This window comes from Nyctibius grandis, chromosome 5 (assembly GCF_013368605.1).
Source record: "Nyctibius grandis isolate bNycGra1 chromosome 5, bNycGra1.pri, whole genome shotgun sequence".
Classification (NCBI taxonomy): Eukaryota; Metazoa; Chordata; class Aves; order Nyctibiiformes; family Nyctibiidae; genus Nyctibius; species Nyctibius grandis.
The window spans coordinates 8207103-8495460 of NC_090662.1; the positions used below are offsets into that span (position 1 = coordinate 8207103).

A 288358-nucleotide genomic window follows, 5' to 3' on the forward strand; every position below is an offset into this window, starting at 1 on the left:
TAATACCAGCAGCTGGGGAAGGAGCGGGGTACTTGCAAGAGCCCTGCAATTAAACCCTGCACTGTTTGCTGGTGTGGTTTCACCTGAGGGCATCCCAGAGTCAGTGAAACAGTTCTGATTTCCCTTGGGGTGTTGTTAAGCCTCCTTGGAGGGAACCAGCTGGTGGCAGGGGCACATCTGCCCTGGGAGCAGCCAGAAGCCATCCTGCCCTCCTGTGCGGCAGCCGCACCCTTGTATGGCCGGGCCCAGGTGCTCCTCAGGGCCAGTGGGCAGCCTTGTAGAGTCACAGAATCGTTTGGGTTGGAAAGGACCTTTAAGATCATCAAGTCCCATGGTTAACCCAGCACTGCCAAGTCCACCACTAAACCATGTCCCTGAGCACCACATCTACACGGCTTTTAAATAGCTCCAGGGATGGTGACTGCACCACTTCCCTGGGCAGCCTGTTCCAATGCTTGACAACCCTTTTGGTGAAGAAATGTTTCCTGATATCCAATCGAAACCTCCGCTGGTGCAACTTGAGGCTGTTTCCTCTCGTCCTATCACTTGTTACCTGGGAGAAGAGACTGACCCCCACTATGCCCTCCCCGGGCCCAGTGACCGGCCCCACGCCCTCCCCGGGGCAGCTCAGCCGTCACAGCTCCCCCTGCGCACGGTCGCACTATCGCGCACTGTCGCGCACTATCGCGCACTGTCGCTACACCCTCCGTAGCGCTCCTCCTACCCACCAGGGGGCGCTGCGCGTGTGCGTGGCCTTGCGGCCCGGCTCGCCCTGCGGCCGTCCGGAAGTGACGCTATTGTTTTGTTCCGCCATTTCCGGCGGCGGCGGCGGGTGGGGCGGCCATGGACATCCTGAAGCGGGAGATCAGCCGGAAGCGGCAGCATCTGGAGGAGAAGGAGCTCGTGGGGGTGAGGGCGGTCGGGACGGAGCCCAGAAGCCTCCCGGGGTGGGGGACCGGGGGAGGGCGGCGGGATCGGCCTGAGGTGGAGGCTCGGGGCGGGGGTGAGGCAGGAGCGGCCCGGGGAAGGGGAGGGGAAGCGGCCTGGGGTGGGGGCTGGGCTGAGGGGATGCGGAGCTGCTCAGGGTGGGGTTTGGGGGTGTCAGGAACGGCCCAGGATGAGGTTTGTGAGGGTCACGAGTGGCCCGGGAGGGGGTTGGGGGCTTGGGGAGGCGGGGGAGGAGGAGCGGCCCAGGATGGGCTCAGGGGAAGGAGACAGGAGGTGTTTAGGGTTGGGGGCACCAGAGAACTGGGGGTGCAGAGGTAGCCTGGCTACAGGGCCTTGCTGTGTGCCTTTGCCTTTTGGAGCTGGTTTAGTTATTTATTTCAGGCACTGAGAGATGAGAAAAATCTGTGGCACCTTCGGTGACCGATGTGTGGATGCTTTTCCTCATCACCGCTGCAGAGCGTTCATAGCAAGAGTAGGGTGGCAGAGGGGTGGGTGTGTGCCGAGTGTGTTACCTTAACGGCGCCCACACTAAGGCTGAGAGCTTCTGTGGATGGCTGGGTTTAGGTTTCGACGTTAGTGGTTGAAGTAGGGAGCTGTGATCAGAGGCTGCTGTAGGTCAGGCAGGCAAAGTATGAAGAAAGAAGTAATATTTCATATTAATCAAGGGAAATGCCTTAGGGTGACTACAGTTGCCAGCTGCTGTGTGTCTGGAAGGTCTTACCAAACACATTTCTACATAGGTGCTCCAAGCAAGCTTGCAAAATGATCTGTGCAAAGATGGTTTCTCCCACCTCCTTAATTTAGTGTAAAATTGCATGTTTTGTATGGTTTATTTAAACAATTTTCCTGTACTCCAGCCTGGGCCTTGTTGTGCACTTCTGAAGTGAAGCTTTCGCTAGCGAGTGCCATGGCCTTACGTGACAAAGAATGTATTTTATTAAAGCGCTGGTGAACACAATTGTACTTTCAAGCCTGCTTATACGTATGTGCTGCAAAGTCACTCTATATTGCTGATTTTCAGAGGTGCTTCCAACTTGTCCCCTTTGCATGACAATGTAGCCATCTCTGTGACAGGATGTAGCTGAATTCACCGAATCAAGTAAGGAAGTTTGAGCCATTTTTGCCCGAGTATGGAAACTGTAAACTGTTAACAGTTTTCCTCTCTTTTAGGGAAATAAGAAATATTTCAAACGCAGTGAGTTAGCTAAAAAGGAAGAAGAGGCCTACTTTGAGAGATGCGGCTACAAGGTACGGTAATTGTTCTTCCAGGAATTTGTATGTTTACTTTGAAGTCTACATTTTATTATCAACAGTATAAGTGTTGTTAATGATAATTGTTGTTCTTTGTTCAATCTGTTGATGTTATACGTTAGCCTGTAAATGAGAAGCCACCTGGAGAGGTATGAGTTTCCAAAACCATTTCCAATGCAGGAAAAGATATGCATGATATACAGCTACTTAAGTTTGTGTGATGGTTTGGCTTTTCCTTTTATTTCTTTTATTTATTTTTTTTTTTTGTGGAAAGCATGAAGTGGCTTGGGATCAAAGCTTGCCTTCCTTTCTTTTTAAATTGTGCTGTTAGGCATGAACACTGGATCTGATATAGCCACCTTCCCCCCCTTATTGGAAAAAAATTGATACATGCGGATAATTTTATTCATTCAGATAATTTGCAGTCTTGTCAAAACGTCCAAAAGAAATCAGTATAGCATGGGTGTGTATTAAAAAGATCTGCCAACGTTCATACTGTATGTATTTGTACGTGGTTTTTGGCCATCACTCATCCAGCATTGAAGGAGTGCAACAACAGCATTTGTTTTCTTGCTGGCAAAATATTAGAAAACAATTGGTACCCTAGGGCGCATTTTTAAACAAATGAGTGATCTGGAAGGCTTTATCTGCCTTGTAACAGTGTCAGGGCGGTAGTGTCCCGAAATGGAAAGAATGTTGTTGTCTTTTACAAGCGTGTGCGTCTGCCTGCCTGCCTGATTGTACGTGAATGTGAGGGGGTTTGCATTCCCTCGTGGAAGATAGAGGCTCGTAATCTTGTTTGCTGTTACTGGGCACAAATAGGAGCTTTGTTTTCGATTGAACTTTATCCAGTTAGTGACTTATTCTGAAACCTTGATCTGTTTGTGGAATATTTGACCGCCAATGCCAAAACGATTCTTGGAATGTGCAGCGTATAGTCATGAGAAAGTGTCTTGTGAATCCAGTTGCTCTTCCAAGTGGAAATGACTACGCGATGCTTTTTGAGCATTAGCTTGAATTCTTACAGAATCTTACGTGGCAGTTAAAATGGAGTTACCTCTGCTGCTGCAGCACCAGTTTTGGTTTGAAATGTAACCCTGAAAACGGTTTTAAAATAAGTTGCTTCTTTAAATTTAGTGCCTTTTTAGAGCCTCCCAGATTTCTGCATTTGATCTTTACTACGTTAATAAAATGTAGAATATAGACTGATTTCGTTTTAAATTTGGATGCTTTTTGCTTTGCTTTGATTTAATAAGTTGCAATAATTTGACTTGCTTGAAAAAGAAAGCACTGAAACTAAAATAACTGTGGTAAAGATGTTGCTTGTAACTTGGAGTCCAGCTGACAGAACGGATCAAATCTTTTCCCCCAATGCTGCTGTCTCTTTATGATTTCAAGAATGTTTGTAAGTTAAAATTTGTACGTATCCTTCTGCCATGGGAGTGTGTTTCTTTTTATATATATATATTTACACAGTTCTTCTGTATTTTCTGTCCCCTGTCAATTCCCCCTTTCCTGCATTGATACAAGTTTTACTTTTCCCCTCCCTTTATGTGTTAAGCATTGATTTGATTGTCCTTCCCTTGCTTGTTCCAAATGCCTGTGGTGGTAGGATTGATTTCTGTGTTTGCTGGTGTAGCACTGAATATAGATTGGTGGCTGAATCCTGTAGCTAGAGCCACGGGGGTGAATCCTTACATCCACATGGAGTCATACTGACACCTGAGCACAAGACGAGCACATTGGCCTGAAAGAATAGAAAAGCTTTTAGAAAAAATCTGTCTAGTACATTCATCAAACCGATCAACCTGGGTGCAGACTGGCAATGACAATGTACTGCCCATGCACGGAGAATGCTGCAGGGTGCTGTAGGATGCAGTGGAGTGTTTTCCTTTTAGCAAGAATGGAAAGCAAATAAATTCTAATAAGGAATCTAGGAAAAGACAAGATGTGAATGAGTACTGGAAATGTTTCCTTATTATAGCAATATTACCAACAGCAATCTGCTCATGCTGTCAGAAGTGTCAAATTTTGAGCTTATAAAGGGAACTGGAGTTACATGACTGCTGTTTCAAAGTTACTTTGATCAAAGAGTTTTGCATTATTAAAATATTGAGTAACGAAGAAGGAAAGTTCTGTTTTATTCAGGGACCTTCTTTTTGATTAAGAGAACCTGTTAATGAGACCTATCTCTATGAGGAGTTGTAGGTGTCTCTTTTTTTTTTTTTAACTCACAAGAAACTATGGCAAACTTGTTAGAAAGACGTGTTACCTTAAACAAGCACCTCTCAAAACCCAACAGAAGCCATGGATCGCTGCTAATTGTACTCAGCTCGCTGAAGCTTTAGGTAATAAACATTTTAAGCTGACACTGCCACCAAAAGAAGCAGCCTCGCTCTCTCCCTGCCCTTGGGTTTCATTTCTGCCCTAGTGTCCATGCATGTGCTATGCTTGGTGAGCTGGAGGAGGAGGTTGAGTTAAGTGGGCTGGGAAGAGTACCTTGCTTTGTGTTTGCTGGATTATTTTCTGTTTGAATCATTTCCCCCATCTGGCTCATCAGATAGCGATGCAAATGCTTTTGCATGGGTAAGGAGGGTAGAGCAGGGGCAGGAATCAACAGGCAGAGAGTGGATTTGCTGTTTTTGGCACCAGTGCTGACATCTGCCTGCTAAAGTGATTGCCAGAGTTCAGCAGCTGTCCTTCCCATTTGCTATAGAGACTGCTTTCCTGCAACCTGCAGAACTGTTAGTTAAATACTGGTACTTTTAAAAGCCTTTATTGTTCTGTGAAATTCAATTCTAGACAATAAAAACTACAAACCTGAAAGTTTGTAATTACAATCTGTCTAGAGTTCCTGTATCTTTACATTGCTACCAATAGATGGGTTTATTTCCATCGGCACATTAGTAACTATGTCTGTTGAATGTAGGTACAGCAGCAAGAAGAGGAGGAGAAACCGCTGACTTCATCAAATCCAGTGCTGGAACTCGAACTGGCAGAAGAAAAGTTACCAATGACCCTTTCCAGACAGGAGGTAAAATCAATCATCATAATCAGACTACTTGAGGTTACAGCAAATGCATCTGAAATTTCTTGTTAGGGCTGCTTTTTCTAATGAAGTGTGCTTTTTATGGCAGTTTGTATAGAATAATAAGCCTCCAGCGCAGAGCCACGAAGATGATTAAGGGGGTGGAACATCGCCCTTATGAGGAGAGGCTGAGGGAGCTGGGTCTCTTTAGCTTGGAGAAGAGGAGACTGAGGGGTGACCTCATTAATGTTTATAAATATGTAAAGGGCAAGTGTCATGAGGATGGAGCCAGGCTCTTCTCAGTGACGTCCCTTGACAGGACAAGGGGCAATGGGTGCAAGCTGGAACACGGGAGGTTCCACATAAATATGAGGAAAAACTTCTTTACGGTGAGGGTGACCGAACACTGGAACAGGCTGCCCAGAGAGGTTGTGGAGTCTCCTTCTCTGGAGACATTCAAAACCAGCCTGGATGCGTTCCTGTGTGATATGGTCTAGGCAATCCTGCTCCGGCAGGGGGATTGGACTAGATGATCTTTCGAGGTCCCTTCCAATCCCTAACATTCTGTGATTCTGTGAGATGCGCTATAACATTTTACAGCTCTTTCAGGTGACTTCTAGAATATCAGTGTTATCCTTAGATAATACTGAAGGTGGCATGCTGTTTTTTTCCAAGACTGTTTTCCTTCAGCTTCTTTTCTTTGTAGCTCTTTGGTCTGAACCCAAATTTAGAAACTGAGTTTTGGAAGTTCACCTTGATTTCTAGAAGAAAAAGTCCTGAAGCCAGAGCAGCTGGTGTGTTCTTTGTCCTTTCTCAGGATAAAAATACCTATGTGAATGTGAGTTCACAAACAGATCTGTACCCCAAAGCAGAAGAGAAGCAGGAAGTTTGGAAGTACAGAATAAATTCTAATCTTGGAAATACTGAAGTTTACAGCTGAGATCATCCAAGGATGTCCCATGTCCTCTTAATTTTGCAAGTGTTTTCTACAGGAGTATGTGACAGGACTTGTAATGTGGGCTGTTGGTTTCATGTTTGGTTTGAGGTTTGGTCTGTATGTCCTGTGTAATGCGCACTGTCTCACTGCTGCTGATCTGCCTGGGGGCATGTTTTGGTCGAGGATTAAGTGCTGCTGTACCAGCAGTCCGTCCACCCCTGGTTTTGTGATGCGTTTGCAAGTCAAATACTTGCCAACATGCAGCAAGACACTTGAACTGAATAAACAAATTAATGTCTCAATTAATTTAGTTTCTTGTTATCTAACAAGTCTATTGGTATAATGAAGTGGTGAAAGGAAATGAAGTGTAAGCCTTTCTCTTTGATCACCAAAATATCATGTGGTCATTCATACATCAATAAGCCTCTTGCTTGATACACTAAATGAATAATGGGAAGTATAAAGAGATTTAGAAGCGATGCATGTGATAAGGAATCGGGAGAATAAAGTTCCGTTTTTGGCTCTGCCCATCACTTTGCAAATCAGCTGAGGGAGGATGTTACACCTGTTACGTCTAGTTTTAAAGTAACTGTTGCATTAATTATCACAAATTTGCAGATGACACCAAGCTGGGTGGGAGTGTCGATCTGCTGGAGGGTAGGAAGGCTCTACAGAGGGATCTGGACAGGTTAGACCAACGCCACGAGGTTCAACAAGAACAAGTGCCGGGTCTTACACTTCGGCCACAACAACCCCATGCAGCTCTACAGGCTGGGGGAAGAGTGGTTAGAAAGCGGCCCGGCGGAAAGAGACCTGGGGGTGCTGATCGACAGCTGGCTAAACATGAGCCAGCAGTGTGCCCAGGTGGCCAAGAAGGCCAATGGCATCCTGGCCTCTATTAGGAATAGTGTAGCCAGCCGGTCTAGGGAAGTGATCGTCCCTCTGTACTTGGCACTGGTGAGGCTGCACCTTGAGTACTGTGTCCAGTTCTGGGCCCCGCACTTCAAGAAAGATGTTGAGGTATTGGAGTGAGTCCAGAGGAGGGCGACCAAGCTGGTGAAGGGTCTGGAGGGTCTGACCTACGAGGAACGGCTGAGGGAGCTGGGGTTGTTTAGCCTGGAGAAGAGGCGGCTCAGAGGTGACCTTATTGCAGTCTACAACTACCTGAAGGGAGGTTGTAGTGAAGTGGGAGTTGGCCTCTTCTCCCAGGCAACTAGCGATAGGACAAGAGGACACAGCCTCAAGCTTCACCAGGGGAGGTTCAGGTTGGACATTAGGAAGCATTTCTTTTCAGAAAGGGTCATTAGACATTGGAATGGGCTGCCCAGGGAGGTGGTGGAGTCACCATCTCTGGATGTGTTTAAGAAAAGACTGGACATGGTACTTAGTGCCATGGTCTAGTTGACAGGGTGGTATCAGGGCAACAGTTGAACTCAATGATCCCAGAGGTCTCTTCCAACCTGGTTGATTCTGTGATTCTGTGATTAGATTATGGGATTCAATATTTGCCAGATGCTTAAGGATGAGAATTTTCAGCAAATCGTCTTGCAGATGTGCTGGGACAACCTGCAGCTGGGTTAGGGAGTGTTTTTATTGCCCTGGACAAGTAGGTGAGTGAGATTATTGTCAAGTTCCTTTGTGATTTTGAAAACGGTTTTTAAGTTCTGCCAGAAGGACAATATTTGTGTATTTGTTTAAACAAGTCAGAGCAGGAAGAAGTTAGGCTCTGCCAAGTGGCTCGGGATTCTATGCAAAATTTAGGCAATATTTGGAATGACCTTTCACTGAAATACCGTGGGAGTTTTATATTTAGATTGTAAAGTGCCTGGAACATTTTTCTGCTGCTTAAAATATTGCCATTTCCTCTCCAGTCCAGCTCAGCTTGTTATTCTGAGCAAAGTAAATAAATCCGTTGTTCTGGATTTTATTTTACTTCCTTTACGAGTTTGTCTAAGGGGATGCTTTGATTCTTTTCAGGTTATCAGGAGGTTACGAGAGAGAGGTGAGCCGGTCAGACTGTTTGGAGAAACAGATTATGATGCATTTCAACGTTTGAGGAAGATAGAAATTCTTGCACCTGAAGTGAACAAGGTAAGACTGGCTAGTTATTAGTTACTTGCAGTGGGATAACCAATGAGGAGCCCTATAAAAGTTACAGAAAATCAGTTTCAGTACCTGTTAATTGTCAGGAGGAAGGGGTAGTACAGAGCAAAGAGAAATATCTGCTCCACCTCATTTATTGCCTGAGAAGGTATGTTAAATGTCATAGTTTTGTACACAATTACAATTCCTTACACTAGGCAGTTCAACCCTACGCCCTTTTCAGTTGGAAAGGGGCCTCCAGGTGGCAGTGAAACCCCAGCCTGTGCCGTTACCTGCTTTTTAACCAGCAGAGAAGACAGTCGTTTACTGTTACAGCTAGCCTGTGTTTGTGATGATATGCATTTCTGAGAAGGTACGGGTAAGTCAGGGGAGGGCTGCATCCTGTCTTTCTGGTATGTAAATAATTTTTCAAATCCCTTGATTCCAGAGCTATAACTTGTTAGGGAAACTTCATTTTTCTCCTCTTCCCTTTAAAGCAGGCATAAATTCAAAAAATGACTAAAAGATATATCATAGTTAACTGATTTATTCCTTTTGTCTTAAGAATTGATCAGTTAAGTGAGGAGATACACTTGGGGTTTGTTTTGCATTCACTGTTAACCAAATTTGCAACCCAGCTAAGAGAGTGATGATTTCGATTTTCTTCCCTAATTTGTGACAAAATGAATTGTTTGAAATGTCTTTGCTGGGGCTGCCCAGAAAAGGAAAGCCTTTTCTTGTTCAAGTCTTTAAAAAAAAGATAAACACATCTTAAGATTTAGAAAAAAAAATCTGCTAATGGAAGCTTCCCTTGCAGTGACATTGCTGATGGTAGTAGGAGTATTAGGAAACAGTGAGCTCATAAATAAACATGGTTGTGCTGAATGTTTGTGTTACGTGTTTCAGTCACTCCTGTTGCTATGTGTTGCTTAAAATCGGAATAGTCACAATAACCAGTTTGTGGTTCAGACACTTTTAGACTACTAAATGATTAATAGAAGTGTTCCAGACACTCAAGTATGATGATGGAAGAGGGGAAATAACTGTGCATATGCATTCCCAGTGGCGCGGCTGAATTTATCTTAGGGTAAGAAATGTTGTACTCCTTTATAGGGCTTTATATTTTATGTCTCAAGAATGCAAGTCCTCTAACTGTGACTAAACAGAGTTTTGTGTTCTGTTTAAAAGCAGCTCTTAACTATACCATCAGTTTGAAACTAGATATGTAATTTTTTTAATCACCTATTCTAGAGTAGGGGATTTTAAACACTTAATCTGTATAAAACATTTTGCTATGTTTAAGTCCTTGGTAATAAGATGAAGACCTAAATGTTTTATGTGATAGTACTGAAGGAGTGTTACTTGGTGTTCTTTACAGCTTTTTTCAGGGCAGATGTGAAGACTTGTGGAGCTGATGATAGTTATGGTGTGTTTTCTGTTTGTTTTGGGGTGGTACAGTGCACTGCTTGGAGAAAATGTCTTGAAGAAAGTCGTAGAAGTTGATTCAATCCTCCGTGCTCTTCTGGTGAAAATACGGCAAAAAGTCTTGTTCCTAGGGGTGAACATTGCAGAAGTTTATGCATCTTCTTTTTGTTAAGTGCTGAAGCACTCCAGAGACTGTTCTTTGAATTCAGTTTCAATTCAGACAACAAAGCTAAACCTTTACGCATGTTTTTACAGAATTTGGCTTTTCTTAAACAGAAGTTGGATGCTCACTGTGACAGTATGGAAATGCTTTCATTTAGTTGGTGTCTTTTTCTTTTGTAAATTAGTAATTTCTTATCATTTCCAGGGCCTGAGAAATGACCTGAAGGCTGCTTTGGATAAGATCGACCAGCAGTATCTGAATGAAATTGTAGGCGGCCAAGAAACAGGAGACGATGACTCACAGAATGACTTGAAAGTCCATGAGGAGAATACTACTATTGAAGAACTGGAAGTATGTGATGGGTAGATTTTAATTAAGGGATTTTGGATGCAGTATATTGTTGTGAGAAAGCTTCAGGATTGTTTAGACAAAGTTATCTTGTTTTCAACATCTAACGTAGGCATTCTGAAGTATCCTTAAATATGCTCTGTTAGGAAATTTAGGTTTCTAAGCCTTGAGTTGCACCATAGGTGGCTACAGTACACATGTGAAAACTCAAGTGGTCTGTGTTTTACAACACTTCATGAAAAAGGGGACAGGAGCTGCCTGCAAGGAAAGTGATACAGTTAGGATTCCCTCTGCAGGGGGTGTGGAAGTAGAGAATTTAATAAAAATACATTACCTGGTCATAAATTTTGAAGCCTTTCCGATGAGTATTTGAGAGGGTAATGAGGTTAGTCCTGATGAATATTCCCTATACAAGAAATACGGACTCTGAATAACAGACACACAGAAAGAATGTTTGCTATAAAAACATCCAGGACAAAGAAGTGGAAGTCAGAAGTACGCAGATCACAGAAAATATAAGAAGTGCAGGGACAATGTATTCCAGAAACTTCAGTGCTAATGACTACTATGTTCTGAAAGAAACCACGGTGTTTGTGTAAGTGAGCGGAGAATTAAATGCATTCAGCACCTGCTATTGTAGGGTAATGTTTTGAAAAGCACATTAACTTGACCTGAAGACTTCTACTCTTAATCTTCAAAAATCTTTGCAGAAGTTAATCTTCATATTATCTCTCCAAAAGTGTATTTAAATCTGATTTATAACTGAAAGCTTAAATGAATAAATTATTATAAGGAGATAGTCTCTGGCTTTTTTGATAGGGTACCAGGGGTTCTGATATAAAATAACTGTAGTACCAGAATGGATACCAGTTGTAATGGGGCTGCGCTTACTGATCTGTTAGTGTTCAAAATAGCCCCTTTTTGGGGTAGTAGGGCAGGCTTGGTTTGAGCCACGGAAGCAATCTTTTTCTGAAAAGGTTGGAAACACCACAGTCTTAATTTTTTGCTACTTTAACTCCATTTCCTTCAGCTTGCACTGGATTTGGTTCTAAATCCCAGAGATTTTTTTTGACCAAAACTCACTTTGGAAATGTGAGGACAATGGAAATAGATTATCATTCCAGCTGTACCTGGTGGAAAATGTTTCTAAAAAATGCTGTTAGTAGTAACAGTTTCATGGTTTTGGCAGGAAGCTAGAGTATTGGAGCATTGGGGGTTTTGGTGTTTGTTTTTTTTTTCAGGTTTGTTCCCTAAATTTCACAGTTACAATGAAATGAAATGGTAAAAAGCCCCAGTACATCAGAGAATTGAAGTAGCTTAACAAAATAATTAGGTTAATTGATGGCTTTGGGGATCTCAAAAATGCAGTGCACCCACAGTTCCCCGTGATAGTGCTGACAGACAGCTGCTAATTATGCCAATAATTTAGTAGTTAATGAATTAAAAATTTCTGTTGCATTGACTTTTCAGAAATAATCATATTGGCTTTTTGACTTAAATGTTTTTAATAGATTAATGAATCTTAGTAGCATATATAACTGTTTCATTCCGTTTCCTAACTAGCGCTTTGGGTTACTGGTGGAGTTTATTACAGTTCATGCTGCAGTGAATCATACTCCGCTGTGGTGGTGGTGGCAGCAAACTTCTAGACAATGTGGAAATAAATTGCCTTTTTTTTCTCCTGTTCTAGGTTTTGGGAGAATCCTTAGGACGGGGTGATGATCACTATGATATGGACATCATAACGAAGTTCTTGAAGGTAACAAACTCTAGTAGATTAATTATTCTGTTGCTGTGTCATGTTTTTTACTATCATGTGGATACATTGCATGAATAGAAGGGACCATTTCAGCTGCTTGGAGAGAAAAACTCACACATTGTGCTTAAGATGCGTTTTGTTTTTTTCTTAAATCCTTGGCACTCTACAGCCTTGGTTAGTCACAACACTGACTTCTGCTAGACCTGGAAAAGAGCTGTTGGGAGAGCAGGATTCTTCAAAATCTGGTCCTACTTTTCCAGACAAAAATACGGTTTTGATTTCCATAGGATAATTGATGCAGGTGTATGTAGTTACTTCTACACACTACTATGGCATTAAAAACTTCCGAGGAGTCCCCGCCTCCCTTCCCCAGGAACAGCGCAAGCTGAAATGAAATGTCACCTGGTGCTGTTATGTGAAATAAGAGAATTTTAAAGGAAGTCCTCTGGCTTTGCTGAGGAAACAGGTTCAAGTGGATGGTAGAAAATTGTTCCCTTGTTTCCTTACAAGAAGCCTGCATTGCCTCTCATTTGAGTCGGATAGTCCCTGTGTATCTGTTGTGATGATCAGAAGTCACAGCAAGAGTCGAAGCTTTCGTTTGTTTATATCAGATACGTTGGCATTTAAATATAGTTTGGGCTGGGCTGTCAGACAAAGAAAGCTCAAAAATTGTTTTCCAGGTGGAGAGAAGGTGTGTTTCACGTGTTTGCTTTCTGTTGTGTTGAATTTTCACTGTGATCTTTACTGTTCCTTAGGTTCCTTCTCAAAAGTTACCCTGGAACATCAGCATTCTGCTTAGATTTCTGCTCTTCTTATATACCCCCTCCCTCCCAGCACTGATACCTGCGCTGTTGTTTCTTTGTATGTGCCCTTTTACACACACTTTTCCCTCACCCACATGTTTTTATGATAGGAGGGTTGTTCATAAACCTCCTTGCCTATCCCTCTGAAGGAGGCTTCTTGCCTTTTTAATCCAGATTTCTCCGAAAAACTCATTTTGCCACGGTGGTTTAAACCGCTATTCCCATCTGTTTTGCTGCAGTTGTCACCAGATGGCACTGTGGCATAAATTTGTTCCTTGTACAGTTTCTTCTTGGAGTTTGGGCTAAGGAGCTGAATGCCAGAGAAGACTATGTGAAACGGGGAGTGCAGGGGAAGCTGAACAGTGCCACTCAAAAGCAGACAGAATCCTACCTGAGGCCACTCTTCAGAAAACTTCGGAAAAGGGTAGATCACTTTTAAATGTCATTATCCTGTAAGTCTTTATTTTAACTTCTGCTTTCAAAGTACCCAGTGGTTAGTGCCTTTCCTAAGGTAATGTTATCTCCATTGAAGAAGAGAGGGTGGGTGAGCTGGTCAGAATTTCTGTGTCTAGAGTCCATGACTCCCAGTTCTGACCTTTTTATCATGACCGGTGAATTCTTCTGCCTACGTGCTGCTTTTCCAGGTATTGCTTTATATATCGCCTGTTCGCTGGGTTGCAAACATGATAGAGAATTGGGATTGTATTTTGCACTTTGCCACTAGCTGCTAGGTGTAACCACTCAACCTCTCTTGCTTCAGATCCTTCATCTAAATAACAAAGATGTTTTCCCTTGTTAAAGTCCTCAAGCTAGGGTAGATGCTGAACTTTGTATAAGTGCTGAGTAGGATGATTTTCCTGAGCTGCTGTTCTGAATAAAGATGTCTTTTTTTTTTTTTTTTCTTCTTCTTCTCCTGTAGACGCTTCCTGCAGACATCAAAGAATCAATAACAGATATTATTAAATTCATGTTGCAAAGAGAATATGTGAAGGTATGTTTGTTTGCACTCTTCCGGCATGTTCAGGCTGTCTGGTTCTAATAGATTGAGTTTATTACTTCAGCATTTCCCATTTTGCATTTTGAAGATACATAGCTGGAAATCCACACAACATATATTCAAACAAAATGAAAAATGGCTATTGAAGATTAGGCTCGAGGTAGTGTTTGGTGCCCAGCCTCTCAGAAGATCTTCTGAGGTTGGTGAAACTGCAGAGCTTTGCAAGCACAAAGAGAATTTTTCTCAGAGATGGTTATATTAAGTTGCAGAGGAATCCTGTATGGGAAACCTGATATTGTAAGGTTAAATGGAGGTATTGAATTAATAGTAATAGGGTGTTGATTAATTAATTAGGAATTAATTGAGGCGAACTGAGTTACTGAATATGAGGCACTGTCCCTGTCTTTGGCTATGCTCACATTAGCTGGCCTGGTAAGGTTGAGGTAAGTTAATGAAAAGATTTTTGGACAAAGTCTGCTTGCTGGATGAGGCAGAAGTCCTTTGGCACACAGGATCAAAGGCAATGTTAGGTTTTGTTTGTAGCTGCCTTCAGAAGTGGAACTCAAATACCAATAGCATTTGCTTAAGCAGCTTGTGTATGCAGAGGAAACTGAGCTGTGTTTCGCCTTTACATTTCTAGTATTTCTTATTATTCTTGTGAGGACTTGGGATAATTTGTCAAGTAAGCAAGCAAACCTGCTTTTGGTAGTGAAAAAACTTCAGATGGCCTATGGCAAGTTTAATCCAAATCATTTGACAATAGAGCTGAAAGTGTGGGAGGTACGATAGTGGGGTTTTGTTTTGGGGCATTTTTTTTTCTTTTGGTCATCATCATTATGCTGAAATTCCCTTTCTGATGCCTTCCCAAACAGAGCAGTGAGTGTGCAGGGAAGTGGTACGTCTCATGGGTTCATCAGCTGTGCTCCTCTCTCACGGAGGTGCTTGGCTTTGTGGAAACTTGACAGACTGATTTGGGAGGGTTTGAGTACAGATCTGGAAGTTTTGGGGGCTTTTTAAGTAGGCTAATGAGCCTTATGCTTTTAAAGATACTTATATCCTTTTCCATTTTGCTTCCTAAGAGACTCGTCTCTGCCTGCCTGCTGTTGTCTTCTGTGTTTTTTGCTTTGCGTAGCCTAGTGAATGCTGTCAGCACAAATTCTGCTTCGTTAGATGAAATACTCAAAAGATTTAAATTTAGAAATCAACATGTGACAGTAGGCAAATGCCAGAATGCAAGTTGTCTGCTCAACCTTAATTAACCCTCTTGTGACAGTCCTGTAAGGATTCTTTAATTGCCTGTTCACCTGCTATGTTTCATCACAAAACTATGTTTAAGTCAGCAAATAGATATTTGATTAAGACTGTTCAGATTCTGCCTCATGTAGGTGAAGGCTACGCCTCTTCTTCAGGTTTACTCTCAGCTCTGTCTGCAACCCCCTGCCTTGTTCATTATTCACCTCCCAGTTTGCTCAGTGCCAGTTGGGAAGAAACTGCACGCACTGGTCATGGTTGCTACTTATTGTTTAGTCTCTAAATGGGAGATGATAAATGAACTCTTTATCAGTGAGTCTTGTAGCTGCTCGCTAACAGTGGCAGCATGTCCTGCTCCAAGTCCTTCTTGAAGCTGTTTCTGTAACTGCATGCGTGTGTCCATCCCCCTCATGTCCTGGCTCTCAGTTGTCATGTTTTTTTTAAGCTCTGTACTGCTCTTCCTTTGTCCCTTTCTTTCTGTTCATTTTCCCTTCCAGTTTCATCCGTGTTCTTCCCCAGGGATGCTGTCTGCTACAGCTTTATGTTAAGAAATGTCTGTTTCAATGGGGAAATTTCAGATTCGTGTACTGCTGCTACTGCTCTGTTCATGAACATTGTTACAAATGTGCTTATTTAACTCAGTTCTGTAGAGAGCTGGTTCTCAGCCTCATTGGAAGCTCACTTCTCTCCCTGAGGGCTGTCAGGCCCCAGTGCTCTCCCTTGTACCGGGTGACCTCAGTTCTGCACACACAACCTCGGCCGGCAGTGGGTTGTGCTACAGCCAGGCTCCCTTAGTTTTAATCAATATTAGACTGCCTTACCCAGTGCTTGCTTTCAGCACCCTATAGGTAACATCCGTAGTCTTTGCTTCCCTCAGAGCTCAGGATGAACATGAATCGTGTTAGGAAGGTATGTTGTAAAATTGGTTAATATTGTGCAATGACACCTGATTCAGGGAGACTGGAATATGTGGTGGTACTGTATCTGGCAGTGCAAAAGTGCTCTGCTTTCTGATGCCCTCTGTTTTGCTGAGTGAGCATACACTGTGTTCCTTCAGGCAAATGATGCCTATCTTCAGATGGCGATTGGAAATGCTCCCTGGCCTATTGGTGTCACTATGGTTGGCATCCACGCTCGAACAGGTCGTGAAAAGATTTTCTCCAAGCACGTCGCCCACGTTCTCAACGATGAAACTCAAAGGAAGTATATTCAGGTAACGTTAACTTTGGAAATCCAACAGATTTTCTTGTGAAGTTGGGGGGTCCTTGAGAAATACTGTTTTCATAGTTACAGGTGATGGGGTAAAAAGGTCCTAGAAATGGACAGTTGCCTTAGTTTGGGTCAAGCATAATATCCATTTAATAGGTAGCTCATCCTGGACCTGAAGGCTCTTCAGTACTGGGCTAGGAACGGAGTCTAATGGATTTTTTGATGTCTTAATTACTGTGGTCCTGTATGAACACCAAGGTAGCTGTGAAGACATGCTTTAGTCTCCTCATCTCCTTCACTGCTTAACTCACGCTTTAACATCACGTGTGGAATTTAAGACAGTGAAATACGGTCCTTCTGACTGTTTCTGCAACTAGATAAATGCATTCATTTTTTTAAACGTGGCTCTTTAGCGGTGTGGGCTTGAAATTGCAGGTTTAGTTCCTCCTCTGTATATTCATATTCATGTCGGGAACTTCTTTTGCTTGTGGAATTAATAGCAGTGGTGGTTTTCTTTGATGTTTCAGTATAGTGGGTGGACAGGTCTGAGGAAAAAACTCGTCTCCTTGTGTTGTTAAATGTATTTGCCTCTTGCCAGTTGCAGTTTCATTGAGATAAAGACCTTCTGGCGTAACTCTGAAGTCTCCAGAGCAGCGTAGTGGAACTCAAAGCATCTGGCAGGGGAGGTTTACATAGACGTCTTCCTGCTGCAGCAGAAGGACTCCCGTTGTTTTTCAACTTCTGCAGATGTCTGCAGGCAGATTGCTTGCAAAATGCAACTTCCCCTTCTACCTTGAGTCTCTTTGTACTGGGGCTAGAAATACAACCTTTGGTTTCTCTTCAACTGTAGTTTTTAACATCATAACCTGTGAAAATATCATCATAAAGTCAGAGGAAGCTCCAGACACTTAGAGAGCCAACAAATGAAATTTGACAGTTCTTTTGTAAGGTGAAAATTGGCACGTGGATTACGCATCTTCAGAGCCAGGCTCCAGTTAGTGTAATACTTGCTTGGAGTATTTAATGGATGAATAGCTTATGTTAAACTAAATAATTTTGTTGTTAGTCTATGTCAAAAAAGGGATTTGAACTCTGAAGGAAGATTGTTGTGGGCCTCAGCATGGCCATAGTGCTTCTCCTCCAGCTGTGGTGAATAATTGGCCGTCTGTGTCCATTTGCCACTCTTCTAGCAGAAAGATCTCTACTCTGTAGTGTTGCTTGATCTCTCTTAACATTCCCTTTGGAAGATACAACGTACATGAATTCCCCCATTTGTACCTTCTCTGCTTTTGAAAGTAGTTCTGTTGGTCAAGGAAATCTTAGTGTTCATCTTCCCACTGTGAATTTTGTATCTGTGCTTCTGAATTGCAGAACTTAGTGAAGGGCCAAGACAAAGTTGGCTTTAAACATGTATGTTCTGTGTGTTGGTTTTAAAGACCAGGTCTTGTTTAGCTAGTCTGGTTCAAACTGGAGTGTGGAATATTATCTGTACTCCCAGCAGTTACATCAAGCTAAAATGTTTCTGATTTACAACGAACGTGGGATCGTAACATCCCAAACAAGGAGTCATTATGGTGCTAGGACATGTTTTCCAGACGTGCCTGCATCGGAACAGCCAAAGCATCCTCTGGGGAATCATTTTTCCCCTTCAGTGAGGAGCCATCTTCCATTGTGAGTGTCTAACGACAGGCACGTGACTCTGCCATCTTGGAGTACAATGTCACTGCTCAATTACGCTACCACCACAGCAGTTTTCTTTCTTCTTTGTTAGACTTTTCTGAGTGACTTGAAAGAAAATAATCACAGGGTTTCTGTCATCATGTTTTTTGGCAATCGATGCCTTGAAAGAACTGAAGAGAGAAGTTGACATGCTGCCTTTTTTCTTGGTTACTTCTTCGGTTTGCCTCCACGGTGTAGGTCAGGTGTGGTACCACCATAGGGAGGAGTGACATGTCTCCCCCAGAGAAACTGGTTCTTCTCGTAGCTGTGCAGCTTGTTTTGGTGTCAGAAATTGCTTTTTTTCTCTATAAAATTACTTCTAATATTCAGGTTTCTTTTAAATATCTTTTATTATGATAATATTGTTTTTTCCCATGGTGGTGAAGAGGGATTAAAGCATTACTGGGATCCTTCACTATGAATCTGTCGTCAGGGACTGAATCTGTGGTCTCTTCGGTTATGCCACAGACTCCTCTAATATTGGAGGTAACTTGGCCCTTTGTAGGCAGAAAGGTTTGTCCAACTTGAAAACTGGAAAAACAACCAAATAAAAAAAAAAACAACCCCATAATAGCAGCCCTTTGTCTTGACTAATTCTTGTTAAGCTTAAAAATACTGTAGGCTGTTAAGTTTGTTTGACAGCTGTAGTTTTATTACAGAATTGTCCTTGTTTTGTTAATTCCTAGGGGCTGAAGAGGCTCATGACCATTTGCCAGAAGCACTTCCCAACGGACCCATCGAAATGTGTGGAGTACAACGCTTTATGAGGCTCTGCCGCGGCCAAGGCGTGACTCAGTGTTTGATCTCCAAGACCCAGAGAGGATTGAAGGGACAGAATTTGTGCTTTAACACCCACAGGGACCTTAGGGTGGGCTTTGCACGAAAGCATAAAGCAGCAGATTTTCTACAGCTTCGTTTTTACAGACCCCATTTATTTAGATTTCTTTTTAAATCTATGCTTTACATCCAATCTACAGCAGAGGGGAGGGGGTTTTGGAGGGGTTATGACCAGGACAATGACCAGGGGACAATGAACATGACCCTGGCTTTTATTTCAATTTGTTATTCAGGGAACTCTCCAGACTGAACTGTTTCCCATATCTCAGAGCTTTAGATGAGACTCAGCCCTGCAAGGGAGCGTATGTGGAGTGTTTTGGCTGCTTTCCCATTGGAGACTGATGTGGGGAGATGATTAGAGGGAAGCAGTTGAATCTGAATCTCAGTTATTTCTGTAAATATGAAGACTTTAATGGCTAATCTTTCATGTGGTATTTATCAGGAGGGGAAAAAATAAGGTTTATATATATTTCTCAGCTGAAAAATACAGCCAGTCTCGGTGCAAAGAGTTTTTGATCTTGAACGCATCTGATTTGGGTGGGTTTTTTTTTTTTTTGGTAATGACATTTTTAATATAAACCTTCTGGGCTTGGGGGAAGTAATCTTATGGCTCTTGAGGCTTTCAAATCCCATTTTTATACATCTGGAGAAAATTTCAGTCTGCTGGGCATTGCAGAGAAAATAATTAGGACCTCCCGTGACCATGTACGGTATTTCGAGCAGCCACAAATCTTTATCGTTGTGCATCTTGACTGGGAATGGCGAAGAAACTCACAGAAACAATGATGTCGAATTCTGCTGAACAGTGAAATACTCAGACTTTCCTAGTGGTGCAGGTTGAAAGTCTCAGGCTGAAATCGTGCGCTTTTTTAAGTCACAAGAGCAGCAGCATCTCTGCAGCATTAACATGTCCTCTTAAGGAGGCCTTTCTAGGACTGACAGTGAAGCTCCAGACAAATTATTGATCATTACAGTGGCTGCTAATTTAGTTACGTTACAGTGGCCAGGGCTACAAAGATGATCAGAGGGCTGGAGCATCTCTCTTATGAGGAGAGGCTGAGGGAGCTGGGTCTGTTTAGCCTGGAAAAGAGAAGACTGAGGGGGGATCTTACCAATACTTACAAACACCTGATGGGGGATGTCAAGAGGAGGGGGCCAGACTCTTCTCAGTGGTGCCCAGTGACAGGACAAGGGGCAACGGGCACAAAAATTAAACATGGTAAGTTCCATCTGAATATGAGGAAAGACTTCTTTCCATTGAGGGTGAGAGAGCACTGGAACAGGCTGCCCAGGGAGGGTGTGGAGTCTCCTTCTCTGGAGATATTCAAAACCTGCCTGGACACGACCCTGTGCAATGTGCTCTGGGTGACCCTGCTTTGGCAGGGGGTTGGACTAGATGATCTCCAGAGGCCCTTTCCAACCCCAACCAGTCTGTGATTCTGTAATAACTGCCACTACCCTCGTTCGAGGCAACCCAGACCTCGCAGCTCTCTGGCCCCACAGATCCAGCAGAGCCAATGCAGAGCCCCCTCCTCTGCCTCTGGAGAAGCCATTTCCATGTGGTCGGTGGAGAGGGGAGGGTCTGGTCCGGGCTGCCTGGGCTTGGATTCAGGCAGGTATTTGACTCTGGTGTCCTGCTACCGCTGCTGTGAGGCAGCAGCTCTTCTGGTACATCTGGCACTCACGGGGTGTGGGCTTGTAGGTGCCGCAGTGGTAGGCCTGGTACAAGGTGAGCAGAACCACTTCCTGAAGAAATGTGTTAAAATTCAGTGTGTTGGTTTGTCTGAGTCCTCACCTCGACTGGAATTGAGCAGGAACCAGTGCCCTCTTCTGAAGGAGCTACCCAGCGTCCCATGGCACAGTGAGATGTGATGCCCGGGGATTCGTGCTGGCACTGAGTTTGCAGGAGTATCTTGAGGAACTTCAGGTTCTTCTGGAGACTCTGTATTCTGAAGTGCCTCTTCGGGCACTGGAGTTTTTCAGTCTTGAGTGTCTGACCCCAGAGAAAATGTCAAGAGCTTAAACAGTTTAGAAGTAATAAAAAAGAGGCTGACAAGACCGAACTGGCGCTTGGGGAGGGGCCTTTGGGGAATAGAGGGGGATTTGTGGGGAGAAGCTGGGCAGATGTCAAGAGCACGGACGAGTTTCATTAACAGTGGTGTCTGGTGATTTTTTTGCAGTGCTCTGTACAAATGTTCTTTGGAGGCAGCATTACAACAGGAAACATTTATAACACCGCAGCTTGATCCCTCTTCCCACCCAGATGATTTCCTAAATTTTTGTCCTGACCTTAGTTTTGAACTCTTTAAATAATTGAGGGACAATATCGTTCCTCATTTAGAAGAGCTGTAATTTCCCTGGGAAGTGCAGCAAGTGAGTAGCCAGGGGATGGTTGAAGGAGCGTTGTAACGTCTGCTTTAGAGGGAACTGGATTCCTTAGGGCATCTGTGATAGTATAGATTCTTCCCTCCTGCTTTAGAGCTAATTATTGAGTTTTAATGGTACCCTGAGCACCGGTTTGAGTGGGGATGCGCCTCCTGGAGGGACGTGAATTTGGGGTTGGAATGGTTTAGTCTGATCAGGTTTTAAAGAATTAATTTAAGCGACGTGGCTCCTCGCTGACAGTCCCTGAAATACAGCCGCCTCGCGTGAATGAGTCCCATGACGGAAGAACTTCATCCCCTTGCAATTCATGGAATGGCGCTGCACGGGGAACTGAGGAACTGAGAAGGACTTTCTCACGGCAGATCTATCTAAGAGTTTCCAGCTGTCCGGCACGTGAAAGCCAGCTTCGGTCCTTGGGGGATCGCGGAGGCGGGGGACACTGTTACGGCAGCTGCTTTTCATCATCCATTGGAGGCTCTTTGCAGCTGGATAGCCCCAAATTACAGCTACCAGACCGTGATCAAATAGTTAATAATGCCTTTTAGCCAAAAAAAATCCCAAACCCACCCGAGTCTGGTTTAGGGACGAGTGGGTGTGGTGTAGCTGTCACGCTGCTTGACAGTTTATGTGGAGAGGGGTATGTTTCAGTTTAATGATTTAGACTTTTTCCCTCTGGGCTTCTCCAGATGTTTATTTCTGATAATTCTTGCATTAGGCGGAAATAACTCCGCTGAATCCAAAGATTCGTAGACTTGGGATGAAGTCATGCGTTCACCGTAGCGATGTCTGGAGTGGTTTTTTGGACTTTAGGGTCCCTGGTTGTTTGTTGCAGACCCTGACCCCTTCCCTAGCCCGGCGGTGGAAGGGGCTGCGTGAGGTGGTGCTCTCAAAGTACGTGATACCTGCCTTATATCGGTATTATCATGCCCGATGGTAGTTAAATGCCTTTAATTCCTTATTTGCTATTTGTCTGTACTGCTGGGAAAGGCTCTTAGAGTAGATGTATGTGAGTTCAATCAATCAATCAATCAATCAGTCAGGTTGGAAGAGACCTCTGGGATCATCGAGTTCAACCATTGCCCTGACACCACCATATCAACTAGACCATGGCACTAAGTGCCATGTCCAGTCTTTTCTTAAACACATCCAGAGATGGTGACTCCACCACCTCCCTGGGCAGCCCATTCCAATGTCTAATGACCCTTTCTGAGAAGAAATGCTTCCTAATGTCCAACCTGAACCTCTCCTGGTGAAGCTTGAGGCTGTGTCCTCTTGTCCTATCGTTAGCTGCCCGGGAGAAGAGGCCAACTCCCACTTCACTACAACCTCCCTTCAGGTAGTTGTAGACTGCAATAAGGTCACCTCTGAGCCTCCTCTTCTCCAGGCTAAACAACCCCAGCTCCCTCAGCCGTTCCTCGTAGGTCAGACCCTCCAGACCCTTCACCAGCTTGTTCGCCCTGCTCTGGACTCGCTCCAACACCTCAACATCTTCCAGTTTATTTGGATTGAGGAACTGGGTTCTTCTCCTGCTCGCTGCCTTATGGTCTCCATTATAGATCCAGTCTTGCCCTAAGAATGAACCTGCTTGAGATGTAAATGGCTTCACTGCTCAGGAGGGGAGCGTCCCGACGCCCGGCCCGGGGACGAGTACAGGATGTGGTGCCCTCCAAGAGGGCTGGCACAAGGGTGTCAGCGCCGGTATCTAATCTGGAGTGGGCTTTCAGGAAAGCTGCTCCTCGTGCATTGTGGAGCTTGAAGAGGTGCCTGTATCAGAGCCACTGGCAATAAAAGTCAGCCAAAGGCCCAGAGTTCAGGGGAGGTCTGCAAAATTTCATCATTGCCATTTTGTCCCATTCCAAACTCTTTGGGGGGTTTACTGCACAAGGTTGTCCCCCACGCAGCGGTGCTGGGTGATGGTCGGGGTGGCCTCCGGGCTGGTGCTGCTGGTGACTCCTGGGCCATGCTGGCATAGAGGGGGGGATCAGGTGGATGATACAAGAGATGCTTGGGTGGAAAGGAGCTCCCTGGACAGTGGGAATAAATGGAAAGGACAGGAAGGAGCTGTGCTGGGCACTGAGAAGTGCAGAGAGGTCCCACAGGGAGAGCACGGGGCTGTTGGAAACTGCCTGCTGTTCTGGAGGGGTGCTGGGCGGCTGCAGGGTCACCGCGGCCCACGGAGGGGGCAATGGTGGTACCAAATGGCACCCTTACCCCGTGCAGGGGCCGGGCTGCGGGCAAAGCCCCCTCCTGAGCTAGAGCAGTATCTGTCGGGGGTTCTGGGTGCCGGTGCCTTGGCAGCAGCGATTAAACCAGGACGAGGGGGGTTCTTTGGGAATTTAACCCAAGGAGCAGGCGGTTCCTGGGAGCACCGGGGTGAGCGTGCTGGTGCTCACGCCTGTCCTACGGTCCTTGGCATTGCTGCCAGCAGCCTTGTAGCTCCTTAACGTCCCATTCGTATTAGTGAGCGTTAATTTCAGTCACCTCAAGTTACGTGCGTTAGAATTCAGTATTATTTTCGTGATGTTGTTTCCTACTGGGGTGGGAAGTCAGTCAGGGGGTTTGTTACCGCCCGAGACACCTCCTGAGCCCCCGACACCGTGCGACGGAGCCGGCAGGGATCTGCGGAGCGCGAGCGCTGCATCCCAAAGGATCTGCAAAGGACAGGCTCTTCGGGGGGGATGCCCAGCGCTTCCCGCAGTCAGGCCCCTGACAGCAAAAAGCGGGTCCCTCCTGGGAGCCCTGGCCAGCTGTGCACACATCTGGGCCCCGCGCCTCGCAGAAGTGGCTCCCCAGGCGCTGCGCCCTCCCGAAAAGACCACTGCAAGGTTTCATTTTGAAAATGCTTTAATAAGGAAGTGTTGACAACACCGTTTTGCAAAATGTAAAGGTAACTATACAAATTCTTAATACAAAAAGAATAAATTAAAAGCAGATCTTTTTTAATTCTGCAACTTTTTCTACAACATACATATTTCTTCCTTGATTACAGTTGAACAGAATCCAGTAAAATCATTTTCCATGCTCTAAAGTCAATTTCAGGAGAGACCTAATTTTTTTTTTCTTCTTTTTTTTTTCTTTTTTTTAAACTAGAGAGTCCATTTTACACAACTTGTAATAAAACTATTGACATTAATATATATGTAAAACTTTACATCTAGTTAACTAAGCAGTAACTGGTCATCTGATAGCACCTGAATGGGGATCGGCTATGCCTGAAACTATAAAACTAATACAGAGTGAAAACGAATGGGACTGTTTCAACATTTTCAACACTCGACTGCATATAATATCATTTCAAAATAAACCCTGCCTCCCCGCGCGCCCGGTGCATAGACCGTACACCCGGCTCCCGGCTCGACGGAGGGAGCGTCGGACGTGGAGACTGCGAACGCGATTGTGGCTTTATGTCAGATGGAGCCTTGAAAAATAAAAAAGTAAAGGAGGGGTGAAGTTGGTAGTCAAGTGCTCGTATATAATAGCTATGTATATACCCCTCCGCATTATACTTAAATATGTTAATCTCATATGATTAACATTTTATGTACATTTGTGTTTAATTGAATTGAGCTAAACAGTAAAACCTGTTTTACTTAATCTGTCTTTACTACCAGACTGGCTGCTCACGTGTGCCTTGATTGCAAAACAGAAAAGCAGAACTCAAAGCAAAACTCAAGCCGTTTCTAGAAAGCTTTTTCTCTACTCCAGCCTGTTTGCAATTCAGGCTAACCATTTCTTTTTTATTTTTTTTTTCCCCTAATTTCAGGGCTGCCACCTTTTAACCTTTGCTGCAAAACTGCAGATCTGGTCTTGGAGGAATTAATGTTTCTTCCTGTAGTGCCCAGAGGCCTCATAGTGCCGCTGTTGTTGAATTCTTTTTAATTAAAAGAAGGTACACAGAAAAAAAACCACAACCCAAAACCACTTACCAGGGAAATTAAAAAGAAAACAGACAGTTGCTCAGAGCCCCTAACAATCCCTGGGCTAAATTACTCACTGCTGCTTAATTTGGTCCTTATTTAATCCTTTCACTGTAGCTACCGAATCTTATCAGTAAATGTCACTAATCAGTACTGTCTCTTATCCAGCTAAAAATCCAGTTAGGAGCTTGAAATAATTCCCATGTTAAAGACCCCAACGCACAGAGAGATGGTGAAAATGGCATTTTGCACGTGCAGATAAAGGGTGCGATCTCACCGCCGCCCGTTCTCCCGGCCATCGGTTACAAGGCTTCAGGTACCGTCAGAGGGGGTTGTACTCCGGCGGGCATTCTCCGTGGAGGTCCCGAAGCACGAGCCTTGCAGAGCTCCCTTCAAAAACCCCTTGCCAGGATAAAAAAAAAAGTTTTGTGTTTTTTTTTTTCCTCCAGAGAAATAATTCCTTTATGCTTCATGTGTGAACATGAAAGAGTTTCCTTCCTGGCTCTGCCGTGGATTTCCCTGGACTAAGAGCAGCCTGTGCTGCCCGTCGCTGTCTCCGTCTCCCAAGGCCTCACCAGCGACGCGAGGCAGTGGCCCAGCAGGCGAGTGCGGAGAACCGAAGCAAACATGTCTAATACGTGTTTGCAGAAAGGTATTCGCGTGGATTTTTAGAAACCCCAACATCTTTCCAAGCCTAATTACGAAGAACCAATTCTCTTTTAAAGCCTGGAATGCAGTTTTCCAGCAATCTTAATACCAAAAGGTGTGGCAGCCCCCCAAGTCGCGGTGTTTAATTTTCAACGTTTCGCCCTACTTTGTCTGGTAGACGCTGTTGTTATTCTTGGAACACACAAACACACACACACGCACACACTCGCGCTTTGTTTTTTCTTTTTGCTAACTTCAGTTTCTGCTTTTCACCAAGTAACCCCCCTCCAGCCGTTTCTTTTAATGCCTTTCCCATAGGAAATCAGCGTTTGCACGCACAAACGGGGGGCAGGCCGGGTGCCTCCCCCCATCTAGTGGCAATAAAAACAGCGTAGCACCGCAGTGAAGACTAGATGTGCCAGCTTCAACATCCACCTAGATTGTGCACTGGTTCGTTACAAAAGTGTCTTTGAGGCCTTTTAAAGTTCCATGGCTTGACGTGTATAAAGCATTGCTCAAAGGGACGTGTAAACTTGCAGCTCCTTCTGTGACGCTCTCGTACGGTTCCTTTCGGTATCAGCAGGCAGCTCTTGCTTGTGTCCAACACCTGCTTCAGCCACTTCCCTTTCTTGCGGTCGCTTCTTGCAATGGGAAAATTTGCCTCGTCTGCTGGTTGTTTGCCCCGCTGCCGCGGAGCCTTCCCGCTTCCCGACAGACCGGTTCTCCCACACCACCGGGTGACGAGCCCTTTGCTACACTGGTGCTAACGAAGGGAAGATGAGTGGAACAGATATGTTAATGCAGCTTTACATGTCGATTAGATTGCGATGTGCTTTCTCTTTGATGTCACACTAATGCTTTGTGCAGATAGAGATGAGAATTCATTGGCTGTGTCTGTTTGGAGAAAGGGTTTTTTGGCAATTTTTATCTTCATCAGAGTATTAAAAAAACCAAAACTAGCACAACGCCAACCTCTCCGTGTATTGGTGTGCAGCCTGTGCCAGCCACAGACGCTGTGAGTAGCAGTACGCTGTGAGTAGCAGTACATGCCTCTGCTTTAGGTAATGCCTTTGTAAACCTCGTTTGTCCAGTTGTTTAATAGTAGCTTGTAGGCAGCGACGCTGCGATACCAGCCCAGACCTCCGGTGTGCCTTCAGCACGCGGGGTTATTTCAACTTGTGCGTAGGTGGGCTCAAAGCGAAGGAGGAAATGCCGTTTTACAGGAGGTGGTCATGTCTGCCATTGAGTTAACTGAGATGTTCCTAGAGCTAAAACGTGCTGAGCAAACTCATCCTGCCAATGGTGGTGTGGAGATCTTCATCAGTGCCGACCGGATTGCGAGACTGTGACGCATCTTTGAAGTGACGGGATTTTACTGTTTCATAACAGAAGCACTTTCAGGACTGTGATACCCATTTCTCACCCTCTGTCCTGTGTTAAACCCCACCCCCCCCTTTAAACTAATGCTCTGTTGGCTTCAGATCACGGGTCATGGAAATCTTACTGCTGTTAATGGCGCAGAACAACAAGATTGGATGTAAGCCTCGGAAGGCTTCCGTCGTTTCAAAGGAAAATCAATTTTTGAATCGCTGACTGACTATTAAGATGGCTGCTCATCTGCAGGCGCTGCGCTGCGGGCCGTGGCAGGGCCGTGCACCCGTCTGGCGATGGGATGCGCTGTTGTGGTGGATGTCTCAGGGCCAGCGTTCTGTAAATGTCATCTTGAATTGCATCGTGAGAAAAGTGCTTAGAGTTGAAGCTGGTGGTGGGTGACAGTGCATCTGGGTAAGGCAAATGAGAGGCAGTGAGGTGATCTCAGAATGGCATTGATGTGATTAACTTGAGGTCAGGGGTTCACACTAGAGTCCCAGGCTTGGCTTTTTCCTGTCCATACCACTGGACATCTGCTAATTCTGGATAGAGGGGAGAATCCAGGAAACAGCTATCGTTGTAGCTCCTGCAGGAGAAAGGAAACTTCATTAGGATGACGAGGGCTCCTGTAAAGTTCAACCATGGGCATAAAACATCGCATTATGGGTGGGAAGGAATGCAGGATATTCACAGACCCCGCTGTACTCTGCAGGTACCCCCAGAGCTGATGTTTGGGGTGGGCTCAGCATGCAAGACCCTGCTGTGACCCAGTTTGCTCCGGCCCGGCAGTCCTGTTCGCCCCAGCAACCTGCCTGGTGTGAGGAGGCAGGAGAAAACCAAGCTCCGGCAGCCTCACCACGGCAGGGTGCCCTGAGTTTTGGGTGATGCCGGAACGGCAACAGGCAGAACTGCTGCTGAGCCCGCTGCTGGTGGGGCTGCACTACAAGAGAGCAGAGCGGCTGCTGGAGGGTGAGAGCTTGTGGCCAACCCCACCGTCCGTGTCCATCCCACCACACATGGTACCACACTTGCCTCCGCTTTCTCTGTACGTGGCCTCTTCCCTCCCGGGGTACAGCAGCAGCGCTCTGCTGTGCCTAAAGGGCTCTGTCTTGCTTTCCTGCCTGGTAGTAAGCTGGGGTAAAGAGGTTTTTCAGTAGGATGCTCTCCAGGGAGCAAGTCTTAAGAGCAGCCCTCTTGGCCATAGACTGTATTACCCAGTGGGAACATGGAAGGAGGAGGGTGGTGGTGCTTTCCTGGAGCACTTCTGCTCTGGGCAGAGGCTCATGCATCACCTGGCAATCCCAGAGCTCCGTGGCTTTCCAGGGAAGAGCTAGGAAGCGACTAGTGAGAGGGTGCCAGGTTCAATGTGGAAACGACCGTGTTTTGTCATAGGTAGCCTAGTCCTCAGCTTGGGGCACCTCTCTTGACAAGCTACTGCTTCTTGGCTTTTTGTTTGCTTGCACAGAGCAGACAAGACAGTTTATGGGCATTTTCTTCACTATTTATCTCGAAGCTCAGATCAGGGTTAGCTCCTGGCTTAGTCTGTGGAGCTCCCGGCCAGAGGAAAACCCCGAGGTCAAAATCTTGTTGATATTTTGAAAAATGACTGCTATATCTGCATAGTAATATTCAGAATTGATGGCTCTCCCTCGCACTTCGATTTTAACCAACTTCCAAACTAGAGATTGTTTTGAGGCCAAAAATGGGAGATGCATTTTGTTTCTGTTTACTGTGGGGTTCTTGCTCCTTCCTCTGCTCCCTCCCCGCCTCACAGGACTGATCTCACATCTGATGCAGTCCAGCAGTTCCTGCTTCCTCTGTCCTGTTTTCCACCTGGTTTCCCTGAGACCAGTATCTGGAAGGAACCTGAACAAGGGCATCACCATCTGCATGTTAAAGAGCCTTTTGTTTCCCAGTGCTGGAGTACGGAGGCTTATGGGTTATCTCTAGAAAGCTGGGCTTGAAATACTTGACAGATGCCAGCTGTGAATGGTTGTAGATTCAAATGAGAGTGTCAGACACGACAGCAGTTTAATTAAAACAGAAATACTCTGAGGGTTTTTTTGTTCCCGCCACCCTTCCCCCTCTGTCTTCCCACAGGAATGGGGCCAGGATTGCTCCTCGCTCCATCAAACCTCGCTGCTGGTGCTAACAGCCTCTGCTGCGCAGCTCTGCGCTGCGGTAGGGAAGGAGAAAGGGGTGCTGGGTGCCGCGGCTGGAGCACTGCCGGGAGCTCAGTCCAGGCCCCCCGAGGCCCCCATTTACCCGGGTTCATCTCCCTGCCATGCTGCTCCCAGACTCTCCCTGCAGCACTTTGCCCACGCTGCTTTGAAATGTCCCCAGCCACAAGTTTGTCCCTACCGCCTGCTCTCTGTGCCTGCTCAACCCCTGCATGAACGCAGAGCGGGCTGGCCCCAAGTCCTCTTTCACAGGGGAACGCGCCACAGCCGCAAACTTGCTGAAAAGGCACAGAGATGCTTTCAAGATGTTCTTCCAAGAGCTGAAGGGAGCTTTGTTGCCAAACAGGCACACAATTAAAAGGGCTGCTCCTGTGGGACAGCGGGATGCCGGTTATTCACACTGCATTCATGGACTATAAGGCAGAAGGATGAAAGAACAAAACGTTCCCTTACTATACCTCTATTCATCAGTACTTTGGTGGGTTGGAGACTGAGACTCATCCATAGTGGGTGAGTTGTCTGTTGCTTCTCTGAACAAAGGAGAGCAAAAAAGGAGGAAAGAGGAGAGAGGAAACGTTAAAGAAAAGAAGTGACACAGACATTGTTATGAGCTTATTAATCCAGCGGGGAAACAAGGTGATGAATCATCTTTAGAAAAAGTTAGTGACACAAAAACATGTCGGGGAGAACTGTCAATCATTTGATTCGTGCTGGGAGGGCACAGCCTGCTCCTGCAGTGGGGGAGTTTGTGTTGTGCATCTAATGGCAAACTTCATCTGCTCCTCCTGTATCTATACATACGCCTTGGCTGTTACGCTCAGGCATGAAACAAGTGCTGATTTGGCTCCAGTTCTTTTTGCACCGGTTGTTGGTGCAGGGCCTAAGCTATAAATCCAGATAACCGCACTTTCACCAGCTGAGAATTTGGCTTGATGCATTTTTGCTATGAGAGACAGGGAACAAGAGTTTTCTTGAATTGAAAAATAAGAAAAGTTGGGATTTTCCGAACAGATTTCTCAGCTGGCTGCTCACCAGTTTTACTTCTGATCATCATGGAGATATTTAGAGGAATTAGGATTGGGATGGAGACTGAGACTAAGACTTGAGTCTAGACTCAAACCCTTAACAGTGGAAATGTCAGTGTACAGTAAAGAGAGCTGCCATTTTGCCTATCTTGCGATCCCTTGACTTTCTGTGAAATGGGACCAGGAAAATTCTCCTGTTCTAAAGCTCGAAGCACATGCAAAGACCATGTGAGGCTGGATGTCAAATGTGTGAATTCAAAATCCAAGGTAGGCCTAAGGGGGTTGTGGTTATGGTTCTCCTCATCTCCATTTTAAAGTGCTGTCACAAACGGTGCTGGCTTAAATCCAGAGGTCAAACTTGGTGACCAGAAGAAGTTAAAGAGCATAAGATTTTCCAGTGACTGCACAGTGAAATGCTTGCAAAGTTACTGGTCCCAATTCACAGCTCAGGGGATCATATCTGTATTCCTACTCTAGGGCCTATGGTACTTTGAGGACTGTAGTCTGAAACTTTCTAGTTGATCTCACCAAATTCAATTTAGATGCAAAAATCTGGGACGTGCTGAGTTAGACAGGATCTGGAAATGATCTTTATTTCATGTGGCAGGACAGAATTACAGGAGATTGCTAGAGAATACCCATGGGAGCTTGCAAAAGGTTTTCTGTTTACTCCTTGAACTCCCTGCCGCACAAAGAGGTGCCAAAGAACCCAATTAATATATTTACATGAGTAATGGCTACCTGCACGTAACGACTCACTCATGCTTTGGTGAAGCACGTTAAGTTAGTGGTAGCTGAAAAAAGATGCACTTAATAGTCATTAAGACCCATTGCTAGGGAAAACCTAGCAGAAAAATGTGGTTGCTGCATACACTATTAGGGTAGGCACCTAACATTGCCTTTACAACAAAGATCTCCTTGGTCTGCACAGCCAGCGTGATGGTTTATAAAAAAAGATGAGCTATTTTGAAATACGGAAAATTGGAGGAAGGAGACTGTTCAAGCAGGAAGAACCTGCTTCTTTCACTGTGGATCCAGCGCTGCTTGGAGCAGTGCTGCTGGGTGCAGACCACACTGCCGCATCTTGGCCAGCCTCAACTAGAGCTCCACCGCTACCAGAGTGCTGGTGGGAGGCTGGAAATGCTCTGTGTGGGTGTAGGCTGTGGAGGACCTGGAAAATGTTCTCCATTCCTGTGCTCCCCCATTGCGTGTGTGTGGAGGTTTTTTTCTCAGCAGCACGGAGCGAGGTGAATTTTCTAACCTGCTCCCACAGACACTCACCCAGTCTGCCATGCGAGAATGTGGTGGGGGCTGCCTGGCGGCGTGGCTGCTAGTTCACTCGACGGTGTTGAACTCCTCTGGCTGTGAGGTAAGGCAGCTGAAAAACAACCAGAAAGGGTGGAGAAAAATAACCAGTGAGGCGAGGGCGCGAGGGTCAGGGTGGTTCAGAAGCATCAGCTGGTCAGACCAGCAGAAACATGTCCTGCTGTGAGTAAACACAGCCTGGGAGTCAGACCTCATCCTCTTCCTGGATGGCTGTGCCCGAACGCGGCACAGGAGCAGCCAGCCTGGTGCTGACGCTGCTGCGTGTCATGAGCCAGATCCATCCTCAGCTTTGCAGGAACGCTTTGTTTCAGCCGGACCTCCAGCTGAACACAACAACCGAGACTCACCTGAGCCCTGCCTGGGAAACACCACACCTCTTCCACCGTGATAGGATGAGAGAAAGTGGCCTCCAGTTGTGCCAGGGGAGGTTTAGATTGGATATTAGGAAAAATTTCTTCACCGAAAGGGTTATCAAGCATTGGAACAGGCTGCCCAGGGAAGTGGTGGAGTCACCATCCCTGGAGGGATTTAGAAGATGAGTAGATGTGGTGCTTAGGGCTATGGTTTAGTGGTGGACTTGGCAGTGCTGGGTTAACGGTTGGACTTGATGATCTTAAAGGTCCTTTCCAGCCAAAATGATTCTATGATTCTATGAAAGCTACTCGGTTTTGCTGCTGCCTGGACTGGCAGGGCCTGGCTGTGCATCTCCACAAGACCTGAACTGGAGAAGCCCAGCCTGTCAGGCTCAGCCTCCTCCTTCCAGGGGTGGTAGGAGATGATGGGTGTCCCCAGGAGCCAGAGCTGGCACTGGCAAGAGTCTGGACAAGCGCACTGCTTCATGTGCAAAGGAGGAAGACAGGTCTGAAGATTTCAGAAGCTACAACTACCTTTCAGTGTGCACCTTTAATAAACTGCAGCTGGGCTTTGCTGATCCTACTACTATGGGACCAGAGGCAGGCTTATCTTACTGCAGTGAAGGCAGAAGCAAATGGAACTAAACATGTACCACTGGCAGTAGTTCTTGGGGGAGTTTCCCCAGTCAGGGTCTAGCTACGAAATCCACCTGACTGATCTTTCCTCCTCCTCAAGTCCATACAGAGTTGGCCCTCTGAATTTAATACATGCCTAGAAGTACAATCCTCTTTGAAGGACAGCGTGAAGTCCAACAGACCTACCAGCTAGGGCTAATCAGCTAAAATGATGGATGTTTCTACCTGGCATCCCCTTCTGTGCTGTTAAATTCTTTAGCTGCTGCCAAATGACACTTGAAGAGAAAAACAAATTTTAATCTGCTCCTTGCAGCCCCTGCGGTCAGTATCCTCCCACAGCTGTAATTGGGAGCCGACTCTGAACGCAATACCAATCTATGCTGCCAACTGGTCGCGACAAGCTGTGACTACCGAGCACACTTACCACTGTGCTGCCCAGATACCACATTTAGATTTAAAGACCCAGCTGGGTTGGGGAACAGACTGATTGACAGCAGTTTTTAAGTGCTCTCCCCGCAACTCCACCATTTTCCTTTCTAGATGACCTAACTGAACTGGTACAGGTTCCAAAGCTAAGCAAGGCAGAGCTTTCCAGTGTTCAAGGATTTTGTGTTGCTGGGTGGAACAGAAATGCCAGTTAATCCAAGGAGGGAAGACACATTTTCATATGGAGACACAGGACGGTTCCAGCAGTTACTTGATTGTGTCTTGGTCCACATCTGGGCCTCCTATGTGCGCTGGCATCACACATAAATCAGCCTCTTCTCGGGCAGCTGTTAGTGGCCCTTGAGGAGCCTGGTGTTAATCTGCCTCTCCGACTCCACGCTGGAGTCAGCAGCGAGCACAGAGTCCCACTGAGGTCAGCATGGTGGCCACCGTGGGCCAGGTGCGATGCTGGGATGTCAGAAGGCCAACAGTCAGCAGGGGTGGACGATGCACCAGCCTGCTCAGGGAGGCCACGAGGACCTGCGGCAAGCGAGGCCGAAGCAACGGTGTCTCCCATGCCAAGCCTGAGGCATGTGGAAGGGTGGGGATGGGCACGGTGCAAACATTAACCAGCAATCCCAGCCACGTGGGGCTGGATTCAGGTTGTTAGCAAGGCCTTGATCTATCCAAACTGGCTTGCCCAGCGGTGACTGATGGCCAGTAAATATTTAACCTTGGACTGTTTCACAACACATAGTGGCCGCCTCAGTTTAATGAATTTGACTGTTTTCTTACCATTTAATATTAACAGCACAGAGGAATGCAAAGCTCTGTACATGACAGAGAGGTGTAATACTGCACAAACTTAAGCGCTCTGAATTTCAGGATATTATCAGCCAGCTACTGGAGCTGCATGGGAAAATCAAGCCTCAGCAGTGCACAAAGATGTCATCGCTCAGACATTTTCGTGGGGGGCGGAGGGGCTGGGCTGCTCCCCACTTAACCTTTCTCATGCTTTTGGTGTTTCACTGAGGACGTGCATTCTCCTAGTCTGTGCTGAGCCCCCGCTTGCTTCATCACTACCCTCGCTGTCAATACTAAGAGTGACCCCCCCCTCCGTGGTTTCTTCATGTTCAGTCCCTACTGCCACCACCCAAAAACCCACTGCACCCTGACAAAAGACCTGGCAACAACAAGGCTTCGATCCCTCCCTGTCTTTTGAGCCCATCATTGCAAAGTGATTATTTCCATGGAAAAAAATTCTCACCCGGTAAGTGTCTTGGACAAGGCTTGTCCCCAGTGTAACGCCTACAGGCTTGGTGAGCAGTATGCGAAGGCCAGATAACACGCTACGGTCCGGCACTGCTTTCCAGCCGGGGTGTAATGCCTGGCAGGAAGCTGGGTTGTGTGAAGCCCCCATTCCCCCCCACCCCTTTGCCCAGGCCCGGCTCTCACCTGACGTTGCTTTACACATCTGAGGCATTCTCGTGACCCGGCTGTGCGCCACAAAGGTGCTTTGTGAAGATGTGCTGTACTGGGAGCTGCTGTCCGAGGAAGTGGAGCTCGTGTGCGAGAGGCGGCTGTGCTCCTTGTGGGAGGCCGTGGACCGCTGGTACCAGAGCCGCAGCTCGTCTGACACGGCAGTCCTACCCGAGCCTTTCTCGTGGCCCTCCCTGCCCAGAGACGGAGTCCTTATGATTTGGGAGCGGGAGGGGGTGAGCCTCACAGAGTCCACTTCATCTGCATGCCAGTTCTCCTTAAACATCCCCCCCGCTGTGTAGGAGTTGGAGGTTTTGAATTGTGCTTTCACGCTGTAGTGTCCCTCCTGGTCATTCTCCAGGCTCCGCACCACCACGGGTGTGGAGCTGCCCTCGATGTACAGGGGATACTCTTTGATCCTGTACTGGGAGGAGGGCTGGCTCTGGCTGTGCAGGTAGACGCGGTGGTGCCCTGTCCCGTTCCTCGCAGCCAGGTTGGGCATGCTCCCTGAATTGGAAGAGACTAGGTTGCCCGCCGATTTGTGCCTTTGCCTCTGCCGCTCTCTGGCTTTCGATGGGGAATCCTCTGCCAGGGTGGAGTAGTTGGGGTTCATCTGAGCAGGGTAGTAGTGCTCAGAGCTGGAATGGCTGGTGCAGGAAGAGCAGTCGTCCATGGGGTCAGAGCCATTACTGCTACGAGTCCTTGGGGTGTAGAAATCCGGGCTCCCTGTCTCATTTTCTGAGCCGAGGAGCTTGCCTTGCGACTCCAAACTGGAGCTCCGGTGTCTAAAGTGCTGAGCTAAGCTGTGCAGTCTGGTTGGGCTGATGTCTACCGACCTGCAGATACCAGGAAAAAAATCCAGGCTGGTAAGTCAACAGGACGAAGCACTCCCCATCCCCTTCTGCACACAAGGCCAGCTTCACAGGCAAGGGAGTCTGACGGCACTGACAACCTGGACCCCTCCAGCACTGCGTGGGGCTGCTGGCTGCAAAGCAACCTGCTTCCCCACTGCAGGGTTTGGGGCGATGAGGTCCTGCTCCTGTTCCTGTCCAGTCTCCTCGGTGGTGGCTTTCAGACTGCAGCACCACATGGGATGTAAACCCTTGCCCAGCCTGATTCCTCTGTGGCCTGCCCCTCTGGGAAAGACCCAGTCTGAAGGGCAAAACCTGGTGACCTCAAGCCCTGGCTTTGCTGATGCGGCTCTGTGGCAGAGCTGTTTCAATCAGCACCGTCCCTGTGCTGCCAGGTTCACCTCACTCCAGCTCTGCAAATCCTGAGACCTTAGCCTCAAAGGTGGTGGGATTCCCTTGCAAGTGGCCTGTGAATACCCTGCACAGGTGCAATCCACGTGGTGTGAGACAGACAGACAGACAGAGTGCCCATACTTAGCCCAGAATGCAGTGATTTCTCCACTGGCCGTTGAAAAAGTCACCTCTGTGACACAGCTAGGTTTTACCAGGACCCAGCTGTGGGCAGCACATGTAGGACTGTCAGCAGGTGACAGCCCTTCAGGCAACCACCCCGAATCGCAAGTTAACAAGGCTCGATTCCCAGCCCAGTCTGGGTGGTCTCTATTCACCTCGGCTGTTTGCAGAGCTTCAGCCATCCGTTCAAGAGGGAAGAACACCCCACAATGAGTCACACACCCCTGTGATGGATGGCCAAGGCCAGGGCACGCAGCTCATGAATGAGCCACAGACTGAGCAATGGTTCTTTCAAACACCCAAATGGCCCCTACCCGGTCAAGGCCACTTCTCAAGCCCTGTGCCAGGCTCATTTCTCACGCAGCTCTGCTCTAGTGTTAATGAACATTGCACTCTTGAAAGCTACTCACCGCCAAAAACTCATAATAAACTTAACCCAGGGCCTTTATGCCTTGTATCGTCTCTGCCTGAGTCTGTTGTGTTGGCATGACTCTTGATTTATGCCGAGCTAAATGATGTTAGCACTACCCCTTAGGGCAGGATACCTGATAGCACGCAGCTTTGCCTCAGCTCTGCTTCCTGCAGTGTCCATGGAGTTTGCCACGAGAGCAAAATAGCAATGAAGCTGAACAGTTTGTAGAAATCCTGCTGAAAACTGGAGCCAAATTGGGCCACACACATCAAATCACCTCCCTTACACACTTCAGCTCTTTCCTCTGTTGAAACCTGGGCTTTTTCCACTGCCACCTGGATCCTCGGGTGGATTGCTTTATACAGGCTCCCTCTCCACATGAGATCACACATGTGCAAACATTTTATCTATGAAAGTGAATTAACACTACCCAACATTTTGTATCAGACAGGAAACAAGAAGTTATCTCCAGCTCGATCCAAGGAGGAATTTACTGCAGAATTCAGCAGTAGCACCACATCCCTTTTAAAAGTGGCGTGGGTTTTGTAGCGCCTGTAAATAGTGCCTGAGATGAAAGGTCCCAGCGGAAGAAAAGCTTGATTACTTTGAGGGGGAGATGAGGGGCAGGATCACATGTATCTGAAGTGATTTCAAGATCTCAGTTGAGGAGAGATTCCCTACTGTCAACTGTACTTGAGCCCCTGATGTGAATAGGACTGGTTTGTGTCCTTTCCTGAACTGGGAATTAATTCATGTCCTGGGGGAAGGATAAAGCAAAGAATATTTATTTCAGGGTAAGCAAGGTGAGACCGTTCTGGAGCTGGGAGGACTTACCGCGTGGAGTGGACGTAGTGCGGACTGCGTACCCGTAGATCCGGCGTCGACGGCATGCTGGACTGGGAGTTCCAGTGGGGAAGGCTCCGGATGGGGCTGTTCTGCAGCGAGTTGCTCCCTCCTGCCTCAGCACAGCTCCCGGTGCTGGGGAACCGCTTGTGACTGCTGCAGAGCAAACACCCTGCTTCAGTTCCTGGGCAGGAATTTGGGGAAGGGGCTCCCACGCCTCTTTCCAGATCTCAGGCACGTGCCTGTGATCCCATGGGGGTGAGTGGGAGTTGGGTCAGCTGCTGCCCTGAGCTGCGTCCCAGAGCTTGTGCTTCTGCAGTAGCTGGAGGTCAAGGCCAAGCCCTGTCAAAGCCCTCAGATGATCCACCATCCTTCTAAATGTTTTTTAAAATAACACTGAGATACCAAGCAGCAGTCATGTGGCTGCAGCCTATTTTTATGACATGCCTATTGGTCAAAACACCTAAAAGTCTCCTTTTGGTAAGGGACAGCTTTGTAAATTTTGAAAGGGCTCACGCCTGTCCCTCCTGAAAGCAGAAAATATCTCTGTGATGGAGCTTCAAGATAGCTGGCTCACCTGGAATGACTGTGTGAGGAGCGTTTCTTGACCTTCTCGTAGGGTTCATCCAAGGATGACTCGCTCCACATCTTGGGTTTGATGGGGGACTTGTCATAGTCATTGCGGTGGTAATGCATTTGGCGGAGGCCTTCCAGCGACTGCGGAGGAGGAGGCCTGTTGTGCAAGGGTGGCCGGGGAGGGAGTCCTTTGTGTGGGGACTGGAGAGGGGATATTGTGCTGGTGACCTGAGAATCCTCTGTGAAGAGAGGAAGGGAGAAAGGTGATGGCTGTGTGACACCCCTAATGGCAGCACAACCCCAGGGGACACCATTACACCTCCAGAGCCTGTTTCCTTGCCCCGCTTCCCCTGGTTGTGTTCAGGAGCAACCTGAAGACCCCACTTTCAGAAGGCTGACAGCCCCATTTTGTGAGGGAACGGCCAGCAAGACTGCGTGATGCATTAAAACAACTGAAACCTTAAGAGAAAATAAGGGGGCATTCTGGGACCATCTTTTGAAAGACTTCAGAGCAGTAAGCGCGGCAATACTCACTGCTCCAGGCCTGATGTCTGACTACAAGGTGGAGTCAGGGGAAACCAAGCGTTTTTGGTACTGGGAGGTTTGGGTGGATTATTACAAAGAACAGTTCCTCCATTTTGTGCATCAATCAGGAGTTCGCACATCCCTCCCTGTTTCCTTCCTGCCCCCTAGAACATACAGCAGCCAACATACCATCCTCGAGAACAAGGGCATCCGAGAGGGAGCTGTCTTCACTGGCAATGTTTCCTTCTGAGGGGAAGAAAATACAGATGGTCAGATGGTCCTGAGAGTTGCAGTGACTGAATGCTGAATTGCACCGGGATCTTCCTCCACTGAGCCTTAAGCAGTCACCCACGTCTTCCTCCTCACAGAGCCGAGAGGCAAGAAGATGCCTATAAAGAGCTGAATCATACCACTCTCAGTCTCAGAGGGCAGAGCTGCAGGCCAGGTCTCTCACTAGCAGGCTGCCTTTCAAGGAGCTGCTAACTCTTTTCCGTTTATGGGGATTAAGACTGAGTCACAACGGAGAGCTGAGATCCCCAGAGGATGCAAAATGGCACGGTGCCATTAGCGAGGTTTGTATCTCAGGCCTCAAGGACTCTGGGTTTGATCTCCGCCTTCTTAAAATGATCATCCTGTTGCTAACTAAGGCCCACACTAGGTACCAGTTCTGTGTAATTCAGGGAAACACTTTCTGAGCATCCTTTGTAGCAGCAGGAGAAGCTCTCACATCCTTGGCATGCACACGTTTGAGCTGCCTCCCCTGTCCGTGTCCTCACGGCTGTCTGTCATCCCTGACTGCGGTGCAACTTGGTACCCTGGTCACAAATACAGCAGCTCTAATCTCAGTTCCTGCTACAAAGGCACAGAGAAAAGCTCTGCCAGTCAAAGGGAAAGGGCAAAATCAGCAAGGGAGAAAGAACCACAGAAGAAAGTTAATGGATTTCATAAAAAACCAATCAACAACCCAGTAAACCATAAAGTGCCCTGAGAATTACATTGTAAAAAAAAAAGAAAAATAAAAAAAAGCACGTGAACGTGGCAATGCCACTGCTACCACTTTGATTTTACAGATGCCTTTCAGCTAGAGAGCTCACCCCAATCTGCTAACGTTAATTACATTTGTACAGTACCACTCCGGAGGAGACGTTAACAGAGCGATTTTATAGGTGAACAAAGGAGTCACAGTCTCTTTCCTGACATGCTTATCATCGACAGCGTGACACTGCTGCTTGTGCTGTGAACCAGCACATCCCTAACGCACGGCACGCAGCCCAGACACCCATCTGACAGCACGCTGGTACAGGAGAGGACAGCCTGACTGCCAGCATCCGTGGAGTCCTCCAGACAGGAGAGGGAAGAGGAGGGAGCATAAATCTGTGCCTCAAGCCACGAGTTCAAGGCAAGAATTCTGCTCCTTGCCCCCCCCAGATGCTTCAGCAATGCCGTGGGCGCTGAGCCCCACTTACCATCTATGATCAGGGAGGCTCTCTGGGTTGGCTTCTTTCCAGATTTGATGCGGTACTCATTGATGGCATTTTCAATCTCCTGCAGTTTCTTCAGTGCATTCAGGTAGGATGTCTTCCTCTGTTTCTTCAGCTTTTTGCTGACATTCGGGTCGCTTGCCAGGCGCCGGGCAGCCTCTGTGATCTGGGACTGAATGGCAAACTCCCTCTCCAGGCGCTCCAGCTCTGCCTCCTGGGGAAAGGCAAGTGGATTCTGGCTACCACCAAACTCTCCAGGCCCAGCTATGGAGGAAGTTCCCCCTGAACCTGGCCAGTGGCCTCCAACCAAGGCTCTCGATCAGCAAAGCATCCACAATCATGCTGCTCCCTCCATCTCAGGGCCTCCCTGAGCACACCCATCTCACCTTCATCTGCTCACAGGAGTCCCTGGGAGCACAGCTGGTGGAAGGGATGACCCATACAAGGAGGACATGTGTGCTCCAGCCCTAACCCTCCTGTGCTGTTTGCTTTTTCATGCAGTTCAATATGGTCTAGTTCAACAGTGCTCTACTGCTGACACATTCATCCTTTTACACCCATCTGTGGGTAACGCCCGCCTCCCACCCGCTCCTTCTCCCAGTTTCCTCTCTCCATATTTGAGCCCCATTTGATATCAGTGCTATGTATTGATGCAAAACTACAGCTTTAACCTTCTTGACAGGTTTGCTTGGCACCCACCAAACACTTTGGGGTAAAAAAGCCAAAGATAGGCTAATTCCTCCCTGGTGTATGGCCGTCAAAATCCAAGGGAGAGTATGAACTGAAGTAATTATGGGCTGCTGCAACTGATTGCACCAGAAAATTGTCTCCTCGAGCTACAAGCCAGGAGGGTGATTCCAGAACAAGCAGCTTGTGGCAGCAAGCTTTCTGTATGCCAAAAAGCACTAGCGTCTCCAACGTTAGCCCTTGCAGGGTCTCAGCTGAGTTTTTAAATGCAACCAAGTGTACCCTGGAAGGTACCTACTGTTTTTTAGCTATCCTCCAAAGTCAAGGGATTCAGGCCAATGTATGCCAGTGCAGAAGCTGATACAGAGCTTCCTGGTCTGCACCAGGACCCCAAGCTGTGAGGTACTTGCTAATCTGCAACGGATCTGGTTGCCTTCCCCAGCTCGATGGAGTTTCTGGTGTTAGTCTGCTAGAAAGGGGAACACAGTACACTGCAAATTAGGGAAAAAATTATGAGTTTTTTTACTTCTAGTGAATGGTGGGAATTCAGATCACAAGCACTGACAGCCATATATTCATGGAGATTCCTGTTACGCAAATTCAAATCCTTTCTCTTTGTTTAGCAGTGGCATATGCTGTGGCTGATGCTGTGGGAATTAATCAGACTGAAGTCGTTCTCCCAAGTTTTTATTCTGGGCTTCTGTCTTAAAAAAAATCCCTTTGCTGTCAGTGGTGAGTCAGCATTGCCTTACATCTATAATTATCATTTCCCTCACTTTACGGAAGACTGAACCCACCCCCCACCTTTCTAACATATCCCTTTTGCTTTGAAGAGTTTATAAGCTCTATCAGCGCCAAACTTATTAAAAGCGAATTTGACGCTACCGAGATTTAAGGCCTGGAACCTGGTTCACCGCCTTCTGGCAAAATCCTTCCCAGAGCCAGGAACTATGGATCAGTTAGAGGCAATTACCGAAAAAGACAATAGGACCCTTCCCTGCAAGTCTTGCTCTGACAAAGCTCTTACTAAAGGTACAGAGAGTTTGATATGAGCTGTCATTTTCAGACCTTCACAGATTCAGATCTAAATCATTCAGTATATCTTATAAAAAAACATATTCATTTTCCTTCTGGCCATAATTGTCTATTTTCTTCCAGTGAGGCTGCTATAAATAAAGCCTCAGAAAATGAGGGCTATCATCTGCCTTCAGCTGGAAGTACCTTGCTTCAGGGCCTTGTCACGGTTGGTAATAGCAGCCCTGGATTTAGGTGACTGAGGGAGTATTTCACCTTTTGTTTTAAATTGAGTTTCTAATGTTTGCACTTGCTGCAAAGTGCATGAAAATGATTGCTGGCCTCTCTATGCTCTAAAACTGGCAGCCAAATAAACACAGCTCAACATCATTCTTCGAGAACAGAAATTTATGGTTTTCAACACAGTCTTAAAGTTTGACAGATGAAAAAGGAGGTAGAGAAAAGCTGAGTCAGCGTGTTTGGATTGCTGATGCCGAAAGGCAGAGTGCCTGCAATGGGGAGGAGCTGCTTTACCTTCATGCTCTCCCCACCTAACCCTGCCACTGGAGGAAGGAGATTCCTTACCACTGGCGCCAAAAGCTGCCTTGTTGCAGTAAGATCTGGGGAAGCTGGAGATCAGGTTATAACTGAGCAGCCAACAGACTGCAGGGGTTTTAGGAGTAACTCAGCTAAGCTGTGCTTCCCTTTGAAAAGCTTAATTAAATGTGCTAGTTCATGAATATGTGACTTCGGTGGAATTCCTCTCCCAGGCTCCATTGAGAACATAACTAAAAAGCTCCAGCTGTTTATTTTTTCAGCAGAAGGAAAATGCCAACAAACCGACAAGCAGCTAATTCCCTGGCTGAATGGAGCCTTAAACCGCACAGTCACACCAGCTTCAGTCTCTCCTCTTACAAAAATAAAAAGGAAACTCAAGACTGGAATATACACAAGTGTCTTGAGACAAATGCGTCTCCGCAGACAATAGCTTTTCTGTGAATCCAGTCCCGCCTTACAGCTGCTGCAGGCCTGTTTTCACAGCCACGGTTCAGGGCACTGACCCAGCGCATTGTGGGAGCAAGGGAAGAGAACAAACACTCCCTGGCAAACTTAGAAAAACATAATTCCAGCTCCCTGTAGGTAAGGACGGGGGCTCATTTGTTTAAGGACTGGGGAGCAAAACGCTTTCATCTTGCCATTGCAGGGCTAAGATGGATAATTGTGATGCTTTTCTCCCTGTAAGGGGAGATCTGAATTCGGATTGCTGCTGAAGCAGAAAGCAAGTGGCTGTTTGCAGTAACAACACAGGGCAGCAGCAGGGCTCAGATGGCTCAAGAGGCTCCTGATGTGCTCCCTACTCCCACAAGTCACTGCACTTGGTCATCAGAGTGCTCGGACTGTCATGGTCCCGTTGGTCACCCAGGCTATTTCTGTTACCTCTGGCAAAGCCAGGGCTGAACTTTAAGGGTTTAACCTTTACTCCGAGACTGAACTAAGGGCACCTTAGCAGCAACTCTCTTGCTGCTTCCCTGTTCTGATGGATATTAAAAAAAAAAGGCACCGTGACCAACTACAGTTGCTTAAAGCAAAAATGACTGTAAGACTGATGGTTCCTATGTGAGGCACGCTGGACTTTATCAAGACCTGAGGTGGGGCCATGGGGCTGGAAGGGAAGGGCACAGCCTCACCTCTCCCTTAGGCAGGATTTTCTGCTCATCCAGTTTAAAGGCAGTTCCTATTCTTCTCCTTACAATAGGCGGCTCCTCCCCAGGATCTAGGGGGTATTCTCGTGGCAGCTTTCCTGTGAGCTCCTGTAAGCACAAAACGCTGTTAGTGATCTGGCAAATCCTGCAGCAGAGCAAAGGCACAACACTGCTCTTGAACTGTGACAGTAAAATGACAAGCGTTCATTAACAACATACCCAGTCCAGCCAGCTGATAAACATACGGGAGAGCACCCAGCCCTGCAAACTCATCCCAGGACCTGACATTGAGGGTGGGGAACTTTTCTTTAACCTATGCATGGATACAGTTTTTTGTGGCCTGCCCAGGATAGGTGGTGCCCATCCCTAGGGTGCTGGGGCCTGAGGCTGAACAGATGGCAGCACACAGGCTTTCATCTCTGCTGCAGGGTGAGCAGGAAAGAAAAGCTTCTATCTGCTGAGCTACTTCTGAGAAGAGGGTGAGCAGATCCAAGTGCCTTCACGCAGGATGCAGGTCTGCTGAGTCAGAAAGCCCCACCGGCAACCGCTGTGCAGGTTATGACCTGCACAGAAAAACATTCCCACCTGATTCATGATGTGTCTGAGAGGAATGCAGTGAAAATGGTCACTAAAAGCAGTGCCTGGTACCTCATTACCTGTCTGATAACACTTCATGTATCAGAGCCCTTTCCAAATCCCGGTGATGTCATGGGCAGCTTTGGAGCAATATTAGATGAAGCTTTGTCAGAGTGATGGGGTCATTTGCAAAGATCTGTTCAAAATCTGAAGTAAACCCCACAGAACTGAGGAATATGTGGAACACAGGAAGCAGCAAGCGCCAATATTGATGTTAATGCTGTGGGTTTTTTTTCCCCTGGACTACACAATACAGCCACACATATCTGAATTGAAGGCATTCAAATGCCTACAGAAAAAGGCAGGAGCCTCACTACCAGCACAGCCTGACTCCTTGTACTCAAAAGTCTCCCATGAAGGACAAAAGGCTTTTGTGTTCTTTAGCATCAGCCTTGAGAGGATCCAGCTGGCAGAGTAACCTAAATCATCTGAATCCCAAAGAACAGCAGCTGACCTACCTTAATGCGAGCTCACAGCTCAGGCCCCTGCCTGCCCTGGCCTCTCCCCCACTCCCTAATGGGGTTTTTCTTTCTACTCTTTTCAGGTCACTAGGAAACAAGGACCTGGCCTTTTCAAATCTTTCCTTTAAGCAATTCCCAGCAAAATGGGTTTGTGGCACAGCTCTGTGCCGACGTGCACAACCCCCTTTTGCGAGAAGCACTGTTGCAACGTCTGAGAGTCCCATTCTGCATTGCCCCTCCAGCCCTTGGGGTTATTTCAGCTTTTCTTCCGAAACGGGCTCCTAGGGAGATGTGGCTCTAAGCGCTGCATCAAGACACAGATTCCTGTATCCTTTCCCCAGGGAAACAAGGATATTTTCTTTATAACCCCTAACTTAATATGAAGCAGCACAGTGGGGAAAGAGTTAATATCTTCTGTAAAATGCCCAAGATTGGAGCAGAACAAAATTAATGTGGGCTACCATGCTGCCTCCATAAGCTGAAAAGTATTCACAGGCACAGTCCTGAAATGTAATCTAAATTAATAAGTAACTGGAGTAGTGATGGCCTGAAGTAACCTGATGCCACTGTTAGGAATGGCTCTGGCCATGCCTATTTGATTATGCCCCCACTTTTAACCCTTCTTTATCTCCTGGTTTTGCCGCCTTCTCCCTCTGTTTTGGCCATTCCCATGCCAAAGCAGAAAGGACGAAGGGCAGCCTGAGAAGAAATACTTCCAACTGCAGGATGAGCTGCAGGGTTGCAAGATGGGGTCAGATTCCAAGTGTCCATCAACTGCCTCTCTCAGATCATCTACAGAAAGCACGAACACTTTCCACCAGCTCTTAAGGCTCTGGCCAGCCTTGCTGCAGCACGTTAAGGGGATATTGCTTCTCACCACCAGCTCCATGCCCCAGCTTTTGCCTCCATCCCAGCTGCTGGCAAAGTGCCTGAGGCTGCACTGTAGATGGGGCTGGGGTCAAAGCGAAGGCACTGGGCTGTGAGCTCCTGCAACTGTGGCACAGGCACATGTTCCCCTGCATGTGTGCTGCTGCAAGGCATTAGCCATCGGCAGTCAGGCAGTGTTAGCTTAGGGTGGTAAAGTCCTCTAGGGCAAGCAGAGCCCTGCAGACCTTGTCCATCAGCCCCCAAAGAGCGTGTGACTGCTTCCTGCAGATGATCTTAGCTCTGCACTTAGTGGACTTATGGGAGTGGATCTGATCCTGTGACCTTTATCAGCACAAGTTGGTTGCTGAAGTCAACCAGGACTTCTCAGGTGGGAAAGGATTGCTCGTGTGGAGTAAAGGATGGGAACTGGGGCAGCAGAGATTTCTGCTGACTTTGTTGAGAGGTATTTTCCACAACTTATTCTTGTTGGTGTTAAAACTATTGCCTAATTAAAGCAAAGTGCAATGAGAACTGAATTAGTGACCTACTTCCCCCATTTTTGTTAAGGGCAGGATACACAACAAACATTAAGCTACAACTGGAAGATCTCAGTGCCTCTGTCTGCAGCCAGCTTCCTGTTGTGTTACACATCATGATTTGTTGTTAAATTCAGATTTTCAAGCCTGGTAAACAAAGGAGGATTGCTGAATGACCCACGTGTATGCTGCTGCTAATCACACACATCTGCAGCAGAGTTGTGATTTCCCCAAACATTAAATTGATCTCTAAACTGGCCTCCTGTGTACTCCAAGAATGAACAGGCAGGTGAGTGGGAAGGTTATGAGTTCCTGATCTGTTCTGCATGTCCTGAGATGACCACAGTGGTTCCTCTTCTGAAGGTCTGCCACCACACTGCCATTCCTCTACAGCAGTGCCAGGCCTTACCAGATGAAGGGAGCCTACATGGAGCACATGAGACCTTGTGTGTTGTATGTAAGAATGTGCTGGGAAAAGAAAAGCATGTAAGGTCAGGCCTGCTCCAAGAAGAAAGTGTATCAGCCTGGGGTTTTTTTTGCTAGTGAAGTCAAAAGCATTTGAGAAGCAATTACCAGTACACAGGACAGCATTCCTATGCCATTTAGGTAGCTGCATATTCCCACCAAAGTCAATAAGAAGCCTGGCCGAATGCATCATAAACACACTTTCAAACAGCAGACATGGATGCTGAGCACCCTCCTAGCCCCAAGCCAACCCCAGATGACATGGGGTCCCCTTCTCTATGGTGGAAATGTCCCATGACATTGCAATCTGGAGTTGAAACAGCTGGACCTTCTTGAGGCCTTTGTACAACGGGCTTTGCAAGAGGTGACTGTGGAAGGAATCTCTTCTCCTGACTCCACCCCATCTCCAAACAATGAGCATGCTATAACAATGCAAGCAACAAAGTGTTACAGGTTATAAAATGTCCATTGCCTACCGCTTCTCGGAGACACAGTTTCTTTAGCTCTTCCAAGCGTTGTCGCAGTGTCTCTTCCAAAGCTTCTTGCCTGGATTTCAGTGCAGCCAGCATGTCTTTCTTGGCAGACTGAGAACTATCTGACTCTTGGGAACCTATCAATAAACAATGATTTCACTAGGCCAGCTGACAGCAGAATACACATCTGGAGTGCTTGTAATTTTACCAAAGCCTGGATGCAGTCCTTCCAAAAAGAAATCAGACTATGACATGAAGCAGGTGTTACCCAGTCATGTTTGTTTATGGCAAATTCTTAATGTTTAAGCTAACAGTCAGAGGTTGGACAGTGGGGCACACAAAGACATCTGTAATCATTATCCAGAAAAATAAAAGCAACAAAATTATTCATGTAAAGATCCTAGAAAAAACAGACATACCGTTCCCATGAAAGTTCCCAACAGCAAATAACAGTACAGTTTACGAAGCCCTGGAGATGCATTTTTGGGAAATTAAGCCTAAGAGAAACCATTTGACAGTATGGCCTACTTCTTAAGAACTGCAATTATCCTAGTAGCAAACATTTAATTCAATCCACTTACAGTGCCTGTTTTATGAAGAAATGTAATAGCACAAAATTACATAGCAAGATTCCTGTAAAACACACTAAACCAACAATAACCCATAGGTCCTTCCGGGATAGTAGCTGTTTCTTCTGAAGACGCAGGTCAAGATATTTAAACTGGATGTCCTAATGGCTTGACTTTTCAAGTAGCAATTACCCAGAAACTGAAGTAAGTCCATGCATTAAGTCAGACTCTTTGCTCAGATGTCATGACAGCATTTGTAACTTCAGCTCTTTAGGGGAACTTACTGATGGGGTTCCTGATCTTATTTTGATTTGTGATGATGCATCAATTGCTATCCAAGTTCTAGCATCTCAAAGAAGGGTCAACGTTGGTTGCATCCATTTTCGGGTCCCCAACTTCAGCAGATGATTTTTTAGGATGTGCTTAGCATTTACCCTCTTTAACACACCTCTGGGCTGAGGGATGAGTTTATAGTGAAGTCACTACTTTGCTCCGATCCCCTTGTTTGCATAAGCTGAGTGCATCCTTTCACCACAGAGTAAGGACGTGAAGGTTATGGCCATACTGTGAGACGAAAAGCAAGCTCAAGAAGGGGTAAATGCCAGCTCCACATACTTTTCACTCATATTATTGGCTGTTGCTCAGCTACAGCTGTGGTTCGAAGCATCCACCTTAGATTTACGGAAAGCTGAGTTCTGCTATCTGTGGTGGATTCAGCAGAAGCATCCCATGTCTGTCTACAGATGACACTGACAGCTACAGCCTCATGCACAGCTCTGGAGCTCAGCCTAAGTCTGCATCTGATCCCTTTTTAATAAACTCCATGGTGGGTCTTGAGCTGGGCTAAATGGACAGGGCTGCTGTGGCTAAGGGGTTGCTGTTGCCTTAACAGAAGTGTCTTAAGTGATCTAAGGTATCCGAGATATTTTCCATGGGGTGGTAGATATGATACCATGAGACCCTGTGAGACCCACGCTCTTCTGGACTGGCACTGGGATACTCTAGCCCACCTAAAATGGCACCAAACACAACCCACCAGCTGGATTGTGCCCAGTGATTTGTCGAGACATTTTGTGGGGCATTTAGTCCTCTGTAGATTTATGCCTGCAGAGACGCCTTTGACTCAGCAATGCTTTCAAGGGGGGTCCCCCCACTCAACAGCGGTTCCTCGGTGGTCTCAGCACCCGCTGTCCCAGGGTGACTCCAAGGGGCTTCCCCACCTCTCTAGAGCAATGGCACAGAGAAAGCAGACCTTTATTATCTGCAGGAGTCAGACACCACCAGATGCTACAGAGAGTTTTCTGTGCACCTGTAGGATGGGGGTCAGGGGGTGCTTCTAGATACATTTGCAGCTTGGCCTCCAAGTGTACAGTGAAGACACTCAGCCCAAGGAGGTTGAAAATGTTGCTGCCATTTCACAGATCTCTGGAAGGAACCTGGGAACAACTCTTTGTTTTGGCAGCAAAACAGAGTGTGCTTTCAGCTTCATCTTTCATTGCTACTATTCCAGCAGACTGTTAAAGCTAAACTGAAAAGAGGACTGAAGGAAACAATGCCATGAAACAGTTCTGCATTGGCCCAGGGGGAGCAGAGAATCTCACAGATCTTTTCCATCAATATTTCTGCAGTTTTCATACAGGAAGACAGCTGGCACTTACTCTGTGAAATACCACTCTGCTTTGTTACACCTTTTAATGGGCTGTTCTGGAGTCAGGGAGATGGAAAAAGGGCTCTCTAAAGGTCAGCCATGTTGAGCATCATCAGACAAAGGACAATGTCATGGTAAGATGTTTGTTTAGTTGCTGTAGTCATCCTCATTTCATTTGGGTTTGCCCTCATAGAGCAACAAAACTCAATTCTGCAAACACAGCTGTGCTGCAAGGATTTGACAGGATCTTGTAGAGGAGCCTTGTATTTGCATTGGCAGGGAAAGCTCTCTCCAGCATTTAGTAATTCTTAATAGTAACCCTGGTGAGCAGTTACGAGCAAAAGTTGAACTGCTGAATTTCTTCACTGAATTGCCAACAAAATGCTGAGTCCCGCTAAAAAGTTGCTCATTATTCCAGCAGATGTTTCAACCCTTTTTTTTTTTTTTGTTTTAGGACAACTTTAATGACCTACGTTTTCCTTTCAACTGCTCTTCCCCTTTCCTTCCTCCCTCTGCTCCCACCCTACCTCCACACCAGCCTCAGATTTATTTTTAAAAGCTATTCGTTTTCGCACTGCGGGTTGCCACAGCAGCTAGATAGATGCTGAAACATTTAAAAGCACATGAATAGCCCAAACCCTGGCCAGACGCCTGCGCTGATTCGGGCTGTGCCGACAAGAAGGAAACGAAGGGCTTCTGGCTGAGCTGGTACGGACCCAAATCAAGCACAGACAGCTCACGGCGTTTGCTCCAGCTGTGCTTACCCTGTGTGAGAACCACGCTGCTCTCGACCCTGATGCGGTCGGTGGCAGTGCCCACCGAGTGCACATTTTGCCATCTTTTTCACCCCTTCCAGAAAGCAAAGGAATTGGGGGAGGTCTGGAAGCGCGTTGTCACATTCTGAGTTAAGCAATGGGATTGCTGCTGAAACCGAAGTAAACCACTCCTTGGCACTAACGAACCAGTTCAAACTAACCTTTTCCATGTGTGTCTTTGTACCACAAACTCTTCTAGTGTAGGAAGGGTTCAAAGGCCAGGGGACAGGGCACTCACTTCATGGCTTGTGATGCTGAGATTTTTTTAGCTTGACCATACCTGACTTGGATGATCCCTTCGGCATACTGCAGGACTTACTTATTTCTTCAGACCTCCCTGAAGTTTCTCCTTCAGAAACTGTTCTGTTCTAGCTGTTTTGTTTTTTTATTTAAAAGCAGAACTATTTTGGGGTGTATTATTAGTTTTTTATGGGTTGGATTCTCTGCTTGTTCTCACAGGTGAAAAGCAAATGGAAACTTGATCAGTCAAGAGAATCACACCCGTGTGAGATGCTTGTAAAGGAGCAGAGAACAGTGCTTTGTATTGCTGGGGTGCCTACAGCTTCCATTAGAGGCTCTTTCTTTATAAATATGTATTAATCCAGCCTCGAGCAAGGCTGTGACCACAGACCCACTTCTAAACCCAGTGGCAGTTGACCCAAAAATGTCAGAACAAATCAGACGACCATAAATACAACCAAAGAAATAATCAAAGACCAGCGCAAACCAAACCAATCAAGCAGATACTACCTTAAATCAGCCTTACTAAACATGATGCTCACTGAGTCATGGCTGTCCAGTGCCTTCCAAAGGGGACCAACAACAGAGAAAAATCAGTCCTGAAAGATCAGTCCTAACACGAGAGACCCCTACTGCGACAGAAACGGCTGACTGGGAGGCTTTCTCAGGTATTTTATCTCCCACAATTAGGGCTAATTCCTAATGCAGTAAAACAGAGAAATGTTGCTGAAATATGTAATTTCCCTGTATGGCTTTTGCACCTTTCTGAGAAAATTATTGTTCAGCCTCCTTCCTGTTTGCTGTGCAAAGATTTACCAAACTCTGCATTTTAACACACACTTCTGCAGAACCATCTGATGTCCCTAAAAGAAAAAGGGTTGTGAAAACACACCGGGTAGCAAGCACAAGCCCATCTGGTGGGCACCAGGAACCTGCTGAATTGGGGCCTGTTTTTATAGCTGATGCTGCTGGTTTAATTTCATAGCCAAGGCAACTGTACTTGCCCTTTCCTCCTTAGCACACAGGATGGGACACAGGTCTTGGTGACCTGAACATCCACTTAATACCCTAGTAGTCTGTGGATACGTTACTCATCTTCTGATACCCACTTGGCCTCTCTGGGAAATTTCTCCATCCACTGACATTCAGGAGAACATGAGCTGTGAAATGAGGGGAGAACATGGTCCTCCCTGCCCAATTCACTCCTCCAGCAGAATTCATGGCTGAGCTTCTTTGCCAATGCTAACGGGCTGGTTTCTGATTGTTCCGATACCGGTGATGTCAGGACGGTCTTGGTGATGTTGATGAGGACATGAAGCAAGTGAGTCACACCCCTAAAGGATATGACCAAGGCGATGTGCTGTGCCTGTGCAGATCTGCAGGGGCTTCTGGCTACCAGGTGTTGGCTCCAAGACAAGCTTTGTTTCAAAGTTTGTCAAAGTGAGATCCCACCTAGAGTACTGCGTCCAGCTCTGGGGCCCCCAACATAAGAAGGACATGGAGCTGTTGAAGTGAGTCCAGAGGAGGGCCATGAATATGACCAGAGGGCTGGAGCACCTCTCCTATGGAGACAGGCTGAGAGAGTTGGGGCTCTTCAGCCTGGAGAAGAGAAGGCTCTGGGGAGACCTTCTAGCAGCCTTCCAGTACCTGAAGGGGCTACAGGAAAGCGGGAGAGGGACTTTTTACAAGGGCATGGAGTGACAGAACGAGAGGGAACGGTTTTAAACTGAAGGAGGGTAGATTTAGATTAGATATTAGGAAGAAATTCTTTACTGTGAGGGTGGTGAGACACTGGAACAGGCTGCCCAGAGAAGTTGTGGCTGCCTCCTCCCTGGCAGTGTTCAAGGCCAGGTTGGATGAGGCTTTGAGCAACCTCGTCTAGAGGAAAGGTGTCCCTGTCCATGGCAGGGGGGTAGGAACTAGATGATCTTTAAGGTCCCTTCCAACCCAAACCATTCTATGATTCAGGCATCTCTTCTCTTTCTCATTTTGTGAGTCTCCTGCTCCAGGAAAAACACATCTAAATATGGCAAACCCTTCATGCTACATCTGGCTGCTGGCTCCAGCTCGCTGGTGTTTGGTCGAGGTCCCCGTGGAAGGCTGTCCCCCGAGCAGGGAGGGGAAGTCCCCCCACGCCTGCTCCGTGCCAGAGCCCGAGCTGACTCACCGCGCCAGGATGTCAGCGCACAACAGCCAGCAACCTCCGACAGCCGCTATCTCTTGTCTCTGCCAGACAAATAGGATATCCTCCGCGGCGCGCGGGAGCCCAGCTGGAGCTGCTCCGCACAGGATACGCTCCAATATCCTGTGGGCGACTCGTCTTCGCGAGCCCCCATGCTCACTGGAGGCCGCGCGGGTGCTGTTTATCTGCTTCAACACCCGCTGGGGCGGTCCAGCTGGGAGACAGCCTCGCCGGATGGAGCGGTGGGGGCCAGGGAACCGGCTGGCTGGGCTCTGTCGTGGCATTTTCAAATGTAAACAGGCCCCTGCACAGGAAACCTCCAACGCTGCTGAAGGAATGAGGCTCAAGGGACTGGAGGGTCTTTGAACGTGTCTGCAGAGCTAAAGCAGAGGTTCTCCTCTGTGGTGTCTCCTCTGCCCACTGAGATGAAGAAGACGGTCTGGGATTCAGTCAAACAATAACCCAGCAGTAACGGGGCTCCTCACTAGCTAGGAGCCCTGCAGAGCTCTTATGGCACAGACTGCTCTGAAGGAAAAATCCACCTTAGACCTAACTTGATTTCATTCTGATAATTATCTCTGCTGGCTTTGATCAGTGTTCATGCCAGTGTGAAAGCAGAGCTTTTATTCATGGGCAAATCTTGCCCCAGATGTCCAGGGATGGCCCAGAGATCCTGAGCAGAAGATCTCTGAGCTGAACTGCAGTAGCCTACTGTTCTGGGGGCCCCTTCAGAGCCAAAATGAGGACAAAAGGTAAAGAGCGAGCTTGTCAGAAATGGACTTGGGAGCATCAGGTATCAAAATTACAACTCTGCAGTGGACACAGACTGAGATCAAGCGCCTGGGAAACATGGAGGAGCTGAGGCTTTGGCCCGGAATTTCTGTGACCACAGGGAAGTCACTGTCCCAGTATAAGACTCCATCTCCCCTCTGCTGTGTCTTGAGACTGTAAGTGATGTGGGGCAGTGACTGCCTCGCACTGCACAGCAGGATCTTGGCCAGACAGTGTGACAGCTGGAAGCAACAACAAATATTTCCTTGCAGCCTTGCTGCAAACCCAGGGGAGACATGCCAGCTTCGGCGTACTCCTCATGGCACTGACAGGCCTTTCAGTGAGGAGGAGAGAGATGGAGAGAGGAAATGGCTACAAGTAATTTCCAGGAAAAAAGGACTGAGAACAGTAGGGAGGTGGGAGCAGACAGAGATTCAGTTCTGCACTTGTGATTTCGAGTCACTTGGGGTATTTATAGCCTGGAAATCTACTGTGGCCACTTAATCATTTGCACTTATTCTCTCCAGCACACAGGCTGTACCACGATAACCCATCATTGTTGTGATTGTGTGCCGATAATCTTCAGCACAATGGGAGGAAACGCAAAGGCTGGGATGGCTGGGATGGAGCCGGCGACTGTGCCCAGCGGGACAGGCAGCGAATGCCCACTCCCATCCAGTGGGACAGGGCTGGGTCACCTCTGCCAGCTGGGCTTGAGGGAAGGGGCTCTCGGAGCAGAGGGGTCTGGGAGACTGCGTGGAAGCAATCCAGGGTCTCCAGTTGCCTAGTCTCTGTCCTCCTCCGCCAGACATCTTCTCTCTATACTTCCTTGTAGCTGCTTGTAGCTGCTGGAAGGCACACGGCATCAGCGAACCCCACCGCTCTCCTTAATATTTTGGGGAGAGCCCTGTCGTCACAGCTGGTAGAACCTAAAGGCAGCTCTGACCACAGGAACCTGGAGGGAGCCATGCTCGCCTGGCCCAACAGCAGCACCTTGACCAAAAAAGATGTTCACACAGTCCTACGTAGGCATCCAGGCAGACTGATCCACCTACCCAGGACTGAAGAAATGACTCACCTGGTCAATGAACTCTGCTTGAGTCTAGTCACTAGTGCAATTCTGCTGAGTCTACAAACACCATGCTCAGCCAGAAGGGATTCAAGCAGGGAGCAAAAAAAATACAGAACTAGAAGTATGGGCAGCTCCCAGTTTGGGATTTCCATCCACATAACCCGGAGAGGTGCTGGCCCTACAGAAGCTTTTCTGGGCCTGATTTTCTGCTGGCTTTCACCTGGCTACTGCTCTCTCCCAGTGCGAGAGGAGAAGCAAACCCCCATGGTTTTTTTTCCAGGAAGGTGAAAAGTCAGTGTATTAACATGAAAACAGGATTACTACCAAGTAGCTCTCACAAGCTTGGGAATGGTGCCCAGGAGGCTGAGATCTTGGAAAGACCTTAAGAACTTCCTTGGGGTACTTAACGTTATTTACTTTCTAGCAAGAGAGCTGGAAAAAATGCCAAACAAATAAAGAGCTCCAACAACCCAACACCAGTCTGGGAGCTGCTCAGCTACTGCAATTCCCTGAGCGATGGGAGGCACAGACGGTGGATTGTATACTGCATCAGGAAGACTTAAGGAGCAGAAAGGCACCTCTGTTTGCAGGCAAGGTAAGGAATTGCACAGCAGGATCCTCTGGAGCTCTGTAAGCATTGAGCATTTTAACCCCTTGCTGGACATTTTCCAAGCAGGATAGTGTTGCTTTTAAGAGACATAAAGGATACAGTGATACAAAGCTGATCTACAACACCAGTGTGTGTTCAGTTTTAAAGCATTTGTGTTAGATGGACTCCTCCCTTGTCAAGCATGAGAAGGTTATTCTCTGGTGTTACAAATCTCAACACAATCGGTTTTGATAACTCAATGTGATGCTTAACAGAGGGCATTTAATTGACTGGAACTGTTTATTATAGTGATACCAGCAACCTTGCCCTCTTAAAGAGCTTCTCACCTGAGTAGCTTCAAGCTCTTTGCAAACTATCAAACCTTGCTTTGCTCCTGGAGTGGCGTTTAGCACTGTTTTACACACAGCTTGCCTGGTTCAGACTGACAGAAGAGTATCAAAGAAATACAGACAACCTCCTGGCTCCCCTTCTCTGGTCCTTCTCTTCTCATGCTCTAGCTCTCCTCTGTATCAACTCCTCTTGGGTTTCTTTCACAGATTATGTCTTCCTCATACAGGAAGGTGCTCTAAGCCACAAAAAGAAACCTCTAGGCCCCTGGCACTAGTTTGGTAGAGAGTGCTAGAGAATAGCTCTTTTGAATCTGGGACACCAGCCAAATTCCAGCAACAGAGAGGCAAAGCAGATATGTGCTCTGTGAAGAAGCCACTCTGCCTCAGCACTGCTGAGGGACATCACCAATTCCCAGCCTTAGTTCCCCTAGTGAGCTGCACTGGCTGACCGCTTCCTCACTGCTGGCTGGGGGCTCCTTCATGAACTCATCTGCCTAGGGATGAGCTGGGTGCCAAAGGGTGATTACGGTAGAAGCTGTGGAGATCAGGTCCCAGCTGGAAAGTGAGAGGCTGGAGATGACATCCTGGGGCCAAAGAGGAAACGAGCAGTGGTAATGAGAGAGGGGGAAGCTGCTGCCTGTGCTGTCTGTGGGGCAATGTGCTGAGAGACAGACTGACACCTGGACAGACAGAAAGGCTAAAGGGAAGTGACTTTCATTTCTGCAGTGTAGCTTCTGGCTGCTCCCCATTATACACCACGGCCATGGCCCTTCCCACCATATTCTCTCCAGTTACAGGATAAAGGACCTACCTGATGACAGAAGACTCCCACTGCTGCCGCTGATAATTTTGCCTTTACTCCCCATGTTGGCCAGCTTTGAGGTCTTGAGCGTTCCTGTTTCGGTCAGGTCAATCGCAATCTCACTCAGGCTTCTTGCAGCATGAATCTTGGACTGGACATGGACACAGGAGTTAGTAATGATCTAGTGCTCCTTTAAAGCTCATAGAAGGAAAGAGTCCTTTTGCTATGGCAGGAAACAGGGCTCTGTAGCAAGCCTGGATTATTTTACAAGAACAGAAGCCATCTGGCATGGTATTCACTGCTGCACTTTTTACATTGTTAAGTGGGTACAATCCTGGCATTGCTTCCTGTTGTTTGTTATTTTCTCTGCTTTGCCATGGACATTTTTCCTTTTTAAACAAACTATGTATGGAGTCACTGTGTTACCACATACAATAAGAAACCTTCAGAAATGCCAACATAATAAACTGCAAAGCCCAAAGGATAAAGACCATCTCTAGCACCTAAAGGAAGCCAGGAGGGGCCTTTCCAAATCTGCAGTGAGCTTTAGACCAAGTCACAGTGAGGACACGGCTTAAATGGGTTATCATGAGAAGCTGGAAGAAAATACGGGTAGGAAAACATGTTCAGGTTATGGTCCAGACTAACAAGCTGTGTGCAATGTCCCTGCTGTGAGGGACCTTTTCAAAGCATTAACATTATTCCAGTAATGAACAACAGCCAGCCCCAGCTCCGTAGCTGGCCACACTAGGGCAAGGAGTCACCCATTGTACACCACCAAATGCCAACAATCTAGGCATCTCCAGGGGACCTACAACAATCATCTAGTCCTCCTCCTATCTTAGGAGGGAATGAGTTGACTTCCTAAAATGTCATCCTTTCTCCACTGGTTATGGAAAGATTTGAGACAACAAGATGCCCAGAAAGTTCAGGTGAGATAACTCCAGAACTTTCCCTTCGTTGAGCAGTGAGCTCAGTTGTGGTTATGCCTACAGAGCTAACAAAGGTGGAAAATGTTCAGGACAATGGGCTTAGCGGCACAGAGCAATGGAATGAGCACAGTGGCTGCTTGCAGGGCTGGGCTCACTCAGTCTTAGTGGCTGCCCTGCGTCTGCAATACAAACCCCACTGTTAGTAACTCACCATCTATCTCCAGTCCATTCTCGAGAGCCTCTAGTAGGCACTTAACATGAACAAGAGGATCAAGAACGTTGATCAAAGTTGCTGGGGACGGCCCTTCAGTTATATCCCTAGTACTACCAGGAAGAAGAACCCTACATATGAGGGTGTCTTGGGTGGCCACAAGAATTTTTCAGTCCGTTTTCTGACCAGTACAGCCTCAGGATCACCTTAAAATACCAGAACCACACCAGAACAACCCCAAAACCTCTCTGCTCCTCTATCTCATTTCTGACTGGGGTCATCTCCAAGCACTTCAGAAAAAAACATAAGGAAACTTTTCATTAAGCCATTGTGGAATAATCTGTCCACATTGAAAATGTCCTCCTGCCTCTTCTGAACGAATGCTTATGCTCTGAGCTCTATTTTAGGTATCGGTTGTTGAATTCACTTCAGGTAACAAGCCATGCTAACGAGGAGGAAACTCAGACAACCAGGAAGAAGCTCGCAGTCTGTAACATGCTGTGTGTGGCACATGAAGATAACTGCTATTTCATCTCCGACCTGGAAATCGGCTTCTTGCTCGCTGACCCTCATGTGAGCTCCTCAGTCATGGATGGAGGGAGCTTGGAGCTCAGCCCACCGCCCAAATCTCACAAGTCCTGTGCTGCTGAGCTTCAATTAGCCTGGCCTCGCAGGGCCACTGACCTGCAATTTCTTTTTGCCAGAACCCAGAAAGTTGTTGGGACATTGTGCCGAGGCTCTCCAGCCGCACAAAGACTTTTGTTCAACACGATGGTGAAACCTCAGTTCAGGATCACCTGAGCATTCACCTCTGCACCTCCTCGAGGCCAGAAGAGTCTCTCAGCCATAGTCATACAGTTCAGGTGATGGGCACATCATTACACTGCAAACAAATCAGAAGCTGATTGATGTCCACATACCAGGGTGTGATCTGTTCCCACTGGAACTGACATGAGATGGGGGTACAAGGAATGCTTGCCATGATGGGATTTTGAGTGTTCTTTCACATCCTCAGGAAGCAGAAATCATTTTAACAAGAACTAAGGCTGAATTGATGGCTGAATGCTCACCGCACTGAGCTTCACTCTTAGCTCTCTTACTGATTTGCTGTGGGGCTTTGGGTAAGACACTTAAAGTTAAGTTCTTAGTGATCCCCTGCCTCTGTTTGCACATCAGTGAAATAATAAGGGAAGTAAAATATCTCCCTGTCGCACACTGTATTTTTAAGATTAATTTAAGACTGCAAATGAAGGCAGCACTGAAAACACTTACACTGAAAACACCCTCAGAAGTATTATCATAATTTAATATTCTTGGGTATTTATAGGCTCCATCATTACCACGCAGAGGTACCCAAATGCCTCACAAGCTTATTTCCACAACAACCCTAAGAATAGGGCATGTGCACTCACTCATTTGAGTGCAGAGGCTGAACTACCTGCTAAGATGTCAGCAGATCAGGCAACTGGTACTGACCCTCTTAAACTAATGCTACAACCAGTTAGACACCCCTAATTTCCAGCAGCTCCTCCCCAAAATCAGCCCCAGGAGAAGGATAGCCCTCTTTTAGCTTCTTGGATCTGATGTTTCTGTTCAGAAACAAGGTCTGTGAAACATGTTCTCCAAATAGCTCTGGAAGGTTAGTTCCAAGTGAAGACGAAAGTCACTGCTTTTATCTAATTAGGTTTCCTGCTACTGAAGTCTGGATAAGGAGCCTGAGCATGAGCTGCTGTCTTGCTGCAATGCCAGATCTTTGGAGGTAACAAGTCTTGAGACTGCTGCTGTCCTGGTGATTTATCCCCTGCAGGTGTATATATGCTGTATGACCCTACATACATGTAGGGTTATGTATACCTTGTATAACCCCAGGAACAGCCATACTGGGCAAACCCAGTATCTGCCTAACCCCATATACTGAGTCCTTGCAGTGGATGTCTAGGAAAGGTACAAGCCCCACATCTGCACAGACAGGTCCTGCCCTCCTACCCTGCGAGGCAGTGGTTTTCCTGTATTTGTAGGATAGTTACAGCAAGAAGCCCTGCAGTTTATTTCCACTCATATTCAGACGGCAAATTAGAGCACGCTCTGGCCCTACCTGTTTGACTAGGCACCGACTAAAATGCTGAGCGAAGGCAATGCAGCTGGATGCTGTTGTGGTCCTGGCCAGCGTGCCAAGCCAGCAGTGGCTGGAAGTGTGCCCTACACAGGGCAAATTGAAAAATGATGTAAGACCAAAGCCTGGCATCCCCAGAGCCAAGAGAGAGAAAAAACAAACCAGAAGAGAGCAGATAGGGGATCAGCAGGGCAGAGTGCACCCCACAAAGGGTGCAATCCAAACCTGCTGAAGCCATAGGAGAAAGTTTTAGAACTGATCGCAGTTGTTCTAACGGTGCCCTGCACTAAACAGTGGGGATGGAGCATCTCCTGAAAGGAATGGGGTTAATTTTCCATGCTGCTCAGCCCCTGCTGCCTACAGCAATGCCAATCAGCATCGGGTGGTCTTGTGCTTTGGACAGCCACTCATCAACGGCAGGAATCAGACCAACAGCTCATTTAATACAGGCCACTGAGCAGCAGCCAGCGCGAGGCCTGGGCTAGACTCTGTACTGACAGCACGATAGTGGAAAGCTAGATTACATCCCATTAGCGCTCCCTCGGGCCCTGCAGTCCCTCCAGGCTCAAAAATTTTAAAGCACTTAGCGCAGATCTGCCAAGTCTCATTTACATGGAGGGAGACTGGCTCATTCATGAGTCATTTCAAAGCATGGGGCCAAACTGATCCCCAGTGCTGTTCTGACAGGGTCAGAGTGTGAAGAAAAATCCATCAGTGTAATGCAAGAGTAGATGGACACTAGGGATGGATTTATCCCTCTTGCTTGCACAGTGATGGGCTTTGCTGCAGGTGATTTTCTGAAACCCTTGGCCTATTTTCTACCAGTTCATTCAGCCAAAAAAACCTTGTGCTTGGAGGAACGTGCTGTTGGAAATTCCCACAAATAGGGACTTCTCAAGGCTTCTAGGCCAAGCGCTTGATTGAGTCAGTGCAGTCAACAAAGACATGCCCTGAAGTCCTGCTGCATCTGTCTCCTGAAAAAAAGGGAAGCTGACTGGAGTTCTGCACACTGACATGTTCACTCGGAAAGCTGGGGATCTTTTCAGCCTCCACGTTACGCTTCGATTGCAGGGAGAGAGAGACAGATCAGCAGGGAGTAAGACGCTGGGAACTGGGCGAGCTGGCAGGAGTTCAACATGGAGTGAGGCTGCAAAGAAGGCTGGGACCTCGCTTCCTTGCAAAAGGGTCAAAATCCAGGCAAGCTGATTTTATTTCTTTTTAAAAGCGAAGGGGGTTTTCCAGTGGACCTGTGCAGAAGGTCCAGATCCAACTGGTGCTCAGTTATGTGAGGAGCATGGAGTTCAAGCTTGCTTTATCACTATGTCGTATCTCCTGCCATCTTATCTACATCACTGGAGTGAAGGCTCAGTTGCAGTGAGCTCAGCAGGCTTTTTCTTCTAAGTTTGTTTTTATTTTTCTTTCATCAAAACGATAAGAAATGCCAAGTTTGGACATGAAAGGAGAGAGTATCTAAGTTAAGCTTTGAAGTTGGGGATTCAACTGAAGTGGGGACTGAGACTTAAGGGGATGCGAACCCATGCGACTTGAAAGTCAAATAAATGTTTGTCTAAGCCCCTGAGAGCTGAAACGAAGACATTTCACATCGCCCCACTCTGGCATATGTTTTACTGGTTTTCAAAAGCAAAGCGCACATGGGTGCAGTGTCCTGAAGCGACCAGCAGGATGAATTGAACAGATCAATTAAAATTGATGGATCTATCAGTTTTGACAGTGTCACATCAAAGATGAGGACAACAGACTAAAATACCAGCTCCCTTAAGAGAAAGGGACAAAAATATTTGTATGCCTTAACTTCAAAGCCTCAGCACGACCACTGGGATTATTGTGACAAGGCACACTGACATAGTCACAGACGTGACAGGTTGACAAACGAGGGCTGGTGGGTGGTGCTGTCTGTAGGAGTGTGAGAGAGAGGAGATCAGATTGAAACACAATCTGCCAACAACAAAAGAAGTCACTGAAGGGAAGTCCTGGGCATTTAAGAGACCCAGTTTCTTACCAAAGAAATGGGAGAAGGAGCGATTCTCCTTTTGTTTGTTGGTTGCTTGTGACCTAAATACCTTGCAGCTAGATCAGCAAATCCATCTATCTAAAAGTAAAAAAAATAAACTTCTGTTTGTTTGCTGAGTTGTTTTTGCTGAGAGCAAAACAGAGAGGGCTATGCATTGCCCTGGTGTTGCTAAGCCAAGGAGGGGGACAGGAAAGCATTACCTGGTATCGAGTGAGCGTGCAGTTTTGTCCATATACACAGCTGGCACTTAGGCAGGGGTGGGAAGTTATCTACGCCCCTAAATTCAATGCAGCTCACAGCAACTAAAATGAATCCTGGTTTTTTGTATTAAATGGGACATGGCCAAAATGGGTGTAACCATGTGTTCTGCCCAAGGCATCCAAAAGTCCTACCCACTCCACAACGAAGTCACAGAGATCATGATGGGGAAAGCAATGTCAGAAGGGTTTAGAGTGAGCTGGGCACACTGATGGCCCTTCACGTAATCTCAGCAAGCCAATTCAATTCATTTAACTGGCAGAAAAATAACACAGCAAAGAAAAACAGGAAAAAGAAATATTTTTCTGCCAGTTTAGGGGGCTGAACGGGCTCATGAAGGGACCTGATAGGGCCAGGGCCTGTGCAAGGGAGGGAGCAGCACCTGCCTGAAAATGAGGGCAGTGCTTTCAGCAAGACGTTAAGATTGTTCAGCCATTTGGAGGAGTATCACCCTGCACATCCCTGCAATCTCTCCAGAGATGGGAGGCACTGCAGGCAGCTGTATAAGAGGGTACCCACTCAGTACAGACTCTATCTTCTCTGTAATGTTTTACACCAGCATGCCCATATGGAGAGGGGTGTCTGCATGAGAAGTCTCTCTTCTGTCTCAAAGTGATCTCAAAGCGATCAAAGCGATCTCCTGCTGCTCTGGGTATGCCTAAAATTACTGTTGATGAAAGGAATTAGAAGAACACATACTCCTCTGCTTTCAAGGTGGTTTCTTTTGTGTATTGAGTGGCCCTTTGTGCAGCACCAGATCAAGACAGTTCCTTGTAAGGCCAGGCTGTCAGCATCCTGTCCCCCTCCTTCTGTTGTGAGATTCTGTCTGGAGAGAGAAATAATATCCCTACCCCTCATTTCTAGAAAAATACGATAGTAAAAAACAATGGACAGCAAGAAGGATTCAGAAACAGGTGTAGAGTGTGAAGCTACCTTGAACTCAGTTATTGGAAGCTGCCCTAACTTTATGACAGAGTTCAAGAACCAGAAGACATGTGGAAACCATCCAGACAGGGACATGACCCTATCTGCTTGCAAACTTTGGCTCCTCCAATTTGGCCACAGTTCAGTACAACCTTTCCCTCAATGCTCACTCCCATAGACATGAATTCGATACAAATTCCCTCAATCTGGCCAAAGCCAGTAGATATTTTGAGTCAATTTGCCTGGTTTTGATCTCAAGTGGAAAGGACCCACCATCTGGACTTGACCTTGCTGGGGCTGTGGGGAGTGAGAAGGACTCAGCCACTGCAACATGCACCTCCCACCTCCAACATGCTTACCTTGCTTTGCTTTCTGTCCAGGTAGAACTGATGTTGACTAATGGCCATAGCCCAGATAGACTTTATTAGTGCTGGACAGGCATACCACGTATGCACAGCGATGCCACTATGCCCAAAAGTCCTTCTGGTCACAGATGCCCTGGAGAGGAGAAAATAATGAACTGGGGTTATACCAACGTTTCCTTGGATTGTTTTCTGTTGCAGAACCTATCACAGACCTCATAGTAACAGCTGCTGTCCTTACTGTGCACATCCTTGTGCTGATGGGAAAAAAGTGCTTAGAGAACAGCAATAAATAGATTATCAAGCCAGGAGAGCATTTACTTTAAATAATTCCTCAAGTTAGCAAGCTCCAGAGGACTAGGAGTAAAGATTATCCAGTTTGTCCAGTTCAGACTGTACTCCTGGGTTTGGCTGAGCTGATGCTGACCTGCTACGTGTCCCAGGGGAGTCACCAATGCCAAAACATGTGTGAATCCTCCGCGTCTCATCACATGCTGAGACACCTGAGGCCAAGTCCTCACACCCTCCCCTACCTCTGGCTTTGGACTGTGTCTCTCAAATATCAGGACCCAGGTGACAACTAAAGATCCACAGGATCAATGGCTGCTTTAAAGAATGCAGCTCTTTTTGCCCAGAGAAGCTGTGGCTGCCCCCTCCCTGGCAGTGTTTAAGGCCAGGCTGGATGAGGCTTTGAGCAACCTGGTCTAGTGGAAGGTGTCCCTGCCCATGGCAGGGGGGTTGGAACTAGATGATCTTTAAGGTCCCTTCCAACCCAAACCATTCTATGATTCTATGAATGTGGGAGAAACTCTTCAGATACCATGATTTCCTCACTTGTAAACAGATGTAGCAGGACTTGCCACGTGGTATGGGAAAGGGGAGCTGTGAGGCTCAGAGAGGGCTGCCTAGTACCCTGTAGAGAAGAATGTAACTCAGCGATTAGCTGAGTGAATATAAAAACAGGAAAAATAAGAGCTAAATGTTTCCTCTCTGGGACTCCCAATTGTCCTCGAATACCAAAAAACACAGGTTAGGTTTCCCCGTGCTTTCACAGCTGTACAAAACTGCTTGAGTATTCCTCCCCTCAACTCTAACCCCACCAGCAGAGCCCCTGACACCAGCACACCAGCACACCCAGGCCCGCAGCGTCCTGCTCTGCAGAACCCACCCCCTGCAGGGATGTAGCACTGGCTGGAGTAAACTAAGCCACCAATCTACAGAGTCCCGGATAAATGAGGTCCTCCTCTCCAGTCTGCTAACAGTCTTGTAGTGGAGTAAAATTATGAAATGAATGTGAGCACTGGTACTCAGGCTAGCTCAGAAACGTGGCACTTTTGTTATAGCCTTTCATGTAGGGACGTGGATGGTGAAGAGAGGCCCATGCAAGAGCCAGCCTGGGGGCAGGGTGTGCTAGAGGGGCTGCCACAGCCCCTAGCCAGCAGACACCCTGTGCGATGCCGATGTGGAGGTGACACTGCAGGACAGTCCAGGAGCTCTACTGTGCAGTGCAAGGGATGGTCGACTTTTTTCCCAGCACTCAGAAGTGCTCAAGTCTGTTAAGGCAATGGTTCCCCTCCTGTATCTGCACTGGCCACCTCTCCTTTGGTGCCTGTGGGCTACTGCCCTGTCCAGAATTGGAGGTGAACGTGGGGAGGGGAGGCACATGGTCAAAGAAAGTTGTGATAGAGCCAAGAATGAAAGAAAAGCAAAACTCTGCAGTGAAATGGGAACTGTTGGCCAGGTTCAGCCTGGGAGAGGGCTGACAGCTCTTCTGTCAGGGCCTTTTCAGTGCTGCAAAATGTGTTAAAAGTCAAATTGTGAAGCTACAAATTGGAGTGAAATTTCTCTGAGAAAACAGCCGCGGCCAATGGAAACAAGGTCTGAGACAACTGGGATCTCATGTTTCAGCGTTACCCTGTGCTGAGCCCTCTCCAAGCAGCTGGAGCAGAAGACCTTGTCCCATTATGAGTATTGTTCTTGTGAGAAAACTCTCTCCATGGATGCAACAGAATGGTAGCTGATGGTCCTAATGAGGATGGGTGCTGGGCTGCCTCATCCCTGTCGCTGGACAGGGAGTGAAGGCTGTGCTGGGAGGTGCTCAGTTGAGGCTGGAGAGGGGATTTGACTCTGGATGCTTTGTGTTGGTTTAAGGGACACAAACCACCGCAGCACATTGGCATATAAGGCTCTTAAGCATTAAGGCACTTAAACGTGGGCTTGAACCTTAATTCTGGTGTCACCCCATTCAGTTCAAACGCAGTGACTCGTTTTGAACTCTCAGAAACATACTCTGCAAGCCGTTCATCTTCTCATCTTAAAAGCAGTGATTTCCAGTTTTTTTCTTGTTGGGATCTGTACATGTTTCCCATAAAAACTGCAGACCCCGTTAGAAAGTCTGCAGACTTAGCTGGTCCGAGCTGTGGACTTGCTTTTCACAGCTGTCTTTTGAGGACCTGTAAGAGATGGCCCATGGGTGTTTTTTCCGTAACTTCCCTCCACGCATGCCACATGCGCTATGGAACTAACCCTGTTGACACCCCCTAAAATGTATCATTTCCCTCTTCTATGGGATAAGAAACTACGATGAAGAAAGGTTAAATGGCTTGTTCGAGACAGGAAGCCACGGGCAGAGGCTGGGTTTAAAAACATACATTGTGCTGCCCAGCCCTGGCCACAACCATGGAGCCGCGCTTGCCCTCCCTCGAGTGTGGCTTCGCTGACTCAGGCTCTGGTTTGGCTACACAGAGAGGAATGCGGAGAGAGCACTGTGTTGGCTACTCCTCCGCCTCCACACACCGAACAACTCCTCGCAGGAGTCCATCCCACTTGGCCAAGCTGTGTTCCCACCACGCCACTGCAACGTGCCTTGCTGCTTTACAGCCAGTGTACCGTTTTGACCTGGATGGTGGTACTCTCTGGGTACAAAAATTAACCAAATGAATTCCCTTGTAGTGAGAAAGTACCAGGCTGACAACCTGGGACAGGGTTTTGTTCTCCTGGTGTTGATTCAGAGAAACAGCACAATGGAATAAAACCCAGCAGCTCTCCTGTGTCAGTAATTCCTATCATCTAAATATAAATAAGACAGAAGAGGTTCCTCTGTTTGGTCATATTTCATGCATGACATTGAGTTGCAAATATCATCATGATTTTAATGTCCCAGAGCTATTTGCTTTCTTTTCTTGCCATCGCTGCTTACAGGAAACGGCCAGTCTGGGCGTTCAGGGGCTTCTCGCTGCTGGTTGCTTGCAGCACACGTTTCTGACGCCTTGCCCGCTGCCGGGGCTCGGTGGGGGAAGGAGCACACCACCCCCAGCTCCCTTCTGGAAGATCTCCGAGTGTATTCTCAACTTTGGGAATTTGCTCTGCTAGATTTCATGCGACTATTTACATGCTTAATATTAAGCAGATGCTTCAAGGCTCTGCTGACCTGGAGCTGCAGAATGGTATGAGCTGCTCTACTCAGTTTTCGCTTTAACAAAATGCGCCTGTGGAGACAGGCGCCGTTGTATTGTTGTGACCATGTTCATCTCAGGGCAAATACGCACAGAAACTGCATGCAAAATTCCCCTAATAAAAATACATATATTAGTACACAGATAGGCGCGGGAAACAGGTGAAACAGGATCACAGCTGAGCGATCAGCAAAACACGCTACTACCAGCAGCACATCAAATCAGTCTGGGAAGAGCTGGCTTCCATCAGCCATATTCATACTCACTTTGCAAGTGGGGCATTGCTTTTAGCGAGAACAACTTACAGAGCAATATGCACACTGGTCACTGCCTGCAGTAACCATCCACTAAAGCAAGCGAGCAAGGGGTGCAGAATGCACTGATTAGATGCAGCACAGTCACTTGAACTCACTCTCTCCCACGTTAGGTCTCTAAAGTAAGAAAAGAAAGACTCCTGTGCCAAAAAGACTGATGGGCTTTCATCCAGACTGCCGGTAAACCTCTGGTGCTGTGCCATTCCTTTCAGTTGCACTACTGAATATTTATTTACAAGGAAGCATGTGAGTACAAAATCTGGCGCCCAGCTCCAGGCTCCAAGTGCAACACGGGGACAAGGCAACCCCCCTTCCACCTACGGGGGTTGATGGCACCGCAGCTGGGGCACGGGGGGGCAGAAGGTGCCAAAACAGAGGGAAGGAAAACAAAATACCGCTAAGAGCCGAGGGGAAACACATCCTCAAAAACACCCACTCGAACCCAAAATGTCCCGCTGGAAGGAAGCAGCAGCCCCCGGCTCGGTACCCGCTGCCCCTTGCTTAGGGGCTCCCCAGCTACCAAGCGCAGCAAGCCCCGAACAGCGGCGGGGGGAGCGCGGCTCGCCACGACCCGGCTCGGCACTGCAAAGCCCGGCTCGGCATGGCTCAGCCCGGCTCGGCGCTGCAAAACCTGGCTCGGCATGGCTCAGCCCGGCTCGGCACGGCTCAGCCCGGCTCGGCACGGCTCAGCCCGGCTCGGCTCGGTTCTCACCTGCGCGGGTCGTGCACCTCCACCGAGAACTTCTTCTCGCGGAAATAGAGGTTCTCCAGCTGCCTCCATTGGAAGATCTGCGGGGAGAAGAAGGGGGTGAGGCGGCTCCGCGCAATCCCCGGCCCAGCCCTGCCCGCCCCGCCGCCGCGGCCGGGCTGCCCCGCTCCGCCCCGCCCCGGCCGGCCCCGCGTCCCGCCCGCCCCCCGCCCAGCAGCCGCGGGGCAGCGCCGGGGGCGGGCGGCTCCTTCCCGGTGCCCGCGGCGGGCTCGGTGCCGGGGGAGGCGGGGAAAGGCGCCGGTTTCACTTTGCAGGGCGAAGTAGGGTTAAAACGCACGCAAAACACGGGACAGGCGGGTTCGGCTGCTTTGTCCTTCGAGGGTCGGTAGCTGGTGTGTCCCGGCCGCTGGCACAACGGCCTTTCCCTCGGGCAAGGGGTGCAGCGCAGACGTCGGAGGGGCGAAGTTGGCCTGGCTGGGTAGGTGAGACTGCCACGAAAGCGACTTGTACCCCTCTGCTGAACTGCGACACCCAGCTCTGCTTTCACCCCCGCGAACAATGTAAAACTCGCCGGAGCATCAGCCGAGCGGAGTCGGTTTATGTGTCCTCGGTTCCGCAGCACTCGTGTTGGCGATGCCCAGGGCTCCAGCGTGCTCCCGGCGGTGCAAAACGCAGCGAGAAGCAAGTCATATTCCCATATTCCTGCCTTCATTTTACAGGCTGCCCCATCGGGGCATCTCAAAGCAGCACGCAGGCAAAGCCAGCGGGGGGAAACTGAGGCGTGAAGCGGTCACAGGAGTTAACACGCAGCTCTCCTGGGTGCTGGCTGCGTGCCCTCACCCCGGAGTCACCGTGAGCCAGCCCTGGGGTCTCTGCCTGCCCGCTGAGGGTACGTGCTTCTGGGCGGTGGGACGTGCTCACGCAGTCCCTGTACCCACACCTCTGCTGGGAAGCAACCCTTGTCTCCCAGGCAGGAGGGAGGACTGACCACAGACGCAGCACGAAGGACGCGGTGACTGCAAACGCCGTGTCAGCTCTGCAACCACCACACCGTCACCACCGCGAACAGGTCCGCCGATGCCTCCTCTTTACCCATGAGTAAGCCAAAACCCAAACCCTGGCTTCCAGGCTACTCATCCCCAGGGAGGAGGCAGCTTCCACCCCTGGGCATCTCGCACTTCGGCTTCCCAGCGCTGCCCCTAGCCAGTAACCTCGCTGCCGGGGAGCAGAGCCAGCGGAGCTTTCCGTGATTTATACTCCCTCTCCCACTACAAGCAGCTTCTGTGGAGTTCCTGTGCTACCCCCAAGGAAGGCGCTGGCTCCTGCCACGCCGAGATAAGCTGCTTGCCAGTGTCAGTGCTCTGGAGATAAGTAAACAGGAGGCATAATTTGATTTGCACTGATTAAGCTGCTGGTGGCGGTGAAATCTAGCAAATAAAACAGCTACAGTGAAGACCCAAACATTTTCTCCTCACTAATACTTCAGGGACAGCGAAATTGAAAATACTTGTGTTTGCAAAAGTTTCCAACCAAGAGCTGGGTTTTTTTTGCAGGGTTTTTTTGTTGTTTTCTTTCTTTCTATAATGGGGTGTTAGGAAGGAACGATGGGGTAAGGAGGGCACTGAGCTGCCCTGTACTCGGGGGCTGTCCGTATGGCAGGAGGGCAGGGGAAGAAGGGGGCCAGGAGGGATGGGAAGCTTGAAGGGCTGGATTACACTGTCCTTAGAGGATTATTTTATTCCTCCACTGGAAAAATTAATCGCTGCATATAAGTTGTAATCACCAAACAAAGCACAGAAATACCCCCTATTTTACCCACCGAGGGAGGACAGACATGGGGTGAAAGGATTAAGCTGGGAGCTGAGGTCTGAACGTCCAGTCTGTCTCCCCTGCAAGCGCCCAGCGCTGCAGCCAGACTTCAAAGGCACGAAAAGGAAGTTTGGGGCCTAAACTGCCACTGACAACAACCGGGGTCAAGCCTGAGATTGCCATGTGGGCTGCTGAAAACACCCCTCTGTGCTTCCAGATGCCCGTCCGCAAGGCGGGGAGGATAACGCGGCCGTGCCGCATGGCATGTGCAGAGGACGTGTTTGGGAGGCGCTCAGGCATGTGGAACACATAAGAGTCTAAAAAACCAGCAGATCACACCCTTCAGAAAACATCCCTCTGTCCCCGGGTCCCCCGTTGTCATTTATGACTAAACTTCGATGTGGTGCAGAAGGAATTTGAAACCCTTTTCTGAGCTGTTGGCAGCTGCTCTCCTCGGATGCTCTCCTCCCCATCCTCCTCCCTCGGACTCTGCCTGCCTGTCCCCTGCGCTCCAATCCTTTCCCCATTTTATCCTCTCTGCTCCCAAACCTCACAGTGCTCCGTTCATTAACTGCAGCTCCGTTTCCCTCCGATGATTAACTCCAACTGTCCAAACACAGAGGGCTCTGGGGGAGCTGTTCGGACGCCCAAACGTAGGCGTTGAGTGCCATTTTCCGTGCCCTGGGGTACCCTGCCTGGCCCCCGGCTGCCGCCCCAGGAGGGAGGGAGCCTGCCGTAGGGCCGGTGCCGTATCTGCCAGCCCCACGCAGATGTCTTGGATCCCCAGCAGTGCCTAAAACGGCATTAGACACCTACGTTTTGGGCACCGGAGTAGCTCTCCAGATCGCTGCATTTTTATATTTAGTTTCTTTGTTTTCCTTGGCAGGGTGTGGAAGGAGGCAAATCCAGGCTCTTGGGAGGGAGGGGGTTTAAGTGACCCCACAACCTGAGTTCGTGTCTTTTTCCATAGCCCTTCTCTCCAGAACATACACATGAGTTTTACCATTGCTGTAACTGCTCTCCCTTTGCTCCTTAAATATTATTCTGCAGCCTCCCACTCCTTTTGCCCACGTTGATCTGAGAGCTCTCACCCTTCCTATACATAAGGAATCCAATCTACAAAAATGTGAATACCCACAAGAAAGCAGCCACTTTCCTGTGAGTTGATCACAACCCCTCAAGAGAAACAAAGCCTAAGGTCTCCCTTCAGCCAGACCTCCTAACGTAAGCAAGCTGTTCCCTTCACCAGTTGCCCAGCTTACGTACGCTTTCAAATTGATGTTGTTAATTCAGTGACAGATGCACAAGGTGCCATTAGTGGGTCTTCTTAAATGGAAGCGTAATTTTTACCCATCAAGATCCTTTTACCACGCTGGTGCTTGCAACCTTCACTGGGGAATACGAGCTACAGCAGGGAGCTGGTCATAATTTCAAGAGAGTATTGCAGAAATGCAGTGACAACAGATGTGTGCTGGTTTGGGGGCTAGTTTGAGCCAAAGCATCCATGTTCATGGCAGGTTTGCCTCTTCCTACACTGAGTCTGGGTCTGGTTTTGGGTTATTTGGCTTATGATTGTCTTTGGTTAATTTGCAGGGCCGAATCCAACGGCCCTTGTGAGTGGGACAATTTGTATGGGCTTTTTCTGGAGTTGTATTAGGGGCATAGTGACTTTTGCCAGACAAAAGGTACCTCACAGCAGGGACTGGGACAGCATCTCCCCAAACATGCTGGAAATGAGGCTTAGGAGAAAGTCACTCGGTAATACAAGCTGAGAGCACAGTTCCCTGCCCTCTAGTTGCTGCCTTCACTCGGAGCCTGCAGACAAGGGGACAATTAGTGGTGCTTGCGGTGGGGTGAGTTTCTGTGATGTGGTGGTTTGCCTGTTGGGATCTCTTCTGAGGTCAGCAGCCCATTTTGGATCATGCAGCACTGGGCAGCTTTCAGATGGGAACAATTTTTGGTAGTGGCCATCATTACAGGCTGCACATGAGATCATTTAATCTTCAATAGATACTTAAGGAAGTCTCCCTGAGACTGGCTTTTGAGCACTGCTGCACACTCATGCATGCATGTAAAAGGGAAAGGGGCTACTAAGAGAGGAGAAAAGAATTACCCTTATTCCCTTGTCTTCTGGGGAGACTGTCCCCACCACGGGCTCTGTTTCATTGTGCCAATAAAACTGGAACCAACACTATCACTTGAATTTGCAAGACTGCTCATCAACCTGGAGACGTTCAAGGGAATAGTTGTTCCCCATCGGACCATGTGTAATGTTCAAAATGCGTTGAGGTGAGTGAGGAGGCTATGGTGGGGAAACCAGTGCCAGAAATGGCTTTTCTGCAAAGCTGGCAGCTTAGAAGAGGAGCCGGGGGAGAGATCCGAGTGCTGCACGGTGCGCTGCGGAGAATTCAGGTGCAAGCTACAAGAATTTTCTCATTGGAAACCCCTTCCAAGAGGCAGGCAAGCTTGCCAGGCACCAGATGTTTGTGACTAGTTACAAAGAGCTGCAGTCAAAGCCCTTCAGACGCAAGCTTCTTTTGTGAGCACACTTGTGGTTTGCTGGCTGCTCTTTAATTAAGCTGAGCCTGGAGGAGAAGAGGCCCAGGGATCTGCATCCGTTTCAGCCGTGTGAGTCTGAAGAAGGTTTTTACCATTTTTATTGACCGTGGGGCCGGTGCAGTGGAGTTTGCACACAGCAGGAGGTAGGAGCAGTGTGAGAGCATCTGAAAAATGCCAGAGGCTCCTGATAAAGAAGGGAGGGTTTTTTGTGAATGAAACATAGGGGAGTGTTTCTGGCTTGGTCACTCATGTCCTGGGTGTCCTGGACTGTGGTGAGGTGTGGGGAGCCGAGTTAATCTATGCTAGGCACTGGGCTGTGCTCTGACCCTTTGTGCTCGGGAAGCCTTGCCTAGTATCCAGTGGAAGGACCATGCCATACACTTGGGCACCCCTGGCAGTAATGAGGCTGTTGCTGGCTCCTGTGTCACCCTGCAGCTCAGGGACAGGACAGAGAGGGTTGCTGAAGGGCAGCACTGGTGGTTGAGGCACAGTGCTCTCTGGATTATGGGTCCTAGAGAAACATGCCCAAATAGTACCTTTTGGAGCAATTCTCAGGCTTCTCTGTCCTGGGGTTGGGGTAGTGGGTCCCTGATACTGTCTTCTGCCTGCTGGGCCCAGACGAGCTGGACTCAGCACTGAACTGGGCAGTGTGCACTGTGGCTGGATGACCCGGTGAGGACACAGTGTGAACCATTTTGCATTGGGTCTATTAAGAACCAGATATAAATGTCCAGGTATTTGGTGTCTCATTTTCTTTCCCTTTTCTGTGTGTCTGTCTTCCCCTGAAGCACCTGAGATGGGGCACAGGCAGAATGGGGTTACTCAGCGATGCACATGCTCACAGATATCACGCTTGGTGACTGCTCAGAATCAAATCGTCTGCAGAAGTCTACAGAGGATCTACCTGCTGTTTGTCTGCCTTCTTTGGTGACCTAAAGGGGATTTACAAAGGAGACAGAGACAGACTTTTCTCAGAGGAGCCCAGCGAAAATATGAGGCAATGGACACAGGTTGCAGGCTGCAGGGTTGCAGCAAGGGAAATTCTGACTAGATATATTAAAAAACCCCAAAACAATCAGTGAAGGTGGTCATGAGTAACCTGATGAACTCTGAAGTTGGCTTGACTTTGAGCAGAAGGCTGGGCTAGAGACCTCCAGAGGCCTTTTTGACCTATATTTTTCTTTGATTCTAAGCATCTAATAAATGACAAACTGTAATTGCTGTTGGACTTACTGACCTATACGGCGTCTCCCAATCCTTCAAGTCTTGCAGATTCTGAGATGATTAATGCCTTGTTAAATCATCCTATGCGGAAGGAGCAATCATCCCTCCAAGTGCATGCACTGCCACCCAGACTGGATGCTCTGAAAGGCTTCTAGGAAAGGCAGGGAAATAACATCCCAAATGCAACCCCTTTCCTCGCCTATGCTATGGGTGAGAGCCAACCCTGGATGACATCCCGGTAATATAACTGGTACTAATCAACGGAACTAAACAATGACAGTATTTTCACACAGCTTGCATGAGTGCAGCTACAAATTCCCAAGTCTTTTATTCTGCAGTTTAAAGACAAAACAAACATAACAAAAAAATTCCTCCTTGGAAATGTAATTCCCTCCACTGAACAAACCAGCAAGCAAAATTCTAGGGGCTGAGTTATGCAGGAGGTCAGGGTGGAGGTTATAAGCGGTTCCTTTTTGGCCTTAAACTCTATGAAAATCATAGTTCCAGTGAAGTCAATGGCAGTTTTGTCCCAGTGATTTCAGTGGGGTCATGGTTTCCGGGCATGGATTTGTGTTCTGCCTCAAGCCAACCCTACTCCCATCAATCATACCGCTGTCAAACTAGTTAGAGTGGATGAGGAAGGATTTGGTCTAGGCAGAACAGCACCATCTCAGCTCAAACAAATGGACTCTTGTTTCAGGGGCAGATTTACGAAGAGATTTCCGTGGGCTGTCACCTGTGAATTAGTGTGACCCATTGCTAAGGGTGCCCCCAGGTCATGAGATGGTGATGCTGCTGCGCTGTAACTTAGCCCTCCATCCTGCCACACTTCCATTCAGTCCTATATTTCTGTTAGTTCGGGGTAATTTTTTTCTTTCACTTCCCAAAACAAAAAAAAGAAAAGGTTTCCTGTGTGATTTGATGTGGGAAACAACCCCACTAATGATCTTCCCAGAGCCTGCCATCCTCCCTTCCCCCATGGAATGAGTGAGTGGCTTGGCTAAGTGGGACTTTCAGTGGTCTGTCAGCAATCCCAGCTCACTATCTAATTACTTCTTCCCCTCAGGCTTCAGGACTCTTTTTTTGCCAAACAGACAAACAACTTCTGGTCCAATTTGAGATCCCTTTTGCTGTGTGCTGTTCTCATGGGACCACACCACCCCAACAAACGTTTCTGGCTTGACCAAACAGAAATTGCATCTAGATCTATATAATCACCACTCTGCACTCGTTTCCATTATGGAGAGACAATTCCCTATTAAATTTCAAAGTGGTTTATCGGCTCAGAGAGCCAGCAAAGCATCAGATCACAGAGGGAAGAGCTGCTATTTGGACAAAGCGCTATTTGTCTACATAATGCAACTTGATATTTGTGTCTATAACTGGATACAGACTGGGAGATCAGACTTTGACTTTATATACAACCAAATCCACCTTTGCCGCACACATGTGTCTGGTAGATGCTGTTAGGTATTGCACTGCTGTCCACCATGCTGGGTGTGTCTAAATCAATAGGTCTACGGAGAACTTTTTTTTTTCTCATTCTTATAAGTTAAATTTTCTCCCTTTTATCCTCTGCAAGCAAATCAAAGTGACTAGATCTTTCTGCATTGAAGTTCTCTCCTTCCTGACATAATATACTATCTATTAGATAGAGGATGCCCAGCCTACAGCCTATGAATCAGCTGTGGCACCCTAGAATGATTTATGCTGCCCACAAACCATTTCTGCTACTCTCTTTTCTAAGGAACCTTTTGTTTTCTCTAATGGCATGACTAAAGTACATCTATCTTGGAACCAAAATATAGGAACTGCCATCCCCATCCCACACGTGCTATGGCGATGCACATACACATTATGGTGTGTGACCAAAAATACTCCTGGGATGCAGGGTGTTTGCATAGGGGGTGCCACAGCAGCAGCAATCCCACGTGCATGGTAATGGGCTGTGATGCCTGACCTTCTGAGCCTCCTGCCCAGGCCACTGACTTCAAGATAGCTCATATTCACAGCCACTGAATAACTGGGCCCCTGCCTGGCTTCATCTGGTGATAAAAATGCCCAGGCCTTTGGAGTAGTGAGTGCTGGTGAGCTAAGAGACAGCATTTGAGAAGGGTGAGGCATGTGGGGAGGCTGCTACCACTTCAGAGCCAAGCATAAGTGCTCAAGGAGGTTTCAATCTTGCTCCAGGTCTCCACCCTAATTCTAGGGCGCTGAGGACCAATTTGTTTCACTTTGTGCTGTCAGAGTGATTTGTCTTTGCGTCTTGTTGAAGTTCCTGCTGTGCGCTGCAGAATCATTTAAGACTTGGCTGCTGCTTTTATAGAGAATTACCCTTTAAGACTTGAATACGACAAAGCACTTAGAGCAAGGAAGGTTTACTTTGATGGGACTACTCCTGTATTTAATGGTAGCCATGGGCTTGACTTGGCTGGATCAGGGGATGGGATGTCACGCTGTAGCCTTTGTGAATGTAAATTCTCGCAGAAAACTCTGGGGAGTGTATGGTATCACCACAGTACACATACACTAAACCACCAAAATAGTGCTTGGTTTCCTTATAAAACAGCAATGCCTTAGACTATGTATTAGTAGTTATCAGCATTATAGTTGATCAAGCTACTTATTTACTTAGATAATGGAAACTGAGCATGACTATGCTATGATTTTAAAAAGTTGCTTTACCAAGACAATCTACTTAGCTGTCTGAGATCAGCCCTGTTTGGGAGAGACACTGAAGCAAGCTTTTACCAGCTTATATGAGAAAGAGAAAAAGTGGTGATGATGACCTATACCTAACTGTTAATTCATCCTGGTTCAACCATGGCAAATTCCATGCAGCCAAACGCCTTCCGTCTTGTTCTGAGCTATGGAGCCCTTGTCTCGCTCCACAAAATTATTGTGTAGATTAATGGCACTTTCTTTCTCTGGCTGCCGTGATTCATGCAGCCTGTACCCATACCCAGCTCCTACAGCTGTGCTGTAGGATACTGATTGTGGGCCAGATGGCAAATGGGATTGGGAACTGATCGAGGTTAAAAGTGACCACTTTTTTTGGCTGGGTTATGCTGAGCTCTGATCCCTTCTCTGGAGCAGTTTCCTCCCTGGCCACACGATTATACCAGCATGACTGAGGAAGGGGCCCAGGGGAGGAAATGAGCGGTGGTGGCAGGATTGCGATGGGGGAGGAGGGTGGTGAAGGCCACTTCAGCTGGTACTGCTGCCAAAAGAAATGTTCACTGAATGACAGCCCAGTGGCATGTCCGGCCAAATCCTGTGGAAATCCTCGGTGTCAGGGACAAAATCCTACTTTCCAGACCAGTGTGCTCTGATCTGATTTATTCATCTCCTAGCATGCTTGGCAGCTTTTTGGCACAGTGAAGTGCAGGCACGGAGTAGTGGGTGCTGAAAGGGGATGAGCCTGGTGTGCTGGATGGTAGACACCCCAAATCGAGGGCAAGCAGCAGCAAAAAAGGTGCTAGTGAGAACATGGCCTTCTGTGTAACAGGGATGGAATAAGACATTTCAACAGGGGAAGGTCTTAAACTATGGCTGCTCTTCAACAGTCACAGGTCTGGGTCTTATGTTTTGATATGGAAAGAAATCGGGTGAGCAACCTCTCTCCATGAGAAGAAACAGCATGGTAAGGAACCTCTTTTTGTATATGTCTCCCTCCTCCAGTGCTTTGCATTTCCAAATACTAAACCAAGACTGAATTACTGCACTATAAAATGAGTTGAACCCGCCGTGACCTGAAGACTGGTTCAGTTTACAGCCAAGTCCATAATCCAAAAAGCATGACGGATCAGCAACGGGAAGAGAAATAAAAGCGCTGAGCAGAAGGAGTCAGCAGGTAGTCTTTAACAGTCAGCTAATCACAGTGAATAATTTATTACAGCAATGCCACTGAGACTCCACTAGCTTTTAAACCAGTATTTCCTGGAAATGTTTTCTGCTCCTCTTCTATCATTTGTAAATTTGAAATCTTTTTTCCCTGTCTGCAATGCAAAGATGTCTGCAATGCAAAGATGTTTGCAAAGGTCTTAGGAAAGGATGCCGTTCCAAGAAGAGCCCCAATTAGACATGAGTCCAATATATTGTCTCTGATCCCACTTGATTCTGGATGCTCTAGAGAAAGGCCAGCCTTTTCTGAATACACCCTGTGCCTCAGTGGCATGCCAGCGAGAGGAGTGTTACACATGCTGCATGCCTCTGACAACAGAAACCAACTTGCTGTCAAATCAAACACCCTTCTTGAACATGAGGGTTTACAACCTCTCTCAAAATCCTGTTTGAAAACAACCAATTCAATATTAAAACTCTGGCTGGAGGGTCACACTTTCAGTCCTATCTTGAACCCTTCTAAGCTCTTGACCTCTATTGTATCATGCAGCACGGAGTTATGCAAGTGAATTGGGCTCCCTGTAATTGATTTCAATTTCATGTTTCTTTTGCCTTTTTGACTGTCCCGATGTTCTATGATCAGTCAGGAGAGACCAATTTGTCAGCTTCCTCCTCCCCATCGTTCACTAGTTTCTATACATTTCACATCAATCCCTACTTTATGTTTTTTTAAGTTACTGGTTTGTCATTCCTTCACCACAGGAAACACAAGTTTAACTACTCCATCAATGCAATTACTGACTTGACAATGCTTCATTATGCCCTAAAGCAGAGAGGATCTCTATTTGTTCTGCAATAAAGCAGCTCTTAATTAGGCTATTGCTTCTCCTGTGTAAATATATCATTTTGCCTCTGGAATTGGGAAAGTTCACTCTATCTCTTGCTGTTTGGAAGAGGCCAAGTGACATCACACAGCCATCTTTCACTGTCTGGACACAATTAATGTGCTGATTACTTTGCTCAAGCTTTCGACAAGCAGGTGATTTCTCAGACACTTAAAGCTACTGATTTTACTTGTGCTTTGTATGGCTTGGTAGGATGGGTCCAACTCAGCTCTTATTTTTGCATGTTTAAATGGCAAGTCAATCCATTACCCTTGCTTTGGATTCACAACAATACCACAAATTAAATTCTTCTGTAATGAGAATCCATAGAGCATTGCAGAGACCTTATGGCAAGGGACAGAGTATTTTCATAGCATGCTTTGTTTCACCTCAGAGAAAGGATAATGCTGGGAAGAAATGGCAGAAACTGATGTTTGTCTGTCACAGGGAAAATCTTTGTCAAATTACATCCACAGATGAATTTTGGGCTGCCTCACATTTTATCTTATTTCCAAAGTCTTTACTCCCTTCAGTCAACCAGAGAATGCGAACACTAATAATGCTTATGAGTCTGAGAAAAAAGGCTCACCTTAAGTTTCGTTGCCACCAGCCTTCTGTGGAAGAAAAGGGGTTAACACTATATAGTGGTATTTCTTCCAAAGCAACCAAAACCCACCAGACTCTCCTTTAAGGTCATTTTATTTTTGGTGATAAGGTAAACAATTTCTCTGTTTATTGGCCACATGGAAGTCCTTTGGCTGACTTCGTTAATCATTCACTCTTCAGCTTGGCGTTAATTGTTTACTAACTGTTAAGCTGTGTGCACTGAAAGATGCCTTTGGGCTCTTAAATCAGTGGGAATATCTCACTAGAACAACACAGACATGCCTAGTGCTGCTACAACTGCTTGAGCATGCCGGTCTCAGCTCCAGGCTGTGCCGCTTCTACTTCATGTACAGGTCTCTTGGGATGGAGTGGAGTTACATCCCTACATGCTGGTTAAAATGAACAAACACTGCTCACAGACAAGACAGTCACACTGGGGGGCTGCAATGCCTTGCTCTTTCTTTCCCATTACTCTGCAATGCAAGCAAAAAAAAACCCTAATGATCCTTCTCTGAAAACAATGGTTTTGGTCACTTGTGGGAGAGTGGTGCTGGCACATTCTATCTGAAGACCTGGTTCCAAAGAATTTGGTTTATCATGAATATTGGATGGTGCTGACTCAAGATGGGTAGAGCCCAGCAGGACAATGACTCCTTTTTGTTGTGCTTTTTCAAGGCATACCGAGCCTTGAAGGGCCTTTTCTCTTCAAAGGGAAGAGTTTGTAGAAGCTAAGTCTAACAGAGAGAGATGGATTCTGCCCAGCCTGGATGCCGTGCGGCGCTGCTACACAAATGACACTGGTTCTGCAAGTCAGTGCTAAACTTCCAGAATGCCTCAGCATACGATTAACAGGACAGCAGCCATCTTTCCACACTTGATACTCCCTTCTTGTTCAGCTGCAGTGATGGATTTTGTGAAGTATAACGAAACTTTTGCATTTCTTTAATACCTAAGAATGAACGACTATCAGATCATAACTGATACGGACCAAATCTGGATTCGAACAGGCAACATTGAAGAGGAAGCCTTAGGCTGGGCTTACTGGGTCTGTGAGCTAGCCCCTGAACATACAGGAGAAAACCAGAAGGGAGAAAGATAAGCCTCAAAGTGATGGCTTTGGGTAGCTTCAGGGCTTCCACAGAGTTCAAGCACAGGCAGGAGGGAACATAAAAATAGAAGCGCAGAGTCACATTAGGCTCTGCAGCCCAGCGCAAGCTGCATTCCAGTTTAATAGCTCTGCATTCCCATCTGAACCACCTCGGACTAGGTGCCAGATACCCATCTCTGCTGCATCCCCAGTAATGCTGGAGGACTTATGCCTGAGTGAGAATAGCACAAGCAAGATCAAGTTCTGGCCTTGCGTCAGCCTCAATTCTCCTCTCCGGACTCATCCAACTTGCTGACAAACCTAGTTAGTTTTCTAGAGACACATGGCTGATTTACTCCAGCAATTTAATAAAAACGTGGTTTTGACTGACTGCTAATGGGATCGCCTGAGATAGGCTGAGCTGCTTAGTGTGGGTTACAGTCTTACTTGCAAACACAATAAGCGTGGAAATCTATCTAAGATGACATAATAGGAAAACATCAGAATCTCCGTTATAAGACAAGCAAGGTTTTTATATGCGTTTAATATAAATGTCTTGGTTTCAGCTGGTTTCTTGCTACAATTTTCTGCTTGTGTTTCTTCCAGGGACATTTATTTTTCCATTGTAATTTTTCAATTTGTTTCTGGCACTGGCAATGTGTTAGAACAAAATAATAAAGATCAGAAAAGACATAATCTCTTTCCCCCTGCCCCCCTGATTTTACCTTGCAGAAAGTACAGTAAGGTTTACCCCTCCCTTTTGCACAGCAAAGACTTGAACCAGCCCGTGCTGGTATAGCGAAATGAATCAGATACTACGGTAAGCTCCCAGATACCAGTGTTATCAAGTGCAATTTTACAATCTAATTAGCAGAGGATTAAACATTGCACCTCACTGAGGGAGGGAGTTGGGCTGCTCTCGCCAGAGGCGTTTTACCACCTGTGTAGGGTAAGAAGTCTTTTTACTTGCTCTACAGAGGGTAAAAACACATAATGGTAAAATAATGAAGCCTCAGCCACTCTATCCAAGTCCTGTCCCTGATTTAGGTTGTGCATTTTGGAATAGCCCTGCCAACAGATGGGGTTTGCAAGCATCATGTAACAGAGAAATGCTCATCTAGGCTGTCTTTTCACTGCTGCGGTCTCTGGATTATGGCAATGGACAAATTCTAGCCCGGAAATTCCTGCTCTCCCTTTATGACCCAACCTCTTTCCCAGATTTATGACTGCTTCTGCTAAGCCACAGAAGTCCTCAGTGGTTTATACATAAGGCGGCACCATTGTTTTGGGTCTCCTGGAGGGCCACGAAGATGAACAGAGGGCTGGAGCACGACTCCTATGAAGAGAGGCTGAGAGAGTTGGGGCTGTTCAGCCTGGAGAAGAGAAGGCTCCAGGGAGACCTTCTAGCAGCCTTCCAGTACCCGAAGGGGCTACAGGAAAGCGGGAGAGGGACTTTTTACAAGGGCATGTAGTGACAGGACGAAGGGGAACGGTTTTAAACTGAAAGAGGGGAGATTTAGATTAGATATTAGGAAGAAATTCTTTGCTGTGAGGGTGGTGAGACACTGGCACAGGTTGCCCAGAGAAGCTGTGGCTGGTCCCTCCCTGGCAGTGTTTAAGGCCAGATTGGATGAGGCTTTGAGCAACCTGGTCTAGTGGAAGGTGTCCCTGCCCGTGGCAGGGGGGTTGGAACTAGATGATCTTTAAGGTCCTTTCCAACCAAAACCATTTTAGGATTCTGTGATTTTGTACATAATTTGCTGAGAGAAAAGAAATAGTAATTCCCAATAAAGAGAAAACCGGCACCCTATTTTTTACGGTTGCACTTGCAGAAAAAGCGTAGGATATACCTACAGTCCCTGATTCTAGGGGCAACATGAGAGCTAGAGGTAGGTTACTGGGGACACAGAGAGGCTGGCCAAGATGTTATCAAGCTCTAAAATGAATGCTACAGACCAGATCACCCTGAGCAGCTGAGAAGAAGAGAAAGGAGAGAAGCTAAGAAAGGCATCTTGACTCTTCTAGTGGAAACGGCTGTCTCCTCTCACGCGGTCAGAGTACCTGACCTCTTTTTTTCTTTCTCCTGATACTCTCCACCAACACTCTCATCCCATCAGGGTTGATAAAAATTGCTATAGCTTGTGAATCACAGAATCAATCAGGTTGGAAGAGACCTGGATGGGTCCTTGTCATGCCAGGGCACTGTTTTCTTCCAAATAAATGTTTCTATCACTAAGACTGACTTCTGAAGGCATGTTTTAGGGACATGTCTTCCCTGGGGGGTTGGCATTAATGGAGGTATGTGGGTGCAAACACCCAGCCTAGGCATGTTTTAAACTATCACGTGTGAGTAGGGCTTGCCCTGCAGGTAATGATTGATCCCAAACAGATATAAGTCTCTCAGAGCACAGATGCTCTGTGAAGACCTCCTTATTCCCCTCATCCTTTTCTCCAATAAGTAAAAACCCCCATTAATAGCCTTCAGTGAATAAAAGGCTAATCAATGGACCTGTTATCTCCTGCTGCCTCCTTAGCAGTTCTGTTTTCTATTAAAACCTTGATTCTAGTTGATTTTAATAGAAGATGCTATCTGTGAGCACCAGACAGTGTCCAACTTGAATGTGATCAGAGAAGGTGAAAGAAAGGGAGGGGGGACCTTGGCACAGACACAAAATGAGAAAGAGAAAAAGCAAAGAGAAACGCAGTACGTTAATTCAGCATGGAAGCATTTGCATCCATAGAAGAGCTGCCTAGTTGCTCCAAATCATCCAGCTCTGCAGCCTTCAAGCAAGCCTGAAACCTTGCCTTCTGATGTCTCCACGGGTTTGCAGTACAACAAATACTGTTGCTAACAGACTGTGCATGCCCACCTGCAGGGCATGTGCTCAGAGATGAGCTTTTTTGTATTAGACACCATCCTAATCCTAGGTAGGAAAATCAGAACACAAGGGTCTGCCTAGTAGGATGAGCTCAGGGGATCAGAGCCTTCCTCCTCCTCAATGAACAGGACATTCCTTAGCTGGATTTCTCAACAGGAATTTGGAAGGATTGAGGCAAATCCTGATTTTCAGATGCACTGAAAGCCTCACTAAAAATAGTAATAAAGAGACCAGAACAACTAGTCATCACTGACCAAGCTCTAGTTTTGTGATCAGATCTATGCATGCCATGCCTTGATTGGTGAACTGTTTCAAAGTAAAGTTCCTAAACAAATCAGATACCAGGCACAAACTTTTTAATGCCTGTTTTTTTAGGTATATAATGAAAGTTGTCTTTCTCTGCTAGCTTGTCATTAACTCTTCAGTTAGTCAAACTGTTGCTTATCAAATGTAATGCTGCTCCTGGGAAAACCATGCAATTTTTTCTTTTTGTAATAAATGGAAGAGGCTTTTCTGTCCCTTCGTCCCTCTCTCGCTCAGATCATTTGTGGCTCGACAATACAATATCAAGGGTTAGCGGGGCACCCTCAATCCCACCATAGCCAGTGGATGGAAGGCCTCCAGTACCTGACAGGATCAGTCCTTCAGTTCCCATTTATGTCTTATGAACCACGCAAACAAGAAGCATAAGTTGCAAGATGAAGTGACGCTTATTTCCTCTCCGTACCACAACATTTAATAAATGAAGAGCTACTTTTGTCCATTAATTCTTTGCGGACATTCAGACAAGTTTGGGAGAAAATTAACATCCTTTAAAAATCACATGAATCAATGCCAGCATTTGGCATACATCACACCCTCAAATCAAGCTATAACATGTGTGGCAAGCTCAGACCTTGACAGAAAAGTAAACACTTACCTTTCTTGGTTTCACTTTGTCATGGTAGTCATATTGAAAAATCCCCTTGTAGCTAAGTCCTAACCACCAAGGAATTCCCTGCTTGTCCTGGAAGAGAAAACAGATGGAGTTATATTGAATGGGGTGGGGAAATGCTGGAGATTTCCTAGGTTGTTTTTCAAGGTGAAGATTTGTTTCTAAGCAGTATCTTTGAATGTCATGGGTGCTGTTAAATTTACCCCTGCTGAATTTCCTCAAGTCACAAAGCTCCACAGTGTTTAGGAGAGATCTCTCTCACTTTTGGCCATGACAGAGAAAACCATTTAAAATGCATCACCTGTGATCAGCTTACTCAAAATACTGCTGGGGGAGGTGGGGAGGTTTGACATGGCTCCCTTGTGCAGTGAGTGGTGAGTCCTTTTTCTCTTTCCCTGTAAATTATTCGGTCTGAACACGCAGAGATTGGAGAGGAAGGAAAGTGAATCACCCAGCTGACTTGAATTATGTGGAGGGATTTTAGCATTAATCTTGAAAATGTAGCAGTAATGGGATCTGAGAGCTACCAAGTGATAAGGTCTGACAGGCTGGGACCCAACTGCTTTGTGTCTGAGTGTGCAGGAAAATGGCCTTATGGAGTAACGGCTGATATCTGATACCAGCCTCTTTGCAATTTGCTGAACTGGAGTCCTCAATGAAATTACATCTGTTCTGTTAATGTGATAGGGCATGGCAGGGTAAAACGCAACAAAACCAAAACCCCCACATCAGGCAGAAGCAAAACCTATTATGTGCAATATTTGCTGCCTCATTGCTGTTCACTGGCACTTATTGAGCATGGGGAGTTCACTGGAATAGCTCTCAAGTGTTTGTAGGCTTGAACACCAAGCCTGATCCACCAGATCTTTCTTGGTCTAGAGTAGTCCAAGAGATCTGGATGCAAAGGGTGCTGGAGGGATCCTGCCCTCTGGCAAAGGATGAGGCTAATGCTTTTCGAAAAGTGCCATGCACATTAGCAGGAATGGACTAGAAACACATCTCCCTGAGACAGGTACCGTCAGATAATTGTGTTTTTATGGTACCCCATGTGTGCAAGACGTTACAGATGTATGAAACACCATATGACCTGTGCAGAGAGATAAAGATGAAACACATCAAAACTTCAGGGGTGATAAATGAGGGAATATGCTCTGGGATCTAGCTTGCTTTATATGTTTATTGATTTCTCTACTTAAAACAAATAACAACCCTACACAGCTGGTCAGGCAGGGAAGTAATAATAATAATAATATGAGACTGGAAGATCTGGTGATAAATCGTTAGACAAAAGAAATGAGGGATTTCATGAGTACCTGCAGGAAATCCACATAGTTAGAAGTGAAGAGCTGGTTGGGGAGGGAGATGTGTTATCTCTAGAGTATGGGATAATGATTTGGCATTAAAAATATGTACTATATCTGTATCCATCTACCTATATCTCAAGCGAAGGGAGCTGCAGTCTGCAGGTCATGGTTGGCCCTAGTTAGTTGCTCATGGATCTGCCAGCTGGGAAGACTCTGACCTCCTGGAGCTACAATCAGCAGTGAAGCATCAAGTCTGCCAGTGATGTGGCTGACTTGTCCCTTTGGTGCTGGTTCACTGGCATCACCAGAGCTTGCCACTGCTTGTGGGCTGAACATCTCCAGCACAATAGGACTGTGAGAGTTTTATCCCCAAGAACAGGATTTTTCTCCTTGGAGCTGTATTTACCAAACATTTACTACACGGTTGAAATAAGTTTATCCTACCACAGGAAGTGAAACGAGACTTTAGTAACAGTGTATTGTATTCTGAAAGCAGGATGGTTATTTGTACCGCTCTCCCTCCCTCTCCAACAACAGTTTAATTCAATAAATGACGCTTTTTTGTAGCACGTACCTTTACTGCGTAATAATGCACTCCATATGTTGGGAGGGATTCTACAATGCTCATGTAACTGCAAAACAACACATAAGAGAATAAAATGTCTGAGAAGCTGAGAGGATGATCTGAAAAAAAAAATCTTTAATAAATAAATAATTAAGTACATAAATACTTAAAAATAAAGCATTAGATGAGATGGGAGACATAGTTACATATTGTATTTACAGTCCCATATAAATATTTCCTGATAAAACAAAGGTCCCAAGAAGTTGCTCTTATTTCACTTACTTCACAATTGCTTGACCTCTTGTCTGACCATTTAGTTTCTTGTAATGTTCAATGACTCGATCCTCACTGGAAAGGAAGAAATGAGATGTTTTATATAATGGCAGTATCATGACTAAGAATCTTGCCAAAAGGTGAAGAGATACTTCTGTTAACACAGCTACCGAATCAAAGGGAGGGAATCAAAAGATGCCAAGCAAAAGTGTTAGATGAGGGGATTTGATGCAGCCCAGGGTAAACAAGGGGGACTCACAGACTGAGAATAAAAATGGTTTTCTAAGAGTTGATTTTCTCGAAGAACCTTTTTTACTCACAAGCACGGTATCTACTTGTACAGAATTTTCGCTCTCTGCATTACTTTCCTTACCTACAAATGATGCCCATGATATTAAATTGTGTGGCAAATAGATGTGTGTTGGAGCTGCTCAAGCTCTGCTTTGCCCTAGCTGGTGCAACTTCTTTCCAAGCCCACCACGTTCTCTAAAAGCTAGCAAAGCTTTCAGAAAGTGGTGGCCTAAGCCTCACAGATTACTCCTCACTGCAACTGCACAAAACCATGTACAGGAACACTAGTGGAAGTACTCTGGAGAAATCTCTCTCGGTAAGGAGTTGAATTCCTAGTGTACACAGAGGCAATGTCTATAACAGCAGGTTAAACAGTGTCAGGGAATGTTTCCAAGGCACTCAAACTTGGGTCCCTTTACTGTTGAAGTACTGATGTGCCTTTGCATACTTCGGGGTTATACTGACTTGCATTCTGCCAGGCAACTCCTGTCTATGCACTGGGAGTTAGCATGGGCCAGGGCCCATTCCCAGCACTGCTTTGAAGACTAAGACACTTTCATGGTCTAGATGGAGGCTGTTGCACACCAGTGGGCCTCTCTGTCAGAGAATAGTTCTGGGCGTGTTTGATAAGTGCATGTTGAGACATTCACCTATACACAGTAGGGATGTAGCATCCAAGAGCAGATCAGCATGACCCAAATGACAGACTGAGAGACATCTGTAAGTTCACTTTTAAAGAATCTCATTCCTTCTTCTCCAGTACACGGGTAGCAGGAGAGCACAGAACCAAAGCTGTTTGATGCATCCTGTCAGCTGTGCTAGCAAGGTCACAGCATGGCAAAGTATAAGCCAATGATCTCCTTTTGACAGTTCACAGTGCTCTCCTTTGACTTCAGTAGCATTCCTCTCAATCTACAGCCATGCAAGTCATTACAGCCTCCAAGCCTGGTGCTTTCAGACTGGTCTGACTTTGGTTCTTCTCTAACTTCCAGCAATGTAACGCCGACAGGACCAGCTCTGTTACATTGGCGTGACAGAATACTCAAGTCCTCAGGTTTAAATCCAGTCTCTTGCTCTTTATGTTGCAATGCCAAGGATAAGGACGTTGTTGAGCCCTCTTGAGACATTGTACAGACCTTGCCAGTCCAAGAGGAAGGAAACCTAAATTACCTTTATGCCACCTTTGTGCCCTCCCCACCTGGCACTGCATAAGCTTCCAGCATACCACCTGTCTGACCAATGCCATCATGCTGCATGCGGTTTAGGCCAGTGAACTGGCGTTTCTCCCTCCCTGCATTTCCTAGGTCCAGCTGGGGCCCCTAATGGGGTCTTTAAAGGCAGCCCCACAGTTGTCCACCATGTGGTAATCCTTCCCCAGGCAAAATTAAAGCTATTTTTATTGCCAGACAGCGTGAAGGAGCAGAGCAGTGTGGGATGGTCTGGTAGATGACCTCACTGCAACTGCTCAGAGATGTCCATGGGGACTTTTGTGGAAAACTGCAAAGCGTTTCACTAACACGACTGTGTCTTCTCATTGCTGCCTTCCCCATACACATCCTTGTGCCAGAGAGATCTGCATGGAGCCAGAATCTCTGCTAGAAAGAGGTTCCCCTGTCCCTGCTGGGCCCAGCCTTCTTAATGCTGTCAGTGATGCCACAGCAGGCTCTGTGTGGCCTCTACATACACACAGGATGTTCTGTTCTGTGACAACACAAGGAGGACACACTGAGCTCTGACATGACAAACAAGATGTGCTGTGCACGAATGAGGCGTGGGGCCTGGCACAGAGGAGCTAGGACTGTGCATCCATCCCTGGTAATACCAGGAAGAAGGGAGAGGACCAGAAACACCAGCGCAGACAGCACAGAGCAATTCAAAGTAGACAGTCTGTTGGACTGTCAGCAGGGCCAGCTGTTCCCCCACAAGCCTGTCATTTGTCTGAGAATAACTGCATTCCTCACTCACTCGCTAAGTGACTTCCCCCACTCATCCTGCAAAAATAAAAGGGTTCTTTTTGGGGCAATGGGAAGAGTTGTCCCACCAGCACGCCACAGCGGGTACATGGTGCTGATTGAGTCAGTGACAAATTACAATGGGTAAAGGAATGGTCCAGCTCTCCCACCAAATCCCTCAGAATAATTTTAATGCTTAGAAAATTATCTGTAAGCTGTAAATTCAACAGCTATGAAACCATATTCAGCCCACTGATCCAAGCAAGTTACCACAGATGTTATGGGCGTGCACATGAAGGCAGAAGCTGGGTCTCCTGCCATGATTATCATAAACAGAATTGCTTTTGGAGCAATAACTGAATTACATGAGTGTTCAGTACTGGAACATCTCCAAACCCCATCATTCTTAATAAAAAAGATAGAGAGAGAGGGCTTACAGCCCTTTGAAATTACGTCTTAAAACCACAATTACATGCGGATGCAATTCCTCTTTGTCTCAGACAGGAACAAACCAGGAGTGACTTCTCAGAAAACAATGGAGTTTCTTCAGTGAAAAATGCTCTTAGCTTTGGTTTCCACTCTGTGCAGTTTATTGTACAGATCAAGCTCTCATATTGATGCCATTCAAGGAAAAGATAGATGTACCTACATGCTGATTAGCTAATGTGATTCTGGATGTGCTCTGCTTTCTTGCGAACGATTATTATAAAATAATGGATATGTTCCCAGACCATACCCCTTGGGTAGGGAAGCCAATCGATGGCCCATTTTCTTCAAAGGACAGATCAGATGTCAGGGAGCCTTCCTCAAGAGTGGGATGAATAAAAGTTATGTTCTCAACCCATACTAAAAGATGTGGGATAGTCCAGGCTCTACTCAGTTCTCCTAAACAAATGCAGGCAACGCTATGCCTCCATTGCTCTGTTAGGATACTGATCTTCCTTTCCATTGTATAATGTTTTGAGGTCTGCAGATGTTAAGTGCCAGAGAAGTATCATCCTTGTTTCTTTTTTCTTTTGGACAAAAAAATAAAGCCTGAATTATCAATCAAGCATGAATATTTAAGAGTGGGATTTGCTGTCTATCACCTTTCTACAACACTGCGCTAGTCACACTATGGGGAAAGAATCAGATAGTCCAGACCACAATTCATCCAATCTGTTCCAGATGACTTCCCTGGGAGGAGGTTACTGTTGCTTCTCTCTGTTGACAGCAAAGGGAGCTGAGGGCACCTAGCTCAGACGGAGAGGTCTACACTGAGGAAATGTTCATGGTCAGATGAATCCCACCCCAGCTGCATGACAGTCACTCCTCTAACAGTTCTTTGAACTCCTTTTTCGTTCCTGCTGCCCTGTGCAAGGAGGATCAACCAACACAGAGGTCACTTTGTGCCTCCAGCTCTGGGACAGAGGCGTAAGCCCAGCATGTGCCAGGGAAAACAAGCAAAATCATTCACGGGTCAGAAGGAGCATTAGCAGAGCTTATAAACATTCTCCCCCATCATTTCATCTGTTCATCTCCCAGCGGCTGCCATGCTACTATTGACAGCTGGGAGAGTGCTGGGACACTGCCTGGACCACCAGCTGACGTCTCCTCTCCCCCTGCTCTGGCTTGTTGCTGTGTCAGTGACACAGAAGCTCATTCATAATGCAGGGCTGACAGAGGATGCTTAACTAATGTGGAGACACAGAGGCTGCTGAAGCACTACTGTCTGTTTGCCAGCTCATAAAACATTCCCCTCAAAGCTGCAAAAATTAATACGTGGATGATATCCGGCAGCAGACAACTCTGATAAAGATCTTTAGAACTACCAAGAAATCCCTCCCGTCCCAGCAGCTTATAGAACTGGACAGCAGACAACTTGCAAGCAAATGCACAGCCAGAGTTTCTCATCATCAGATCCAGATTTTCAAAGGTAATTGTTTCCCCACTCTCTTCCCAGCACACTGAGCTATTTTAAATAGCTGTCCACTCATTGCTGTCCCTTACTTGTTCTGTTTCTAACCTGATTTGTCTATTTTGATTATATTCTCGAACTTAGTAACCTCTTTATTTGTCATACACTGTCCCACTGAAGGCAGCAGAGCATCTCTTGGGCCAAAGGGACCAAGAGCAGTATCAGAGCCTCAGGTCTGTTTTATATTAGAGAAACTAAATAGTGATTTTCAGCTGATACTTTCAGAGGGGTATTTTCTGGCAACGCTGATGCTTTAGGTTGCTAAAAGCAAGCTTGCACTCAAAGTCTGTTGGAACCTGTCTATCTTCCCCCTGGTCTATTGAAAATCCCATTCCAGCACCCACTTTTGTGCTGTTGCATCTCCTCCTTGCCTTCTTACTGACAACCTAGTACTGGGCTGGCTTGCTGGGGAGGATCTGAATTGAGATAAAATGCAATGACAGTGGCTGGGAAGGAGCACTGTCAATTAATGCATTTTCTAAAGGTTCTCTCCAGTCTCCATGACTAGTTTTGCATCTAAAATAATAAGTACTGTCAGTTGTTTCCATGCATGGGCAAGAGAAATCAAAACTCAGGGCCTCAGGTCCTGGACTGTGTGGGAGGACCAGAAGCTCAGCCTTCATTTAAAAGAAAAAAAAACAACCACCAAAAAGCCCCTTCTTGCTTCACCAGTAATCAGGGATGCTAAGAGATGCTTGAGAACAAAATTTGCAACTGATTCTTCTTAATCTGGAAACAGCAACTTGATGATATAAAAATTACAACCTTCAATTTTGTTGTGATGTCTACAAACCTCCAAGAAGAGGTTAGAGTGAAGAGAAAGGCCTGCAGCAAGGGTATGCAACCAGGAGACTCCATGAAGGTGGAGCCGGAGGCACCAAACTGTGCTGATTCAGCCCTTGCTGCATCTAAGAATCCAGGACTCATCCCACTGGTCTTACTACATTTGATAGGAGCAACAGGTGATACTTTTTCATGGTGTGTGATGGAAATGTTATATTATTTCATGCAGATATGTCATAGTATCCTGCTGAAGGTATCACAGTATTTACTTGATTATCCATTTTATTGCCTCTTAGTCCATTTCAGCTGATACAAATATAGCACAGGGTTCTTTGTTTGTTTTAAACTAACTAGAGCAATTACCCATCCCACCCCTAATGTTTTAAATGTTTATTTTCAGAGTTGGAAATTCACTTTTTACTGCTTTGTGCTAATGCTGAAGAGCTGTAGCATAAACCTGATTTCACACAGAAAAGAACAGGATGAAATTTGTATCCAGTATGTCATCTGCAAGAGATGCAGAAGTGTCAGAAAACACAGTTTTAAAAATCTTCCCTCTTAGATCACTGAAGTTTGATCTGTACTTCAGAGGCTTTTCGCCTGATTCACCAGCAGCCTCTTCTTGAGAGTGTTTAGCATTTCCGAGGGTGTTTACGAAAAAGCCACCATTAAAAAATAATGAATTACTGATGTATGAGAGGTCTCGGAGACCTGGTCACTGAAGGGAAATCACAAGGGAGTCATAGGACTGTAGCCACTGGTTTTATTACCCCATTGGAAACAACCAGCTTCCCAACCTGCGACCTGTTCTCAGTCACATGAGAACTCCCACAAAATTAAGTACAGCTGCAAGAAGTGCTGTAACTTGTGTATGACTGTAAATACTTGCATCCTGAGCGTGAGGTTTTTACATGGCTATCCTTGCTTCAGGTGACTCAACATAGCCCAAACCCAAGGAGAGTGTCTTAGGGAGAGAGACAGTCCCAGATGTCACTGAGATTTCCCAGCAGAAGCCCTTAAGATGGGTATGTTGGCTAACACTTGCTGACAGTGGGGGCAGATGGATCCTGATGGGCAGATGGGGCCTGACAGGCAGCTTGAGTTGTCACTGATTTCCTGTATACAGATATCATCAGGCAACTGAAGCAAAGGCCATGTGGGCACTTTAATAAGACCTCAGTCCATGTTGCTGCTGAAGGGTCAGATTTGCCTTCTCTGTCCATGGGTACTTATTCCCACTCTTGTGGTGGCTTTTAGCTTGAGGTACCAGTCTGTCAGTCAGACCAGGCCACTGACCTGGCTGGAAAGGCACTGCTTTTTTATGTGTGGATTCATCTGTAGAAAAAGGAAAGAGATGCTCCAAAGAGGGAGACCGTGCTGCTTCCAGGGAAATGGCAGCCTACATTTATCAATTTTTCATAAAGATTTGGTTTGATTCCTAGACAGAAACACCAGGAGACTGTGATGATCCACAGCTTTTGTGTCAGTGTTCCTAACCTCGGCCGGGGACTTCGAGTCTCTCCTGATGTGCTCAGAAAGTGACTAGGAGACCTCACAGACGAGCTTGCCTATGGCTTGATGCTAGGTGCAGCTAATTCTGGTATTGTAGCCATGCTAGGAAAAGTGGATGGCCTTCCTGGCAAAGGGAAGAACTGAGATCATAAACTACAAACTGATTTGTTTCACTGTGCTGTCCTCAGATTACCAAGATATTGAAATTAAGAGTAGCAGATAAAGAAGTTCACTCTCACCCCCAGGCTTACAGCTTAATGCTTTAAAGACAAACATGAAAGAGGAACAAACAGAAAATCAAGTGAAAGCATCTCCTCATTAATGAACAGTCTTTTCCCAAATTCTTTCCTGTTTGCACCGATAAAAGGGATAGGCAGGATGGCACAAAGAATCTATGTGTGGGGCATACAAAATTTACTTGTGACCCTGCTCCTACCCTGGGTTTAATTTTCAGTGCAATAAAGACAGAGCTCACAAGCCTCCACCTCTAAACGTCACCTAGTTCATATAAAAGGAGAAATACATCCCTTTTAGTTCAGCTATGCCATACAGAGAGGACATGCAAGATGAAGCTCAATCACTCAACACAGAGCAGTGCAAAACACTGACACTTCAAACTGGGAAAACTCTTTGCACAGATGCAAAGTGCTGGGAAAGGAAATGGCACATCTACAGTGAATTTTCTGTCCAGATATTACTGCAGCCATGTGCCAGATGGGGAAACTGAGGCCCAAGGTGGTAGCTCTACTTGTGTTGAATCATGCAACGAGTCAGTGGCAGACCCAGAGCTGGAAGGCAGGAATCCCTGCGTCCCACTTTCACTCTCAGATCACTTATTGCCAGAGCCAGGTCGTGCATAAGACACTGCAAAGCTGCTCAACAGAATGATACGTTACCAGTAAGCGAGGGAAGGATGCTCCTTCAGCGCTGGTGTTGGAAGGGCTGGCAGCTTCTTTAATTCATTCCTTACAACTTCATTGCTGAAAGAGAGTTCAAAAGGAGGATCAGGCTACAAGAAAACAACCACAATATTTGATATGACCTGACCTAGCTGGCAGGCTGTTACGGCTCTACATCTGTTCCTCCTTAACAAAAGGCACTGGGGTTTCCTTTTTCTTCTCTCTTTATTTGTTTTATGGCACCCAGTTAACTTTTTCCTCTATTATCAAAATTGGAGAGAAGCTCTCCCAGATGGTTATGTTGAAACACTTCCTACCAGTGACTGGACACAAAAGCCACCACGTCACATTTCATTGAGCAGGGTCCCACGGACCTGTTCATACAGAGAAAAAAACAAGCGGAAGAGAAGAAAAAGAAATGGTTTCAGCTGCAATGAAGCACCTTTATTTAATGCCTTACAACCTGCTGCAAAAAGTAATGACTTGCTCTCTTAGCATCACAGGTTGTTCTTAGCCTCTTATCCCAGTGACCTGGCCTCTGCACAACATCTTCACTGATCAGACTCCAGCTTGAATTTATGTCCTGCTACACAAAAGCCTCCTTGGGACCAGGCCCAACCATTTCACTAACATTCTCCTCCCTGCAACTTCTAGTGGCCACACTGGTCAGCTGGTGCAGCACCACTGCACACCAGCGAGCAGGGAGAACTCATGAAATGGGGGACAGATTCTCACAGATGAAATGATACCATGGGATTTTGTCCTACAAACCCAAAATGCCTCCCTTCCCACTTTTAAACACACAAGGAATTGTGTGCACATGAAAAAAAAAATCCCTCAAAGGCTTGGGAAGGAAGGCAGTGTTGCTGTTACTTTTAAAATTGTAGAACTACACGGCCAAGAGGGCCAGGCAGGACATGGAGGAGTGCCAAAGAATTAATGTTTATTGGCTTACTTCTTAGTAGCAGGTTTTTTTCTGCCTTCTTATACCCTGCCCTTTATCCTGCCAAAAAGTGTGGCTGTCCTGGAGCTGTGCAGAGAGATACCTCTTCCAGAGCTCCAGATTCCCCTGCCCACTGGCTTCTCCTGTAGGGCAGCAGGGCCATTAACCAGGCATACAGTTAGTCTTGGCATCCCAGCTGTAGCCCAGCCATCCTAACATCTGCTAACAACCCAAGGAGCCCTTGGATGTCCCAGGTCACCCTGAGTTTTGTTCTTGTCTCTGGGACAGTCTGTATGGTGGCTTGTAGAGACATGATACTGCTTCAGTTGTTGTAAAAATCTTCCCATAGCATTTCTCCATGTGCACATCCCAGCAGCAGGCTCTGCCTAAGACCTAGGTGGGTTTGTCTTAATTGGGAGTTTGCAGGTTAATTGCTAGGTTGAGCCATAGGGTAAACCACTAACGTAAATCCTCCAGGGATGGTGACTCCACCACTGCCCTGGGCAGCCTGTTCCAATGCTTGATAACCCTTTTGGGGAAGAAATTTTTCCTGATATCCAATCTAAACCTCCCCTGGCACAACTTAAGGCTGTTTCCTCTTGTCCTGTCACTTGTCACCTGGGAGAAGAGACCAACAAACACCCACGTCGCTACAACCTCCTTTCAGGTAGTTGTAGACAGCAATAAGGTCTCCCCTCAGCCTCCTTTTCTCCAGGCTAAACAACCCCAGTTCCCTCATCCGCTCCTTGTAAGGCTTGTTTTCCAGACCCTTCACCAGCTTCATTGCCCTTCTTTGGGACTCTCCAGCACCTCAATGTCTTTCTTGTAGTGAGAGGCCCAAAACTGAACACAGTATTCAAGGTGTGGCCTCACCAGTGCCGAGTACAGGAGGACGATCACTGCCCTAGTCCTGCTGGCCCCACTAGTGCTGACACAGCCAGGATGCTGTTGGCCTTCTTGGCCACCTGGGCACACTGCTGGCTCATATTCAGCCGGCCATTGACCAACACCCCCAGGTCCTTTTCCGCCAGGCAGCTTTCCAGCCACTCTTCCCCAAGCCTGTAGTATTGCATGTGGTTGTGTCCCAAATGCAGGATCCGACACTTGGCCTTGTTGAACCTTGTACAATTGGCCACAGCCCATTGATCCAGCCTGTCCAGATCCCTCTGCAGAGCCTTCCTGCCCTCCAGCAGATCAACACTCCCACCCAACTTGGTGTCATCTGCAAACTTACTGAGTGTGCACTTGATCCCCTCATCTAGATCATTGATAAAGATATTAAAGAGAACTACCCCCAGCACTGAGCCCTGGGGAACACCACTTGTGACCAGCCGCCAACTGGATTTAACTCCATTCACCAGATGTGTGGAACAGCACTTACAAGAAATGACTAAGGCACTTCCATACTAAGCACACAGAAAACCCCTCAGTAGTATCTCATATACCAAGTCAAATGACTCTTCACAAAGTGTTTGAACACCCACTCCTGCCTAAATTTCATGGTCATTTCAGCATCAGATAGATCCTCCTTTGTAGAAGTGCAAATGCTCAAAAACTATTCAGATGTTTCCTTCCATAGCAGGTAAGCATCTGCACAAGTCTGAACAAGAAGCTGCTCTATTCTGTGTTATCTGCTGATCTGGCCACCCTGCTCTGTGACTGACAGCCTAGAAAACAAGCTGTTGCTGTGTACAGAGTCTACCGAGTCTCCCCAGAGACGGTCTCCTCCACAGCACAGCTGAGTGCATACTCAGCTCTTACGGAGTTTTTTGACATAAGGAAAGAAACCAAGGGGAAAAAAAAAAACCTAACAAAAAACCAGCACAATTGGAGCGCAAGCAGCAGTCACTGCCCTCAAATGAAAATTTTTTGAGCCTGGCGACTCACAGAAGGAAGTTGAGAAATATCCAAAACTTTTCTGGGAAGATAGGGAGTAATTTCCAAACAGGGACTTTCTGAGCTGAGAAAACTGTCAAATAGGACATAATTAGTGGTGACTAACTATCTTTGAGAGTCTGGAAAAAAGCCTGAACCAGTAATGGCTCGCATAAAAGAAAAAGCTAACACCACTCAGCTGTATCTTTTCTGTCGGGGAGGAGCAAAGCTTGCTTGCAATGTGATGAAGAGCCTTTTAAGAATCAGAGAAAAAGACATTCTTAGTGATTTTGTTGGATGGGATTAGCATTTCTGCTCAGTACCTAGAAAATACTGTAAAGGTAGCGCCTCACAACTTCAAACCGCCAAACGTATTTCAGGTAATCACTTGAAGGAAGAAAAAGGTTTTTCATTCCATGGTCCATATATTCACTAAGTCTTCTGGCAAGACTCGTCTCAAGACAAATGAATTTAGACTCTCAAAAGGATGTCAAATCAAAAAAAAGGAAAAAAATAGTCACTCAGGTTGCATTTGAACTAGTGGCCATGAGTTCACTTTCCTCTTGGCTCCTTTTAAAACACCAAAGCTCTTAATTTTTAAAATGTTTCCAGCAGGATCACAAGTGGTTTTGTACTTACTGCCTTTCCCGCTCTTTCTAGTGAACTATTTCAGTGTGTTTATTTTATTACTGTATTTAGAAAGTGTTTGTTTAATCCAGTCACTTGTGCTGCATTTATTTTATACTCACAAGTGTCCAGCCTCCAGGGTTGTTGTATATGGAAGGGCGCTTTTGATATAGATATATTAATATACAGGGGAAAGGCCCCAAATACATTTTCTCTGTGTCCTCCAGACCACTTCATTCCTGCACTATGGTGGAAATTACAATATTTAAAAGACTGAATAACAATATGAAAATTGAACTGGAAAAGCCATCTGCACGGGTTCCTGAAAGCTGGTTAGATATCCAGAAATAAGGTCAACTGACTGGAGAATGGACCTAGAAGAGAGGAAGTCCTGAGTTCTGGTCTTAGTTCTGGTACTGCCTGTTTAATGAGTCTTGGCCAAATAAATGAGTCTCCACATCTCAGTAGTTCTGGCTACACATGGGGGTAAAAGGCCTACCCAGCCACTTCATAAGCATTTTGTGAAAAAACAAGTTTTTGCAAACTGGCTGCAATAATTTTGAGCAAGATTACATATGCAGTTCTCAGGAAATCCACACATTTTCCAGCGCATGTAATAACAATGATCAGTAACAAAACAAAACTGCAGGTTAAAGTTATCAACTCTTCTCAGTATGGTAATTATTTCTGCTGAATGCAAGAGGAAATGCAGAGTCTGAGATTCTCGGATTAAACAGTACTGTTTGAAATATAGTGTTTAGGATCTTCTCCATAAGGTTGCAAGAATGAAACCTGAGTTTTGTAACCCCTTAATAAATTCTAACTGGTTAAATGTCACAGGGTTACACAGAGAGAAAAGTAAGCCTGAAACTATGTTAGATTGCCATCTGCCCAAACGTTGAAATTCTTGTGAAATTCTGCTTAACAGGAAACTGGCCATTTGCTTTCCTCCCTTGTTATTCTTTCATATGTGGCTGGGAGATACTTGGAGTTCACTTGAAATGTCTCACATTGCCTAACTGGAAGAAATCTAGCAATGAGACCTTGTCTGAGGAACTAGCTGCAATGGCTCAGGAAGTTTTTTCTTTCCCCTCCCCAAACTGAGGGACAAATGATCAGTATGTGTTCTTTCCAGCTGCTTTGACATAGATGCTGTTTAAGGTTGAAAAGCTGGATCTGAACATTTAAAACCAAAGTTGGTATGAGTTTCCCAAAGATTTTGGTCAATGTCAGACTGGACTCTAAATCTGGTAGGCTTAATGTAGGGGGAAAATCTCAACTATTTTAACAATATGCTATGCTCCCTGCCCAAATTAGCCAGGGCACCCTGGTTCCTTTCTCTATGTAGGCCTAAAGAGAGCCACACCTGTAGGATTTGTGTTCATCTAAGGAATTGAAATTTGTCCTGCCCATGCTCTGCCAACCAAGTGTGACTCAGTTCCCAACTAGAAACAAGATTAGCTTGAGCTAATAACCTTTCCATCTCTCTCCAGGATACTAGTTTAGGAGCTTTATACATATGATTCTGTGCCTTTGAAGTCAAATTTTTTGCAGCTAATATTGAAAAGCACACATCCAATCTTAAGTGTCGTGTTCAACCTGAGAATCAGCTGAACAGGGATACCCTGTTGTCCTAAATTCAGTGGTATGTCCCAGTCTAAATGTAAACCTTTTTCAGTCTTGTCAGCTGAAGCATTTGGGGAGTCTCTTAAATAACAGGAAAATCATTCTCCTTTAATGCAGAGGACTAGGAACTTCTTAAGGAGATAACTTTTTTATTTTAAAACCTCACTAAGATCAAGTTCTGCCTAGATCTGTATCAACTAAGAGATGTGCCCTTGGTACAACTCTGCTTGCAAAACACTGAGTTGGACCAGGCCACTTACAGCAAACACTGAGGAATATTTTTCTTGATTGATCTAAACGGGTTCAGGAGCTACAGGTTTCTGATGGGTTTGTTTTTGAAATGAAATACACATTAGAAATGGAAAAGGCCGTAGTCAAAGTGTTTGCTATAAATGCCAAACTGATCTGTCAGGGCTATTGTGGCATCTGAGTTCAAGACAGATAAGGGCGACTCAGACTATGTGCTCTCCAGGCTTACCAAACACTGGGCAGTCCTTGTGGTGCCTGAGGTAGGTACTCCAAGGTGGCAAGAATCAGCACTGAGAGACTCCTACATGATGATGCCCTACCAAAGGATGCAGGATATATGCTTGAAATGGCACATAAGCCCCTTTTGGGTAAGGAAAGAGTAGTAGTATAAGTGCAGTTTTTATTCTGAGGCATGGGATGATTTCCTCAAAAGCAGCAGTGGGAGCTGCCGTCATTGTAGATGCATCAGTTCACAGAGGTAGAAAACTGACTGCTGGAGTTTGTAAGATCAGTTCTGTTTTTTGAGCTCCCATGAGGCCGAAAAAAACAGACTTGCAATTGCATTCAGGAGTCCTGAACCAGCCCCGTGTGATCCACCATCTGGGTGCAGTGGGGTTTGGAGGTAATCACGGTCAGGCCACCATGGGCAGGTGCCAACCCACAGCTGAAATTGCAACAATTTGGCATTGGCTATCCCAGCACCTGAGCTGATCTGCAGCCACTCATAGGAGGGCTCCCATGGGGAACAGAAATTCTCCCATCGCTGCAAATGAGCCAGTGCTTATGCACTTTTCTGGATCAAGGCCAAAGAGAAACTTGTAGTCTCACAGGCTATAAATCCGATGGTGGCAGTAGACAGGACAGGTGTGGGAAATCTGTAGTCTGCGTTCCAAGCATGCAACCCTTCAGAATTAACTTCTTTCTTCAAAAACAAGCAGGAGTTCAAGAGTTCAGCCTTCACGCAATGTATGCTGCCATGCACAACTCATTATCTTTAAATCTCAGCAGCAAGACATTCACAACTGCGGAGCTTCTCTGTTTCAAAGAGTAGCCACTTCTATTTCAAACAGCATTTCAATATCAACTAACTTCAAACGCTGAAGCTAACTTCAGCCCTAAGAGAACTCAGAACATTTGTCTCCACCTGCAGCTCCTCTGGCTGGCCCCAGGCTTGATTTGCCTCCCAGACTTTACACTGCTGATACGAACAACCACAAATCTCAGCAGGCAAAATCTTGACCACAATGACCTCATGTTGACTTCAGTAGCACCTGGATCTCACCCAGCACATAAACCCATGTCAGTGCACATTAGAGGGGAGCTGCTGGACAGGCATCCCTGGAGATGCTAAGTCTTCTCCTAGACCATAGAGGGTCAGGGTAGGATTCTTCTACCTTCCTCCAAGAATAGGCTTTAAACTCCACTAATATGACAGATTACTTTGCCACCAAAGCCCATTTATAAATGAAGATCCCTGGCAGTGTCAGCAAGTTGTTATTACAACACCACTTCTCTGCCTGACTTGGATGTAAGGATTCCCCGTTCCACTTCAAACCACTGTGATCCACAGGTGGAAGGACTAAGAGCCAACTGTTTTAATGGGGATGTTGATGGCTGCCACACCGGTACGGAGGAAGCAGTTAACACCACGTGTTAGGTATCTTCTGCGCTCTCAGAGAAGATTCTTCATTTCTCTGTGGCCTAGAGAAATGCACTGTGATAAACTCAACCATTCCTTTTACAAGGGACATCAAACTGCTTTTAGCAGATGGACACTTCCCACCAGCTGTTTCCACTTCTGGTCTGGAAACAGACACTTGAAGATAAAATGCTTTCAGTCCTATTACCCCAAGCTATCTGATTGCTTTTTATTCTGTGTTTCATAATCTGAATGTACACTTTTTGGGTGTGTTTTTGTCATGTCCATGATATTCTGAGAAACATTAAATATTGTTCTTCATAGCAAAACCAGTGGAAGATGTGGTTTATTGCAGGTTTGAATGGCAAAACTCTGCTTGGTCCAGCTCTTCTGGGCTGAGCACTTGGCGGTGCATGGAAAACTAGACTGAAAAGTAAAAGAACTGCATGTACTTCAGTGCCCCTTAAATAAACACTGCTGATAGCTGAGTTATTCCAAATTGGGTGGAACTGAAAAATGAAACAAGACTGGGCTTGTGTTTCTGTGGTCAGATGCACATCAGGATTTTGCAAGTTGATTAAGGTCTTGAGAAATGATAAGGCAGAACTTAAACTTCCTTTGAGCAAGGGTGACCTTCTGTCATCTCAGATTCCATGATGGGTAGGCAATATTTGCAATGCATTGTTCTTTTTCACTGATTTGTCTCAATTTTAGCTGGCTAGAAGTCCCAGTCCACCAGAAGGTGGAACCTGTTTATCTGCTCTGCCACTTACTCCCAATTTCCTATGGGTGCACACAGTACCATTACCATCTTCTCACAGTGTATCTCAATGCTGACAAAAAAAAATCCTTTAAGCTTATCAGGCAATTAAGCCTCACTGCCCATTCACACCTTGTTTTCTTCTCGGAAACTAACTTCAATGGATATTGTGGTCCTTCAGCTGAACTCACATTCAGGTCAGCAACAGTAATACATGGGGTATGGGAATTTTTTAGCATAGACAGTTCTTCTGGGCTTCAGATGAAGAACTTTTCATGTCTTTCACATGAGGCATCAAAGAGCCATCTGACCTTTGGTTGCTACTAATGCAGAACTGACAGATACTGTCAGCTTAAATGAAAATTCTTGGGCATTTCATTAACAGGCTCCTGAAACACCAAGCACAGTCACCTCTGAATTTCTTACAGCAAGTCTGAAGAGTTGGCTCAAGGGATAGTGGAAGTTCAATAAAACCAATCATCTAAGTTGTGATTTTGAGAACTCCATCCAAATTCAAGCCGAAATATCAATTAGTGATGGAATTTTAATGTTGCCTCTGGCTCATCTGTGACATAACAGTGATTGTAGAGTCATTTCCTTAGTAATTTCCTTCCGAAGACTAGTCTATTTCCTGAACTTCATGGGCATATCAAGAGATTTGCAACAACAAAGTCACAAACAATGCTGTTTATAAGGCATGCTCTGGTCAAAGGCTGTGTTTTGTGAAGAAATTATTTCAGGAAACATGATGTCTATATTAACAATGCATTCCTGTTTCTACACACAACAGAGTCACATCGCTCACACAGTGATTTCACCACGTTCATCCTCACAGCACACAATGTCAAAAACTTTTAAGATGACCTACCTTGAAAAATCTCCCTTTGCCTCCTGTAAAATGAGGAAGAAAAATTAAAAATACATCATTAAAAATAGAAAAAAAAATAAGAAAATGACTGTTTAAGATTTCCCATTTGCAAAATTCATTTAGCAGCAATTTCCTGTTGTAATTGATTCCTCATGTATTTTTTGGAACCAGTATCTAATGTCAAGTGCCATGATACATGCAGTGAGCTGGGCAGATTAACAGACAAAAGGTTTGCTTAATACAGGGCCAGATGATTCCTCATTCTGCTAGTGGAAACACAAGAAGCTGCAGGAAATAATGCTAGTAAATAAGTTATTTTTTGGGTCATGTGGATGCCACATTACTAGAAGATCTCTGAAGTCCCAGCGACTTTGCAGCCCCTGAGACTGCAACTTCCCTCATGCTTTTTACAAGTATTCTGGTTATTTTCTAGTAACTAGACTTTCAAAAAGCTAGCTCACTGTCAGCTTTCAAGGGGATGCAAGACAGGTTTCCCTAAGTCCTTGCTGTGTGTTTGGGGGAGTATTTAGCTCCTTGTATATCTAGATATTTCTATTTATTACCATCACAGCCTGATGTTAACGGGCTCAGTAATGTTCTACTCCAGTAGTTAGATTAGTACCTGAGTCTTACTGCATATCTGGCAAACCCTCAAAATGTGGTGAGTTCCCTCCTCAACAGATGTAATATGCATTTTGCATTTTCCATAGGCAATATGCATTTCATACGATGCGTGCTAAAGCACCTCATTTGCCATCAGCTACACAGAAAGCTCAGTGCAAGAATGTAATTTGTGCAGTGAGGGAGTTTCCACTGCCAAGAGGAGTAGGTCTTTTGTCTTTACATCTGTCCATCCACCTGTAAAACCTGTCAGTCCATGTCCAGTGGTGCTTCGTGCACAGCTGAGGCTGGGCTAAAGTTCAGAGCTTTGGTGGTACTTTAATTTGTTCTGGTAACACAACAATTTGAAATAAGGCTGCAGACTAAATCACTTGAGTTCTGACAGTCCTTTACTATCTTCCTATTTCCCTCTGAGTGAACTGAAGGGCAGACAAGCTCTCCTCTGGTTCACGAGAAGGAGTCTTCAAGCATATAATGATTATAGTTCAACACAGAGCAAAACCCAAATACGCCCTGGCCTGCACAGGGATGAGGATACTGAATTTAAAAAACAGTTTTGTAGGGTAGTTCCATACTTCAGTTCTTTGACCTGAATGCTGCAGCAAGAAGTAGAACAAAATGCAGTAGGATCCCTTTTGTTTTGCTTGGATCCTGTCACAAACATGGGCTGTAGTAATTTCTGGTTACAGACAGCAGAGGTGTGGCTCTTTTTGACTGTTTTCATTACGTTACACATCAAACTACTACAGGAATACACGTAACATCCTGTGTTTGTCTGTGATGAGAAACAATCACTGCAACGAGGGTTACAGTGGCAGATCTGGATCTGGCTGTACAATTACTAAGTGCTCAAGTTATTCATTAGGATGAGCAGACAATAGATTCATAACCCTATTGCTGCTTCTCACAATGAGCCTGTTGTTTGATGTGTATTCCCTCAACAGCCAATATGCAATTTCTATAATGTGCTTTTAATTGAGTCCCCCATCCAGACTCTCTCGTTCCATTTTTGTTACATTAAATGATTTTAATGAAGATTCAAATCCCTACACATTAATTGCTTCTTTAACATGGAATGTGCTGTAGAAGTGGAAGGCATTGTTATTTATTAGTGCAGGCTGATGAGATGGCTTCTTTGCTCACATGGCTCCTCATAGCTTCATGGCTGATGGGAAAAAAAGTGAAAACTACCCTGTACAAAAGGGGAACAAGAATCATCTGACAATTATCTCTGATCTGCTCCCACAGTCATGCTCCTAAAAAGAGATCTTTCACAAAAACCACCTCCGCTACCCTGAAAAGATTCCTCTTTGGGAACCTGTGATTTACCAAACGCCGCTGGTAATTTGCTCTCTGACCCTTTCCCTGTTCCTGAAGAGCAGGACTTTAAAAGACACGTTTTTTCCTGGAGAAGTTTTTTGGAAAGTCTTTAAGCCCTCTGCCCACCTTGGAGAATACAGCAGTTGCATATATAGAAGCTTATGGAGATCATCAGAGAGCCAAGCTCCATTGGGAAAACAAATGCAAGTAAAGTCCCTGGAGAAGAACCCATTGTATATGGATTTCACCTAGGAAATTGCATTCATCACTTAGATTTTCTCTGGCTTTACATCACACCCCGGGGTCTTGGATATCTGTGTCAGTGCAAACATCATATGCATTTATGTATGCAAAATGTTGGGCAGTGGAATCTGCTCCACGCGTGGAGAGGTCTGGTTTGAGACCCTTCTGTATCTATTTTGCATTGGTATAAATGAAGACGACTGTATAAAGACATCTTTCTCCTGCAAGTGGGTGAACCCCTGCACTTCTGTACAGCCATTTTGGATTTGGCAGGTCAAGAGATTTAATGCAACATGGGGGAGCATGAAGTGAGAGAAGGCGGGTGCTTACCTGCAAGATGTACGCAGCCAGTTCAAACACCACTTCACTGTCAACCTCAATGAGTTCCTTGAAAGGTGAAGAAAACAAGAAAGAAAAAGAAAGTTGAGTCAGTTTGAGCTCCTGCAAGAAGGACATGCGTCTTCTCCCAGCTACTGCACGGTGAAGCGTGTGGTGCCAGTTCTCTCCCCTGGCTCGGCTTCAAAGCATTCCCTGTGCTCCTGGAGACCAAAGTGAGGGAGAACCTGCCCACTCAGATGTGGAGAAAGCCAAATATTCAGCGTAACAGCTTGGTAAATGAAGCATAACTGGATGTGGTATGAAGGGATTCCTGAGGAGGAGGGGGGAGAAGACAGGTGGAAGGGGGAGGATGAGGGTAATTTTTATTTTCTTGTGTGATTTAGTGAAAGGTAGTCTGGAAAATACATTTTTTCTCCCCCAAATGTCAGCCGTGCTTCAGGGGAACAAGCCTTGTCCTTGGCTCACAGAAGCAAGGAAATGAGAAAATTTCTCTTTACTGAGGTTGCGTCAAAGCCCCCACAGAACTCCCCTGGCCCTTGCCCAGGGTAAACTCACAGGAGAAAGAACCATATTGCCTCCTGCAGGATGGGAGCTCTGGTTTCGTCCCCTTCATCCCCATCAGCACTAGGGCTGGGGTTGCTTTGAGAATGAGCTGTGAAAACAAATCTTTTGGTAGATCTTCACTGTTCCATTGTATAGGATCCAGTCCCTGATGAAAGCAATCTTGGAGGGTCAGGTGAAACTGTGTCTTGCTTGGACCTCATGGTCACATGAAGGACACTGATGGTCCCATGAGATCATCTCAGGGTCCTTCTGCTGTGCCTGAGACAGTGGTCACAGAACCAAAAGGTGCAGGTACTGCTCTGTCTGAATGTGTGGCATGCAGACCTGGCATCAAAGATGCTTGGGATGGGAGGCAGGAGCATTCATCTCGTGGCCAGGTGTGCTCTCCTCAAGTCCCTGATCCCTGCCAGTGTCAGCTTTTGGGAAGATAGTGGGCTTTTACTGCGATACTGTTTAGGCCTCAATTTTGCACCTAGATCTCCTACATTGTCTCCTACATATGTATACTGGGTCACTGTTCAGCTCACTCCTGTGGTGGCTTTTCTGTTGTATTTATGTAAGCTGCTGTTTTTAATATTTTACTTCATCTGGCAAGAAACGAGTGATCTAAATATAGATCACTGCTGTGATCCACGCTCCAGCCAAGTCATGGCCACACCTCATTTACAAGCCACAATCGCTGCGTTGGCTTGTCTCTGGCAAAATCAAAACCAAAGGGAACAAAACAGAGGATAAGATCCAGGTGTCCTTGGCTTTCACCAGTGCCAGCTTTTTAAAATAAGCACTTGCTTCACCTTCTTCATAACAACTCCTTGGGGAGTGAAGACCAGCTCTGCTAGGGCAATAAACACACCTTCCCCGTTCAGCTGAACTGCCTCATTCAGGCAGGCACCTGCACTAACGAAGTGCGTGTGCCAAGGGAAGTGGCTGGGGCGAGATGTCGATCCAGCTGCAGGCAGGGCCGGCCTGGGGCTGTCAGGCATATCCTGTACCAAGAGGCCATGCTGAGTAGAACCAGAGTGCACGATCTTCCTCCCTCCTTGAAGTACCAGGCATCACACAGACAAACCAGCCTCTGCAACCACATGTTGATGTTACGGCAAGTCCATACTAGTAGGTAAAGCGGGCCAGAGCCCGTTCTCTGGCCCTAAGGATATGTGGCACAGCATAGCTCATGATTAAACACCCTTCCTCTCTCCCCCGGTCCCAGACGGGGTTACCTCAGCTGTGTTGCCTCTTGGGAACAGGTGCTCATCCCTGAAGAGTGCCCCAGCAATGCCTGGGGCAGGGCTAGCTGGCACAGGCCAAAACAGTGCCAGAATGTTCTAGTAATTAAACAGTCTGACTGATCAAGGGACAGTGCCTGATGCCAGGCCCTGTCTCGTTTGGTGGCTTGGCCTTTCTGGGCAACAGTGGCTTGCTGGTCCTGTGCGAGAGTTTGCGTGGTGGGTCCGTGAATGTCTCATTATACAACAGGGTGGCCAAGGAGGAGCGGTGGGCACAGCCAGAGGAGTGCAGCACCTAACGCAGAGCCAGCTGGCAACCCAGGGGACCCGCAGCCCCAAACTAAACAGGCCTCAGTTTTCTTCTTTCCCAACTTGAGCAGCCCCATGCATGGAGACATTCAAGGGAGGATGTCTGGAGAATCAACAGGGCAAGGTGTGAGGTGCTAGCATAGCGTTATGAACTACACTTATATCATACACAGTACGGTCTTTCCAGACTGCAGGGGTGAAGCCATCCGTGGGAAGACCATCAAGGAAACTTTTTGTGCAACAAGGAAGCTTTCAAGGTTTGGGAGCATGCAACACCATCCGCTAGCTGCAGGGATGACAAGCACTGGCTGTGCTCATACTCTGAATCCCCCTTTCTATACCCAGAGGAATCCTCCAGGCATGCTGGCTGCGTGCTTGCCCTACATCTCAGCAGAGACTTTGCACCCAACTTTCAAATTCAGCGCCTTTTTTAATAGCACAGTAGGGCTTACTGTGGCTAGAAGTCAAATGGGGAAGGACTCGCATGGGAGACTGGGAATCCAGCAGGGCTATTTTTGGATGGAGATGACAGTCAGCTCAAATGTGCAAAGTAATGGTTTCAGGAGAGGTCAGACTAAAATAGACCAACCTAGATCTGTGGGCACTTTTTTTCTTTTTTTCCCCCCCTCCTCTTCTTATTAAGCTTTCTCCAAAAAAAGAACAACAGTGTCAGCTTTTCCTGGCAATACTCCAAAAAGGAACTTCTTCCCAGGAACCAAAATGTGATGCTCACCGAGCTCATTGCTGGAGAGGGCTGACTAAGCACATCTAATTGTAGCCTTGCCAGAGAGCAAAGCTTTGCACAGCTCAGCTCAGCAGACCTGCACTTTCCTGTGCACTGGAAAAAAAGGCATTTTCTAGCTTCTACCAGAAGTTAGTCCCTGCATTTTAGGACATGCAGATGTCAGGAACCGAAGCTCCAGATTTGGTGTAAGCTAGTTGGCTTAGCAGGTCACAAACCTGCTGAGGGTTGTGGCATGGCGGTGCAATCACTCCCCAACTACAGCTATCTTTTAGTACAACTTCCTCCCTGGCAGATGGAGGTGAGTCACCAGGAATGGCCTCTGCCAGCTCAGAGGGAGGTAGAAGGGATCCTCACAGGGAATCCCAGCTGCAGAAAAACCTCTCCCTGTCCCACATAGCCAGGCGCCCATCCAGCCCGCCTGGCCGAGTCCCCACGCAGCCAGCCTCCACCTCGGCGGGTTCCGGGCCTGCTTAATTTTCTGGACCTGCCCTCTCGCTTGCACGGCTGGCTTGCGGCATCAGAGGGATCAGCTCCACAGGTCTGCCATGGGCACTCCGGCGGGGGAGTGGAGGCCGTGCCAGGGAGCCCTTATCTCTGGCACACCGAGTGCCTTGCAAGGGGCAGCTCTGAGTTACAGTGCCGGTGACAGCAGGCCGGTGTTTCCAATAGCCTACCAGGCAGGGCTATTTCTGGTACAAAAACATTTCTGTGTGCACGACTTGTTCCTGTACAAGGTGGTGTTCAGTACACACCCACAGACACCCTTCCCTGACCCCATACACCCAACACGCTCACAAACTCTCAGCCACACCGTCACAAACATGTAGCCATATGCATCCCTAACACCCACAGTCTCACAGATGCACAAACTCAGTGTCACACACACGTGCAGTCGCACCCCCCTCACACGCTCAGCCCCCCATGCCGACCCGCGCTCCCGCACTCACACAACCTCACGCTCTCTCACACTTTCCTCGCGCACTCTCACACACGTACAACCTCACGCACGCACGCACGCACGCACGCACTTACTCCCTCACAGACTCATTATCCGCCCCCACATGCTCCCACTACCCCGCCGCCGAGCCCACAAGATGGCGCCCGCCCCGCAACCCGCGCGGCCGCTGCCGCCCTCGTCGGGCGCGAACCGCTAACGACATCCCCTCAGCCCGGAGCGGGCCCCGACGGCTGCTCCAGCGGCCGTTTCTTAACACAAACCCAGACATTTCCTTCTAAATACAACCCAGTTTATAATTTTAGCAGCTGCAGATTCCCTCCTACCAGCCACAAGAGTTACTTCCAGGGGTGTTTTACCTCAGAACGTCCCTCCGTCAGGGAAGCTGGCCAGGGTGGTTAGAGACAGAGGAGTGAGGGAGGGTGGGAGGAGGAGGAGGAGGAGGAGGATGTCGTATCTTGAAGCCAACTTGTAGTCAATGTAAATTTTGGGTCAGGGGATGCAGACCCAGGTGTCTCAGCCCACCCCAGTGCCACCCAGAGCTCCCCGAGTCCTCACCTTATAGATGCAGGACTTGGCGTTCAAGAAAAACAGCTCGATGGTGGCATTGTCTTTCAGATAGGAGATGCTTTCAATGTAGAACCTGAAAGGGAAAGCGAGAAAGGTGAGACACAAGGAGGAACTAGGGCAAAATGTGAAAATGCACTCGTTACATGAAAAATGTGGTTAGCAGAGTCACGCTGAGTATACTAAAAATGAAGTTTCTTTGCTTATGACAGACTGGGGCAATGAAAGAGGCTTGTGCATGCTCCAGGACATTATCAGTCACCACCACCCGAGCCATACCAAAGGAACTGGATCATCAAGTGGATCATTTTGTTTCTAAATAACCCTTTGTTTTGTTTTTAAACTTCAAATAACCCTTCATTATGTTTGCTTATAAACTCCCCTTCATTCTCCATTACATTTTGGCATTTCTTCTTCACTCCTTTACCTAACCAACCCATTTCTGTGCTGCTGACCTGCAGCTTGTAAAATGTGCACTGACAGAAATCCAATTCTGGGTTCCTTCCCTGTCCACTTCAGCTCTGCATAAGGCAAATGTTATAAAAGCTTCTTTACATATTTTAGCAGCTAGCACGTGGCAGCTATGGTCGCAGAGTAAGCAGCCAGCAACACTCAAGGACCTTGCACAATTTACCAGTACCATGAGCAGCAATGCTGGGGATGACTGGGAATGCCAACAATCTATTTTTTTTTTGATCTGTCTTCTTGGAACTCTGTAGAAAGCTGAGTTCTGAGATCAGCTTCAGACCTTCAGTGTCAGAAAAACCCACTCTCTTGCATTGGCTGATTACCCCAAATATTTGCAATTATGTTGAAAGTCCATGATATGTATGAATCAATTCAGTGCTCCATGTCCTGCCTGCTTTGAAGGTTTGATCCTTTGGCAGTGAATTCCATGAGAGTTTTGCCACTGGCTTGAATCGACTCCAGCCCTTAATTCTGCCTTGCGACCTTTTTGGGGAAAAAAGCTCAGGACACCATCAAAGTTAATGACTGATCTTTACGTGTAAGTATGTTGTGTGTTCCTGTAGTCACAGAGAAAGCCTGGATAGGTTCAGTGAATGATTAAGGTGAATTTTGCATTTACTTTGTGTTTTAAGCAAGGAAAAAAATATACATCTGTCTGCTCGCCCTGTTTTATAGTGATCTTTAAGTTGCAGTACAGTGACAGTAATGTTCCTTACATAAATTCCAGGACTATCGTGCCTTGTCAGAGGCAATTAGCATGGGGAAGGTGCCAGGGAAATGCTGTCTGCATCAGGAACTTCAAAAAACAAGATACCTTAGAAATCTGGGTTGGCATGCGGGGTCCAGTTACGGAGAAACCTTACTGCCTGACCCTGCTGTCTGGGAGTGGGGCTGAGAGACCTGCTGACACTCCTGGGGCTTCGCACAAGCACTGGAGGGATTGTCCATGTTGAGCTATTTGCAGAACCGAGGGCCTTAAATGTAACCTTCTTAGGGGTAAAGGTCAAAGCTTTGTAGTGCTCTTAAGTGTCTTTTGAAGACCCTTCAAAACGGTTTATTTCCTGACAGATACAACCACCTACTTGTGTACTAGAGAGAGGGAAACATTTTGAGCTCTTCTTGTTCGTCTGTTGAAGTGCCCCTGCTATTGTCTCTCCTTCTCCCCCTCCAGAAGAGTTCAAATAAGAAATAAAAATACCCCCCCCCAAAAAAACATTTGAACGTAGGGATCATGAAGCACAAAAATTAAACTTTTTCTTATTTTTTTTTTCTATTTTTTTTTTTCCACTGGGTTTCACCTCCTGTCCTTGAAACTGCCTCTCCTTTTTTTTGGCAAATAAAAAAATACTCAGCTTTAGAAATACAAAAAAGATGCTGCATTAGAAAAGGAACCGTCTTACTAGATCTGCTCTCTGAGCGCAGCTGGTTTTCCATCTGCTGAATTTATGGAGAAAAATGATAATTTTACACATTCAGTGATTCTTGAAGAACCTCCTCTGCTTATCACCACTACCAGTGCTCTCCAAGTTCTGATGGTAGGATCTTTAATTCCAGGATCAGAAGAAAGCAGGAACATTTATTCCATTTTTTAATCCCAGTGAAGGTTAGCCAAAATGCTTTTTGTTTCAGACCATCCTCATCATCACTAGAGGGCAATATTGCATTTCTTAAGGCTGCAAGGATATTTTCCCAAGGCTTTCCACATAGACGCATATACAGATCATTTTCTGTACAAAATTGAGTCTCTCGGGGCAAAGAGCCTGCACATGATACTTCATCTTCACAAAGAAAACCCAATTCTCAAGTGATCTCCAGAGCGGAGAGTGTGCTGGGGAGCTGCTGGCTCTCACACATGCACCCAGACAAATGCAAAGCATGTGCACCAGGAAATTGGTGCTACTTAAAAGCAAACAGATTTGCAGAGAGAACTCTTCTGGGATTTTCTGTGTGGCAAGTTCAGAAAACCTGAACTGGAGCAGACTCCCCTGAATTCACAGCCGGTGCTGCAACAACAGAAGGGGGAGGGAAAGACACGTTTTTTGCACGGATTGTGAATCTCTGTCAGACCTCCTCCTGTTACCACCTTTTCCAAATACGGTGAAGGAAACCGCACTTTACAATGACCGATGTCAGTGACTAAGGAGGCAGGAAGAAGCATCCAGCTGCTAAGGCAATGAACCAAGCAAAAAATCTGGGTTAAATTCCCGACTTGGACACAGGTTTCCTTCGTGACCTTCAGAAAATCATTTCACTGCTTGGGGCTGTTGTCCTGTGTTTAGAAAATACTCCTCCCTCCTCTGCGCCTCTCTGTCTGTTTTGCCTGTGAAGCTTATAAAGCCCTTTCTTACGGCATGTTTCAAGATCATCAGTTTTAAGGGGCAACTCTCAGATTTCTGTCGAGGACTCCCCTGAGAGCAGCATTCCTCCATGTGCTGTGAAGCTGATATATCCAGGAAATAATGGATGGGCTGGGCAGAGAAACAGGCAGTACCATGTGTCCAGCACCTCTGCTCCACTACCTACAGCTCTTGCAACACAGCCAACAGACAGCTTTGCCTCAAGCAGTTCCCGCAAGAGGTTCCTTGATAGCCAGCAACTGTTGCTGTGAGAAATTAGGTGCCTGCAAGAAGGGGGAACACCCCACAAGACTTTGTGAGTGTAAAAACCAGAGAAATAATTTTTGAAAAAGTTTAAAAGATCATCCAATGTTAATCTATTTCTACGTTTCTCATCCTTCGTCACCCCCAGTAACTTCTAATTCACTGAGTACATTTTATAAGCATTAATTAAACAGTGAATACTACGCTGGGTAATGAACACAAAGTGCCTATCTTGACTGCTCCCTCTAAGCAGCAGGAAGATAATGAGTACTGCAGAAGGTATCTTGGAAGACTTCAGAAGCTGCTGCATCTGAAATGTTTAAAGCTTTTTAGCTGCTAGGACATGCCTCATACTGATCAGATTGTTCTATATTAAGCGTTGGTTAACCGACAACTTGCTCTGAGACAGCTTAAGCCCCCTCACGCCGTGATGAATGGCAATTCCCATCGTAACCAGACAAGTGCAGACATTTCTACAGCGGTGCCTGTGAGAAGCAGCTGTGGAAGCTCCTGATCCTTGGTTGATGGAAAACTGGCACTACTGTGATTTCTCCCTTGCATTACACACATGCCCACCTCTGACTTGCAGCAGGGAGAAATCCCTGACCAGGCCTCGGACTCACCAGTGAGATTACTGGTTCTTTAGGAGATGGAGAATCCCTGGCCGCTGCAGATGGCCTCATACGCAAACCCAGTCGTGTGTGTGCAGATGGGCAAATTTAGCAAAGTTGGGAAGGTGCTTGATCACTAGTGCTTCGTCCTTGCAGTGGGGGATAGGAGGCCTCAGGACTGTCACGGAAATGACCTCCAAAAGCACCTGAGCTGGTGGTGTGCTTGTGTGGACAATAAGAGCTGAAATGAGCAGCACTCCCAATTTCCACACACCAAAAGAAACTGTCAAATAAAAATATTCAGCATTGGCTCTAACACGTGACCCTGGAAAAATCCCATCGGCCTGAACCTGGCCATCTATCACCTAGAAGGGACTGGGCTCTGAGCAGTCGAGGTCCTGACTGTGCAAATGTAGTGTAGTAGCATTTGAGATCACAAGCCCATGTGTTGATTTCCAAGCAGAACCTGCCAAATGGTAAACATATTTCACTGTGGTCTTCAACACAAGGATATGTCGAAGCATGACCACAGCAAATGGATGTCTTGTCTCCTTCAGGTGTAGATTTGTCCTGGGGCAGTGATATCATCCTAGTTCTTGTGATGTTTGACTCTAGTGGGAACCAGCTGGTCCAAAAGGCTTTTCTCCAACAACAAAACCATTTTTGCAACAAAAAGAAACACTCCAAAACTCCCATTCTGGTGCCAGGGTGTTTTCTTCCAAGAAAATGCAAAGAAAACATTGAAAGGACTTTGGAAGACCTCAGAAAGGTTTCAACACTTGGTTTCACTGAGGAACAGCATCTTCTTGAGGAGTGCCCCTACCAGAAAAAACTGTAATTGAAACTAAAGCCCTGACTAGGACAAAGGGTTCCTCTGACATCTGGAGAGCCCAGGACAGGCAGGGGCACTCTCTTATTACTGTCCTATCAAGCCTCACTCCTCAGATATCTTCCTGCTTTCAGAGGAAGGCAGTGGGGTGGCCACAGGGGCACAGGAGGCAGCTGGGCGAGGCACATGCCAATGCCTGTGGCTACTGCGTGCTGGTACAGTGCTGTGCAAGAGGGCCAGTCAAAACAGAGGCGAGCAGTGCCAGGCAGTGACGGGGAGGCCAAGGGCATGTTTGCTCCTGATTGAGGTGACTGTGACTGAGAACAGTGTGGCAGCGATTTTGGGGTGAGTTCCTGCCTTTTCCAAAGGGCAGGAGCTGGCAGCTTAGTATTGGCAAGGGGGGTACCTTCCCTCCAGCCCTGTGATAACTGTTTCCATGCAGGGAGACAGAACACCCCTCTTGGACATATTAAGAATAGGAAAGGGGGAAAATCACAGAATAACAATCCAAGTGGCTTTTATCTCCCCTGGTGAAAACATTATTTTCCCCATGTCAAAGGAAAATAAAGGGTAAAACCAGATTTCACGGAAGAAGTCAGAATGAAGCAAAAGGATTTGGATTTTGATGTGCAGTCACCTTCCCCAGTGTTTCCTCCTGCCTGAGATGGGAAATACACTCAGACCCAAGGGAAAGGACTGATATGTGCAGAGGTGTCTGCCATGTCCTTCCCAGCTGTCTGACTCCGTTCTGGTTAGGATGTAGGACAGAGCTGTCAGGACAACTCGGTGGACTGCCTCTCATTTCATTATTACAAAGCAACGGATAAAGGAGGAGACCCCTCTTCTGCCTCATCCATCCTGGGGTCTGGCTCATTATCCCTCACCATGTCATTTAAAACCTCAGAGGATAATTTGAAAAATATGAGGCCATTTGCTAACCAGGAAAAGAAAAATCACATGCATCGGCATAATGGATTTAAATGCAGATGTCATTATGTCCAGTGTCTCGTGCTAAATGAGTATTCTGAGCAGCTCAGGCTGCAGAGCTCCTTTTATGTTCCAGCCCTGTTTGCTAATAGTTATGGGTGTGCACTTTTATGTGCTGCCACTTAAAGCAGGCAATGGTCATGCTAAATAGTTGGCCTGTTAAGTAATCAGCCAGGAATGAAAATCAGAGGCGCTAAAAAGCTCCATTTACCTCCCCTTCTGCATTCATCTGGATTCTGATCCCATGTCCTGTCCCCTGTGCTTGTGCTGTGCTCAGGCCCCCATTGCCCAGTGCCAGGCATTGGTATGCAGGGGACAGGACACAGCAAGAGAGACCTATGTCGACATTTACCTCGTTGCAAGGAAGCCACAAAACTGGAGGTAAATGTGATTCCAGGAATAAAGGGAGTTGCAGCCAACAAAAAAAAAGCTGTGGATATTGTTTAACCTGAGCCTGTTCCCTCTCTTGTTCCCACTGGCTGTACTGTCCTTTGAAGCTGTTTGCACCTTTACCTACCACCCATCCATTTTTCTCAGTGTTTGTAAGAGGTTGGCCCATTTAACTCCTGGAAAACCATGTGTTTTGGGGATACTTGCTCATTCCTATGCCTCTTCTTCTCCAGGTACAAAATACTAAGGCATCTGCTTTGGAATATTTAGAGACCAGCTCTCTTCCTCTCATCCAGGCTGTACATCCTGGGAGTCTTTGCAAACCGCAAAGTGCTCCAGTATCAACACAGAGAAGGGAAGGAATGGAGGTGGTAATGCAGGCATGTTCCTGATGTTTGGTTACAGCATGAAGCATTGCCTGGAAAGGCACTGACCTCAGTACAGTGAGCCCTCTGCCCTCGCCCCAGGAGCGGAACCAGGCCTGACCAAGCCGTTTACACAGCAAGCCAGCTCAATATATGCTGCAAATCGCTCCACCCCAGAAATGTCCCATGAAGCTCAGCTCGCAAGAGAGGTGCAGCTTTGTACAAAAAGGCTGTTGCAGCTCCTCTCAGCTTGGAGTGATGTGGCTATCTGTCCCAAGTGTGAGGTGAGAGCAGTGACTGGATCACAGCAGCACGCTGCCTTCCTCCCCTCCTCTCCCTCAGTCACCGGGGGAATTTCTCCACACTCTCCGGAGCTCCAGCCCAGCTCTTTCCTGCTCTGCAATCCTTACTAAGAGTGACATCTTGGCTATTAGAGGTAACTCTCTGGGTGACTGTCTTGCATAACACCATCCCTCAGTATTTGTGAAGCATCTTTCATCCGAGGATCTTGAACCATTTTAGGAACAGAAATCCCTCCAGTCATTCCCCCGTGTTGTCAGCAGCACAAGGAGGTATGATTTGGCTGCGAAAGTTGGCGTGGGGTTTACTTGTCAGCAGCACAAGGAGGTATGATTTGGCTGCGAAAGTTGGCGTGGGGTTTACTTGCCCCTGGCTCTACCCCTTTGTTCAATGCCACGGCGATGGGAGCCCTCACAGCAGACCTTTCTGCTTGCTTCACTGGTGACAGCAAATCACACCCACTGGTGTAAGGTATAAATGCACAAATTACAATGAAAATGGAAACAATGTCTGCATGACTTTGACCCAGTCAGAGAATCTGTGTGTAGGCATTGACATAGCTATCGCTGCTTGATTCTAATGAGGTACAAATCCTACGCTGACAGCATCCATCATTTCTGCATAGTACCTATCATGCTGTCTAAATGCTTCCCAAAATTAGACAAGACAACACTGCCAACATCAACACATTCAAAATGTGCCTCAAAACAACAAATTTTTAGAATGCTGCTTTTTTTCTTCCCCCTCAGGTGGCTGAATGGAAAGGAAAAACAACTTACCCCCTTCTCTAAACACAGCTCACTTATACAAATATATTCCCAGTTAAGCAGAAAACAGAAATGACGTTATGGGACTCAAGAGCCAGACTGCTATTAAGATGTGTGTGTAATGGATGGCTTAGCTCAGAGCCGTGTGCTAAGTAGCAGAGCCCCATTAGTTCCCTTCCTCAAGCAAAGGTCAGTTTTCACACGAGTAAATCTTCCGACTGGACAGAAGTTTCTCATATCTCTAAAGAGACTCTGAGGAGCAAAGCCTCCCCGCAGGCAATTTATTACACCTTCCCCCTGGTGAGCAGAGCAGGGGGCCACCCTGAGAAGGCTGCAATAAATTGTCTGCAGGGAGCCTTGTCTTCCAGCACAAACAAGGTCTGAGCGGCTGTATTTATACACTGCGGCTGAGTGGGAGGAGGGGGTTTGCAGGGCTGCCGGCTTTTGAGATCTTCCCGCTTAGCCTACACACAGCTGATGCACACCAACCAGCAAAACACATGCTGTACAAGGAGATCTAGGTTATGGCACAGATTTGCCAGACTTTATAGACAAAGCAGCTCACGGGAACCCCTGAAAGCAGCTTGGTTGGGCTGGGTTGGTTGTGCAGTTTTAATATTCTGATTTTTGCAGTGCATGGACCTGTAGAGGTATAATATGAACAGGAGATATCTCTTAGTCTCCCTTATATGTAGCATAAACTGCCTGCGAGCCTGGTGTGGGGAGTTTCCAGCTCAGTGCTGGTAGGGAGAATGGTTGAGGGAGACAGCACAGCTGGAAGGAGCTCAGAGAAGAGATGGCTATCCACGAGGATGAGGACAGAGCACCCCAAGGTGCTGAAACATCTCTGGGCAGTTTCCTGAACTCTCCTGGGATGACCAAGCTCTGTGGCACAGTGGGGTCCAGCACTGCCCTCCTTGCAGCTCCCCTTGCAGAGGGGTCTATAGCTGACCAGGGGAGAGCAGAGGAGCAGAGCAATTTGTGTATATATAATTTTTCCCCAGCATCTTCTCCTGGGAGCTAGCAGGTGAGATGAAGCACATTCATGGGTGGAAGCAAACATGGGCACTTCTCTCCCTCTCCCTTGGCTGCAAAATTGATGCATTTGATAATCTCCTCGGGCCTCTCTCCCCCGTTCATTGAAACCCCTGTCTCACATGATGGGGCAGAGAGAGGGCTGCTCCTTCTGCCTCCTTGCAGGGGAGAGACAGGAGCTGGCGATTCCTCCTTCCCTGCCTGGAGCAAAGCGGTAGAGCGCCACATACTCCTCTCTGGTGGGGAAAACTCTGGATGGAGAAACACAGCCCATTACATGCGAGACAAATAAATTGCTCTGGTTAATTTAGTGTGGTTCTATTCCGCTCTTCCTGCCGCAACAGGCTGCTGTCATCACCACCCCCTTATCTAATTTCTTGGAGAGAAGTGAAGCTGAGTGGAAGTGAGTGGCACACACAACCATCGTGTGCTGGGATCACCATGTGAGTGAGTCGGGGAAGTGGGGAGCAGGATGCCATGAATCTGCAGCCCATACGTGTCTTCTGGCCAACGTGGGAGGCAGCAATGCATTTCAGCAATAGTTTGTAAGGTCCATCTAGCTCTACGAACAATCCATATTGGCAACCTCTGTCTCTTCCTTCCAGGGTCAGCTGTTTCCAAATGATCTCCTGCTTCTTTTATTTTTAACATTAGTCCCTTTCTAATGGAATATGGGTTTAAAGACTGGATATAAAGGAGGGCTGAAAAACTAAAATAGCACAAGGCCTCATTAGCAGCTGAAATCTGGTCCAATTCTGTTCAGGTAGTCAGGCAAAGCCTTGTAGATGGGGAATGCCTCCTCAACCCTGGCTGTGCCAACCCTCTTTGAAAAAATATTCTGAATTTATAGGCTGCCCTTGATGCACAGAGAGGGGATTCATCAGGTGAAAAGAGGTAGCTACAATGTAGATGCCTATGTCTGAGTAGGGGTCTGAGGTCAGAGAAGAGACATAGGTATTTTAGACTGCAACTCATTGAATTCCAAAGCAGCCATGTGAAATAAGTCGAACGAATTGTTCCTGAAAAGTGTCTGTTTCCTTCCAGTGGTTATACAAGGAGGCTGCGCTAATTAGCCCTGACATACAGCCGTCTACCAGGTTAACACCTCAGGTTCGGTGTGGTGAGTCCCACCTCAGACATCTGTCCCACCTGCCTCGGACCTGGATCACCGCTGGTGCTCACAGAGCTACGTTCCTTCAGGTTAAAGGAAACAATGACACGCAGGAGCTTTGCACTCTGTGTTTCAGTGCTGGTCTGTTATTTAAGGCCACTTTGTTCTGTAGTGACTGTGGTAACCTGGCAAAGTGTCTGGCCTGAATATTGGGAGCTCCCATGCTGACTTCAGCCTAGCCAGTACGTACGAACACATGCCAGACATTGCCGGACACAGGCATTCCTTTGCGGGAATACTGCTGGGCCATAGATACAAACTCTGCCCCGCAGTGTATTTGAGTATTGAGGATTTATTTCACATTTTTTTCCATGCCTTTCTGAAAGAAAAGCCTTTCCACGTGAGAGATGTTCTGATTTAGCGTGACGGCTTCTGCAGTGAGTTGTCCCTGTTTACCTGGTGGAGCTACCCTGAGAATATTAATTCCTGGGAAAAGATCCACCAGTGAAGTGAATTTTATTTGCTAAGCTTGTCCATATAAATTAACAGCATGACAAACATCCAGAAGATAAAGACATCAGACCCATGCTGGTGGTTCCCTAGCTAGGGATTGCTAATCCCACAAGGCCGTTGTTTGAGGATGAGAATTCACTGCAAAGCCTGGCCAACTTTGCTTTCCATGAGCAAACAGCCTGTCTATGCTCTGGTACTCTCTCACCTCAAAAATTTACACGAAGGGAGTAGCTTTGCTTTCCTTCTTCTGCCTGTGTGAGTCAAAGCAAAATTCTCCCCTCCCTGCCAAAAGTGCAACAACCTTTATCTGAACCCCTGCTAGCTCTATTTTCCTCTGACCTCCTTGCTGCCTGGGTCTCCACACTTCACTTCAGGTCCTGCCCTTTGCCATGCAGCTCATGTTGCAAGGTACAATTTCACTGTGCTCTTCTGATCACAAAACACCTCTGCAAAATCACCTTGTCAAGCAATCCCTCCTTCCTTCATCTTGTCCTTTGCTTCTCCTGGACTTTAGCTGTGACTCTCATCTCACTTGGTTTATCTGCACTGCAAATCCTCTGAGGCAGGGGATGAGTTTCACCAACAACCAAGTGACCAGGGCTTTAGAAAGCCAGCTGGGGAAGCTAATTCTAAGATGAGAACTAATATCACTCCCATCCTGTTGCCAGACATCCCACCTCCTCTGCAAGACACATGGCACTCCCTCTTGCTTTCATGTATGGCTTTAAAGCTATATAAATGGATATTAGCAGGGTCTTATAAAATAATATTGCACAAGAATAGCCATGGGGCAGTTCACAGCTGCCCAAGCAGTTCTGATTGCTTTCTAGATTCCTATGTTGTTCTCAGTGGGAAGCTTCCAGAGAAGCACTAGATGACAACCTGAAGACAGAGAGGCTTCAGTTAGCTGTGCAAGTGTACAAGGGCAGAAGCAATTTCTTCCGAACTAATGCTGAGAACATCCTTATAAAGTCCTCCTTGTTTGACACAGTGCTGTGAACTTTGTGGTCTTTGATTACGGAAGAGAGTAAAGACACTGGACATCAATGTTCAACAATGTCAAACCCCAAGGAAATATGTGTCAAAAGACAAAGCTTCAACAGTGCTGCAGCAATTTAAATAAGGGAGAATTTCACATTGCAAAGCTTGTGAAACTTCCTATTTTCAGCACGGTTCTTCCAAGAAGCCTTTGCTTAAAAAGTCATGCTTCCCTTTCAATGTACTTTTAGAGTAATCTAAAAACTATGGCATCTTTAGTGGGCATGCTGCCCATCAACAATGCTGCAGGCATGCTAAGGGTAAAAACAATTTGATGGTCACATAAAAGGTGAAAATGGTTCCTCTGTAGCTTCTCCTCCTCACAAACTACCACTTACTGTTCTTGCCTGAAGCTTCATGTCTTTAGTAGTTACCCAGTGTGGTTGAATTGTACATTTACTTCGACTAGAGGGAAAACCCCACATGATTACTAAATCCTGAGACACTAAACAGATTTCTCTGTAATCAACATCTGGCACATCCAGTTACTTGTATTACTGTCTCCCCAATTAGGACCCCCCAGCACCAACCTAAGCTTTCTCAGCTGCAATGCGTGTGAGAGGAAATGCAAGAAAAGTATCTGCAAACACAGGCAAGCCTTTACCAATGATACAGTAGGTGTCACGCGCACCCAATCCCTTAAAAATTAACATGTTTGTAATTAGGTATGGCACAGCATAAATTATCTCTGCTTTCCACCTCATGGCAGCAGGGGAGCATTCTGTTTACGGTATAGATATGGATGGCTCTGCAAGCCGCTGTGCACCCCCAGATTATCAAAATAAAACCCTGTCTATGGGTGGGTCTCTTCACAACCTTTCCTTCAGCCCTTGCTTTAGTTCCCAAGCCAGAACTGAAACCGCTGGGTAACGGATATGTGGGGCCTTTCCAACTTCAGCCAGCTGGCTGGAGTTGATTTCTTCTCCAATTGCCTTCTGCTCAGATCAGATTTGGGGATGGACATGGGAACTCTTTACGTGCTAGGAACCTTTTTCAACTTCTTGTGAGTGTCTGACATCCACAGGGGAAAGAAACAGTAGAAAAGCCCTGGTAAGTTAATGCCCATTCCTAACTCTTGAGGCATCTGGCCTTCCAGTCCAATTAAAATTGTAACTCAGTGTGACAATCCACTCATTACTGCCACAGATACGAATATAAGCCCATACTCAGTCTGATTTTCACACACTCCCTTTTCAGACACTGAATGCTGACTTTTCCCCTATGGATTGCAATTGTGGAAGAGGAAAGGTCACTCATTTGCTAACTGTTGTGTAGATCCATAGTCCTGAGATGTCTCTTGGCTAAAATCCTGCTGGAATGACTTGTGTCCACTGTACCGCCAACTTTCATAAAGCAATACAGATGGCAATATTTATGCTCGTTGAGTGGTCTTTGAAATGAATATGAGAGTGGCTCAGCAGCACCAGCTTTCACACATTTAGCAGTTCCACTCCTAAAACCTGCACTTAGCTCTTGCTCAGCCAGAGCTTTCACTGCTTTCCGTGAGATCCCTGTCCTAGCACGGACTCCTCAATTTGGCCCCTAGCTAAGATGCTTGATAACAGAGCTGCTGTGTTCTTAATGAGTTAGTTATTAGTTGTTTGGTTTTTTTTTGGGGGGGGGGGTGTTTTTTGGGTTTTTTTTTAAATAATTTGCCTAAAAGTCTTAAAATTTTTGCGGAAGAACCAACAGTTTTGTGTAATTCTAAGCACAGGTGGATGTGGATCATATACACTGGAAACGTTCAGGTCTGGATCTACCCTTATGGTTTGAAGAACCCAAAATGTAGACTAACCTCCTCTCTTGGGAGACAGCAGGCCAGTTCTGGAGTCATGGGGCTTTGTGCAGCCTTGATTTGTCCTAAGATATAACCACCACTAAATATGGTGACACAACAGAACAAAGAGTCTCTTCTCTTGAGAAACCTCCCTTGTAATTGAAGTTAAATGAATGACAATCACTACGCGGGGGGAAAAAAAGCTTCACTCAGGGGAAGAAACTCAAAAGTAGGTCTTCATTTTTTGTGGGTACTATGGAATGAATGTGAGTGATGTCAGATGTAATATAACACTGGAGTGGAAAGGCTAACAGAAAAAGACACAATAACACTGCACTGGCCATTTCTAGACATGAGCTATCCATTAAAAGTAAGTCAAAACCCTCAACTTAATTTTGTACATATGCCTTCCCAACCCCCAGCCTCTCTCTGGGTGTTTTAAAGCTGCAAGAGCAAATTTGTCTTCTCAGAAAATATCTCCCTTGGAGGCAAACACACTGTGTATACAAAAGCACTGTCAGTTTCTAGTGGCTTCCAAACACTAGCAGTTCCTTGCAAAATTCCCAGATGAAGAGAAATTTTCCTAAACTGCCATAATCTTCATTAAAACCTTTCCAGTCTGGTCCAGTCCAATCTATGAATGTGTTCTGTGCATATGCAGAAGCCAACCGGTTGCCATAAAATGCCATCATTTGCTATTTATGGGTAATTCATCATACCTTACTTGGTTGAGTGCAGAAGGCAAATAGGACAGAGCAATACTGGGATTCATTTGGTCCCTGACATAACGCACACCCTGGGCACAATCCAGAGGAAACGGATGGCTCACCAGTGAGGAAGCGAGTGCTTTCCCCCCAGGTGGCTGGCTCAGCTTGGTTATCCTGGCAGAAGGAGGTCTTTGTTCTGCAGCCCTACCCAGCTTGGACTTCCCAGGAGTTCAAAACCCACAAATAAAAATGTAAAGACAATGTCTGATCTTGCCCTCATACCAGATTTCTCTATGGGCAGCTATGGGTGTCAGTGTGGCTACTACTTATTTACACTTGTGTGAGAAGAGTTTTCAAAGCCAAAGACCTCAAAAGAAACCTCTGTAAAAGTGTTTGTTTGTCCACAGGTGTTTCTACAGCGTGAGAAACCGACAGCCTCATTTCCTGGCCTCTAGGGAACAGGTTGTCTGTAGCTGTATCCCATGGGAAGGGCTTGCACTTACCTGACACAAAAGTACAAAACAACCGGTCCTGACTTTTTGGGGAAGTCATGTTCCAGCACCCGGCGGTCCAGCTGAAGCCAGTTCAAGTGTCCGCTGGCAAGAGAAGAGACAGTTTTGAGCCTGGAACCAAAGAGGTTTCTCGCTACTCATGGCAGTGAGGTCTGAGGTGTTACAAAAGATGAACTGAAGTGCATGCTATTTGCCCCCGGCTATTGCATGGTATTTGAAAAACACACGCTAAATATTTGAGGAGCGGAGGCAATATCATCTTGGCAACATTTCAGTCTGGGAATCGAACTGCTAAAGTTCAATCTGTCAGGGTGAAAGCTGGCAGCACTGAGCAAGCAGGCCAGCCCAAAATGTTATGAGCTTCACCTTTTTATTACAACCCCCTGGAGCAGTCGTATCATTAGAAGTCTGTCAAGATTTTCATTAGAAATCCTTATGGTTAAAAGTTTCCACAACGCCTGCAATATTTCACTCAAGGCTAAACCTGACTCTACAGCCTCAGACACTTCATTTACCACCCGCATGCCTGCAACAGCCTCTCTAGGTTCGCCCAGCCTTCGTTTTTCCTCCGTCAGAGAGCTCCTGAAAAACAGCTGCTCCATGAAGCGTTCCAGCTCCAATTACCACATGCTGATTTTCTTTTGCCTAGATGGTACCTGTCGCTATTATTTTCTCCTATAATTTATCCATTTGTGCCTTGCTGCTGGAAGCTTTCCTGGGCAGGAGCTACTGTTCTTTGTCACGTTCCCCACATTGGAGAGTGCTGTGTGTGCGTGAGAGGTATTTTATAAATACCATTATTTGTATCACAGGGGCATCTCACTCTCCAGCTGAGATAAAGGCCCCGCTAAATTAGGTATCGTGGAAATACATAGGGTAAAATTCAGGCCCCATTGAAGTCGGTGGGAATTTTGCCATCGCCCTCAGTGATGCTAGGGCTGCATCCTGTCAGCGTTTTGCTATTGATTTCAGTCAGACCAGATTTCACCCAGAGGGAGAAGCAGCCCTTGCATTCAGCACTCTGCTGTCTAGACAGGCAAGGGGAGAGAGAATTTGAAGTGATTTTGAGGGGAATCTTGCAGCAAATAAAGCAGGAAATGGAACTCAGATGTCCTGAGCTCTATTCCAGTGCCTATCCGCCAGCTCATGCTAATCCTCAAGAATAATTCTTCATTCCATGAAAAATGAAAAATAAAATAAAATAAAATAAAGGTTTGGTTTAAAAGAAAGCATTAAATTAACTTCGAGGGTTGCCACAAGCCTTAGCAATGCACCCTGTCAGCAAACACACTCAGCTTTCACAAGCCTCTGCCCATTACTCCTTTGCTTTGTGCAACTGAGAAGCCCCTTTGCAAAGTAAGCACCAACATCTACTTAGCAATTTAACCATATTTGTAGCTCCCTCACTCCATTTTTTCTAGAAAAATCAAATAAAGGGGAAAGTAGCAGATTCAGGAGGCTTTGAATCACCTGGGTTCAATATGAGTTTCTGTACAGCTGCCCTGGCTTACACAGATGCAGAAGAGGATGGGCAGCTCAGGACCCTTCAAGCCCAGGCAGCTCTGGGCTGCTCTGGAGACCAGCTGGGACATCGCGCGTGCTCATCTCAGCGCAGCACGCTGCTTTGCTCTAAGGGATTCAAAATGGCTTGTGAGCTCCACTCATTGCTCCAATGGGTTCAGCATCAGGCATTTATAAAGAAACTGTTTCACCTCAAATTTTGTCATATAAAAGCCAGGTGTTCAGTGTAAGCAGCCTTTGCATCTATTTTGCACAAGTACCAAGTCTCAACAAGTGATGCATGTGGAGTTGGGAACTTTTCAAACTCATCTTGGACATGTTTTGGTGTACGAAAAAGGATGAAAACTTTTGTATTGGGTTTGCGTGGCAAGGTTTTGGTAGCAGGGGGCTACAGGGGTGACTTTTGTGAGAAGCTGCTAGAAGCTTCCCCTGTGTCCAATAGAGCCAATGCCAGCCAGCTCCAAGACGGACCCACCACTGGCCAAGGCTGAGCCCATCAGTGATGGTGGTAGCGCCTCTGGGATAACATAGTTAAGAAGTGGAAAAAAACCCCAACTGTGGAACAGTAATTGCAGCTGGAAGAGAGGAGTGAGAGTATGTGAGAGAAACAATGCTGCAGACACCAAGATCAAGAAGGAGGGGGAGGAGGTGCTCCAGGCATCAGAGCAGAGATTCCCCTGCACCCTGTGGTGAGGACCATGGTGAGGCAGGCTGTCGCCCTGCAGCCCATGGAGGTCCATGATGGAGCAGATATCCACCTGCAGCCTGGGGAGGACCTCATGCTGGAGCAGATGGATGTACCCGAAGGAGACTGTGACCCTGTGGGAAGCCCACGCTGGAGCAGGCTCCTGGCAGGACCTGTGGACCCGTGGAGAGAGGAGCTCACGCTGGAGCAGGTTTGCTGGCAGGACCCCACGGGAGACTCACACTGGAGCAGTCTGTTCCTGCAGTACTGCACCCCGTGGAAGGGACCCATGCTGGAGCAGTTCATGAAGAACTGCAGCCCGTGGGAAGGACTCATATTGGAGAAGGTTGTGGAGAACTGTCTCCTGGGGGAGGGACCCCACACTGGAGCAGGGGAAGAGCATGAGGAGTCCTCCTCCTGACGAGGAAGGAGCGGCAGAAACACCATGTGATGAACTGACCACAACCCCTATTCCTCATACCCCTGCGCCGCTGGCGGGGAGGAGGTAGAGAATTCGGGAGTGAACTTAAACCCGGGAAGAAGGGAGGGGTGGGGGGAAGGTGTTTTAAGATTTAGTTTTTATTTCTCATTATCCTACTCTGATTTTGATTGGTAATAAAATTAAACTAATTTCACCAAGTCGAGTCTGGTTTTGCCCGTGACGGTAATTGCTGAGGGATCTCTCCCTGTCCTTATCTCGACCCACGAGCCTTTTTTTATATTTTTTCTCCCCCGTCCAGCTGAGGAGGGGAGTGATAGAGTGCATTTGGTGGGCACCTGGCATCCAGCCAGGGTCAACGCACCACAACCTTTCTTACCCCCTGCTCTGGACACCTTTGTGTTTCTCTCCAAGATATTTTAAGTTTTAGTCCGTTTTCTTATCTAGATAAAGTTTTAAAATATATTTTTCACTATTTTTTTTCTCTAGGTAAAGGGCAGCCTCAACCGTGTATTAGGGGCACAGACTTACTAGCAGCGTGGCTACTGGAAAGGAGTGACATAATGCAGGTTTTCAAGCCCAACTAGTCATTTCATATGTTTCTATTGCACTACATGGGCTGAAAGTAAGTCTGCCCAGCCTGGGACAGTGCTGTGCAGTGATACTGCCTGGGATCAGGGGTGAGGATGGCCCTGTTAATGGGGCTGGGTGTATGGGCTATCTGGCCTTGTTCTCAGCAGGCTGTGCAGCTGGAAAGGCAGCACGATGGGGATCCCCCTCCATCATTTCTGCTGCTGGGACACAGTGGCCTAGCACTACTGTGCATCGTGCTCTGTTGTTCAGCACAGATGCGTACTTTAACAAGGCTTGGTTTTTAGAAGACAGGTGCTTGAGGCTATCAGAAAATAAGCGCCATTGGAAGATTCTCAGCCTGAGCACCCAAAAATTAGAGGAGTCCACATTTCCTGCTGCATCCCCCTTGAAATCTGTCCTTATTCCTATTTCTTTATTCTGAAGTCCTGTTATGTTTCTTTTAACAGGACTCAGGAAGGCTGAAATTAACTGTGAAGGCCACAGTACGCATGGGGATTGAAACTAGACATGCTCACCCATTCCTAGCCAAAGTACAACACGAGCATTTATCCATGTAGGCCAAGGTACAAAACACTGTCAGAGCAAGGAAAAGCCACATTAAGCCTGACATCCTATCCTGAACCTGTCCAGCTGCATTTGTATCACCAAAACAGCAGCTACAAGCAGCTGATGGCATTACACACCAGTTCCCACTGAGGCCGATTTGTTGACAATGGACTTACTGTCTACCTCTGTGTTTATTCAACAGAAATGTCTGGGTTTGCCTAACATGTACAACGAACGGTTGAGAAGCCATGGTGCACAGAACAATAATTCACTTCAAGGTACTTCTTATTTTGAAAAGACTTGCTCTTTTCATTCTCACTGCATTTTAACTTGAGAAAGTGGTTGATATAATCACTACAAAAAGAATATATGCATATATGTATGCATACCAGGTTACGCATTTAGGTTGCACACGTACACGGCTGTGCGTACTGAATAACACATTTAATCGCCAACGAGTTTTTGGGTTGAAGAGTTTCATTACTCTCATCTGCATGGAACTTAAATCCAAAACTCCTTCAGTGGAGGAAGGTCACTTAAATCCCTGCCAGGAGCTGACTGCTCAGTGTAATCAATTACCACTTACAATCTTTCATCGCTAAGGGCTTCTGCGCTGCAGATTATCACCTCACTCCTTGTTTTCAAGCATGCTTGTGTGGCATTTAGAGAACAGCAGCAGTGAACAGTCTCCAGCATCCGCCTGTGAATGTGGTCTGTCGGGGAGCCAAACTCCAGTGCTGTTACACCGCAAAACGCTTTGCTCTGGAAGCTGTCTGGCTGTCTTCAGCAGAACTATTCATGGAGCACAATCCCATGTAAGACAGAGAAAAGTATGGTCATATAACCCTAGGCATGTAGTAATCCTGACAGTTTTCATGGACCAATTTAGGCTTGCACTGGGATCCCATTCATAAATGCCTATGTCTAGCTGGATTTCCTTCACGGTTCAATTTAGAGACACAAAGTAGCTTTTGTTTCATTATCACCATTGATTTGTTCATTTGGGTATTTATATCAGTGTATTCACAAATCATGGTGCAAACAGTTTTGAGTGACTTATAGGGAGGTTGAATATTGGAAGCCAGACCATTTTTCTCTGTTGGTTGTACTCATGTTGGCAGTTAAACTGGTGTGTCAATAACAAATACATAACTGCTTTTAGAAAAAGAAACTGGATCCATTTAGGTTACAGACTGAGTATGGATTTTAGTGCCCAGGATTCATCTTGTCGATTGCATGCAGTAGTTCTGTTTTCTTTTGTCAGGGCTTTCAGTAAAGCGTGGTACATCAATGAGTGCTTTGCCTCCAGGTGTTTCTGTTTGTACAGTTTTACTGGTTAGCGTCCACTTTTCTGAAACGTGGATCCACATTGATTTGTGTTATAAAGGTCTTTGGATCAATAAAGCAACTCATGCCCCTTCAGTGTCAAACTCATGTTGAATTGAATGGACACTGAGAAAGACTACTTCATGTAATAAAAACCATATAAACTATTTTACATTTCCATCAATCACAACAGAAACAAAAAAAACCTTTAAGCTCACAGATTTTCTTGTTTAAGGTCTTACTCCTTCAACAGAAATATTTTTGAAGGGGCTGTGAAGCTCAAGGAGCTATATGAGTTCAGCTGTACAGATTTTGCAAAACAGTGGACCGTGAGACAAAGGAACTGATCTAATGCGAGAGGAGGACATTATTCCAAGAGCTCCATCCTCCATTGGACTGACTGTGCACCCAGAACACGGGACACCTGGTCCCTCATTTTGGCTCTGCCACATGGCTGCAGGGTGGAAATAGGTTCCCTCCAATTCCTGGGGACAAGAGAGTATTCCAGGAAAGAGTCGCACCCTGCTCTCCCTCTTCTCCTACTCTTCCATTGCCATCCCCTTGGCCATAGGATCCGGGGCTGAGCAAGGACACTCTTTGTCATTACCTTATCATGTTAGTACAGTCTCTAGCACAAGTGTAACACAAATAATGGGGGCCTCAATGCCTTGCAGTATTTATCCTATATATTGGTGGGCTGAAGGAGCAGCTCTGCAGGTTCTGCTCTGGCAAGGGAGGACAGGCATCAGCAAAAGGATTTGGGTCAGCTTTTGGTTGGGCCCACGGAGAGGGCTGTGGGACGCAAAAGTTGGTAGTTCTCCATGGAGCAGGTGACTCACGTCTAAGGACAAATAAAGGACATGGAAAACCTGCCCGTGGCCCAGACGGGGCATCTGCAGTGAACAGAAGGGTAATCCTGACCACTTGCTCTCAGTGAATGCTGGAAGAGCTGATGCCAAGGGAAAGGGCGGTTAGCGGAGATTCATACTCAGCAGAACTAAAAAAAAAGCCCTTTCTCCATTCCTTTTCACTGTTAATCAGCCAGCACATAGCTCTTCTGGCTTCACGTGAAACTTGGCCCCACGTGCTGTACAGGGACACCCTTTTGACCTCTGCTCTCCCGCAGTTAATGGCTCATGCCATAAAGCGTTCCTATGATCATTAAAAGAGGAGGCGTTATTCTCTCCTCCATAATAGTCTGACAATCTAATTTTAGTCGCGCTGAATGCAGTGATGACCCTATATTATCACAAGAAACTATTAAGTTGCCAGCGCAAAGGTTGTTCCTATTGATTTTCTTCTCAGGTTGTCATGATAGAGCACAACTAATGAGTGGAAATCCCCCGTCCAAATAATTTCTAAATAATTTACTCTCATAGAGCTTTTACTCTTAAATAGAAGAATTGATTTAATACTTTAGTGGCTTTTCTTCTTTCTAAACTTGCAATTTAGCCAACGCCAGACTACGTTTATGAACCAGGCTTGTTCTGTTTTAGCTGGTTTTGAGTCCCCTTCAAGTAAGGCACATGGAAAACAAGTGAAGAGTGAAGAGAAGGAAATCCCTGAGGGCCTGCATCACAGAATTAAAGGGTTTATTTTTGTGTGCCTGGCCTGTATCAGCTATAGGGTTGTGTTAGGTGCTCTGCAAACACATTAAGAGACTGTTTTTCCCACTTTTTGAAGAAAGAATTTCTTTTAAACTTCCATTTCACATTGTGGGTTAAGATCTGTAGTACAGACAGCCCAGTTTATTTTCTGAAGGTGACATGAGACATCTATTTCCAAGACCCAGTCCAACCCCCCAAGTATATTTTTTGACTGTGTTCAGTCAAATAAAACAATTCTGTTTGTGCCAGCTCTATTCAAAGCTTTTTACAACTGAAGAGGAAATATTACAGGTATATTATTTTTGTCAAGTTTATTTTCACAGCACTGAAGAAGCCTCTGTGCAAGGGTCAGACTCACTATGGGACAGCAGTAGGGCTGCAGACCAAGCTTCATATCATCTAGGACTTGCTGGCAGGTTGCTGGGTTGTGTTTACTAGATTTAATGAGGGTGTCCCCAAATCTTTCATCTGGGTTAGCTGAGCATCTCCTAAAATGCCCCCTGCTCCATCTTGACTGCAGGTCAAGAAGGTGACCAAGTAAGTGGATGCCATCAACCTCACCTTTTGAAAGCCCGTCTAGACAGTGCGTATCCATCTGAGTCTGCTGCGCATCTTTGATCACTGCCTCAACAGCCTCTGTCAGCCTCTCGCGCTTCCTCCCATCACTAACCCAGATCTTTGCTCACGCTGCTCTGTGTTAAACCTGGAAGCCACAAGAGAGGCTGGGCTCTCTCTAATTGCTGACACCTCCTCATTAACTTCCCTTGCACTCCCAGGGGAGCTCTGCGCCAGCTGAGCTGAGAGCTGGGACTTGCTCAACTGATATCTGCTTGCAGTCTGACATGTGTTTCTTGTTTTTAACCTGTGCTGTTAGGACTGTTAAGGGAACATTTTCATCTCTTAGTCTGCTTTGGCTTCCCTGCGTGGCTTTCCTGCACCCCTCAGGCAGCACCCACTGAGTAACTTGCTCTCTCCAATAAGAAATAACAGCCCGGTGAAGAGTAATTTCCTCCTCCTGTTTTATAAGTTGCCAGTGCCTCCTGCTGCTCCTTCTTTGAGGACCAGTCTCATTAATTTGTGTTGGATTGGAGATCTCCTACAGGGCTGAGCTGCTTGTGTCAGTGAGATGGGATGGATTCTGGGCTCTCCTCTGACTCAGGTCCTGCTTCTGCACGTGCCTGATGTTGAGCATTCCTCCACCCTGGGAGCTTTGTCCTGAGATGGCCTCAGGCTGCCCAAGGCAGGCACTTGCCAAAGGAACTGGCTCTAGAGGAGCAATTGCTGCTTAGTTGAATGTGGATATGTTTGTGCAATTATCCAGCAGCCTCTAATTACCTGATCCCAAGTCATTATTCCAGCAGGTACTTTACATTTCGCTGCCACTTCAGCAGGAGAGCAGAGCAGCCTATGACAGCAATACTGCTGACTCAGCTGTTCTGGGAACACAGCCTTGGCTTAAAAATCTTGTTCGGGAAGCCTCTTCCTGATTAATATACAAAAGACCCCTCTTGCAAACCAAGGTGGATTATGGTGGGCTCACATACAAGACGTAGTCCATATGCATATGGCAGTCTAACTACAGAGAGAAAACAAGCAGCTGGAAAAAAGTATCAGGGACTGTGCAGTAGCAGAGAGGTCAAAGCCTAGGACTAATCATAGCATTTGGCAGACCTTTAATGTTTCTCCAGTGCTAATTTTATACTTGCCTTTTAAACGAGGGGTAGAAATGGCCTGTCTTGAGACATAACCTCAAATTTTATGGTAATACTAGGACTCTGGGAGCTGGAGTTCAAGGAGAACAACCAACATTGCCTGAAGTGACTGCTGTGTCAGAGTCCCATCCTTTGGTTTAGCTCAACCATAAAAGGCTGTTGTGTGATTCCTGGTAAGGTCACATCCTTTCCCTAATGGAAATTTCATATTTAAAAATGCATTTAAAGGACCTTAAATTTAGTGATCTCTTCCTTTCCCACACTTTCTTCTTTCCCTTTTTAAAGAAATTCTAATCTGGGATCATCAGAAATAATGGAGTAATTTTGTGAGTTTTTTTTTCTCTTTCCTTGAAATAATTTAGCGTTACTTTTAAACCTGCTCGAGTGAATAAACTGATTAACACTTTAATTGAACAGTTCCACCAATCTGATAATAATTTTGAACTAGTGAGTGGGTCTTAAGTCCATGTGAGCTTAAGCTAACCTTTTACCAATGCCAAATGACACAAACATGGGATTAGGAAGGGAATGTTACTGCCTCTGTACACCTCTGGCCATACTTAATTCACTGTGAGAGGCCTCCAGCCCTCTGAAGAAGAGGTCCATGCCTCCCTAGACCTTGGTCTAGGACCTTGGGGTACACAGGTCTTCTAAGCTGGCCTTTTTGTTTAGGACAAAACTCTGCCAAGATTTCCTGTGATCTAAGAGTTGCCTCATAGGTCTTTGATTTGTCGCACTTACGTTTCATCTGTGAATGCAATTCCAAAGTACTCCTTCTCCTTCAGGTTGAAATGAGATGCCACCAAGTCAAGCAACTCCTTGGCCAAAAGCTTTGGCTGGAAAACAAAACAAAAGTAAGTGATTAATGAGGAGAACTTGGATATAACTGCACTATGCTGCTGGAGGGAAATGCTGTCCTTGAAGGTATTCGACTGATGTTGGTTTTATGTTCCCTCTGGTGTTCAAGCTAAATCTTCAAGCAACATTAGCTCCTTGAAATGAGCAGTGGTTTCCCTCCTAGGTAAATACTAAGAAACTGGCGATTTGGACCTCTTCAGTGCATAATGTCTCTGCAGACAGATGAACTGCCTCCTGCCAGTGTTCAGATCTACCATGACCAGCTCACTCTTGCCTCTCTGATAATTTTAGTTGTTACAGCTTTTTATCAAGGACCTTTGCAAACACATTTCAGACACCCACTCTCACACATGCAGCACAGATACATGCTCATAACACTAAGAAAATACATAGTGCCAAAAGATAGGGTGAGACAGGACCAAATGAGAAGTTAATGACAGAAGAAAATAGTTTCCCATTCAGTATTGCTTGTTGTTTAGGGATAAGGATGTATGCTCAAATTTAGGCACTTGGAAGGAAAGAGAGGAAAGTAACACACAGTTTCAAAATAGCCTTTGTAAGAGTGTAAAAGCCAAGCTCCAAGAAGCTGTTCACACCATACAGAGGATGGTGCATCACTACCACTGGGCAGTTCTGCCTTTTCTGCAAAACCTTATTCAACTTCTAAGTCTAACGTGTCCTTCTCCCTTTATGAATTTTCACCAGCTCTGCTGAGCTCCTGTGTTTTGTACTGGACTACTGAAGTCTTGGCCATGACAGAGCTCTTGTCCTGACTGTCACTGGTAGGAAACAAGGGTACAAATGATCCAGGCAGATCCAACCTGTGATCCCACAACCTGTAATAGCCCCAGATCCCACAGCTGTAATGGTCACAGCAGCACTGGCACAGTGTTCCCTGGTGACTGCTCATAAGGATTTGGTCTACAAACCTCTGTGCTGCAAGCCTCAGTGGAAATAAAGCTGTCTGCAGGCTTGACTGACCCAACGAGTCTGCCAAGCAGCTGAGTCAGAGTTACCCCAGACGTGAACCTGTTGGTAAATGGAGATGAAATGATGATGCTGTGCAAAAAATGGGTGGCGGGGACCTGAGAACCCTGCTGTCTTAATTGACTGTGCTGGCCTGTAAATACAAACACAGCTTATGTTTAAACCACTTGATTTGTACTTAATTTCCAAATAGATTGATAAGAATCTGTCTTATTATTATAAGCACTTATTATTGTAAGCACTGTCCTTGTACCTGACACAGCTGAGCCAAGCCTGAAATACTTCCCTGGCATTCATGAGGGTTACACTGTCCTCCACCCACCTGTCTGCCTGCTACATCCCAATGCGGTTACCAGCAACATCCATACTGCTCCTTGTCTGTGCACCCAACGCAAGGGTGGTTTCTAGGTCATGCCAGCAAAGAAAGAAGCAACAGCTGCCTAAATGCAGGACTAGCTTAAAGCAGCCTCTGAATATGAGATAAGTTGCTGTGTAGGAAGAACAGCCTGGCAGACAATGATAGGTGGGATGAAATATGCTTCATTTTAATTCCCAAGTCAGACTTCTCAGGCACAACTGTTGGAGTCCGCTATGTCTACGCTACCCACTGCATTGCCTTCCCCAGACTCCTGAACCAACTCCCCAATGGCACTCAGAGCTGAGCAGACCAGGCATGGGGCCATGTCCTTCATCCCCTTGGGTCCCTCCAGGGACACAAAGAGCACACCAGCTACAGCAGTCTCTTTGGAGACTCCTCAGATAGATAGATACTTCTCTCCTGGCATTGTGCTGCGCGGGATGGACATTCCCAGCATCCCTGTCTGACGTAAGATGAACCTCCCCTTGCTGGAGCATTTTAAGGGCAAGCTACAGTCTGGCTTATGAGGTACCCAGATACTGTGATGAAGAGGATGGTAAGACTGTCTGGTGAATTCAGAGACACATAGGCTCAGTGCAGGTACTTACTGGGGGTGCTGGATGAGTTTTCACCTTAACGACAGAAAAACAAACACAAACTTGTGAAGGAGAGAGAGGAAGGGGGGTTTGCGCCTATCTATGTGCAGTTTGAAAGCCTAAATCTCGCTTTTCCCTCACCCCTGCCCGAGCCTCCCTGTTCTTTTCTCTCCCGATCGGGCCAAACTCTCTGCACCAGAAAGGGATTTCTTCCCAGCCCAGCGCTTCCACTGGAGGAGGGGTGGGAATGCACGGCCAGTGATGGGTGTAGGGGAGGGCAGGACTGACCCCTCCGTGGCCAGGGCCACTGGTGGGGGCAGTTGGTGGAGGTGAATCTGGGCATCCCCACGACAGCACGCGTTGCAGACACGGCGCTGTGTGGCTGGCACTGCCTGGCTCCCAGCGCTCTGGGGTCACTCAGTTATTTGATAAATGGGCAATTGTGCTCCCAAGCAAGGACGTGAGCCATCAGCCGGCCTTGCTGAGTGTCCCACCTGAGAGGGCAGGAGTGGGGAAGGGTGGCAAAAAAGCATGCCTCAAACACAGCAGCATTTTCCCAAGCCTGGGTTAAGCACTTGGAGGGGATAGGTTGAGCATTCATATTTCGCAAGAAAGCAGAACAGAGCAATAAATGGCTGATGTAAAACAGGCTGCCTGCGGACGTGGGGGAGCGATGGGTCCCTTGCCTCCAACCAGCCAGCACTGTCACAAGGGTCATTGGACAAGGGGTAAAACCCCCTTCTGATGTCCAGCCACATCATGGAGAAGTGATGCCCAGCGTCCCTTGCCTCACACACTGCTGCATCCAGCCCCAGGTATCGATTGAGGAGCAGCACCTGAAAGCACCTGCCTTCTGCCACCCTCCCCAGGGAAGATGGGTAAATGCAACGTGTTGCCTCCTTATCTCTGTTGAGTGAGATCTGGCTGCTGAAAAAGCCCCGGAGAGGTGATTGGCATGGTGTGACAGCCTTCCCTTCTCTACTGCCCGGTGGCGGCTGCTCCTTTCCCAGCACAGCCCCACTCCTGCGCGCGGGGTTTGGCAGGAGCATGATCTCCACTGCCCTTGCCGTGGGGCCTCCTCCAAAGCCTGTGGTAGTAGATAAGGCAGGATAACCCTTTGCCTTGCGAGATAAGGTAGAAGAACAATAGATGCAGACCCAGCACTGGAGCGGTGCCAGGTTAGTTACTGGGCCAGCGTCCCTGAAGAGGCTTACAGCAGCGAAGTTAAGCCCTGCTAGTCCCCTCCAAGATTACTTTCTGCTGTTCTCTTAAGCTCTACAAGGTTATTGTCCTTTCCAGTGGGACGAGCCCCGTGTTCTCTTAACACAGATGCGCAACCTGAGTCTTCAGAGGGGGGGAGGGGGAAGGTGGTAGCAAAGACTCCTCAAGACAAACCTGCACAGCAGGGATAAGGGCAGGAAAATCCTGCCAAGCATGAGCCGAGCTGCAGCCAGCCTTGCTGGCTCAGGAGAGACCCACGCGCTCAAAGTCAACGGTTAATCTGCTTGCTGTTCGCGATGGGAACGGCTGAGCAATGACCTCCTTTCATGTGAGCCGCGCAGACAAAGAGCTCATTAGCGATGCCTGTGGCAAGTTGTTTTAATTCATTATTAATTTCTGGACTTCATTTTCCAGAGGGATATTCATTTTGCATTAATAAAACTTCCGTCACAGACACATTGAAGAAGACGGGGACTGGTCTCTGAGAGCAGGGAAATCAATAGAACGTGGCCTGGGACCTTTTGCATCCAATGTAGTGGGATGGTCAGCAAGATAGCTTGTGAATCCCACAGGCATAAATCAGGAATAACAGGTGGCATTCAAACCAGAAACCGAACCGTGTCATCAATGCTGCAGAGCTGCAGAGCTGGACCATGACACACTGTGAGCTGCCTGGTCGGCTGCTGAGACCCCTCTGCATCTGCTGCTCTTCCTCTCCTTCCTACCCACACCTTCCTGGCATCCTCCATGTAACCAGCGTCAGAAAAAAGCAGCCTGGGGAGCATGTCAGAGCTGCAGCTGGCAGGTCTGAACCTGGGACTGGGTATGCCAGCAGAAACCCTGCAGCTGGAGCAGCGAGGGCTGAGCATGCTTTGCTGGTGGGGATGGGTTGTCAGAGCAATGTTATTCAGCCAGGCTTTCCCCTGCTGCTCCATCCCGCTGCAGGACCCTCTTTGCAAAAACGCATGTGAAGAACAATGCACTTTAAATCAACTGTTATTTTTACCAGAGAACACAGCAGGGCCCTGGCCATGGTCCCAGCATGCCGGAGCTGTGGCCCTGGGGCAGAAGAGCCTGCTCCTGGTGAGGTCTCTCCCCCTGCCAGGAGGAAGGGCTGAGGGACCCAAGCTCCCATATAGTGAAGTCTCTGGCACACACACCAGCCTTTTCGTAGCCAGACACTGTCCCTGAAGCTTTTCTGCACAGCAGTAAGCCCGGTGCTTTCACAGCTCTGGACTCCTACCTGTGCTCCCCAGTTCCTGCTCCAGCCTGGGACAAGAAACACTTTGCAGCCTGGACCATCTGGGCTTGCAAACACGAGGGCATTTTCCACAAAACCTAGTACCTCAATTCTGGCAGGCCATCCACCTGCCAGGCATGATGGCATCAATGCATCATCCAGGGGATTCCTGGACATCTGTAGGGTGGGCAACTCTTCTGTGAAGTCAAACCTGAGTTGGGATCTCTCAGAGGTTTCTCCCTTCCCTCTTGGAGAGGCAGGAGAGCAGAAATGGACTCATTAGGGGCTGCCTCCTTATTAGCAGAATGACCCAAAAACCCTTCACTGTGCCCTGGGCCATGACTGAGAGGTTTGTCTGAAATGCTGCGTAACGCTCTGTAACCTCAAAGCACTTCTGCCTGAGCAGCGAGGAGCACAGCGACCATGTGGCCCTGGCTCTTCTGCAACCCCAGCTCCCGCTTGAAGCAGTGAACTCATTCCCTCCCTCTCCTCCAAAACAACTTAAGTTTGTTCAAATAATGACTTAGAGGAAAGGGAGAGCTTTATTAGTGGTGTTGGGAGGTGGCAGGGAAAGGACCGAGCCTCAATAGCAGCTCTGTGGTTTAAACTTGCACCAAGAAACCTTCTGAAAAGGCACTGAAGACAGTGCAAGAGGGTACATATGGGACACAGCTGGCTGAGGCTCCCAGGGCTGCCTCCCTGCATTTCCTCGTTGCTCAAAGAGCCCCCCATTCCCCTGGGCTGCAGGCACGGCCTGTGCTAGAGAGAACCACGCCAAGACAACTTCAGTGCTTGCAATGCCCGAGCTCTGTCTTTATCTCCTTGGCTCTGTTTTAAGGAGCATTCAGCACTGACAAATTAACCACAGGGGATGAGTCCCTCTTCCATGCACTGCGCTTATCTCTATACAGAGACACTACATAGAGGTGCACTCTAGACAGGTGTCCCTTCCCAATTAGATGTGAAGACAACTTCCCTGAATAACAGCACAGCAGAGCTCCTAGGGAAGGGGAGATGGAGGCTGCACAAGGGATGGGTCGTACTGATTCAATGTCAAAAAAACCTGAGTGTCACAGCTCTTCCATGTATTTATTGGATGAGTTCTCATTAGTGTGAGCCCACTAACACGGGCTGCTGAACCCACTGGGGGAGCAGGCTGGGATCTGCTCGCAGGAGACCTTCTCAGCACTGGAGAGAAGAAAAGAGGGACCTTGACAAGCTTGAGAGCTGGGCCTGTGCAAACCACATGAAGTTCAACAAGGCCAAGTGCAAGGTCCTGCATGTGGGTCGGGGCAATCCCAAGAACACATACAGGCTGGGCAGAGAATGGATTGAGAGCAGCCCTGAAGAGAAGGACTTGGGGTGATTGTTGATGAGAAGCTCAACATGAGCTGACAGTGTGTGCTTGCAGCCCACAAAGCCAACTGTATCCTGGGCTGCATCACAAGCAGAGTGGCCAGCAGGTCGAGGGAGGGGATTCTGCCCCTCTGCTCCGCTCTCATGAGACCCCACCTGCAGTACTGTGTCCAGCTCTGGGGCCCCCAACATAAGAATGACGTGGAGCTGTTGGAATGAGTCCAGAGGAGGCCACAAAGATGATCAGAGGGCTGGAGCACATCTCCTATGGAGACAGGCTGAGAGAGTTGGGGCTCTTCAGCCTGGAGAAGAGAAGGCTCCAGGGAGACCTTCTAGCAGCCTTCCAGTACCTGAAGGGGGCCTACAGGAAAGCTGGAGAGGGACTTTTTACAAGGGCATGTAGTGATAGGATGAGGGGGAATGGTTTTAAACTGAAAGAGGGGAGATTTAGATTAGATATTAGGAAGAAATTCTTGACTGTGAGGATGGTGAGACACTGGCCCAGGTTGCCCAGAGAAGCTGTGGATGCCCCCTCCCTGGCAGTGTTCAAAGACAGATTGGACGAGGCTTTGAGCAACCTGGTCTAGCGGAAGGTGTCCCTGTCCATGGCAGGGGGGTTGGAACTAGATGATGTTTAAGGTCCCTTCCAACCCAAACCATTCTATGATTCTATGATTCTATGATAAGGAGGAGGTGAGATGCAGGTGATGCAGAGCAAGTCTTTGCTACACAAGGTGACATGTAAAACTCATTTCGGTGCCTCCTAACACTAGACATGGTCATCGTCACACGGGTTCAGTGACGATACTGCTGCATCGTGGGCACTTGTTGGCCGCAGGATAGGAGGAGGAGGAAGAGGGCTTCTGGGGAGAAGAATCACCTTGTAGCCTGGGTGAAGCTTCTAGGGGCAACTCATCTCATCCTAAACCAGGCCCAAAGTCCTACAAATACCTGTTTCTCTCCAGGAGAGTTTCGTGATTGACTCAGCTGAGGATCAACACTGTAAATATCTAGCCTGACTTGGGCCAAATCCTGCCCTGAGAGGGAAGTGCTGCCATCTCAGGAGGTTCTCCTTGGGGGGTGCAAACCAGGTAGCCCAAGTGCCACCATGGGTGCAACTGGGAGCTCATCTCACCGAGTCACGGGCACCTCAGCTGGGTCAGTGCCTGGGGAGTAAACATCTGCCTGTCTCAACCAGGAAAATCAGAGAAGTGCAAGGATTTCTCTGTAGCTTGAGCAGGTCATTCTGTCAGTCATCATGGAAAATATGGCAGAAACATGAGCATTCCAGTATTAAATATTCAATATAATTAAAAGACAATGTTACTGGTATTTGAGCAGCCTGAGGAACTCGAGAGTCATGTGTTTCCCCAGTGGAAAGACAGGCTGCCCACTTTTGGCAGAGAAGTGTGTTTCTCAGTGACAGCTTCCCATTATGCTTAGAAATGAGTGAGTTACAGAGAGAGATTATCTATCCACAGTCCAGCAGTGCCATGAATAAAAACCAGATGACATGGTATTAGCAGCTGCTGGTACATCCCTAGAAACGCAGGCACACACAAAGTATAGTTTATTGTTTTATTAACTGTCAAACAAGCCTACCTATTTCCCTTCCCCCATTTCGTAGCTTTTCTCTAATTTTCCATGGCAGGAGGTTTCTGGGAAATGCATAGTTTCAACATATGGATGGACGCACGCTGCCCAAATCCATCCAGCACAGAGACATGCTGAACCGTGGGAACCAGGTACCTAGATCACACTTGGTAATGCCTCGTTTCATTAGATTAAAAAAGACCACTACCATCCACTGTCTCCTTGCTGGAGGGGCTTGCAACGAGATACATCACAAGAACATAGAGATGAGACACTGCTACGCCAAGTGCTGCTACGCCAAGTGCTGCAACGCTAAAGACTGTCTGTGGTACCGGTGCCCAGCCTGCACTGATTTTGTGCTGATGACCCAGCTGTGGTCAGGCACAGGGTCCAGGGCTGTCTCAAATCATTGCTATTTAACTGTGAGCACAGTGCTGGTGCAGCCTGGTCCATTGGCATCCTCCAAGCCAAAGCCACCAGGACATAGCCCAGACCAGACACAGTCCCACAGATGGTCACCTTGTTTGGGGGAGAGAGGGAGTTTACCCCTAGGAATCATAGAATGTCCTGAGTTGGAAGGAACCCACAAGGACCATCGAGTCCAACTCCTGTCCCAGCGTAGGACAACCCCAGAATTCACACCATGTATCTGAGGGCATTGTCCAAATGCTTCTTGAATGCTGTTAGGCTTGGTGCCATGATTGCTTCCTTGGGGAGCCAGTTCCAGTGCTCCACCACCCTCTGTGTGTGAAGAACCTTTTCCTAATATCCATCCTAAACCTCCCCTGGCACATCTTCATGCCATTCCCTCGAGTTCTGTCACTGGTCGCCAGGGTGAAGAGGACAGCGCCTACTCCTCCGCTTCCCCTTGTGAGGAAGTTTTAGACCACAGGGAGGTCTCCCCTCAGTCTTCTCTTCTCCAAGCTGAACAGACCTAGTGACTTCAGCCGCTCCTCGTACGGCTTCCCCTCTAAACCCTTCACCATCTTTGTGGCTCTCCTCTGGACACTCTCCAGTATCTTCATATCCTTTTTATACACTGGCACCCAAAACTGCACACAGTACTCAAGGTGAGGCCGCACCGGTGCAGAGTAGAGCGGGACAATCCCCTCCTTCGACTGGCTAGCAATGCTATGCTTGATGCACCCCAGGACACGGTTGGCCCTCTGGGCTGCCAGAGCACACTGTTGGCTCATGTTCAACTTGCAGTCGACCAGAACCCCCAGATCCCTTTCCGCAGGGCTGCTCTCCAGCCTCTTGTTCCCCAGTCTGTATGTACATCCAGGGTTGCCATGTCCCAGGTGCAAAATACGGCACTTTCCCTTGTTAACCTTCAGGCGGTTAGTGATCGCCCACCTTTCTAATTTATCTAGTTCTCTCTGCACGGCCTCTCTGCCGTTGGGGGTGTCAACAGCTCCTCCCAATTTAGTGTCATTGGTGAATTTGAATAGTAGTCCTTCAATTCCTATGTCCTACATCCAAATCATTAATGAAGATAACACAAGCCGGGCTGTGCCATGTGGCTTGCAGCCCAGCCAGAGAACCATGACCTATTTTATTTATGAGTGTAGACAGAGCAGATGCTGTCTGGCGAGTTCCTGAGCAGGTTTGGTTTTTGCAGGATGGACTGTGAAGTGTGTCTAGTTCAAACCAGCCTCTCGAGTCTTGCTGACTCGGTCCAATTTTGCTAAACGTTCAAAGGTTGGACATTTGAAAAACATCTCTCTGGTGGCCCGAGTTGAAATGTAGTCTGGGGGGTGTGCGTGTGCGGTGTGGCCAGTCCGTCAGTGGGAGAGGTGAGGTGGAAAAAGTGGTTTGCATGAATACAATGTAACTTCTGCCTCGGCCGTGCCCAGTGCGGTCCCACCAGGCAGAGCACAACACTCCCTCGTCAGCCGGCAGCCGCTCTCGCCCATCTCAAGCCTTGTGCAGTGCAATCAGAAGGAAATAAAAGTGCAAAACAGTGATTTGCACACAGTTCTTCCCCTCCACCAACTATTATCATTTGCTAATCAAGCAAACTCCGGGTGCCCCCGCTGAACTAGATCATCAGCCCCAAAGCTCTGCCCCAACACCACGGAGATACGGGCAGTAAAGATGCCCATATAGGCCCTTTGTACTCCCACTCTGTTTCTCGAGGCGTGGGTTGTTCAGCGGCCAGCAGCCTTATCTGCTGAAGGCCAGCAGCACGCGTATACCCGTATGCACTAGGCAGTACATTACCCCGTGACAGTTACGGACCGTAACTCCCACCCGCCCCTGCTTCCTCGTGCATGAAACACCAAAATCTCTCATCCAGGGGCCATTGAACTGTCACTCACACACAATTCTCTTGTCAAATCGGCTCTGCCAACACCTCCGTCACCCCATTGTTTAACACATTCTATGCACTTTGAAGAAAAGAAAAATCCAAAGTCACTCCATAGTAATGTTATGTAAATACCAAACAACGGCCCTTTCAGCAATCATCCCATCCAAATACAGCGAAATAACACTGTACAAAGCTGCTCAGGCTGAAGGCTTGGGGCCTTAGAGGTGTCAGCTTTGCAATTCCCCTCATGGGATTGATCAGCCATTCCTCAGCTCCGCGTTACTGTGTCAATATATGGAGTGCACGTAATCAAAGCAGGCTGGGATGTAGCTGGGTGAGAAATTATTCATTGAAATGCAAGATGCCTGGTGAGGGAACACCTTATTTTTTATCACGGAACAGCTGAACTCCATCAGTGTCGGGGACCGATGGTGGGAGCGTGGCTCGCGCTGGCACACGCAGCACCTCTTTCCCAGAGCCAGCGGTTGGCTCTAAAAACTCTTTGCTTCATTTGCATAGGAAAATGAGACAACTTGCCTCCAGCAGCCTCCTCGGGAACGTGGAGGGTGGTGACAGGGTGCCATTAACATTTTTCTTGGAAAGTCAACACCCGCAAGTTGTGGGAATTCAGATTTATTCGGGTCAGAGGGACAAAGACCAAAAAAATCCCCAAGTTTTTAAAAAAGTCTGTTTGGTAAAAGGATTAGAAACACCCTACTGACAAGTTGCCTTAGAAATATTCACAGATAGTTGCATTTCTGGGTTCAGCTAATACCTGACACTCAATATCTTAAGTCAGAAGCCATTGCTGACACTCTCTAATTCCCCCACATATTAGCAGTGTGAATCTGCTTAAATATTTTTGTAGTCAGAGAAAGTAGAGAGCATGAGTTGGCCAGATCTGCATGACAAATTCAAGTCAAAGCCAAAATGAGAAACAGTTGGTGGGAGGAAAAAGATACTTTAGGGTCTGTAGCAACCCTCCTCCCCTTCTTGCCTGATGTAGAGGCAGCTGCTCTCTTCCCCCATTCAGATGGGGTCTGCATCGATGCCCAGTGACCCCATTCCTCTCTGTTGTCTTCTATATCATCCCGTGACTCCAACTGCATTTTCAGGTGACTGCATCCAAAGAGACCAGCCAGCTGCTACTGGTGCTGGGATGGGAAAACTGCCTGTCTTCGCTGCTCCATGCTCAGACCTTTCTCTCATGCATGACAAAAGCCTCAGTGCTTCCCTCTCTCCTCCCTTAGCCCTCTGCCTGCTCCTTCTCCTCTCCGTCTCTGCTGGAAGCAGCCAATGTCCCCACATACAGCTGAGACAGCCAGCTGATGGGCTGAGGATGGAAGACGGATGAGCTGAGTTTTGTGACTAGCCCCTGCTTTGTGCACATGTGTTTTTTCATCCGTAGACTTATAGAATCAGAGAATCGTATTGGTTGGAAAGGACCTTTAAGATCATCGAGTTCAACTGTTAACCCAGCACTACCGAGTCCAGCACTAAACCATGTCCCTAAGCACCACATCTACTCGTCTTTTAAATGCCTCTAGGGATGGTGACTCCACCACTTCCCTGGGCAGCCTGTTCCAATGCTTGATAACCCTTTCAGTGAAGAAATTTTTCCTGATATCCAATCTAAACCTCCCCTGGTGCAACTTGAAGCCATTTCCTCTTGTCCTGTCATTTGTTACTTGGGAGAAGAGAGTGACACCCGCCTCGCTACAACCTCCTTTCAGGTAGTTGTAGAGAGCGATAAGGTCTCCCTTCAGCCTCCTTTTCCCCAGACTAAACAACCCCAGTTCCCTCAGCTGCTCCTCATAAGACTTGTGCTCCAGACCCTTCACCAGCTTCGTTGCCATTCTCTGGACTCGCTCCAGCACCTCAATGTCTTTCTTGTAGTGAGAAGCACAAGATTGGTGGCTGCTTAGAGAACTACATCCCATGTGGGAATCTGCATCGCTGTATCCTGCAGGGTTGGGGAGAGGGAGAGGGTGCTGTGCCTGGCATTCAGACTGGTGTCCTGGTCTGCCCTGGCTATTGGGGTGCCAGCAGGAACAGCACACTGGGAGGTAGTTCTACCTGGGATCCCCCAAGAGTCTGCATCTCTGCACTGTGCAGTCTGGACATGCTGGCTAGATGCACATCACCTTCACGGAGCATCTATGCTACACCCACTGTCTCCCAATGTACCTCCCATGTGCCAGAGCACCGATCTGTGCATGCACAAGCAGCCCTTTGCACGGGATTTCCAGGGGCCTGAGAATCAAAGGCAAGTGGTCAAAATCCTGACATTCCCCCTGGGTAATCCTTCTGGGCAGTAAAAGAGATCGTGTAGGGTAACCTCATATGCAGCCACTCTCGAGCCCTTTCCCACTGAATAGTGCCCAGGAGCATGAACCAAGTAAGAAGATCTGACCAACCACAGAAGCAAACCCAGATTGCAAGGGCAAGCAAGCATCTTTTTAGGAGGGATTTGATAGGAAGTGTGGAATTCCTTATGCTGACTGATGTAAAAATTGCTTTTGTAACACTGCCAAGGTCACTGCCGGCTCAGCTGATCAGCCATGAAACATCACTGAAGCAAGTTAAAAAGTTGCCCCGAGTCAATTTGCGCATGCAACTTTTATTCTTTTTTTAAACTTTGTAGGTTTGTTTTTGTGTGGCTGCAGGGAACAGATCCTCCCTCTGTTATCTTTCTTTGGGTTTCTCCCAAAAATCTGTTTTGCCCTTTACAAGACGCCTCTGAAGACTGGCTGGCTGCTTGCTTTTCTGTGTGTTTACTCTAGCAAATACTGTGTTTTCAGGAGACTACGCTGAACTCCATGGGAGGTTTTATAGTATTGTCCGGAGCTGCATTCTGTGGATTAGTATGGCTTTAATGAAAATCCATCCCAAATTTGACAGTTTTGACTGAGATTTTTTGGGGCTTTCAGGGAATTTAGAGCAAATTTATGAGACGCAAACTCAGAAAAAAAAGCTACCCACTTATGTGAACGCAGACAACTGACTTCCAAGCAAATTCATAGAATCATAGAACGGTTTGGGTTGGAAGGGACCTTAAAGATTATCTAGTTCCAACCCCCCTGCCACAGGCAGGGACACCTTGCCTCTAGACCAGGTTGCTCAGAGCCTCATCTAACCTGGCCTTAAACACTGCCAGTTCCCACATAGCTGAAAAAAAACATTCCCAGCTATGATGGCTAGATTCACTAGCCCTTCAAATAATTCTCAATGTCTTGGGCATATTAATGATCTATTCAATAGTTTCACATCTCCTTCTGCATGAAACATCTATGGGATTTCCATGTATAAATGAGAAGACTATGGGCAATTGATCAGCAGAGCAGAAGGAAGATACCCATATGCAAAAGGACTTTGCCTTGGTTGAAGATCATCGGTTTCACATAAGCAGAAGACAGAAGCATCTGTGCTTCAAAGCAAAATACTATTTTCAAGGTCACAGTGACTTAAGCATCTCCCAGTTCACCCAATATCCATATAACTGTGACTGGACATATTTGGCACTTGGATCCCCACAGTTTAGCAGCACTGGCTATATCAGTACTAGTAACCTGAAAAGGGTCATAGCATGGACTTGGCTGATCTCCAGACTGCAGCACCATTTACACAGTGCTGGCTTCTGTCAGCTAACATTCTCCCAGACAATGCCTGAGCACCATTTGGGGGATAGCTTCGGCCAGGAACCACTTCTAGATGTTGGTATAGATCCATCTACCTCATTCAAGGGGAAGAGTTTAGCCAGCTGGATGCCAGCAGAGCCCATGAGCCACTGACAAACTTCTGACTTGTTTCTTATCATAGAATCACAGAATGGTTTGGGTTGGAAGGGACCTTAAAGACCATCTAGTTCCAACCTCCCTGCCATGGGCAGGGACACCTTCCACTAGACCAGGTTGCTCAAAGCCTCGTCCAATCTGTCTTTGAACACTGCCAGGGAGGGGGCATCCACAGCTTCTCTGGGCAACCTGGGCCAGTGTCTCACCACCCTCACAGTCAAGAATTTCTTCCTAATATCTAATCTAAATCTCCCCTCTTTCAGTTTAAAACCGTTCCCCCTTGTCCTATGACTACATGTCCTTGCAAAAAGTCCCTCTCCAACTTTCCTGTAGGCCCCCTTCAGGTACTGGAAGGCTGATATAAGGTCTCTTTCTCTGATATCTCTCTTCTTCTACTAGTACAGACAAAATCATCCTTGCAAAGAGTCAAAAAAGTTTCTCTTTGCCACACAAAAGCATTTAACCTGTGGAAGTTGCCCCTGCAACAGAGATGCTAACAGAGACACTGGCTGAATTTTGGATTTCATTGCAGTTATCTGTAATCAATTTAAGCAAGCAAAGATATCAGTGGGACTAAGCATATCTCATGCTTTTATCACAGAACTGGAGTCTGCAGAGGATATTTCACCTTTCTTTGCACATGACATACAGCAGTGATGGATACAGAGACCACATTAGATGGAGCTCTCCAATTGGTGATTGCTGCTAAATTAATACAAACTGAAGCAGCTCAAGATGCAAATCGCACATGCTGCAGAGTTAAGAGGGTTTGTGTACAGGGCTTTGATTCAAACCCTTGCCTTAAAGCAAAGGAAAAACAGATATGGATATGACATTCTTTGCGGCATGCTGGGTTGAAAGTTATATGGCTTAGTTTAAGAAAGCGCTTCCAACATGACGAATTTATGCAGATAATCTGTATCATAAATGTTTGGCTTAAAGTATTTTGGGTCTTCATGTGTACTTGCCTTTCAGTTTCTGGAGATCCGTATAATTTTGAAAAAGGGTAGTCAACTGCTGCAAGAAAGTCAATTGTGTTTTAAATCATCCGACTGTATCACATGTGGCAAATCAAACTTTGAACATGAAGCAAGCTTCAGAGCCAAGTTTCTGTGGCAGGAATCCATTTCACACTCAGCCGACAACAGGGTTTGATAAGAGCTCGGTCAGTGTGAATAACCAGCTGCCTTCTATATATATTTTGATTTGGTAGCATCTGTTGAAGTTTTATATCACTGAGAGATTGTTGGTATTCTTTTTTAAGCATTAAAGCTACCTTGACAAGGTCAACAACAATTTCTACAGAGGTCAGCATTTTTATTTTGAAATATTTGATCATAATTCTATCAAACATTAAAGAAAGAGTTTGGCTGGGGCACATAATGAAATTGGACAGCTCACACAATCCATTTATCTTTTCGACTGTAAACCTCTGAAGCACTCTAGTTCATCCAGTTTCAAATCAACTGTAGAAACGTCCATCTCCCTTCATCCAGCCTACGGAAATTGGTGCTTGGAAATGCTCTTGATCTCTTATTGCTGATGTGAAAAAGGAAAAATCATTTCCCAAGGCATACTAGCTTAGCTGCATTCTTATGTTCTATTTGCTTTTTAAAAATCTCTCCTGAAAAAGGATATTTATTTCCATCCTGACTCAAAGTCACTTCTTCCTTGCTGAAAGTATTTAATAAGCTAAGTGAATGCTTATTTTTGTAGCACATTTTCTAAACACATTAAAATAATTAAAAAAAAGCCATGCAAAACCTACATGACCATCTTATGAATCGTGATAAGCTAGTTCAGATTTTAGCAAATCTAACGGCAATAAAAGTAAATAAAACCAATAATAGTGTTAGGTCTGATGCATAGAATTAGATATTCCTGTTTTATCCTCCACACAATTTTTGAGTACAGGGAAACTAATTAAACTTAATGAGAGCTGCATCCTCATGTGCTGAGACTGGGGAAAGGGGATGCCTTCAGAAGCATAATGAGAGCACAGGCTTTTGTGCATTCATCTTCTTTATCCATGCTTACACCTAGGGATGTGGTCAAGAGAGCTGATTCCACTGTTAGATTCTCCATACATACAGCAACATTAGGTACTCCCTCCCCTAAAGAGCTTGGAGTTGAAGCATGTTGGTCTTCGTGGATGCTTTCATCAATTTAATTATCTGTACGTATACAGTTGCTATATTAAGAACATACCACAATGTTTTGAAGCTTCTGGCTTAACACACTTAAATGTAAAGCATGCTATGAAAATACCACACATCAGATGGACAATTCTTCCCCTGGGAAGGTCAGGAGAGAGAGGCTGAACCTCGCTTGACAGATGTTGGTTGCATTGCTTAATGCCTGGTGGCAAAGCTCAGATGCTGCGGGGAGCCGAGTGGTCAGAGATTGCACGAAATGGCGTAGCGAAGCAAACTGCTTTAACCTTGAAGCCGAATAAAAGAATGATGCATTGTGTAGGTGCAGCTCCCAAGGCACAGTAAATCAGTGCTACTTCACTTACATCCCCACTGGTGGTCTGGCCTCTAATCTGCTTTGTGTGAGTGTGGCCCCCGAGTTCACCAGAGTGATGGCTAGGACCTGCCCGTGACTCTCCTGGGCCATGGGGCAGGGTCTAACACACCTTGTCCTGCAAGAGAGAGGATCCCTTCTGCTCTTGGTGAGCCCCCAATGGAGTCTTTGCTTATTGAGCCAGCAGAAGATGCTGAATATAATCAAGGATTAGGCTTGTGATATAATCGTGGTTATTTTATTTCACATGGAATGGAGAAAGTCACAAAATCACAGAATCAATCAGGTTGGAAGAGACCTCTGGGATCATCGCGTCCAACCATTGCCCTGACACCACCCTGTCAACTAGACCATGGCACTAAGTGCCATGTCCAGTCTTTTCTTAAACACATCCAGAGATGGTGACTCCACCACCTCCCTGGGCAGCCCCTTCCAATGTCTAATGACCCTTTCTGAGAAGAAATTCTTCCTAATGTCCAACCTGAACCTCCCCTGGCGAAGCCTGAGGCTATGTCCTCTTGTCCTATCGCTAGTTGCCTGGGAGAAGAGGCCGACTTGTCAACCACTTGTCATCTACGAAAGGATAGGAACTCCCCCTCACCTTCAGCTACTGATATTAAGCACTATCTGCAGTCTTCCCTAATGAGTCCATACATTCAGAGCCTATATATGGAGCCAACCAACTGACTGTGTGTGTGTCCCTAAGAAGCAAAGGTTTATGTGTCCAGCATGCCTTGGGACACAGCAAGGAAGCTGCCTGGGTCCTCTGGGTTGGTCCCCTCCATCAGCCACGGCAGTCACCACTTCTAGCAGTCATCTGTGTCAACAGAAGAGGTACAGGGATGGGGCACTTCAAGCAGCAGATTGAGTTGCAATGGACAAACCCTGGGCACAGGAAAGTCCTGCCTCCACTTCTAGATGTTCAGTTATTTCTCCTGTGATACTTGCTGAGCTAACACAAGGAATGCCCAAACTCAGTGTAGCTGAAACACTTGGAGCATTCTGGTGCATGTCTCAGGACTGCCAGTAGCCCAAATGCATCCAGCCACTCTCCCCTCCAAATGGCTCTGCTCCTAAAGCCCTTGAAGGCACAATCCACTGGCGGATGAGAAGGGGATGAGGATGCTAGGCCTTGTTTCCTAAGTGCAGGCTCACCATTGTCACACAGCGACCCCCATAAATAAAGGAGGAGGCAATGGAGAGTACTGATAATTGGCTACAGCTTGAAAGAAAAGCAAGCAAAATAATACTTGCTCACCATAGGAATTAATGGGGGGATAAGAAAGGCTTATTTCCCCTGATATTTGTAAAAATAAGTGCTGGTGATAAAGCAGACCCATTAAAAAGGAGGGGGGTGAAATGAATGACCAGATGAGACAGTGAGTATCTTTTATTAAAAAAACAAAAAATATTTTTTTCGCACAGGAAGAATAAAGGAGAAGTAAGACAGAGTGATTAGGAGAGAAGTCAGGCAGGGCAAAACCTGTTAGTGACAAACAGCTACTAGGGAAATAATTGGAAAATGTAAACGCATACAAATGTGGGTGATGACCCGTGTACTGGGGCAATAGCGGAATTAGCCAATAAATGTAATGAACCATGGAAGGAGAAGCTTGGAGACTTTATGGAGAATTGGGGAAGATTTTTCTAAGCAGGAGGGGTAGAAAGCAAACGAAGGCAGCGTGGTTTCTGAAAAGGAGCGATCCTTGGCCCTCAGCTGGTGTAATGTCACACGGGAGCAGGGAAGGGGAAGATAAGTGTACTAGATCAGCTGAAAAAAGGGATCTAGGAAGGGATGCTGATGCCAGCTCCACCGCTTCCCATGCTTGAAGGCAGGAGTGCCTCCAAGTCTGGAGGAAGGGGGAATGGCCAGAAATGGTCATGGCCACTTCTCTCCCCATGAGGTTTCGTTTCAGGTAGAGGGAATCCTTGGCTGCCTCATTTTCTTTTTGCAGAATGAATCTTGAGGACAAGGTTTGTAACTGGCCCCAGTGGTCTTTACCCACCAGTTTGGGACTGGGACTGACTTCCAAAGGTGGTCTGGTTTCTGAACTGAAATGCTATGTGTCTGCCTAGAGGCTTGGTGTCCCAGAGGTGGGATTTGGGGCATTTTCTGCTCAGGAACATTGCAGAGGAGCCAAGAGCAGGCCAAGCGAGCCATGCAGTGTCATGGCACAGGGAGCTTCTAGCCATGAGCTGAGCCAACTGGAGTTATGGGGTCTGAGATATGCTGCCAAAATGCACAGTCAGCTTTAGCCCAAGGACAGCACAGCTCTTTGTCCTTCAAAATATCTAAAAGCTTGCTCAGCACTGCAAGGAACAGAAAGAAGGCTCGGTGTGACGTTGACCCAAACCTTACACTGCAGCTAACACTCTCTCCTTGCACAAGGACTCGTCTGCAGTGCCCCAAGCCCAAGCACATCTGTGAGCAGACCTAGGGGCCAATGTGCTCCACTGTGGCTGGCACTGAGACCATGCTTCCCTCATGGACAGAATAGTGGCTGCCTGCCCTCGAGGGATGCTGGAGCCCTTCCTCTTCCCTGAGGAAGAGTTGAACCTCCCTTCCAGTGTCCAGAAAGCCTCTGTCTGTGTCTTACTCAGACACCTCTTCACTGCATGGTGCAAGAAAGTGAGATCAAAGTGACTAAGTAACTATATCTGTTCCTGCTTTCATTAAACCCAGTGGGAAAGATGGACAGGAGCAGATCCTAAAGCAGGAGTGCAGGCAGGGAATCGGAGACTGTTCCCAGCCCATTTCTTTGAGTGACAGAGCCAGAGCTGGACCAGCCTGGAGATCAGAGCCTTGTCATGCTGCTGGCCGATGCTGCTGATAGAGGCAGAAAGGCTTCCAGAAAATGATGCTGGAGATCTTGATGGCCCTCTGGGAACTGAAGACAGCTCTGCTGACCGGCCAGCAGTCACACTGCCTGTGTGACAGATCTCCCTCTCTCTCCTGACATCCCACCGGCTGTGACCCACTCCAAAACTTGCTCCTACCGCAAGGAGTAAATGCCTTTATAATTTCTAATACTGAAGGGCTGCAGTTTTGGAAAGAGTTGCACTTCATATGTGAGGGTGAAGAGAATAATCATATTTAATGTGATCTCTGAAGAACTGAGGAAGGTGAATTTGGGCAGAGGAAAGGTTTTGTCCATCTCTGTGATAAAACAGGAGAAACGTCTGATCTGCAGTGCGGAATGAGCTTTGACCACTGAGGGGTTCAAGTGCCCTAGTGTCACAATCCTCTCTTCCTTCATAGTTCCTTCCACAACTGTGTGGTGATTTTTATCCCTTTCATTGAAAGCATGCCATGACTCAGTGGATGTCAGCTTCTGACAAACACTCAGAGCTTCATTATTTAAATGGCAGAAGCTGTGTTTCTATTGATTTTCCTTTCCAAATAACTTAAACAGCTGTAGATTAAGTGAAAGCTTTGGAAACACGGCAGCTGTCATCTGAATCTATCTCCACAATCTCTTTGGACATTGGTATTAGATGGGGCCATTCAGCCATTTTAAACTCTGATTTGGCATCAGAAGACGAAAAAAAGACTTGTCCCATTCCCTCTTCCCCAAGTGTCTAGGTGCCCCTGCAGAAGCAAAGGATGGGCTAAGCGCAGCTTAGGAGATCCTTGCTTGAAGCACAAGAAAGACCCGCAGAGGTTGCTGGTCCCTGTGCCTTCAACTGCAAAGTGGGTGCCATTAAATGTCACCATAATATATTCTGCTTTTTCAGGTAGGGCTTAGCCTCCTATTGAGTGGACTTCAGTAGGAAAATCTGTATTTCTACCTTTCCCCCCAGAAAACACTATCCCTATGCATAAACGGAGCTTCCAGACCACCTTCTTGGTCACTTTAATGTCTCAATGACTGGACTCAAACTAGATTATCGAAGACTACAGGGAAGACCGTGTATCTTTAGAAAGACATTTTCCATTCCGCTTGCCATAGGGATCAGGAAAACATTTGCCTGCCCGTCTGTTCTTCCAGGAGGCTCTTAAGATGTGGCTGCAGTTTGTCCTAGTTAGAAGATGCCAGTATCACTTCAAAGAGAAAGAAAACTAGACAGCAAAGATATTTCACCCCACAATGCCTGGAATCCACAAAGGAACTCTTGCTGGTAGGGAAAAGTTAAAAAAAAGCGAGGAGAAATCACAAAAAAGGCAAAAGTTTCATACACAGACTTAGTCTCAGACAGAAAGTTGTTATATGAGAGCAGAGAGATATGTTATATCCTTCTAGTGTAAACCACTGCTGTTCAGTAGAGATCCATCCATCAATACCAGAGGAGAAGTTGGCCTATGGCTCTTTGCTGGTTTGCCAAACTTTTATTAAATGCACAAGAATGCCAAGTCTGTAATGTCTAAAAGTGAACTTATTTAACAATGAACTCTTTGAAAAGGGAGTCCCAGATGCGTAATTAATAACGAATCAGTGATTTGAAATCTGATCCAAAGCCTACTGAAGCTGATAGACAGACTCTCTGACTTCAAGGAGTTCTGGATAAGGCTCTCATTAGGCAAAAGGAAAAAAAATAATTAAAAGCTGAGCCAGCTAGTTAGTTAAAAACATATTATAGCTTGGATTCCGCCCTTAACAGAGACATACAATAATCTGCACTGCACATAAATCCCCTCTCTGCTGACAGGGGACTCACACATTTCTGTGTCTGAAGCTGAACTTGAAATCTAGGAGATAAAATAAAATAAAAAAAAAAGCTGTGAGAGAGTCCCAAAAGGAAAACCTCCAGTGGTTTGAACCACAGCTCATTTCCTCTTGGCATGAATTGGGGGATAACGGTCATATAAGTGTCATTTGGAGGCAGCAGATGCTGCTCCTCTCTGGACACCGAATCACAGAATCAATGAGGTTGGAAGAGACCTGTGGGATCATCGAGTCCAACCATTGCCCTGACACCACCACGTCAACTAGACCATGGCACTAAGTGCCATGTCCAGTCTTTTCTTAAACACATCCAGAGATGGTGACTCCACCACCTCCCTGGGCAGCCCATTCCAATGTCTAATGACCCTTTCTGAGAAGAAATGAAGCCGCACTCGCTCCCCATCCCTGCTCCAGGCTGCGCACCCACCTCTGCTCTGCCTCGGCTGGCTTTACATCAGCTACACGCAATGCACGGCATGGAGATAACCAACCTGAAATTCCTGCCAAGCTCAGCGTAGCACGGTGCCTAAGGCGGGGCATGCAGCTTGTCTTCCATCAGTGCAACTTAATCCAATTTGTCAGGGATGCAGAGGGTTTGGGTGAGCCTGACCCATCACCGCCATCCCAACATGGGCCAGATTTTGCACAAGCACTGTGAGATGGGGTTGTGGCAGCCCTTGTTCTTCATTTGCCTTTCAATATGACCCTAACAGGGAGGTGGAGAAAATGGTTGCTAATGAACAATTTCATTGTTCCATGTCTTTTTCAGGAGACATAAAGCGCACATATTAAATCATCCCCTTGAGTCAAATATTTCTAAGTACAGTAACACAGCTCATTTTTAAATAATCAAATAATAATTAAAAATAATCGGCTCCCATTTCTGCTGAAGAACCAATGTGTCTACATTGAATTTGCTTTTTAATAGCAAATTGTAACTCAATCTAAATGTAAATTCCTGGAGAATCTGCTATCTAATTCTCATTATTTCCACTTGCTTAATGCAATTAGAAACATCTGTCACTGATCAACTGTCCACATAGTGAAAATAAATAATAATTCATGCTATCTGCTTCCATAGTGTTTTTCAGGGAAGGGACTGCTTTAAAACCATCTGCTACAGCCCAAGATCTAGAGCTGGGCAAAATGCTTGTGACAAGCTCTGAATCATACTGAATGTGCCTGACCGTCAGTGTCTCTGTATCTCAGAGACATTTGCCGAATAATTTGAGAAAATCCTGGATGCATATAGAAGTGACCACCCCACTTTCTGGAAACATCTGGCTGTGGGGTCTCCATCCTCAGGGATATATTGTGTCCTGCCAGGGGGCAAATCTCACCCGCTGCTGTCAAAGCCTGAACCCAAAGCCGTGCCTGAGCACGCAGATATTTGTACTGATGAAGCCGTAGTTGCTGAAGGGGTGTCAGGAGGCCAGTGAATGGCACATGGATGCAAAGAGAAAGGACACTGGAGTCACTGGGGCTTGAGGGTTATCCCAGCTGCTGCCTGTGGTCCTGGTTTGGCTCTGCCTGTGAGAGGAATGGAAGGAAACAGTGGAGTGGGGAGCTGTGAGAAATGGGTGCCCAGTCCCCATGAAATGAACCAGGTCAGGGGCATGGATGGTGCTTCCTCCTCTTTAAAGCACATTAGTACATATAACTTATCTGTATAAACTCTCTGGTTGCTCAAAAGGCAAGAAAAATCAAAGAACTAGAGAAGATAAGCCTGAATTGAACCTCAAGAAATGGGCTTGTTCATCCCCTGCCCACTAGTGATAGGGATAGAGAAGGAGTAAAGGCAGACTCTAAGTGGAAAGGTATTCTCATTAGGCATCTACTGCTGAAACATCCTCAAAAGAGAGAACTAAACTAATCCAAAAACCAGTTGTTCTGGTAAGCAAGAGAAGACCAATGCCACAGCCAAAACCCTCAATGTTTTTGCCTTTGAGATGCTCAGCAGCTGGAGGCTTGTCCCATGCAACGGCCTGGCTGCTACGCAGGGCTGGTGCACGGGTGCCGGCATGGTCTCCTTCCATAAACATCAGAGAGACCAGGGGAGCATGAGCAACAGCATTATCCACATCGCCGTGTGGGTCAGAATGACTCTATGCATGAAATGCTCGTCCCAGCTTCAAAGCGAGGAGGGGAAATGAAGTGTAAATGGCTTGGCTGGTTTATTTTAGTTTATTCTTAAATAGGGCAAAGGCAAATCTCTTTAATTCTTTTCTTTTCCAGGAGACAAGTGTAACTTAGAGCCATTGTAAGATCCACTCTGACAAGCCGAAGTCTCTAACTCCGTCTGGGCTGCCAAGTCAGGAGGGCAGGGCTGAGCTGAGAGCTGCTGGCCTGTTCATGATCTCGTCAGGTCGCATCTAGTCACCGCTGCACCTCCTGCTCCAACCCTCCCTTTATTTCTCCATCCTCCACCGTAACCACAGGGTTATACGCCCAGCAATGAGCCAGCGGTACCTCTGCAGCTTGGCAGCCTTCTGATCCCAGTGGCCCAAAATGTGCCTGTGCCCGTGTGAGGATGAGGGGATGCCTGTACCACTCACCTCACGTTATTCCAGGGCGTGAAGGGGACGGTGGCTCCCAAAGGCAGATGTGACAGGGGTCAGGCTGCACCGCTGGCCTGCCAACTGCTTGCACAGGAGGGATTATTCTTGTTCAGCTAACAGGAATGCCAGAGATGGACAGCACAGCGGAGGGCAGAGTCGTCTCCAAAAATAGGGATGAATCACTAAACCAAAATCTATACTATTAATCAATTTTCCCTAAGACATACACCTTGCTGGCTCTACCTCCAAGTGTCTGGTTTGACTTGCTACCAAGATAGCATCATCTTCAAAGTTGGGACAGAGACTGAACTTCCTCCCAAGACAAATTTAGATTTGTGCTTCTTCCTCCCCAAATATGGGCACTTTCCTGGCAAAGGTAATAACAGAAGTATCAGCCAAACATAATGGTGATGGGCCAGCTCTGAGTGCAGATAGATGGGAAAGTAAAAGACAACATATCTGTATTAACATCCTCTCCTCCAAAAGGATTTTCTCCGGGAGAGGTCGGGAGAGGAATGTAAGGGGAGAACAAGCACATGTCTTGTTGCTCACAGTGAGGTCATGAAGTTTTTTTTAATGCATGACCCAATTATAAGCCAATAGCCATCTCCTCTGTCCTGAAAATTAGAAAAGCTGATGATTTTTCTGATGACTTCCCGTATCGCGGCCAACATGAGTGCCACGGGCAGCCTTTCCGTGCTCGCAGCGGACGCTGTGCCCGCCTCGCTCCTTCTCCGGGCACCGAGCTCACGGGCACTCTGCCAACAGCGAGCCAGCGCGTGCCTGGGGGAGGAGGGGAAGTCGGGAAACTAAACCACCAAAGAGAGAGACAAATCCATTTTGACATCAGGTCGCCCAGAGCTTCCTCATGAGTAGGCACTTCCCTGAAATAAAGACAGAAAGGACCGACAAGCCACACACTGGAAATACGACGAAGGTTGGGGGATGGAGATTGGCTCTGTCACTTGAGGAAGGCATTTTGCACCATTTCCAAAGAGACTGGGCCTAAAAAACACACTCCTGGGCAAAGGTGGGGGGGTGGATGGGGACTGTAGAAGGAGAGGTGGGGTAGGCAGGGCTGGGAAGCACCCGGGTCTCCCTTGGGAAGGACAGTGCGGTCTCCTCGCATCCCCGTGCTGCCCGTCCCCAGCCTCCTGCCCTCTCTGCGTGGTCGCAGATATCTCCTTTCCCTTGCACACCGCAGACAGCGAGGCGAACCAGACCCAGAAACCTTTGCTGCTACCACCACAGTGCCGGATTCGGCTCCTTTTTGCTTCGTTCAGTGCCTTTGCCAGGTGTGATGCTGAAACCCATGTCTGTGTGAGCACACATGGGCTGCCCTAAACCAACCAGCCCGAATGCATCGCTGCTGGCAAACCGTTCCAGCCTCGTCCAGCTGCCGCCTGTGTTTACCTGCACAGCAAGGTAAAGGGAAAGAAAGCCACTTCCCAGTGGGATGGTAGAGCTTAAGACACATTTTGGTCATTACGTGCAATACTCCTGAGCCCAGGAGCCTCCCTCGTGGCTGAGGCTCTCACTGTGCCATGCCAAAGGAAGAGCGTTTCAGCTGAAAGCTGAGATCTTTTGTCTAAACTGCATTTGCTTGTGGCTGAAAAGGAAAGGGAAAGGGAATAGAAAACAATTTTCTATAAGCTGATCAGTGTGGCTTAGACAATCAAGCCTGGCATCTCTCATTCACTATCAACCTCGTGTTTGTAATGCACAGTCCGATGGCAGCAGTAAGGGGAAATGCTCCATCCTGAAGTGCTTGATGGGATTGCAAATGCACATTTTTTACCTTGACTTGCAAGCAAATCTGCTGTGCTGCCTTGCTCATCATCTCTGCTGAGCTACTCTCTTCTAAACTGTTCAATATCTCCTGAAATCACCTGGTACCTACGTTATTATTTTTCAAAATTGCTCGCTCAGATCATGCTATAAAAATATATTTTTCTATTTCCATTTCCATTGCCTTCCAGGAGGCAGCTTTTGTCCTGTGCCACATTTAGTGCTTTCTTACCCGAATTTACTATTTAGATTTCTTGTCCAGACAGGAGGTCATGAAAGGATGAGTCGGAGCCAAAGCAGGACTGGTCTGACCGCACAGAACCATCCACAGCGTGAACACCTACCGAAGAGCGGATTGCAGAGACTCCTTTTGCAGTCAAGGAGAGAAAGGGCCACAACTCATTTCAGATGATCCATTTTAGGATGAGCTCAGCTGTGCCCTACAAGTGCCCTCGTCTCTCCACCACCTGTAAAGGCTTAGCTCAGGCACAGACACCCACGCTGTACGTGCTTAAGTTAAATGAGATGAATCTCACTGCTGTCTGCCATGAAGCGAATCAGGCAGGTGCTCAGGCAAGCCAGGACCTGAGGCGAGGGATGGGATGTGGCACCAACACAAGGGCTGGTCTACCATGAAGGAGCAGCAGCAGAGAGCAGAAGGAGCTCTATGCACTTCAGCCCCATCATCCTGCTGCTAAACCCAATTTATTTCCACCTTTGTGGTTGGTGGTGCCCTGTGGCTGAGCCCTGCAGTCACCCCAGGGAGGGGGACACTGGGTTGTCCATGGCTGGAGCAGCATCTCATGGGCTACAATGATGTATTTCATAGCCACTGTCGGACACTCGCAGGCTGGCCCAGGCACAAACAAAAGCTCCACTGAAGCCACGGAGCAGCTGAGCCAGGCAGAAACAATAGTGAATTTTTGAATTTCTCCCAAGTAATTGTGAGTGAGATGCTTCCTCTGTAACAGAGCCATTAGACGCTGGATGTGCCATTCCTGTACCGCTGTATGGGGTGGGAGGTCACCAGGACAATTTAAATTGCTGATGCTCTACAAAACATTAGGAATTAACTCAGCGGAAAGGGAAGAGCCTTCTCCCTTCACCAGATGTTTTACTGGGATAGTCACCAGCTCCCCCTGTAAGTTTGAAAAGCTCCATTTGTACTCAAAATTAAGGGTATTTGACAAATTTTAGCAGAACAACTGAAAAAGATTACTGAATATTTTCACCCACATTTGGCCAGCTGTAAAGAATATCCAGCTCTCAGCGTACGCAGTATGAATAAACATATGTCCTCAGCTTATCTCTCTCCTGACAGCTCATGGGTAGCTCCCCAGCCTGTATTAGTTTAAATGCAATTTATTCTGGAAGACTGATAATAGGGATATTGATTATGCAGGCCCTTGGAAAACACATCCTCATTTCACCCTGCGGAGAAGCAGGATTGCTGTTCCCTGTTTACTTTCTTACGGGGCCGTAAGCACTTTGCTGTGGGAGTCTGTTCCCTGAGGCTCCTAACGTGGCACCTGGTAGACGTGCAAGGCTGGGTTATGTGGGTCTCAGGGCACAAAAGGATGGAACTTGCTCTCAGCCCTGTTCAGAAACCAGCACGCAGCTTGGAAAGAAGGGAACGCACAGCATTACTGTGCCAGACAAGCGTCATGCCCTCCAGTTAACCTCCTCAAGACACAGAAGTACCTCTGCCACAGGCAAGGTCAGCCCTGGCCTGACTTGTTCTCTGGGGTTACTTTGCTCCCAGCGGCAATTGCCCCCTGCCTCCACTTGTCCCATCTTCTGCTAGTGCTCCTCCCATGCCAATGCTGACCCGCAGGCAGCTGAGGAACAAATCTGGAGGGACTGAGCTATCCCTGCTGGGTTTCATTAATTTCCCCTCTTGCCTTTCCTAGATGCAGCTTTGCTTTCTCCAGAGCTGCTTGACCAGATTGACCTTTGCTGCACGTGCAGATCCCCACGGAGTCTCCTCATGCTCCCTGTCCTTCTGGGCTCACTGCTGATCCCTTCCCTGGAGCTGTGCACCCTACTTGACCTCTTCAAATCCTGCTCCTGGTGAACCTCGCCGACTAGCATGACCTGCCAGCTTGCTCCTCACAGCCTGCCTTGCTGGCATCTGACCTTAGAGCATGTTCTTCTCTGGCAAGGCCATCCCTTGAGTGCCATCTGTAGTACAGGGGTTGTGTCCATTCTCACGGAGCATTGTGGTCACCCATGGTGAGCTCAAGGGAGCCTGGAGCACCCAGCATACCTGGGAGCTTCTGGGCTGGGACCAGCCTCTCAGGGTCAGCACTACTGCATTGGCCTTGCTGGAGCCCAGCCAGGGTGCATAGCAGAGGCTCTTCCACCCCTAGTTTCTGAGTCCCGCTCAGGATTTCCCTCTGAGATGCTCATTCCACCTCCTGTCCCAAATCCCTTCAGTTTTGCCCTCGTAATTGAGCCTTTCCACCTCCACTCTTCCTGAGATCCCTCTTGGCTCTTAAGCAGAATTGTTCACTCCCCACCTCTACACATCAAATTTCTTTCTCTTCTTCTTCTGTGCTCTTCCATTTCCATTTCCCATCAAACACCTTCCCCTCCAGGCTTGACTTCCATGGGCTTCTGGGTTTACTGGAGCCTAAGCTGAGAAATGAACCCCAGAGCTACAGCCCTCCAGCCTGACACCAGATGCTCTGTAGGCCACGGATGGTGGTGGTGGATGCTTTTGGAGGGAATTAGCGAGGCTCTGTAGAGCAGCTCAACACAGCCATGCCTTGCAGGCTGAAAGGCTGGGTTTGAGAGCAGACCTGGCTCTCCTGGTCCATTTTTCATTTATCCATTAATCCAGTCTAAGGCAACATCTAGGTATCGTGCAACAACCTTGTCTGCAGGAGGTGCACTGAGTGGGAAAGCCAACAACGCTCCCAGCACACATTCCCCTCAGAGCAATGCTAAACATATTTTCCTAATGCTATTTTTCAGTAAAGAGCCAACTTTTCAGCAGAAAAGCTCTAAACTCACAGCTCACTGGCCGCTCAGTGAGACCACAGACCTGAATCTCTGGTCCAGGCTCCCACCTCACATTGTGCAGAGCAGTCTCTCCTCCATCTCTCCACATCCTGCGATGACTGAATCCAGCCGTACATTTGCCCCATTTGCAGTCACGCTTGCTGTATTTAAGATGATCAAAACTCTCAAACAGGGACCAAGAGGCAGTGGGAGGCTGGAAGGAGTCTTTCCTGCAGGAGAGAGATGGCTTCACACCGCTCATCTCCCAGGAGCCACAGGCTGTGGAGGGGGAATTGTGTGGTTTGTCCTGGTGATGTAAATCCCACCTCAGACACTTCTACAGCTCCCAAGTTGATCCAAAGCTGTGGACCTCAATAATTTTTAATGCTGAAGATGTTCAAAAATCTACTTTGCAGTTTTCCAAACGCTTACTGAGCTGGACTACAGTCTTACTCTTGCTGTAGTAAATCAGGATTTGTTTTTGGAATCAGACTTATACCAGAGTCCTAGCATTGCAGTTAGGGAAAATAAGGCCTCCTTTCCAGAAGGCAGAGCTGAGCACCCCTTCATCTCCAACCCATTTTAAATTATGATCCAAATCCAATTTCTGTACATTTTCCTCCGTGCAAGGGAGTAGATCTTGCCAGATTCCTAGTAGAAAACTCCACTCAAGTTCAGCCTGGTCTCCAGTTATTTATCTGCCCTACAGAAAACATACTTTTTTTTTTGGAAAGGAGCAACACACCAACCCACAACCTACAAAGACACTCAGAGGACAGTTGCCAAGCCACTGCTGAGCCCTTGCATTAAGGCAAAGGAATAATTTCCAGCTGCTTCATTGCAGGTATGGAGAAGCTGGGTGAGAAGTGGGGAAGCAAGGAGCCTCCCTCTGACACTCACCAAGGGCATCATTGCCAGCCCATCCCAGCTCTCCATGCCCTATAGGACATGCCCTATAAGCAACCCCAGCAATATATTCACCGTGCTGCTCCTGCAAGGGTGTAAGGGAGGGCAGCGGGGCTGGCAGGGCAGTACTCACCCTCTTGCCTGCTCCTGCCTCCTTGATCCTAGTCCAGCACTGGCTGCTGCTGCCTTCCACAGCGATGGTTAAAAGCGCTTTTGGAGCAGAGCCTGCAAGCACTGCAGGGAACCGTGCTGCCTCTCCCGCGCGGCGAGGATGGCTACTGGCACCCAAACGTCTCCATTTACGGTCAGGGCCGCACGGCTGCATTTCTGCATCAGCCCGGAGCTGGTGCTTTTAAAGGGATCGCCAGTTTTGGCAGTGGAGCAGGGCTAGACCCCATTTTTCTGCAATTTTTTGTGGCTTCTCAGGGGAGATTCAGCTCATCATGGGTCTTGTTTTACCCACTGTGAGGATGGGATATGTTGCTGTGGTCCTCATGCAAAACCTCTACCCAGAATTAGACAGCTTCTCCCCAATAGCAGGAAGGTGCCATCACAGAATGGTTGGGGTTAGAAGGGTCCTCTGGAGATCATCTAATCCAACCCCCTGCCAAAGCAGGGTCACCCAGAGCGCGTTGCACAGGGTCACGTCCAGGTGGGTTTTGAATATCTCCAGAGAAGGAGACTCCACAACCTCTCTGGGCAGCCTGTTCCAGTGCTCTGTCACCCTCAAAGGAAAGAAGTTTTTCCTCATATTGAGATGGAACTTCCCATGTTTCAGTTTGTGCCCGTTACCCCTTGTCCTGTCACTGTGCACCACTGAGAAGAGTCTGTCCCCCTCCTCTTGACACCCACCCCTAAGGTATTTGTAAGTATTGATAAGATCCCTCCCTCACTCTTCTCTTCTCCAGACTAAACAGACCCAGCTCCCTCAGCCTCTCCTCATAAGAGAGATGCTCCAGTCCTCTGATCATCTTTGTAGCCCTCCGCTGGACTCTCTCCAGTAGTTCCTTGTCATTCTTGAACTGGGGGGCCCAGAACTGCACACAGTTACTCCAGGTGTGGCCTCACTAGGGCAGTGTAGAGGGGGAGGAGAACCTCCCTCAACCTGCTGGCCACACTCTTCCTCATGCACCCCAGGACACCATTGGCTGGGCACATTGCTGGCTCATGGTGAACTTGTTGTGCACCTCAGTACCATTCTCAGTACCTCCTGAAGGGGAACCTTTGCTCACTGTGCCAGCCCAGGTAACCAACCCGCTTATTGGCATACAAAAGTGAGGAAGCAAGAAAACGTGGGTAAACCCCCATTGATTGCAAATTCCTGACGATGAGCAATACTGAAAATAGTGCAAAAACTCTAACAGCATCTTGGGAGGAGAGGGGAACATTTTATTTCTCCCTCTAACCATTATTAGTGGAGTTTTTTCTCTCCAAAGATGCTGTATGTTCCCCAGGACAGCATGCCTCAGCCTGGCCCCAGCGAGGCTGAGCCTGGAGGAGCAAGGGACACTGGTGTGCTCTGAACGGAGCATCTCCACCAGGACAGCCACGCTGGTGACAGCCATCCATACGGCAGGGAGTCACCAGCCCACGAGGCGTCTCGCCAGCCCGGCGTTGGCTCATATCTACTAGTGTCTCCCAGTCTGGCTTGGAGGCAGTTCCTGGAGGTGAGTTGCCAAAGCATGGCAGGCATGCTGGAGACAAGTCCTGGGCTCCTGAAGGATTCCTAACCCACTCAAATCAGAGTTGGTGCACAAGGCAAAAAGGTTGTAAAGGGAAGTTCTGCACATCCCATTAATTTTGGCTGTACGCATACACGTATCACTATTAATGTGTTTTCGGATGCACTTGCATCTCAACCAGCAGACACAAACGCTGCAAGCTTCCCTAGCTTACCCCGAGCTGTTTGGGTAGCAAGAGTTACTTAAGAAGTGGTAACATGGACATCCAGGTGGGTTAACCACCCAAATACCTATGGACAAGCATGGTTGCTGACCTCCACATCTCTCCCTGGCTCTTCCAAATCAGGCTCAGTGCTCCTCAGGGAGAAGGTTAGAAACAAAAAGCCCAGTTATTCCCTACAATCAAATTTCAGAGCCCTCCACACCCCATAGACGGCTCTGCTGTGAGCCTTGGATGAGCTCCATTTCTACAATAACTCTTCCAGAGAGAAAGAATTAGGAGGCTTAACACTTTTGGATGACAGTTGCCGGAGCTGCTGTCAGATAACAGGCACAGGCAGCCGGCACGGGAGTCGGGAGTGAGACAGGCCGCCTGACTCAGCCAGCCCGGAAAAAAGCCGTGTTTATAAAAACCCACATGAAAAGGAACTTATTGCCAATTACGCAAAAGTCTTTAAATAAAGCAACGCAAACCTTTCATGTGCAGCAGACAAATGACACACGGTCACAGGGAAATAATATAACGGATAGGGAGGCTGAGAGCGGGGAATGTGAGCAAATCCATTTTCCAGAAGCAAGAAAGGGGACTTGCTCGCTGAAAAGGATTAGCTGGATAAAGCCAAACACTTTAAAAAAACCCCCTATGTTAGAAACTAAACATGCATTAAACAGAAACAGGAAAAAAACCCCAGATTGTAAGAAGATCCAAGGAGCCACGCTCTGCTCCTGCTCAGAAGGAAAATGCTGTCAAAAAAATATCCTGTGTAAACTCGCCACACACCCCAAATCATCAACAGGCATCTATCAAATGAAACACATACCAAATGCAACTCTTCTTCCTAATCCCAAGTCAAACAGGCTTTGAGTTTCAGACCCTCAGGAGGAGATTTCCATATGATCCTCCTCTGTCTCTGTTTATGATTAGCCCTTCTAAATTTCAGAATTTATCTGACACAACACATTGGGGAGGGCTTTCTTTTATCTGCAAAGCCTGTGTTTCTGCTTTTCCTTAGCTGCTGCTCTACCACTCCGCAGCCGCTCAACCTGGGAGAAAAAGACTTCAGTCAAGACCCTTTGATTGACTAAACCCAGGATCACTTTCCTGATGGTGGTAACTCCAAGTCCTTGCATTACGTGCCAACACCGAAACAAGCCAGCATTCACAGAAGGGGTTATAAATGGTGCCTCTGAGCCAAAAATCTTACTTTTGGGGCTCAGTAATGCAAATAGAATGTACGTGCGTGGGGGGTCCCACTGGCAATAGCTGTGTGGCCAGTCTGAGGGGGTCTTTGTAGATTTGGGAGGGAATTTGTGGTGGTGAAACATTTCAATCTGGTCTGGCGGAGCTGTCACACAGATCCAAGGCTGACTCCTGCGAGGAACTGCAGGAGCAGAGTTACCACTTGCCGTCCTCCTGCAGCCTGAGGTATGGTCCTCGTTACCCATTAATTGATATGTTTCGAACGACATATTCATAAACCCCTGAGTCTAATCACAGCTAATTCGCAGACAAAAAAGGGAGTACATTTGCTTAATACACTGCAAACACTGAGATCGTTCCCAGATGCATCTGTTTCTGCCCAGCAGTACTCGAGGCAGCAAGAGACGAAATAATTCCAGCTCCCCAGAGTCACCGGCCTAAGCAGTTTCAAGATGCTCCAGGGGCCCTCTTCTATTCGTTCGAGGGAGCTGTACACGTCTCCCTCCTTCGATCAGACCGAGCTTCTTCTGCTGTTGTTTTTCCACACCAAAATACAGCTTTCATAGAAGCATAGAATTGTTTTGGTTGGAAAGGACGTTTAAGACCATCGAGTCCAACCGTTAACCCAGCACTGCCAAGTCCACCACCAAACCATGTCCCTGAGCACCACATCTACTCGTCTTTTAAATCCCTCCAGGGATGGTGACTCCACGACTTCCCTGGGCAGCCTATTCCAATGCTTGACAACCCGTTTGGTGAAGAAATTTTTCCTGCTATCCAATCTAAACCTCCCCTGGCGCAACCTGAGGCCGTTTCCTCTCGTCCTATCTTTGTTACTTGGGAGAAGAGACCGACCCCCACCTCGCTACAACCTCCTTTCAGGTACTTGTATACAGCAATAAGGTCTCCCCTCAGCCTCCTTTTCTCCAGACTAAACAACCCCAGTTCCCTCATCCGCTCCTCATCACACTTCTGCTCTAGACCCTTCACCAGCTTTGTTGCCCTCCTCTGGACTCGCTCCAGCATCTCAATGTCTTTCTTGTAGTGAGGGGCCCAAAACTGAACACAGTATTCGAGGTGTGGCTTCACCGGTGCCAAGCACAGGGGGACTATTCCATTCAAGCAGCAGGATCCCCAAACCCTTCTCTAAGCAGTGCACTCGATACAGCACACACAAGCACTGCAAGGCTGTGTAAAGCCAGATCCAGGTGAGGACGGTGTTTTGATCTCACCCACGGCAGAGAAATCAGTTCTACCGATTCCCAGTGGTCTCTCCTAAACTTGCCATAGGAGTGTGCAATTAGCTATGGAAAGCTTCCAGGAAAGGCTGAGGTTGGTGGGAAGGAGGAAATTTCACACGAGAATTTGAGAGCCTGGCTCCCGGGCGATTCAGCCAACGCAGGTCTAGATGCTAAGGCCCAACAGAGCTATGGAGGAACCTCTCTCACAGCAAATCAGCCCTCCATTTCAGCCTGTGGCAAGATCTCCACAGAAAAATACAGCTTTGAAGTGAGAGCCAGAAGCTCGGGGTTGGATGAACATTTTATTTCCAGCTTCTTATTCAGTTCAGCTGTGAGATAAGCCAATAATAAACATAATGGTGCTCAGAAATTACAAAACAACTTTTATCTGAAATCTCAGCACAAGTTACAAGCAGTATGGGTCAGCTGAAGAGATTTCCCCTGGTGAAGTGCACGTTGCTCCCAGAGGGAGCCTAGTTGATTTGGAACATGTCAGGGCAAAGCACTACTCATCTGGGTGGCATCAGCCTGCTCCTGCCCCAAGTGGAGCAGCCCTAGGACCACCCCAAAGCCAGAGGCTTTGTCTATACTTTACAGGCAGGCAAACCTCACCAGAGGAGGTTTAGATCGGATATCAGGAAAAATTTCTTCACTGAAAGGGTTGTCAAGCATTGGAACAGGCTGCCCAGGGAAGTGGTGGAGTCACCATCCCTGGAGGTATTTAAAGGATGAGTAGATGTGGTGCTTAGGGACATGGTTTGGTGGTGGACTTGGCAGTGCTGGGTTAATGGTTAGACTCGATGATCTTAAAGGTCCTTTCCAACCAAAACTATTCTATTCTATTCTATTCTATTCTATTCTATTCTATTCTATTCTATTCTATTCTATTCTATAGTGTTGTGCCCACATCCACAAAGAGTATCAGTATTGGAGACACACTTGAATCCAAACATCCTCTTCCTCTGTCCTCTGCTCCACCCAAAAACAATTTATTTACTATCGCCCAGAGCATAGGCTACCTAACAGCATTGAAAAGCCTCCTTTAACCAGAAAAGCATCTGAGATGCCTCAGTGGACAATCCTGTACATGTATGGGCATGGTGCTGCTCAGAGAGCTGGGTCAACCTGCATGCAACAGATGTTACTGCTTTTTCTGGGTATGAATTTTTCATAATCAAACCTCCTGGGTTTCCCCATTCATGTGTTACTTGCAAACAGTGAAACAATTTATTGTACGAATAAAATTCAGCCATGGGTCACTTAAAAACTAGTTAGTGTGATTTACAGAGCAATTCCCTTCCTATATTGATCACTAGAAATTCCCATTGAAGGTGTGACCAAACAGTTAAAAAAACCCCCATGTGATATTGTTTCCGCTTGCTCAGAAATGGACACAGAGCTTGTCAAATCAGCCTCTTCAACTGTCATCTTCACGTGTTTTTTTTGGTGTTATTGATAAAAACCCAAATAAGCAGGTTGGCCAGGGCAGCTCATATGGATTTCCCACAGTATATTTTAAACAGTGATTATTAATGTTGTGAGCAGTGCTTTAGCAGAGCTCTTCTCCAATAGTCCATTAATTTTTCATTGAACTGAGAAAAATTTAAAAAGGAATTTATATGAAGTAGGAAGCCAAGCGCTGCATCCTTGTGATGAAGGTGGCTGAACTTCCCCCAGCTGCCTGTGAAGCCTCAGTGAGCCCAGCGCAGCCTGGTGCAGAGATGCTCGCTGTGCAGAGACCATGGGTATGGTGTTTTGTTTTAATTAGTCATCTTAATTTAGGTGTTCTCATTCCAGTCCTGGCCTGGCTCGTTCATGGTAATCCAGGCGCTCTTTGACCGCATCGAACGTCACGGGGAGCTGAAGGTTTTCACCTCCTCCATGACTATGTACTTGAAAAAACATTAGCCATTAACATTTTGTTACTGGTGTTTTTAAGCAACTTTCCAGAAAGCGAGGCTGAATGTTCTTCCGGTGATTCAAGTCATCTTCAGAAATCCCCATTCAGGTTTGCCTGTGCTGGGCAGGATCCTGCCCGGCTCCCAGCTTATCAGCTGCAGCTGGGGGATTTGGGCTCTATGGGAAGTTTCATTTCCTGCTCCTTGGGCTGCCTGTAGCCAGTGCCCGAAGCCTTTGTAAAAGGAAAGACATTCTTCTAATTCTTTTTATTAACCCGTTAGTGGTCTCCGAGACATGAGCCAAAAGTGTCAGAAAAGCCCAGCATGCTACAGCTTCCATCAGCCCATCATTACACAGACAGCACCAGACTCTCATTTTTCCTGAATTTCCATTTTTTTAAAAAAATAAAAAATAAGACAGATGGAGAACAGGCTTATTTTAATGCATGGTTGTGTTTGATACATGATTTACAACCTCTGCAACCAACGTCTCAGGCAATGGTGGCACAACCACTGCAGCCTTTTCTGCTGCCAGTTGCACTCCCGGCACTGGTGGGTGCTTGGGGCACAGCCACCTCCAGCGTGGAGCCTGGCATCGTACCCCAGCAACTTAGGATGGGAACTAAAGGAGATAAAAACAAATGCTGGAGGTATCTGAAGCAGATGAAATACTTTTCTCAAAGCTAAGCAATGCCTCAAAAAATAGCTAAGTGATATAGTAACAGTGTCAAAAATGACCAGAGCTGCTTTTCTCTCTCACTGGCATTGACCAGGACCATTTTGACACAGAATAAAGAAAATTATGTGTTGAATTAGTCCTTCCTACAGATATATCTTTGCAGATTCTCCTCACCCAGCACTAAAGCAACTTCCCCGAGCTCTGCAGGCAATCATGGCGTGAAGCTGCAGAGAAAACCAGCTGAAAACCCTTTTATCACCCTGTCCTGGTGAAAATCTCCAGCCGTAGTGAACTATCACACGGTGAAGCGTGCAGTTCCTACCTGAACGAGGAGCTCCAGCTTTCTGTCGTCAAGGAGGTGCACTTGGCATCTGCGGCCCTCCGTCATCTGCAAGAGAGAAGAGGCACGTGTGTCAGGGCGCTCGGCCTCCCAGCTCAGCACGCGGCTGCTGCTTTCCCCAGCGCAAGCTGGAGGTTTTCGTTCGCTGTGGTACTTTCATTTTGTGTTGTTTGTTTTGTTTTTTTTAATTAATCCCCTTTCTTTTGTCACCGGGGGAAAAAGAAAAGGCTGGAAGGAGAAGAAGAAAAGCCACCCCAATAGCTGTCATGGAGCAGCGTGTGGCGTCTGCTTGGATGCAGCTGCCAGAAGGAGGTAGTTCCAGTGTGAAAATTGGGGCCAGGGGGACAGTTTCATACTGCAGCCTCCAGCTTTGCAGCCAGCTTGGTGAGTGGAGGAGACATCCCTGCAAGTTTACCTCAGAGCCCTCAACAGCAGTGGTTCAACCATCCCGGAGGTAGCACAGAGCAAGGAAGGTTTCTCCCTGGGTGGTGCTGATGGTGCTTCTTGGGGTTGCACCAGCTGCTCGTTGGGGCCTGAACCCCAAAATGGGCTTGTCCTACTTGAGGTGTCCTATTTTAGATGTACCACAGGAATCACTCATGATATGATTATATTTTTCCAAAGGTGATTCCATACCAGTATGGTAACTGTTAACAAATAATATCAATAAAACTTCTACATATAGAAGATTTATAAAAGACATCCAAGGTCCTACAGATTAGGGTGCTAAGAAATAAATGAGCCGTGGCTCGAAGAAACTCCTCTACAGTCGGCCAAGCCCTCTCCTGGCTCTCCTCTTGCACAGAGCACCATAAGGGAGGATCAGCTTCGCTTCGCAGAGTTACAGACCCTGACTCAGCCCCGCAAAGCCCTTCAGCGTGTACAGGCACAGGCACAATCCCACTATCTGCTAATGGGATATGGACCACTTAAGCCTCTTTGGCTCTTGGAAATCCCTTCCTCAGCATGGCTTAGGGAGCATGCAAGCAGCCCTCTTGGCGTGGGCTTGCCCCATGGCACTCATGCACACCCGGACCCACGGCAGCATGGACCCAGCTCAGCCGCACAGCATGGCTCAGGCCCCTGGGGACCTACCACCCTCTAGCCAAGGCACCTTCCTGAGCACTGCATGGATCTCCAGCTCAATTTAATGACACTTCTTGCCATGACAAATCCTAAAGCATCATCAGAAGGGAGCAGAGGATCCACAGGAGCCTGGCAGGGAGGGTACAGGCTGTTGGGGATGCAGCTGCTGCAGCACTCCGGGCATTTCTGTCCTTATCCATCACTTCTTCCCACTGGTGACAGCTGAGCTGAGTCCCTGATGCAAAGCTGCCTTGTAGAGAGCAGGGAGATGTGGGCTTGGGGGGGTCAACTGAGGACAGCTCGGCTTTCTGCTTTAGCTCTGCAGGTTAAAAATCACTCGCTTATGTGGCTTGATGGGGCCAGACGTGCTGGTATCCCGGAGGAGGTGGTGGAGGGCAGCTGGCAATGTCCCACCATCAACTTCACCTGTTTGACAGCCCAGGAGGTGTGTGGCCATTGCCATGGGGTCTGCAACCTTGGCCATCTCCAGCAGCATCGCCCTCACCCTGCCAGTTGCCAGCTCTCAGCAGGGGAGCCTGCCGGGCTCTCCTGGGTGCTCCTGTCCTCCTTCTTACCAGCTCTGTCCCACATCCATCTACCTCCTTCCTGGTGCCAGGACTCCTGGCCCTAGTCTCTTCCCCAAAGCAAAAATTCAGATGTACCAACAACTCTATTGAGCCTCAAGCTGGCCGTGCAAGATATGGAGTTTATTATGAGACAACTTCAGTCAAAACGAGCTTTTCCCTTCAACTCATCCCAAATTCACAATCCTGGCATGCACAATCCCGTGTGATCCAAGCAGACTTTACCCCTGTTGTTACTCACACTAGAATGCCTCTGGAGTATCATGTGTGCTAAATAACATCACTTTCCTTCTCATTTTCCATGAGCACAACTGGAGCCCTGGCATTGCAGCCAAAGGAAAGCCTTGTAAAACAAGGCTCCTCATAAATGTCAGCCAGTTACCACCATGACAATAAATTGTCTTCTTACAAGAGTTTCCTCCAATAAGTAATGTTATGCAAAATATGGTTCCTCACAACGTATATAACTTGGTAAGTGAGATTTTTCTCTATGAACTCCGTAGTAAACAGCTTTCAGCTCAGCTGTAAAGCTATGCCAGAAGCTCGCAGAAGGGCTTTCCAATGGCTTGCCCTGTTCGGAATGCGAGTGGTGTGGGTTGTGTTCACGCAGGTGCAGGGAACCACAAGCTTTCTTTGCTGGGCTTCCCCAGCAGATAAAACCCCGAGTGGCTGAGCTCTGCTTTGGCATCTCTCTCACCCTCTTACTGTCACATATCTGTTGCAGCCCCAAAATGGTGAGTATGGACTGATATACCAGTTTTAAAATGGGTTTATCCAAGGCAAGAGATAAAGCAGTGAGTTTATCGTGGCAGTAAAATGTGATGGCAGGGATGGAGGAGGGTCTAGAGCACAAGTCTTATGAGGAGCGGCTGAGGGAACTGGGGGTGTTTAGCTTGGAGAAAAGGAGGCTCAGGGGAGACCTTATCGCTCTCTGCAGCTACCTGAAAGGAGGTTGTAGCGGGGCGGGTGTTAGTCTCTTCTTCCAGGTAACAAGAGATAGGACGAGAGGAAATGGCCTCAAGTTGTGCCAGGGGAGGTTTAGATTGGATATCAGGAAAAATTTTTTCACCGAAAGTGTTGTCAAACTTTGGAACAGGCTGCCCAGGGAAGTGGTGGAGTCATCACCCCTGGAAGTGTTTAAAAGCCATGTAGGTGTGGTGCTTAGGGACATGGTTTAGTGGTGGACTTGGCAGTGCTGGGTTAACGGTTGGACTCGATGGTCTTAAAGGTCCTTTCCAACTACAATGATTCTATGATTCTATGAAACACCATCCAGCTCTTGCATGTTTTGTTCCACTGGTTATACCAAAGTTGAAATAAGAATAAAAGAAGGTGAAAAGGGGAAGAGGGAAAACTTTCCAAGATGTTTGACTTAGTGCTTTAGTGTTTCAGCAAAGCGCTTGCTTTCCACGTGGAGCTTCTTTAGCTCTCCACCCTTTTCCAACCCAGAGTTTCATATCCCCTTAGTGCTTTCACTGCTTAAAGAAATCCCAAATGCAAACAGCTGGTAACACGAAGTATCTGAATAAAGTGAAGCTCTGAAATGCAGAACATGACAGTTGACTAATTACAAGGCATTTAATGACCATCACTTGCAGGAAAGGGGGAGGGAGGATGAGTGCAGGGAGGGAAGGCACACTGCTGTCACATCAGCTTGTCCCCAGCAGTTCTGTCCATCAGCAAAGTGGCTATCAAAGACCACGATCATTTTTATAGTTTGATCATGCAGTGTGTGAGCAAAGAGAAAGGCACATGCTTTATTTCTGTAGTGCCACCTTGTTTCTGTGCCTCTCAGTGGTTTGAAGGTTCATGCTACAGGTTAATGACCCCAGTTGATGGCCTGCAGGCTCTTTCCACCTAGGCTTTTCTGCATAAGAGAGGGTGAAGAGCTGCTGCAGGAGCTGGAGAGGATGCATCAGCCACTGCACAAGAGAGGGTGAAGAGCTGCTGCAGGAGCTGGAGAGGATGCATCAGCCACTGCACAAGAGAGGGTGAAGAGCTGCTGCAGGAGCTGGAGAGGATGCATCAGCCACTGCACAGGCTTGGGGAAAAAAGAGACCCAGCACTGGCCCCTGCTCCCAACCGCAGGTACCAACAGAGACAGTAAAGGAGCTTCTGGTTTTGTCTTGGCTGATACCTTGAAGCTCAGAAGGACCACAACGTACCTGGCTGGAGATCTGCTACAGTATTTCCTTCTCTAGACAGGATGCCCAGCCATGGGGCTTTTCACTTCCTTTTGAAACAAATTATGCTTTCCAAGAGAAAAGAAAAGAAGGTAGAAGACAGATTTCCTACTTGATATAAGCTAAAATATGATGGTTCTGCCCTCCCTCCTTTCTGTTTTATTATTCCACCAGGTGTCTGAATCCCACGCTATGTGCTTTTTTGCATCGTCAGTTCAATACAAACTCAGCTAGTTTGTCAGAGCGAGAAACGGGAACGTTTCAAAGCACAGCGAGAAGGAACTGATTTAGCACAGTCTGTCTGCATGAAATATGCTGTTTCTGATGCTTTGCAAGTCAGCTGATCTGTGGTATCTGCTCCACTGTGATGGATGAGGCTGTGGCTGGCTCCAGGGGGACAAGTCAAGGAACACCCTCTGCTTCTCTGTGTAACCAGGGAAGGGAAATCAACCAAAGTCCTATAGATGGGAATGTGGGAGCAGGAGGTCACTAAGCAAGAGCTGAGCAGCACCAGAGTTTGGATGGATGATGACTACAAGGAGTGAATCGAGGTTCTCCACTCCCAAGGCTCTTACCCAAAGAAAGATGGGGGGAACTGAGAGCTAAGGGGCCCAAAGGCATGGCTTTCCCTTCACCACAGAGAAGCAAAATCCCAGCAAAGAGACAAGCAGCAATGGTTGAGCACAGCTGTTGACAGAAGAGAAGGACACTTGATGTGGCAGGGAAGCAAGGGAGTTTGCTCCTCATCAAGTCCTGGGTTTCACCGTGAGCTGAGTGAGTGAGTTTTCCTGTACAAACAGAGCCCCCCAGTTTCCTTCTGGAGGGCAAGAGCCCTCCACCCTAACTCCAGAAAGTAAAAAGTCAAATGACTAGTTCAACTTCACAGTCAAGATGCCCTTGATGCTCAAAGCAGAGAGAACTTTCAGACATTTCAAGTTAGGTGAGACAATTCCTAGGTGAGCTCCATGGCTATGCCTGCTGCTTGCTCAGCTGCAGCTCAGCCAGGATGCTCTATCCACATCAACTCCCCAAATTTCTGATGCTTCTCAAGACGTGCAAAGAGGTGGGACTGCGTTACACACTCCTGAGTGCTAACCGTTCATCCATATGGCAGGGAGCTGCACACACCGAGTGTGAATATGGGCCATGTGCATTTCATGGGCCAGACTTACCACGAACTGAGATGGAAGTTATGCGTCAAAACACAGAACAGATTTTTTTTTTTCAAAACAGCTCAGTACGTCACATTTTTCTGAAAATCTGCCACTTCTTTTAGTGTCTGCACATGCAGCATGACCCCCGAGCGCTTGAAGAGCTGAACACGAGCTTTTAAAAAGCTCTGTCATTTATATACATCAGTGTGTAAAGACTAGGGATAATATATCTCCAATACACAAACACAGATGGTGCTTGTAAGGCACGTGAAGATCTGAAGGAACGTGTTTGTGTGGATGAGGTGCTGGATTAGCATGCAGGAGAGATGATCATACACAAGACATGTGTGTTTTCTCTGCTCCTTGGCTTCTGCACCTTGTGGATGGGACAACTGATGCTGACCTCCTTTGCAGAACGCTTCGAGATCCATCAATGACAACAAGACCTGACATACATGTTTGTTCACTCTAATACAGGGATGCTACAGAAAGGAAATATCTCTTGTGGTTACTTGAAGGATCGTCTGAATCATATCTGTTTCTCTCAAGGAAAGGACGTTTTAGTTACCTTTACCACAAGACTTTAAATCTCCTTTGGAGGCTCCTACACAAATATTTACACAGTGCGTTTCCTAGGGAAGGCAGGCTGGTGGTGGTTTTGCTCTGTGGCATGAACTGCTCTGGTGACAGCCCTCCTCTCTATTAATCTTTGCTGTAACTCCAAACATTGTCTCAGAGAATCCTATAAACTGTCCGTGACACAGCCTGAAAACCTGCCCTAATCCCTGCGCGCTCATCACTTTGTCACTAAATTATCAGCAACTGCCCACAGAACTGCTCCATCCAACACAAACAGCAAAGGCGATGGGAGGAAAGAGCTCCAAAGGGAACCTTTCCCTTTCAAAACGAAAAAACCCTCCTGGTGAAAGTGCCGTCACACTAAATAACTCAAAGGCATCAAATGCAAATGCTATTTACAATGGCAGTTCTATAAATATCCGCGGCGTGTTTTGTTAGCCGTGACTGCAGAAATAAAGAGGAATACAGCATATTCTTCATGACTCAAATCAGAAATTATAATTGGAGGCAGAGTATTTCCTAAACGCTCGCTGTCTGTATGGGAGGCAATTACTGTGCTGAATACACAAAAATCTGTGTCGCTTTGCCCACCTTTTGGACAGACCCACCGAAAGGAGATAGGGAGAGATGACAGCCCGCTGATTGCAATAAACTATTAGATTAAACATCCTGCTCTCACTTGACTACTTCTCACTGCCTTCTCATCCTGGCCACTCCTGAGCTTGTAGGGAGAGAGAGGGGGAAAAAAAACGGTGTGTTTTCAATGTCTGCACAGTTCATTTTGTGCATGTGGCAGCACTTCACTTTGGTGAATCGGGGCCAGTCTTGCAAACGGCTGTCTGTTGCCCTGACCAGCACTGTGTCTTCACTTGTCTGCATCCATCTGTCATCTCCTGTCCTACACTCACACTTCAAGATCCTGGAGGAATGGACTACCTTTCTTTTTTATACCATGTGTTTGCAGAGCAGCCTCCCCAGTCGCTGGTCTGTATCAGCACCTAATAAATAATACTGAGTGTGACTGGGATGAGGATGGCTGTGAGGTAGTGTGCAAAGAGCTGAGCCACATGGCCAGTCTTTGCATGGGCAGCTGGGGAGAGGGGACACGGCCACAGCTGGCTTTGTGTGTGGTGGGGAGAAGCACTGGCCGGGTGGCTGAGGAGCAGGCAAGGCTCTGCCCAGAGGGGCTTGCCCTCCAGGTTTGCTCAGTTTTTGCAGTCCTTTGGTTGTGACTCAGTGGGAGCAATCCCTGAAGAAGAGGAGTGAGATGACTGTTGGTGCACGTCTGCTTCATTTGTCCCAGCCATGGGGTTTGCACGTCGCCCTGCGCTGGCATGCACGGGGCGTTTGCAGCACTGCTCATGCCATCTTGCTTTCCAGGTCCAATGCCCTCAGGCACATTCACTTCGCCTGCCCTTCCCCTTCACCCTTCAGGCAGGCTGGCTTCCACGTGAGCCTCAGTGGCTTGAAGCTCTGAGGATGGGGAGACAGTCGGGAGGAACTGTTGTTTCTGAAGATGGGCCTCATTTCTACCATTTATTTCCACGAGTCTGTCCTAAACCAACAGCAGAAAGTCTGGTTTGCAATTATTTTTTCAAGAGGGAGAAAAATTTAATTTGGCTCAAGGCCTCTGGCACAAGAAGCATAGGTCTATACAGCCTGCCCTGCCTGTAAAGGCCAGCGACACAGTGCATAACATGGGCTGAACTTTCTGAAACAAGCCAGTACAGAAGTACCAATGTTTCTCACTACAATGCGTAGGAACCCATTAGACAACACTTCTACCATTCAAATTTGTTCATGTGATGATTTCTTATTGGAAAGGTTATTTGGTGCTCTGGAGCTGGAGAGGTTAGTTGTAAGCCAGTTGTTTTTTCCCTAGGAAGGGTATCCCAGCTGTATCCTCAGGCATCTGCCATCTTCTAGCACTACTTCTGCAGGAGAATGAAGATGTTGCATATTCAAAGAAACAGGAGCATCCTTTTTAGCATTCCCTTTCAAGGGAATCTGGTGGCAAATGGAGCTTTGGAGCTGAAAAGCTGGGCCCAGGAAAGATGCTGTAGATGTAGATAATGGTTATGCAAAGAGAAGTAGTCGATGGCTGATGCATAACCAGACTCCAGCTTCTAATGCAGCGTGGGGTTTCCCTGTTATGGAAGTGCTCTGAGGCTCTGTGAAATACCTGCACAGTCCATAGCTGGACTGAATGGCCAGAAAATATATGCTGATGGTGGTGCAGCATCTCCCACAGGTTTGGCAGGACCAGAAGAACATATCATGTGCACGGCCTTTGGCTTTCCCTGCGAGCCTCTTTATCCCACCCCTTGAAAAACCAATGTCCTTACCCATGGACTAGGGAATGGAGATGAAATTGCTGAAACCATGGTTACAGATACAGTTGTTAAAAACCTCTCCTATCCTGCAGGAAGGGACTGCGGCCGTCCCTTGGAGGAGCTTGATGTTACCCATCGCATGGGGGATCTGCACAGGGGATGTGTTTCAGAGGGGTTGCATCAAAGGTTGCAATCATTTCTGCCAACTCTCATTTGCCAGAAGGAGAGAAAAAAAAACAGCCTCAGTAGTTAGAAAGCAAGAGTCCTCCCCGGGAAAGGAGGTGGGACGGTGTTGACCATGGTGTCACCCCGGCGGAAGCACACTGTGAAAGGCGTGACCCAGCCATTGTGTGGATGCCGACGGGGAGTGATGGGAGAAAAATTAAGGCGAGCTAAAGGCTGAGTGACCTGGTGATTTCCCTGTTTTGTCTTGAGAGCTGACAAAAGAATTCCTGGCCTGCCCAGGGGCTCCTCGCTTCCTCTGTGCAGCACTTTCCAGCCTTGCTCGGGCTCCCTCATCACCCGGGGACATCTGCACAGGTTATTTCTCATGCTTCCTCTAAACAGCGCTCAGCAAAAATGCTCTGATTCAGCAAAGCACACAGCCGTGTCCATAAATCCCTTTTATTTCAGTGTGACATAAGCAAGTGTTTAAGTGGCTTACGGTATCAGGGCTGAAATGAAAAACTGCCTCCAATGGTCCTCATGTCCATTTAGAGCATCAAGCAATAACTCTCAGGCGAACTTTAAAGCTGGGAACGCTGCATCTTAACCTCAAAACACTTGGTGCTTGAGCCATGTAGTTGGAATTAAATCTAATTCCGATGCCGCATCTTAAAGCAACCAAGGTATTACCTGGCAGACGCCTAAATCACCGCTCTGAGAGCGGCCGGCTTCGGACGCCTGATTTGAGTTATATCCTGAGATAAGAAAGTCCTTTCCTGGACAAGCCGGCTTCCTCACTAGAATGGAGGCTGTGCTGGTTTATGTCACGTATTGTTTTCTTTCTTAAAAATAATACAGATCTAAATCTTTTCAAATACAAAGGGAAGCAGAACATCTCGAGCCCTCCCTGCCTTCTCATGTTGATGCAGGAGGAGAGGGCAATCCCAATGCATACTTTTCACTATGTTTGCCTCTTTTGCCCTTGTAACTCTTTCTGTTCCCTTTCTTGGCTAGAAAAAAAACATTTGCCAACTTGAAAACATATCAGATTCCAAGAGTTATCCCCACGATTTACAAGGCAGGAGTGGAGAGTGTAGAAGCTTTGAGATGGTTGGTCAGAGCATCCTCTGAGCTCTGGAGCTGAGGCTGACCACAGTGAGGTGACAGTTTTCAGTATTATTTATTGGTTTAGTCTGGAGGATTCACTGGCGACAGATGACTTAATCCGTACAGATTTGCAACTCTTTCTGCACTCAGGAAAAGTGTGCCTTGACAAGCCTTGACTAAGTCAGTTGTACAGGTGATTCAATGCAGACACCTGCTTCGGGACAATGTTTTTAGGTCAAGAACATGCCAGAGCTCTTAAAACCTTGCTTCAAACCGGGATCCTGTAGCTATCTCTTCCTCTTTGACCTGGGAAGCCTGTGTTGCTCCTACAGCCTTTCTGCACATGCAGAGTGCTGGCTGTGCCCAGCAAAGGGTAAGGGCTGTGTGTGGGATAAATAGTGAATAAAAAATTGTGCAATTGAGGCAGCCCAGCTGATCCTCCTCCTGCCAGCTTGGGACTCTTCCCTGCGGTCAGCGCTTTCGTGCAGATGAATTTTAACTGGGTCAGGGGATGGGATTTCCATCCTCTCCTGCTGGACTTCCCTGCACAGCCTCATAGACGTGGTAGATCAGCTGCTGCCTGGAGCTGACCACAAGTCCTGCTGAGAGAGGAGAGCTGCAGTGCTGCTCAGCCCTGCATGACTCCTCATGGAACAGACAACGAGCTGTTCCCACTGAGCACTGAGGAGCATATTTAGGTGCAGTGAAACCACTTGATCCATGTGAAATCATTGCAACTGGAGGGTCGCATCCTACGGGAAGTAGAAGGCGAGTGGCTAGGGCAGCCTACAGCCTCATCCCACCTTACAGACTTTGTGACTATTCAGCCATACTATGCTATTCATCTGTACGCCAAAGTGATGCCCAAAGGCTGCAAAAGTGCCACTATCACCAAAAAACATGGCAAATAATAAGCCCCCTCATGCCTATGTTAATAAGATGACAGGTAGACAATCTTCCTTGCTGCTGGCTTCCCAGTTAAAACCCAAGGTAACTTGCCCTGGATGCAAACTTCTCCTGAGCTAACTCAGCTCAGCCAAAGAGTGTGAAGAAAATTTATTTTGTGAGCTTTTCTTTTTTTTTTAATCCCCTCAGAGTTTTCTAGATAATAAACACTTTAAGACAAGTTCTGTAGTTTCATCCCATGTTTGCACATTATGTACAAGGGCTGTTATCCATCATTTGGGTTGCCAATCCCTAATGCAGCCCAAAGAAATAAATATAGAATCACAGAATCGTTTTGGTTGGAAAGGACCTTTAAGATCATCGAGTCCAACTGTTAACCCAACTGCCAAGTCCACCACTAAACCATGGCCCTAAGCACCCTACCCACTTGTCTTTTAAGTACATCCAGGGACGGTGACTCCACCACTTCCCTGGGCAGCCTGTTCCAATGCTTGACAACCCTTTCAGTGAAGAAATTTTTCCTGCTATCCAATCTAAACCTTCCCTGGTGCAACCTGAGGCCGTTTCCTCTCATCCTGTCATTTGTTACCTGGGAGAAGAGACCAACACCCACCTCACTACAACCTCCTTTCAGGTAGTTGTACATAGCAATAAGGTCTCCCCTCAGCCTCCTTTTCTCCAGACTAAATAACCCCAGTTCCCTCAGTCGCTCCTCATCAGACTTGTGCTCCAGACCCTTCACCAGCTTTGTTGCCCTTCTCTGGACTTGCTCCAGCATCTCAATGTCTTTCTTGTAGTGAGGGGCCCAAAACTGAACAGAGTATTCGAGGTGTGGCCTCACCAGTGCCGAGTACAGGGGGATGATCCCTGCCCTAGTCCTGCTGGCCACACTATTGCTGATACAAGCCAGGATGCTGTATATCAATGGCAGAACTAATACGGGATGCTAAGAGGGAAGAGGATGAAGGACATTTGGCGTCTTTGCACAAGGACAAACAGCGTGGTCCTGGGACAGGTGCCTCATCAGCTTTTCAGCATAGCCATGCTTCAAGAAAACCATGATACCTCTTCCCCTGGAAGAGCTCCATATTCACTCTGTTTGCTATGCACAATGGACGCAGCGTTGTCTAAGGGAAAAGAATCTAAATTATCTGCCAGGGCAATTCTTTACCAATGATGGACTCTGCAGCCTTTTATAAGTCACACCAGCCTCTCTGCGGGGACTCCTGGTCACCTTCTGGTTCATTCTCTACTATGTACCGCAGCAAGCACCGTGTGTCATCACGATAACGACCATGTGGCACTACAGTACATAACAATAGATTATTATTATTACTATTTTTCCCAAAGATGTTAGCATGTCTGTTAATCTCTCCTACATCTCCTATGTCTGCTTTTAATTCCTTGTAAACATACATAAAAACGTGATTCTTTTGTGTACAGTTTCACACTCCAAACATGGCATATTTTCAGCAAACTGTTCCAGATATCACTCATTTGTACATGCAGACAGGGTGGTAATTACATGAGAGCATCCAAGTCTTCTGGGAAAACGTTTGCAGGAGGTTTAGTTTAGTTATAGAAGAGAACAGGATGATTTATTTGCTACTGAAACTAGTGTGATTTGCTGGAGGAAAAAAAAAATCAATGTAGGTTCATAGGAAGATGACCAAAGTGACCCACGGCAGTGGAAGCAGTAGTATGTGTGAAATATTTTTAAAGGACAAATTAAGATTTAAGGCTTAAAGTGTCCTCTTAGCGCTCATTGAGCGTTTTGTACCTACTGTATCACTAAGCATTTGGAGGTGTGAGCGGTGATCGCCCTGATCAATGGAGCCAAGGCACTGGGCAGTGCATCACTCAGGTATTCTGTAAAAGAATGGGTCAATAGGTAGCACTGAGCAGCGTTATATATAACACACAATAGAAAACACACTTGCAAAAGTCATTCCAGATGTGAAAAAAAAAATGTAAAATGTTAATCTGTACACAGAAGTGTGGGGTTTTTTTTTCTTCTTGTTTTGAATAACACCCTAAGAACTGATATGCTTCCAGTGGAAAAATATGTCACCGCGTTGTTTCCAGCCACTGCTAATCAGCGGGTTTGACATACATTTGATGTTGAGAGCCAGGGCTGTGGCTGGTGCCCAGGTTGGGCAGCCGCCAGCGGTTCTGCCTGAGCTGCAGCAGCTGATGGGGTTGGTGTTGGGTAGACATCGTCCCCCAACAGGATTTCACAGGAAGGACAGGGCGAGGTGCAGAGCACGTTCAAATGACAAGCAGCTGATTCATCCTCAGAGACGCAGGTGTTTTTTAGAAACAGGCCCTGCAAAAGTCTGGTTTGACCATTTCTGCTCCTGCTTTGTTCAGGAGCACACCCTGTGCTGAGCAGGGCAGAGCTGGGGCCACAGGACTGGACATCTCCCATGGGCTCTGCCTGCGCACCGAGATGGCTGAGGAGCATGAAGGCGTCCTACCTGCCCTCCCTTGTCCTGATAGCTCCTGATGCTGAGCACCTGTGTGTCTGGTGGGGACCAGAGCTAAGACTAGCCCCACTCTGGCCTCAGTCAGGGAAAACTGCCTTCAGGACATATAGCCTGCGCTTTTATACTCCCATTCATCTGAGTAATGTCAGGATTTTGCATTGCCCGTATTAAGAATATTTTGGCTATTGGTGCAGCAAGACTGGGTCCTCTCTGCATCAGGACACCTCACAACATAACAAATATGGACATCCTGTAACCTCTGCACAGGAGGAACCTGGAATAAACGCCTCGACTTAAGCCCGTCTTTGTACCAGATGCCTCTGCCTTTTAAGAGCCAGGGAAGGATGTTCCTTTCTGGAAGAAAACACAGCAGCTCTTTAATACCGTGCAGAATCGATGCAGAAGACTTAAGGATGGGCAGCAAAGAGGGAACAGCCTGATGCAATGCCTGCAAACTCAGCGTCTGGATCTTATACCCCGAGCCCTGAGCTCCGAGGGTTCGATACCCATCTTGGAGCATCACCACCCCAACAGGGCTGCAAAGCATGTCAGGGAGCCTGGACCACTTCAGACAGTGGGTTTTTTTCTTTTTTTTTTTGGTCTTTCCAGTTCAGAATTGCAGAAGGCAGTGGAAGTCACCTTCCAAATTTATTTTCCAGCATGCTTGCGCGCTGGGGGGTGTGTGTATGCACAAAGGAAGCACTGTATCTGATTACACATCCCCTAAATCATCCGTGTCCCCTTGAGTGCCCCATTTCATTGGGAAATTAGAGTGTCTGGGGGTACACAAGCACACACGTGGCAGCCACGTGTTGAGATGATGGGCATCTTCACAAAACCCTAGCTGAGGATGGCCAGGAGAGATACCGTCCGTGCAGAGCAAGGACAAAGCTATTTTTAAAGGTGGGAAGAGCTCCATCCATGCTCCCCTCTCTAGGATAGGTGCCAGGTTTCAGCTTCAGATTTTGTTCTATCTTTCCAAGTTGCTCCCTTAAAGCAGCAGCTTTCCAACCCTGGCTTGTCCTGCGTGAACCTGGTGTGAAAGCAGCGGGGTCAGCCCGTGGCTGCTCCGCTATCTGCAAAGCACTTCCCGGCATGAAATACTTCAGCTCTGATGGACGGGATGCCAACAGCGCTTGCAGCGTGTGTGGTACAGCTGCAGCCACGTTCAATCCCACGCGGTCAGGAAACCCAAATGAGGGTGGATTTATTTTGTTTGGGAGATCTGGGAACTTCTAAGAATAATAAAAAAAAATATAATCTAAACAGAGAGTCTGAGCCTTGCGAGCTGGCAAGCCCAACAGCCATTGTCAAAATGTTATGCGTTACACGTGGAAGTGGGCGCACAAAGGATTTCTGTCGCCAAAATGGGAATATCAACCTCTTTTTGGTTGGCGACTTTCTAGGAGATTTTTGGTGGACCCTTTTACAGTGACTTTAAGTAAAAAAAGCTCAACTTGCCTCCCTTTTTGTGCCCTCAAGGACTTTTCCCAAAGATTACTGCACTAGGTCACACCATATCCCACCAGTGCAGACAGAGAGTGGAAAGGATATTTTCCTACCCACTAGTGATCTTTTCTTGAGGGTGGCTGACAGTGGGACAGAGCAACTGTTTAACACCATGTGAAAATGTCACACAGCAGCTCCGGTCAAGAGCAGAAGGATGGTGTATCTGCTAGGAAAGGAGCCAGAGGGGATTGTAAGCAAGAACGTGGTTAACTGCACTGGAAATCAGATGGTCACTGCTCCTCAGGTCTTCTTTGTGCTTTAAGACTGGGCAAGGGCTGAAGTCCCACCGCACCCCATGGAGATGCACCCAGGGTATCTGGCACCATGCATGGGGTCACAGAGAAGTATAACACAGCCACGAAGCAGGGATGCACTGGGAAGGGAAGGAACATCAGGCTCTTCTACTTATTTTGGCAGGCAGCCTACTAGAGCCCAACATAGGCAAGGAATAACCCTTCAGGCTACCATCGACCTGCGAGTAGGTGTGGTGCAAAGGTGACTTGGAGCAGAAGGAGGCAGGATCAAACCCTATGTGTTTGCAATTCTTCAACAGGAAAGGGCTCCCAGAAGCTCGGAGCAGATCAAATGTCTGGCTGGGGCATCTTCTCAGATCAGAGAGAAAAGCCATCAAAGTGATTTTTGGTCCTTAATGAGATTCATCTCCAGAGCAGAACACAGGGACTCCAACTCATTGTGCAGCCTTGGAAAATCATTTGTGGCTTTCTAGGAAAGGGGACATACTGAGATTTACATGAGGGCTGGGAATTAAGTTGTTAATAGTCTGAGAGAAGAAGAAATATCAAGGGATGCTGTCAGCTGCAGTGGTCCCCAAGGCCATGCTGGCCAATCCACTGCTGGCTTAGGGAACTGTATAGCCTGAGAGAGGCTGTGACAAACTGGGATTTGGAGATGGAGGAGGTTTGCAAGCAATTCAACTGCAGCTTAACCTTGTCAGACTTTGCTGCCTGCTGGGCTCTGCTTGCACTGGGTCTGCAGGGCAATCTGAACATCCAGCCACTGGAAGGGGCGAGCCAGCAAAGGATGGCTGGAGATTGACATTGCCAAGTGACCTTGGGATCCAGCTGTGCACCCAAGCACACCTTGTCCTGCAATGAAGCATGGGGACCCCGAGGAGCCACCGTCACCTGCTCTTATGGCTCACCCTGCAGCACTGCCTCCCCAGAGCTCCCCAAGTGATAGGGCATTTGTGGGATGGCTCCCAGTTAGAAGGAGATTTTGGGTGCAGCTCAGAGGCACAGGAGTACTGACCACCTCAAACCTAGAGTGTTTTGAGGGGAAGACACCTAAGGACCTGCCTGACAGCAGCCTTTGCTCGTCCCAGCGATCCAGCCCGCTCCTGCTCAGCTTGCATGAAGTGGGTGACACAATGCCTTACTGTATCTTCAGGGCATTAAGTCCTGATCCCAGCTGTGGTTGGTGTTGGACCAACACACTTCTATTATACCTTCCCCGTGTGTCTCACCCCTCTCGCAATGTATGACCCTTCCTTCTCCTTCACTGTCCTACCAGACTGGGACTTGAGACTTCAGTCACTCCTCAGCCCCTTTCAGATTCTCCCTAATACAGCTTTTTCTCCCTCATCCATACCATGCAGTTTTGCTTTGCCTTTGCTGTCTGTTAAGCTGCATTCAAACCTTCTGCTGTTATTCATACAGCAAGCAACAGTGGCAACAAAGGGGATATCATGACTCTAATTACCTGTGACACATGGGACTAGACTCTGTGACTTGGGAAGTCTTCCCCAGTCTCATGTCCCTCCTAACACCACCCAACACACTAACCAAAGCTCTTGACTTGGTTAAACAATTTGACACGACCTCTACAGAAGATGGTCTCTGTGCCAAGTGATGCTGCATTGCTGTATGGCCCTGCGTGACCCGATGCTGTGACTACGGGTATCACCAACCATTGACTTGCATTTTTAATGCAATAATCAGTTCAGATGCATGGCAATGGGACCACCAGGAACCATCTACCAGGAGAAATGGGTAGCTTGCCCCAATGGGCTGCGAGTGGCTAACTAGTGCTCAAATACTGGCAAAGATCCCGTATTTCTAGCCTGGGTGTTTAAAACAAAAATCCACCTAAGAGCCAAATGTTTATTTCACATGTGCATAAATCCACATGCCGTGCCCCACTGGCACAGTTATCTCCCCTGCAGGAACTGATTTGGACAGGGTCACTCACAGCACCAGGGATGACCAACACCAACTCCTGTTGTCACCTTCATCCTGTTTGGTCCTCAGAGAAATACAGCTGACATTAGCAGTGGCGTGAGGTGGTATTGAGACTGCAGACCCCTCAAATTATCCCCTCTTGTTAAAAGCCATGATGTCTCCTTAGCTCCCCACAGCTTCTGCCACAGCCCCCCCCTTGCTCAGCAGTATAGTGGGGCTGTGGAAACCACCCCATGAGCCGCCCTCCTTCCTGCATCATGTGGCACGACCCCACCTGACACCGGTACTTAGAACCACCTTAAAAATATTAATATTTGGAAGAGGACAAGCTATTGGTAACTTGTGCTGAGAAGGTCAAGCAGCTCTGGGCCACCAAGCCGAGCTGGTGCACCATCGCCCGGCCAGGGTTAGCATCACGGGTTCAAGGAGTGTGCGGGCAGCAATGCAGGCAGCAGCCCTCCTGCCGGGCCCTCTGCCATTGCCGCAAGGAGAACGGAGATCAGTCGGATAGTTTTAGCTCCATCGAGATCTCTCTGGTGCCTGGCAGGCAATACTAGGCAGGGAAAATAGCACAGACACCCACAACAGTAACAGCCCCCTCCATGCATGGATAGGGGATGCTCATCAGACCCCAGGGGTCAACCTAGAGGGAGCCGAGTCTGAGACACTCCAATATCCAGCTGGCACTGGGCAGAGCTGGGATTCAGCCTCTCTCAGTACCCAAGGCACCGGGAAAGCCCGGCTCAGCCGTGCCCGTGAAGTGCAGCGCGCAGGCACAGGTACCACACCCCCTTCCCGGCGGAAAGGGCGAGCGGTGCCGGGGTTTTTGTTCAGGACAACGTTTTAAAATCCCAAACCAAACCACCAAGCTGGGAGTTCAGCTTTCCCTGTGACCTGGCTTGCCTGGAAGAGATTTGCTAGCTCGCTCCTGCAGCTGTGTGTGCTGTATTGCTAGACCGCTGCCAGGGCTATTATTAGAAACAATTGTGTCTCCTGGAAATTTTATATAGAGGCTTGAAACAACTTTTCTCATGCCCTCCCCAGCAGCGAGCGGGCTAACAATGCGGCCAAGAAACCCTCCTTATGCGGAGCGTGTCTGCAAGGCATGCAGATACACCCAGACAGGCACAGTTTGGAAACAGAGCTATTTATTTGTCTTTTCTAGCCCTGGATCTGTAGCAACTTTTCTGCCTCTGATTTAGGAAAAGGTGCATAGGGGAAAGGAAAAACAGGCCGAGGGCTTTACCCTTTGCGAAGCCCCCCCAGCTCTGCATTAAACTTGCTGCAGCCATTTGGGAAGGGAAGGAGCAGTCCATCTTAAGCAGTCAGTGGGGACAGGCATCCAGATTGCTGGGGAGGGGGGGGAAGAAATCACAGCACCAGCCTCTCTCCCCCACACCCTCTCCTTCCCTCTAGTGCAAAAAAACCCTCAAACCCCCGCCGCCCAGCTCTGCTCCCTCACTCGCCCGCCAAATTCAGGGCTTTGGGTGTTGGTTTTATTTATTCGGAAAGGACAGAGCAAGCAGATGCTGCCCACGTTTCTCTCTGTTGGAGATAAATGGAGGGGGGGGGCGTGGAGCAACCCGCACACTGCGGCTGGGCTTTCCCCGCGGGGCCGGGGCTGGCGGGGACCCCGGCCCGCCGCGCCTCCCCTCCGCACACAAAGACCCCCCTTACCTTCCCCCGCTCCTTCCGCGGTTCCGGCGGCCCCTCAGCTCCGAGCCGGGGACCGGAGCATCCCCGCTGCACCCGCGCCGGCAGGCCGCGGCTCTACCTCGCCGCATCCAGCGCCCCGCGGGGCTCCGCGGGGGGATGCGCGGGGTCGGCGCGGCCCTTCTCGCCTCCGCTCCCCTCCGGCTCCCCGGGCGCTCCTAGGGCGGGCCCGTGCTCCGTGCCGGCATGCCGGAACCCTCCTTTCCCCCTTCTTCTTCCCTTTCTGTCCCCGTGTGCCGGCTCCCCGCGCCCGGCTCCTGCGCGGCCACCGCCGCGCTGCGAGGCTGGAGCCGGGGAGGGAGGAGGAGGAGGAGGAGGAGGAGGAGGAGGAGGAGGAGGAGGAGGAGGACGGGGAGCGGGGGGAGGAGGAGGAGGAGGAAGGAGGGAGGGAGGAGGGCAGCGAGCAGCAGTTGGCGCTGGGTCATGTGAAACAGATGAACCCGGCTGGGGCCTGCCAACATCTGGGGTCCCCCTCGCCCCTGGGAGGAGGATGAAGGGATGGAAGGACGGAGGGAGGAAGGGTGCGGGGTGGGGGCATTCATCCCCTCCCCGACCCACGTGTGTTAACCTTGAGATAGAATCACGGAATCACAGAATCGTTTTGGTTGGAAAGGACCTTTAAGATCATCGAGTCCAACCGTTAACCCAGCACTGCCAAGTCCACCACTAAACCATGTCCCTAAGCACCACATCTACACGTCTTTTAAATCCCTCCAGGGGTGATGACTCCACCACTTCCCTGGGCAGCCTGTTCCAATGCTTGACAGCCCTTTTGGTGAATAAAGTTTTCCTGATATCCAATCTAAACTTCCCCTGGTGCAACTTGAGGCCGTTCCCTCTTGTCCTATCACTTGTTACCTGGGAGAAGAGACCAACACCCTCCTCGCTACAACCTCCTTTCAGGTAGTTGTAGACAGCGATAAGGTCTCCCCGAGCCTCCTTTTCTGTAGACTAAACACCCCCAGTTCCCTCAGCCGCTCCTCATAAGATGGTAACGGAGAGGGGCGAGAGCAGCGGGGATGGTCCGAGTGCTCATGCAGCCCAGGCAGGGAGGAAGAGGAGGACAGCGAGGGCCCCGGGCACCCATGGGGCTGGGCAGCCAGAGCAGCTCCTGCCAGGCTGCAGCCCTGGGGGTTGGGGGGCACCCTCCGTTCTCCGTGTGATTTTCCCCCTGCTCCCGGCTGGGAGAAGTGTGCAGCTTGTGATGGGGTAAAAAGGCACCCACCAGCAGAGGATGCTTCCGGCAATAAAGCGTCTTTACAGACTGCACTAGCAGTAGCCCTCATGCAACGGTATTACTATTAAATAATAACATTAATCAAGAAGGACAATATGTATGGGCTTCCAAAAAGTGTTGATTTTTTTGGTTTAAACAAGCACAGCGCGAAGCACCCACACCATGACGCCTGTGGTTAGAGCTCTGACTTGCTGCCGCTGCTTTGCCTCCCCATCAGCGTTTTCTGTCTGGGACTGGGGTTATTCCCACCAGGTAAAACCCTGAGGTTGCCGTTGTGCCATGCTCTGGCACAGGGTGGCCGGGAAGAGGTCTGCTTTGGGAGGGGAGCCCTTTCCTTCATTTGTTTTCAGTTGGCATTCATGCCACTGCGAGTCTGCTCATGGCAAGGATGGAGCTGGGGCTTACACAGGATGTAGGAAATTTCCTCTTTGCCCTGTAGGAAGATGACAAAGTCGCTCTCCCAACATTGTGGTAGTGAATGAGCTGAATGTCTGATTTTAGCTGAGGACGTTTCTGGGTTTGATCTGCTGTCAGGCTGAAAGCCAAGACCATGCTAGCACAGAGATGCCATGAGCCTTGATGTCCTTTCCTCTGCAACGGGCTTGGGGGACCAGGAGGCTGCAAAGTGCTTTGGGGTACAACAGCCAAATACTAGAGCACGAGCACAGTTCCCTCTCCTGTCTTTAAGGGCACAGACGTTATAAAAACGGAGCTGCGTATGCAGCCACAGGCAGGCTCACCCATCCAGCTCGCTCCACCCAAGGAGCTGGCTTTGGTTAAGGGGATAAATATAGAGTCAGTTCTGGCCTCTGGCTGCTGAGGGTTAAGAGCAAGAGGCTGAGGTGGCCCAACTCTGCCCTGGAGGTGATCCCAAGGTCAGGACACAGTGACAAGAGGCAGCAAAGGTCCCCATCTCTGCCATGGGAAAAGCAGAGTGACCACGGCTACATTGCAAGGGTCAAGCTTGGGGTTCCCTGGGCACATCTGATCCACATCTAGATCCAGCCACTGAAGTACCCCTAAGGGACAAACCACCAAAACACAAACTTCAAAACCCCCTGGAATTTTAAACCCATAATTTCAGAGAAGGGTAAAACTTAAAGTTGCCTTCTAAATTCTGCTTTGCTCTTTTCCTTCAATGGAGGTCACAACATACCTCAAGCAGGTTCTGCCATCTTCGGTGGTGGTGGCAAAGGGCATGCAAACCCGAACCACAGCCGTGGTTCAGCCCTGCTCCTGAACCCTGCTCAGGACTAGCAATGAGAAATCACCTTCCCAGGCTGTCTTTCACTAAAACAGAAGGTGAAGCTGCTTCAAAGGTGCACTCGCCATGCAGACGCCTGCTTGTGCTTGTTGCTCTACAGGAATATGCCAAGGCAACGGACTTTGCCCTTGGGGCAGGAAGATCCTTCAAGTAGCAAAGCCTCAAGGCCATTTCCCCACCCATCACTGTATGGCACATGTTGCCTTTGAGGTAACTCATCCTCTTCTGGCAGGATCTGCCTCCAAACCCAGAGCAGAGCCGGGGTGTGGTGTAGCATTATTCAGCTGGTGGTAAAAGAGCTCGCAAAAACTGGAAAGCAAGGCTCACTCTGCCCAGAATTGCAATTTTCAGCTTTCAGGGCAGGTGTGGGGAGTTTGATCAGACTTAGCTTGAAATTACAGGCTCCCTGCAACAGTCTGGTGTCTTCCTTTGGCACAAGGCCTGGGTAAACAGGCATGGGTTTTGGACTAACACTAAGCATCCTTTCTCATGCTTCATGTTACGTGGGGTTGTCTACCAGAGCTGCCCAAAGAGCATCACATCACTGTGTGTTCCTAATGGTGTCCTCCAACATCTTTGGGATATCAGTTGGTTTATGTCACAGGGAAGGGCCTGAGTCACAGACCAACTGACTGACACATGTCATGTCATGGAGACTGTCTGGGGTAGAAATGGATGGGGAGCTCCTTGGTTTCCCAGGTGCAACGGCTCAGCACCTCTGCAGCCCTGGAGACCCACCATGCAGAGAGAGAGGCTGGATCCTCATACTTATGAGACTGCAAGGTGCATCCTCCTCAGATCCCTTGTAAGGACATGACCTTTCCTACCCATCCAGGACCACATGCACAACACTTCCCCCAAAAGGAAGTTCAATATGATTTGGTACAAAGGCTTAAAACTTCCTGCAGTGGTGGGAGATATTCCTGATACATTTCCTTAATCCTCTAATTCACAATGCAACATTAGTAATAAAAATAAATCACTGGTCTGAGTGAAGATAACATCCTTTAGGTACCTGATGGAGCTAACAAAGAACTTAGAAACGGGGACTGTTTCTTGTAATGTGGAAAGACAGTGGAGCATTGTTCCTTCCAAAAGTTGACTATGAAAGCTCAACCAGAAAGTCTTGTTTTCCCCCAGAACTGGACAAGGAACTTGCTCCAGATCTTCTCATTGGTTCATCGCACACCTTCTTCCTGTAAAAACCCTGGCCAGATCTGGGCTGATTCCCTGGTAGCAGGGTGGTACCTTGAGCTACAAGCATGGCACAGTGGAAGAGAGGGTCTATGGAAGGTATAGACCAACATTTGCAGACTATTTGGGGTCTGTGAGTAGGGTGGAACAGAAGCTCTCAGAGTGGCTGCAGAGCTTGACAACAAGAAAACCTATTTGGTGTGGAGGAGTGGGAAAAGCCTCCAAGGCGAAGATCATGTGTTTGGGATGCTTTTCCTTCCTTCCAGCCTTGCTCATTTCAGATAAATCAGTGAGCTGGGGCAGCAGAGGATGTTAAAGGGTCTCCTGGATGAAAAGCAACTGTTGTCTGCAAGTGGCATCACTTGCAAAGCTCTGCAGCTGCGGTTAACCTAGCTCTACAGTACTCCCATGATGTTGAGGAGAGCTGCCAGCCTCGTTTCACAGATGGGCAAACACACATGAGTGCAGAATGGCACTCAGCACTGTTCGATGTGTGGGAAATCAAGCTAATGAACTGGGGGCACCAGTCTGTGGGGCAGGTGTACACTGCTGGGTATGCAGCCTGCTGTGTCCATACCTGGGACAGCTTCAGATGGCTACTTAGATGCTGATAGCTACAGGATCACCAAGTCTGGGACCACTAGCCCAAGGAGGACACTGAAGCCTGATAAAGCATTGCAATGCATGCAAGGCTCGCTGCTGGCTCAGCGAAACAGCTGCCGAAGCCCTCACCAGCTCGATTAAAGCCTGCAGAAGGATGGCTGTGTTGCAGTGCAAAGGCAATGCCTTATGCCACCAGGAGTTTGCTCTCCTCTTCTTCCTCCCCCAGACATACACGCTGTAATTGAGATTTCCTCAACAGCATCCTTTCAGGAAAAAAAAAGCATTTGCCTCATGCCCATTCCTCTCTAAATTTCCTAGTTACAATTCAGCAGCAGTAGCAAGAGTCCTTTTCTTCAAGGAGCTTCTGTAATGTCACAAAGTCTCTGGAGTTGTCAATACCCAAACAATACGGCCTGGTAACAAGCATATAGTCTGGAGGCAGCAAAGATGCTATCATTGTGACGATTAGAAGCAGGCAATAGCTGCGTTTCTTCCAAGCTGGTTCTTATCATGGCGGGTCCCAATGGAGAACAGTAACCCAAATATTTAACTTTGACATACACAGAGGGAAGCCTCCAGCAACCAGATGCCTCTGCACCAAAATAACAACACGCTAATTCCTTTTTATTGGTTCCTGATAACAAAGCAAGGAAGAAACATCATGGCCTTGTGCTGGAGAACTACTGTCAACAATTCATTTCCACTCTCGTTAGCAAAGATTAAAGTATCAAAATGCTTTACAGGGAACGTGGTGATAGAACTGTGGGTGCCATCAAAATGTGTGAGCTGTTACATGAACATTTCTAGTATTTTCAGAAAAGCTTAATGAATATTGTCTATCCCAGAACTGCATTAATTAGCACTCACGAGTTGGAGGAGATGTCATGTCATGAAGTAATATTCACACTTACACAACGATTTGCATCCATAAGCAGTGCAGTGCTTTACAGGAGTCAATGTCGTTTCCCCCGTATGGTTCATCTGAAACCCATGGAAGGTGAGGGAAATGCTTTCAAAGAATATTTCGTATTTGCTGAAGGTATCTAACTGCCTACCTCCCTGTGGGAGGTGTTTAAGGGCCTAACTCCCATTGATTGCACAACTCAACTCATAATATTTGAGTGGCAGTAAAAGACTAAAAAGCCCCAAAACTTAAAAAGCAACACGGACCTAAGTAACTTGGGATCTGAAATCCATTTTCAGAGATGATATAATCTGTTTGGCACATGAATCTCACTGTAAATCAATGCAGCTGACTTATTCTAACCATGCCAAGGGTCAGCCAGCCCTAGGAAATGAAGCTTCAGGTTAGCCTATGGGTTAATTCATGTGGTTCCTCTGAAATTCATGGTATAGCATGGTCTTGTCTGCTCATGAGCTCTGATGTAAGTTGGCTGGAGAAGAAGCAATGACCTCACCTCTTTTCAGCTGAAACAATCTGTATCCTCCATGCACTGAATGTGCCTCAATGCTGGGAAGTAGAAAAGGGACTGACATGATCTAGCTGGTCACCCAAGCCACCAGGCAGCCCTCACCTGCTTCCATGGACCAGGACCAGCAAGAGAGAGATGGAGAGTTGCATGTACTACTACCAAACCTGTCCCCATCACCTCATTTTCCGTTTATAACAGGTTGGGATGAATTGTGACCTTGAGGTAATTCACGCTGAGAACTTTGGAAACCAGGTGGAAACCACAGGGATCTCATTCAGAAAAGTAAAATGCAATTACTCAGGAGCAGGACCTGACTCATATAACTGGATCTGGACCTGCAAACAATTTAGTAGATAGGGCACATACAATACCAACCGTCATGGAGCAGTGCACTTCAAACTGGGAAGATCTCCAAGTTTGCTGAGTTAACCATGAGATGTGTTTAGCTAAGCCTTCCACAGAAATGCTTCACTTCTGAGATGAACCGTGGGTGTTATTTCCCATGCCATGCTTTTATTAATGTCCAGGACAATCCCTTAAGTAATTGGGGCACAAAAGGAGGGAGGAAAGGGAGAAGCAGAACTTTAGCTTTGGACAAAATAAGCCTCTGGGGCATCTGATTAATTTTCACACAGACTCTACTTAAGTAGATCTCAGAGAGCTGAAGAGGGAAGTAAGCAGACCTCAATGTTCCCAAAGAGCTGGTGCAGTAAATCCTTCATTAGGCGAAGAAAGTGCATGCAGGCAGGATTATTATGTAGGCAGATGAAGCTTGGTTTTCACGAGGCAGCTGAAACGGATGGTGGGGACAAGCTAACCCCAGCTGGGCTGGCAAATCCTGCCTGCTGCCTCCAGCTCCAGCCCGGGGCTGGTGTGGAGCGGGACAGGAATCACATGTAAGTCGCCCGTGTCCCAGTTAGCTCCGGGTAATCCTGGCATCCAAGAGGCCAAACAACGTGAACAGCTGAAGTGTGCATAAGGGAGTAAAGATGAGCTGGTGTTACCACCATCCCTCCCTGGGTGACCCATGCCTCAGTGGAGTGATGTCGGGGAAAGGGGCCGTTCTTGCAGTCCCCACCACTTTGCACCCACCTGGGGCTGAGAGCGAGGGAAAGAGAGAAGGAAATCTTCTCAAGGGAAAGTGCTGGGAGCCATCCCTGTCTTTGCAGGAGGAATAGGAGGGGTGAGGGGTTCCCCTCTCTGCTGGAGGTGAGGTCCTCACCAATTCCTTCCACCGTCCCATGTAGCAGAGGGGACATGTGGGACTCCGCTGCCCTTTTCTTCAAAGCTGAGCAAAGCTCTGCCTCAGAAATTTCTTCCTATTTCCAGAATACTGCCATTTTCATAGAATCATAGAATGCTTGAGTTGGAAGGGACCTTAAAGATCATCCAGTTCCAACACCCCTGCCACAGGCAGGGTCACCTTCCACTAGACCAGGTTGCTCAAAGCCCCAACCAACCTGGCCTTGAACACTTCCATACTTCCAACATTTTCACCTGAAATGGCCTGAAAGCAAAACAATGTAGGAAGGAGTGGACGTGGCAGGGGCCCCGTCCATCCATAGAATGGGTTGGGTGGTGGTGGGAGATGGGGAGGTTTTTCCCCAGGGGAGAGGAGGACCAGGGGCTGGTGGAGGAGGTGGGTGTTGGAGGCATAGAGGAAAACCAGAAAACACTCATGCTGCTGATGAAGGGCATTGTTTGGCTGGGGGAGACCTGGAGAGATGCTTGCAGACCACCGACATGACCACAGTGCAGCCAGATATAAAATGCAACTAATAAGAGGAAATCTTATTCCTCCAAAGGCAAGTGAACCAGCCTCATCTATGCAAGGGAACTGCTGAGTAAATGGCAAATGAGTAAATGGCAAGAACCTGAGAACAAGGCTGAAGAACAGCAAGATTATTCTCCTCACACTGTCCTCAGATGTTGCAGTTGACCGGTGCTGGTGAAAGCCACCCAAAAGTCTTCTTGGATGACAAAAGACAGCACAGGTAATTGTGAAGGACATCAAATGAGACAGCTGAGAGATCCGAGCCCAGAAACGTGCCTCCTGTGAAGCAAAATCTACATGTACCTCTTGCATGGAGCTACATAATGAAGTACTTTCTTTTGTATAGAAGAATAAACCAAACCAATTCTCATTTGTTTGGCTTTTTGCACTGAAGTAGCCTTTGTACTTTGCATGAAGTCAGATTTGAAGAATATTTTTGTAGTTTTACACTGCCTTCTACTGAGGATTGCAAAACTTACACTCATTGGAAAAGCTTTCTGTTTCAAAGGGTGCCACATTTTGCAGAAAATCCTGAGAACGTTCCAAAATGGCATTGAAATAATTATTAACAGCTCTTGTTAAACAAATTTTAAAAAAATCAAAAGCCAGTTAGTTAGACAATGCTTTCAATATACCACTGCAACATTAAAAAAAGGGCTCATGAGACACTAAAGTGACACAGCCAATGACAATTTTAGCAACTGAAAAAAAAAGTGCTGTAAGCTTGCTTTCCAATTTCTGTTACTTTTTGATCATACTTTTTTTATTTCTTAAAATGTTTTTATCTACTTCATTGCTTGTCCAGAAAACAAAATCAGGGAAATCTCCTGGCTGTAGTAGGAAATAGCTGTTCTAGCCAAAGCTCTTGTAGGTGTTAGTAGCGGGTAGCCTAATTTCAGATACAGGTGTGGTTTTTAAGGTAACCTTTCCTTCTTATTGAAAGTTTTCACTATCTCTGTGAGGCAAGATCATTACCTAAGTTGAACAGATGGGAAAACGGAGTCATAGAGAGATCAATTTACCTGCATAAGAACCCATACCGGATTGGGGAGAGAGAGAGACCTGGGAATAAATCGCAAATGTTGTGACACCAAAGCCTTTGTGCTAACTCGAGACCCCTCTTCTTCCCCCAGCTAATGAATTGGTGATTAACAAAGGCTGCTCCATTTCTGACAGTTTAATCAGCGATTTCTACTTTACACTTTGGTTCACTTTGGCTTTTTTAATCTTTATGAGGCAATCCTTGAAAAGAGAGGAAGCAAACAGAAAATAAATGTCGGAGCAAGTAAGCCCTCATGTCGTAAAAGTGCAATGAACAGATCTTATTTGCCAGAAAATATTTATCTGACCAATAATGTTTGCACTTAGGAGCAGTCAATTGCTTTAATAACAAACACCCAAATTGCATTTAATATGAAAACATTTAAAGTGGGCTCAGCATCTTCTAAATAAACTTAGCACTAGTCATAATGATGCTCTGCTAGAGCCAAAAGCTCAGTGTCACTTGATTTATTGTTTAACTTGTGTCTAATTGCTGCGTATCTGACGTCTCTGGGAGCATGGGCTTCTATTGCTCATCTGAACACAATTTCCTTTTCATTACTGAAGCACGCCAGGAATAAAACCCAGCTCTCCTAATACTCTGTCCAGGGCGGTTACCACAAGTTTATTAACCCTTGAATAAGGAGATTGAATCGCTTGATTAATTCACTCCATAAAGGTTGCTCATTTCTCCTCTGTACGCTGTGGTGGCCTGGTTTCTGAGCACTCCGTGGTCTGCACGGTTTGCCCCAAGCAATGTCTCTGCCAAGTCTAGCTGTGTTTGCATGGGGTCACATAGACCTGGAGCCACTAGAGATCAGACCCGAAAAGGGCAGGAGAGCCTGGAAGTGGCCCATCAATGGGACTTAGCAGTCCTTGCTGGCTGCTGTTTGGGATGGGAGAGTCTTGGGTGTCAATGCCTCCTTTGAGGACTCTTTATGTCGTTCACCTAAGGGCTGTAACAGGCCTTACAGACACATGTGAGGCTGTAGGATAAGGGTCATTGATACTTTCCCCACAAAAAAGAGGTGAGAAGCTCAAATTCATACATGCTGAAGGAGGACTCAAACCATAGAGCCCCTGCATGAAAAGGGTGAAGGTTTTGCCTACTAGCTGTGGCTTCAAAAATGCTTCCCTTCCCCTTGCTCAGCTTTTCATCCCTTGCTCCATTTTTGCAGGAAAGGATGGAGGTGCCTGTCTCCAGGCAGCGTGCTGATTCCTAAAAAGTCAGCACTAAACATCCAATCCCCACTTTGAGAACAGCTCTAACCTGGCTGACACTACCACAGAGGTAGGATTTGCAGACAAGACGTGGGACTTGCACCATAGCACCTTTTCCCCATGACCACCTTGACTCCTGGGAAGCAGGAGATATTTTGTCTCTGAAGACTGATCAACCCCATCAACTGCTCAACTACCAGCAGAACCAGTGCTTCTTGGCTATTATAATGGTAGTTTCTGCAGCTCCGTAGTGTCATTGCAGTCTTTGGGCTACGGCAAACTAGACGCCTGTATTTAGAATGAGTAAGGATGCGTTTATGGTTGGGTCTGTTCTCTCCCACACATTTCTCATGACATTTTGCCTCGCACTATCCCTCTATCCTCACCTATAACCTGAGTTTGATCATAACACACTTCCCTCTCTCCGAAGAGAACTGTGAAGTGTAACTCGTTAAGCCCTGAGAGGTGAATACAGACTTCAGACATAACACAAAAGTCCACTCTTGCTAAGGTGAGACTTTTTCCAATAACCCCTTGGGCTTGTTTTATTTGAAAAAGGGGGAGAAATTATATTCAGATTAACTATAGCAGCATATGCCACCAGTCAGATAGGATACACAGCAATTAAGCTATACAACAAATCAACTTAATGGTTGGGATTTGGCTTTGCAGGAACACTATGATGGTGACAGCAATCTTTGTTTATAAGATTTTGAGTACATTGGAAACATTTTCAGATTAAGTGTGTTGGAAGGGTTGTTATTAAATCAACTGAACAGGCTTAAATACAAACATGGTTGGTCAAATGCATATTTTCAGGCAAACCAAGAATTTCTGCAGCAGTTCTCATGGGAGGCTGCATGGGAGAAAGAGAGGAAATAAAACCCAAATGCCCCATGGTCCCTGATGTTTGCAATATCACTGCTTAGTTGCAGGATGCGGCTAAACAGCACCTCCAAAATAGGGACAAACACCTGCGAGGAGTTGACTGCATTCATACATTATCCTTTGCACATTCAAGCTGTAACGAGGGAAACTAATGATAAAAGGATTCCCTGGGCCTTGTCTGCAAATTGCTTGGGAGCCACCACGGTGGATGAGGAGCACATCCTCACCGGTATCCCACTGCACTGGTGGTGGCAGGGCTGTGCTGCTTTCCACGGACCATGGCTTGGATCCACCCATCCAATGGGTGCATGGGCAGAGCAGGGGTTGCACAGCCCCAGTGGGTTCGGACCATCTCACAGGGCAGTGATGCTATTTCCCCACTGCAGCTCAGGCTCCTCATTTAGAGCAATGCTAATTTTCCTGTCCCCTGGCTCACAGGCAAACGCTTCTCCCCCTCCTCCTCATTCCAGGGACAGCTGCCTTTCTGCAGTAACAGTGACCTTACAATATGAGAACACAAGGTTGCCAAATCTCATGATAGGTGACGTGTTTTTTTCTGAAAACCTGCTCTTCTGGGCTGATTCCAGAAGGTGAAGGAGAAGACAGCCCAACTCTATGTGTTTTATTAATTCCATTATTTTAAGGCAGTCTTAATATTTTCGAGTCATAGCATTTTTAAAACCAGAGTGTGCTTGCTGGTTAGAGTCAAAGGAGTAGTCTGATATATTGGTATAAACTTTTTACTGTCTGGTGGTGCACATTCGCGTATGGAAGGCCCTGTCCTTGTCCATTTTATAGTGCCAGTAAACAGTTTTCATATAGTTTCACTGGTCCTTGCTTCATGAGGGACCACTGTGCTTGGAAGGTTCAAAAAACTCAGCTGCCAGCTTCATGTGAAGTGAGGACTGAAATAAGTGGGAAATAAATGAGAGGAAAATGGACAAAACCAATAGCTTAAGGGTCACAGTGGCAACTCCTTTGCAGGAGGAAAAAAATTTAATTAATGTTCTTTCTCCATAACTTACTTGGAAACACAGACTGAAAAGCTGACCTGGGTGGTCTTGTTTCAAAGGAGTTAAAGGAGAGATATTTGCTTTGTGCAGAGGGGGTCTGGAGAAAGAGGCACAAGTTTTTTTTGTCCCAAGCGGGAGAAAGGAGTCAAGTGTGGGAACAAGTGCTGGGAGGCAGAGAGGCAGGCAGAAAACGGGAAAAACGCTGCCTATGAAACTGATCCTGGAAATCAGCAGTGCTGACATCAATCAAGAGGGCAAGCAGTTAACGGGGGTCGGTAGCGGGTTTTGTGCCGCTGACAACACAACACACTGGCTGTGTGTCCCAACACCTGGGCTGGGACAACCCCTTTGCCGGGGCAGGGCCATGCAGCCTCACTTGCCAACCCAAGTGAACTGAGCTGACAAAACACATTCATTAACAAAATGCTCCTGCTATTGTCACCCTGAATAATAGTTGGTAATGGCAAAGCTCCCAACACCTCCCAGTGCCCTATTCGTACACAGGTCTTCCTCTATTTTGTAATCACTGTTTTCCTCCTTTTCCCTTTTTATGGTTATTATTATTATTACCGGAATTATTGCTGTGCAAAGAGTGTCTATGTGAAACGATGAAGTTACAGTTTCACTCCTAGATGGCAGTATGAATTATTACATGGGCTACCCTATAATCTTTGGTCATGTTGTGCGGCAAGGTAATTGATTCCCAAGTCACTAAAACTAACTAACATGACCGTAAATCTAATGCTTAAGCAGTGTTTGCTATTAAAAAGTCAACATCTACAATAGTTACTACACTGCAATTACTGGGAAAATGCTGATTTGCTCTAGGCTTGGAGCAGGGAATAATTGTAGCCTCTCTTGAGACCTTGAGTGTGATAAGTGGTGGTGAATGGTGGATTTTTCCAGTGGTGATCATGTAGGTTGTCTCTCTGCACATTTATTCCAATAGCCCTTATAGCATCACTGTGCCTGCAGCTGCCAGGAGTCCAAGGATTGTGCCAATACACCCCACAGAAACCTGCCCCTTTCTACTTCCAAAGTCAACTAAGAAATCCTACAACCTCTGAATTCAGACCTCTTGGCTAGAGCCTACCTAGAAACCATAGAATCATGGAATCATTTTGGTTGGAAAGGACCTTTAAGATCATCGAGTCCAACCATTAACCCAGCACTGCCAAGTTCACCACTAAATCATGTCACTGAGCACCACATCTACATGGCTTTTAAATCCCTCCAGGTATGGTGAATCCACCACTTCCCTGGGCAGCCTGTTCCAATGCTTGACAACCCTTTCGGTGAAGAAATTCTTCCTGATATCCAATCTAAACCTCCCTTGGTGCAACTTGAAGCCAATTCATCTCGTCCTATCTCTTGTTACTTGGGAGAAGAGACGAACACCCACCTTGCTCCAACCTCCTTTCAGGTAGTTGTAGAGAGCTATAAGGTTTCCCCTGAGCCTCCTTTTCTCCAGACTAAACAACCCCAGTTCCCTCAGCCATTCCTCATAAGACTTGAAATATGGAAGCTTTTCAAGTTGTGTCACTAGATTTTTAGTTTTCAAGGACAATACATTGGATATTTGTGAAGCATGCTCTAGGCTTTGATGCTTTGTCACTTTAGAGCAAGTGGGGCAGCGTGTAGCAGCCACTGCTTTGCTCTTCAGTCCCGTGGAAGATGCTCTGGATATCAGGATGTGGCTGGTCTCTGGCCTGGTGGCTTTCCACGGCACCACGTGCATGGGAACAAGGAGGAGGCTACAAGGCTCCCCCCAAGAAGAAAGATGGCAAATCTCAAGTTTCAGAAAGTTATTTCAGCTAAAATTCACATAGCACCCAGGACTGGTGAGTGGAGACCCCGTAACAGTCCAGTCTGCTCCTGTTAGGGAAGGAAAGCACAACCCTTGAGAGGAGCTGATTTCAATAGCAGCTTTTCAAATACCTTATGTAGGGCTGTGCGAAATAGCTGGTGGGAAATCTGGAAGTCATCCCCTTTCATGGCTTTCACTAGAAGTTTTTTTCCTGCTGATTTTCCCTCGCAGAGAAACAAGCAAGCCGTAGCAAACAAACAAGGCAATCCATAGGAAATACATCATTTCCCTCGCATCCTTTTATTCCCTCAAAACAATATCCGTAAACTGCTGGATGGCTGAAGACAGCTTGCTGCTTGTGACAAACAGAATCGAGAAGCTGCCACCTGCTTTGATGCAAAATCAGCTTTTTTTTTTTTTTTTTTTTGCTAAACTCGTGAAGACAACTGATTTCTGCATTACCAAGAGACCAAGGACAAAATCACAGAAAATATAGTGCAGAATTGTAAATGTATTTTTTACACATACCCTGGCAGATACAGGGAATAATAATAATAATAACAGTAATAATAACTCAGAAAAAATGATTAATTTGACCCTACAGTTGCATACTAATGAGAGCACAAGTTAAACACCAGCATCCACTTCGCCATTAGCGCCACATGGGCAGAGCTCATCGTGCACACCGGGGATGGACACCACTGTGGGCACGAGCTCTGCGTGGCAGCTGCCCGCGGGCTGCCTGCGTGGGGTCACCTTCCCTCCTTGCCACACTTGCCCCCCAAACTGTGATGACTGAGGGCGGACTGTACAAAATCACAGAATCACAGAATCAATCACGTTGGAAGAGACCTCTGGGATCATCGAGTCCAACCATTGCCCTGACACCACCATGTCAACTAGACCACGGCACTAAGTGCCATGTCCAGTCTTTTCTTAAACACATCCAGAGATGGCGACTCCATGATCCTAATGAGCAGAAGTAGAAAAATGGCATGGAGGAAAGGAAGAGAAGGAATGGGGGTGGGGGAAAATCCCACCAAAAGAAATCCAGATGTAAGGAATACCATTTTTAAATGAGTCCGTTTAGCAGCGACTGTGTTTATATTGCAGTTGAGCATCATTTTACTTGTGCGGCTGTTCATAAATCATTGTGCTAACGAGGTAATGAGTAACTAGGTGCCTGTATACTACAAGATGCTTTATTTTCACAGAACCTCTAAAAAGAAGGTTTGAAACCCAAAACCAAACAGCTGGGGTGCTTTGGGAATAGCGGTAGGAGAAGGAAAGCGAGCACTGGGTTCAGCCCTGTCCTCTCAAGAGGCAACGAGGGTTTTGCAAAGCTCCTTTTCCCGGCTCTCCCGCGCCTATGGACCGACACATGAGCCTGTGTTTGCTCCGCTCCCTCTGGGCGAGAGCGAGAGGAGGAGGAAGAGGCCCCTGCCCTGCCTCTGCCCTGGGAAACAAAAGAAAATAGGAGTCTGCGTTTACGGCGGTTACCATGCAATTGTCTGGGCCAGCACGGAGCACCACGACTTGCCCTCTCACTGAGCTGCCCTGCCACACCGACCAAAAATCCCCCCAAAACCAAGTGACTCACGGCAAGATCGATGCCCAGACAGCGCACACAGCATGAAATAGGGGCTGGGTGCTTACAGCTGGACTGAAATGTTAAATACCTCCAGCATGCTCATTTATTTATGACTTCTTCAGCCTACAGTAACTACAAGCAATAATTGGATTGCGCTCAGCATAGCTGGATTGATTTGCTACTTAATAATAAAACTGGGTCCTCTGTTGATAACGGCATCCCTAGAAACGAGGAGGTGGGGTGAAAAATGCATTCAAAGCTCAATGCTAACTCCGAAAGCTCACGTGGCTCTTGGTGCAGAGCAGGACCTTTGCCAGATGCAGATTTTGTACTGGCGACTCTTAAAACACGTTCTTTGTGTCCTCTTGTGCCTGCAACAGAATATTTACCAACTTTGGCAGGGCTGTTATTTAGCATTTTGACAAAGGACAGCAAACACAACGTATTTTTCTGTAGTTTTCTGAAGGTCATGGCTAATACCCAGTGCAATCTGCAGTGGCCTCTGGGTGCCTGCGAGTGAAAAGTGGCATTTAGACTTAATTACAGAGCAGCACCAGTGAGCAGGACTACCCCAGACCCCTTCTTCACCTGAAGGCAGCAGAGCCTAAGGTGACATAAATATGACAAACCCAGCCCTGGCTGTGCAGCCCTCTGCAGATGGGTGTTCAGGGAGATGGGGCTGTTTCTCCAGTGCTGCTCCTTGTGCCCCACCAGCAGCTCAGACAATGGAATGGGAGCAGGTGGCTTGTGCCCTGCTGCTCCCATCTTCAACCAAATGCCCTGGCTCTACTGGCAGCATCTTAAGGACCAGAATTATGGCTACAGCATCTCTAAGATGTGCCAGCCCACTCCAAAGGCATAAATGTAACCTGGCTTTCCCTGGGCTTTGCCTCTTTTGAGCAACCATGATGCTCTTGCTCTTCCCTGAACTCATGGCTGTGGGGAGCACTGGTACCTGAAGCCACCTGAGGTTTTGTGGAGGGATGATACCTCCTAGGAGGGCTGCACCTCAAATCACCCCACAAAGTCCTTGAGACTGCTTTGCATCCAGCATTGGCCAGGCTGGAGGAGCTGACTCTGCATTTTGGGTGCTATGTGGGCATGGAAAATTCTTGTGAAAGTGCATGTTTGCTGCTGTGCTACAGTGGCCGATGAAGCTACAGGAGCCACAGGCATGGCCCCGTGAACGTGTGGGGCATAGCCCTGACTCCCAGCATTTCTCCTACTCTCCTCTGCTCATCCATCCTGGCTGCAAAAAATCCCCATTACAAGGAAGAGGTGGCCAGGGAGGGATCCGGGCAAAGTGAGGAGATGCATTCAGCAGTGCCCTCCCCGCCAAGTGCAGCAGAGCACCGTAGGCACAAGGCCACCTGGGGTCCTCCTGGAGCAACCAGCTGGTGGCCAGGCCACCTCCTCCTCCGTGGAGGAGCTTGGTGGCCGTGGCTATCCCCACATACCCTGTCTAAGCACACAGGTGCCCTGAGTATGTCCAAGCTGGCTGCCCAGCCCTACCAGGACAGGCTTCAGGAGAGCAAAGATGAGCAATTGGTTACTGAAATGCACATTTTAGGAACAAAGGCTAAAGGATGCTACCTCCACTTGAAGGATTGCCTGACTTTGCATGCAAATAAGAGAAAAGCAGAATGCTTGAGGCATGCATGCTGAGGAAGACATGAGTTTGACAGGAAGGAGAGCATTGCCTGCCTGTCAGGAGCTTTTATAGAGGTGGCTGCTCTGGGCGAGAGCAAAGAGCGCAGGCTCATCTGTCTTGAAAACACACAGGTCTTGTGCCCTCCATCGTTCTGCACCTGCCAAATGCTCAGAGCAGACCCAGCTCCGCACCCACGCAGGATGGGATCCATGTCTGGTGCCTTTGCACTTTGCTGGACCCCACTGTTAAGATATGCAATGTAGTAAAATAAAAATACAGCTGTCGTGTAGGTAGTGACTTGTACTGAGGTTGCCGTTGTGCTCGGTGTGAGGGACGCGAGGTGCTGTCAGCAGAGAAGATGCTGTCAAAATCAATTTGCAAAAGCATGAATTTAGAGAATGTTTGCACTTCTCTTTCTATTACGTGATTTTGAAACGATGCCTTGCTCTAGTAATTGGCTTATCATTATAGTTCTATAATTATGATTTATAATTATCAACAGACAGCTTGAGGAGCAAGAAGGGGTGAAAGTAAGACTCCTGCTGAACTTGTTAGGTTTTGGTTGGGAAATCAGTTAAGGGGAGCCTGAACGTCCACATGTCTAAACATGCTGCCACATCTCATGTGAAATGTTTGGTGCCTAAAGCTGCCCTGGTGCACTGCCGAGAGAGTTTGTGGCCGAACGTCACACGCCATTGGGCACACAGAGGGCAGGTGTCGGTGCAGCCCAAAGCTAGACTCAGGGTTGCGTTGACCTTGAGGCAACTCATTCGGGGGTGATGTGCCAGTAAATTATGAAGCCCAACTGCTGAGAGATGACTGCTTTTTTGAAGTGCTTGAATTGGCTTTTTTTTCCACTTGGACTGGTCTCTCCATTCTCGACATAACAAGAAATGTCCCGACTCAGAACCCACCTTCCCCTCCTTGAATGCTCACACAGAATGAAACCAAAGTTTGCTGCAAGACGGCTGGCAGTTTGCTTGTTTTATGGACTCTTTCTCATACATATGCATGTGCTTATATGCAAATTTAATGTATAGTTGTTGCTTTAGTGATGGATGCACTTCAGTGAGAACTAGGGCTAGTGGATGGCCGTGCTGAAGCAATTTTGAGGCCAATCCTGAAGGTGCTGTGCATTATGTACCATCACAGTTTAATCAGACTTTATGCATCCGAGATGACTAGAATTGCCCAGCTGCAACAGATGGTGTTTGGGGTGTTTGTGGGACTGCTCCTTCTCTGCTCTCTACACTGTTAAATGGAGGTGGGTAATGAAAAGCAGGTAACGATGTGGGAGAAGACCTTCCTGGTGAGCATCACGTGGAGCTTGCACTGTCAGCCACACAGGGATGAATGGGATGCAGCAGCAGCTCTGCTGGAAGTTAGTTCAAGAGACAATGGAGCAGGAGAGCGGGATGGGATTCCTCTAGTCCCATCACCTTCGTTGCTCTCCCATGAGGTGGATGGGAGATCCCTAGTCTCCTCCGAGGATTTTGGGGACCGTGTGCTGTGCCCTTTTCGTTTGGTTCCTCCCACTATAATGGGGACATCACTGAAGTCCTGCCAGAGTCAGGGAGTGAGGTGTCTGTCCCCATCCCCACCTTGGTTATGCCCAGTACTGAAGGAATAAGGGAGAAACCCCCAAGAGGAAAACTCCACATTATTCATCAGATGACAACAAGTCACCAAATAAATAAACAAAGCAGGAAAAGCAGGTCATGCGTGTCATCCCCAGTGCGAATCCCTCTGATGCTGACAGCCCTCATGTTTCACAATTTGCACAGCCAGTTCCCTTTCCTTGCAGGATAATTATCAGCCAGGCTGCACAACATCTGACCGGGCTCTCTGCCCCAGGGTCACCCACATTGGGTGACAGATGTCCTGCCTGTGCCTGAGGAGAACCCTGCCCTGGGGAAGGGTCCCCAGATGAAGAGAGGTCTCCTGCTGTGCACCACCTTTCCTCTGCTTTATTGACAATGGTGGAAGGAGATGGGGAGGTGAACCAAAAATGCTATCTCAGTGTTAAAAACACAGGTAAAGGCTTATATCTTGATGTCTAAGGCTATGGGTTACGTGCATTGAAACCAGCCTTACCGCTAAATCCCTGATTTTGGGGGAATTAAAGCAAGGTCCAACTCATGACATGACTATACATCCTGGCAGAGTAAAGTCTTCTGACTCAGCCTTGAGCTCATTGGGACCCTCTTGAGCATCTATCTTCACCTTCACCTTTGGAAATACATCACTCGTGCTCTGAAATTGAGACTCTCCTGGTCTGTACAAAGCAGGCTCTTCCACAGGGAACGACCTGAACTGCATAAATCTAATCTCCTTTCTCCATAGGTACCTCTAACAAGCCTGTTGGTGTGAGGACAGACAGACCCCTTTCCTGGTTAGCAGGCACATTTAATGCTGTCCGCAGGGTCAGCCCCTGGGCAAAGGTGTTGTTTTGGTGTCTTCGTTTAGCCCACACCAGGGGCTAAACAATAACAGTTTTTCTCTCACCCAATGTCCCTTCCCCAACCAATAAAGGAAACTGGGAAAAAGAAGGAGACTTGTGGATTAAAATTAAACAGATTTAACAAAATAAAGAAACCAACATAAATGATAACACAAAAACACGCAAAAGTGTACTCAGCTAGAGGTTGCAACAAGCTGTCCAGGAATATCAATCATCAGCAACAAGGAGAGTGGAAGAAGGCCAGAATAGAGGAGAGCAAAACCAGCCTCACCTCTCCCTACCAAGCCCTCCCTTTTATAGTGAACTTGATTGTTAATGATATAGAATACACCTGTGGGCCAGCCTGGGTCAGCTGCCCTGGCTTTAGCTGCTAATGGCCCTGGTCCCCATGGCTGGCCACAAACTGAAACAAAATCCCAATGAAACCAGGACATTTGGTAAACTGGAAAATGTTGATGAAAGTATTTTTTTGGCAGACAAAGTACTGGATGGCCGTGCTGAAGCAATTTTGAAGCCAATCCTGAAGGCTGGATGCACCAGAAACTCATGTTTTGCTAAAAGTCATACTTGGTGGTGAAAAAGTGGGAAAATTCCTGATGATCTATTATTCTGACTTTCCCTAAAAAGTAAAAAAAAAAATCTTTGATTTGCAAATTTTTTTAAAGCTTGAGAGAAACATATAATATAAATGCAATGTGTTTCAATTGTTCCAAACATATGGTGGTGAATTTTAAAATCTGAAATGTCTTATACCACGCAGGGCCCAGGATAAAAACAAGGCAAGAAACCCCCCCGAGAATGAGAATTTCATTTCTTCCATCTCCTCTTCTCTGTGGCCTAATCTCGGGAGGGTCAGCTGTGTTTAGGGAAGACAGCACTGCAGTAGTGGTGTCTTCCCATTCTTGATCACAAACTGTCTTGGCCTCAGGGCGATGTACAACTTCCCCTCACACCTCCGCCGCTGACTGCTTAGCACGGAGCAGCTGGGTGATAGAAACTCCTGTAGTCTGAGACAAAATCAGTTTTGTTCTGCAGATTGAATATTTTGAAATATTTTAGATTTTATACATGCTTCCCTGGTCTGTGCACATTATACATTCTTATCCTTTTATAGGAATATATAAGAATATTATATTCTTATTCTCTATATAGGCAACAAACTTAAAACCACAGCTACAGGGCTCTATTTTTGAGCTCAGGTAGCAAATGCAATAGTATTGCTGAGGACGACTGATCCAACGGGTGCCGTTGGCTGTGTTGATGGCCATCGCAGCAGGGGTGCCAGCTGCATCGTTACGATAGCCTCTGGCAGCAGATCAGCAGCTGCAAGAGTGTACAGGATTAGTAATAAATCAAACACATCCTGTGAATATTGTTGCGGGATATGATTAATTTTCTTGTATGCCAATAACACAGTGAGCCAGCTCCTCTGTTAGTATAAAGCTGCCTAATTCTTGACTTCAGGAGCTGGCTTCATATATGCTCACTTGAGACTCATAGCCAGTTTGCCTGTATCAGCAGATATTATATTGGCTTCTGTGTTCAAGGTCAGATCCTGGTAAAATTTGCAATTTACAGCAAGGAAATATTTGCCTTGCAGCAATGGATGGACTTTGAGTATGAGTTACTTTGCATGCTAACCATTGCATTTCAGGAAAGCACTTAAGATTAGTAGACCCAGGGAAAAGGGAGCTTGCATGGGTCCAAGCAAAAAATGCAAGAACCAGAAGAGACCACAGTGGGCAAAGCCACTAGACAAATGTGCAGACTGAAGAAAATGACATTGTATTTCCAACACCCGTTGCAACATGGCAGGGAAAGTGTAAGGGGATGGAGACTCCTCTGCCACTGCTCCTCACCCTGGTGCCTAAGAGCCCATATCATAGAATCATAGAATCACAGAATGGTTTGGGTTGGAAGGGACCTTAAAGATCATCTAGTTCCAAACCCCCTGCCATGGGCAGGGACACCTTTCCACTAGACCAGGTTTCTCAAAGCCCCATCCAACCTGGCCTTGAACACTGCCAGGGAAACCCTATAACCCTATGCCTGCTGAAGCAGCTGAACGGACCCAGCTCTCCCTCAGTCCAGTTTAATCAGCAGTAAACTCACTGTAATAATTCACCTTTACTCCTGCATAACCATGAACAGAAAGAACCTTTAAGATCACCAAGTCCAACCATTAGCCTAGCACCGCCAAGTCCACCACTAATCCGTGTCCCTAAGCACCACATTTAAATGTCTTTTATATTTCCCCATTTATCATCCCTCCATCCTGTCACAGAATCACAGACTGGTTGGGGTTGGAAGGGACCTCTGGAGATCATCTAGTCCAACCCCCTGCCAAAGCAGGGTCACCCAGAGCTCATTGCACAGAGTCGTGTCCAGGCGGGTTTTGAATATCTCCAGAGAAGGAGACTCCACAACCTCCCTGGGCAGCCTGTTCCAGTGCTCTGGCACCCTCAAAGGAAAGAATTTTTTCCTCATATTCAGATGGAACTTCCCATGTTTCAGTTTGTGCCCGTTGCCCCTTGTCCTGTCACTGGGCACCACTGAGAAGAGTCTGGCCCCATCCTCTTGACACCTGCCCCTGAGGTATTTGTAAGCATTGATAAGATCCCCCCTCAGTCTTCTCTTCTCCAGGCTGAACAGACCCAGCTCCCTCAGACTTTCCTCATAGGAGAGATGCTCCAGTCCTCTGATCATCTTTGTAGCCCTCTGCTGGACTCTCTCCAGTAGTTCCTTATCTTTCTTGAACTGGGGGGCCCTTTCCCCAGACCAACTTCAGGCCTGCAAGGGGAATGGTGCTGGTGCAGCGTGTTGTAGCTGAAACATCCCAGGTGGGAGGGAAGATCCTAATACCTCTCTGCAGAAACTCATCTTCCTCCTCACCACCATGAATGGCTGAAAGAACACAAAAGAGAAAGAGCTGCTTCTGGAGACCTGTGGGGTGGAAAACCTATTTGAGGTGCAACTCTGCTAGGCAGAATTTAGGCTGTGTTTTCCTGGTGCTTAGGAGAGGCATGACTTGTAATGACATGATTATGTCCCTGCTGAATTGTTGGCCTTTACAGTGTTTGGATTTCCTGGTGACCCCATTGTGAAGGGCCCTTATTCACTCAGGCGTGTTTACCCAGCTGCGGGAGCTTCTCTGGGGCTGCAGCACTCGTGAGCTGGACCTAGCACCACAGATTGTGGGAAAGAAAAAGTAATAAGCTCAAGAAGGATAAACCTAGGAAGAAATCCTGCTGGAAATGCTGTGTGTACCATGGGATGGCTGTGTGTGTGAGACGGCCTCATCCCTTGGCTGGCAGTGAGCAGGTGCTCTTGTTGGGAGCAGTGTGCTCAGTTGTCTTTTCAGGACATAATCATGCTGGTGGCCCCAATAAATATGCTATTTTTTTGCACTGAGGTGATTTAGTAAATTTTAGCAACTGAATGAAGCACAGCGTTGGTGTTTGGGTTCCCAGCCTGTCTTTAGGGGAAGACTTCCACTGAAGTCAGGGAAGGGATACTGATTTAAACCCTCTGAGAACCGTCTCCGCTTGCCTGCTGTACAAGCAAGGTACTGCCTATCAACTAGTGCAGCTTCCAGCCAAGGTCCAGGAGAGGGTCTGAATAGCCTTTCCCTGAGGAGCCTTTTCCTGGGTAAGAGGAGGTGAAGGCTACCCTAACCCTAACCTTAACCTTAACCCTAACCGTAACCGTAACCCTAACCCTAAACCTAATCTTAACCCTAACGCTAACTCTAACCTTAACCTTATGCATACACCCCTCCTGCCTGTTCAGGCAAAGCACAGAGCGTAGTGGTGGTCCCAACCCCTTCCAGCCCAACTGTAATTCGTGCAAACTTTTAAGGCTGTGTGCAGCAGCCTTAAATGAGCCTGAGGCCTCACAGGGAGGTGCAGTGCTCTTTTGCTGCCTCCCACAAGCTGCAGGACGGTACCCAGACACCGAGTCGCCTCTGCTCACCCACCCACACATGGAGACTAAGCGGAGCCTTTTAGCTCCCGCTCAAGAATATGTGTAAAGGGACCTTAATGAGGAGAAGAAATCAAATTCTTTTAAGCCCAGCTGCTTGGATCGTGGGTAAATCTGTGGGCTGGTGTATGGGGAAATTCTACAGATCTGGATTTCTTCTAATTCGCTTTGCTCTATGCAATCCCGCCGTTGCCAAAAGGTGACAAAATTCCCATCTCGATGCTGAGCTTGTCTCAGATGGCCACAGAGAGGAAAAACACCACCCATGTACAGTGACTGCTTTCTCTTAAAAGAGAGAGCAAGGGAGAGGAGCAGCAATAATAATAAAAAAAGGACAAAGACACACTCAGCCTCTAAGGCTTATAAAAAGCAGCTTAGCCTTCAATAAGCAATTCTTTGAAAAGAAATTAACGGAAAAGGTTACAAGCCTTCTCTTGAGCAGAGCCCGTCACACTGCTCTTTCACATCGTTGCTACAAATGGAACAAGTCCGTGGCACTTCTTTTCATTTCAGATGCCCTGAAAGGCTGCATTACTCACTGGACCTTGCATTTTTCCTTTCCCCGTTTGCACAATGCACTGAGGAATTCCTCGTGGGTGATTCAGCGGGCGATGCGCGCTGAGCCCAACCTGCACACCCCACGTAGCAAACGCAACGGCATCCGTTAGACAGAAATCCTGTCTATCGCAATCCAAGTCTGCTGTGCAAAACGGAAACCACGAAAAAGAGGAGCAAACTCAGGGCTGCTTGAATGGTGCTGTCCCTTCACCCACGGGAGACGGTAGCACACGTGGTGCAGCTGGGAAAGAAAGAGGATTAAAGAAGGGATGGGGAAACAGACCCTGAACTTTGCAAACACCGGGTTGCCCTTCTTCTGTAGCTGGGCTCTGTCACTAGGTGGTACTGTGCATCACAGCTTCGTGCCTCCTCCTGATTCCTCACTCGTGTTTGTCTGTCCCCTGGGTTAGGTGTTTTGCTGGTAAATACTGTGCTTTGAGAGAGGGAATGTGTCGTCCAAGTCCTGTCATGGGCTGACCTCACACACAGGAAGGCTGAAGGCAATAGAAGACTTCTGACTCAGCTAACGTTCGACGCTGGTGACTGATTTGGGTTTCTGCTGTCAAACAGCACGTGTTTAATGCTGCCTTCCTGAGCCATTTGGTGATGGTTTACGACACCTTTCATCTCCAGATGCTTAGGCTCGTGAAAGGGAAGGAAAACCCAAACAAACCAGGGATGGTTCTATAAGAACGGGGAAAGAAAAAAGATCTTTGATTCTTTTTGTAATGAAACACTTAGCTCTTTGAAAGATCTTTATCATCAGTCCTACCACTGCCTGGGAATGGGCAACAAAGAGGTTTGTTGGATTTTCACTGCTCTTCTTTGGATTTCTGGCAAAAATCCAGGTTCAAGGGATTCAAAAGAACCTGGAAAGGGGGATTTTGCTTGCTTGTGCAAGAAAGCCTGGGTGACCCAGGCCATCAGCTGGTTGCAGTGGGCTGCCCTGCTTCGGCAGTGGTGCTATATCGCACACCTACCCCTGCTTCCACCCCAGGTCCTGCTGCACATGTGCAGAGAAAAAGGTTGTTAATCCAGCTCCACCTCCTGATGTATGGTATCAACCCTGTACAGCGACTTTCACTTCTACCAGCCCATGGTGTGGAAGCCATTTGTAAGATGAGAGCCCGTGACACAGACTGTATGGTCTGTATGAACTCAGTGCTGAACGACTTTGCGGCCTTTCAATACTTAAAGGTGGCCTATAAGAAAGATAGGGACAGACTTTTCAGCAGGGCCTGTTGTGATAGGACAAGGGATAATGGTTTTAAACTGAAAGAGAGTTGATTCAGACTAGATGGAAAGAAGAAATTTGTTATGGTGAGAGTGGTGAAACCCTGGAACAGGTTGCCCAGAGAGGTGGTAGATGCCACATCCCTGGAAACGTTCAAGGTCAGGTTGGACGGGGCTCTGAGCAACCTGATCTGGCTGAAGATGCCCCTGCTCATTGCAGGTGGGTTGGACTAGATGGTCTTTAAAGGTCCCTTCCAACCCAAACCATTCTACGATTCTATGACGCACACTGTATTGCCCGTATGAACTCTGTGCTGAACGACTCATTAAGATTGTTTATTATGCGTATTGCATCATGAATAAAAAACTTGGCTGAAGCCTCTTGTGAAGTGCACTGTTATAAACTCAGATCATCCAAAAGCAGGTCTGAACAATGGGAGGAGGAAACACCGACACCCAGTAGGCAAAGGTCATGCAAGATCCCAAGACCCTACAGTCCCCCTGGCAAAGCTTGTTGCAGAGCCCAGTGTCCTTGTCTCAGGCCAGAACAATGAACCCAAGACATATTTCACCTGTTAAATCAGCATTGCTAATTTATATCTTCTCCCTCTTCCCTCCAAAATGAAGAGGTTTATCCAGCACTTCCCAGCATTCAACTACCCCCCAAAAGCCTCCTCCAGATCAAAACAGCATCAGAAGAACTGCTGATTTGAGATCCAGCTTTGTCCCAGTCTGTCTCCAGCCTTCACACTACTGTAATGGTACTAATTGAAAACTCCCTTTATTTTCATAGCTACAAAACTGTCAAATGATTAGTGGTTCTGCAGATTTCCCAAACTGCCAAATGGCCCAGCAAAATCCTTTCCGAATATTTTTCTGAGGTTGTTTCATTTTGCATGAAGACCTTCTGGGTCATTTGACATAAAAAGGAAGAGTATGTTGATGAGTGATCAAAATTAGGTCAGTGATGACTAAGATAGGAGTTGTCTTCAAATAACTGTCCCTGTGCTCCACAGCTGCTGCAGTACAATGCTCAGTCACTCAGCTGCACTCGCTCCTGGGGTGCACCATGGACATGTGAAGCAGCACTTGGCATCCTAAGTGGCATTTGGATTTTGCCTCAGAGGAGGCTAGAAGCAGTGTCATCTGCAAGCACTTTAATTTGCTTATGAACAGGAGACAGGGTGGAAATAGGGGTGCAACTCCGGGCAAGAACAGGCAGAGCAAATAATACTGAAAAGCAAGAGGAGGAACAGCAGGTGGAAGGGAAGCAGGTCTGCCTGAATCTGTGAGAGGGCAGATACAGGGTACTTCAAGGGCAGTGCAGCTTTTCAAGGCCACAGGCTTGTCAACACTTTGGGTCTATCACCCTGCCCAGGTCTCATTCATACCAGCTACTCAGACAGTAGCCTGCTTGCATCAAAGCAAATAGTGGCTAAGAGTGAAAGAGGAACAGCACATCCTGGGAAAAGATGGATGTGAATAGAAAGCTTTGGAGAAGACCTTTCCTTTGAAAAAACCTTTGGAGAAAATCACAAGAGGCCATCCAGATATGCTCATCCCTGAAACACAACAAACTTGTGAAGCACAGGAGAAAATGCCCCACTGAGAAATCTTGTGGCTGGCCTATATTAATATCAATTAATCTCTGGAGACCTGCAAGGTGTCTGGAGCCCTGTTAGAGGAGGGGGAGACTCTTGAACGACTTCCAGGATAATGAGATCCACCAAGAGCTGGGTTAGTGAAATGAAAAGGGGTGAGGTAAACCAACGGTTATCAGCTCTGACAAAGATTAGCTCTGCCCACCCTTGAGCATTCACAAACCATTTCAACACCGTGCACGCCGTATTCCCTGCTGCATTTTCCTGGCGAGGTTTCATTTACTTCCAACCTTCTCAAGTCTGACACAAGAGAGAGACGAAGCTCTAATGGCTATCATGCCTTCCCCATCCACAGCTAATGGTTAAGACATTACCCATATGTATTAATACATGATAGATGCTGGCCCAGACTGAAGGTGGAGTGGGTGAGAGATGGTCCTGGGCAATCCTAGACCTCTGCAGGGCAGATGGGTTCATCTCTTCTGGTCAACCTCAGCTATTGTCAGCACTGGCAGGAGAGACTTCTGATCTGCTTTGCATATGAACTGTAAGATGAGATGAATCACAGAAATGAGTTTGTGCTTGTTAAAGCATCCACAGATAAGTACGTGATTAGTTTCACTGTTATAAAGTGGTGTGGCTGGGAACCACAGCCTCCTACTCAGGGGACGGCAGTGGATTACTTCTTGGAGCCAGCATTTATCACCACCACCCAACAATGGGTCAAGGCTTAATCACTTCTGGCTGGTTTGGCGCTCACAAGGAGGATTGTCCTCATGGCTTATCACTGCGACGTGACTCCTTGGCAAAGTCAACGGCAGCACTTGAACCTGGGGCTTTCTACATCAAGACCGCACAACTAACCCCTTATGAGAAGTGAGTGTAAGCCAGCAGAAGGGCAGCATCTTCAGGCTGGGGTGACTCAACCCTTTGGTGAAGCTGGATAATGAAGCCCATAGATGGGAAGGGCTTTGGCCAGGATGTCCCAGCACAAAGGGCTCCTCACCCGTGCTGGGACATCCAGGCGCTGTGGCGTGCGATAACGTAAAGAAAAAGCCCTGGACTGCAGCCCACCCCCCGGTTGCACAGACGATGGCTGTTTACACTGGATCCTTTGCAGGAATTCAGGATTTCAGTCCTGCGCTATATTTAGGCTGTGAAACTACTGATATTTTTTAGGTCGTTGGCCTTTGACACGCAAGTGTATTTTCTGAGAGGAAAAATTTCGGCTCTTGACTAAGTGGTGGGAAAATACAACCCCCAGAAATGCAAAATTTTCTAAAACTGGAGCCAGGAGTTAGGAACTGACAAGAGGAGTTTACATTATAAATAAAGTCTGTCGGCTGAGCCAAATGTTTAAGGCAGCCCTGTGTCGGGGACCCTTCGTCTGGGTTAGCAGGACTCGGCTGGCTCCTGACAGTTGGGACATCCTGAATGTTTACATTTCAGCTTTTACCATAAGAGGAAGAAGAGCTGTTAAGAGCTGATTATCTTGGGACAAAGAGGAAAGAGGTTGAAAATGGGACACAGTCCTTTATTGAAATGTATTGTCTGCAAAGCAACATCTGGCATTCAGAAAAAAGAAGGAAAAAAAAGTCCCACTTCCAGATTCCTGGTCTGAGTGTGTTACAGGATCGGGATCCAAGGGGAAAAGATTTCTGTGAAAACTGCTTGAATGAAAGAATCCCTTTGTAGGAGGTTATGACTGATAAATTACAGGAATGTTTGCGATGTGATATAATAGTGGCAATTAAGAGACATTTCAGATGATGAATGCCTGAGAATATGCAATGCAACGAACTTCCCAGAACCTCTCTTTTCTAAGATGAACAGTGACTCTGTTCTCACTTTAATTAGAAATTATCCAACCCCTGTGCTGCTTATTCCCCTTCCTTCTTTCCTACCTCCTCATCCTGGTGGCTGCTTTGATATAATTTAGTGCAAACCATTCCTCATTTGCAGTCTGGTTTTGCAAAACCCCTGACTGACTGCCTGAGGTTTTGCAAAGCCCAGCTTAGCTGCTAGCCCTGCCGATACTCAAAGTTGTTGTCTCAGCTGTGGCTACATACATGAGGACCCGCCTGACTCTAGGCTCCTGTGGCTGTGGGGCTTTAAAGAGTACTAAAAAAACATTTAAAAAAAGAAAAAGCAGAGGTCAACTCAAGTGCATCAATTTACAGTAACATAAAAATTTCCAGCCCTTGAACAGGTCTGTCTTCATCATGAGCTGCCTCTTTACCAGCATGGAAGTGACTGTACAAACACATTAAGCCCCCACAGAGGTTGAGATTGGGCCCCATGGAAGTGGAGCAAAGCTGGTTTGCAATGGCTGTAAAACCCACATTCCTGCCCTTCTGGAGCGTTACAAGAGCCCCTTGAGCCCCAGCAGCCAGCAGCTCCAGCAGCGCAGTGACCAGGGAAGTTAGCGAGTAATTGCACCCAACGGGGTTTGCACGTTATGCAACGCTGCAGACATTGGGTGACTCCTGCCAGGTGCCGGACAGACACTAATCCCCCATTGGGGTGCCAGATGGAAGTTCACAGCGCGGAGGAATTTGACCTTGGATAACTTTTTGTATTTGAGACATAGCACTGGCTGTCATGAGGAGCTCTTCTCCAGGAGCAGAGGATAGGACTGGTCCAAAACTATGCTTTGTCAGCTGTTTTGGAGTCCTCAGTGGACTCACATGGTTAAAAAAAATACCTCCCAAACTGAAAGGAGAGGAAGGAAAAAAAGACAAGGTTTGAAATCCCATGAAAATTTCCCTCTAGCTTGGCCCCATAAGCTTCCAGGTTAGGAAAACAACAATCTTCCTCTGCTGTGAGCCCACGTGAACGCAAGCAGTGCATGGGAGATTTAAATTAAGAGTGTTATAGATGAATCAAAATGAGAGGACACTAGAAATGGCTCTTTATATTTAAACTTCGGAAGTAATTCATGTGCAAATGTTGGTAAAGGACTTGCTGTAGCCATGTGTGTGTGTGAAAGGTGCACGGGGTTAATATTCTCCTCAGTCCAACCTGGGAGGGATGGAGGGAAGGAAGGAGAGGCAGGACATACCCCAGCTTCAATGGCTTCTGTTACTGAGACCTGGATGGCATTCAAAGTCTTTGTTCTGTTCTTCTTTGCTATCACATGAGAGTCATCTTTCAAGTCTGTAATTTGGGCTTGTTTTTCCCCAAAGCTCCCATGCCCAAGAGCAACTGTTTTTCTCTAAACAATTGGATGCTGTTGGTTGGATGTGAAGAGAGTTTCTGCAAGAGTGCAGATGATTCATGGCAGCATCTCGGATGCAGCTGCAAACACAGTTAGGGCAGGATCGCATCAATGGCACCAGTCAGCTCCACCTTTGCTCCAGAAGAACATTCGAAAGAAATGGCATCCATTGCACAATGCCTTTGATGGAGCAACATGTTGCAAACAGGGAAGGAAAAAGCAGGTTTTCCCCATGATCATTTTATTTTACTCAAGAGAAGAAACACATGGAAGTCTGATGGGAGCGGACCTATTCCAGGGCTACTCTGAGCCGTATATTCAGGATGGATTTCTCTTTGAGGGAGAAGGGGTTGAATTGAACAAAAATTCTTCAAGCAAAACTCCCCGCTGGTTTCAATTACTTTAGAGGATTAAATTGTTCACAAATGTTTCTCTGGGGAAGACAAAGCTCTTTACCAAAAGCAGGTTCCTGGGGGCCTGTCCCATTACAGAGCATGTTGTATCAACTGCAACAGCTGAAGCTGGATGACACGAGCTGCAAGCTTGCTGGGCACTCTGTCCTGATGGTTGCTTACCTTCCTGAGGGCTTCCAGCATTTTTCACCCAGGCCTTGGATGATACATATTTAATCAGAACAACATGACTGAGCTCTATCTCAGAGGACTGTGGGTGTTTAATACTTTGGCATCTAGTTGGGTTTAGTGGTCTCAGCTCTTTCTGATTTCAGCACAAAGGGGTAGGCATTTCCAGAGGGTGACTTCTATCGTCTGCCCAAGACACCCATCTTGGAAGGAACCAGCATAGATAAAATGCCTATTTTTTGATACCTAAAGGAACATGAGATGCATCCCATCTCAAGTTTCAAGACACTGAGTGGTAAGTAACTAAGCCTAGGAAGAACCAGTTCAGACCTGGCTTCTGCAAACCCAGGGGATCAAAGAGTATTTCCCTTGCCTTGCTGGTAGATGTATTTCTGTTATAAGCAGGATGAGCTGCCGAGGATCCTCTCAGTTGACACATTTTGTATTCCTTGTGGAGAGCACAGTTTCCATCCCTTGCAGCCAAAAGCAAAGACAGGGACATGATTGCCCATGTCATTGGTGATGGACTTCAAGAGAGCTCAGCTTTGAGATGGGTTCAAAACCATCCTGGGCTAGAAACAATTCAGCATCGCTTGTGTTTGCTCCTTGGCCGATGGCCTATATAAGCTTCATTAGCAATCCTAACCCATTTATTAGTGGGCTAGAATTAACACCATGAAAGACTTTCTTCATGTTCATAACCAGGGCAGCTGCCAGCCTCCTCTCCATGAACAGACTAGTACTGGAGACTGAATATTTCTCACAGGGAAGCAGGTTGGAAAAATCCACGTGTGAGCAAAACAATGCCAAGTACTCCTCCTCTTTTAAGAGGCTGCTGTATTTCTTGAATGAAAAAAAGCTCAGTCATGAGACTTGACCACTCAATCTCTTCCTATCACCCCTAAAAGTTAATGTAAAGATGGATACAAGGGTCAATGTGGGTTTAAAGTCTACCTGATTTTCTAGCAGAACCAGACAATTTGCTACAGCACATGGGAAGCGCTGCAGTGTTGTGTTTGCAAATAATTAGTGAGCATGAACCTCAGTCTGGGGCAGGTCCACATTAGCTTTAACAGGTGGCACAGCAACCCCTCGAGGTGATTTAATGGTTCAGGTTCAACTATTGCCCAGGAAACCTCTGGTGCCTGTCCCTGCTCTCCAGAAAACCCCTGTGCACCTTGCCTTGACCCACAGCTGCCTTGGGGCAGTGGAAGAAGAGATGAGACCCCACAAGATGACGAGGGGACTAGGTGTTTGTGACTGTCCAGGAGGCAAAAAGGTTATTGCCCCAAACTGTCCAGATGTATAAGCCCTTTTGAGCATCTCTGCAATGATGTTTTACTTTGAATCTTCAGCGCTGGGCAAAACATCTCAAGCAGCCCTCTGGCTTTACTTGAACCAGGCTGCTATTGCCCTCTCACCCCATGCAGTGTGGGATGAGGACCAGCTTTGGGCAGCCTGATTTGGCATGCCCTAGAGTGGGGATAAGCACTCATGTCTACCTGGATATTTTGCTGCATTAACATTTTGACCTTGTCTCCACTGACATCAGTGGGCTACAGTGGGGCTGGTGGCAGCAGCACAGATCCTGGCAGACTGTCTCAGCCCTTGCCAGCTCTAGAAAGGCAGGGGAAGTCTGTATTAAATGCTGACCGCAATTTTACAGTGTGTCATAAAAATACCTGGGGATGGGAACTTATTGAACACCTCTTGTGATTTCCCCGTAGATACCTTGAGTAGAAATGGCTTGGGATTCCTTTGTAAGCTGATTTTTTTTTCTTGCCTGTTTGGATACATTTTCTGGCAAAGATGAATTTTTAACATTTGCGTTTTCTCTCCCCTCCCCTGCCTGTCTAACCCTTTTTGCTTCTGCCTGCAACGAAGATGGGGTGAGAAACTCTGCAAGCCAAAAGCTCCCAAGTGGCTTTTGGAAACATGTGAGGCTCATTAGCCCTTTCGGCAACTCTGGGGCTCTTGGGTGGAGATTTTTTTCCTTTTTTTTTTTTTTGTGATTCATGTTGGTTGCTGTTGTGTTTTTTTTTTTTAAGAGAAGCAGTTCAAGTCTCATAAATGCTTAAATATGTAGCAATAAAGTTTGAGAAGTCTCCAGGGCAGCTCCAGAGCCTGCGGACTAGCTCAGCAGAGAGTGCCGGGGAAAAAAGTCACAGTTGCCTCCCACTAAAAGTGGGAATTAGGCAGGCTGCAAGCTTGGAGGGGCCTGACCCCCTTATGATACCCTGCGGTATGCCTTTAGGGGGCTCAAAGCCTCCTGAACACTGGCTGTACCGGGGCATCACGGTGCTCTCACGACAGAACAGCCACCAGCAAAGAACCTTGCAAGCGCAGCGCTATGGCTGGCACTGGTACCCACATCCACTGTTGTCCTTATGAGCAGAAAATCACCAACCCAGCTGGAAAGCCCTCTGCCCAAAACCAGAAGAGAAAGGGTCTGGGTTTGCTGACTTTGAGGGAGTCAGAAACAGCTTCAGCTACAAGCTGAGACCTGAATAAGGTCCCATGCTCTCTACTTTGCTAGTTAGCTAAAGCGAATTTTGCTGGCTCTCTTCTCCTGCCCGCCCAGCACTCCCACATGCCTAATCCCTCGTTTCCTCAGCCTTCATCGTGCTGGAGCTGACTAGATTAATGGGAAATGCTAATACGGCAGGCCTGAAAGGAAAGCAAAGAGCTGGTTGTGTTTGAATTCCACATTAATCTACTTGGTGATGAAGCTATAAATCAAAACCTGGAAGTTTTACCAATCTGAAATGATGTGTTTAACATTTCAGCCCTTTCCTTCCTCCCTCTTGCCCAACATTGATTTGCACAGCCTTTTACGGCAGCAGGGCAGGCTTGCAAAATACCACTTTTGCTCCTGAATCCCTAATTGCTCTTAGACATAATAAGATGTCTTCAAGGCAAGCAGGGTGAGGAATGATGCTGAAACAAGAATGGATTTCCTAAATTGCTCCTTTACGAGGAGGAAGACTGCGTTTCTGATAGGGTACATGGGGTTGTGTGGATGTCTCAGAGCCCACTGCAAGGTGGATAACAGCCTGTCCCTTTATCGATGCAACACCCAGCAGGGTGCTAGCCATTCCCCAAGTGAATGGAGAAACCCCAAAGCCCTTCAGTTCAACTCCCCAACGCCCCTGGCAGCTGGGTGAAAACCCATTAGCACCCGGTAGCCAGCAACGGGCACCATGTGGGAAATACACCTGAGATACATTCTCCCCAGGGAAAATAGCATTGCAGGATCTGGAAGATAAGGGGAATGAAGTACCCAAATATCACGCCCAAGGAGGACATGGTCTGGGGGCTTGTATGGCTGAGTACATCTTCATGTATGTAGATGAAAAAACAGCTTCTGGTCAGCAACACCTGCCAGCTCTGGCCCAAGAGGAATGACAGGGAGTTAAAGCACTGCAAAAGCACCCTCAGTACTAAGAGGTGAGGAGTCATGGGTGATTTTTACAGCTCGAAACCAGTTAGTGAGCTGGGATCTGAGACTTAATTCTGCCTTGCAGGAACTGGGGACTTCCACAGCAGCAGCAACTTCCCTCCTGGGGCTGGAGCTGCCCAGAGCCCCCAAATATCCTTCCCCCATCATGGGACCTTGGCTTCTGAATTTGTTCCTGCCATTGCTCCTTGGGCCTTTATCCTTCTGCCAGCATGGCAAAAGCTCTATTCTCTTCCTCGTTTTAGGTTAACATCCAGCCCCTAAATGCTGCGGCCCACCTCCTTTCTTAATCCCATTACCTATAACTGGATGTATGGGGAGCAATGCGGTATTGAAGACAATTCTGCGCTTGAGTCTATAGCCTGCAGTGAGTCATTTTGTCCGTCTCTGCCTCAGCTTCTACAGCAGTAAAATAGGCACGATATTACTTAACCACCTTCCCAAGTACTTGGTGGATAAGAAGCAGTGTGTAAAAAGTACACAGCACTATTGTGTACCGTGTGTGAGGAATTAAATGTCTGTGATTGGTATTACAGCTCTTCAAGAGACTGCTCTGCATCCAGTGGTCTGCCTCTGACTCGGTAGGAGCAGCTGGTGGGATTTTAAACAGACGGACACATAAACACGTTTTCACTGAAGATATAGGTCCTGGCCTGCCTAATATTCTTTGACGCTGCACAGACGCAGCCATGAAACTAAAACATTTGTTGATGGATTTGGAGATTAAATAAATAGTGAAATATCTTCAGGATGTTAAAATGCAGAGCTGACTGCCTATCCCGTAATAAACCGGCCGTCCTCCAACACTTCTTGAAATGTGAGTATTTCCGCAAAAGCAGGCACTGTGTTAGTTCACAGGGGCGTTTTTTCAGTAGGTCAGAGCAGTCAGACATCTTCTGGGCATTGGTAAAAATACACCCAACAACTCTGTGGCAACTCACCCAACTGACTGTCTGAAAGCCTCAACTGGAAGTTTATTATTTGCTAATCTCCTTTTTCGAATGTGTTTTGTTCATGCAGTCAGAAAGCCACACGGTGGATCACAAAACACAATTAAAATACAGCAAGTGTTCATCGCAATTAAAATATAGCAGCTGTTGAGTATTAGCCCCACTGAAAACAGAGCAAGGCAAGTGGTTTGTTCAGATTGTGCAGGCAAATGTATACCTGGGAATCGCAGTGGACTTCCAGGAGGATTTACTTGATGGGAAGGGAAATGTAGTCTGAGACAGATGATGGTACCTTGCTTCAGGGTACCAAAAGCCTCTAGCTCCTGGATGTCCTGCGTACCACAGCAGCACTTAAAGACAACGAGAAATGGAGTTACTCGGCATCTCTGATAGTCAAATCCAGTTTGGAGACCAAGAATAACAAGGCCATGTGCAAGGTCCTGCATGTGGGTCAGGGCAATCCCAAGGACAAAGACAGGTTGGGAAGAGAATAGATTGAGAGCAGCCCTGAGGAGAAGGACTTGGGGGTGATGGTTGATGAGAAGCTCAACATGAGCCAGCAATGTGCGCTTGCAGCCCAGAAAGCCAATGGTATCCTGGGCTGCATCAAAAGCAGCGTGGCCAGCAGGTCGAGGGAGGTGATTCTGCCCCTCTGCTCCGCTCTCATGAGACCCCACCTGCAGTACTGCATCCAGCTCTGGGGCCCCCAACATAAGAAGGACATGGAGCTGTTGGATAGAGTCCAGAAGAGGGCCACGAAGATGATCAGAGGGCTGGAGCACCTCTCCTACGAAGACAGGCTGAGAGAGTTGGGGCTGTTCAGCCTGGAGAAGAAAAGGCTCCAGGGAGACCTTCTAGCAGCCTTCCAGTACCTGAAGGGGTTACAGGAAAGCTGAGAGGGACTTTTTACAAGGGCAAGTAGTGATAGGACGAGGGGTAACGGTTTTAAACTGAAAGAGGGTAGATTTAGATTAGATACTAGGAAGAAATTCTTGACTGTGAGGGTGGTGAGACACTGGCCCAGGTTGCCCAGAGAAGCTGTGGCTGCCCCCTCCCTGGCAGTGTTGAAGGCCAGGTTGGATGGGGCTGTGAGCAACCTGGTCTAGTGGAAGGTGTCCCTGTCCATGGCAGGGGGGTTGGAACTAGATGATGTTTAAGGTCCCTTCCAACCCAAACCATTCCATGATTCTATGATTCTATGATTCTATGAAGGAAAAACTTTTGATTGTTTTAACTTATTTTATAAAAACTACTGCTCAGAGCGCAACCTGAGCAAGCCCAGATTTCTGATTGCTGTGTCAGTTTGGATTTGAAGACTGAAATCTCAAGTGGGATGGGATCCTGACCACCACAGCCACCATCATCCCAAAATTACTATTCCATCTACCTCTGCTAGTGCATTGCCACTTACTTCCCAAGAGCCAAGAAAGGAAAGTCTCACTTGTCAGAAATAAAGGGAATTACACTGATTTTGTTCGTGCTTGGAGCTCCTTTTCTTTTCAAGAACCCATTGCCTGTTGCATTGGCAGCAACTCTGGACCATGCCCTCTGTACAGTATTAGCTTTGTTTTTATATATTTTGTAGGTGAGAGAGTAGAAGGGAATTACCAAACCCATGGAAGTTTTTCAGGGTTTGTGTGGTGGAGACAACAGTCTAGGGAAAGGATACAAAAAATTCTCCAAGTTGACGCCATACCCGAGGAGCCCTAGTCTTGGCTGGTGGCACAAAGGAGGACCTGATCCTCCTGGGTGGTGTGTGTGCAGCAGTGTGGGTCCTGCTCAGGCAGGTTGCTGCTGCAGTACCCCCAAGTCGGTTTCAGTAAGGGTGAGCCAGCAAATGGCTCCAGAAGCACAGATGCACTGGGATGTGATTGACTTAAAGAAAAAATCATGAAGGAAAGGGAGAGATATATACTTTTTTTTAATATGAAGAAGTTTTGCTTAATTTTACAAAGTTGACTAATGTTTCTTTTTAGGGTTGTTTCTGGTCTGGTACCATGCAGAGGTCCTATAGCTGATCTGCTTTGCTCTCAAGATGCAGTAGCAACAGGGATTAATGTATTACAGAAACAAACCCAGCACGGTCAAGAGCTTATTTGCTCATCTAAATAATGAACAGTGGAAGAATTCTTTCTTCCCAAGCAATATTCTATTAAAATACTCTGTCAGCCTTTAAATTGGAGGATGCTGGTTGCTGGAGGAATTGCTGTTAGGATTAATACACATAAGTGTAGAGTTAGTTATCAGCTCATGCTGACCACTAATAATACTGCTGCTGCTGGCTCTCTGTGGCGACGAGCCATGAGATGCCTTTCCCAAGCAAACCTCCACCCAGCAGCAGCTCTCTTGGTACCTAACCCATCATTTTGGGTCCTCTCCAAAGAACTGGAAGCTCATGGGCATTGACAAATAAGGTGACATGGTTTTACTGAGCTTTTGCAGATGTTCATTGACTCTGTTTGAGAAATGGGCAACTATTCAAGTCCACCCTGCCCTGTGAGCGTCAGACTGCATTGATGCTCAGTTGATTGGGAAGGGGAAGCACCTTTGCCTGTCCTATTTCCCTGATGACTCTAGAAAAGAAGGATAACAGGATAACATGCCAGGAACGTGATATAATGCTATGGTGGATGGCTGAAGACGTGTGCATGTTGTAACGGAGAAAGTGCACTCGTGCAAGTGCTCAGTGCTCACAACAGTGTAAATCTATTAAAAGACCACCGATCCCAGGAGTTATCACAGGCAGTAGCATCCCTGATGTGTGGTGCGTAGGCTGGGATAGGTTATTCGTAATCAGAATCTGGACACATCTGAAAACTAACTCCTTAGTTTTTGACGATTGTTTTACATGGGTGGAGGGTTAAAGGAGGATTGAGTGTTGAGCCCTCTTGCTTCCCCCTCCCCTTTCCCAGGCCCACCTGAGCTCATTGGCCTCAAGTTCAGGCTTCTAGAACAAGCTGTAGAGAGTGGATCCCACACCATAGGCAGCCTCTGCACAGACTGACCTGCAGGTTCACACTGGCCAAGACCAAGCATAGCCCAGGGAGGGCAGCTTGGTTCACTTGGAGCCATCACTGTGGTACCTCTCATGGGAGTTTCAAAGCCATGCCTTGGGGCCACCAGGGCAGTCAGTGGGACAAGGGGTCCTTCTGGGTAACGGGTTTGTGTTATTGGCTGCAGGCATCTTCTAGGACAAACAAATACTTAAACATGTTGCCCATGTCTGCTGAACTCCAAACAAGGCCATAAAATCTATTCCTGAAGTCTGCAGAAACCAGAACATGATTTGAAGCTGGTTCAAAGTTTGCTGAAATTACTAAGAGCCTTCCCTTGGTTTCCCTCTAAGCAACACACACAATTTCTACAAGCTTTTAATCTAGCCTCTTCTGTATAACTTGGCTTCACACATGGAGACTTGCAAAGCACAGGAAAGGCAAAATACCGAGCAAATGGGAATAGCAGAAAATGCCTGATCAGTCAATCCAGCATCTGGCACTAGCCAAACCTGTGAAGCTGATAAATATTTTAATGGATTTGTCCCCACAGCAGAATAAATGTCCAGCCTCAGTTGTCTAAGTCTGATTGAAAAAGCAGATGAGCTTTTGATTTTTTTACAGTGTCATTTCAACCTGGGCTCACCTACAGACTGGAATGAGTTGCTATTCAAAGTGGTATCTAGTTCTAGTGCCTTCAGTGTGACATTCAGATTATTTAACCCAGTTTAGCCGGTCTCAGAAACACACACAGTTTATCAGAGCTGTTTTGTTATACCTCAGGCTGCAAGCAGTTAGCATAACTCTACAGAGAAGCCAGTCGACCAAGCCCCAAACCTCTCTACACCACATAAAACACACTCCAAGTAAAACAAAAGTTTTAGACAATCAGATGTCTCAGACTTTGCAAGACAGAGCAGTCAGAAGGCATTGCACAAGTCAAGTAGGGACAGCTAGTGCTACTGCAGTTTAGAACCCACTGCATTTGCCCATTTTCCACAGATTACGTGTCTTTAGGTGTCCTTTCCTCCAAGTAAGTTATAAATTACTCTTGTGCAGCTGCAGGGGCAGCTCGAGGACGCAGCACAGCTAAGGCTGGCTGTACGTATGAGTATAAAGCTCAAGGAAAGGGGATATAGCAGAGTGACCCTAAATTTGCATTCACTTATTCCCCTCTGCTCTGTGGGAATCAGAGTTTGGAGTTGTGTTCAGCCACAGGAGACCCCACCACCATCCTCAAAACCCACATTTCTCCTCCCAGACCTCCCCTGCCCATGAAGTCTCCTCTGCCCCACTGCCTGTGGTAGGACCTGTAGCGGTTGGTAGGAACAGGACAGGACCCTGGCAAATCCCCGTGTGGTTTCCCCTCTGCAGCACTGGGGTTTGAGGGTCTGGCCTGGTGTTTTGCAACCCTACCTGATAAACGGCTCTGGAAATGCACCATGGCTTCAGCATGAGCTGCAGGACCCTCAGGTTTCCAAAGCGGCAAGTCCTCAGAGCCCGGGACGTCAGGCTCCACACCAGGCTGTCCCAGCTGTAGAGCAGATCCTCAAAGCCAAACAGCACAGCAGCCATGCCAGCTCCTCCTGTGAAACACCCCGGACTCCCTGCTCGGAGGTGATCAGCTAGTCCCAAGGCGCCTTATGAACTGCAAGGTTAAAAAGTCACTGCAGTTTCCATCAAAGGAGCAGAAGGAAAAGAAAGGGAAAAAAAAAAACAAACCAACAAACCAAACCTGACAACAAAAACCAGCAGCCAAAATAAACTGGGGATGTGTCTTTCTCCCTTCGCACACGCCCTTCAGGATGTGGGTTCTCCCTCCGTGTATCTTCTCAAAGCGAGTTCTGCTGCACCCAGGGATGAGCAGGGAAGAGGGAAAAATACCTCTCCTGACTTAGGAAGGCAATTGCACACCCCTCGCAAAGGGCTTCTTGGTTACACTGCATCACTTCCCAGCTCTCCGCTGCAGAACCAAGAAGAAAACTCGGATCCAAAGTCATCACTTTGCAAGCTCAGTCCTGGGACTCCATCCAGAGGGAGGAAAAAAGCCACTGGCTCTCCCTCTGCCAACATTCCCAAGACATTCCAGTACTGGGCTTAACTCTTTCAAACACTGCGGCAGAACAGCTGAGAAGGCAGCTTTGCCACATGCAACATTTCATCCTTTTGTTCCATGTGTTGACTAGCCATCGCACAGTTACACTCCAGTCTTTTTTCCACCCAACTCTCTTTTCTGGTGCCTTTATATGTTTTGGACTCAGAAGGTTCCTTAGTCATATGAGACTTATGCAACTGTCTGCAAAGCACCTTATTTACCCAAGGGGTGATATCTTGGAAACTTACAGGGATTAAACAATGACCGTTTAAAATCAGTCTGTTTCAGCTGGTGTGGACATGTTTTTAACTCTTACTGAGCGTGCATTCATAAGGGTGGGTCTCATCTGAACAAGCCCAGGAGAATGCAATACAGTTCTTTCCATCTGAGCTGGATGCCAAAACACCCTTTTTAGTCTATGGATGCAGAGGTTCACTTCTGGCATCCCTTTCTAAAATAGGTGTTGAGAAGAGGTAAGTTCCCCACCCATTTTCCCCCAGGATCAGCTTGTCTGGGTGGAGACTTCAGTGCTGTCAACATCTATGATGAGGTGGATGAGGGAACTGGTCTGGTGAGGGTAAAAATCCATGATCAACACAAGGGCTTTGCAGTTGAGTCAAATCACCACAAAATCCATGCAGTTAAATTGCAACAGCTTTTCCAACTAAATCCCATGAATTCTCCTTCTACCTATGGGCTAAAGTTTAATGACCAGGTGGGGAAACTGAGGTGCAGGTATTTTCACCAAAGGCACAGTGCAAACCAGTGTCCTTGGAGAAGCTGCCTGTCAGTGCTATTTTTCACTATTTCACTCTCCCTTCAGAGGAATGTGCACAAAAAGGCAGTGGAACTTGGAGGGAGCAGATGGGGGTCAGCTGGGGAGTGCCTACATGGAGGCATTTCTGAGGAGGTAGTTTTTAGAAGGATAGACAGGACAACCCCACTTTGAGCTGAAATCACGAGGAACCTGCATGCACTGAGCCCCCAAAGCTGCTGTTTTAGCAGAGTTGAGAAGCCATAATTTCCCAAAAGCCTCAATGTCTTCTCTGATTCAACTCCCTGGATAGGGAAGGAGCAGGAATATTACTCTCTGGTTGTTTTTCTGCAGGTCTGTCCCACCCTGACCCCATCCATAATTTGATCTTTGAGGACTGGAGGGCATGAAGTGAGAAGTGCGTCATGATGATGGCACAAGGATGCTCATCAGCTCATTGACAGGGCAGGTGGAGGGCCAGGAAAATACAGCTGCAAAATTCATGTTCTCAGCCTAATTGCTTCTTCAGGGCATCATTTTTAGAGTGGCATCATACAATATGGAAATAAAATAATAATAATAATTCCTTCAAACTTGTTAGAAGCTATTCATTCTGCAAAGTGTAGTTTTCTTTCCTCCTCTCTCTGCCCCTGCCCATCTGTTTCCTTGGTGCCCAGCCTTTGCTGCTAGCCTCCCTATGCTTATCAGCTCTTGGTTATTTCTTTGCCTGCCTGTAAACTAGGTAAGACACTGCCTCTGTTAGCAGATGTAGACAAGGGACCAGGAACATCTCCGTTATAAACCCTAATTTGGAAAAAAGGTTTGCTTTTTTTTTTTTTTTTTATATATAACTTGACTAGACAATATTTGCTCCAGGCTACAGCCTGGCGTGTAAGATCTCTGCCTGGGAGCACAAGAGAGAAAAAGAAAGAAATGTGTTTGATAAAGGAAAACAGAGGGGGGAAAGGAAACCATAGCAAGTGATTGCTGTGGGATATGACCTAACCCCTTTGGTATTCTGTAAAGGGGGAGAGGAGGGGAAATGGAGGATATGCCACAGTTTTAAAATTAGCTACTCCACATGTGCATCTAGTCTTTCCATATGCTCGAAAGGAGACTTTTGGCCCCCCGTCCCAACTCAGTAATTACTCAACAGATGAGAGCAGCTCTGAAGGAACCTTTTCACTCGGCTGATGACATAATCAGACTTTCTGAAAAGAGTTCCCCTAAGTATTTATTTAACTGATAGACTGGAGGAGTCTCCTTAGGAGTCACTTGAGTCTATAGGAGGTCCAGTGAGCATTTCAGTGCATAGATTTACCCTCACGATTAGAGCAGATGATTGGTTTCCTGCGGAGGTTTTCCTGCTGATTAGATACATACTATTTTTTGAGGGGGTAAAATCTGCTTGAATACAGATTACCCATCCCACCTCATAGCTTCCGAGGGAATTGCAACCACAGACATTTCTCAGGCAAACACAGTCCATCCCTTCCAGAGCCAAGGGATACACCACCAAAGGTACTCTTTTCCAGGGAGACACCACAGAAAGTGCTGTCACTTATCCAAAAAGGCCAGAAGAGGTCATTGCTACAGGGAATGGTAGAAGAGAGGAGGAAAAATTACTGAGAATCAGCAACTTGACTCTTCTGCTGCTGTACACTTTGAGTCATTTCTGTAAAATCATCTTACATTTCTATAAAACATGCTGAGCTTCACCTTCACTAAGGTCAACTAGGAAAAAAAAAAGCCCTTTGCACTATACATAGATCTATAGACATTTGCAGGTCTTTTCAACACAGCCTCTCTAATTATGCGCTGATTATTTCCCACTGTCTCTGAGAAAATGTCAGGCAAAACATTTACGATGAAACCTCCCACGTTTTACTGACAGTCCGAAGGCTGTTACTAGGGTATAAAAATAGCTCCTTACTGCCCATGAAACAAAGGAAAAAAAACCCCAAAGCCCTTTGGGCTGCTGTGTTGTTTCATGGGGCTGTTACTGAGGCTTGAAGACTGTGGGTGGACTTCCCAACCCAACCCCAGCAGACAGCTCCTCCTCACCGCAGACCCTGCAGATCACTGCTGTGCACTGATGTAGGTGGACGCTGCCTGAACTGGGGACTCAACAAATGGGTCCGTGTTTTGCCTTTAGGCAGATTGCACATTCTGACTCCTCGAAGGAGGAGTTCAGCATCTCTTTCCAGCGTGCTCTTGAGTAAATCTCTACGCACAACTTTCTGATGGGTGTGGATGTATTTGGGCTTGTTGAAAGGCAGACGGGCCGGGCGGTTTCCTTCGAGCTTGCTGTAGGCATACCAGAAAAATCCTGCTTCTGCTCAACATATGTCCCCAACGGTCCCTGCAGCTCCAGCCCAATGTGGTCTTTTAGGTCTTATTTCAAATCCATTACCCTTTTTGATCTTTATTTCTCTATAATTTTAAGAGGATTAATGTTGTTAGATCTTCATGTCTAAACTTCCCTTTCATGTTGCAGCTTCACGCTTTCTTATGTCGGAGATGGTTTTTTTGAGATGTTTAACTAGCTGCATTTTCCTCCTTGTGCCTTAATGGCACATCATTTTCTTGGCTGATATGATGGGAACAGTTAGAGATGACCCACTTCCAAATGATCAAACATACGGAGAAGGAGCCACCCCCCTTCCTTCACGTGTGCCCGCACAGAGCCAGGGCCCTTGGTGGGGACTTACAGAAGTGACCATCCTCCTGTAACTGCACTGAACCACATGTGCAAGATTTCCAAATGGATGTTGGGTACCAAATCCACTTGAGAACCTGAGCCTCTGAGTGCCTTGTTCCCACCCCAACCAAGGTGGTCTCGTCCCTCATGCTGACCCATTTGGGCTTCTCTGTCTTTCCCCTGACAAGTGGCCTCGCTGCCACCCAAGGAGGGACCATGGAGGGTTTTTATGTGTTCAGTGGGAACTTCCCAGAGTGCAAGGACCAGATACTATTGGCTTTATTTCTTGTACCTTTGCCAGGTTTTGTACTTTGTTCGTATAAGGAAAGGTTTGAGGGAAGGGTTTTAAAAGGAGCTGCGAATGGCATTTGAGTTGAAGAAGCAAATCCTCAGACTTTGAGGGCTGTATTATACAACATATGTATTCTGGGCAAAGGAAATTCACCTGAATTTAGAAAGAGTGAAAATAAAATATGGATGTCCATATGGGGTCTACTGAGAGCTTTGATCAATTAAGGGTCTGCTGACCCTGTAATCATTTTGGATTGCTGAAAGATCATGACCTCAGTCTGTCTGGGCCACAAGACCTGGACAATGATCATGCCTGAACATTCGCAGACTTGTAGAGCAGGCACCAACACCCCTATCTCACCTCTCGGAAGCTGCAGGTCAAGAAGATGTACTTGGAAGTATCTCCCCAAAGACCTACTGCCCCATGCAAATGTGATGGCTGTGCACCGCTTCAGTTACCTTCTAACTCTCACACGTCACATGCTACCAAAACCACAGATATAAACAGCCTCCACCCCTCACCCCCTGGTCTACCACCACTGACAGCCCTACAACCTCCCCACAGACAAAATTCAAGGAACTGAAGACTCCTTTGCTGTTTGCATTTTAGGATGAACATCATGAGTCAGAAATCGTGGCCAATTTCCTCAATATATTCTCATGAGTCCATAAGACCTAAAATGTTCCATAATGAAATGAACTGCTGCTTCACAGCAATAATTGAATGAAAATTTGCTATTCCAGTCATCCACCTTGATCATAACATTTCTAAAGCTCTTTGAAAATGTAAAGTGCTCTGATGATTGTGCTAAGTATTATCATTATGTGAACAGTAGCTCCTTCTGTGTAAGGCTGTACGTGTCCTCACTTTAGAGAGGTTTTTATTGACTGACACAGGAGAGTATGTCATATCCTCAAATCATACGCATTTCATTTCCTAAAGTAAGCTGCGTTAGCGGTTTAAAAAGGTTTAAAAGTAGGTGAATCCTATAAAGCCGGGCTTGTACTTGTCCCTAATATTCCACCAGCTGAAGAGATTTTCACTTCTACTACGCAGAAATGTGAAAGAGATTGTGCAGAGATTTGCTATTCAATCCTCTTTCTCCGTGAAGACTGCGGTGAATGAGTCTGCAGGAGGGGATGTAGGTCAGGACAACGTATTAAGTAAATAGTGCAGAACAGCCGCGGAAAGTGAATGGTGAGATCTTAAATACGATTATTCACTTTGGAAACTCAAGCTTATGATTAACTCTGATCCCGCTGGGGACTGTAAGGTCCTGTGACCAGTGTGCCCAATCAAGGCAGCACGCGCTTGCACGTGCCCATCGCCACAAGACTTATCATCAAGCTACTCTCTGGTATTATGTGCAGAAATGCCCGGGAGAACTATTTTTGGCCAGAAGAAAACAGAAAAAAATCACAGCCTGCTTAGGAGGCAGCTATGAACAGGGGGCAATGTATAGCTCATCCAGCAGCTGAGCTGTTTTCCTTCCATGTTATTCGCCTGTGTCTAAAATAGCCTCTGTCAAGGTTCAGGCATGAAGCAATACGAACCTGAGACAAACCTGTGTTTGTACCCATCAGGTGGGCACTGAATTTCAGGCTGTGGATCGAACACACCTGACTGTTCACTGAAGGAGCCACTCACTTGTTCAGTTACACTGTTCTTGTTTCAAGCTTTTGCTTATTCTTCTGGTGAGCGACTGGAGCAAGAACTTACCTTTATGAGAGGTTCCCCTGTGCCCCTGTATTCATGATTTTGAATTACACATTTAGCTCATGCTTCCCACCCCTTATCAGAAGATGATGGCCAAGCTGCCGAAATGGCCTTGGCTGTGGGCTGTGGTTTGGAGGACACATTGCTTCACGTTGCAGGTGTCTCTTAACCAGCACTATTTGCTTGGGAGAGAGGACAAATCTGGTGGCTCATAAAAAGCCAGTCTGCAGTTTTGCCCTATGGCAAAATGGATAATTTAATGAAGGGCAGCCTCGCTGTCTATGCAAAACAAGCCTACATACAGCACAAATGGCCCATTTCAGCAGAACATTTTCTTACAGCTTATCCTGCAGATATATTTAAGTAGTCTGTCTGATTCAGACCCAGTGGTAACACTCACTACATTCAATGATTAATACAAAGTCCTTTCTGTTCACAGACAAGAGCTGAGCATTTCATTAAAAAGGAGGAGGGCAAAGGGAACATATTTTAGAAAATCAATGGTCCAGATTTCTCATGTTTGATCTTGCTTATGGGTTGGGAAGCCTGCTCCTGCCTAAGTTAAAGCATATATATTTAATTTATTCTGAAGCTCCTTATAAATGATCATTACAAATAAATACTGATCTTGCTGGTTAGGATGTAATTGTCTCTGGACAGGGAGGAAAGATATAATATAAACAGGTAAAACATAACCTTCAGAGTAAAAATGAGGAGGGAACTGGTTCTATTCCAGAAATGTCATCAGTTTCCTGAGCAACGCTAGATGAGTCACATACATAACTTTATGGGTCTCCATTTCCTCAGTAGATTAATTCACTGACATTTGTCAGGTGCTCTGAAATCTCAGGGGAACTGTTTTACATTAAAAAGTAAATATGTGTTCAGCCTGCTAGAAAGCCAACTGGTCATATTCTACAAGAGTTATGCAGCAAGAAGCAGAAATACTTAAGATATCTTGGATCAATAATGTACCCTCTGTGTTGAAAGCTCCTACGCTGATTATCAAAATGAGCATAACTACAGGTGAATAAATGTTCCCTGAGGTGAAGACTGGTTATGTATATATATGCTCCCTGTGGAAGTAGTGCTGTATACATCCAGGCGGTGCTAAATGCGTGTAGGGAGCGTGCTGTGGAGGAAGGTGATGGCTCTGTTGACTCTGGAGTAAAGACGTCCCAGAGTGAGCCGTGCTGAGCTGTTAACACCACAAAATGCAGTGCATGCACACACTCAGACACTCATTCATGGCATCTGCACTGGGGCTGACTCACGTGGGGCGGTTTGGTTGTTTCTGTTGCCACAGCACAATTAATCTGCAGATGGGAAACTCAGGAGTCGACGTAGGGGGATTACTGTACTGCAGCAGATCTTCACGCTGAGAACATCTCCCCAGCTGGGACCAGTTGGACCTTCTCAGTAGAGCATAAGAGTTGACCTCTACCCTGTTTGCTCCCGAAACACAGACCCCTGTGGCTCGTGCTAATGGAAAATCTCCATTTGCGTTGTAGGACGGCGCTGGATCCATGCCATCTACAGTGATAATGCATGCACAGTTGACAGAAGATGATAACTTGCACTTCTGTTGCTGCTCAGCTTAAAACCCTGTACAAACATCAGCCTCTATTACCTCACGATGCATTTGAGGGATTTGTGTTATTGAGCTGCTACCAGAGCTGCAGATGAACAGGGGCAAGAGGACTGAAGTGACTGCGTGGGGCACCCAGTCACAGAGGCTGGCTGTCCTGGCTTTCCCTTTCTCTGGCTGTTTTCTATAGCTACTATTACACCCACATACCCACCAGCTAAACAGAGACGGGGTGCTGAGTTTCAGGAGGTATAAATAGCAGCCCAGACTCCATCTGCAGAGGTGGAAAGCAGTTAATCAAACTCCCCCGTGCTCTGCCTTCCAACCTGATGATTTGCGATGTGGAATCCAAACTCATTGTCTAGCTTGTTTGCTCACACCTCCTGAGAAGAGGAGAAAATGGATCGAAAGCTGCCAGATCGAAGCAGCAAGTCAGTCACTTCATTGTCTCTATGGACAGCAGACTGAAGCTGTTCAAAAGTTAAAACAAAGAGGATTTACACTCTTGATTTAGAAATTTATGACTCATTACCATTTTGGCTGTTAGAAGTAGCTGCCATTTCCCCTGCCCCCAAACATCCATGACATAAAAAATAAAACCCATAAGCTCTTTGCTGTCCTTATGTTGATGCACAAAGAATTCAAATGTTCACTGTTGCTATCTGGAGCTTGACTTCCTGTTATTAAGAAGGACATCCTACTATTTAACAACACGAGATTTTTATTTTTTTCCCCTTCTTCAAACCAGGCAGAATGTCTAATGATTCTGGGGTTTGTTTCCTGCTTGTAATTAAGTAGGTCACAGCTGCAAAGCAAGAGAACAAGAAAATATTCAGATCACACAAGCCAAGAACGATTAAATCATTTGCAGCTGAAGGATATAGCAGATTTTCTTTTTTTTGTAAAAGAGGTCTCAAGTCTAAGGAAAACAAATATAGGAACTTTTAAGAGAATTATGAACTTGGAAGTTCTGCCCAAGCACCACAGTAGCTTGGAAAAAAAGAGTGATCAAAACCCAGCTAATGTTGTTCACAAGTTGAATAGCTTTATGTGGTTGAAATAAACTCACTTCTTCATTGCTTAGGGCTATGTATTCTATCCATGCAATTCTCTTTGAACCACATGCAAGACTGCCCTCATTTCTTCAGGGCAGTTCCCACCAGGCCCTCCATGTCAGCCTGAAATGCCATGCTATGCCCTCTCCTGTAGGTCCCACACAGCACACACCCTGTGAGACTCCAGATGGAACTCAGTCACAGCACGATCTCTACCCAGACATGAAGCTCCCATGGGGATGAAGGTCTTTTGATCTGCACTCATGGCCCTTGGTGTTATGCTGTCCTGATTTGGCTCCCACTCCATCTCTGTTTAGGACAGCGAGGTGTTCTTGGTCCCTGCGTGGCTGCCTTCACCCCACAGACAAGTGTTGGCACTGCATGATCCCTTGCCCTGAATGAGCCATGCGCGCGTGGGTTGAAGAACAACCTCTGAAGGATCCTGACAGTAGGGGTAGGAACTGGGGCTCAGCCTTGTCACGGGCAGGCATCAATTTACCAAGCCATACCACAACCTTGCAAAGCCAGGAAAAACTTCCTTCATAGAGCCAGGCACTTCAAGACAAAGTTGGTCCTGACTGACCTGATTTGGGTTATTGCAGGATCCAGGAGGAGCATAAATGACTGCACATTTCCATTGTGATGCTTTTGCCTAGGTTTTGGTATAAACACTCCTCCAAGCCATTGCTCAAAGGAGGGGACAGAGAGCAACAACCCCACCACCCTCACCTTCCCCAGGTACAGTGCCCAGGACTGCTCTGCTCCATCATGAAAAGGAAATGAAACAGGGTACTCAGCTATGAGAACAGCCCCGTTAAGTGGCTGCCTTGGTCTGAAGAGCAATGGAGACATGTCCCAAATGCATCATAGCTGCAACAATAGGGCTCTTATTTTGTGCAGTGAGAGAAATGGTCTTTGGGAAGATTTATGTCTGAAGCCCACCAAAATCAACACTGTACAGGGCAGTTGTCCAGACAGACAAGAATCACTGCCTTGGCAGGAACACCCTCTGTGAATTTGTTTGATTTCAAAACAGGGTGTTTGGTTTTGTCAGAAGAGTGATTAAGATATGGGCAGAATAGCAAGAATGAAAACATATTGCTGCTTCTATGAAAATGTGATCGGGAGAGACATGAATCTCAGCAATTATAAATTGGTGATGACCTCATGTGTACTCAAACTCTGATTGGGAAACTGTCATGGGAAAGAAAAGCCCACATAGATCGTATTTTGGGCTCTGTCCCCATCTGACCGGACATGGTCAGTTCATTCCAGGATAAGAGAACACGGACCTTTTCATGCTGGTATTTCTTGGCTTTGCAAGCTAGGAACTGTGAGGGAGAGATGGTCAGTGCCTCCCTGATGTGCAATCGTTACGAAACACAAACAACAGAGGGTTTCTCGGAGGCTGGTGCCCGGGGAATTTGAGGCCAGTCCTGCAGTCTCTCCTTGCAAAGTGCTGACCTCATGGGAAAGGGGCTGCATGCAAGAGCATGGTGGCACATATCCTTGGCTGCAGAAGATGCCTGATCCACCTTCAAGTGATTCAGGGTATCTGGATTTGTTGGTTTCCACCTGGAATTTCTCTAAAACATGCTGACTTTCAGAAATGTTTTCTTCCTTCCTTCCAAAATGGGGTACTTTCACCTTGAGCCCCTTAAATAGAGGACTATAAGAGATATTCAGAGACCTCACAACATCTCTTGGCCTTTGCAGGAAAACATTCATGCTGCCTACACCCTTGTCCTGATTTTTTCAGCAATTTCCCTTCCAGTCTAGGGTGGATAACAGCATCCATGGATTAGTATAAAACAAAGCTCAGGAATGAAAAGTTTTCAAAATGCTGCTGCAACACAGAGTCTGGCCAGCACCGCGCAGTCTGCTGTGACTGATCGTAAGGAAAAGCAGCTAGATCATCTGCTGGCATCAGCCTGTTTATCTTTCCCCTGACACCATCCTCCAGAAGCTGGAGGTTGGCCCCAAGGCCACTTTAACCGCTCTCTGGTGACTGATTGGATGCGTTGGAATGCGCTAACATAACTGTGCTTTTAAAAATCAACATCCTCTGGTTTTATGACTCTTCTTGGCCAGGTTCCCACTTGCTGTAACTGAAGCAAACCCTTTTTCATCTGCAGGAAACTGCCACTATTGGTGCATTTGAAAGTTTACAGGAGGATACACGATGGCTTCATTACAGCAAAGTCCAGGATGGAAAAAGGAAGCTTTCCAGTATTTCAGAGTGGAAATTATGAAAATTAGAAAGCCTCCTCCCAGTCCCTGGTGTGGTTTGAAAGCACGGGTTGGGTGGAGAGATGCTGGAGAGGGAGGAAGGGGATGTGGATGTGCACTTCCAGCTAACGGGAGCCCTGAAGTTTGATCCTGCTTCAAACACACCCAGATTTTCACAGTGTCGGCAGTTCACCTTGGCTTTTACCCTGAAAGCATCTTGGCTGCCAAGTGGGAACGACAGCACTGGCTGGGTCTTGCAGAGGTCTGGAGAGGATCAAAGTCTGCGGAGCCTTTGTAATATGTAAAGCCTGATGTATTATAAGGAATAATTTTAAATGGTGACCTAGGATTGCCAAGCTTTCCTCTTGCAATAGCCCGTCCATCATATTAGCCTTGACAGATTTTCTTGGATGGTATTTTCAAAAATTGGGAACTCCAGGCTCTGCCCTCAGGCAACAGTAACAGCTTTGAGTTCAGCTCTGAGGAAAGGAGAGCCTGTGAAACATTTGCAACTCGCTTTTCTTGATTTTCTGAGAAAATCTGGACCTTTAATGAGGACAAACTACCTGTGGGGTTTTAACCTCGCTCCTCCTCCTCCCCGCTGTCTGCTGAATCATTAAGATTGAGTAAGTGTCACTGAAAGACAGAAAGTCGCTTGTTGCCATCCTCATTCAGCTTCCTAAGATGCTCCAAAGCATCATGGATAACATTACAACCCACGCAAGACAAGCCTGGTAGTTAGAGGCGTACCGTGGCTACTGAACGTACAGCGAAAGGATTAATAAAAGCAAGAAGTTGGTGAGATTTTTTGGAGTGCTGTGGAGGAGGAAAAGGACATTGGCATTCTCCTCTCTGAAGAGTGCAAATTTCTCATGGATCACACTGATCAGGGGAGTGCACTGATCCTGTGCTCTGACCCTGAGCATCTCAGAGTGCTGTTACCCAGCCAGATCTCAGCATCTCTTTCAGATGCAGTAAATGTAGGCATTTATGCAGAGAAACTGATATGAGATACATATTGCTTTGAATGTCAGATTGTATCTATCCTGCAAGGAAAGAGAGGCATTTGGAGAGAGTCCCTTTCCTATCTCCCCAGCTGCCTTGTACCCAGGTGAGCTATCTGGCATTTTATCAAGCTATTGGTCATGAAGCTACACTGTGCATTTTCGATGTTCTACTTCTGGTGCCCTTACCTCCAGCCTGCAAGCATGTAAACATGGAAGACTAACCCAGAAGATGGCGATGGGGCTGTCCTTCAGAGCAGGTTCAGACATTCCCTCAGGGTCTCTGAACACACGTCTCCAAAAGAAACAGTGAGCACCATGAGCTCCCCAAAAGAGACTCACAGAGGCTCCTGAAATGGAACAACTGCTTCTGAACCACTGCTTCTGCAAACACGGTTTCAAGGACACAGAGAGGGGGCTGGAGCCCAGGACCCTGCTGCTTGGCACCTGTCCTACATCTGGTGGAGTCATCCGTATGGTGGACAAGAGCATGTATTGCTGCCCTTGTGACACAAATTTTAGCTTTTCTGGGACTTAGGTGATGATCTAGCGATTCACAGCAATAAGGAAGCAAAACCTTCTTCCTGACTCTGACTCCAAAGACAACGTAGTCATCATGTTATGCTACAGTTTTCCAGTGTGGTCTAGAGAAGCAGTGGACCACCACCAGGGCTACGAAGGCAGGACCACCAGAAGGATGGCACCATTGACACATTTCAGTAAAGCCAACGGTAGCCACCTAGTTTGCTGCAAAATCAATAATCTGTACTGCAAGTTTTTGTTAGCATGCAGGCTTGCACTGTACTTGCAAGCCTTGACTAAAGGAACAACTACACAGAGCCAACCCTTGCTCATGTGATCTTCCACACAGGAAAAGCTGTGAGTAGCATACAGTAGTTCCAACATATATGAGCTGGGTTGCTTTCCTGGCTGTGACATACATTTATATCTTCTCTAAAGTGGGGTGCAGCCCATCTGTTTTGCAGTGCATGTGCCCCCCTAGAAGTCCCCACCAAGGACAGGCAATTTCTCCCACAAGTCCCACAACTATCAGAGGTGGTAGTGCAGGGCTTCCCAAGACAAACCCTGGGCTGATAAACCAAAGATTCACAAGGCCATGTGCAGAGCTAGTGAACACACAGTCGTGGGTTCAGATGTCTGTTGTGGGGATGTTCACATCTAAGCTGGGCTACCCTGGATGACCCGCCTGGACGCGTTCCTGTGTGATATGGTCTAGGCAATCCTGCTCCGGCAGGGGGATTGGACTAGATGATCTTTCGAGGTCCCTTCCAATCCCTAACATTCTGTGATTCTGTGATTCTGTGTGATTCTGTGATCTGGATCTGATCTCCAGGAGTAAGCACGCAGAGCAGAGTCTGTGTTTATCTCCTCTAACCGGAAAGGCTTTTGTTCCCTCTACAGTTAATGGAAGATGGATATCAACACAGAGGGCAATTCATCCCACCCTAAATTGTCTTTGAAGATATTAGGATGAGTTGTCACCAGAAGACACACATTAGTCTCTCTTCTTTGACTACTGAAGATGCCTAAAAAGGTAGTAAAAGTTATTACAGTTGCATGACAAACTTGTAAATGTAGGCTGGCTGAAGGTACAGGTGGAAGGCAGCTGACATGGGAAATACACATTAGCAAGAACATAAACGCCTACTTTTAATCTCTGTTGGATGAGTTTCTCCAAAACCCATCTCATCCCATCACTCATCTGTTGGGAGTTAGCAGGGTGGAAACTCCCTGTGGCAGAAACTTTTGAGTTAAGGCCGATTTGGTTCACTCTTGCAGTGATTTCTATTCTGAACTAAAATGGTAAACCAGTAAAATGGTATTTGTTCTGCACATAGATCTCCAAAGGGCAGATGCTTAGTGCATCAGCATTAATTGCAGGTTATCAGTCCTTAGCTATTGTTTCACATGGAGTTTACCTATGATGATGCAAAACCTGCAGACAAAATAGATATCCATGGTCCCACCCCACCAAGACTTGGTGGCTTTTATAAAGGGAGTGCTGGAAACTAAAATGAATTTCAACCTCAGTTAAGAAACTTGCTCACTCATTTCAAAGCATGCACAACCCTAATTACACCTTCTAAATATATTCCATAAGTACAGCTGGATTGTAGAGTATGTGCGGGTGACTAAATGGCATCATTTGCAGCCCATTATCTTTTCAAAAGCTTTCTTTTCATGTGGTATCTTTGGGAAGTGGAGGCTAATTGTGTTCCTTGCCTGTGCAATTTGGGGAGTTTGATACTTTGGTCCCAACAAGAAAAATTAAAGTGTAAGAATCACTCATATCCATCTGCTGGCAGAATGAAAAGTCACCGTTTCTTTGAAGCCATTAGAAATGATTGAGACAATAAGGATAATATATACTTCACCAGGAAATAAGCTAAGCTCAGACAGAAAGTTTGACCAGAAGTTTGAAAGTGTGTTTGAAATCTAAATCCAACTTTCCGAACTTCTTGAATCAGCAAAATAGAGACTGTGTGACTACCTACAGAAGAGATTTCCTTTTGGTCAGAATAGCCTCTTTCATGATTTCTATCAGTCTAAGTAGGGGGGCCCCAGTGCTTGTGAGCTTCACTAAAGTCAGTGCTGGTGTTTAACCAGACTTGTGTTGGTGCCTGGTCCAGACAGAAGATGTCTCAAGAGTGAAAATGGAAAAGCTCTATGAAGGCAAAGTTTGTTTCTCATCCACTGTTTTGTTTTGTTTGTTTGCTTGTTTTTTCCATACACTTACAGTATTCTGATCTAAATGGATGAAAAGTTTGATCAAGAAATTAAGAACTGGAAAAAGGCATGTATCGTACTTTGCACTTGATGTCTGAAAATGCTCTTAGTTCAGGAAATTGTTGAAGTAATATTTAAGCAATCCCTTGTACATATCATGAATTGACAAAGTCTAGAGGCTTTCTGTGTCTGGACTAAGCATGTCTAAGCTCTTCCAGGGATAAGTCCTGGCTAGAAGCTGAGTTAGGACTAGGTCTTCAGGGTGGGGCATATTGGAAGATATTTCAAATTCACAAGCTACTGCTTCACATTATCTGTCTCTTGCCAACCTTGCATGAAACACAGTCTCTGTACGGAAAGGCCTTTCCAAGAAGCTCCTTGTCGGGGTGGTAAGTTCTTGCCTTTTGGGCTGTAGAGCACTACCTCGAGGCAAACTACTCGCTAAACCTTCATAACTCCTGAGCTTTAGGCTGCTAGTGGGGGTATGAAAAAAGAAAGCCCTTTGAAGCAGGCTTATTAGCTGGAAGACCGAAAGGGTCCACGAACTACAGGAGCCTTTGCACCCCCTCCAAAGCTTTATAACTGGATTCACATGATCCCCCCCTTCCCTTCACCCAAATCCAAAACATTTGGCTCATTTCTGGCTCCCAGTCTCTGTCCCCTGGCTTGCCCTTGCTCTGTCCCTTGACCTACCCTTGCTGTCCCAGGGTCTGGCCAACACAAAGGCAACAAATGCCAAATTGTAATGAAAAAAGCTTTTCATTTTCCGATCAAAATAAGAATCCAAAGCACTGGAAATTTCACAGCAGAGCCTCTGCTTATGAGGTCTCCAGGCCTTGAGAGCTTCCAATAATTCAATTAAGCTCCAACCATTTGAAAGACAATTTGAGCAGTATCCTGGCTCCAAACTCCGCAGGGTTCACCAGTCACTGTCCATTAGCCTTTGCTGTGCTCTCACCTCTTGCACTGTTAACCTGCGTTCATTTTGGGGGGATAAAGTCTGGTACAGCTCCTGATCTGTTTCACAGGAAAGTCTGTTTTCATTTGTTACACCTTTTAGAAGTGTCACAAAATATTACAACTTCCAGACACCCGAGAGGGTGCGTCAAGCATTTATCTGTCTAGGTAGAGTTCAAATTAAACCAATTCCTCCAAAATACTTGTGAACAGGTCAGAAAAGATAAATCTCAGATGAAGCAGATAAAATTGATGCTTCAGCAGTCACAAGTGATTATATCAGAGTATTGTACAGGTGACAGTTTTGCTACTTGAGCTTATCCTCATATTAATTTTTTTTTGGATACAATTATTTGTCTATAGGTCTGGTGAATCATTCATTGCAAATAAAGTGTGTTGCAAAATGCTGCTTTTTTTTTCTTTTTTTTCACGGCTCTAAGTTTGTACATTGGTTTCATCACCTTGAGGCTTGAGTGACTTCCAGAAAAAAGCTAAGACAACAGGATTTCCTTGCTTCGAGGTCTCTCTTCTCTTTCGGGCTACTTCTGCACTCAAATATCTGCTGTCTTTTGCTATCCACAGTATCTGAGTAACTCTGCAGTCACCTTGACAGTCTATCAGATCGATAGTGATGCTGCCTAGGTAAGATGTCCATCCAAAAAATGTCACCGAAGGTGATAAGCAAAGGTCTGCAGGACCTGCATGGCAGTGCAAGAGTTTGCAAGTTAATAGCGTGAACTGGAAAGATCAACTTCCCTCGAAACACTTGCTTAGTCGTGGTGTCAGAGCGAGTGCTCGCAGCATCACTCACAGAGGCTTACACGAGAGGGTTTAACAAATGAGGACCACTCCACCATGAACGCTGCAAGAGCTGCCTTGTTCCATCCTCTTAGACCCTGCGCTACAGCCCTTGGTGTGAGAGGTTTCTGACCACTTTGCTCTTGAATCCATGCTGGAAAAATTATTAATAACAAGCCAAATGCTGAGTTATGCTTTGACTAGTAGGAAAAGGAAATCAATAACTCAGAGTAGTAAAAGCGCTGGTAGATTTGTACAGCAGCAAGACATACCCACACTCTTTTTCTGGGTTTGCTTGAAGGCAACCTCCTCTCTTGCCAAAAGCAAAGGTCACCATAAGCTGCAGAATAGCATGGGAAAACCTGCCTCAGACTTGGCCTGTAGAGCAGAAAGACTGATTTTTTTTTCAGCCCTGGGTTCTCTCTTCTCAAGAGAAATTTATTTATAGGAGGAGTGACGTTTCCTGCTGCATTCTTAACGTGCTTGAAGCTTGGGATAAGAACTTGGGAGCTTTGTCTTCTGCCATCTGTTTTCTATGGCAATAAATATCCATTTACAGATTTATCTCTGCCTGGTGTGTTTTAAAATCATGATACGAATGAGTGTTCATGGATATACATTCAGAGAGGAAGTGTCATAGGTAAATACCAGTCCCAGCTCCGCACCGGTGTTGATCTACATTTGTGTAATGGACAGTGGAGTTCTGGCTTGGGGCTTGGGACACATTTTTAATCTTAGCTTATCTTCTTTGGAGGCACAGGAAATAAAAAAGTTGTCTGGTCTAAAATCCTGCTGAGCTGCAATCATCCACTGGCATAACTGGGCATAGGGCCTTAAATTTACCGTAGCTGAGAGCTGGGACCTAAAGCTGGGGTGCAAACGGCAAGAGCTAATTTAAAATGGCTTTTCCAGCCATATCTCTCCCAGCTAGATTTGTTTCTTAAAGCACGTTGTTTAGTCTGGAGATGCCCTTCCTTTTTACACAGCATCTGTAGTACCATCCTTTGAGCCTTGAAGGCAGAAGAGAGGGCAGACTTTGTTCTTTTTTAATACAAAAGCAAGCTGCATGTTTTCTCTAGGCTTTCTAACTCACAAAAAGTCAATGCCTTGTGTTTGTGGTGAGAAACATTCCTGTGGCTGGAAAATAGCCAATGAGGACTTGAGAGAAGGAGTAAATATGTGTTCTTCTTTACCAGTGCCTTGCAACAGCAGAAAGAGATCTCTGAATGGTGCTAGGCATTTGTTAGACATTAGCAGGACTCTATTCATCTTCCTCTCACACACATCCGCAGCACATGGATATAATAAAGATAGCTCGCAGGCATAAACCGTCCCACATTAATAATGCAAAGGGAGAAAGGACTACATATTAAACGTGCATATTTACTGGTGGGGGAAGGAGACCCAGAGAAGGAAGATCTGGTGGGGACGACTCTGTGTTGAGAAATACTGTGTTAGGGATGGGATTCATGTCTCCTCGTTTGGGGGGGTCCTCTTCTGACCAAGGTGTCCTTGCATATGCTGGCTAAAGGATATCTGGCTGGGGTTTAAGGAGTTATTAATTCAGTCAAACATGGGTGTTCAGGGGACCACCTCTGCAATGCCCACAAAGTACTTTGACTGCCTCTGCAGTGATCTCAAAGGCAGCCCGAGGTGATGACCAGGATGGAGATGTCTCAAAGACAACAGCATTGACTAAGGTGAACCCAACTCATGCCTCAGTCCTGACACTGGCTGCTGGTGTGCCCCATAGCACAAAACTTCATTCTGCCTCAGTTGACGTGTTTGGTGGTCTCTGTGCCATACCTACTAATACTTAGCACTGCCCTTTTTTATTTGGACCTGTAAAAGCCTTTGCAAAGCCATCTCTTCTGCTGGATTCATGCCAGGTATTGCACAGATCTCACATCTCAGGCTTTGCGTGTGAAACTTGCTCACTCAGACCCGTATTTCAGGCTCTTTCACTGCTGCAGTGGGATTTTATGGACTCTGAGCTTAGAAACACATCTTCTGTGTGGCTTCAGGACCCCGAGTGCAGGAGATCTGCCCCGCCACCTCCAGCTGGTGGGGGGCTCCAGGGAGAGAGAACATGATTCACGCTTCAACCAGACTGACCACAACCTCATGGGCCAGGTTCCTGATGGGGCAGCTCTGTGACAAGGTGGAGAAAATAATGGCAAAGCCAGAGATTTAGGACAAAAAAGAGCCAGCTGCATAAACCATCCTACCAAATTCCTCTGGCAACCCTTATAGCAAGGCTCCAGCATTTGCCTGACAAGAAGCCTAAACCACCCCAACCTTAGGTCAAGAAGTGGGAAGGAGAGAAATAAACTGTGGATGTGAGTGAAAATAAAACACAAACTCCCCTGACAGAGGCTGGTCACTTGGGCTGTGCGTGAATCTGTTAAGTGTGTGTACACTGCCAAGTCCCCTGCCGTGCTGGTCACCCTTATGCTTCTGTTGTTGCCTCCTATATATATACTGACCTTCTCCAACACCTTCTTCTGCAGGTATTTCCATGCTCTCCCTTGCTACCCACCATGGGGTTACCTCCTGGAAACACCCTGTGAGAGTGCTGCTGTTTTTCACACCTCTCCATCACATGGACTAACGCACACAGCAAAGCAAAGACTCGGGCGGCTGTTGCTCGGGTAGGTCAGTATGGATAGCACGCTTCCAAAGGGGATGGGTGCGTGCATGGAGGAGAGTGGTCTCCCATTTTCCGTACTGTTATATGACTTGTCTCTAGGCTCATCAGTATCAGGTCTGTGTGAAAGTAAGAGCCCTTCCAGATGGGGAAGGACCCGCCATGGCCAGCAGCAGCTGAGGATGGTGGCCCCACAGCAGCTGAGATCTTGCTCTGGCCGAAAACTCATCTGCCACCTTGCAGGAAGCCACCTTTGAAGGAGACACCAGGCTTTCTGCCTCCCCACACTCGCAAGAGCAGCTGCAAAGCCACCAGACACCGCCCCATCTCCTGTGATCTGGGTCAGCATCAGCAGTGCCTCTCCGGAGAGGGAAACCCTGGCCAATGTGACAGCAGTGCTGGGCACTGTACAGGGGACACAAATAAAACCTGTCCCCAAGGCAGGTTAAGGCTGCAGGCAGGAGTGCCTGCCCTGGGCCCCTCTCAGAACCAGCATCTTGAACCACAAAGCTCAGATTTACCAGGAGGGACATTTCTGAATGCGCTCCAAAGCAACAAACAACAATCAAGCAATAGCAGACCAAAGCTGTGTGAATAATTGATTATCTTTGGTTTGCTTGACAGACTGGAAAGGCAAAGAAAATACGTTTCAGGTTGACACAAAGTTATTCTGCTTTCCCTTCTGCTGAAAGGAGAAGGAAGAAAAACAAACAAAATGGCTTTGTGTTTAGCTGAAACAATTTTCAACCTGCATTTAATTTTTGAGATTTTTTTCATATCCCTTAAAAAAAATGAAGGCATTCATCCAAATGAAATTACACTCTATTTGAAAGAAAAATTGAAAAAAAATATTGGTTTGAGATGTCCAAAAGCAGAATTTTTTTTTGAGTGACATGTGCAACAGACTCGAAGTAAACTCACAGGTGGCTTCAGCTGCCGCAAAACTGCTTTTCAGCAAAACAGATGCCTCAAGAAAAGGTTTCCCTCATTCCCGTGTGGAGTAACTCTGAGCTGCTCTGGGCTTGTAGAGCAGCTTATAGAGCTTCTACACGTGCCACCAGCCCTGGAGCAGTGGGTGCAGCACCCCTTGCCCACCCCTGGCACCCTGCCCAAACCCCCTGCGGCTGGGAGCACGCAGACCGTGCCCATTCCCTTGAGCCGAGCAGTGACAAGCAGAGGGGGTGTGCAAGGCGCCCCTGTCCCCTGTCAGTAAGGCGACGTGCTTTCAGGAAATTAATGACATAATTACAGCTTCCCTGGGACCCCCCGCAGCAAGAAAGCAACAGCATTGCCTTGGCTAGCCCGGGACTGCAGCCCCACAGTGTCACGTTGGCTGGCACCGACCAGAGCAACGTGTCGTGCACCGTATAGCCCATATTGCACTGTGCAGCTGCTGCTCGCTGTACATCTCAGCTGGCACAGGCACCAGCGGGCAGCTGCATCTGTGTTCGCTTACACAGAGCCCTTCCACCTCACCCCGAGCTTTCCCCTGGTATTCATTATTTGACATTATTATTATTTACTCCCCACTGCTACTGGTCGGTGCTGCCATACGCCATCACACTGTCTCAACGAGTATTGATTATTAGAAATGATCCTTTTCAGAAATTATTACCTCCCAGTACTATCACAGAGCCTTCAACAAGTTTTAATTGCTGCAAGTTATCTTATTGTTCCTGCTGGCACCAATTTCTGCCCTGAGTTATCACACAGCCTCTGACTAGTATTAATTCCCATTCATCACCATACAGATCCCACCAGTAATAATTTCTACACACCATGGCATGCACCGATAGCAATTTCTACACACCATGGCATGCACCAATAGTAATTTCTACACACCATGACATAACCCCTGCTAGCTCTGACTACTAAGAGGGCAGACAACTGCTACCAAATGGTACCCTCCTCATCCTCTGGGCATGCATTCAGGACAAAGAAATCATGGCTTACCCTTTCCACACTGCGTCTCCTCAGTGATCCATATGGTATTTTGAATAAAAGTCTTCGGGTCCTACCCGGAGTCACAGCTGTCTGTACTACCATAGTGCAGAGCTAACTCCTGTGTGTGTGTGTGTGTGTGTGTGCAAGAGTTCACAGCACACACAGGCTTCCTTTGAAATAACTTACAGTCTCATCGAGATTTCCCAACTATCAAGTAGCTGAGTGGGTTTTCACATCAGACCGTATGAGTCAAGATGTGGCTTGTTTGAAAGAAGGAGGGGGGAAAAGGAGGGAAAAAAAAAAGAAAGGAAAACCCAAGCCTTGTAACCTTAACAACATGTTTCAAGCAGCCTATCTTTAGCTTCCTTCTGCTTCTTGGTGTAGTTTGCTCAGCAGGATTGCTGTGCCACAGAGGTGGAAGAATTAAGCTTCTGGGGAGAATGTTCCAAAAACATCAAGCTCGCTCCTTGTTGCTGCAGATGGTAACCAGGTCAGTTGTCTAATCAAAGCTCTATCAATCAGAGTTATTATACGTTTTGCCATGTGACTGCAGACCCCTCTGGTTTGCTGTACAGTAGATCACATGTTCACCTTAAAAAGAATATCTGGTGTATCACCATCTGGTGCAGAGATTAATGCTAAATCCTACATTCAGATATTCCTAGATGCTGGAAAGCACATACCCAGCGCACAGGGCTCAGGCAGATCCTCTGGGCTGCTCGGTTAAACACAAGCACTCACAGGTTCAGGCTACGTGGTGCGTATGGAGCAGTGCATAAGTACAGAGAACACACATCGCCACTCACGTTCACATCTGTACACATATGTGTCAGGGAAAGCCTGCTCGGTGATGCCTACAACTTCCATGTGTACTTGTAAAAGTTATTATATTCGAGTCTGTAATTGTGAAGTGCTGTTTTCACAGAGTCAGCCTCAACGTCTACTTCTTTTTTCTCTTATAAAGCCACATTAGAAAGCAGTAGACAATAACATTTCCTTTCTCTGGAAGGAAAGTTTGAAACCATTTTTACAGTTTAAATTGTACACAGGTGTTTTGGAAAGGGGAAAGATTCTTCCCCTTCCCACAGACTTTCTGCAACACCAGGAGTTGTCCCAAAGCAGCCAGGTATGATCCTGTGTTTTCATAGAGATGTGTTTTGTATGTTGTGCTCATTTACAGGTACTGGTCCAGATGCAGCTTAGAGTTAACGTGTGCAGAGTGGGAGCTTCTCAGTCCACCAACTCCATCGTGAACTCCATTCTGAATTTTTTTAGTAAAACGGAAAAGATTTTGGCCCACGCTCTTTTCCTTGGAGCAGTCTAGCTGGGAGAGCAAAATATGCTGAGCTGTGGAGCCAACCCCTTCCTCCATGTATTGTTCTCATTTTAATGCAAAACTAAAAATATTTTGCTTTGATTGAAGTCCAAAAGCCAGGATGAAGGTGTTCGGGACATGACATTGAAGCAACCATTTAAAATAAAGAAGAGAAACTCTCTATCTGCTCAGCATATGCACATGCATTAAACCAGTCAAAGAAAAAACCCAGCAGCTTGATGTGGGAAACTCTAAATATTAAAACAATCGGCCTTTGTTCATAATTAGTTCCATATGTCTCTTGCCAAAGAGAGTGAGAGAGACGGGAAAAGATGGAAATATTTTAACCATGACTGACTGACTTACATAGGTTCTTTATGTGGAAGAGGTGCAGAGTTAGGGTCTTTGCTTCTTACAGGGTTTTTTTTACGATGGTTAATGCCCCCCTGCTATCTCACAGTATGCCGATCTGTTTGTATAAGCACGAGGTGGCTGGCATTTCCCAGCTGCTCACAGGGAACCCTCGCCTGCATCGGCAGAGACACTGGGCATCACCCGTGGAGAAAGAGGGCAAAGGCGACTGCGATCTGCTTTACTGGGAGCTTTGCCTGAATAAAAACTAAGTCATGTCTGTGTCAGGACCTCGAGGGTGTGTGCTTCATACGAGAGCAGAGTAGCAAAGATCTCCCTGCTCACCTGGGCTGGGGGGGGGGTCCTCACGCCAACCCCCTTCCCCAGAAGCTCTGATATTCCTGCAAGCAAGGTCCCCCTCAGGTCCAACTCTTAGAGACCAGCCTTGTAGATAGAACTTTATCCACTAGAGGGGACAAAGAGCCATAACACACATCTCCACCGGTGTCTATGAACAATCAAGCTCCGGGACCAGAGGCAGACAGTCTAGTGTTACCAACATGAAGCACCATATAGACTCATTTTCTCCACAGGGGAAAGGGGAGCGTTCGTTCAGTCATTTCCATGAACCACAAGTTCTTTGCGTAGGTTTTTAGGTCTTGCAAATGAAATGCAAATCTGCATATTGCTTAAGGCAGCTGCATAGTAATACCAATATTCTTCTTTGCAGGAAACCTCTTGCACGTGTGAAAAGTAGAAGAAATCCATCCGTTTGCATGGTATTGAAACCAGTTCCAACCAGATCCTTGCATATCCCAATGGGCCTCACTCCTCCCTCCCTCACTGTGCTGCACCTCAGGCACAGCTCTACAGGTGTCCTCCACAGAAACCACATAAAACTGGAGACCCAGACCCACTATGACACTTTCTTCTGTCTCATTGCTCATTTCCCAGTTGGTATAAACCTGGAAACAGGAAGCCAAGCCACAATCATCAGGACTGTGGAAACCAACCAGAAGGATGAGATGTTGGCTTTTTACTTTTAGAGTTGCTCAAGGTACATTGGCAGGCAAGTGTATAGGGTAGACCATTAGGATTAGTTTGATAGATTGCCTATAAGATAGGTGATGTAAAACATGCTCTCATGATGGCCTTTCTGGTTGTTCCCAGAGAGGGAGTTTAGGTGTTTGTGGCAGATGTAAGCATGTCCAAGGGCACTTCAGCCCATCAAATTCTGAATTTCCCTCTGGAGAGCCTCCTTTCTTGTGTAGTTGACTTCAGAGGCAGATTAAGACGACCAGACTCATCACTGAGCCTTCATTCAACTGCATTGTCTGCAGAGACAATGTCCAACTGAACAGCACAGTAGGAAATAGAAGCCAAACTGTTGTAAGGGAACGTCCTGGCCTTCCCACCACAGACCCTCGGAAGAAACACGCCGTATTTACTATCTGCTGAAAGACAAAACTCTTTAAGCAGTGGATGCTTTTCAGTACTAATTGCAGGCTGCCAGGAACAGTGGTTTGCGGTAACAATGCATCAGAGGAAAGTACATTCCAATAGATTGCTATTTAGACTAGATTTTTTTTTTCTTTAATGAAAAGGAGAGAGAAATCATTTACTGCTGCAAAGTGTGTCTTATATTTGCAATATAAGTCAAGCTTCAAGTCAGTGTATGCCCAGCAGAGATCCCTGAATGGAAACCAGGGATAGCAGTGGCACAGACTGAAACGCAGTGTGTGAGATCTATCAGACCTGTCAGTAAGACACTGTTTTGTAAAACTGAAAAGTCCCTCAGTACAGAAAAACCCACTTAAGTTCTATACTCCATGAGGACACCACTATGGCAACAGAATAAGAGGAGGACAAGGATAACTTGCAGCTCCTGACAGTAATTTCCATCCTGGATGCTATCTATGGTCTCTATCAATAGCAAAGCCAAATTCTTCCCTGGAGTCTCAATAGGGAAACCACTTGTATTTGAGCTCTCTAGCAGCTCCTGTTAATCTTGGTGGAAGTTTTTACTTCCCACTGTAAGAAATCCTCCCTAGCTGATTTGTTTGGGCAAGGCAAAGCAATAGGAACACAAGGAGAACAGGGCAATGCTTTTGGGCTGCAGTCCCTACAGTGACTTATCTTCCATTTTATTGCACCCAGAATCAGACTGTAAAGGAAACTGCCTTGTTGGGAGTGAAAGATAAGCACAGATTGTCATTGCATATCCAGCTTGCCTTAAAGTTAACAAAAAAAAAAAAGAAAAGCAATTTTCTAGTCTTACATGGTGTTACAGAGAAACGTTACAATCACTGTAGCCTGGGGAGGGATGTGGGAAAACTCACTGGGTGGAGTTCCATTCCCCTACGAGCCTTTTCCATCAGAGCTGGCAATAACTCAGCATCTTCCTAGGGTGAGAAAGGCTGTTCAGGGTCCCTGGCCATGAGAGCCCAGGGGCTTCCCCTGTGTGTGGCAAGGCTGTGTCACATCTGGGGGCCACACAGCCCATCATATGTCCCTGTCTCCTCTGGGCAAGCAGCACTTGCGAGTGCCTTTACTGAGTGCAGCAATCCAAGCTGAATATGAAGGTCAGCCCCACACTTGAACAGAGAATCTTGCTTTGTTTCACTCTGTTTTAGTGCTCTGGGTTATGCAGTGATAAGCACGGTGTTGGACTGCATGTGCAGCATGTCCATCACTTGTACCAACAGAGACAACTGGGAATTTAGGCTCCTGTGACAGCTTTGCATTGTACTACAACAAGGTTATTTAACCGTCTTCAGTTCTTAGACATGTTTAGTTGGTCTGACTAGCATAAGCCTAAACACAAACCCAGATCCAAGCACTTCTGGACTCAGAGAAGTTTATATCTGATACACATTGCTGTAGGTTAACCCAGAATGTAATTTTGGGTGTTCCTAAATTTCCTCATTCACTGGTATTCCAGCAGAAATATCCACATGGCCGCTCATCTGTTGCTTTTTGTACCTCAGCCTTGGGTGTCATGGGGAATGGCTGGCAGAGCAGAGTGTGAAACCCAGGATGTCACCTGCTGAGCCTGCACCTAGACAAGCACTTAGACCCATCAGCTGGTATGCCCACCAAGGCAACAAGTTCTTGGCGAAATCTCTAGTAGACAGAAGGTCACGCTGTTCTAAAGCCCTGAGTAGAGGACCAGTCTAGTGCTGGAAAGAGCAGTGGTCTTGTTCAGTCATGGCTGAGAAGGGAGGCTATGGGAGGCTGTATAACCCCAGTGCAAGAGCCACACATACGGTATATCCATGGGACCCCAGAAGCAGTCACTTGTGGTAACTCATTGATTGTATGTCCTTGAGAAAATGGGTTTGGCTGACAAATTGGAGGCCCTTCCAACATGCTGAAGTGTCAGGAAGCAAAACATGTCATCTCCAAATAAAGCACTAAGTTCAACCCTCCTTCTGATTTTGAAAGAATATGTCGGGGGAGAGTCTCTAGTGAAAGTCATGGCACAGACATAGACACCCCAGAAAATGTCTTCAGGAAAAAGGACAGAGCAACCTGCACCCTTCCTCTTCCCCTGCTGCCAGCAAGTAGACTTCACAGGAGCAGCCTCCATTCCACCTCCAGTTCTCCTCCCCACCCGCTGTCCCGTGTACCGTCCTTGCTGGGGAAAGTGGTCCCAGGCTCTGTGCATCCAGACAGACAGGCTCCTGGAAAACCCTGCCCAGAAGAACAGCAGCAGACAGCAAGTGGGGCCTCTGCTAGGTGGAAGGACGTTTCCCTTGTGTTTTAGTGTGCTGGTAGGTCGGCTCTTTTCCCACATAACTCAGAGAGACAGTAATTAATTAGGGAGGGAACTTGCTTGACCCCATTGCCCTGGAGACACGCCCCTGTAAACATCACGAAGGGATCGCAGAGGCCACCTCTGGCTTCCAGGGCTTATATAAACAAAAGAGGAGATATTTGGCAGCACCACCACATTCCCACATCATGGATGTGTAGCAGAGGCTGGATGTGATGCATACAACAGCAGTCATTCACTCAGCTGGGGTATGACTGTGCAATATTTCTACCAGGGATCTGGTCTAAAGTCTTTGCAAATCCTGGTGACTGCAAGGAATGTGCAAATACTTTGAGCATCTCAGTATCAAGTCTTAAAATGTGAATGGGCTATTCCTGTGTAGTGCTTAGCGCTGCTGATTTACCTCAGTTCCTGAAGAAATAGGGGTCTGCTCAGCACGGCATGGAAGGTACTCAGCCTTGAGCTGGATTTAAGGTTTAAACAGGATATGTGACATATGGACTATGTCAAACACTGTGAGGATAAATGCTTCTTTGTTCTGTGTAATTTTCCCTCTTTTAAAACTTCTTCCTTGTACACTGCTTTGATTAATCTTAATATATTGCAGGAAAGCGTATGTGTTTATGTGAGGGAAGGACAGAGAGTTATGTTACCCCAAAGAAAGCCACATGGATAGCAAGAGAGGCCAACATGCCACTAAAGAAAGAAGGGAAATAGAAGACCCCCGAGAGACATCAGGAGGGTTTTTTAAAGCCTTGCCAGACCTGGTAAACAGCCTCTCAGGCAAATTGTGTTTTGTAGTTGAGGTCTTGCAGGCATGGAATAATGATGACTTTTCTCTGAGTGAAGAGAAAGCTGTGTTTGCACAAAGCTGAAAGAGGAACTGCTAACACTGGCAAAATACAAACCCAGTTTGGTTATGTTCTTTGTAGATTTATATGGACAGATTAAGAAATGTGAAAAGTTTGTCCGAGACTCTGGATCTTCAGCCTTGGAGTCTTTCGCTGTAATTCCTATCAGTTTATATTTTATTGCTTCGGCTCTCCTGTGTCTGCCAAGCTGTAACACCCTACCTGAGTTGTAGGAGACACCTGGAGTGGCATTTACCTCTCCTAACTTTGGTTGCTTTCATCTGAGTTTGTCATCTGGACTCCTTTTGTCACCAGTGAAGAGAAATAGGCACTTGCAAGGTTTGAGGCACCAGACCTGCTTCATCTGCGTACTTTACTGGGGGGCGAATAATACCTAAAAAAGTCAATGTGTCCCCACTGACTATAAAATAATCTTGATAACTGGCTGCTCTTGGTCTGCCTTTCCAGCTATCAGAAGTTCTGCTGTGTCCCTTGGTAGCTATATTTAATTACCTTGCCTTTGCTAACATCCCTGTTACCATTCGCACTCCCAGCCCTTCATTCTCACCCTCTTCTTTTTGTGCATTGTTTGTCACGGGCGAGCAAGCCTAGACTGCTCCACAAAGCTCTTCTGTTCCACAAAGGCTTTCTGAGGGTCAACAGTGTGACCTGACTCTCATGGGAGCGAGGTTAGGAGTTATCTGTGGTTGATGGCACTGTGCACAGGGCTGCAGCACAACATTATGGCTTTTTTGTGCTCCAGGACTCTTCATGGCAGCTGTGCCTAGTAACTTGTGTCCCTGGGCTGGGTTCAAAAAAATGACTCAACAAATTCGTGTAAGAACCTCTACTGTGGGCTGCTAAATTCAAAAACACTGCTTCTGGGTCAGGAAACCCGTGAGTGCAAACAACTGGTGGTAGGAAGATGACTGTGAGGACTGTGGCTACGTACTCGTCTTGTTCTTACATTGGTCTGTAGACACCTGATGTCAGCTGCTGCCTGAGACATGATGCTGGACTAGATCATTCATTGGAAAGACCTGGTATGATGACTTTTATGTTCTCATTTTCAGAAGGGTCTAAGCGAAATCTGATGCACAGCTACCTAGTCCAGAGGAGGGCCATGAAGATGATCAGAGGGCTGGAGCACCTCTCCTATGAAGACAGGCTGAGAGAGTTGGGGCTGTTCAGCCTGGAGAAGAGAAGGCTCCGGGGAGAACTTATAGCAGCCTTCCAGTACCTGAAGGGGCTACAGGAAAGCTGGAGAGGGGCTTTTTACAAGGGCATATAGTGACAGGACGAGGGGGAACAGTTTTAAACTGAAAGAGGGTAGATTTAGATTAGATATTAAGAAGAAATTCTTTGCTGTGAGGGTGGTGAGACACTGGCCCAGGTTGCCCAGAGAAGCTGTGGATGCCCCCTCCCTGGCAGTGTTCAAGGCCAGGTTGGATGGGGCTTTGAGCAACCTGGTCTAGCGGAAGGTGTCCCTGCTCATGGCAGAGGGGTTGGAACTAGATGATCTGTAAGGTCCCTTCCAACCCAAGCCATTCTATGATTCTGATTGGATCTCTTTAATGTCACAATCATGCTGAGCAACCTCAGCTTTTAGCGCAGGTCAAGGGGCCTGATTCTGCTCCTACCCAGTACACTGGCAAAACTCAGGCTGACTCCAGCGGTGGAAGATGAGGCTTTAAATCTACTGTAAACTGGATGCTGAAGGTAAACTGGAGGATGCTGCTCTTGCCAGAGAGAAACTCATTAGGAGCTGCTTCAAAGAGCTGATTTCTCTGATAAATAAACACATGGAAATACCCGTTATATTGCAGAGGGTGAGGTTAGTACCCACGCTTTTGCATTATGCATGATTTGTGACTTCTCCAAGTGTGAACTTGCTTCTTGCTCTTCAATTAGCAAGTCCTGGCAGCCTGGCAAAGCCACACAATTTATTGCTGCTATAGAGGTTAATGGATCACTTTACATGTTGATAATGTCTTATTATTGCAATGGTTATTAAGAAAAATGTAACACAGACACCAGGAGTCAATAGTAACTGCAAGAATGTTTGTTTGATTGCAGCAGGGATGGAAACTGTTGTGTGCGGGGTTCACTGTGCAAATGGTGGCCGAAGCAAATTCATCACAACCATCTTTCTGCACTACTCCTGTCTCCAGAATGTTCTCAGTACCACCTCTAAGAATGACTACTGTTTACAAGTGTGGATGGCATGAGAAAAAAGGAAGGTTAATGGTGCAATTGCCCCAAGAATGGGCAAAGAATAACATGTATCTATGCCAGGGCGTGCTAGGACTAGATGCAAAGGGACACTTCATCCTGGCCACTGTAGATTCCTGTACCAGCAGGAGGACAGAGGAGGCTGCTGTTCAAATGGCTTCATGTCCCTCTGTCTCAGTTTCCCTATCTGTAAAATGACGAGAAGAGCTGTCACTTATAACAGCTGCTGCTTTTTTTTTTTTTTTTTTTGCTATTTCTCTATTATTAATAAAGAACCAGGTCACTTAAATGCCCGTCTCTTGACAACTCGGTTTTATGAGCTGGAATACATGGGTATCGGTAGCCACCACTCCAGATCTTTACCGGGACATGGAGGCCTTGTCCACCTCATGGGGCCATCCCCATCGCCAAGGTCTGCCAGGGAGCCCTGCCTCCTTTGGCACCCCTGGCTAAGGGAGCTGACGGCCATTCTTGACTCTTCATTGTTAGCATTTCATTCCTTCTCCTTCAAATATCCAGCTTTACATCTGGCTGGATACAGGAATTTGACTCAGACTTTAATTTCTGTTCATTGCTAGCTGGCAGAAGAATGAGCCAGAATACTTGCATCAACCCAGGTAATTTCCTCTGACTTCCTCTGACTAAGTTATGGTATTAGAAACAGAGGTTTAGTTTCACATCCTTGCTATTTTGGTGTTAACTCTGCCAGGACTTGACAATGTGGGGAGGGAGAAGAGCAGCTGTTTCTCAGGGTGATGGAGGAGGCTGGAGCATAGCAAATCAGTTGTTTTTTAATTTCAGCCCTGATAGCTGTGTCCACCCAGGGCAAAGCAACCACAGCCCCTCTCCATGCCAGAAAGCCCTCATGAATGCCTCTTTTATTAGGTAGTTTCCTATATATACATATACACACACATATTTTTAAATGTATATAGAAAAAAAGTATTTTTATATACATATATATGCATATGTACATATTTGTCTGTGCAGTGTGGTGGGAGGAAGGCTGAGGAGCCAGCTGTGGAAATAGATGTCTGCAGGAATGTAGATGGATCTATGGAGCGTACTGTGGACTTGGCAGGTTTGCTTGTGTTTGGATGGTGTCTAAGACCCCATGAACCGTTGGAGATAAATTGCCTGTTGTTTCCCAGGCTGTATTTGGAGCAGGCCACAGATACAGTGTTCATGGTTTAAAGACTTCATCTAAGTCTCTCTTTCTCTCCTGGGACATCCACCACAGCTCCGTCACGCCTGCCTTCAGAAATAAGTTTCCTTTTTCAGGCCAGCTGATGTCTGACTACTTCAAGCTCGCTTTCCACCAGGATTATTACTCCTTTGCCTGTTTGCTTGAAAGTCTGTTTCTTCCCGGTCTAAAGCCACATCCATAATTCAAGGGAAACCATCCCTCAGTGGGGCAGGCTCCACAGACCAACTCACTCCTGAATCCTCCCAGACATCCCGTGCAAAGCGCCACAGGCATGCTGGGCATGGTGTATCATGCAGTCTCGCTCTAGCTGTGCCTAAGACAAGGCTTGGAAGTCAGCAAGATTGGTCCTGAGGTGTACCTCAAAGGTCTCCATTCACAGCCTGCACAAGAATAATTAGCGTGTCCAGAGGCGAGGAGTGTTCGGCTCAGGGATGCCTTTTGCAAGCAGTGAAACAAGGTTCCAAGCCTGTATTTCTTACCCAGACCCCCTTTTCCCCTTAGCACACCGAAGGGACTTGCCAAGCTTGTCCCTGCAGTGCCTCCCCACTTTGGCCCCTGACTCCCTGCCCGGGTTTCTCCAGGCAGCCAAGTCCCATCTCATCAAGCAGCTCGGTGGCAGCCCGCCGGTGCTGACAGCTAATTATGAAATGTCGCGTCGGAGGCTTCCCTTTTATCTCTCCTTGTAGAGCCCAGCAAAGCTCTCCAACGCCCTTTGGTAACAGGGGAAAGGAAGTGTCAGTGCAGCAACAGCTGCTTTTCTGATAGCGGGCTGACAACGCGGCGAGAACACCATGTCCTGGAAGGAAGCGGCAGCTCATGCCATGTGGATGTAATCTCTAGTCTCATCAAAAAAAAAAGAAAAAAATATTCTAAAATTGTTCCCGTGTAATATTAGCTTTCCAGAGGAAGTGTTAAACACATCTGCTGCCAAGTGCTAGGTTAATGTTTGGACTTGATGATCTTAAAGATCTTTTCCAACCAAAACGATTCTATGATCCTCCCTGTAAAACTCTGCTGAACTCACTCCAGGTGAGTTCGTGCAGGACAACTTAGCTAAAAACCTTGCCCAGAGAAAACCTGGCCCAATCCTATAGTCTTTTTTCAGTCTGTATTCCTGCAGAAGCCAAATTACGTCAAGGTGGGTTAGTCTGAGCTGAGCTAGGGCTCAGTTTTCTTTAGAAACTGGTGGTTACTTCTCATTTGCTGTCTACTATAGCCTTTCTCTCTACACTGTGATAAAATGGGTTTGCTAGCTCTGTACGAGCTGTTAAAATGGGCTTTGTCAGGCTCCACTGATCTAGGAATGGGTTACTGCCCCTGTGATCCAATGAGCATTCAAACTAGGTTTCTTCAAAGGAAAAAAAAGAAAAGTCATGGCTCCACAGACCACAGTTTCCCAGTTTTGTAAGTAATCGCCTGGTTTGGAGCAGTGGAGGGCACTGGAGAATTGGAAGAGGAGCATTATGGTGGCAGATGGCTTCACTCTTTCAGCAATAAACCTGACACGGATGAAGATGCATGGCATGGAGCAGGCTTCGAGATCATTCCCAGGAGGGTCCTGTTACCTGACAGTCCATCTGCCTGCAGCCCATTCAGCCCCACTGGTCTGGCCCCATGCTCCTCACCCAAGTGCTAGTCTTGCTGGTAATGGCAAAACACTTGGCAGTGGATTAATGACCTCCGACGAACCTGGCTGCTAGAATGGTCTATAACAGCCACAGCTTTATGTTTTGCCCTTCCTTCATAGTGAGTTTCATATTTACTCTTCTGTATCCAGTAGCAGAGATTATTTTTAGCACTGCTCAACGGACAGGTGGTTTACGATCAAACATAGCCGCGAGGCAAGGTGATAGATGAGTAAAGCCTGAAAATTGTTCCTGATAGTGTCAGACAAAATGATTCTGCATTGGAATATTGGAATATTTAGTCTAGATTATCCAAAATTCTTCCTGCCATAATTCCTAGGTAGTATTTAGAAGAGCCCAGCTAGCTGAAAACATGGTTGCTCATCAGGGGAAACTTATTTCCTTGATTTGCGTAGAGGCTGGATTAGATTCACAGTCCTGGTAGTCAAAGTGAGACGTGAAGCCTGGACATGGGACCCCTGAGTCTTAGAGCCCCAGGCTCTGCAGAGGGACAAGGGGGGTGAAGCGGTGACATTACTGCAGTGTACCCCTGCACAATGCTGCACAGACACACCAGCTCTTCCAGAGCCAGCTGGGGCTCCGGCGTGGCACAGCGTGGCACCGTGTAGACATCTCCCTGCATCACAATTTCAGCTGTGACTGCAACATCCCAGCTGGGGACGTTTCACTGGGTTTCTGGAATTACACATTTGAGGGACCAGTTCAAAACACAACCTGAGAAGAGATCCATCAGTTTCACGGACTGAGGCCACCTGCACCTCTAGAGAATTTGGCCCATATTTTATTTGGTCTACTGTCACCCTCATTACAAAAAATCCCAAACCCCAAAACCCATGAGGAAAGATACTTGGATGGAGGCAAGAGGTGAACATAAGGCTAGACAAAGCCTAGACACAGCTCCAAAACAGTGCTCATGATGGCACGAAGAGTCATAGAAGAAATTATTCTCTATGACTTCTCTCACAGGGCTGGGTAGTTCCCAGCAGGGCAGGAGGCTTTTCATGCCCTTCAAACATGACCAGACACATGTAGGATTGTAGCTTTGGTGCTCTCAGCCTCAATCAACTCAGCCAGCCCTGGCTTTCTAGATCTTGGCAGTCTCTCAGATACCTGTTGGAGCTACTCTGCAACAAAATGCCTTTAAGCACCCCACTGTTCAATGACACCGGCCCCATGGAGTCTCTCAGTCTCCCAGGTGTCAAGCACCCAGCTCGATGAAGTGATGCTGAGCTACAAATAGACCAAGAGGGACAGTGGTGCCAAGTTTATTCTACAGCAACTGCAAATAGTCCAAAGAAAGCACTGGCTCCTTCCCACGCAGACTAACTTTCACAGTGTGATGTGGTCATGAGCTGCGGATGTTGCATCTTTGCTCGTCATGGGGATTTAAACCCTTGGGGATTTTCTCTGGGATGCACAGTACTCAGAGCTGGGGAAAGGAGTTGAACCCAGAGTGGCAAATAATCATTCGGTTGATTCAAATCTTACAGCTCAAAGAGTATTTCAGTATTACATACCCTACTTAGAGGCTTTGACAGGGCAGCCTCCAACTATTTTTCTCTACCCCCTATCTCAGCAACCTGTGGGACAGGGGACAGGTCACTCCTTAAAGTGCTGATGGGAGACACCAGCCCAGAGAGACTTGAATCCATTTCACAGCACGGATGGACACCTTAGTAGCTGGACCACAGGCTAGAAAGACTGCAAGCTCTCTTGTTTTTCACTTTTGTGGTTGATACCTAAAATTTCTCATCACTGGACCCTGAAATTTGAAGCATTTCATTTAAGAGATGCCAAAACACTCTTCTGAAGATTCAGAATGTCACTTGCTGTCTTATTTCTTATAGCCTGAATTCAGACAGTACAGATCACCTTGGTATGACTTTTTTTGAAGAAGAAGATAAATGATCTGGCAATCCCTTATAATTGTTTTCCCCCCACTCCCCAAAAAAACCATCCAAAACCTGGCCATCTCTGACCTTCAGGTGCAAACCATCAAGTTGTGCTGGAAAAAGCAGAAATCTGTTTTGAAATGTTTTGATATTTTTAAGAAATTTTTAAAAAACAGATTAGACAGACATTCTTATCTCAGATGTGCAGAAGCAAATCATACATTACTTCACTGAGCTTTGATGATTTAAAGGAAGCAATTCCAGATTAACACTGGTTTAAAGCGTTTGACATATCCAGGAGGAATAAACTTGATTTTCTTGAAAAACCTTGACTACTTCTGCTTGTTCCTCCATCTCTTACAAAGCTAACCCAAAAGTCAAAGTGGTAAAAGACTGTAATCTAACAGCTGTCAAAATTCTAAAGCCAAGGACACTTGACGCTAAGCAATACACAGTTTAAATGCTCTGTCATTGCACTTCTTTTACAAAGATATTCCTCAAACTGACCAAATCTCTCCTCCTTTTCATGTACTTTATCAAAATTGTAGATGATACATGAAACCAATGCAGAATATATCCTGCCCTGGAATCACATTGTTCCAGTTTTTCATGTTACCGCTCGCAGTAGATGCTTTAGCTATACCACAACACGTTGGAAGTCTTGGACACAGAGTATGTCAGGAATTAAGTCAATGAAACACTTGGATACACCATTAAATTTGTATGCTGCCTTCTGGATTATTAGCGTCTCACTTTAAGTAGGAAATTGTAGCTTACTTACAAACACATCCATTAGTAGGTGCTCCAGCGTCACTTCGATATCCTCTAATTTAGCTGCTAAAGTCATTGTGAATTCAAATGTTGGCTCCGGATGGAGAAGACCCCTCAGGAGTCCCAGTGAAAACTGTCTGTGGCCGGTTCTCAAACTGCAGCAAATGAGTTTCTCACAGATAAAGAAAATCCGAGAAATCAAAACTTAACATCTGAGCCCAGATGATGCCTGGACTCTGTGCCTGCTGTCAGTCCTGCTTGTGGGACTGAGGATTATTCCATGTGTGCAAGATGGGAGCAGAAGCTGCAATGTGCGTGCTGCTTTCCTTTCAGAGCTCCCCAGTCAGAAACATGGAGTTATATCTGGGAAACCACAACAGAGGGAGGGAGAGACACACACAGAGGAGGAGAGAGGGGAGGAATGGAATAAACTGCCTTTGACTATGACTGATATTTATAGGACTACTTGTTTTTGACTCCAGTCCATTTCTCTGTTCATTTCTGACCTTTTGCAAATGGCTCAGCACACTGGAGCGTATTGTAAAACAGGGGCAGCAGGTCCCACAGAAGTTGGCTGTGACCAGTGCTGGGCCAATTCACACAAGCACACCATCAATAGCTCTTTGTCAGAGCATATCAGGCTCTGCGCTGTAGCTAGTGACAGAGGAGAGCACAGACGTGTAAAAAACAAGGAAACAAAAGTTGTTTGGTTGCTAATTTTTTCCTAAGAGTATTAATAGATTCCCTTACACACTCCCCAAGGCACTGGACTACAACGAGTGCTGTGGTCACTGCTGAGGTTATGTACAAAGGGAAATAACCTCAAATAATCCTGCAGGGTTTGACTCTGCAAACACCCTGGCACGCCCTCTGAAGTGTCCTCCCACTGCCGAACCCCTTCAGCTCTGCAGCATCCCTGTCCACGATGCCAAGCACTTCTCAGTGCTAGACCCTTTCTTTTACAGTATTTATGGAAAGTTTAAAGCACAATCCTCAGTGCTTGCTGTTCCTCTGAACATCTGCTCCTACTTAAGTCAATGGAGAAAAGGTGGCATTTCTGCTTGCTTAGCACTTTTTGTCTGCAGCTCTCACAGCACCACTTGTAGTGGTAAGGTACTGGTGGACCTGATCCAATGGAAGCTAAACCCAATGGGGATCCTTCAAGGATTTTGGTTAATGCTGGCTGGGAACAAAATAGAAAGGAAACTGAGGCACAAAAAGGAGAAATACTGAAAGCCTTGGTATTGGCAGGAATGGTGCCGAATTCTCCTGCATCCTAGACAGTGCCAAGTTCACCAAACTGTCCTCCATGATGTCCACATTACTTGGACAGATGCTTTTTTTATTTATTTAATATGTATTCACACAGTTTGAAATCTCAGAGTGAAATCTTGCATGTGATGTATTCCAGACGTTGGAAAAAACCCCACAAGGCAGTCCTAAAGGATTCAGAAACTGAAGATTGGTATTATTTATAAAGGTGTGAGATGGATAGAGTCAATGGAGCTTAGAGGGACCTCTAGCCATAAATTCCAACTAAATGTCCTCAGAGTTATAGTTGAAATCACATTTTCAGACATCTAGCATCAGCATCTGAAGAGGAGCTGCCTCTGATGGCTGAGTTTTACTAAACAACAACATGATAGACCATTTGGGACACGATATGATGGATAGTTTCAATAGCAAAGAAGGGCATATAATTCATTTTCCAGATGGACCAACTCTCATTCACACAAGGCCCTGCATCAGATAATAGGTTAGCTGCTCCAAAAATACACCCAGCACGGCAAGCTTGTCTACTGCAGAGAAAGCCTGTTCATCATCCACATGCTGCCCTTTCATTAAAGCTTTGACAAAGTGTCTATCTCCACCAGTCTGAGTGGAGGGGTGTTTTAATGAGCATGGATCAAACCACAAATAAATATACCTGGAGGGTGTTACATTGGAGGTGGTCAAAACTCAGGGAACCATAATGCAGTAAGCTGATGAGTGAGCTAGCGCGCTTTGCTCACCGCTGCAAGGGGCCACATGGGTTTCGCTGCAGACAGGATTTCACGTGCCCTGCTCTCTAGAAAGTATTTGCAGAAGAAGACCTGACTGCTGGTAGGCCTTCTGGCTTGCATGGGAATTCAGAGATGCCAGGAAGCTATGGTTTCTACAAGAGAAGGCTGGGAACAAGGATGCATGGCTGTCCTTTTGCAGGTCCCCATCTCTGGCCCACAGCAAGCAGGGCTCAGGCTGTGTCAGTATGAGCCAACACACATCCACCAGGACTGAATCATGCATTTGTCCGCCTCTAACCGATACTACTGTTCAACCCGTCTGACCACAACAAGAACTTTACTGGAACCGAACATGTGATCACTTCTCCCCTCCTCACCCCATTTGTTGCACAAAGGCTATGTGTTAAACACTGAAATATGAAATTAAAGATCCTTTTCTGTAGGATCCCTCTGTGCAATAGCACAGGGTAACCTTGTCACTTCTGCCTCCTGACTGTCCCTGTAGCTGCATTGTATTGGCCACAGAGATAAACAACAGGAGACATCTTCTAGGGTCAGAATGCAATGTTCATGTGACAGACTCTTTGACACCAACACAGGCTCATTTTTGTCTTCACAAAGATGAATTTCAAGATTATTTCAAAACTGATGGAGAAAATAGTGTCAGGCACAAGAAAATGGCTTAAGGGAACACATAATGGCTTCCCTGATTCCCGCTCAAGAGACGCCTGGCACTAAAAACACCACATGCTCCACTGGCGACAGCAAGGAGGATGAATGGGTTCATGGGTTCTCACCCAGGCTAAGATTTACATGGCCTGGATTTCCGTTATCGCAGCAATAAAGAGCAGAGATACGAGATATACCAGCTCTTAGACTCTTGCACCTGCAATATTCAGCTGAGCAATTCTCCTCCTGATCAATATTAACTGTCTTTAGAAATGGTCAGAAGTCTGGGGAAAACCCTGGTGATGTAAAAAGTTGCTTCGTTGAGGTAAGTCTTGTGGAATTTTCCTAAGTCCTAGACTGCAGGGTATTTTGTACCCAAGGGTATCTCTCTTTCCTTTATTCCTTCAAATTGCACTAAATTTTCAGATGCAAAACAAAGCACAATGCAAAAAGTTCTAAAATATAGAAAATATGTGGAAGATGAGGAAAAAAAATTGTCTCCTTGTTCTAGTGATAACTGAAGCAGTTGGTGTGGCTGTGGTAAAAAAAATGCTGATGGTAAAATAAAAAGATCACCAGAGTTCAGAAAGACATTTCACTCAACCCTTTGCAAAAAGTGGATAGCAGAAATGAGAGTCACAAATCAGATCTAAGCAGAAGAACTTCTTCGAACACATCAAAGCTTAGGGACCTCTGAATCTCTCCCATTGGCTCTCTTCTAACTCTCACTGTAATGTTGCTCACCCCAGATGACCTCTTTTATGGAAATAGCCTCTGAAATACAATAAACAAGAAACAGAATTTCACTGAGTTCCCCAGGGGTTATTCCCAAAGCCTCTGTGTGTGTGTGTGTGTGCGCGCATTATAGGTACACACAAAAATGAGATTGCACGTGATAACAAGAAGCTCTAACTTGGTTAATTCTTTAATGCAGTAAGTCCAAACACTTTCTTTATTAAATCATTATTTCCATCTTTTCTAATTCCTCAGAATTTATTATTTTGCCCTTTGCAAGCATGAGACCTCTTCTATTTAAAGCTGAGCATCCATCTGACAACACATGAGAGTATTTGTGCAGAACAGGATGTTCTTCTACACCCACATTTTCCCCTCACTTCCTTTCTAGTTTTTTTCTGCCATTTGGGAATAAGTTATCAGAAGAGAGCTGAAAAGTAGAGGCAGTTAGAACATTTTTGCCAAAATGAGATTTCAACAAAATACGCCGTTTTTCAAAAGCTGAAATGTTATGTGGGGACACACTGGGTCCCAGAAGTGTTTTCTTAGGGGCGTTTCAGGGGTGAAGTGATTGGTGATGGAAGGAAAAGTCACCACGCAAAGCCTGGTTTACAAAGACAGGGGTGTAAAAACAGAGCGTAGAATTTAGCAAGTAAAGCCAAAAGTTGACAAGAAAGGGTTAAAGAGCAGATCTGAGCCTAATTAGTCCCAGGATGCTATGTTTGGGCCAGGCCAGCTTGCAAAAATGGGAGCTGAGGAGTCTGGTGAGAAGAACAGGCAGATTATTCTTGTATGAGGCAAAAAGTATGTCTGGGTCATGGAGCCCACCAGAAAGGGGAGCCTGGGTCACCTCCACTGGTTTAGCCAAGGGGTCAAGTCCTCAGTAATTGTGGATTATGAACATGTATGACAAATATTGGTGAAAGCCCACTTGAGGCAGTGCCTTTGCCAGCCCACAAGCATGGGATGAGATGACAACTCAGCTGCTGCAAGCCAGGATGTGTTTCTACCCAAATAGTAGAGAACTTTTATGAACTACTTTGCTTCAAATAATCAAAGTGAGGATTTGAAGATGAGTCTTTGTGGTCTCCTACACAGGTTTTTCTATGCTCACTCCTCTTCAGAGCAAATAATAGGTCTGCTGCAACAAAGTGTGGAGCTGTTCCCTTTAGGGAAGATGAAGAGAGAGGTCCCATCCTCTTGGTAAACTTGGATGACAGGGAAGAATCAGTTTCCAAAACCCTCCTTCCACCTCCAGCTTTCCTTCCTACACAAAATCCTGGACGTAGGCACTCATCAACCTGACACCTCCAGGTTGGATTGCAGTAATTCACTGAATCTGGAGCTATGTGTGAATCCATGCAGGCTCCAGCTGGCCCAGGGCACAGCCATCTGCCTTTGCCTTGGTTCAGGATGCTGTAAGTCAACCCCATCCTGCAGTAACTTTCAGTGTCAGCTGAAGGCCTTGGTGATAATTTTCCAATGAATGAATTAATCTAATGCTGCATCAAAGGCTTAAGATCAGCCTATGGTCCAACCTCAGACCTGTGCTCCAGGATGAAATGCAATTACTTCATCTGATGAAGAGATCTAGCTACGACACAATATCTCCAGAGGAGTCCTGCAAACCTTGAGTCTGTGCAAACAAGGCAACGAGGAGATGGCCTTTTGGTTTTCTCCAGCAATCTGGGCGAGGACATGTGCTGCTCTACCTATTCATAGACAACCTGAGAAAGGGGGTGAGCAGTGAGGGAGCATAGTTCGCAGGTGACACCATGGTATTCGGGGTAGTGAGAACAAGAGCTTGCAGAAAGATATGATGAGACTAAGTGAATGAGCAATAAAACACCAAATTAAATTTAATGTAGCCAAATGTGAAATAATGTTCATGGCAGGAAAAATGTTCTGAACTTCACATATAAAATTATGGGCTCCGAGCTCACTCAGGAGTAAGATATTTGGATTATAACAGTTCTATGAAATGTCAGTTCATTGCTCAGTAGTGGTGGAATAAGCAAATAAAATATTAACAATTACCAAGGGGCAAGCAAAAGAGAATATTAATATGCCATTGAATCAAACCAGGGTTCACTCACGTCTTGAATACTATCTTCTGATTCCTTTATCTCCAGAAAAGATACAGAGATGATGGACAGGATTCAAGGAAAGGCAGTAAAGATGATTAAAAAAATGTCTCCTATAAGGAAATGACTAAGTAAGAAAAGTGGACTCTATGGTCTGTAAAAAAAAAAGATCCCTGAAGGAGAAATTAAGGAGATCTATATACATAAGGGTTTTATGTATGTTTATTTCCCTTTATTTGTAAGTCTTGCCTTTGTCCCAAAGTGATAACACCCCATTGAGGGGCAGCTACTCTGACCTGTAACTGTATTACTGCTGAAAAATCTGACGTGCACGACCATCCGTGGAGAAAGGGGTTGAGCATGGCCGATGGCAACCTCAGTTACAAACAGCTCTTTCCTTCGAGAGCAGTTCCCCATCCTAAACTGCACAGGCCAAGCCTGCAGGTACATAGCGTGCTGCCAGGCAAGGCTACAACACGTCTGAGGGCTGCTCAACGGGCCAGCCGAGATCCCACGTGTCTGTCCATCTCCTTGCTGGCAATGGGACGGAGAAGTCATCGCTTGCGGCTGATGGGCTTGCCAGGCTGGAGCTGGCCCGTGCCGCCAGATGAAGAATGAGCGTGGGAGTCCCATTCCTGACCTCTCGCCTGCAGTGGGATTGACATAGTTCCATAACGGAGAAAAAATGCCGCTTCCACACGACAACAAGATAAACGTTTTTATAAGAAAGTCCCCAGATGGGAAGCGCCAGCAGTCCCGAGGTATTAAGAAGAAAGAAAGCGATGACCGAAGTCGTGCTACCCTGGCAGGTTTAGCATGAAGGCTCACTCCAGCCTTTTTACAGCCTTTAACATGGATATTTCTGTTTGTTTTATGAAGCCAGCTTAGCATCAGTGAAATAGAGTCCCGGATCATCCTGCCTCTGAAGAGTCCTAGGTGTTGTAGAGCACTTGGCTTTGAAGTTTAAAAAACATGGCTATAATTTCTGTTTTATTGTTGCTATATTCAGTCAGCATCTCATCTCCTTCCTGGGCACAACTGCTACTGTCTGACTTTTTTCACTGCCCTCATTGCATTGCTCTCCGCACTGGGTGGTCCCTCTTTCCATGATGGCCCCACACCGCTCTCTGTAACTAAGACATTTGTTTTATTTTCATGATTTAACTGAGTGCCCTGAAAGCCATCCTTTGGCTGGAAGGCATCTGTCTCCTGCCCTTCTCACATACACTCTCATTTAAAGACCACTCTGGAAAAGGGAGGGGAAACCTCAAGTTTTCTTTCTTCCAAACTTCCCCCAGGGCCAAACAAGCCACCCAAGGATGAAGGAGCTGTTTCGTCTTTGGCACAGATGAGCTGAGCGGGTGATGCTCACATGGGTCTTGGCTGTTTCAGCCAGGGAGAGAGGGCTGTGATCATATAGAACGTGAAGAACATGGAGAAATCAAGAATCCCCCAGCCTGGTTAGTCTATGCATAGCCAAATCTGCCTCCCATGGTACCAATCTCTGCAACACTATTCACCTGTGCAAAACACAGTAATAGATATGTGCTTTTTTTTAAATTATCAAGAAACTTGCACCTTTTCCAATCCTATTTGCCACAATTCAATGTCGCACTGGCTTCTCAGCTCACTTTCCTAAAGCATCACCCATTTGTCTTTGGGGTCTCCCATGTCTCAAGGTGATGTGCTGGGCAGGGCTTCCACAGTGATACCATTTCCCCAGGAGATCGCCATGCTGTGCATGCGCTCTGAGATGTCCAGATGCCACTGAGCCATACGAGCCTATTATTTAGCTTGCTGGGAGGAATCCCTCTTCAGCCTCCCTCCTTGATGTAGCAAATCAGCTGCATTATTAAAATGATTAAAAATAGACTGAGCTTGCCCGAGACTGCATCTATAATGGATCAATTGCTTTTTATAAATTTTTGGCTCCCTACAGTGCTGCTTTGTCCTGTCACTTTCACTCATTTGGCTGAGATCTTGAAATAATAGGCACATTCAGGAGATATAAATATAGCTGTTTATTGCCTTGAAACGGGTCTGCAGATAAATCACAGTCCCAGCTTCAGGTATTTGTAAGTTAAGTCTTCCTCCTCTGTCTGTTCTCTTTTGGATCTGGATCAAATACTGGACTTTGCAGCTTGGGGGATGCTTTATCTTAAGCTATAGGCACTAATTCTGCTGCACAAAATCCGTACCTTCATAGGGTTGATTTAAGCAGCTCTTGGTGCCATCCTGGATTTGATTCCGGTAAGAAATATAGTGCAGAGTTAACATTGAAAGGCTGCAGCACAGTGAAATAAAAATAAATGCACTGCATTGTGTAGCTTAACAGGGTGCTAATTTCTTGGGAGAGCATAAATAGGAGGCACAGAGCACATCTGTTTGCTGGCGTTGGGTCGGGAAAGAGCAGGGGAAATTTGGAGCTCTGTCACAGGGACAGGCTGAACTTTGTTCCCATGTCTCGCAGCACTGCACAAAGCCTCCTCTGTAGAATAGCCAGTTAATTAAAAACGATATTTACTGTCCCCTGGTGATGCGTTCCCATAATTCTGCTATTAGTATTTCTACAAAGTCTGGCACTGCAAGAGGGTTGGGCCCCATCGATGCAAACAGTGGTCCTCATCCCTGCTGCTACTCATGGGGCTGGAGTCCACACAAGAGGGGCTCTGGGGCAGCTGATCCCCTCTCCATCACGCGATGTTTGCTGAGGGGTTTTATTGCCTGGGTCTCCTGCAATAATCACAGGACACTCCCTCCACCTTGCTCTGAGATTCCCGGGTATTTGACGAGAAGAATTGAATTAACCCGCCTGATGCAGTGGGCACGATGCTCTCAGCTCATGTTATCACTTACTCACAGTGAGATACATGGAGGCACAGAGGAATCCAATGCTCCTAAAAGTACTGAAATAATGTCCTGTGCTCGACCCACCAGACTTCACATCCCCTTGCCTCCTTCCTCCTCAGCTCACGTCTGACACAGCTCACAGAAATTACCCTCAGGCAGTGACTGGATATTTCCCTGTCACTTCTTGTAAGGCTGGGCATTCAGAAACATTCGCAATGTTTCCTGCTGTGTGACGCATGGGCTTTTAGCTCACAGAGCTTGATGACTCAAGAAGAAGCAATATCCTGAAACTTTAAAATAGGCACATGATAAAACATCCTAGAGGTGATGAGGGATGGAGGGGAGCAGGGAGATTTTCAATAATTTTAATCCTCCTGTTTAGGCAGCTGCTCTGTACACACTGAGAGGGAGAGGTTTCTCCAGAGGCAGATCGGAGCAGAAATCTGCATCTCTCCTGATTGCAGATGGGGATTAGGAGGACATTTTTCCAACCTGCTCCAAACTGACCACTCTCAGCAGCCCCTGTGGGCTCCCGCTTGCTCTTTTAGCCTGAATTTGAAGAGACTTAATGTAGTAAAGCAGCCTCTCATTTAACCTGGCTAGAGGAAGTCCCAGAGGTCCCCACCTCTCAGGGAAGAGGTCCCCTCCTCCCCATCCCACTCTATTCCCCTCCCTCCTCCACCTTCAAAAGATTTTGGTTTTGGGAAACTCCTACAGAAGTCCATAATTAAATTTTCTCCCATGGCCACTGCCCTGTCCCAGCCCTCTGCATCCCCTGGCACCCACCTCCACCCCGGTGCGAGCAGCTCACCTTTGGCAGGGGTGTGCAGACCCTGAGCTCGGCCGGCACCCGCGGGGGTCCGCAGAGCCGCGGGAGCTTGCGCCTCATCCTCACGTATTTTTTCATATCCTTATTTTGCGTAAAGATAAATCTCCTCTTACGGTATGTATCCACTTGCTGACAGCATCTATTAATAGCTGTTAATTTGTCCTAATTGCAGCCCGACACTGCAAGTATGCTGCAGTGAGTTGTTATAAGCTCGGTAAGAACAAGTTTCAGTCGTTGAACATTTAGCTGATATTATATGCATAAAGGCTCTATCCTGATACAGCTGAAAATAATAATAAAAATCTCTTTAACATTTTATTACCAAGCCCTTCCCTCTGTTCCTTTTTACACATTGCTAGTCAGTTAAAAAAGGACAGCGCCTGCTCGTGGAAAAAAAAAAAATGATGAAAGCTAGAGAAACTCCTTGACACACTCCTTTCGGCTTTATGTGTTTCACTTTGAATTAAGATGCCAAACCAGGAGAATGACACTGCAGACTTCTGAGGCATTAAAAAAAACATGAATCAGACCTCAGCATGATTTTATTTGCTAAAAAAAAAAAAAGCCTCCAACTATGTAACTCAAAAAAGAAAATACTGTTTGGGTTCTTTCTCGTTGCCTCCTACTTTTGTTATATGTTGCTGTGATTTAATACTCTTCCCCAGGATGGTGAAGGGTAAAAAAATCATCTGTTTTCTGACCAAGTCTGGCATTGCCAGATAATCACTTGTTCGGAAGAGCTGAGGCCTTAGAAAGGGTTCAGGGAGTGTGAGACTCCCCGGGGGATGCCCTTCCCCATGACCTGATGTCTGTTTCCCCCCGATTCATTTCACCCTCACATTTCACCCTATGGGGGTGATGGTGTTGGCTAACAGGGAGCTTGCCTGGCTGTTCATGGTCAATGGAGACCAACAAGTACTTCCAAAAAAAGGCCATGCATGCCATAATCCTTCAGCTGACTCCTGGAGGAGTCCTCTGACCCCCTCAAAGCCTCAGCAAGGTCCAGGAGCAAGAGGGAGATGGGAAGGAGCACCCGCGTTGGCTAAGCCACTCCACTCTCCTACCACTGCAGGCAGTCCTACAAGTGACATTTAGTTTAGGAAGAGCCAGAGGACACGTGGTTCTGTGTCCCTGTCATCACAAAACCCACCAACACTCTTATCACAGATGAGGCTTGAAAGGACCATAGCATGGCCAATGCTCCTACACAACCATAATATGCATTAGCTGTATTTCCCAGATGGTTCAGGGAGCAGACTGGACACTGTGCCAGGTAAAGACACAGACAACACCCCTGACAATGCAGTCTGGGGAAATGACTTTCTGATCCCAAGTCTGGAGCATGGCTTACCTCTGAAGGTGTGATCAGATCACACAAATCAGGCACCGGGGAGACCGTAGTACCTTGAGCACTGCCACTGCACCATCTTACACCTGCTCCCCACGCCAGCATGACCCTCAAAGTGGGCTGACAACCGGGGCCAAACGACTGACCAAAGAGAAACGTGTTTCTCTCTCCCTGTCCCAGAAACTGAAGCCTGGCTTAACATGACATAAAAATAGCTTGAACAGGCAGCGGTCTCCTCTATCACAGGGCTTCACTGAAATGATCAGCGGCGATTCCTCCCCACGCTGCAGTGATGGAATAGACATGACAAATCTGTCACTGATTACGCTCCATTACATCCTCGCAAGATTTCCTGTGCTCCCTGCAGAGTACATGTTCTTGCTTTGGTTTTTAAAGGTTTTAGGTAAAACAGACAGCCAACATGTCTGGCGGCAGCAGCCTGGTGCTCCAGGGTTTGATCCTTTCCCAGCTCTGCCTTGTGGATGTACAAAGGTGTAGGGGATGAAGAAATCACTACTTTTCTGAGTCATAAGGGCATTTCACAGAATCACAGAATGTTAGGGATTGGAAGGGACCTCGAAAGATCATCTAGTCCAATCCCCCTGCCGGAGCAGGATTGCCTAGACCGTATCACACAGGAACACGTCCAGGCGGGTTTTGAATGTCTCCAGAGAAGGAGACTCCACAACCTCTCTGGGCAGCCTGTTCCAGTGTTCGGTCACCCTCACCGTAAAGAAGTTTTTCCTCATATTTATGTGGAACCTCCTGTGTTCCAGCTTGCACCCATTTATCAGGAAAATACCTATTAAAAACACGTGGCATCTGCTCCCTACACTCCTTAGCAGGAACCTTACTGCAGAAACAGGCTCTAGCACATACAATGGTGGGACCCAAACCCTGTGGATTGGTGCATGCCTGCTGGGGATGTAAGTGATGTTGGGAGAGCAGAGAAGGGCTGAATTCAGAGATGCCAATACAGTCTTAGCAAATCATGGGGACTGCAATGGCTATGTGCATGGATGGACTTGCACAAGTAACACCAGTCAGTTCCTATCTCTGAAGAGCATCTGTGAGGCAGGACTGTCTGAAAATGCTCCACAGATAGTGCTGGAAAGAAAAACAGTTGCACAGAGTTCATTGCTTGTGCTGTGGGCCCTCACAATCCTTAATAAATTTGTTACCTGCAACTGGAAAACACAAAAAAACCCCCAGCAGACACTTCTTCCTCCTGGTTCCCTATTTCAAACAGCCTTTTGGAGCTCAGGAGGTTGGATGTCAGCCGTTTCTCAGCAGCTTTCTGCCTGCCCTTCCCTTGTTTCCCATGTGAAGCAGCACTCAGCCACCCGCTACGACATCCCCGAAGGCTCCTGCTGAGGCTTTCTGTTTTTTTGGCTTTTCCAACCCAAACCATTCTATGATTCTATCCCTGTGCCTGCAGCCCGGCTGCTTGCTTTGCCTTGCTCTCTCTCAAAGTCAGCCGTCCACCCGAGAAGAGCCTGTGTTCTCTTTGCTGAGTTCAACAAGGGACAAACGGAAAGTGCTTGCAGGGACTCTGGAACTAAAGCTAATGGTCGCTCCGGGGAGTGACAGGCTTTGCTTTCATGGGTTGCTCTGACAGATCCATCAGGAGGCACTTAGCTATAAAACCCCAAGACCTCTGCAAGGGAACCTCTGTCCTGCTTCTGTGTTTATGTTGCTCTGAATTGCCTAGTTAATGCAAAAGCGAAAAAAAAGGCAAGGTAATGGGCCTCTTTGGAGAGGTTTTAGGCACTTAGTGGAAAGCTGGAAGCCAAGGCCTGTGTAATTAAATTGCTAATCTCTCATCAGATCTGGCAGGCTACATACTCTTGTTAAAAACAGGTTTAAGCCCCACAGCAATTTTTGTTTCAACTCTAGGTACAAGCCAGGATCCTTAATTCCTTCAGCCCTGAAACACTTCTAACAGTGGTGTGCCCTTCGTTAGAGAGCTGCACTCTAGCAACGCCCAGACACCAGACAGCGTCAAGATGATCTTCTTCCTCCTTAAAAGAGAGATTATTAATAAGGTGAAGGTGCTTATGCTCTCTGCTGAGGCACAGCCTCTTCTGAGGTTCCTCTCTCAGCAATGCTTACTCACAGAATCATCTTTTTCTTTCCTCTTCCTGTATCCAAGAAGTCACGCACATGAGGGACCCCACTGAGCTCAGCAGACCGGTACCCAGGCGCGAGGTGTCATGCAAACACCCACAGAAGGGTTTTCTTGCTGTCTCTGTACCTTTGCACACTTTCTATACTGTAAAATAAATACCAAGCCCCAAATGTCCTGCTGGCTAATCTAAAGAAATGGAGAATGCCAGTTTTAGAGCTGAAATAAGCTCATACATTCCTCACTGGCACATATCTCCTCCCACAGCAATCAGATCTAACATATGGACAGACAATGCTTGCAGACTACTCTTGTTTTGCGGAGGAAAACAGGCAGGTGAAGAGGTATGAGATGGGATATTTGGGTTTATTAATCACTTTAAGGAAAGCAACAAAAACAAAATGAAAAAGTTCCCATTCTTTTCACTATCCTGGTCACATACTTTGGTGTTTATATTTCCCTACGTCAGCTTCTCACCTGCCTGGAGCTCAGGAGGGAGAGGGTGTCCCAAGGAGCACTGTCTTGCATTGCTCATAGCCACTCACTGGCTCAGCTCTGAGCCCTGGAGAGCAGCTTTGCTCTGGGACAGGCATCATCCCCCAGGTGAAAGCAAGGGGCAGTAGTGTGAAGGGAAGGGGGGCACAGATACAGGAGGGAAAAGCAGCTTGGAAATCAAGCTGCTCATCACTGTCAATGGGACAGATCCCCAATGGTTATATATGTCCATGTCTCCTCTGATACTGACGGGTACATCGGGGCAAAGTGCCCTGATCAAAGGGCTCGAAGAGGCAGAGAGGAAGGTTGCCAGCATGGGGTGGTGAGACACGTCTAAAGATTAAAAAGCATACAGCACTGAGGTGTTACATGTGCTAAAAAGCAAGAGGGAAACACTCAAAGCAGCAGCCTCATGGCTGGGATCACATCCCTGGAGATCCTTGCTGCTCTAGGATTGTACGACAAAAGCCTTCAATGCCACCTGAGCAATCAGCTGTAGTGTGTGAAAATCTCACTTAACGTCTGTGGTGGGTGGTTGTGGCTGTGGTAGAATCGCTCAGCCTTTCTGGAAGGCACTTGGGACCCTCCAAGGACAGGATCTGGGCTGGGTTTGGCGTTTGCATCTCTACTGGACTGACCCTGGACATGAATGGTGGGAGGCACAAGCAGCGTTTAACTCCCAGCAAAGAAAATCACCCATTTGTTCTTCCAAATATCTTTCTGATGTCTGCGGACATTAAAATATATGGTCTGCTTCATTTCAAACGGAGGTTTTGGTGTGCTCTCAGTTAAGCACCAAGGACATGTAAATTTTATTTATGTCACTGCAGCACCCACCTGTCACTGGCTAAAACAGCATTAAACATTACAGCTTTTCCCTCAAGAAAGCAGATGCACTGCAAGAGCTGAAGTTATCGTAGCTTGACAGATTACTAGTCATCTTGAAATGAAGATGTTTACATGTTCCAGCACATTATAATATAACATAAAACATATTAATTTAAATTAACAGTAATAACTTTCTAATCTGTGATAATTCAGTCACTTGCAAGCATCTCCCCATACCCCTTGGTTTATGTGACCACCCTCACTGGGTTGAGGGAATGAAGAGACATTCACATACAAGGAGTATTTCCCTTTGTAGATCACCTAGATAAGTATCTTTATGGTGTTCTTAAATACATGTATTGAACAAAAAGAAGATTCTTAGTTTTAGGATGAACAGGCCAATTTTGACAAACTTGTCGTGGGATGGTTTCTGTGACCAGTACAGGATTTTTTTGTCAAAACAAGAGACAAATTTGTGCCTCAACAGCCAAGTGGGCAGAGAGCTGAGTAGTAGATGGAGGAGGACAGCAGAGGAAATCTTGAGTATGGTTTTCCCACTTCTCTAGGACATGCTTTGCCACTCACTTCTCACCTATTGCAACCCATTGCTTTTTTTTTGTTCCGTCTCCCTTTTTCAGCTGTTGTCTCCCCAAGTTGGAAAAGTCTTATTTTTTTTCCTTCCAGTGTGAAAGGCAACTTTGAAAAATGAAATGGAATGGGAAAAGGCAGCATGCAGGATTGCTAAAGAAAGCCTTTCTCAACCAGTTTTAGAAATCCAGCTTCTGGGAACACCACCTGAGCACAGGGAAATGAATGAGAACCACACCTGCGCTGTGGTTGCCAGCCCTGAGTTATTTTGGCTTGGTCATGTATATTTGGACTGATCATAAAATGCTACGTTTCCTAAGGGCCTCTTTGGGAGCTGTGACCACAAAGCACATCATGGGCTGAGGTCTGAACGCATTAGAGTAGCTTCTGGTCTACATGGCTTCTAAGAAAAAAAAAAAAAAAAAGATCTGTGGCTTCTCCTAAAAGTTTTGCAGACTTTTTGTGATCTGTGGATCCCAGACAAGCAGCATTTCTGTGTCCAGAAATGCAAGTCCTGAAGACAATGTGCTTGGGTTTAGCAGCTGCATCAAATCCCTGCATTTGGTCAGCTAAATTGCTCTATAAACACTTTAGGCACCAGATCAAGGATGGACAACTGTAGCTGTACACACACCATATTCGGTAGATAGAGGAAAAACTCAAAAATTCATTTTTTGGGTGCTGTCACTAGATGCAGTGGTGGTGAAACAGCAACAACAGCCATGTTGGCCATGTACAGGACTATGTCCATAGACACAAGGAGGCATTTGGCTCTTCTGGCAATGCGTGCATGTCCCTTTGAAGTGGCTTGTGTGGCCTTAGTGGCAGCTGTACCTTGGTTCGGCTGCTCCTGCCTGAGAAGCCAACTTCAGCAAGTAGCCCTGGATGTTCAGGGGATGGCATTGATTTTTCTGAGTCATCGCTGGATCATTCAGCCAGCGAGTGCCAAGGGGATGCCACAAGTGCTGCCTTCACAGCTGGGGCATTAAAATCACAGCGGACAGAAAAAACCTCTGAGCCTTTTGTGATAAAGGTGGAAAGTAACTCCACTATATTTGAAATGGCTTATTATTTTCTTCCCTCATACATTGCCTCCACGGAGCCAGCTGAACACAACTCTTTTCATCCCCTTCCCTGCTCAGTCCTGGCACTGGGCACAGTCCCTTGCCTGTTGTGTGCCATCTCAAAGGTACCTGTACTTCAGTTTTGGGCAACAGGAATGTATCCTCACTGACTGATGTAGCAAGCCACATTAAGCTTTAACCACATGCTGCCTATATAGGTAAGAAACAATTTCTTGGGCAGAGGGACTAAACTGATAAGGAGCATTCAGGCTGGGAAAGATGACAGTGGGAAGATATGATCAAAGTGTAAAAAATCATGAAAGACACAGAGATGGTGAATAAAGAAGGATTATTCTTTTTTTAAATTATTTTGTGCTCTAACACCAGGACTAAGGACTATGTAATAACACTACAAGGCAGCAGATTTAAAACAAGAAAAAGCTCTTATAGTGCATGATGAAAGTAGGGAAAGTATCACCAGCTGATGCAGGGGAAGCCAATAGCATAAGCGGGTTGGAAATATAATTAGGCAAATTAACATAGGAAAAGTCCATAAAGGGCTGTTAAACATGATGAAGTCAGGAAGTGGCTGAACTAGTGACCCTTGGGCAGTGGGAGGATGTACTGGGGAAGTATGTCTCCACTCTTGCCTTGGTTTTCCGCTCTCCTAAGTGTTTCTGGCTGGCCGCTGTTGGAGCCTGGGTATTGGGGTAGATGAATTTGGTTTTGACCTAGTAGAGCGTGTTATGTCACGCCATGTCAGAGACAGAGAGTCCTCCCATGCATGATTCAGAGCAGGAGTGTGATGCAGCTTTGCCTTCCCTCCCACACCCTGCGTGGACTGCAGAGCGATGCAGGGACATCATAGTCTATTTAAGCACGTACATTAGACACCTGAAGTTGCTTATTTTAAATGTCCCCTTCTCTGAACACAATTTGCAAAAAGCAGTAGCAAGTTAGGTGTCTAAACCCCACTGCTTTTAAGGGGACTTACATGCACTTAATCTGCTCAGATGGTTTTAATAATCTCTCCAGGCACCTCCATGAAACCTCTATAAAAATCAGGCCTAGAATGATGTAATCCCTTTTGTCTTCTGATGCTCAGACAACACCTTCAAAATGCCTTGAGACCCGTAGATAGAAGCTATATTTTCTCCACACTTTGCAACTATTATTAATGAGGATTTTCAAATGTTAGATTGCCTGGAAAAGGCATATTTTGTCTGTTTGCAAGAATTATTTCAGCAAGTTTTCTTCCCACAGATTACAGACAGTGAATGCATTCAGTGCAGCAAGACCCACCGGTGTCGCCTCCATCAACCTCTGGCTTTTAAAGCTGATTCTGATGCCTCTTACCTTCCTCACCTTATACGAGCAAGCTGAGAAAAGTGGAGCCTTCAAGCTTGGCTGAGCAGATCGCGTGTAACCATGCCAGGCTCCAAACAGAACCACAAGCACTAGAAACATAAATCAGGTCTGTAACGTGAGGCCGCTGGAGGAGAACTCTATTTTATGTGCTTGACCTGTATCCAGGGTTCATTTCAACATGACCCTGGTGTAACTCGCTTTATCAGCTGTAAAGACAAGCTTACCAGCTGTACATTATGTTCACACTCCAAAGCCACTGGAAAAAGCAAGCAAAGCCCCAGAGCAGGCCTATGGGAACAGATTAAGAAAGTCCCTTCTAAATCTTTTGTTTTCCCTGCTATAAAGCTGAAAGAATTTATCTGGGATGGATGCAAAATAAAGTAATTCATTTAATTTGGGGGTATACTTTTCAAAATAAAGAAAGAAAATCAAGCTGAATTCTAAGATGAAGAGTTTTCTTAAGTGAGCGATTTAAATGTTTCATGTTGAAATGTTAAGATGGAGGTTTTCTGGTTTGTCAAGAAAAAAAGGGTCCCCCTTTTTGTAGCAGAAAACATTAGTTGAATTCAGCGTCAGTCTGTGGATAGTTCCAGTCAGCCTGAAATTGCATTTATTAGCAAATAAACTATTAATCTGAAAAATGTTATCTAGTTCTACCCCAAGTGTTCTTCCCATTGCTTAAAAATGTCCTATTTATAGACGAAGCTATTGTTAAGCATAGATTTAAGCTGTTGTGCTTCATTGTCTGGCGCAGTAGCTCCTTGGAAAAGCAAACCAATTAGTCTGTTCTATTTTGGAGCCTCGGTGCCTGTTTGTGCAGTTATTATGTCATATAAGGGACTACAGCCTTATAGTCTTTGACAGAAATGACTGCACTTCTTATAAGCAAATACCCTGTTTTCAGTAGCTTTGAGATATAAGTGGCCACAACACATCTTAGGAAGGCAGGAACAGCTGAGACCAGCGGAGCATCCTGCATCCAGGTCTCTGTCAACCCCTGGTACCAAAACCTCTCAAAAACCCCTGCCAGGCAGTAAAATAAAAGCATTGTTCCTAACCCCTCTTAGTAAGAGATGGTTTCTGGGTTGAAGCATGGGGAACTATGTCCTTTTCAAACTTTTCATTATACAGCCAAAAAAGAGAAAAAAGAGAAATGAAAGGAGGAAAAAAACATTAAAAGCTTCTGTTTGTAACTGCGATGCTTTTGATTATTTTGAGGATCTTCTAAAAGCCTGACTGCTTGCTTTGTCATTTGAAGTTTTCTGTCTCTTTGTGAAATAGGTACAGCACTGCTAAAATGAATCACACCTGTCTTGCCAAGGTGTCTCAGCTTTCTGTTGCAGAAGGCAAGAAATCTGTGCAATGTGCCCTTTGGGATGAGGCTGGTGGAAGCAGGGCTGGAGATGCACTTTTCACTGTGATGGTGACTGAGCATTGGCACGGATTGCCCAGAGAAGCTGTGGAGTCTCCACCCTTGGAGATATTCAAAACCCAGCTGGACGTGAGCCCGAGCAACCTGTTGTATGTAGGTGACCCTGCTTTGAGCAGATGGTTGGATGAGATGATCCCCAGAGTCTCTTCCAACCTCCTGTGATTTTGTGATATGAGCACACGTCCTGAGCATGGCTCTTCCTGGCAATATGTGCTCTGTGACCACACTACCTCCAGGACAGTTACTGGAGAGTGTGTGCAGGTCCCTTAACCCATGCCTCATAGACCTGCACTTACCCTCTCAGGGCCAACAGCTTTCATTTCACAGGCAACAGGATGAATCCATCCACTCATTTTATATTTATTTTACCGAGCAGGCAAAAATGCAATGGCGAGTTTTACTGAGTCACTGCTCTTGCTTTGCCCAGCTAGGCAGATGGATCAGGTTCACAGCTGCCTCGTGCCCCTGGGTGACCAAAATGGGCCTTCTTACCTGCATCTGTTGGCTGCTGCTAACTCACATAGGACATAGCCTGGTGACCTAAACAGCAGAAACCTCTAATTTTCTTATCAGTCTGCTACATCTCATGGCTGCTTTCCAGCCAGCAACTCAGGAATGGGGTTTAAAAGGCAGGCACAAGAGCACAGATTTGTAAATACTATGTTTGCATATAAATTGTTTGCTTAGTTGTGACGGGAAAAGGTCTGCGAGTCAATCTGACCCCCTGGCTGCAGGAGTAGCAGGTGAGCTGGCCCAGCCCTGCCTGCACTGGGTCTTGGGGAGCTACCACCATTTATCACCTGCAAATTGTTTATGGAGTTCATCTTTTCTCAGCTCTCTGAGATCCACAACATGCGTCCTGTGGTTCTGAAGCCATATGAGGTTTGTAGTGTGCTGTTAAGGGAGGCTAATGGTTTGGTTCTCTCTGAGAACAAGGTTCATGTCCCAGCACACCTGTGACATGCTGGCTACTACATGAAGAGTCCTTAGCACATGACTTGCAGAAAAAAACATTGTCACTGAAAATATCCAAACCCTCCCCAGATAGGAAGTGCAGAGACCCCATGAGTAGACAGAAACCAGCAAAGGTGGTCTATGTTTAGCAAGAGCCTGGACAAGAGGCTCAGGATGGTCCGAACTGGTATGGAGCTAGATTAACTGGACCAGATTGGAGTGACAGGGTAGCACACACAGACGTGGTACGGCTATAGCCAGGCTTAAGAGCATGAGGCAGCACTGGCTGCTGCTTGCAAAGCCTTTTCCCTCCAAACTGGCAGTATAACAACGCCGTGGCCTTGTGTTCGTCAGGTGCAGGAGCAATGCACAGAATGGTCTTTGAAGTGCCACAGCAGCTGCAACAGCTCCCTGCTAAATTAAAGGAAAATACTTAAAGCTCCTGTGTGCTGCTCAAGTGCGCACACAGCAACGAGTTTTGCAGAGCTCAAAATCCCTACACTGATTTCTTGTATTCGTTTAAAAGCCTTGGGGGGCACAAGCCGCGGTTTAACAGCAGGAACACAAAGAAACTCTTCTTTGGGAGCAGAGAGTTTTCTTCACTGTGCGAGGGAAACAAAGCCAACACACCACTCATTTCAGCTCTTTGCCTACTGAGACACAGGATTACTTTGCAGCAGTTTGCTAAATGCTCAGCCGTAAGGTAGAGTGAATTCAAGTGCTCAGCACACTTAAAGCAGTACAATAGACTCTGGTAGAGCCGCCTCCTCCCCGCGCCCAGATGGCATTCATTTGTGCCTCACGTCATCACCCAGTTGAGTTTGTACCCTCAGAGAATTCCCACTTTATTTTTCCCCTCTTGATGGGAATAGCAGGAAGGCTAATTAAACCTTCCAAACTGTTGCTGTTATTCATCATTCCTTTGCTGTAATATAAGCAGCGTTATCTCGTGTTTGAGCACAGGAGCTCTGGTTCCCTATAAAGACCTGCCCTGCGCCTTTGCCTCTGTGCTCAAAGCATTTCAGGCAGCAAACGCAATTAATTTCCTTGCAGGAACACCCAAACAGTGTGATCAAAGTTCTCTGCTAACCCACAGCACAAAAAAATCCCTCGGTCCCTGAAAGAAATGTGCAATCCATCCCCAGCACCGCTGCACAAGAGTTTGGGGAAACAGCACGACCTAGTGTTCCCTTTGCTTCTTGCTGCCTCTTGAAGACGGATGGTTCATGGGCATGTCCTTACAAACGCTACCCCTACCAACCTCCCATGAAAACAGGATTTCCTTATGTAACCCCAGTTTCTTTTCTTCTCCCACGGAATATCTCCCTCCAGAGGTTTATATCTCTGCCTTTGGCACATCTTGTCCCTTTTTTTGCAAAGAAGGAGGATCTTAAACAATCCTGTACATCATGTACGGGTTCAAAAGCAGCATGGGCTTGGGAAGGAGTCTGCTTCACAGTCACACTGCAAGGGATTTTGGTAGATTTTCCTTTCCCTGAATGAGCACTCAGCAGAAGCTGTCTGTGAACATCACCGACTGCAGGAGGTGCAGGGAAGGGGAAGGTGCTGGCACTGCTCATCCCCTCTGCACCGTATTTGTGCAGGCCATGCACTTTGATATTACCAGTTCTGATCTGAAACATAGTACTAGGCATGTCACACACAGCATATAAAACGGATCCATAAAATGCCTTCTCAAGCAAGACAGTTTAACTTGGCATCCTTTCAACTAAAGCCCATCAACAGCTTCTCCTATGCTGCTGGTGTGATCACACAGAATCACAGAATCACAGAATCAACCAGGTTGGAAGAGACCTCTGGGGTCATTGAGTCCAAACATTGCCCTGACACCACCATGTCAACTAGATCATGGCACTAAGTGCCATGTCCAGTCTTTTTTTAAACACATCCAGAGATGGTGACTCCACCACCTCCCTGGGCAGCCCGTTCCAATGTCTAATAACCCTTTCTGAAAAGAAATTCTTCCTAATGTCCAACCTGAACCTCCCCTGGCGAAGCTTGAGGCTGTGCCCTCTTGTCCTATCGCTAGTTGCCCGGGAGAAGAGGCCGACTCCCACTTCACTACAACCTCCCTTCAGGTAGTTGTAGACTGCGTGTCTGTAATGGCAGGGCTGCCCACATACTTTCCTGCTATCAGCATGACCCACAGAGAAAGGCTCCACCACAAGCACCCTAACATGAACATGCAAGACAGTCTGGATCTGCTCTGCTCTGCCATCACCAGTACAGCCAGAAAAAACCTTAATGGACAGCTCCTGACTACTGTTTTCCAGGCAGACCTTATGACAGGCATCTACTTTTGACCAACCCTGTTATTCATCCACTCTCAATGATCTGTCCTTCTTAAGACACATCTCCACACTGGAAAAGCCTACTACTCTATCTGCTGGAGGCTTAGGACTGTGTGCTTTAAAAGAAAGGCACGGGAATTGCAAAGTAGCCCTAGCTGTGCAATGTTGCCCTAAGGAACAGTGTTTCTTCCCAACCTCAGGGTTGATCACCTTATTCCCTGGAGGCTGAAGATGCTCCAGAGATTTTTGTTGCAGTCAGTGTAATTGCAAAAGTTACTGCCGTTCAAGTAAACGCAACAACAGAGGATGCTCCTTCCACATGCTCCTCAACAAAGATCTTGATCAGCTGCACCATTAGACCAAAGCCAGATCTCCTGCACAAAATCAGATACAGAGAGAGCTTTAAAAGACCATTTGTGACTTTCTCTGTGGGCAAATTGCAACTAGTAGGTGGACACTGGCAGACCTGGAAAGGAAAAGCAGATTGATTTGCAGATCGTCGTGGCTATGGTGGGATGACTGCTGTGTTTGTTATTTGACAAACTAGCAAAGATGGAGTTAGTCTTTGAACAGGGCTTCCACAAGCACCATGGAGGGCCACAGCTTTGACAAAGCTCATCTCTGCTACACCCAGCATTACACAGCATGGTATGGGAGTCATGTGTGATGCACCTGAGTTATCCATCCTCGAGCTCCCAGCTGTTAGTCCTCTAGAAAGGGGTGTCAATCCGTCTTTGCCCTGGCAAGAGTTTCTCTCTTCTCTGTTGTATCAACACAAAAGCAAATAACCAGACCTCAAAGCAAGATGCAGCTTGCCTAACCTTTAATCCAGGCTGGAAGCAGCACTGCCCTGACAACTCCACCAGCACAGAAGCCCGCATGTCGACAGAGATCTGAGTCAGCCACAAAACTGGATGAATGGATGGCCTGGCAGCAGATAAAAAGGGCAACTCCTTATCTATCACCCACACCATCTGGGAACCTCACTCCTTGCCTTCCCAACCCTCATTATTTTTACTGCTTGATCTCAAGAGGTGTTTGTGGTATGACCCATAGCCAAGTGAGCCTGCTGTTTCTTGCCCTCTCACTGGCAGTTGGCTTTTCAGCCACTTTATTACCATCTTCACCTGTGAATCAGATAATTGCTCATGTGATCCCAGAGTATTAGTCCCGGTTGTGTCGTCGCAAGCGTTTGGACATTCCAATTTTCAGGGGATTATATGCAAAGCAGAAAATACATCAGCCGTGCCTTTCATGCTTTCCCCCCGTCTCTGTTTTCCCTGAGGACAAGTCTTTTATCTCAGCGAGCTTTACAGAGAAATCAGCAATTCAATTGCACTATTTTTTTGGCCTTTAATTTCAGATACTTATTCCTGTTTGATCATGTCACGCAGCAACTCACAGCAAAAGAAATTTTTCCTAGTTGCAGATGCCAGTTGCTTGCTAGCACAACAGCAGCCTGCACTCTTTTGTCTACTCTGCCCGTATTTTATGCAGTCTTTCAACCTGTCAGTCTTGAGGTCTGTGTCTGTGAAATACAGACTTTAAGCCATTTTAGCTGTGAGTTCACCAGATCTGACCTGGCTTATCTTTAAGCTCATACCGAAATCCGGCTGATGAACTTCAGTGAAAGGAAAGGGTAAGTCTAGGAGGCAACTCGAGCCTGGTTCCCAGCACCCCTCCTGCAGGAGAGGTTATCGGGAGCAGACCTTTCCTTACACTGGTGGTGCAGGTGTGAGGCTGCAGGTCCGTGTTGTGTTGCAGGGCAGATTAGCTGATCATAATGATCCCTGCTGAACACCTAATCTATAGTTAATCAACATGGTATATTAGATACCTATAATCCAGCTCAAACTTGCCTCAACCCAAACTGCTAACGAGCATGGATCTCAGCCATCTGCCATACCACCACATCCTTCATGGATGGCACCTGCAACTGTTGACACTGTGTGTCCACTACATCCCAGCCACTGCTGAGGCAAGAAGGTGGCTTCAAACCCTTCTGTGTGAGTCTTGGTGTGAGGAATAAGGGCTGAGGGGTGGGTGATTGAGCTCGTCGGGCACTGCCTGATGTGAAGCCCTCCAAGTGGCCACCTCCAGGTGGCCAAGAAGGCCAACAGCATCCTAGCCTGCATCAGAAATACTGTGGCCAGCAGGACTAGGGAAGTGATCGTCCCCCTGTACTCGGCCCTGGTGAGGCCGCACCTCAAATACTGTGTTCAGTTTTGGGCCCATCACTACAAGGAAGACATTGAGGTGCTAGAGCGAGTCCAGAGAAGAGCAATGAAGCTGGTGAAGAGTCTGGAGAACAAGCCTTACAAGGAGCAGATGAGGGAATTGGAGTTGTTGTAGTGAAGTGGGAGTTGGCCTCTTCTCCCAGGCAACTAGAGATAGGACAAGAGGACATAGCCTCAAGCTTCGCCAGGGGAGGTTCAGGTTGGACATTAGGAAGAATTTCTTTTCAGAAAGGGTTATTAGACATCGGAATGGGCTGCCCAGGGAGGTGGTGGGAATCACCATCTCTGGATGTGTTTAAGAAAAGACTGGACATGGCACTTAGTGCCATGGTCTAGTTGACATGGTGGTGTCAGGGCAATGTTTGGACTCGATGATCCCAGAGGTCTCTTCCAGCCTGGTTGATTCTGTGATTCTGTGTTTAGTCTGGAGAAAAGGAGGCTGAAGGGAGACCTTATCACTGTCTACAAGTACCTGAAAGGAGGTTGTAGCGAGGTGGGTGTCAGTCTCTTCTCCTAGGTAACAAGTGATAGGACGAGAGGAAACAGCCTCAAGTTGTGCCAGGGGAGGTTTAGATTGGATATCAGGAAAAATTTCTTCACCAAAAGGGTTGTCAAACATTGGAACAGGCTGCCCAGGGCAGTGGTGGAGTCACCATCCCTGGAGGCATTTAAAAGCTGTGTAGATGTGGTGCTCAGGGACACGGTTTAGTGGTGGACTTGGTAGTGTTAGGTTAATGGTTGAACTCAATGATCTTAAAGGTCCTTTCCAACCAAAACGATTCTATGATTCTATGATTTGAAGCCTGCAGAGCAGATGCAGAGGGGAGCACGCCCCTGGGCAAGGAGGATGCTTGTGACCTGCCCTCTGCCATGAGAGGGAAGCTCAGCCAAGCAGAAACCTCACCAAAACCCTGTGCTGAATCATAGTCTTGATAGTAAAAAGCAGAACAAGTTTGTTAATCCCTGCTCTTACTGGTAAATCTCTAACTGGACTGAAAATTGTAAGGCAAGTAATTTATTTTATGAACAGATTGTATCTATTTTAATGAGATCCAAAAATAGAGCTTTAACGTGGTGTCTCTAAGCTCTGACGTTGCACAGGGTTTTTTTCATGTGAATTTTTCCAGGGTGTTTATTGAAGCTGTTCTTTCCTAGAGATAAAGCACCTCTTTTTGTGGTGCAGTGCGCCAAAGGGACCTATAGGGTGAGTCTCGCCTGACTGGCCAGTGAAGGACTTGTTTTGCACTTGGCTCCTCTGATTCAGGCCCTAAGCCTACATTGCTAGGGAAAGGGATAGTCTCAGAGTGCAGAGGTACCTTCAGAGTCTGAGGCAATTCCAGCTCCATTGTAAGTTTTAATTTTCCTGTTTGTGAGACATCCTTGCCTCAATTCCCCATCCAAAGTATGAGATGGTAAAACACAGGACTGTGTCCCTTAGAGATGTCCTCTGAGACAGTGATGTGAAACTTGGCTGTACCAGTGATGCCCTGCCAGTCTGCAGGAGTTTGCCCAGTACTTACTGGTGTAGGAGACTCCCATTAACGTTGCCACCCTGCACTTTATACAAGGAGCCACAGAGGTGTGTTTAACCTCATGGACAAAGCCACTGCTGCCAAGACGCACCAGAGAAGACTAAGATGAACAGTTGGGACATTGCTTCAGCTTCTCTTGGTGGAGGCTCACCAAGTATGTTCAGTCTCCAAGAGCTGAAGTGACTCTTCTATTATGAAAGCTGTGGTCATTGGCAAAGGGACTGTTGGGGATTTCTTTGGGGCAGGGGAAGAGGGAAGGGATGCTGCAAGCACACAGGCTTCTTTATCAGCATGGTGTCTGGGGATTTCCGGACGGGCATTCCCCACACAGCTTCGTTAATATAATCAAGGCCAGGACTTACTTAGTGCTCATCCAGTCATTGCAAAGGGACTGATTACAGGCTGCTCTCCTGGGGCACTATTTCAGTCTGGGACTTGACGAGGGAGTATAAATAGCATGGCAGCTGCACCGAGAAGGTATTCCTATGTGACAGAGAAGCTAAAGCCCATGTCAAGGCCTCGCTAATTGCTCAAATTATTGCTACTGTTAACAGGGCAGGAAATTATGTCAGGGAACATTTTAGTAGTCATACTACTCCACCTTCAAATGATATACAACTCCTGAATTAATGCTGACAAATAATAGTAAAAAGGGGTTGAATTAATAAAATCTGAACACTGGGAATAAACGTCAAATTAAAAATAAACAACACCTGAAATATTGATTTTGGCAGAATAAAATGATACTAAGACAAAGAGTAAAATGTTATGGAGACAAGATTAAGAGCACAATTATGCTGAGGGCAAGTTTTACCAAGCACTTTGGAAACAGAGCTCAGCCATGTCCACATGCAGCCAAGTTCTGGTCTGCATGGATTCAGCTGCAAATGTCCTCTCCTGATAGAGGCTATGGGAACTCAAGAAGTTACTCCAAGAGCAAGACCCCAAGGCTTCAGTGCTGGAAGTACCCTCTCTTCTGATGATACTCAAATATTAAATATCACCAGTCCATCTACTTCTCCTTGTTGTGTGGAATTCTTCCACGTTGTGATGTCAACAGAACCAACAGGTCAGGGATGTACAGTCTGAGTAATGCAGTCATTCTGCTCTGGAGGAGCAGGATGGTCCCACCATTTTATCATCGGGTAACTGAAGCTGAGAGATGGGGAGGGCTTTGTCTGCGGTAACTGATGAGGTCAGAGACAGTAACAGGAGTTGGATCTGTCAAACCCTACCTCTTCTTTCTCCATGGGACAGCCACCTGCTCCTCTGAGTTCAAACAATGATGAATTAGACCAGTGTACCCACTACGGATACAAAGGACCTGGCTGATCTCTCATTTACAGCAGTAAAAAGCAGGACTAACTTACTCAAGCCACTGGCTTACACTGTTTTAGGTCCAGTTCAGGTGGAGACCCAGCTCCACATTTGCAGCTTCCCATCCCTTAAAGCTGGAAGGACTAAGTCTTCAGGTCTCATCCCAAGAAGTCTGACCTGAGACATGAAACCTCTTCTTCAATTTCCCATCATTACAGCTGCCATAAGCCATTCAATTCACCATAGGCTATTCTTTTAATAACACTGTGTGCTGTCTTCTTGCTTATGCTACCAGAGACTGTCAGTATAAAAGATATCAACAGTATTTTCCTCTCCCCACATACAGAAATGTGTAGATGTCACAGTACTTTGAGCAAACTACTAAAACTACTTGGGTTCATAGTATCGTAGAAATCATGATCTTATACTGGATCACATCTGGCTTGACCACTTATATGTGTGAAATAAATACAGCTAAACCAACAGGGATGCCGGAGATGCTCCTTTTGCAAACACTGGAAGCTCCAGCACCAGGACAAATAGACCTGTCTCTTCAGTGATGCTCAGGGAAGGTGTGTGTGGAAACAGATCGAACTGACCTGCAGATCAGGCCCAGGAGAAGTAGCTTTCCAGTGCCAGTTGCTGAGGGCTAGAGATGCTCCCACACATTCCCATGGTACCACAGCAGGCATAAATAAGAGCCTCAATCATCATGTTGCAGTGAATCCTGCCACCAAATCAAGGTTGAAATGCTTCTTTCACTAAGCAGTGCCATTACCAGCACTAATTGGGTGGGAAATCTATCATTATTTGTTCTGTGTCATCAAAAGGCTTGGATCTGGGCTGCCAAACATGCAGGAACATGCTGCCCTAAAGCGGCTATGGCCTGAAGCACGTGGCACATGGGATGCAGAAGCGAATACGGGGGCTGGGGAGCCTCTGCTGTTTTTGTCATAAACTCACTTCTTTGAGGGTTTTTAAGAGAGCTTTTCTTGGTTTTTTTTTGAGAGGGATCTGAAAGCAGGGACTTCTCATTTTGATTTACTCAAAATCTAGACTCACTCTACCTAAAATCCAGCTTAGTGCCATGGGCCATATGCTCCCCTACTCCACTGAATGATGTCATCCCACGAAACCAGTGGTGATTAATATATTCTCGAGAGCATTTATGAGTAAATAAATGTGGTTGACCACAGTGGGATGGGGAAGTTTGCAGGTACCCCTTGGTGTGGGCAGTAGGTTGTCCCTGCTGGGGATAGGCACTGCTGTGACAGTGCTGTGCAAGAGCTCACCTTTATTCAGCCTCCCTCTAAGTCCTCTACTGAACAGGGATTTTTGGTTTCTCTGGAGGGCATTAGAGTCCATAATCTCATTAGCAAGTAGCAGGCTGTGTTTCCATCTTCCTACATGGCAACCTAAAAGCTTTTAGAAAACAACTGTTTATAAGGATAACACCTATGAACGGAAGGAAAATAATGATGCTGTCCATTTCTTGGTTGTATTCTAAGTTGTCTGCTATTTTTCCATGGAATCCTTTTTAACTGGGATATTAAAATGTACCACATGTCTCTTTGCTTCCTAAACCAGTGCAATAAAAGGCTGAAACAATCCTCATAGCAGAAGATGCAACAGTCCACTGCTTAGGGTAACCTCACTTTAACATATTTAATCTTCTTAGTGAGGTGTAGGTTACATCACCTCAAACCAACCTTGAAAGCTCCTGATCAGCCACATCAATAACACGAGCATCACAGGCAATTCAACGCTCTGGTCTTGCTAAGCTCCGCAGTAGCAAATTAACACAGCACAGCTGGTGCTTTCAAAAGCTTCGCATTCAAAGTAGCTGATACATATTCAGAGTCCCTGTTGGGTTATGAGCAGAAGATGGCTGTTCATGCCCAGGACTGGAGAGTCTGATATTATCAACGTCAGTGTTATTGCTGAAAGTTCATTTTTGCCTCCTACTTTAAACAAATCCAAGCACTGGTGTTGCTTGGTTGTAGTAATTTTAAGAGGCT

The 288358-nt window shown here is 46.8% G+C and overlaps 2 protein-coding genes across 6 annotated transcripts; one reads left to right on the top strand and one right to left on the bottom strand.

The window, feature by feature from the left end:
* The first annotated feature begins 824 nt into the window (after nt 1-824).
* On the top strand, nt 825-19255 carry PRPF18 (pre-mRNA processing factor 18). 2 transcript variants are annotated; one of them, XM_068401032.1, is made up of 11 exons: nt 825-909; nt 2119-2196; nt 2322-2348; nt 5129-5233; nt 8142-8255; nt 10039-10185; nt 11873-11941; nt 13028-13168; nt 13664-13735; nt 16050-16205; nt 18607-19255. In XM_068401032.1, the coding sequence occupies exons 1-11, from the start codon at nt 844-846 to the stop codon at nt 18685-18687; spliced, it is 1056 nt and encodes a 351-aa protein (XP_068257133.1). In that variant the 5' UTR covers nt 825-843; the 3' UTR covers nt 18688-19255. The 2 variants fall into 2 exon arrangements, with proteins under 2 accessions (XP_068257133.1, XP_068257134.1); XM_068401033.1 differs by lacking the exon at nt 2322-2348.
* A 4713-nt stretch (nt 19256-23968) lies between these two features.
* On the bottom strand, nt 23969-224577 carry FRMD4A (FERM domain containing 4A). 4 transcript variants are annotated; one of them, XM_068400536.1, is made up of 24 exons: nt 224419-224459; nt 167233-167298; nt 130973-131067; nt 121793-121885; nt 107783-107867; nt 103417-103473; nt 100903-100925; nt 92313-92396; nt 84931-84996; nt 84658-84715; nt 82765-82851; nt 66958-67034; nt 62474-62612; nt 55654-55795; nt 46610-46743; nt 43154-43276; nt 39750-39978; nt 38473-38529; nt 37760-37997; nt 37174-37338; nt 34480-35339; nt 31565-31661; nt 29717-29788; nt 27581-27664 (listed from the first exon to the last, which is right to left on the bottom strand). In XM_068400536.1, exons 1-23 carry the CDS (start codon nt 224455-224457, stop codon nt 29719-29721), a joined length of 3084 nt encoding a protein of 1027 aa, XP_068256637.1. In that variant the 5' UTR covers nt 224458-224459; the 3' UTR covers nt 27581-27664; nt 29717-29718. The 4 variants fall into 4 exon arrangements, with proteins under 4 accessions (XP_068256635.1, XP_068256638.1, XP_068256639.1 ...); XM_068400534.1 differs by lacking the exon at nt 29717-29788 and having other exon boundaries at nt 23969-27664; nt 224419-224577; XM_068400537.1 differs by lacking the exons at nt 29717-29788; nt 224419-224459 and adding an exon at nt 185218-185526 and having other exon boundaries at nt 23969-27664.
* Nucleotides 224578-288358: the final 63781 nt, after the last annotated feature.

Coding starts and splice junctions, on each gene's coding strand:
- PRPF18 (XM_068401032.1), top strand. CDS start 844: ATGGACATCCTGAAGCGGGAGATCAGCCGGAAGCGGCAGCATCTGGAG. Junction 5,234..8,141: donor TGACCCTTTCCAGACAGGAG/GTAAAATCAATC, acceptor GATTCTTTTCAG/GTTATCAGGAGGTTACGAGA. Junction 16,206..18,606: donor CTCAAAGGAAGTATATTCAG/GTAACGTTAACT, acceptor GTTAATTCCTAG/GGGCTGAAGAGGCTCATGAC.
- FRMD4A (XM_068400534.1), bottom strand. CDS start 224,577: ATGGCTGCTGTGCTGTTTGGCTTTGAGGATCTGCTCTACAGCTGGGAC. Junction 84,716..84,930: donor AGAGGTCAAGCAATTGTGAA/GTAAGTGAAATA, acceptor GTTGTTTTGCAG/TTACATGAGCATTGTAGAAT. Junction 35,340..37,173: donor CACTACGTCCACTCCACGCG/GTAAGTCCTCCC, acceptor TGGTATCTGCAG/GTCGGTAGACATCAGCCCAA.